This window comes from Cydia splendana, chromosome 27, assembly GCF_910591565.1.
Source record: "Cydia splendana chromosome 27, ilCydSple1.2, whole genome shotgun sequence".
In the NCBI taxonomy this organism is placed as follows: Eukaryota; Metazoa; Arthropoda; class Insecta; order Lepidoptera; family Tortricidae; genus Cydia; species Cydia splendana.
In genome coordinates, this window is record NC_085986.1 from 3,772,621 (window position 1) to 4,060,978 (window position 288,358).

At 40.5% G+C, this 288,358-nt stretch overlaps 8 protein-coding genes and 1 long non-coding RNA gene across 11 annotated transcripts in view; 4 read left to right on the forward strand and 5 right to left on the reverse strand.

The window, feature by feature from the left end:
* Positions 1–8,239, forward strand: part of LOC134803723 (zinc finger protein 260-like) — a 10,229-nt gene extending 1,990 nt beyond the window's left edge. The window contains exons 3-8 of the mRNA XM_063776533.1: positions 2,870–2,920; positions 3,623–3,646; positions 4,128–4,166; positions 4,998–5,051; positions 6,633–6,719; positions 6,912–8,239. Coding sequence (XP_063632603.1) covers positions 2,870–2,920; positions 3,623–3,646; positions 4,128–4,166; positions 4,998–5,051; positions 6,633–6,719; positions 6,912–8,206 — 1,550 coding nt within the window. The 3' untranslated portion in view covers positions 8,207–8,239. The remainder of the gene's footprint in view (positions 1–2,869; positions 2,921–3,622; positions 3,647–4,127; positions 4,167–4,997; positions 5,052–6,632; positions 6,720–6,911) is intronic.
* Positions 8,240–16,502: 8,263 nt separating this feature from the next.
* On the reverse strand, positions 16,503–34,532 carry LOC134803709 (transmembrane protein 145-like). Its single transcript, XM_063776513.1, has 16 exons — positions 34,407–34,532; positions 31,010–31,159; positions 30,214–30,350; positions 29,240–29,549; positions 28,716–28,904; positions 27,812–27,896; positions 27,237–27,376; positions 26,413–26,494; positions 25,176–25,348; positions 23,612–23,743; positions 22,233–22,320; positions 21,069–21,142; positions 19,786–19,860; positions 19,497–19,588; positions 17,901–18,358; positions 16,503–16,666 (listed from the first exon to the last, which is right to left on the reverse strand). The coding sequence occupies exons 1-16, from the start codon at positions 34,491–34,493 to the stop codon at positions 16,503–16,505; spliced, it is 2,436 nt and encodes an 811-aa protein (XP_063632583.1). The 5' UTR covers positions 34,494–34,532.
* A 2,846-nt stretch (positions 34,533–37,378) lies between these two features.
* LOC134803625 (uncharacterized) lies at positions 37,379–40,702 on the reverse strand. Its single transcript, XR_010146009.1, has 2 exons — positions 40,137–40,702; positions 37,379–39,970 (listed from the first exon to the last, which is right to left on the reverse strand). It is a non-coding gene; the product is annotated as an uncharacterized LOC134803625 (long non-coding RNA).
* A 2,767-nt stretch (positions 40,703–43,469) lies between these two features.
* On the reverse strand, positions 43,470–62,696 carry LOC134803743 (sorting nexin-32). 2 transcript variants are annotated; one of them, XM_063776568.1, is made up of 11 exons: positions 62,243–62,400; positions 61,054–61,192; positions 60,418–60,584; positions 57,417–57,538; positions 56,258–56,426; positions 55,074–55,233; positions 47,578–47,693; positions 47,228–47,337; positions 46,634–46,706; positions 44,298–44,407; positions 43,470–43,627 (listed from the first exon to the last, which is right to left on the reverse strand). In XM_063776568.1, the coding sequence occupies exons 2-11, from the start codon at positions 61,145–61,147 to the stop codon at positions 43,534–43,536; spliced, it is 1,215 nt and encodes a 404-aa protein (XP_063632638.1). In that variant the 5' UTR covers positions 61,148–61,192; positions 62,243–62,400; the 3' UTR covers positions 43,470–43,533. The 2 variants fall into 2 exon arrangements, with proteins under 2 accessions (XP_063632638.1, XP_063632637.1); XM_063776567.1 differs by lacking the exon at positions 62,243–62,400 and adding an exon at positions 62,604–62,696 and having other exon boundaries at positions 43,471–43,627.
* A 1,347-nt stretch (positions 62,697–64,043) lies between these two features.
* Positions 64,044–179,213, forward strand: LOC134803788 (neurofibromin). The gene is made up of 65 exons (XM_063776624.1): positions 64,044–64,311; positions 65,831–65,974; positions 67,760–67,946; positions 68,159–68,280; positions 70,343–70,442; positions 71,168–71,268; positions 71,863–72,012; positions 72,866–72,965; positions 73,390–73,532; positions 74,115–74,308; positions 75,253–75,361; positions 77,139–77,297; positions 79,619–79,812; positions 80,902–81,085; positions 83,631–83,817; positions 86,167–86,266; positions 87,727–87,865; positions 88,658–88,763; positions 89,133–89,196; positions 89,450–89,621; positions 90,476–90,618; positions 91,924–92,032; positions 93,378–93,484; positions 94,629–94,745; positions 96,368–96,522; positions 97,825–97,982; positions 99,510–99,653; positions 100,408–100,583; positions 108,994–109,129; positions 110,417–110,507; positions 117,144–117,318; positions 121,206–121,389; positions 122,402–122,454; positions 122,794–122,994; positions 123,915–124,037; positions 125,959–126,097; positions 130,135–130,299; positions 130,616–130,717; positions 131,286–131,423; positions 131,710–131,890; positions 132,426–132,532; positions 133,179–133,255; positions 134,912–135,105; positions 136,303–136,406; positions 138,854–138,904; positions 142,566–142,652; positions 143,403–143,574; positions 144,423–144,564; positions 145,275–145,469; positions 147,605–147,684; positions 148,532–148,665; positions 150,927–151,067; positions 152,011–152,090; positions 153,133–153,305; positions 154,245–154,357; positions 159,596–159,701; positions 160,303–160,373; positions 168,980–169,066; positions 169,989–170,096; positions 171,653–171,782; positions 172,370–172,445; positions 173,468–173,654; positions 174,576–174,708; positions 175,785–175,849; positions 178,942–179,213. Exons 1-64 carry the CDS (start codon positions 64,252–64,254, stop codon positions 175,835–175,837), a joined length of 8,313 nt encoding a protein of 2,770 aa, XP_063632694.1. The 5' UTR covers positions 64,044–64,251; the 3' UTR covers positions 175,838–175,849; positions 178,942–179,213.
* Positions 179,214–187,635: 8,422 nt separating this feature from the next.
* Positions 187,636–197,162, reverse strand: LOC134803878 (mitochondrial potassium channel-like). The gene is made up of 6 exons (XM_063776702.1): positions 196,799–197,162; positions 192,781–192,930; positions 191,213–191,375; positions 189,730–189,908; positions 189,339–189,414; positions 187,636–188,931 (listed from the first exon to the last, which is right to left on the reverse strand). The coding sequence occupies exons 1-6, from the start codon at positions 197,051–197,053 to the stop codon at positions 188,666–188,668; spliced, it is 1,089 nt and encodes a 362-aa protein (XP_063632772.1). The 5' UTR covers positions 197,054–197,162; the 3' UTR covers positions 187,636–188,665.
* Positions 197,163–200,928: 3,766 nt separating this feature from the next.
* LOC134803633 (HMG box-containing protein 4) lies at positions 200,929–215,689 on the forward strand. The gene is made up of 8 exons (XM_063776416.1): positions 200,929–201,076; positions 201,152–201,389; positions 202,288–202,433; positions 203,112–203,233; positions 203,870–203,975; positions 205,025–205,113; positions 214,976–215,107; positions 215,462–215,689. Exons 1-8 carry the CDS (start codon positions 201,067–201,069, stop codon positions 215,624–215,626), a joined length of 1,008 nt encoding a protein of 335 aa, XP_063632486.1. The 5' UTR covers positions 200,929–201,066; the 3' UTR covers positions 215,627–215,689.
* Positions 215,690–219,142: 3,453 nt separating this feature from the next.
* LOC134803797 (uncharacterized) lies at positions 219,143–282,652 on the reverse strand. Its single transcript, XM_063776633.1, has 35 exons — positions 280,220–282,652; positions 279,696–279,958; positions 278,216–278,302; positions 273,978–274,089; positions 272,580–272,699; positions 271,727–271,902; positions 270,463–270,540; positions 269,835–269,925; positions 268,393–268,595; positions 267,132–267,286; positions 265,495–265,610; positions 263,746–263,885; positions 262,743–262,799; positions 261,182–261,286; positions 259,983–260,033; positions 259,216–259,386; positions 258,065–258,179; positions 257,450–257,576; positions 255,891–256,090; positions 253,627–253,817; positions 252,380–252,487; positions 245,002–245,118; positions 243,583–243,728; positions 242,112–242,313; positions 238,197–238,364; positions 236,370–236,506; positions 234,911–234,974; positions 234,432–234,545; positions 231,871–231,987; positions 229,487–229,510; positions 226,452–226,570; positions 225,115–225,227; positions 223,893–223,959; positions 220,306–220,390; positions 219,143–219,349 (listed from the first exon to the last, which is right to left on the reverse strand). Exons 1-35 carry the CDS (start codon positions 282,411–282,413, stop codon positions 219,143–219,145), a joined length of 6,540 nt encoding a protein of 2,179 aa, XP_063632703.1. The 5' UTR covers positions 282,414–282,652.
* Positions 282,653–283,092: 440 nt separating this feature from the next.
* LOC134803883 (uncharacterized) overlaps positions 283,093–288,358 on the forward strand; it is an 8,877-nt gene continuing 3,611 nt past the window's right edge. The window contains exons 1-3 of one of the 2 annotated variants that reach the window (XM_063776704.1): positions 283,093–283,570; positions 285,903–285,984; positions 287,495–287,634. In XM_063776704.1, coding sequence (XP_063632774.1) covers positions 283,453–283,570; positions 285,903–285,984; positions 287,495–287,634 — 340 coding nt within the window. In that variant the 5' untranslated portion in view covers positions 283,093–283,452. The remainder of the gene's footprint in view (positions 283,571–285,902; positions 285,985–287,494; positions 287,635–288,358) is intronic. The other variant, XM_063776705.1, reaches the window with a different exon arrangement.

Sequence of the window (288,358 nt, forward strand, 5' to 3'; positions counted from 1 at the left end):
TATGAATAAGGGGGTTAGAATGTACATATGTAAAATATATAGTGTCCGACCGAAACATGTTTTTTTGCCGAAACCGAAACCGAATCTTCGGCTTTGGCTCTAGTTTCGGCCGAAACCGAAACCGAAACCGAAACTTTTGTAGACTTGTTAAAATCGTTGAATAAATGTCATAAAACCGCTTTTACACGCATATTATGGGGCTATCAACACCCAATGTCCTTGAAATTTATGTTACTTAAGCAGTTTTTTAAGAAAATTACTAGAGTTAAACCAATATAATTCTGCAACGATTTTGATAACACACGCAGTGCAAGTGTTATTTTAAACGTCAAACCTTCTATGAAATTGTGACGTAATAATAACTTTTGCACTACTTGCACTGCGTATGCTATCAAAATCATTGCAGAATTTTCTTGGTCTAACTCTATTCATTCATCAGTCAAGCTAACATGTAGATACAGGGTCAACCAAAAACGCGAGCGTAGCGAGCGCGAAATTTTTTGTTAACAATATCGCAAGGCTGAGTACCGATCTTCACCTGGGCCTAAAAGCCCGAAATGCCCCAGCGAGGCGAACTTTCATGAGAAGTCAAAGCCGTGCTTCAGGCATCAGGATAAGTAGTTGAGCACAGACTCCAACCAATGTCTATTGTATTTAAAAGCGAGACCGCAGGCCGAGCATGCCGCAGCGAGGCCAAAGGCTAAGCTGAAGTAGAGGACATGTGGAACACAAACCAATGGTAAATTGAGGTAAAAAGTAAGGCTAAGTTCGAGCATTCGTATGAAAAATTGTACTGGGGACACTTTTAAGGGTTTCTTCTTCGTTTTAATCAATAGTCAGCTGTTCAGCCTCGCAAAATATTAACTATTGAGAAAATCAACTTTGCGGCACTAGTTGAGCGTAGCCTTTAGCCTCGCTTAAAATTTGCCATTAGAGGTAGATAGGAAAATGACTGAATAAATTAGTGAATAAGAGCGAAAAAGACATCGTTCTACTCGGGCCGAGCTGATACTCGGCCAACGGCTACGTGCGGCAGTGCTATCTCATTCACTCCGATACAATTAGACAGGGTGCGCGTTATAGGTATTGACAGCCTCTTAAGACTGCGTCGAGCGTCCAGTGGCGCCCTCATTAGTGGAATTGTGTTTTATAATAAACCAATTAATTTCTGTACCTATACATGAATCAATATATGTAGGTATTAATATTGTTGTCCTACTTATTCCCCAACTTTTAGTCTTTGTCCGAAGTACCATTTCGTAAGTTTCGGCCCGGCCGAAAGGTTCGGCCGTTTTTTGGCCGAAACCGAAACTATGGCCGAAACATGATTTTTTGGCCGAAACTGGCCGAAACTGGCCGAAACCGAAACCGAACCTTCGGTCGGACACTAAAAATATATGCTTTATAAATTTTAATTTAATATTTTACTTAGGCCCTTGAGGCATTGTACCAAGGATGCTGGCGGCATTTCCTCGCTGTATCGCAATGCTGATACGTTGTGCGAGGTAGCCGCCAGCTCTTCGGTCACCAGTTACGTCAACCAGACGCTTCGCGATTTCTGCGAACAACTTATGCGCGCTGGGACCCCATGGACCTAAAGTTTCAACTCCAAATGGTACAAAATGGTACTCTCTGCCGAGGCTCTTATATTTGTTACGTTTTAGAATTTCGGCGCTTTCCGCCGCTCCGCCCGCTTTTACAGTAGTCCGTTGGAGGTGGGACGGTGCCAGTGTGTCTACGCAGGTAGCATCCCACACTAACATCCGTCCCAAGCTCCAAGGAACTAAGGACACTCCATCGGGCCTCTTGCCATCATCTCTGATAATGCCAGTCGGCTCAAGAAGAGCAGGCACATTGATGGTGGCAAGAGACCGACGGACTATGTCATTAAGCGACGCATGTCTCGAAAAACGGCCTGCACTTTTTTGACAAGATAATCCGTGGTGTCCCAGTCGGTCCACGTCCGTGCCACAAGAGCATATGTGTGGCGTACACACCGAAACCCCGAGTCGCAAACCAGTCGCCAGTCTAAGGGAGGCCGGATCCAAGAAAGTACCAGTATTGGGCGAAGGATGGGCATGTAGCCAGTAACCGGCTTCCCGGGCTCCGACCGCCAAAAGCCTCGCGCGGTCTGGACCTGTACAGTTGTTTAGGAGAGTATTGTAAGTTACATCACAGTAAACATTATCCCAACTCCTTTGTGAATTTGGGTTGTCTGGAAATTGTTTGCCTGGGCAAGCAATTTTAAAAGCATTTTTGGCGTCCTCAAAGCCCGCGATCTCACAGTTTGTGGGCAAAGCCCTTAAGATATTTCCTATGAGACCAGACGTGCTATGAGTGGACGCCAAAAAGGCTGGGGAAGCCACACTGGAAATTTTGCGAATTCCTAAACCTCCAAACCGAATAGGGAGGGACGCTTGAGACCAGGAAGGCTCACTTAGCTGAATGTTTAGAATCGTCTCTAAACTAATTTTGATCAAAACATCTATGGGCGACAATAAATTTTGATGTTTCCAGAAAGGACAACAGCGGAGCACATACGTAAATTTAGGGACAAAAAGGCAGAATTTAAGAATCACAAGAGCATAATGAGGGCTAATTTCGAGTAAGCGATCCGTGTGACTTTTGAATTTAGTTATGGAGTTAGAAATATAATCGGGAAAAGATTCTTCGAATATAGGAGAACCCAGGAGGCAAAGAGAATACTTGTCTACTGATTTGATATTTACAGCGAGGAAATGCCGCCAGCATCCTTGGTACAATGCCTCAAGGGCCTATTTTAGATTTAAGCTAGTTATTAATTTAGTTTAGTAGTACCACTGTATATATATTGTATGTAAATAAATGATTTATCATATTTTACTTTCAGATGAGTTGTCACAAACAAACTATGATATAAAGACTGAACCAGAATATTTAGGTAAGTGGATAAGAGTTGCATTTACTTTTATCATAATTTTACAATGAAATGTATTGTTTACCATGATAAACATAATATACGTTTATATTTAATACTAGTTTAGTACTTAGGATAAAAAAACATATGTAAGCAACATCTGTTACTTACAAGCATGCTGTGTTTGCCTGTAATTGGGTGAATACTCTAGCAATATTATTTTATAACTTGTCATTTATAAGTAGGTATTTTTTGTATTGCACCTGTTGGCGAACCTAAATAAATAAATACAAAAAATAAAAATAAACAAGATATTAAAACAACAGTTAAAAGAATACAATAAATTTTCAAATGCGTAAAGTATTTGAAAATTTGATATTTTCGTTACTATCTACTTCAGTTGCCAGATAGGTTATGAAAATGGAAGCATCTGTATTTTAAGGACATTTATGTTAAGTTTTTGTACATACCATGTATGTTTTCTGTGTTATCTTCTCAATAAATAAATAAATAAAAATAATTTGTTCCCAAAACACGTGTGTGATCCTTTTATGAACTCACTTTGTTCGTTACAAAAACCCACTCTCGTATATTGTAATGCCTATCATTATGTAGCAGTCACATAAAGTGCTATTATACATATTGATGCACTGTGTCAAAGTACTACACATATTAAACTAATATTAAAAAGGTTTTTGACAGTATAATTCCTAATATTTGTTTCAGATGACTTTGACAACAATGATTTTGGTAAGTAATTTTGTATTTTATAATCTTAGAGGATATAACCAACGGAGACGCCATGTCTAAAATTTTCGGTACAAAATAGTCTGCCGTTTTTTGCGGGGGAGGGGCACATCAAATGTATAGGTACGTCATGTCAGATAAACGTCAGTCCATACATATGGTTGACATGTGGTTGACCATTGGCCGCCTATTTTCGACAGAGGGGAACGCCTGTTAATGGCGGCTCCATTGTTTATAATATACAATAGATACAGCATATAAAAAAAGCAGTGTGTCATATATTATTGTGTGCTTTGTTGTGCAAAATATTTAAAGATAAAGATGACTGTACTTTATGATTGTGCTCCAATAACAACGTAAACTATTATAATAAATATTTTTATTTAAAGGCCATCTTCTTATACTATTGAAGCATTTTTCAAGTTATTTTGTTGTCAAATAATATTTCCTAAAACACATATTACTAAACATTTTCTTATTACAGGTGATGATATTGAAGTCAAAGACGTTAGTAAAAATCCAGGTGCGTATAATTAGAACTATTTTTATTACATACGTAGTGCATAATTGTTTTCCATCGTATTTTCCCGGGAACGTTCGTATTTGTCATGCTACTTCAGTCAACCTCAGTACTTTGTGTACCGAGACTGACTGGAATAGCAAGACACGTTCGTACGTTTCCGTGAAAATACCATGGAAAATAACTATGCACTACATCTGTCTGTACTCTATGTTAGTTACATTTTAGTTTTATAATAACATAGCTAACCACAATGAGTTTTTACCAACAGCCTCAGTTAAATGGTAGACCTGCGGGCGCAGCATGGTTCCATATTTATCGCCTGTCACTATGCGCGTCCCTTTCGCACTTACATACTTGTTAGAACATGACAGACATGGTCACAAGCGATGAAAACGCGACCGTGCTACGCCGCCAGAAATCAGTTTTATTATTTTATTTAGTTTCTTACCAAAACGCGAGTTATTTCGTAGTCGATATCTAGCGTCAAGTAGTGGATTTATCAGTCCGCTACTTGACACCAGATGTCACAAGTATCGCTACTGACGAAAAATGAATGTCAACTACGATATAACTCGCGTTTTGGTAAGAAAACTGATGTATGGAGTTACTACTCTTTCCTTGCTTATATTTCTCTATGGTTCTATTGTCTATTCTGTAATACTGTAAAGTTAAGAATGAAATGTGCAATGTTTCTTCTTCTTATTCTTCTTATCAAATTTAATTTCCAGAAGATCACTTTTTTATACGGGTAGTTCAACGATTCTATTTTAGCTTATTACTAATTGCATTTAACTCTTATTTGCTTGATAAATAATGAAGATTTTTTTGCAGAATTCACCGCAACTATCAAGAAGCCAGTGAAAAATATTAAGAAAGAAAAAGAATGTAAGTTTTTTAATAAGCTTTTCAATTTATTTCAACTAGACTTTCTGTTCAACTCCTTTTTGTTCACATAAGCTGTAATTAAACGTTTATTAAAACCATAAACATAATTAATAGGTACCAAACTTACGATAAAAGTAATCTAAAATTTAAATTATAAGCTGTAATCCATACTATACTAATATTATAAATGCGAAAGTCTGTCTATCTGTTACCTCTTCACGCTTAAACCGCTGAACGGATTTAGTTTAAATTTGACATAGAGATAGTTTGAGTCCAGGGGAAGGACATAGGATAGTTTTTATGTCGGAAGTCATCCCTAAAGAGGGTGAAAAGGGGGGTGATATTGAGAGAGTTAATGAATTGCCTGATAATTGATGTAAGCTTAAGCTCAAAATATATGATTGCTATTACACTTTATCCAGGCGCTATACTTACTCTAGCTGTTGTTACTGATTCCACGCAGACGAAGTCGCGGGCAAAAGCTAGTTTCTTATATTAAGAGGATAGTGGTTGACCGCTTCACCATACGAACGTAGTCCTCATTTTCCTCCCTGGATATTGACATTCATGCAAATAGTAACCTCGTAAGACCCACCATTTTTAATTTGAACCTTGTTCTATAAGTAAATTGGAACGAATTTCGTTTGTTTAAAAACGCAATGAAACAAAAGAAATGCTACTTTATTTGTTTCATGAAAGGTTCAAATTAGATTGCAACGAATATGGGGCATTATCTATGAAAAGGGACCTTATTGTCGATGGCGCTTACGCCGCACAGCGTCGCGCGGCATTATATTTATATCGGAGCATCGTTAATAATGGCGTAAGCGCCATCGACAATAAGGTCCCTTTTCATAGATAACGTCACATATGTACATTTAGACTCACGAGGGTAAACCACCTTTGTAACACTGGGGCCGTGGGAACTGTGTAAAAAGCTCATCGATATTACCGGTGACCAGAGAGCTGGCAACTTTCTCTCGCACCGTATAAGTATTGCCATGCAGCGAGAGAATGCTGCCAGCATCTTTGGCACAATGCCGCGGGGGTCTTATTTAGATGTGTTTTAATTTAGATTAGTTTAGTTTTTACTTTTATAAATAGTTTTATATATATATATATATATATATATATATATATATATATATATATATATATATATATATGTATATATATATATATATATGGAAAGTTTATTTATAACACCCAATATTATTGTTAATCAATAAATACCTTTTAAATAAATAAATAAATAAATATTATAGGACATTCTTACACAGATTTACTAAGTCCCACGGTAAGCTCAAGAAGGCTTGTGTTGTGAGTACTCAGACAACGATATATATAATATATAAATATGTACTTAAATACATAGAAAACAACCATGACTCAGGAACAAATATCTGTGTCATCACACAAATGAATGCCCTTATTGGGATTCGAACCCAGAACCATCGGCACTTCACAGGCAGGGTCACTACGCACTAGGCCAGACTGGTCGTACCTTTTGTAACTATATATTTTCACAGTTGACATAGAGTCAAGAATTTATATTTTACATGAACTTATTTTGTGTTTCAGCTGACAACAATCACATAGAATTGACAATAGACGTGAAACCGAAGATCGAGGGCAAGCCGAGAAAAAGAAACAAGTCGTCCGTCAAAGGTATAATACTATAAATAGTATTTTCTGTCCGTCAACTTACTTATCTACAAATGTGACATCTGTCTTAGAAAACATATTCTAAACAGTCATAGTTTCTACTGGTACACATAGAAACTCTATGTATCAATAACGCACATGCCAACATTACGCATGCAAAAAGTTGCATTAAGTTAATATTTAAAATGTTTACAGGTAAATCATCAAAAACCAAGCCCAAAGTCAAAGAAGAAGAATCGTTAGTCGTCACTGTCAAAACGGAAACAGGCGAGCTTTACTCTTGTAAGAACTGCGGCGCCAACTACCAGAACTTGGATCAACTCAACCAACATATTAATACAGAGCATCTCAAAGGCTACAAATGTATGTACTGTCCGGAATACTTTAAAAACGAAAATAGGTACAAAGTTCATAATCGCTTGCAACACAACGACTTAAAACCATTCCCCTGCGAGCACTGCGGCAGAAAAGTGGGATCCAAAACGTCGCTACTAGAACACATTAACTCCGTACACACTAAAGAAATCTGCTACCAATGTGATAAATGTATGAAAAAATTCCATAGTAAACAAGTGCTGAAGATACATTTGATGAAACATGACGGTACGTTTAGAAAATTAATTTGCGAGCAATGTGGGGTAGGTTGCAATGACAAGACTAACTTAAGATATCACGTAATGACAGTTCATGAGAAGTTAAGGTTATTCAACTGTCAAGAATGTGATAAAAAATTCTCTGCCATGAAACATTTGAAGATACATATGAGGTTACACACTGGGGAGAAACCATACGAGTGCAATATATGCAATAACGCTTTCATCTCAAGAGATGCATTGACTGTACATCAAAAACTGCACACGAAAAGTGGGTACAAATGTAAGACATGTGCCAAAGTGTTCCCTACTAGAGGTTTATATGCTTCTCATTATAGAAAACATGTGAGTACTAAGCCATTTAAATGCCATTTATGTAATAAGGAATTCGCTGGTAAATACTCCTTAAACCGTCATGTATTTGAGCATACAGGCGCTCGTCCATACATATGTCCAGTCTGTGGTAAAGATTTCTCACAAAAAACACAGCTAGTTCGACATAGTAAGATTCACGATCCTCAAAGGGCGGAAGTAGTTAAAGAAAAGTGTGAATTGTGTAAAAGAACTGTGCCTAATATAGAGAAACATATGCTAGCGCATAATAATAAGCCGTATCCTTGTCATTTGTGTGAAAAGAGATACCCAGAGCAGAATGCCTTAAACAGACATTTGCAGAGGCATACCGGGATCAAACCACATCAATGTCAATTGTGTGATAAAGGTTATATACAATTGAAAAGTCTTAGAGGACATATGATGAAAGCGCATAAATTACCATTAAAAATTGAACAAGAAGACCATTTTGATAGTGTTGTTAATACTTATACTATTCAAAATTTGAAGAGAAAGACAGGTTTCCCCAATGATGTTATAACTCAAGATAGGTTATCCTCCTGAGACTAGATGTACATTACAATTATTTTAAAATCTTAAATAGTTATACCTATAGTGTAAACAACGTTATTTGCGGTATTTGACACATTATGACTGACGTATATAGAGATGTAACTAACGCAAATCGATTGTCACAGCAAGCGATTACGATTGGATGGCACGTAGACTGAGGTATCGAATTGTGACGTATAATGAATTTTTATTTGAGATTTAAATAAAGCTAGAATTATATGGTTTTCCCGCAAGCTACCGGTTGGTCGGTGTATTTAATACACCGACCGAGTAGGTCGCACCCATTGTCAAAATTGAAACTAACTGGGGATCTATTTTAAAGTTTATTTATGTTATTACTGTGTCAAATTTGTTGTCTGTTAAGTAACGATAAATATATCCATATTTACAGTTAATTATCCACCTTTTCCTTATTTTTATTAAAAGAAAAATGAAAAATTCATATCGATTTACTTAGACGACTACCGATTCATAACGGTGGTGTCCGGCCAACACTAAAATTAAAAAAAAAAAGACGTAGAACGTAAACGTTCGCAGTGCAGTTGTTTTCCTTTGTGATTTCGATGTGCAAAACATTTTACGTAGTATTGCTGTTGTGAGTGACAGACGTCAAATACCGTAAATAACGTTGTTTACACTATAGTTATTGTTACTCTGTGGCTGACATGTTGCTGTCATATTTTTAGTTATATCCCGGTTTATTTTATATATATTTATATGTATGTTTATGTATGTCTATTTGTATTTCGTATATGTGTATGTTTATTCAATGTGATTGTGTGTGTGAACGTAGGCTCCATAATGTTTTTGCAACACCTACTTTTTCGATTATTTCTCTGTTTCCGCTACCCAAAGGTTGTCTGGAAGAGATCGCTCTTTAGCGATAAGACCGCCTGTTGTCTGCCTCTACATTTAATCAATTGTTCTTTTCTTTTGTATCTTTTTACTGAGGTGTGCCAATAAAGAGTATTCTATCTATCTATTAAAAAACAATATTATAAAGATATTAGGCGTAAAGCTAATCTTCACCGTGAATGGAAACGAACAGGTGACACTGCGGTATATGATGACTTTTCCAGGCTAAGGGCAGCTGTAAAATCGAAAACCACAGTAGCCTATGAGAATTATGTCCGTCATATCCAAAGTAAGATAACTTCCGAACCTAGGGCATTTTGGCAACACGTGAGCAGTCTAAAATCCAAAGGAGGGTTTGAACCGCAGGTTAATTATGATATGAGGGAAAGATGCATGAGGGGGTTGAAGCAGCCCAGGCCTTCTCAAACTTTTTTTCAAGCGTTTTTCTTCCGTCTGAACCTCTCCTTGACTATGAAAACATCATCTGTAACGACTCAACACGTAATTCGAATTATATAAACGTATATGAGATATCTCTTGCTGATCTAAAAATTGGTATAGCTCATTTAAAACCTCGCAGCTCCCCTAGCCCTGATGGCATCCCTGCATTTGTTGTTAAGGGGTGCAAGGAATGGCTAACTGGGCCACTACTTCACATTTACAACCTGATCTGCGCGATCGACAGCAGTACGTGCAGCACGGATGCTTCGTATCGAAACCCTACCACACACGTTCCGGAGTCAGTCAGGGTTCAATTTTAGGTCCGTTTCTCTTTGGCTTAATGATAAATGACTTAGCTGCAGTCGCTAAGCATGCCAGATGTTTGTTATATGCCGACGACCTAAAGCTCATTTATGGAGTGCAGCAGTTGTCCGACTGCGCGTCTTTGCAGGAGGATATTGATCGCCTTCATCAATGGAGCATTAACAACAAGCTCCTCTTCAACAAATCAAAGTGCTCCGTGATGACTTTTAGCCGTGCCAATAGTCCCATATTTGCTCAATACCTGCTAGGTCCTGATCCCATAACTCGTGTCGAGTCTATACGCGATTTGGGTGTTATCCTCGACACGCAGCTCAACTTTCATGAGCATATGAAAGCGTTGGCTACAAATTGCTATCGGAGGTTAGGGTTTGTGGTTCGGAATGCGCGAGATTTCGATGACGTCAGGGCTATTAAATTAGTGTACACTGCGTTAGTCCGGAGTAAACTTGAAGCCGCATCGGTCGTGTGGAACCCGCATGAGGACAAGTACGTCTTGCTTCTGGAAAAAATCCAGAAAGCCTTTCTGCGGTTCCTTTATAAAAAGATGCACGGTTATTACCCATACTTGTACCCTTCAAAGTTCCTGCTTGGCGTTTTAGGGTTTAATTCCTTAGAGGTAAGGCGTAACTACGGGCTCTTGACCACAGTATGTAATGTCTTACGGGGGAACTCGGACTGCCCAGAACTGGTTGCACAGCTCGTACGCCTGTTCCATCTATGGCTAAGAAGGCCCAATTTAATTTTCGACCACGAAGTCATCACCTGTTAGATGTGCCTAAAACACGCACTATGTCCCATGGCAAATCACCACTTGTCCGCGCACTACAATATATCAATGCGCTCCTCGCATCAGCACCGGAATGTGATGTATTTGCAAGTAGTTGGATGGATCTGTGTAAAGAATGTATGAAGTTCTGTGAGGCGTTGGATAAGCGTGAATCATCTGTCTTGTATTAGTTTTTCTTTCTGACATTTTGTTCTGTTTGTCCTTTCTAGACTGTATCATGTACCTTGTTTGTATAAATACTGTCTATTATTATAAATTTCACAGTGTATTAGTCCGCTGTAATGCTGTGTAAATTTTATGAATCAATAAATAAAATAAATGTGTAAAAAAAATGTACATTACAATGTACATAAGCGTGCAATCTAATTTGAACCTTTCAAGAACCAAATAGCATTTCTTTTGTTTAACTGCTTTTCAAAACAAACGAAATTCGTTCCAATTTACTTATAGAATAAGGTTCAAGATAAAAATTTGAAAACTATATGTTGGGTCTTACGAGGATATAGGCGTTCCAAAATTCAAGCGCTTGCCTTGTACAAATTGTACAAGTTGCCTTTAGTCGCGCCTAGACCAGCGTGAAATGTGCACGTCCTAACAAGCTTCCGTACACCGAACGAGATGAACTTATGTTTAACAACGAGTATGACAAAGTCAATAAAAAAATACATATTTCTTCATATGTATAGAAATAAATATGGGAGTATTTTTTGTGCTCTTTATGTATGAATATAAACTGGCTATAGTTATAAAATATCATTAGGTTACCCTTGAATTGGTTTGTTAAATGTTAGCCCAATATACGTTGACAAACATACTTTGGTTTTATTTTTTTTGCATAACTATAATTATAAGTCTTTTGCAAAATTTTATTAATAATTTATTTATTTTTATGGCATAATCGGTCAGTTAGTCAGTACAGTACCTAAATATAGAGATAGTCATGTATTTAAAACAAAATTGATGGTATTATTTTAATATTTAGCTTTAGTGATTCGTAGCCCGGCCCACAATCTCTCTGCTTTGCCTTAAGGTTGACTGGTAGAGAATGCTTTTGGCATTAAGTCCGCCTTTTGTACGATAAGTTTTCTTATTTGCAATAAAGTTTAAATAAATAAATATTAATACACAAAGGCAGTAAAAATCTTTGTAAACGTATTTTTGGACCAACCTGTAGAAAGAGTCGATTTATGGTGTTTCCTAAGTTTTATGTATAAGGGGGTTAATCTTACTTCACATTCTTCTAGGCGCCTTGCAGTGCCATCTAGATCAGCATTCAAATTAAATAATTTTAATAAAATAGTATTTGCGGCCATATGGATTTATACACACGATTTTCGACTTTATCTTAGTGGAATACGGTATATTATTTTTTGCAAGTAAAGTAATGTGTTAAGGCACTACTGTAGTAGTATAACTAGTATAAGTTAGTGTCGTTTTTACAAAAAAGGGTCCATAATAGAGCGACTGGCCAGTTCAGATGCGTCCCTTAGGTCCCTTCCATATTCTTGGCAATGTATCTTATAAGATACATAATTTTACACTCTCTTTTTGTATTTTTAAGAGCATTTTTTAGGGTTCCGTACCCAAAGAGTAAAAACGGGACCCTATTACTAAGACTCCGCTGTCCGTCCGTCCGTCCGTCCGTCGGTCTGTCACCAGGCTGTATCTCATGAACCGTGATAGCTAGGCAGTTGAAATTTTCACAGATGTATTTCTATTGCCGCTATAACAACAAATACTAAAAAGTACGGAACCCTCGGTGGGCGAGTCTGACTCGCACTTGTCCGGTTTTAAAATCTATTAGGCGTAATCGAGGCTTGTTCTCACCATTATTTTTATTTTTCCAAGAAAATGGTTAAAGGGAATTACACATTTGTCAAAATAACACACCGCACGGTGAAAAGGTTATTATGTTTTGTTATTTACTTTGTAGTTTATTTTTGTATAATACTGTATAATGTTTTTTTTTGGCACAAGATTTTGATGTGTTAGGGTAATTATTTAAAGACTGGAGTAAAGTGATTGTGTTTAGAAAATGTATTTTATTTTCCATCCCTAACGAGTTCTATTAGTATAAGTAATGCGCTAATATTGATCGTGTAAAATCCAAGTTTATCTGCCGAAGTAGATGGCGCCATTTATTTAGTGGTAACTGAATTGGTAACATATCGGAAGATCAGCGCCGGAAGCCACCAGCAACATGCTGAGATGGGGCCATTTCGTGGCACTTTAATCTTCTTTTGTGTTTTCTTTTATATTATGTATTGTCTCGTCTGTTTGTGCTTACGAATAAATTCGATTCTATTCTAATCATCAAACGGCAATTTTACAATCAGAGTTAACGCATAATGTACGGTTCCGTACAGTAACACACTTTTCATAGATTTTATAGGTACATATAATACTTACTTTATTAATAGTCTTTGGTAAAAATACAAATGGAAGCTTTATGAAAACACAGATAGTAGAAAAAAAATGTTTATTTCAAATGACTAGAATATAACACTAGAAATTGCTACAATTACACGCTAATTCGGTGACACAATACACAACTGTTTTTTTTTTAAACTTAGTAAACATTCTGGCCATGTACTCGTACCTATGTAAGTATGTAGTACTTACGATAATGAGTTCTAGTATTTTTGTATTATACCATTTATACCTACAAGTGGCTGTTTAACCCTTCGAGCAACACCGGCTTCCGACACATCGGAAGGGAGGGGCCCAAGCGATATCTCACCGTACAAATCTTTCTGCCATTTTTCGCGGGGGGAAAGGTGCACACAGTCGCACTTCTCACACTTACATACAAAATCCAATCTGTAATGACGACACAAATACATAGAAAATGACACACGTCAAAGACAAATCTTGCAAACCTCGATCTCTTTTTGTGTACGGACGAGTGACAAGTGTCACAACACGCACACTAACACATTTTCGTTGAAGTATATGTTATTGTATTCTGAGCTTCGAGCAACACCGGCTTCCGACACATCGGAAGGGAGGGGCCCAAGCGATATCTCACCGTACAGATCTTTCTGCCATTTTTCGCGGGGGGAAAGGTGCACACAGTCGCAATTCTCACACACTTACATACAAAATCCAATCTGTAATGACGACACAAATACATAGAAAATGACACACGTCAAAGACAAATCTTGCAAACCTCGATCTCTTTTTGTGTACGGACGAGTGACAAGTGTCACAACACGCACACTAACACATTTTCGCTGAAGTATGTTATTGTATTCTGAGAGATGAGAAGTCGGATTTGTCGCGCGACCGATCCGCAATTTGTATTGAGCGAGCAAAATCGATAAATCCAACAATTACATGAGACTAAAATATAATAATTGTGTTTGAATGTAATTAAACGTATGATATGTAAAAAAAAATATTGCATGTGAAATGTAACACTTTCTTTTTGTAAATTTGATGTCCCCGACCTCTTTTTATAACAAAAAACCGAGCAAACAGGCATTTTTGTGCAGCAGTGTTCACGCGCGCGTCTGGACTCGCTCTAGTGAAAAATCCAAGTGCAACTAGTTTTATTACCCGCGCTAGATTAGATTGACGCGCTAATCTTGTAGGTACCTCGGCAGAGGGGAAATAGTGCGAATGCCGCCTCCCTTCCGTGTTGCTCGAAGATTCTGAGAGATGAGAAGTCGGATTTGTCGCTCGACCGATCCGCAATTTGTACTGAGCGAGCAAAATCGATAAATCCAACAATTACATGAGACTAAAATATAATAATTGTGTTTGAATGTAATTAAACGTATGATATGTAAAAAAAATATTACATGTGAAATGTAACACTTTCTTTTTGTAAATTTGATGTCCCCGACCTCTTTTTATAACAAAAAACCGAGCAAACAGGCATTTTTGTGCAGCAGTGTTCACGCGCGCGTCTGGACTCGGTCTAGTGAAAAATCCAAGTGCAACTAGTTTTATTACCCGCGCTAGATTAGATTGACGCGCTAATCTTGTACCTCGGCAGAGGGGAAATAGTGCGAATGCCGCCTCCCTTCCGTGTTGCTCGAAGGTTTAACCTTTTGGACGCCAATGACCGATATATCCGCACCGCAGGTTCAACGCCAAAGACCGATTAATCGATCACAGACCACAGAGCAACATAGACCTACGTGCATATGGGGCTATTCATAAATTACGTCATTTCAAATTAGGGGGGGGGGGTCTGGACATCGGATGATGGTAGCATGGTAGCGTAGGAGGAAACGGGGTCATTCGAAGCATGATTTTTGGATGATTTTAGGGGGAGGGGGGGTCAAAAATCGATGACGTAATTTATGGACAGCCCCTATGCATAAAGTTCAATTTCAGTTTTGACACTTCGGTGACGTCGAAAAGGTTAAACAAATACGGGTAGTCATAATTACTTAAAACATAGTAAAAGAACGAATGCATTCAACTAATATGAGATCATAATGAGATATTTTTGTTACAATATATTGCTTGAAAACAAACTAAATTAAAGCTTATAAATAACAACCTTAAGTCGTCTCATATATCAGAATCCAGAAACTTTCAGTATGGCCCACGCGTATCTACATGTTATACAAAAGTGATTTGGGGCTATTCATAAATTACGTCATTTCAAATTAGGGGGGGGGGGGGGGTCTGGACATCGGATGACGGTAGCATGAAGTAGGAGGAAAAGGGGTCATTTGAAGCATGATTTTTGGATGATTATAGGGGGGGGGGGGGGGGTCAAAAATCGTCAAAAATCGATGACGTAATTTATGGACAGCCCCTTTGCAAAGAAAGAAATACTGGTGCCATTTATTAACATAATTACTTATCTATTAACTTATTACTTGAGGTCGTTTTTAGGGTTCCGTACCCAAAAGGTAAAACGGGACCCTATTACTAAGACTTCGCTGTCCGTCCGTCCGCCCGTCTGTCTGTCACCAGGCTGTATCTCACGAACCGTGAGTATTTCTGTTGCCGCTATAACAACAAATACTAAAAACAGAATAAAATAAAGATTTAAATGGGGCTCCCATACAACAAACGTGATTTTTGACCAAAGTTAAGCAACGTCGGGCGTGGTCAGTACTTGGATGGGTGACCGTTTTTTTTTTGCATTTTTTTCCGTTTTTTTTTCATTATGGTACGGAACCCTTCGTGCGCGAGTCCGACTCGCACTTGCCCGGTTTTTAACATAGATTCTGGGTAATGAAAGTTGAACCTGCAAAACCGCGGCATATTCAAAAATTTGTAGCAGCAGGTAGGCGGTTCTTGATTACAAGGAATGCATAACTTTTATACTTTTAATCATTTCTAGAATATAAAAAATATACAATCCTTGAAAGAGCCGTATGCTACAGTTTTTTTTTAAATTGCCGCGTTTTTGCAGGTCTGTTCAACATTCATGAGCCAGACTCTAACACTGAACTAATATCAACCAGTAATAATAATAATAGTCCTTATTCTGGAGTATTTTCATTATTAAAAAATATTCCGCTTACTACAAAGGCCGGGAAATTGAGAACAGACGGCCTAGGTATTCATATTTTTTCTCAAAAATTCGTGGAACCACGACGACACGATAAAATTACCTAAATTAGAAATTTCGTGTAATTTCACACTAGGACTATGAAAATTTACTGCTTGTAGGTTTGAGAAATTAAATATTTACATGTAGGTATATCACCCCCACTGTCAGCCCCCCGTTACACCTGGGGGGTTTTCAGAAAAAATGGTACCATTACCTACTTTTTTTCGAAAATCCATCAACTTTTGGGTTATTTAGACTCAGAATCACCATACGAAAATTCCCCTCCCTACACTGTAGTAAAACCACTAGTTTAGAATAGATATTCACCGGTATCTTGCACCCCACTCTCGGCCGCCTCGTTACCCCCCACTCTCCTGCTTGGCGTTGAACAGCTGCAGCGTGCTGGGAGGGGGGTAGCTCTGTTCTCGACCCTCGTGTATGGTGGAAATGGCGCCGGAACTCTGGTGGAGACCGTTGCGGACCGGAGGGACTTTCTTGCCGTTGGCTACCGGTTCTGGAGGATCTGGAAATAAGTAAAATTATAGTTGGTCAAACCAATTTGTCAGTCAGTAAGAACCAGGAAAACTATACTCATCCTTTTCTTTTGGGTGTGAGTACTAGTGTAAGACAAAGATAGTATGATTCTCTCTGTCTATGATTGAAATGAGACAGTCCTTTGTCAAACTATATTTTGAAATCGGTAGGTGTCGGTAGCTAGAATAAGCGTAGGCACTTTGCGAAAACAGTTAAACAAATAAAACTTCTCATAATGCGTAGCCGTCTTTTTTAGGGTTCCGTACCCAAAGGTAAAAACGGGAACCTATTACTAAGACTCCACTGTCCGTTTGTCTGTCACCAGGATAGCCTGTCATCTCATGAACCGTGATAGCTAGACAGTTGAAATTTTAATGATGTATTTCTGTTGCCGCTATATAAATAAATACTAAAAAGCGTGCGGAACCCTCGGTGGGCGAGTCCGACTCGCACTTGTTCGGATTTTGATAAATTATCAACAATTTAATGTGGTGTGATTTTTAATATAACGGTGATATACATATTAGACATGTTGTATTTGTGTTCTCACTGCTGAGGTGAAAAGTTGTATGTGCAACTCGAAACGCCAAAGTTATTTGAACCTCGTGCCTTTGAGTCCCTCTTTGCTACTCAAGATTCTAAATTAATATCAACACACCCATTATTAATTCATAATCATTAATTCATGTTTAAGGGTCCTGCGGATTATTACCTATGGTCAATACAAACTTGGTTGTAGACATTTTTATTTGAAATATTCATGGAGATAGACATTCATCTAGATTAATTCATCAATCGTAGGCAGCTAGACCATCAAGACTATGAATTTATGTGTGTGTGATTTATTAATAGGGAATATTAGGCAAAGCTCTGCGTAGGTGGCACCACTAGCACATACAGTAAACTAACCTCATTGACATCATCAATGACACATCATGCGTCACTAGGTCAATCACATGGCCTACCGTGAAACACGACAATCGAAAGATCGATTTCTACCTCTCTATCACTCTTGCTTATTCGATCGATAGAGAGACAGATAAAGAAATTTCGCGGTAGGCCACCTGTAAACAAACCGCCTTGGTGCATCAATGTCATAGTGAAAACTTGCCAAAAAACTGTTTAAGGCCTAGTATGTATAAGTTACTCCATGGTTTACTAAACAAATTAGTGCTGCACTCTGGCGGCAGAACATTGCAGTAATACTCCCTATTTATACATACCTTCTTTACTATTCTTCTTATGCATCGCAATAACACTAGGTCCCTTAGCAAGTGACCACGAAGGCACCGGCACATCATCTCTCTTCAAAGGCTCCAATATGTTCCTTCTAGACCTCAACACACTTGGCAACTCATTCCTTGGACCCCCATTCCCAATATCACTCTCATGCGGCATTTTTGGCAGTTTTTCCACACTTTCCTGTGGCAACACTGGATTTGGTACATTATTTTTGTCCTCTGGCAACTCTAGTTTTGACATTTGGTTCTCTACTGTGAATATTTCGTTGACTACGGGTTTGATGTCGTCTGATGTGTTGGTGTCGGTGCTGTCTTGTTGGACCAGTTGGTTTTTGGGGGAGAGGGAGTTGATGCGTTTGACGCCGTTGAGGGGGGTGTCCAGAGGGGGGGCGGTGGCCATGTATTGGCTGTACATGTTCCCTATCAGCTCTTCTGTTCGTCTGAAATTATTAAATAAAAAGTGATAAATATATTAGAATATTAAATAGAATAGGCTAGATGACAAATTTTCATTTATGGTATCAATTAATCAGGTTTGTTTTTAAGATCAAATGTATATATATGGGACCCATTGCATTAAAGCAATACAAAAGTCAGGAATGATAGTCAAAGTCCGACAGTGGTACTTCATGCGCGAAACGCCCCGAACAAAACGATAAGTGAACGTGACGTCAAGGTCAATGAGAGTCCATCTTGAAGTATGGACAAAACAAGAAAAATTGCGTTTTTGTCGGTGAAATTTTGCGTTTATGTATATAGTTTATGTAGATAAATTGTGAGGAATCGAATCGAATCGTATCCTTACTTATTTCGTTTTTGGATGTTAGGGGTCATCCATTAATTACATCACACGTTTAGGGGGAGGGAGGGGGTCAAGAAAATGTGACATGTTGTGACAAGGGGGAGGAGGAGTCACAAACTTTGTGACGTCACTTTAACTTCATCAGTAACCGAAAATTTATTTAAACTATTTTATTCGCTATACAGTTAAATAACAAGTTTTTGAAACGATAATCGTTTTTATTCGTTTAATTTTATTTCTTAATCAGGTTTAGGTTATAAAATTACTAATATTTCTTTTGTCAAAAATATTTTGATATAATATTAAATGAATATTTGCCGATTTCGTTGAAGAAATGTGACGTCACACCAGGGGGGAGGGGTTTGCCAAATGTGACCAAGTGTGACAAGGAGGGGGGAGGGGTAAAAATACCTAGAAATTCGTGTGACGTAATTAATGGATGACCCCTTAAAAAAAACTTAAATTTTGAAACTTTCAGGTGCTGTATTTTTGTATTATTTCCCTATATTTTTTTAATATCCACATTATTGTGATAAATTGCTCATTTGCTATCTATTTTACTAGATTTTGTTATAAAATTCAACATGTGTCATCATCCCCATTTTCGGGTAGGTACAGTCAGTAGCACAAGTTGCTAAGCGGGGCAGGTGTTCAAAATGATCGCGACTTTATTGTCAAGAGAATCAGAGCGTGTCAAGGTAGTTTTGAACACCTCGCCCGCTTAGCAACTTCTGCTGCTGGTCTGTATGTAGATATATGTAATATTTATCTATTACCTTGTGAGTGGTATGATGACCGTCTGAGCGGTCCCGTTGCTCGGGTGGTAGGCGTTGTGTCCAAATCCATCAAGACCGGAACTTCCGGTCACCTGTAAAAATAATAACTTTTCATATAGTTTGCTGTTTTTAATTTCCGATATCTGGCGGCGAGATAGACTACCCGTCTCTCTTTTATTAACATATATAGAAAATGACGGGTAGTCTATGTCGCCGCGAGATAATGTCGCGCCAATCATGTGCTTGGCCTACAGTATAGGTTTATTTGTCTAAAGAGAAATATACGAACCTCCATAACACCTATTTGCGTCGTTCGGACGTGGTACGGGAAATTCTTGTTGGCGAATACGGGCAGCGTCAGTAACTATAAAAATAGATAAGATAAGGTAAACGCGGAAATCTCCGCGATGACTCAATTAAAATTAAATGGTATATATGCTAAGCTAGTGATCCAAAGGACTCGAGCCTTTTAGCTCTTTTTTTAGGGGTCGCCTCATTTCTTGACGCCTAAAAGGCTAAAAGCCTATTTAGCTCTTTAGCCCCCGAGCCTAGTTCTATTTAAGATTCTAGACTCTTGGGGCTAATAACCTTATTAAGGCTTGGGGCTAAAGAGCTAAATAGGCTTTTTTTTAGGGGCTCAATAAGGTTATTAGCCCCAAGAGTCTAGGCTCTTAAATAGAACTAGGCTCGGGGGCTAAAGAGCTAAATAGGCTTTTAGCCTTTTAGGCGTCAAGAGATGAGGCGAGCCCTAAAAAATAGAGCTCCAAAGGCTCGAGTCTTTTGGATCACTATGCTAAACTAAAGGGTTATAAACTAAATACATCAAATAATTTATTTTTAACTGAATTTACATTTAACTATCCCCATTAGGGGCTGTCCATAAATTACGTCATCGATTTTTGACGATTTTTGTGCTTCAAATGACCCCATTTCCTCCTACTTCATGCTACCGTCATCCGATGTCCAGACCCCCCCCCCCCTAATTTGAAATGACGTAATTTATGAATAGCCCCTTAACGTGTAATATCTAAGTACGGTCCTTGCTGGCACTAAAATATATGGTACTCGTTCAACGGTGTCACTCACAATCCTACGCCACTAGTTGCGACCAATCGCGCGCGTGATGCGAACTCATCAACCAATCGCGTTGTGACGGTGTCACACCGCTGTACTGGCCCCATTCTTATTGCCCGTAAGGCCAGTCCTGATATATACGTCAATGACTATCCCCGTAAGAATGGAGCAGCATTTACAAAACGTTTCGCTATGTGTCTCCCGTGTTACGCATAGAGTGACAATTTCAAGAAGTAACATAGTTAGAAATGGATGCTATAGATTAAAAAAAATCAGTGTATTGTTATATTTGGATGCGGGTCGCTTCCAACCGGTACGAATGGAGGTCCAAGGGGGAGGCCTATGTTCAGCAGTGGACGTCTTATGGCTGAGATGACGATGATGATGATTGTTATATTGGACAAAATGCGACAACTTATAAAAATGTGAGTAGTTATTTAGAGGCCCTTCCACCGTGACTTTCCCTTACCTTACTTACAAAAAAAATTTAAAACTTACCAAAAACATGACGTGTCCGTTAAAGGAGATAAGAAGAAGGACGGCAGTAACTACGCTCTCCCTCACCCATTTGTCTGAAATCAAAAACAATTTAGGCCCACTTGCACCATCCCAAAAACCCGGGGTTAAGCGGTTACACCGTTAGCCTAGTGTCAAATTGTACTGGTAACCATAGTAACTCCAGGTTTAACCGTTTAACCTCGGGTTAGTAGAATGGTGCAAGTGGGCCTTACTGGAGTAAACATGACTTTAACACATTCATTGCCAGTGCGCGCTACAAGCTACGAGCGTAGTCGTTTGCGTGGTTTATCCGCTTTGTAGCAAAACGCGTCTTCGAACTGAAACCGCCTTGCGGGTCGCTGGCAGTGAATGTGTTAAAGGATCGTTAACGCGCATGTTATACCCCTGGAAGTTGCAACCGTCCATTGGCAACAGTAACAGCTTCTCATTAGGAGAGCCCCATACTTGTATGCCATCTAAATCAGATGAATTGAAATAGTTACCTAAATAAAATTAAAGTATTTTTTTTTAAAGATATTTCAACTGCAGTTACAAATCTATAATACCTTTAAACGAGCAATTCTTGTATATTTATTTATTTTATATTTGGGATCTCGGAAACAGCTCTCAGATTTCGATGAAATTTGCTATATGGGGTTTTAGTAGGCGAAACATCGATCTAGCTAGCTAGGTTTTAGGGCCCGGCCACATGTCCACGGTGCGGCGCCGGCCACCGTGTAACGGCGCGGTGCCGCCACCGTGAGACGGCACGGCGTCGAGCCGTGGCACGGTGGCGGCACACCGGCAGACGGCGGTGCCCCGTAGTTATTGTTAGCTTCCACTAGTGAAATTAAAAAGTCTACATCTAAATTGTCAGCCATTTTTATGCATTAATTAGCACGTGAGAACTATGCATCAGCAAAACAATAACTACCGAGCGGTGCGCCGTCCGCCGGTGTTGCGGCACCGTGCCACGGAACGACGCCGTGCCGTCTCACGGTGGCGGCACCGCGCCGTTACACGGTGGCCGGCGCCGCACCGTGGACATGTGGCCGGGCCCTTATCTCTGGAAAACGCGCATTTTTGAGTTTTTATATGCTTTCAGAGCAAAGCTCGGTCTCACAAATATTTTATATTAAGTAAGTTACATTATGAGTTAGATACCTATATAAGCGTTGGCAGTGAGGATAAACAACGGACCCGCGTAGAACCAGAGAGTGCCGCAGATGAAGAAAGGACAGTAGAACATATTCTGTAAAAAGGAGATAGATATAAATTAATAATAAATAAATATTATAGGACAATTTTACACAGATCGACCTAGTCCCACAGTAAGCTCAATAAGGCTTGTGTTGTGGGTACTAGACGACGATATTCATAATATACACACATATATATATATAAATACTTATATACATAGAAAACATCCATAACTCAGGAATAAAATACGCTTACCAGGATTCGAACCTGGGACCTCCTGCTTCGTAGGCAGGGTCACTTAGTGTCACTACCAACTATAGGCTAGGAGGCCGTGATAATATATCACCCTGAATCCCTTTTCTAGTATGTCTAGGTTTACTTAAAAAAGGTTGGTAACCCCTGGTCTAGAATCTAGTTTTGCAGAAAATGTTGTTAACCCCTGTTTAGAATGTTAAAATTTATAAAAATGTTGGTAGCCTAAAGTCGAAAAGGTTTATAACCCCTTCAGTCTATGACTATACTAAAAAAATCGAAAGCATACGACTTTAAGAAACACAGTTTACCTTTTCATGGTACTTTCTGACGGTAAATAAGACAGAATAGGCGAAGACACACGATGCTGCGACGCGAAGAACTATTAGCTCATAGCCTGCAGTGCAGGGCTCTCGTAGCGATACAGGACTTCGCCCGGGTCAAATACCTAAGTGTCTAGAGTATACGCAAAAAATGTTGCATTCCCCTGGTCTGTAATGCCTATTTATGTTTAGAACTACTGACCTAGTTTACAAAGAAATGTTGTTAACCTCTGGTCTAGCCTCAAGCTTTGAAAAAAATGTACATAAACCCTGGTCTAGTCTCAAGGTTTGCCAAAAACATGTTGGTAACCCCTGTTTAAGAGTGTCTCAATTTACCCAAAAAATGTGAATACATTTTTCTGTGTTTCTGTTAAAGTGACTGACAAGAAGAAATGCCGTTTACCTTTTCAGGGTACTTTCTGACGGTGAAGAACACAGAATAGGCGAAGACACAAGATGCTGCTACACGTAGCACGATGAGTCCGTAGCCCGCAGGGCTCTCGTAGAGGTACAGGACTTCGCCCGGGTCAAATACCTAAGTGTCTAGTGTATGCGCAAAAAATGTTGGATGCCCCTGGTCTGTAATGCCTATTTATGTTTGGAACTCCTGACCTAGTTTGCAAAAAAATGTTGTTAACCCCTGGTCTAGCCTCAAGCTTTGCAAAAAAAATGTTGGTAACCCCTGTTTAAGAGTTACCCAAAAAATGTGAATAACTTCTTCTGTCTATGGCTGTGCTAAAGTGACTGACAAGAAGAAATGCCGATTACCTTTTCAGGGTACTTTCTGACGGTGAAGAAGACAGAATAGGCGAAGACACAAGAGGCTGCTACACGTAGCACGATGAGACCGTAGCCCGCAGGGCTCTCGTAGAGGTACAGGACTTCGCCCGGGTCAAACGCCTGTGAACAAACCAATGACTATAGTCTGTATCTTTAGGTATTTAAATAAAAGTAAACAAACAAGATGTACATTTTCGAGTAGTTATAACATTTATTGGTTAACCGACCGACAAATTACAAAACCGCCTGGATCAGTCACTAAACGACCAGACTTTAACCTACATTATTTGATCGTGTAATGTTTTCATCCACCCTCAACTGGCATAAGAAGCCATTTGAGGGTAGATTTTGTTTACTTATATTTAAATACCTAAAGATACAGAGTATAGTGTTGGTAGGAACTCGAGTCATTTGAGTCTGCATTTGAAGAACTCAGCTCGTTTTTACGAGACTCTTAAAAAACTTCCGAGTCTTTTAAGTCCTGAGTCGAGTACTTAGTTGAGTATTTTTTAAGAGCAACTCAAAAGGACACGAGCCTACGAATAATAAAGACTGAGTCAACAATTTTATACGTTTTTCCTAAATATGAGTAAAGAATTATAGGCGTTATTGTATGATTTGTGTACCTAATCCACAAATTATACATTAAAAACAACTTACTTACTTACTGCCGTGGCGCAGCAACCCGAAGTGGATCTTGGCCTCTGACACTAAGGAACGCCATGCTTCTCTGTCTAGCGCCGTTTCTGTCCAATCGACGGCACCGAGCTCGTTCAGATCTTTCACGACCTCATCGCTCCAGCGATACCTGGTCGTCGACCATCCGGACGGCCCGAGTACGCTCAACGAAACGAAACCTTCAAGACTCCGATGGCTCGGGCACGTGGTCCGTATGGGTGAAGATCGAGCGGTTTGGAGAGCGTACTCGAGCGTACATTAAAGACAATGCATTTCGAAATTGTTTGTAACAAAATCAAGAATTCTCTGAAAAGGACTCAAGTCTCTACAAAAGACTCGGGTCTCTACAAAAGACTCGGGTCTCTAACAAGTTGAAAGGTACTCGAGTATAGACTTAATTACAAGAGTCTGAAAACTGAGTCGAGTCTTGAAGCAGAGGACTCAAAGGACTCGAGGAGCCCAATATCAACCTTCGTGTATTCCGAAAAGGTTCATGTCGGGCGTGCTCAAAGTTCCAATATCCTCTAGCCGCCCATACGTCAAACCTTGCCAAGCAAAATGAAATTTTATTATGTCAACACAAAGTTCAAATTAGAATGGAACAGGAGACCTTTTTATAGGTCTCTGGGCGGCTAGAGGATACAAAAGATATAATCGTCTTTCGGTAGATGTCGCTATACGCCACCCCAAAGGCGATAAGGGAAGGAATGGAAAGATTCGCGAGGTTCTGGTAGGCTTCCGTAGCTCAATTGGTTAGAGCAACACGGATTGCGGGTTTAAGTCCTGCCGGAATCGTAATTTTTTCATTTTTTCCGTTAATATAAAATTTGGAATATCGCTCGCAGACGTATCTGCTTGTTTAAAAATTACTTACCTTTGCCTGATAGATGAAGAGTCCAATATACGCCAGTACATAACAGCACATGAAGACGGTAAGTCTCACTGTGAAGCCAGCTTTAAGCCTTCCACGCGTCACGGTGTAGCCCTTGCCTAATAGCACCAACAGAAGTAGGAACGTCGTTTCTGATATGCCGCAGAGAAATTGACCTGGAACACACCATTTAAATTATGTGACATTCAACAACCGTACAAGATTTTGTGTTAACTAGGCTTGTGCCTGCTCAGTCACTACAGAGAGCGCTCCGCTCTCGGTCAATCGGTCAAACGAACTAGTTCGGTCTTTTAGTTCCTTTAGTTCAGTTCGGTCATGATAGCTGGAATGAATATGAATCGATTTTACAGTATATTTTTATATCTTTGCTGGCAACTGAATATGACATTAAAAAGCTTGACTTTTGATTTTCCTTCATAGTTTTCAGGTTTAGGACTATTTGTCGCTCTTTTATCTCGTTCGTACTCGTGCCAGCGTCATTGTGAACATTTCGTTCAGTCTATTTTCTGTTTCACTCATGTCAAGCGCTCACCAATCCCACAAGGACCTGAAGACCGATTGAGAGCGTGCAAAAAGATTTAGTTCCTTTCGGTCCTTTATGGGATTTCATTCTTAACAGTTCTTCATTCATGACCGACACAAGCCTAGTGTTAACGTAAAGAAGTGCGTATAGGGAACTGCAGGGGGCAGCACAAGAGCCCCCTGTTTATCGGCTCGAAATGTAAATGTCAAAGTTTAAGCTTCCAACGTAGCGCACAAGATGGCAGAATCTACAATGCATAAAACGTACGTGAACTGTAAAGCGCGTCACTTGCTTTGGCGTGAAGTGTCAATGTGCAGTTTATATATGTTTCCGATTCAGGCCATAAGATGGCAATTGCTACCCTCCAACGCGCACGATCCTTATAATCTTAGACATAGTGCCAGATGAGTCCAGGTGAGGTGAGGTTAGTCTTAACTAAATCCATGTAAAATATCTATCTATCTATCTAATCTAATACCTTTAAACGAGCAATTCTTGATGGAGATGATGATGATATCGATGACATATTTCGGGGATCTCGGAAACGGCTCTAACGATTTCGACGAAATTTTGCTATACGGGGGTTTTCGGGGGCGAAAACTCGATCTAACTAGGTCTTATCTCTGGGAAAACGCGCATTTTTGAATTTTTATATGTTTTCCGAGCAAAGCTCTCAGATATTTTTAGTAAACTTACCCACAACTCTGGCTCCGTCGCCGCCAAATCCGTGTGTAGCGTAGCGAATGTAGGCTAGGGTCTGTATGATCACGCCTACTTGCTGAAAACAAATATTAAAAGATTAATATTTCGTAGCGCTTAGAATCGGAAAGCTAACTTCTGCACAGAGTGCAGTGACAGAGTATGCAAGTGCCACCATAAATATCTAATTCCTGTTTATAATGCCGCTTTCACACTTTGTCACTAAAAAGACCAGGGTAGGTTTAGACTGACTTCCCGGGCGGTAAGTAACTTGTAAATTGGTTAAGGGAGATGTTTCGTGAAAATCGTGAAGCTTCATAAACGTCAGCTGCCGCTCCGTTGGTGACTCATTGAAAAAAAAAAACACTGGCAAGGAGAAGCGAAAGAGACAGCATACCTGAGCACTTGAGCAGTCACCGACATTAGGAACAGCTTGTACGTGGAGTGAAGTAGATGGCGCAATGATGCTGCACTGTATAGAGGCCACAAGAAGAAAAGAGAGCGCATACCTGAGCAGAGACCGACATGAGGAATAGTTTGTACGTGGAGTGAAGGAGATGGCGCGATGATGCTGCACTGTATAGAGGCCACAAGAAGGAAAGAGACAGCATACCTGAGCGGTCACCGACATGAGGAACAGCTTGTACGTGGAGTGAAGTAGATGGCGCAACGATGCTGCACTGTATAGAGGCCACAAGAAGGAAAGAGACAGCATACCTGAGCAGTCACCGACATGAGGAACAGCTTGGACGTGGAGTGAAGGAGATGGCGCAATGATGCTGCACTGTATAGAGGCCACAAGAAGGAAAGAGACAGCATACCTGAGCGGTCACTGACAGGAGGAACAGCTTGTACGTGGAGTGAAGGAGATGGCGCGATTTCAACTCGATGCTGCACAGCACGACTGCCACCATCACGATGAAGTAGGCGAAGGTATACGCCAAAAGGACCGGGAGGACATCTGGAAGGACGAATAATTTTTTTTGGTCTCATCACACTTTATTATCCTTTGTACTTTATTTCTGTGTCTAAACCCTGTCTGTTACTCTTTTTTGTCCCAAATAAATTGAAAAAAAAAAAAACACGAATACAGTCAGCTGCAGAGAAAAGGTACCAATAGATAGGTAGGATACATATATTCGTTAGGTTGCTTCAGATGCGCGAAGTATAAACTGACCAGAAATAGGAGCCCCGCGTAGCGGGGCTTCGTCGACTCAGGGAACGAAAAAATAATTGGTGAGAGATTTTCACGTTTTACCATATGCTTAGGGATTTCATCATCTGGCGGATATTACGACCGGCCTCCTACATAGCTAGGTATACATGTATAAATGGAAAAGCCATTTTGAGCCTTACACATGCCTTTATAAAGAGCGATAACTAAGGTTAAACTTACAGAACTCGTCAGCAGAGAAATGCTCATGCCAGAAGTCCCCATCTGGTCCGTTGGTCATCAGGAACTTATATCTGATGTCCAGTCCCTAAAACAAGGTAAAACTTAATTACTATTTCTCTTAATCTCCTAAGGCCCAAGGTCCTACCTATAGTACCTCTTCAGTTCAATGAAATTTAAATCCTATTCAATTGGAACAGAGTCGCTTTTGGATGCTTTTGCTTCGCGGATTAGCAAAGTAATATTTTGGTTCTAATTAGTTAGTATATTATAATATAACCTAATATACCTTTTGGGCTATCGCAGTAACTGGTAGCTGATGAACCACAAACGCTCCCTAGCGGAGCGGAACCGTCGAGAGTTGTGGCAGTAGACGTTGCACGGAACGCTGACTAGGCCAGACTGCCTAACGGCTCGGCCACGACATCGAGCGACTTGCGACGGCGGGAGCGATAACCATAGGTTGGAGCGTGACACAGCGATCGGACCTTTCGCTCCAACGTATGGTTATCCCTCCCGCCGTCGCAAGTCGCTCGATGTCGTGGCCGAGCCGTAAGTAGGGAGTGGCGGCAGTAACCTCCTTAGACTTAACTTAAAACCTAGATTTAGTATCACAAATAGGACTGTTGGGTAATAAATACCTTTGGGCTATCGCAGTTGCTTATTGCGATGAACCACCAGCGCTCCCTAGCGGAGCGGAACCGTCTAGAGTTGTGGCAGGAGACCAGGAGACGCTCCACGGAGCCCTGTCCCGGCTGGTTGGGTAATAAGTACCTTCGGACTACCGCAGTTGCTGATAGCGATGAACCACCAGCGCTCCCTAGTGGAGCGGAACCGTCTAGAGTTGTGGGAGGAGACCAGGAGACGCCCGACGGAGCCCTGTCCAGGCTGGTTGGGTAATAAGTACCTTCGGGCTATCGCAGTTGCTTATTGCGATGAACCACCAGCGCTCCCTAGCGGAGCGGAACCGTCTAGAGTTGTGGCAGGAGACCAGGAGACGTTCCACGGAGCCCTGTCCAGGCTGATTAGGTACGGAGTTGAGGCGACGGCGGCGGTAACGGTCTAGAAGCTCGGATGTAGACCGCTTGATTTTGTGCTGGAAAATTTAACGTTTAGGTCGGTATCATACATTTAAAGCCAACAATGAAGTATAGAAAAAACTTATTCGAAAAAGGGCGTTTTGTTCCCTGCTAGGAGGTATCAAAGTGCCACTTTTCTGTTCAGGGACACTTTTTTTTGTATTATGAAAATGTAAATGAAAATTATTTTTCTCATATGTGATGTGAAAAGCAGTATGGAGTCACATGGTAGCAAAAAATTCTCCACCTTGGGCGTTAACACTTGAATCCCTCACTACGCTCAGGATTCAATGTACGCCCTCGCCGTAAATATGTCATTTTGCTCCCTTGTGACACAATTTACTATTCTTACCTTACTATTATCATTATCAAACATCATCTCAACATCATTTAACTTCTCCATTTTCGTATCATTTTCACCCCCAATACTCTCCCACAATTCATCTTCAGCCACCGTAGTAGTAAAAAACCCGTCCGTAGGTACCACTTCAAACCACGTGGTAGAATTGGTAGAAATGGTAGAATTATCGGAGACGGTAGTGGACGCCATGGTAGTTTTGAGGAACTGGTTGTAGTAGGTCGGGTCTGAAGGCTCGCTGGTTGTGTTTGTTGTGTTTTTGGGTCTTGCTGTTGTTTTAGTGGGTTTGGGGGTAGTTGAGGAGCTGGAAACAGATTAGAGGTATATACCATTATAACCTATTCGATTCTTTGCCTAAGGCTAAGCTTATACTGAGACGCAGGCGACGTGCCGCAGCGTGCGTAGCTAAAGGACGTCTATACTTTACAAAATCTGCTTTGCGCTGCGCTGCGTGAACTTTGTGCGTCGCCTGCGTCTCAATATACGCTTAGCTTTATAACGCTCATGCCGTATTGAAATTTACAAGCGGTAGGCGCCCAGTAGTAAATGTACTTCTTTAAATTGAATAAAGTAGTGCATATATTTTTGTTAATTACAACTAGATGGCGCTTTTACGAGTTAAGGATGACTCATGCTAGACCGGGCCGTGCTCGAGCCGAGGCGACCGAAATGTCATTTTCTATGACGGCTGATCAGTGATCATGTAGTGCTTTCCATAGAAAACGAAGCCTCGGAAGCTCCGGCCCGGTCCAGCGTGAGTTGCATTGGGCCAATTTTTAAAGCGATATTTATTTATTAGGGTCACCCAAATTGCCACGACCCATACAAAATGTATTGTCGTATATGTAGTCGTGGCAATACGCAACCGCAGACATATTCTAAGAGAATGACCCATTAAACATTTTCTAAGTTTCACTTGAGTTTTCTAGACAATAGCGCGTTTTCATTGCTCCTATTTGCACTATTACCTCTTCTCGGCCGGTAGCTCCTTACTCTCCTTAGTGACGATACAGCCCGAGTACTCAGTATCGGGGAACCAATGGGACAGCTTGATTATCTGATTCTGTCCCGCTTTATTTAACACAGCTTCTCGCTCTTTGCACGTCTACGAACACACAAAACAAATATATTAGGTACCTATAAGTAGCGTCATGATGGTAGATTGTGAAAAATTCTCCCCTGTGTGTTAAGTACAGTCCCCATCAGATATAACGGAGCGGCCAAGGTGTTCATAAATATCTGAGCACGCCTCTAGTGTCACGGCGTTAGAGTGCGTGTACCATATTATTTCTATCCTTAGTATTTCTAATAGGTACCTACAGTTAGCATCAAATAGATAGGCCATTCAAATTAGATTTTTTCCAGGAATTAATTCCCTGCAAGCTGGAAATGTTCTTAATACCTTAGTTTGGTTCTAAATTAGCGTAATCTGAGTTTGCTCCATTCCAGGAGTTGTGGAAAGATTTTTGCTGTTTTTCAGTTTTTTGCTTGTACCTAGTTCAAAAAGTACACACGTCCGACGGAAAATTTGCTCTAACCATGATAAAAATTGATATCTGAGGATTCTAAAGGTAGGTTACATGAATTCTAAGTCAAAGATTGAAAAAAATGGCCGCCACTTTGAATTTCTTTTTTTTTTTTTTGTAAAATCGTGTTAATATCCGAATTTTTTTTCACCAGTGTCTGATTCACAACAACCTTGCTGGTAGTGACAGGAGTGACATTGTAATTGATGGCCTATGTGGCCTATGTGTGTGTTCTTACCTTAGAACTATGGTACACCGACGGCCACTGGCTATCATCATCATAATACAGCAGTAGATTCGGCGTGCCCATGTCCTTGTCATACTCTATCAGGTATTCGAACTGGCCCTCTAGCGACAGGAAGCAGAAGCGAGCGAGGAACGCCCAGTTCTGAAAGATTTTATAGGTTATACCATAGACAAATGTCACCTGACGGGTGACAACCAAAACTCACAAATTACAAAAAAATAATTAAATAAAAATCAACTATATATAGTTATCAATACGGTTCACTATGGCTAAGAACTTGTGATGGTAATTAGTGAGTTTTGGTTGTCACCTGAAGAAATATTTCATAAAATGGCCTAAGTATCCCAATATAAATTTTTTTATTTTTTTTCCAATAAAAATCTGAAATCTAATAGGGGAAAAAGCTCTGAGGCCGTTCAGTCGTCCAAGTGCAAAATATTACGACCGCAAATTTACAGCTGGAGTAGATGACGCTTTACGGATGCATACATTATCCTGTAACTATAAGTTGTCGCAGTATAAAAATAAGTGCTAAAGACAGACAGAGTATCTTTAGACGGAGTTTAAGGTCAGGTTAGAGCACATTCCGGCTGCGTGTGCGCAGATGTGCAAGTGTGTTGTCACGCAAGCGATGTGGCGTCTTTCATTAAGACTAATATATTACAACGCGCACGTGCAAGTCTACGTACACGCAGCCGGCGTGCATACGCCTTTATTAATGATTGTTGTCCGTTTTTAACCCCCGGCGCAAAACAAGGTGTGTTATATGTTTGACGTCAATGTCTGTCTGTCTATCTGTCTGCTGTGGCATCGTAGCTCAACGGATGGACCGATTTCGATGCGATTTTTTTATGTGAAAACGAGTTCTTCAGCTATGTTTGATAGAAGTTAGAAATCAATCCATCAGCTTAAAGAGTGTCAGCTCTTTTCCAAAATGATGTAAGGCATTATATTGGCATATAGCGTAGGTTTTTTTTAATTTAATAGTTATTAACCTTTTAACCATGTGACATTCCTTTTTCTAGCTATCGATTTAGAACCGTAATTCTTATAGTAGAGATGCGTTTTTGTTTTCAGTATGATGGCAAGTATGTTGCCGCTACGAACTAGGTAACCCTTATTCATAAACGCGCTACAAACCTAACTATTAGCTAATAATCGTTGGTCTTTATCTGTCATTTTGACTTATGTATTTGTAAGAAAGGGATAAAACATAATCGAACGAGCCAGCGAAGCGAACGAAGTTCTTACATTCTACTTTCGACACGCGGCTGGCTTGGGGCACGTCTCGGCATTTCGATGTTTTTAAGCTGACCTATCAGAGGATAGTTTGATACTCAAGAACTTAAGTAAATTTGTTCTAATTTAAATAAAATTGGGTAAACGTGTAGTTGAGGGCATTATATTTTAGTCATTAAATTATGAGCAGGCTCGATCAAGGGGTTATTGAGCTAGAAGAGCTTAGAAGGCTAAATAGCTATTTGTGAGGGGTCTTGCTATTCTGGACATCTTTTTGCAAGAAAGTATGGTCGAGTTTGGTATCAAATGAAAGTGCTCGGCTTGCACTTTTATAATTTCGTTTTTGAATTTACCATTTTGAAATAATTAGCAAGATAAGAATAAACATAATATAGGTATTTGACAGGAAATATTTCGGCTTACCACAGATACAGTATCAGTTAAGGGCTCTACAGACCTTGTATTTAATATATCCACGCGATTTTTGATTCATTGCCGCCTGTAGAGGGACATAAAATCGTAGAAATTAAATGAAATGGAACTCTAAAATTTCCATACTATAGTCGGTCAAACAAGTTTGTCAGTAGAAAAAGCCGCGATATTCAAATTTTCTATGGGACGATAACCCTTCGCGCCTACATTTTATAGCTGCTTTTTTCTACTGACGGAAATGGCTTGACAGACTATAAATTGTTGCCATGTGTAAGCATTTTACGTCAAAAATGTGAGAGCGACGTAGAAAGTGGCGCCCTCATTTATTGACCGACTTCCAAATCTCAAAAGGAGGAGATTCGATCGTGATTTTTTAAAATGTTTTTTCCTCCATATCTCCGTCATTACTGGACCGATTTTGAAAATTATTTTTTTGATTGTATGTATATACATACGGATTGGTCCCGTTTTTGTCAAAACCCAGTTCTGATGATGGGATCCATGAGGAATCGAGGGAACTCCTCAAATCTTAAAGGCATACATATAGTGATCTATGTGTTTTATCAACAAATCAAGCATATACATTCAAAAAAGTGACATTTGATGAAGTGGAACTGCTGATGATGATCAGAACGGAACTCTTCAATGAAGCATAGTTCACGTTTGGCGATTTGTCCTCTTCGTTATGTATGTTAAGCAAGTTAAGTTTTTAAGCCACATTTTTGTCAAGCTTGAGTTCTGATGATGGGATCCACGAGGAATCGAGGGAACTCCTCAAATCTTAAAGGCATAGAGGTATAGATATATTTGTATTTTTATCAGAAAATCAAGCATTTACATTAAAAATGTCGCATTTGATGAAGTGGAACTGCTGATGATGATCAAAACAGAACTCTTCAATGACTACACGTTTGGCGATTTCGAATTTGACGGAGCTGGCCCTGGAGCCAGACCTGACCCGGATCCGGGCTCTTATCTGGACCTGAACCCGGACCTGGACCCGGACTTGGGCCTGGACTTGGACCTGGACCAAGACCTAGACCTGGACCTCGACCTGGACCCGGAACTGGACCCGGACTCGGACCTTGACCCGGAAAACCACTGATACCTAAGCTAAATAAACCACCTTCATTACCTACCATAAAATGTAGGTATAAAGTATAATGATGCCAAACTTACTAGCCCCTCCCACTCAAACCCCCGTACACCGCACCGCACGCGCCGTTAAGTGGGTTAGGTTAGGTCTGAACTGCGATCCTCACAGAACCGAAAAAAAGTGAGTTAGGTTAGGTTAGAACTGTGAGCCTTACAGAAACGAAATGCTACTAGAAAAGTGGTTTTGGTTAGGTTCGAACTGCAATCCTCACAGAACCGAACTGCTATCAGAAAAGTGGGTTCGTGAGGCTAAAACTGCGACCCTTACAGAAACGAAATGCTACCTACTAGAAAAGTGGGTGGTTTTACCTCCTTTTCCACATAGTGCACCATCTATGTACATCTTTCACCGGCCCCCATAGAATTCGGTTTTTTTTTCTTGAAAATTATTTTCTACTATTTTATGTCGAAATATACGAGTAAGTAGGTGCAACAAAGTCAATCGCTCTATATAATTTTTGGCAAACCGCGAGTTCTCAGTTCGGGGCGAACTACTAGTTTAACTAAATCAGGCCCGTAAAGTTTTATGAATAAGGGGGTAAAGGGTTAAACAAATACGTACGTCTTTGGTATCAATCCGTCCCTCGATCCACTTGGCCTGCACCGCCGCCAGAAGCGGCCATAGCATGCACGCTCGCAGCAACGCCATCTCTGTTTATACACGAGGAAATATGTCGTGCTAGTCCTGCCACTTGATTTCGAGTATGTGGCCGTGCTATATAAGTATATACGGTAACTGAAAAATAAAATTTATTAATATGTCTTCTGAGAAAGGTATGTTGAGATGGTTTGGACACGTGGAAAGAATGAGTGAAAGAAGGCTAACAAAGAGAGAGTATAAGGGAGAAGTGGAAGTGGGAGTTGGAAGGGGTAGAACCTCGGCGGACTTTCTCCGATCAGCCGGGCTAGCACATGATTGGCGCGACAGTATCTCGCAGCGAGATAGACTACCCGTCTTTTTCTAACTATGTTACTAAAGAGGGACGGGTAGTCCATCTCGCCGCGAGATACTGTCGCGCCAATCATGTGCTTGAGCTACAGATCGGGGAAATTCTGAAGAAAGGTCAGGTCACGAGCACCCTAAACCGGCGAGCGTGTATGAGGAATGTTATGAAAGTGAAGGAAGCGAAAGAGGTATGTCAGGATCGTAGCAAGCAGAAATCCGTGGTCTCTGCCTACCCCTCCGGGAAATAGGCGTGATTACAAGTAGGTATGTATGTACGTAAATAAATAGGTTACTAAATAAAATTAACTTTTCCGATCAATTGAAAGTCACCAGCAATAATCAATAGGTACCTAATTATTTACATACTCGTAAAGATGCTGTAGGATACTCACTGATGATGATGAACCCAATTTCATTTAGATTAAATTAATGATTTTATCAACATAAATTGCATCACTTTACTCTCATAAGCAAGTACAAGCTTCTTCATAACATTCACGCAATAATTAGCGTCCCTATACCTAAAAATATTCGTCCCTATTATAAAAGATACCTTATTCTGTTGTAATAAGATATATATTAAATTAATTGGCTACGTTTAAGATAAAATAAGATAAAGATAAAAAATAGTTTATTCAAGTAGGCATATTACAATGCGCTTATGAATGTCAAATAAACCTAAAGGCTAAGTTTAAAGGTTTTTACAGGTAGGGATATTAAAAGGGATAATAAACAAAACCATAGCAACATCTTATTGATTTATGCATTCCTGGTACGGAGCTCCCGAGGGAGTAAATTAAATTTTAAAATTAGATATAATCAAATTTAACCCTTACTGCCATACGAGTAAGCAACAATTTTGTATTAACTAACCTTTCAAGTGCTTTCAACGCGACGAATCATATAGCAAAGCACATGTGGCTATTCCGGAGTTTAAATCTCTTATATCTTGGGATACCTATACCCTCCTCCAATTCAGGGGGGATTTAGGTAAATCTTCTCGAGGCAGAGGTGTAGGGTTGGAGCCGGTGTAGCTTTTTTTGACGTTCATAAGCACATTGTAATATGCCTACTTGAATAATAAACTATCTTAATCTTTATATTTATCGATTGTAAATTTCGTACAGAAACATTAGAAACATATTTCTTGTATCAGCGTTGATGGCCAAAGCGGGTTGTACCTAAGTCATTAATGTTTTTAAAGGAGAGGAGGATTAGGAATTTGCTTATTGAACCACCCGTGCTATTTCGACTTTTCGAGGTAATCACCGGGTCCTAATCGTTCTTCGAGCGTTTTTTTATGTATTATTGTAACCCGGTTTATTCCCAATTGTCCCCGCCCCACGACTGCCGGCATACATGAGGCAGGGACAGATGGAAATGATTCATATGAATGCACTTATCCCCATCTGTGCCCGACGGGACAAATGGGTTTATTCATATGCATTAAAAACGGAATCCATAAATCTTATTAATACTTAATGAGGATTAAGCGGAATACATTCAATGGTTTAAGATTCTTGTAAAAAAAGGCAAAAATAGGAATATCTTTGCGATAGTTTTTTATCGAGACAAATTATCTAAGTTCTCTTTTTTATAGTTTTCGAGAAATTAAGTTTTTACTCTTAAGCCTTAGCTGATATCTTATTACGGAATTCTTCTTAATTTTCTTTTCACTAACTTCCAGGAATAGAGGAGATTTTACTGTATTTTTTTTGGGATAAATTAAGTAGAAATAATTAAAACTCACCTCAGGATATAAAACACTGGCACTCAATTTAATGATTTTTCACTATCGATGTAGTTTTGTTTTCAAATATCACTTGTTGTGGGTGTCGCGTTGCCACGGCAACGCATGTGATGCGTTCAGTTTTAAAAACTATTGAATCACGACTTGATCACGACAGGCTATTATAGCCGGTCAAACAACTTTCACTAGAAAAAAGCACGAAATTCAAATTTTCTATGCTTACATTTTCCTACTGACGGAAATGGCTTGACAGACCATATTAAATAGTGTAACTACGAAATCATTTGTTGAGATATATTCTGAATCATTTATTTACATACAATATATATACAGTGGTACTACTAAACGAAATTATTAACTAGCTTAAATCTAAAATAGGCCCCTGAGGCATTGTACCAAGGATGCTGGCGGCATTTCCTCGCTGTATCGCAATGCTGATACGTTGTGCGAGGTAGCCGCCAGCCCTTCGGTCACCAGTTACGTCAACCAGACGCTTCGCGATTTCTGCAAATAACTTATGCGCGCTAGGACCCCATGGACCTAGAGTTTCAACTCCAAATGGTACAAAATGGTACTCTCTACCGAGGCTCTTATATTTGTTACGTTTTAAAATTTCGGGGCATTCCACCGCCCCGCCCGCTTTTACAGTAGTCCGTTGGAGGCGGGACGGTGCCAGTGTGTCTACGCAGGTAGCATCCCACACTAACATCCGTCCCAAGCTCCAAGGAACTAAGGACACCCCATCGGGCCTCTTGCCATCATCTCTGATAATGCCAGTCGGCTCAGCAGGGAAGAAAAAGCTATGTTTGGTCAAAGCATTCACAAATAAAACAGCACATCCATTTAATTTCATATATTTTCTTACAATAAAATAAATTTAACCAATATACGAGATACATTTTTACACTTTACACTAAGATACAATAGCGGTACAAATTTTGCTTAAAAACAAGTGTTTTATAACGATACGGTCAAAATTACTTCAAGCATTCTCTATCATTTTATCCATATGGAAAACAAAAGGTGTAATTATTGTTAGAATCACTTGCCTTATTGATTGGTCTATATAGTCCAACCAACACTTATTCAAGTGTCTTAGCTTAAAATATCCGACCAAAATAAACACATTGAAGATATTTATGTATATAACATTAAATAAAACAATTAATCAGTACATTTATGACATTTTTAGGAAAGCTTGTAAAAACATTTGGTCCACAAAATAATATAAAAAATTACACCCCTTAACTTTGTAATACATACATACATACAGACTGAAATACTTTTAATGTTAACTCGCAACTTTACATTGCCCTCCCCTCATAACCCTCCCAGGGTTAAGCACGAGAGTTTAATTTAATTGTCAAACATAGGCATTTTAATAGGCAGTTCCGGAATTTCAAAAGCGCTGGTGGCCTAGCTGTAAGAGCGTGCGACTTGCAATCCGGAGGTCGCGGGTTCAAATTCAAACCCCGGCTCGTACCAATGAGGTTATTTGAAACTGATGTACGAAATACATATCATTGGATATTTACCAGTCGCTTTTCGGTGAAGGAAAACATCGTGAAACCGGACTAATCCCAATAAGGCCTAGTTTCCCCTCTGGATTGGAAGGTCAGATGGCAGTCGCTTTCGTAAAATCTAGCGCCTACGCCAATTCTTGGGATTAGTTGCCAAGCGTACCCCAGGCTCCCATGAGCCGTGGTGAAATGTCGGGATAACGCGAGGAAGAAGAGAAGTAGCCTACAATAGCCAACTATGTAACCAAATAACATATCGTCAGATACCAAGCAAAACTCACTAATAACTAAAAAAATATTAAACAAAAATCAACCTTATTAGGGTATTAATATGGTTCACTATGACTATTAACTTGTCGTAGTCATTAGTGAGTTTTGCTTGTCGCCTGACGATATAGAATTTTGATTTGTGAAAAAATATTCAAAACACAACGGAATGGTTTGGCAATTATAAACTTAAACAATGTCGGGAAATATTTTGGAATTATAGTATGAATTATCTCAGGTGATTTTTTCGGGCTCGGGCCCTAATCTGTTAAACAAAAGGTATTGTTTCCTTTATGCAGTGGTTACTGTTAATAGCCCCGACATAAGTAACGGGAACAAGCCCGTTTAAAACGAAAATTTACCGTTCTAATTATATGGTTCAAATTCATGAAACAGCCCATTTGGAGATAACACGTTTTGTTATCTCTAACAACAAGACCACCCTCATTGTTCTCTGAATGAACTGTTACATGAATTTTAACCTTAATACTATCACAATGGTTGCTTTTTAAACGACATGGTTGCTTTGGCACGTGCTGAAGACCGCTCTTAAAAGAAACAAAGGCTTTTGTTTAACGGATTAGGACCCGAGCCCAAAAAAATCATCTGAGATAATTCATAACTATAACTTGTGGACAAATTTGACCTCCCGGGGCAAAGTTGCGAGACCACGTCCTTCCTAAAATAACTCAAAAGCAGGGAAAATAACATCTGAACCCTGCTTACTCCAAAAAATTCAAGAATCTCGTTAAGAAAGGTACCACTTTCGGATGCCTGAGACTTATTTAGGCCTCATTGACAACCTCTAAACTGGTATCCTTTGCCAAAAACCCTTAAGGGGCCCACTGATTAACAGTCCGCCGCACGGTATCGGCCTGTCAGTTGTTCGGAACTGTCAAAATTTTGTTCCAACTGACAGGCCGATACCGTCCAGTGGGCCCATTTAGACACTATCAGACAATTAGCCATTAAAATGGGTCATTTTTATACTTAGGCACCCTTTTAAATTAATTTGGCGCAATAATATAAACACTATACTATATTTAGATACAGTAGGTGCCGGCACCATTTCATTTAACCTCTTGCCAGGCCGCACCAATCTACAAGGTTTTCCCGAAAAATCCAAATATATTCCGATTAATGATGATTCATTTGAAGACAAGTCAAATTTCCCGAAAGTGCAATCTAATTTGAATCTTAAATCGGAATGCTAAAGTTGAAATTCTAGTGGCGCATATGTGGTCGATAAATCGTACTATGCCTGGAAAAGGATTAACAGCAAGCTAGGGCTAGCAAGTAAAAACAATAATAATTGGGTAAAAATGGCCATTTTTACCAATTTTATACTGAAATGACAGATTGGTTCAACAAATTGAGACAATCGAACTTTTATGTCGACTACGAAATAACTCTCGTTTTGGTAATAAAACTGATGTATGGAGTTACCACTCTATCTTTACTTTTACTCTATGATAGCAATTACAATCTCGAAAAATCTCTTAGGGCATACTGAAAATTGCTGGACTGACCACTTAGAAAAAAATAAGTCGTCTCATATATCACAAATATCAGAATCCAGAAACTTTCAGTATGGCCCACGTATCACTCTAGCTAGCCTTATTTTGCCATTGTCCTTTCAGAGCCTCTACCATCAGTTTTGACATTGACATAACGCTCACGTCTACGTAATTTACTTTCTGTACATCTCGCTTGCACTAATATGCGAGTACGAGCGAGATGCATAGAAAGTAAGTTACTTAAACGTGAGTGAATATGTCAATGTTAAAACTGGTGGTAGTGCTTCAGGACAGTCAAGGGCTTGACTCGACAAGCAACAGCTGATGACATTGACGATTTGGTGACATCTCGATAGTAGAGTTAGACCAAGATAAGTCTGCAACGATTTTGGTAGCACACGGAGTGCAAGTGTTATTTTAAATGTCAAACTTCTATGAAATGACAAACTTTTATGACGTTTATAATAACACTTGCACTGCGTGTGCTATCAAAATCTTTGCAGACATGTCTTAGGAGTTTGGTTAAAAGCCTAAAAGGAAAATTTCGACTGATCGCAATGTCATTATCAGTTGTCATTATGGCCAGTCGAAATAAAACCAATATTTATTTGATTTTATCTTAAAATACGAGGCTAGTAACCTATACATACAATAATTATTATGATCAAATGTGAAAAAAGAAAAACAACTCTATTCCCATAAATTTAGAGTAGAATATCTATTGAGCACAGATTCTAAATATTCATAACTTACTAAACCGATATAGGGTAATTCTCTAGTAACTGGCCACTGTTAGTAACTGGCCACCCTAAACTAAAAAAGAATTCTATTCACCTATAAACATAATTCATTTTAGTATAAGGCGGTTAGTTATTGAAGGCTGGCCAGTTATTGAAACCTTATACTAAAATGAATTCTGTTTATAGATGATTTATCATTTTTAGTCTAGGGTGGCCAATTACTAACAGTGGCCAGTTACTGGCGATTTACCCTAATGTCTAAAATATTGACATTAAATTTAATTCGAACTTATTTTTAACTTTATAACACCAACAAAGATATAATATAACGTTATCATATAAAATTATTATAATTGTTGTTCAAGTGTTAAACTAGAAACAAGATATTGAAGTTAATAGAATGACTACATCAGTCGAAATATATTTGATCTATGATACCCTTAGAGGATATAACCAAACGGAGACGCCATGTCTGTAATTGTCTGCGATTTTTGCGGGGGAGGGGCAAATGTATACGTAACGTAAAAATAGCCATGTGTATGACCATTGGCGGCCTATTTTCGACAGAGGGGAACGCCTTTTAATGGCTACTCCGTTTGGTTATATCCTCTAAGATGATACCGTACCACGTTTAGCCACAGAAATGTATGCCTTTTGACCGCCACAGACGGTTGTGGACGTCATCGGAAAGTCGTGCCAAGGACGCCAACGACAGCTACAGCCGTCAGCTTCGGCAATGCAATAGGAACTTACGCAGGACTACGTAAAGTTCAATTTCGCTTAACAAACACTGAAACTGTGGTCTAATATGACACGGTCAAGAAAATTTAAACATCAAACACTTATACTTACTCAAGCAAATTTTGTCAGTAGCAAAAGGCGGCAAATTTGAAAAATCGCGAGTTAGCAACACTGTTTTCGAATAATTCCAAAATCGCGTGTCATCTGTGTTTTATCTGTGAAATGTGGATCGTGAATGACAGCCATCTTGTTTGTTTACATTCTGAATCGTTGCTATTTCAAGAGAAATTTCTACTGTCACCATTAAATACCAATATATTATTAAATAAGATTATGCATGAACTTAAGCAAAGTCAAGGTGCCTACAATGTACAATCATGCTTGTTGATCGTAAATATTTGTAAATTTGAGGTTATGAATGTTATGATAATTACATGTTTTGGTTCAATGTACATTGCTATTTTTCTTAGCGCAATAGAGTGTTGCCCTACTTCACTTTGCTGTACATTGCTACTGACATACTTTGCATGACAGACTATAACTTCCAATGACTTTGCATTATGTGCTTGCACACGATGCATGTGGGGCTAAGGCTAGAAAATGTGTGCTTGCGCACACTTGCATTGGCTCGCTGAACATGTTTCAGGGAGATAGCGGGTGTTAATACTGTGTAAATGGGTTGGCTCGTTTTATAAAGACTTTAACTTTAGGTACCTATAACTCCTCTGCTGTGGAAAAACGCATCGGACTCGGGCAGCTTTGAAACTACAGCAATCACCTATAAAACAAACTCGCCCGCCGCGCCTGTCTTTATGTATGTTCAGGACAAAATCAAAAACTACTGAACAGATTTTCATGCGGTTTTCACCTACCAATAGAGTGGTTCTTAAGGAAGGTTTAGGTGTATAAAATGTTAAGGTTTGCGAAACCCGTGCGAACCGGGGCGGGCCACTGGTACAAAATAAAGTTGATGCTAGGTAAATATTTGCCAATCAAAAATTGAGCAAATGTCAGCTATGGAAAGCGCAATGAAGAAAGGTAAAATTCGGATGTCAACTACTCACTTTCCACAGCTGACGGGATATCTACAGGAGAGACGAATCTAATTGTTTCTGCGCAAGTGTGTCAAAATGCGCAAACATACGCTCCATGTGCAAACACCCTACGCAAGTGTGTCAAGATGTGCAAAGAACATGCTCCATGTGCAAACACATTTATTGTCACCGTTATAGTTAGGCCAAGCTAAGTTAGCAGCGATTTTGATAGCACAGACTGCGCAAGTGCTGTTTAAACGTCATAGAAGATTGACTTGCACCGCCTGAGCTATCAATTTCGCTGCCAACTTAGAGCGTTTTCACACGTGGGGCGCGCCCGGGCGCCGTCACGCACACTACAACACGCATTATGCCTACACATACGCACACAATAGTAAATTGTACAACAAGGGCATAAAGTGAGCCATTTTTACCCGAGGTAATTTTTTGGTCTGAGCGAAGCGAAGACCAAAATAGTAGACGAGGGTAAAAATGGACATTTATACCCTTGTTGTACACTCTGCTTTTCACGTTGCATTCAGATTGCGAGGAAAATATACAAAAAATCAAATATTTTAGGTTATTTTAACGTATTTATTCAAGACTAAAGAAAACTGTTCTTGGGCCGGTCGGGGGCGCGGGGCACGCCGGTCGGGGGCGCGCCGGCAGGGCTGGCAGTTTGTATGGCAGAATTTGGACTTTATTGCTAAGTCAATAAGGGTCGTAATAGATGATTTTACTTTATGCTCTAGAGCATAAAATGCGATTTTATGTCGTCTACGCACGACATAAAGATGCACTTTTTGAGCATGAGAAGTGAAAACAAATATTATCGGTCCGACAGCCGACGGGGGGCTCCGACATGGCTGAATTTATCAGAAGCGCCGCACCGATATCGGATGTCGGTAGGTGGCAATGACAAAAACAGCTGCAGGAGGGTGCCGTTGGCATTAAGTCCGCTTTTTTGCGTTATCTATCGTTTTTTAGTAATAATTATTTATTATATTCATAAATAAATACAGAGAAACACATATATGTTACATTTTACTTCCTTCCGACATCCGATATCGGATCGGACAATGTGAAAACGCTCTTAGCTTGGTCTAACTCTAGAAAGTTCTCAGTGCATGTTTGAATTTTTCCCATACAAGTTTACGCCTTAGTAATAGTATATTTACTGGCATTCTTTAAGCACTTGCAGTGATTTCCTGAACAGCTCCTGCTGCGCGCGTGCGTGCTTTATCTCCAGCTCCGCCAGATCTATGAGGCTGTAAAAAAAGTCAGTTATGTACCAGTTATGTAGCCAGTATGTACAAGAGTTAAAGGATTTTAGACCATGTATACAGAGGCAGGCGTGGCTCACTCCGCGATTTCGTCGCGGCGCAACAAGTAGCTAAAAGTACATCCGTCCCACACCAATTTTGGTGGCTAGCCATAGGCCGCGCGTGGCGCTTGCGCCACCTAGCGGTCATATCTGTCCTGATCGTAACAGACGCGTTTTGTTAGAGTGAATCTTCTTATAGTACTATTATTTATACTGTGACAGGTTAAATTCCATTTTAGAATGACAGCGCTGGTGCTTCGTTTACGGAAATACCCCGCTTGCAACGAACGGACGGTCATGGGCGCGACAACTATATAATTATGCGTATTTAAAATTCTTTGAATGTAGTTAGTATTGTTTTAAAAATAAAAATGAAGTCTTCTTTCAGTAAAATTTCCTATCTGCCGTCTGGCAAAAAAGAGTAGCAAATAAAAAGTGGCAACACTGTAGTGTCGTCCCTTTCAAATCAATTTATATAAGGAAACGGGACGACACTACAGTATTGCCACTTTTTAATTTTCTACTCTTTTATTTAAAGTACTTCCCCCCCCCATGTGGCAAAGTCGTGGGACGCCCTATACATGTGCTAAAGAAAATAATAAAGTTGAAAATACCTCTTCTTGAAGGCAGCGACGCGTCTAGCTCTGAAGTCGATGAGTTCTTCCCGGGCACGCGCAGATAGTTCTTCAAACCGCGCGCACGCCGCCGCCTGGGCTTGCTCGGCCTTATTAAAACAAACAAACATACCAGTTATATCTAGGGATTCTAGGGTAATCCATCAATTACTGGCCACTGTTTAATAACTGGCCACCTTATAATAATTATGCACTACATCTGTAGCAAAACAAATCCGTACACGGCGGGAAAAAGTTGATAACTCGAGATATTCTACCGAAGGAATTTGAACTTAAAATATTTTTTTTTTTTAATCCTTTTTTTTTAAGGGGTTTTGTCACGCAGTGACAATGTCACCCCCGTAATGAGATCTAATAGTAATAATGATGTAGTAGTGAAGTATTACCTTCACCACTACATCACATATAAGTATAGTTTGCACATCAACCTGGCCTCGTCTGATAGTGGCGATGCCAGGACGATGTTGCAACTACCTATGTTGGTAGATTTAATAAATGTCATGTCACTCCTCAGCGCCTCATTACGGACACATTCCATCAACACATGGTGAACATCTTCTATTTTATCGCACTCTTGGCAATTTGGTGAAGCCGCTAGTTTCATCAGGTGCTTGAATTTGTTTGACGGAATGTGCCCGGAACGAAGTCTGAGGAGTGATACTACCTGTTTCCTGCTAAGCTTTTTGTCAAACCAGGGGACCTGAGGGGGCTGACATTGAAAAAATAAAATTACATAAGGTTTAAATATCATAATTTTTTTTCCCGCGAGTTATCAACATCTTCCCGCCGTGTACGGAAATATGATTTTGATTTCTGTGAAAAATATGCCTCCGGGCGGCTACAGGCTACTGATAATAAAAATAAATCAACCAATTAAGTGTATAAGCGTGCGTTTACCTCTTGGACCTCCTGGGGCTTAGTGAGCACAGAACATATCGTGAGACATTAATACACACACACAAACATATCATTATAGGGTAATACGCCAGTAACTGGCCACCGGCCAATAACTGGCCACCCTAAACTAAAAATGAATTCTATTCACCAATAAACAGAATTCATTTTAGTATGTTACAATAACTGGCCAACCTTCAATAACTAGCTAATTTATACTAAAATGAATTATGTTTATAGGTGAATAGAATTCATTTTTAGTTTAGGGTGGCCAATTACTAACAGGAGGCCAGTTACTGGCGAATTACCCTATTCATTAAATCAGGCTAGTACAGATGTAGTGCTAAATTATTTTCCATCGTATTTTCACGGAAACTTACGAACGTGTCTTGCTATTTCAGTCAGTCTCGGTACAAAAAGTACTGACGTTGACTGAAGTAGCATGACAAATACGAACGTTTCCAAGAAAATACGATGGGAAAACAATTATGCACTACATATGTCCTTATTTTCAAAAAACACTTTTCTATTTTAACATTTAAATATTTTAACGTTAGGTTTTACTTGAAATATGGTTTTAATCAACTTCTTTGATTTCATGTTCATTACAATAAGGTAGAACATTAAATATACATATAAAAACCATTTGACCAAAATTTATGTATACAGACAAGATACCGTGAATAATTACAATCCATCAAATCTAAATACATATTGGAGCTTATAACCGCTGCCTACCACGTGGATATTTACAATGTATCTAGATTTTTGAAGTGAACACTTCTTTAGCGGCGCTGTGCACTTTTTGTGATGGGGAAAAAATGTTAAACTCGCGACAGGTCACGTGACTGTAAGATTCGTAAGACGTAAGACGGACACGTGACCTGATCGAAAAACTGTTACAATGTCATTGAGTTTTCACTTCTGCCGGCACTCCCGGAGTGCAACGTTGTTTTTTTTTTATGTGATAGTCAGCAAACGAGCAGATGAGCCGCCTGATGGTCGCCCATGGACATAAGCAACATCACAGGAGCCACTTAAGCGTTGCCGACCCTTGTTACAGCCTAAATTTAACTTACATATAAACACAACGCACACAAACACAGCAAAAGTCGGTACTCAGTATTCCCTGGAGGGATGCACATGTTAAAAATATTTGTATCTTCTTCCTCGCGTTATCCCGGTATTTTGCCACGGCTCATGGGAGCCTGGGGTCCGCTTGACAACTAATCCCATGATTTGACGTAGGCACTAGCTTTTACGAAAGCGACTGCCATCTGACCTTCCAACCCAGAGGGGAAACTAGGCCTTATTGGGATTAGTCCGGTTTCCTCACGATGTTTTCCTTCACCGAAAAGCAACTGGTAAATACAAAATTCCACCAGCGGTTAAAAATATTTGTATGTATGTATATAACTCACAGCGTGTACATCTTTGTTCTTAGCCCTGGCCTTTTCGAGGTTCCTGTTAGCGGCTTCATATGCGGCGAGACACCTGAAAAATATTCATTATGAATGTCTGTATCCTTAGGTATTAAAAAAAAAGTAAGCAAAATCTACCCTCAAATGGCTCCTTAAGCCAGTTGAGGGTAGATGAAAACATTACATGATCAAATAATGTACATTAAAGTCAGGTCGTTCAGTGACTGATCCAGGCGGTTTTGTATTTGGTTAGTTAACCAATAACTGTTATACCCGAAAATTTCCTAAGGGCCTCCCCAGCTCCCCACACTAGCGTCTTTTGAGCGTCAGCGTCTAGCAGCGCTATGGACAATGGCGTCGCTGCGCAGTGGCGCCAACGTTGCGTCGAGCAGCAGCCATAGAGTTGACTAGACGCGGACGCTCGGGAGACGCTATTGTGGAGTGGCCCTAAAACTTTAGCCTTTTGAACGCCGCGCGTATCGTGCGCGGCGCGTCATCGTGAACCTTGCTGGAATGCACGAAGGTTGATATTCGGCTGTAGCCGAGCGCGTCAGTTGACGTCTTTGACGGTCGAAAGATTAGTCTTGTATTTACCTCAGTCTTCTGACAAGGACAGCTTTGGCAGCGTGAGCGTCTCTCATGTAGTACCGAAGAGTATCAGCCAGTTTCAGGTCCTGGTCGGACGCCATGCGACCCTCGATCTTCTGTATAAAGAAATAAATGTCATATTCGCATGTACAGTCATGATTAGAGATGTAACGGATAGTTGTTTGGCCGGATACGGGATACCGGATGTTCGGTATCCGACCGCAGAATCCCTTCTCGTCTCGCTCTTACTCGTCTCGTTTCACCGTCTCCGATTGGGTCTTCGGCGAGACTGCGAGAGGCTCTTGACAAGTGTGTACAGCCGGCATGAAACTTATCGGGTGATGTAGCTAACTTACCCGGCACTTATCAAAGGTGTCAGCAGCCCGAGTGAGGAAGCGCTCTGTATGCGGCTGCTCTCTGGTGGCTAGTTGGGTTATGCATGAAGATAACTTTATGTGAGCGTCGGCCACCTCTGAAAATAACAGTTTATGTAAGTTCTAGGGTAATTCGTCAATAACTGGCCACTGTTTAGTAACTGGCCACCCTAAACTAAAAATGTATTGTATTCACCTACAAATATATATATTATGTGTTCCGTACTCTACGTCAGAGATGTTCATTGAGAGAGTAACGCGATCGGTGACCGATAGATGCCGCTAGCGTCTATGTAGTCGCTCCGCCCCACGCCGTGACGTTGTTCCGCTTCCCCTCACTGCAATCCGTTGCTCGCTTCCCGCGACTCGCCGCCACCATGTCATTGTTTCGTCGACCGTCTGACCGATGGTCCGCAAATATTTTTTTGCGTATATTTTTGCAGCATGGTGTTTTAACATTTCCGATCCAAAGCTCGGTCGATTAAATAGTGAGATATAGCAGAGATCGCTACTACATATTAGTCTTTTGGCGGTCTCGCGATCGAAGTCATCGAACGGTGCTTTTCGATTCTACCCACTTTTTTATTGCTAAATTAATTTTCACATTCCATGCTGCTAAAATCGTTACCGTTAACTCGCATTTTCGAGATCGAAGTAGGAAGTGCGTCAGTGGTTTTCGTTAACAAGTGGTAACGCAGTCGCTCCGCATCGGAGAGGGAACGTGCGGTCATCGTGCCGACGGCGGCGGGGGCGGCGCCCGGGCGGCGCGGAGGCGGGCAGCCTGCGCGCGCCGCTGCCGGGTGCCGCGCTTCGCCGATAAGGAGGTTTGGATTGTCACGAACCATCCGGTGAGCCAGTTTAATGATATTCTAATTTTATTGGCGTTCAGAAGTTACTTCGACACTAAAGGACGGTTCTCGGGCAGGTCGTATTAACCTGGGAGTACCTCGTGTCGTTAGCTGCGACGCGACCGGGGCTCCCCTGTCCCGCCCGGGCCCCGGCCCCCGCGCGCCGTCGACTTTCTTCTGCTGTCGTCCAAGGTGACCCCGAGGTGTCGCGGTGCGGGGTCCGCGGGACGCCCATTCCTGTTGCTGCAGTCGCGATGCGGACGCTTCCAGTCCGCGAGAGCAGTCGCGGTGCGAGCGCTTTCAGTACGCGCCCGCTCCTGTCCCGCGCCCGCTCCTGTTGCTGCAGTCGCGGTGCAGACGCTTCCAGCCCGCGAGAGCAGTCGCGGTGCGGACGCTTCCAGGCCGCGCCCGCTCCTGTTGCTGCAGTCGCGGTGCGGACGCTTCCAGTCCGCGGGACTCCGAGAGACGTCTCACGCCCGCTCCTGTGGCTGCGGGCGCTTCCAGTCCGCGGGACTCCGATAGACGTCACACGCCCGCTCCTGTGGCTGCGGGCGCTTCCAGTCCGCGGGACTCCGAGAGACGTCACGCGCCCGCTTCTGTGGCTGCGGGCGCTTCCAGTCCGCGGGACTCCGAGAGACGTCACACGCCCGCTCCTGTGGCTGCGGGCGCTTCCAGTCCGCGGGACTCCGAGAGACGTCACGCGCCCGCTTCTGTGGCTGCGGGCGCTTCCAGTCCGCGGGACTCCGAGAGACGTCACACGCCCGCTTCTGTGGCTGCGGGCGCTTCCAGTCCGCGGGACTCCGAGAGGCACACGCCCGCTCCTATTGCTGCGGTCGCGGCGCGGGTGGATCGCGGACCTCTCGATCCCGTCCTGGCGCCAAGGTGAAGGCGGACCGCTTCTGCGTCCCGACTGCTCGAATGGAAGGAAGGTAAGTTACGTGGAAGCAGTGGAAACGCTACGAGTACAGCGACGATCGCCGCGTTGGTTGCCGTCCGTCATGACGTCGCTGGTTACCTACGCGCCGGTGGTGGCCACCACGATCGCGCCGCCGAGGGCAGCAGTGTCACCGTGATGATGCGTGCAATTACGAGCCAGCCATCGGCGCCTCCCGTGCGGGTAACGTCCGTCACGCGCACCGGCGCCTGTCGAGCTGGCCGCCACGACGGCGCCTCTCGCCTCACGCACCTGAGCCTGGCGACGGTGGCCGCCACGATGGCGCCGCCCGCTCGATGACTCTGCCCGCCACGATGGCACCGCCCGCCTCACGACGCACCAGTGCCTACCGAGCTGGCCGCCACGATGACGCCTCTCGCATCACGCACCGATGCCTCCCAAGCCGGCGGCGGCGGCCGCCACAACGGCGCCGCCCGCCACGATGGCACCACCGCCTCGCGCACTGGCGCTTCTCGAGCTGGCCGCCACGATGGCGCCTCTCGCCTCACACCAGTGCCTCCCGAGCCAGGCGGCGGCCGCCTCACGCACCGGTGCCTCCCGAGCTGGCCGCCACGATGGCGCGTCTCGCCTCACGCACCGGCGCCTCCCGAGCCGGCGGCGGCGGCCGCCACGATGGAGCCGCCCACCTTACGCGACAGCGCCTCTAGAGCGGGCCGCCACGATGGGTCCTCGCCTCACGCACCAGCGCCTCCCGAACCAGTGGCGGCCGCCATGATAGCGCCTCTAGCTTCACGCACCGGCGCCTCCTGAGCGGCGGCGGTTGCCATGATGGCACCGACAATCACGTCGAACCTGTCCACCGATGCTGCAACCACGACGATGTCGTCCCTTGCAATGGCGCCCATGTTCTGTTCGCAAGAATACCACCGCGAACTTACCTGCCGCCGATGCTGCCTACCAAGCTGCGCTGGGCGCCACAGTATCAGTTTTGTCCTGTCCACATGGTCCCATTGAGGTACGCAGGCGCCTATAGCTATGGTGCCATAGCACGAACAGACCGCTAAGCTTTTGGTTTCGGTTAAGGAGTCCTCCGGCGACGGCAGACAAGGTCGTAAGGAGCCTCGTCCTAGCGTGGCTCGACTGCCCGGAGTTGAAAGCGGTAAGATATGTCGATACTCAGAGGAAAATACGTCGTGTTCCCGGGTTTCATAAAGGTGCTGATCGACGTAGGGCCGTGCCGCTTCGAGGTTCCTATGACTTCTCGAGGCCATGGAGTGATCCAACCGAAGAACAGCTAGCGACAAGGCCCTGTGCGACCGCTCAAAACCGAGGTGAAAGGCATCGAAAAGGTCTGCAGACTTCACATAATTATCTCTGCTTGCCCGCGCTCTCCAGCTTAAGTTCCGTCTTACAAAGACGAACTCGTGCGCCAAGCCCATAATAAACAAAATGGGACAAATAAACCCGCTGCGCCTGAACAAGCTTGAGTTTCCGGTGTTAAGAGAAAGGGGCCAGGAGGACTCCAGCAGTTTCCATCTGTCTGTCTTTGACTTTATCGAAACAGTTTTGTTACGCAAGCGCTAAAATCGATTTTAGACTTGATTTCATTAGTTCGATTTCCTTAAAAGCATGCTACCATACCCCTATACTAGCTCGATATAGGGTGTTTCTTCGGGTAAAGCGAATTAAACTATCACGCTCCTAGACATCACGTGGGACACGCGGCACAACACCCCGATTGAAAGTTTTCTTTTTCACGACATACAGGCCTGCCTTGCTGCCGAGTTTCTCGCAGAAATGAGACTCAATGCCTCCTGTTCAGTCTCAAACTCGCAAACTTTAGTTCATGGAGGAAGGTGACACCTTCGCAGTCCCCAGCAACACGAAGCTGCCGAAAGCCTCGCGCCACTTTCTTCCTCATCTTATGCAAGCAGTCCGTTACAACCTCCAATATTGGTAGACAATGTACGAGGTAAGGCCCTTACAGTGAAGAGTAACCGTTAACGGGCCACATCTGCAGCGCTGACGACAGAAGTGTAAACATACAACCGCACCACTACAGTATACATAAAACGACGGCGACACCACATCCCCTCCGTTACCACGGCTGTCGCAAAAACTGCTGATGCCAGCAGATCGTCTACAGGTCGCGCTGGTTCCTTGCTACTTACCAGGTCGGTACAACCCCCGAGGGCGACGGTTTATCAAGAATTCACTGCGCGCCCGAGTGGCAGCTACGCCCAGAAGCCGCCGAGACTATCTGCGCCTGATAGGCGCCTTGTTGGCCAGCCTCCGATTTCGAGAGCCTTCGCACTGTGTCACGGTATTTCTTAACAGACTCTTTGAACTGCTACCACGTCTCTTCTGGCAGCTGCCGGTAATACGACTTGGTATGGATGTCTCCACCTCCCAGCCTAGTCTGCTCTCTGTGACGGCGTGATAAGGAGAGCCTTCACGCAGCTGTGGTAAGCTTGCAATTTACTGGCGGTCCTAGTGAACACAGCGTCAGACCGCCCTCCCGCCCGCCCGACCGCCCTCCTGTCAGATAGGACGCTCCAACACCGAGCTGGCGTGACTGGCGCATGCATGCAACATGCCAAGGGCTAACGCTACATAGCGAACGAGACGCAACTCTCTAGGCCGCCTGTACGCCCACAATGTAGAAATGGTCTTCATGGTGCATCAAAAATAAGATCGACTGCCAGGTACCTCCAATATCCAGTGAAGTAGCGAGCTATCTCAGACATATATTTCTATTGCCCATGTTAGCTTTCAGAACGAGACTTGTTCATAAGCCTGTAACAACGCCATTAATAGCGAGACCAGCGCCTCCCAAACCACCAGCTTGGGACGCGAGAAATCTACTTGCCCTAATTTGAATAGCCCTACAACGTACCTATATAGAAGAGCTGCCGCATTTTTACTGTTAGCATCAGGCCGCAGGGTCAATGACCTTACTCTACTATACTGTAGCCCGGGCAATTACATAGATAACGTTCACGCTATTATTTTGTGTCCGAAATTCGGCTCTAAACCAGATAACGTGTCTTACCGATTGGACTCTTAGAAGCTCCGGAATAAAGTATAGACCCAGTAAGTAGGTAGTCTGGGTACGTCAACTTGTGAGAATTACACAAAATGTTAGGGGACACTGCGCTTTCAGCCACAGTCTCATCCAAGCCGGCCTCGCTTAAGATTGCTTTCGATCCACGATGTACTTAATCACTAAATTGGCTGGAAATCTATCCAATTAGCGATATTTTGGCTTAAGTTAATTGGGAACATGACTCTTCTTTAGACGATTCTATCGCCGAGATTCTGCGGATTGGATGCGATTTCGAATGAGAAATCTCTCAAACCAGTTTAACGTCAGATTCGAACCTGGGATTACAATTTAAATTCACAATTTCCTGTAATGCATCATTATAACGAGTCACTGTGATTTCATGGGTTGCAATAAGGCGTATATATTTATTCTTTCTCTGAGTTCTATGACAGTAGGTGTAGCCCTAACGCTTGCGCGCCCGCTGACTCGCCGCCAGGAGATAATAAACAGGTCTCAATGAACATCTCTGACGTAGAGTACGGAACACATAATATAAAAATTTTAAATTGATATTATGTTTCCTTCTACGTCAGAGATGTGAGTAATGCCTTCCTGGCAGGCTACTAGGCTACTTTTATGCCGACGGTACTTCTCCTCAACAATGACATGGTGGCGGCGAGTCGCGGGAAGCGAGCAACGGATTGCAGTGAGGGGAAGCGGAACAACGTCACGGCGTGGGGCGGAGCGACTACATAGACGCTAGCGGCATCTATCGGTCACCGATCGCGTTACTCTCTCAATGAACATCTCTGACGTAGAAGAAAACATAATATCAATTTTATTGGAAGGTAAAAATTTTATATATTTTTAATTTATTTACCCAAAAGGTCATAAAGGCTCAAAAACAAAATTTACAATATCGCCAAACTGTAACCAGTTTGTTGGCGAATGAAGCCAACAAACTGCAGACTGCTATTTATTTTAGTATTTAAGGGTGGCCAGTTAATAGCCGGTGGCCAGTAATTGACGATTTACCGTATAACAAATATAAATGCCCTCCCATATTGTGTCAGGTGACAAGCAAAATTACTAATTACTAAAAAAATATTAAACAAAAATCAACCTTATTTAGGTATTAATATGGTTCACTATGGCTATTAACATGTGGTAGTAATTAGTGAGTTTTGCTTGTCACCTGACGATTTGACCTTTAAATTTTATTTATCTGCCAACCAAGAGGCTAGTGTTAAACGAGTGTTAAACGTACGTAAGCGTACTCTTGACTTATTCTCACAAACAGAACCGAAATTCCTAGCCACGGCAGCCCGCTATCTAGAGTCAATATCTACGCCCACAACTATTAATATTAACAATTAATTAGGTAAATTTAGTGATAAGTCTATTATAATTAGTTTTAAGTACATATGTTTGTAACCCATAACTTGCATGTTTGGTTTAACTGTCAATGTAAAGTTGGTTAAATAAATAAATACCATATACAACAATAAGTACCATATACAAAAAAAGCATAGGTATATAAACATTACACATGCAGTTTGAGCGTAGTGATGCATTTGCACCACGCATAAACTTTCACAAGTTTCTGTGGCGCATCTTAGTTTTAAGTTGTTTGTATTATGTTTTTGTGATGTGTAAATAAATTAAAAAAAAAAAAAAAAATATCGTATGTTAAGAACAGTGGAATTTCGAGCGTTGCGAGGGCTAACCAAACTTTGCTACCGAAAATTTTCACCACACCAACGCGAGAAAAATACTAACTGTAAATACCTATTACATATCAAACCCAAATGAACGTAATTAAATATTTAGTATTCAAAATCATCGCTTTAGACAATTTTACCGGCCAACATGAGGAAACGACTCAACATTTATTAGTTTGACACTCCTGTGAACAAAATGTAACTTTCTCATCAGTTTTTGAAAAATAGTGTCTTAAAATTTGTCTACCTTTATATTTAGAAGTCATACGATCCACCTTAGCAACAGCCTCCTTCAAGTGCGTATAATACTCCAGTAGGAACGTGGTCTCCTGTTCAAAGAAATCGTTCACGTCTCGCACTGTCGCGCCGAGGTAGATATCGTCTATAATTGCCATTTAAGTCTAAATACTATCATTATCATTATCAACATACCTTTATGTTTAGAAGTCATGCGATCCACTCTAGCGACTGCCTCCTTTAAATGCGTATAATACTCCTGTAGGAACGTGGTCTCCTGTTCGAATAAAATCGTTCACGTCTCGCACTCGCGCCGAGGTAGATCTCGTCTATAACTGCCATTTTACTCTAAATACTATCATTATCGACATACCTTTATGTTTAGAAGTCATGCGATTCACCCTAGCAACAGCCTCCTTCAAATGCGTATAATTCTCCTGTAGGAACGTGGTCTCTTGTTCGAAGAAGTCATTTACGTCTCGCACTGTCGCGCCGAGGTAGATCTCGTTTATAACTGCCATTTTACTCTAAATACTAACATTATCGACATACCTTTATGTTTAGAAGTCATGCGATCCACCCTAGCGACAGCCTCCTTCAAGTGCGTATAGTACTCGTGTAGGAACGTGGCCTCTTGTTCGAAGAAATCTTCCACTTCTCGCACTGCAGCGCCGAGGTAGATATCGTCTATAATTTCTATTTTACTCTAAATACTAACATTATCGGCATACCTTTATGTTTAGAAGTCATGCGATCCACCCTAGCAACTGCCTCCTTCAAGTGCGTATAATACTCCTGTAGGAACGTGGTCTCCTGTTCGAAGAAATCGTTCACGTCTCGCACTGTAGCGCCGAGGTAGATCTCGTCTGTCGTTGTTGTCATTGACCGGACCTGTTAAAGAAAAAATAAAGGTATAAGGGACGAAATTACATATTTATGGCTAGGGTGAATCGGTTGTGAAAAATATGTGACGTTTTCAACCAAAAGGTACCACATAGTCGGTTGTCGATAAGGTTGATTTCAAATTGAAGCTATGTGGAATAGCGCCTTATTGACAACCGACAATAAGTACCCTTTTGATTGTGAATGACACATAACTGAAAATATGAGCGTCTCCTAGCCTAGCTAGTCCTGTAGAACAATATATTTGTGCCGCAACAGATAGTTTTAGAGGCGAATAGATTATAGAATAAATAGTGAAGGAATAGAATTAACAGCAGACATCTCCATTGACCAAAACGCTTAAAAAAACAAAACAAAAAACACCAGTCCGATACAGATATTGATAATAAAAATCTGTGTTGGAAAAATCATTGCTCTAGGGTCAAAAAGTGAGAGTAGTTTCAAAGTTCAAGTTAAGTTAAGAATACAATATGATATTCAGCACCATGGTTATGACTTGATGAGGTATATCTTGGCGCACGAAGGGGCGAGACGTATATAAAGTCGAGGCAGGCATGGCTATAAATAAACAGTATAATGGCTCACCAATGTCGCGATGAGGTTATCTTGGCGCGCGAATGAGAGAGTCCCTTATAAACTCGAGGCGGATAAGGCTGTAAATAAACAGTATGATGGCTCACCAGCGTCGTGATAAGGTGTATCTTGGCTCTCGGCTTGGCACAGACGTCTCTCTCGTACTCGAGGAACACGCCTAGGTGCGAGTCGTTATAAAAGCCGAGGCAGGCATTACCTATAAGAAAACAGTATGATACTCACCATGGTGATAACTTGATGTGGTATATGTTGGCGCGCGAAGGGGCGAGGCGTTTCTAAACTCGAGGCAGTCATGGCTATAAATAAACAGTATAATGGCTCACCAATGTCGCGATGATGTTATCTTCGCGCGCGAAAGGGAGAGTCCCTTATAAACTCGAGGCGTATATGGCTCTAAATAAACAGTATGATGGCTCACCAATGTCGTGATAAGGTGTATCTTGGCTCTCGGCTTGGCACAGAGGTCTCTCTCGTACTCGAGGAACACGCGTAGGTGCGAGTCGTTACGAAAGACGGGGTGCGAGGCCAGTCGCTGGAGGAATACTTCGTGCATGGCGACTGTTTTCTTGAACGTGGCCAGGTATTCACTGTGAAGCACCAAAAGGTGTGACAAATAAAGTCAAGAAATATTTCGTTTTATCCTATTATTTAAGCAGTGCTCCTATGCAATCTTCACCACAAACACTTTCTTCTTCCTGGCATTATCCTGGCATTTTGCCACAGCTCATGGGAACCTGGGGTCCGCTTGACAACTAATCCCATGATTTGACGTAGGCACTAGTTTTTACGAAAGCGACTGCCATCTGACCTTCGAACCCAAATGGGAAACTAAGCCTTGTTGGGATTAGTCCGGTTTCCTCACGATGTTTTCCTTCACCGAAAAGCAACTGGTAAATACAAAATGACATTTCGTACATAAGTTCCGAAAAACTCATAGGTACGAGCTGGGGTTTGAACCCACGACCTCCGGATTAAAAGTCGCACGCTCTTACCGCTAGGCCACCAGCGCTCTCCCGCACCCCACCACAAACACCTACCTAAAGAGGTACTCTCTTAAAATATGATTCTTGGACAAATTGGTGGTTGTAGTATAAAATGATGTAGGATGCAACTGAGCCATTCTGCTCTTGGAGTAGCATTTAACAAGTAAAATTGCACATATGTGTGGTGACGTCACACTATTTGTAAACGCTTTATAAAGTGGTGTCTATTTTCCTGAAGAAAGGCCAGGTCAAGAGCACCCTAAACCGGCGAGCGTGTATGAGGAATGTTATGAAAGTGAAGGAAGCGAAAGAGGTATGTCAGGATCGTAGCAAGTGGAAATCCGTGGTCTCTGCCTACCGCTCCGGGAAATAGGCGTGATTATATGTGTGTTTTTAACAGTGAATCAGTGAGGAGACGGAAAGAGCAAATAAACAGCATTTGAGTGCCACGATAAAAAGGCTATATAAATAAATAAATAAAAACGTATGTATTTATATTTAATCTGTGGTTCTACAAAATCAGAAGAACGTGTCCTAATATATTTACTACGACAACATTTATTTATTTTTAAGTATTTAAAAATTGCAACTCACTCTTCCAACTCCTCCTTCATTTTGAGGAACTCCTCTCGAGTCAAGGCACCTTCGCCCTCGCCGAGGCGTTGCAGTTTTTCGCGCGACGCGTCGAAGTCCGGCCGAGGGGGTGCTGGCGGTATCTGGTCAGAAATAGGAGGCTTAAGTATTTATTTTCGTTTGTTTTTAGTATTTGTTGTTATAGCGGCAACAGAAATACATCATCTGTGAAAATTTCAACTCTCTAGCTATCACGGTTCATGAGTTACAGCCTGGTGATAGACAGACGGACGGACAGACGGACAGCGGAGTCTTAGTAATAGGGTCACGTTTTTACCCTTTGGCTATGGAACCCTGAAAATAGGTAACTCGTACTTCAGAATAGTTCAGTGTTGTAATTTTTGTTTCTTTTTAATAAATACGTATAGAAGAAATTGTTACATGTCTGTAACTACTTACAATGTGATGCCTGCGAAGCCGATGGTCCTGGGTTCGAATCCCAGTAAGGGCATTTATTTGTGTGATGAACACAAATATTTGTTCCTGAGTCGTGGGTGTTTTCTATGTATATAAGTATGTATTTATCTATCTACGTATATATATCGTCGCCTAGCAGCCATAGTACAAGCTTTGCTTAGTTTGGGGCTAGGTTGATCTGTGTAAGATGTCCCCCTAATATTTATTTATTTTTATTTTATTTATTTAATGTACCCAGCGTACTGCTCATTCTCCTCATATCTGTCGTGCAGCCACACAAACTCCTCATGCTGCCGGACCACAAGGAACTCCTTCTGGAACTAGTCTTGGTGTGAATGGAGAAGTGTTGTCTACTTACAATGTACCCAGCGTAATAATAATAATAATAACCCCGCGGGGGCAGCTTGTGGCGAGCTGACGGTGAGTGGCGACACCGCGGACCCCTATTCCAGAGGGCACTGTCATCTGGCCCTCGCCTCTGTGCTTGCCTTGATTGGCCGGCCAGAGAGGAGTCGCAACAGCGGGACCTATGCTCCAGGTTGGAAGTGTAAAATGTCATAACGCCGGCGGCCTGCTGAACGGATTACCGGGATCTGGCTACCGCAGACTCACCTCTCGACAACCTCACAGCCACTCCAAAGTGTTGCCCTGTTGTCGCACTGTGCGTGCGGCCATTGCGGGGCCCACTCAATGAGTTGGCGAGTCACCACCTGTCATTTACAATTTTGAGACTGATTGTCACGGCAGGTGTCCGCTAGTCTCTCCCATAGCCCATTATCCAGTCCATCCAACTTTCAAATCTATAGCTAGTTACCTTAGTTCCCATTGCAGCACAAAAGTGCTGCACTGCAATAGTCTTTGCACCTGGCGGGGACCATCTCCGGATGTATCACATTGTGCGTTCGGGGTTGGTATCCGCCACGTGTATCCCTTTTTACTTTTTAGATTAAAGTGTCTTAAAGAGCCTCTGCGCTGTTGGCTTCGGCCCCACGTACGCCTCCCAAAGGTTCGGGATCCCATGGTCCCGAGATGTGGAAAAGACATACAAATAATAATAATAATAAAAGACGTTTATTCAAGAAGTTTGAACATAAGTACATAATAAAAGTACACGATAATGCTTACAAATTAATTGAAATGGAAAGTGGCTCAGCTTATGTCTGTGCCAAAAGGCTTTGGGGCACAGCGGCCCTAAAGACTTGCAGCAACGGACGCTGTTATTCTGCCACCGCCGTATTTGTATCTAGCTAAGGACAGTAGAAACATTTACACTATTTATTACATATAGGACAAGATAGCAAAACCAAACAATGCGCAGTGGATAAAAAAGTGCTAACTTTACAAAAGTTAAATATCTATAGCTATAGAGCAGGTCACTCAACCAAAAGTATATGTTACATTCTTTTGGAGGTCCAGTAAATAAGCCTTGCAACGTAGTTTGAAAACCGCCAGGGACTGACTGTTAACTACTGGTGGCGGCAAATTGTTCCAGCATTTAGACGCAGCATAGCGAAAACTGCCTCTAAATAACTGAAGCCGGAGTAGTGGAAGGGAGATACGCTCTTGTTGCTCACGCAAACCTTTCAACTTTCGGTTAGGCTTCCGATTCAAGTTTACGCGCGAGATAGGGTGGAATACGCGTACTGCTCATTCTCCTCATATCTGTCGTGTAGCCACACAAACTCCTCATACTGCCGGACCACAAGGAACTCCTTCTGGAACTAGTCTCGGTGTGAATGGAGAAGTGGTGTCTACTTACAATGTACCCAGCGTACTGCTCATTCTCCTCATATCTGTTGTGCAGCCACACAAACTCCTCATGCTGCCGGACCACAAGGAACTCCTTCTGGAACTAGTCTCGGTGTGAATGGAGAAGTGGTGTCTACTTACAATGTACCCAGCGTACTGCTCATTCTCCTCATATCTGTCGTGCAGCCACACAAACTCCTCATGCTGCCGGACCACAAGGAACTCCTTCTGGAACTAGTCTTGGTGTGAATGGAGAAGTGGTGTCAACTTACGATGTACCCAGTGTACTGCTCATTCTCCTCATATCTGTTGTGCAGCCACACAAACTCCTCATGCTGCCGGACCACAAGGAACTCCTTCTGGAACTAGTCTCGGTGTGAATGGAGAAGTGGTGTCTACTTACAATGTACCCAGCGTACTGCTCATTCTCCTCATATCTGTCGTGCAGCCACACAAACTCCTCATGCTGCCGGACCACAAGGAACTCCTTCTGGAACTAGTCTTGGTGTGAATGGAGAAGTGGTGTCTACTTACGATGTACCCAGTGTACTGCTCATTCTCCTCATATCTGTCGTGCAGCCACACAAACTCCTCATGCTGCCGGACCACAAAGAACTCCTTCTGGAACTAGTCTTGGTGTGAATGGAGAAGTGGTGTCTACTTACAATGTACCCAGCGTACTGCTCATTCTTCTCATATCTGTCGTGCAGCCACACAAACTCCTCATGCTGCCGGACCACAAGGAACCCCTTCTGGAACTAGTCTTCGTGTGAATGGAGAAGTGGTGTCTACTTACAATGTACCCAGCGTACTGCTCATTCTCCTCATATCTGTCGTGCAGCCACACAAACTCCTCATGCTGCCGGACCACCAAGAACTCTGACTTCTGGAACTCGGGCAGAGTAGTCTTGGTGTGAACGGTGAACTTCACCTTTTCCTTTTCACTGAGGGCGTCTGATATGTCTACCTGTTGACAGTTGAAAATGATGCTAATTAATTTTTCCTTGCTTTTAAACTAGAGATGCACCGGATATTCTGGGTACTATCCGGTATCCGGGCTATCGGCCATTATTTTTATATCCTGCCGAATACCAGATAGTGACATACTATCCGGCCGGATACCGGATAGTAACTTTGCTTGATTTCTGAGTAAACAAAATTGTATCTAAGAAACAGTCATGGTCAATCCAGTATCCGGCCTATCTGGCCATTATTTTAATATCTGGCCAAATAACAGATAGTGACGTACTATCCGGCCGGATACCAGATATAGCAACTTTGCTTGATTTCTGAGTAAACAAATTGGATCTAAGAAACAGTCATGGTCAAGGTTTCTTCTTCTCTACAACAGTGTCCCCAGCTGTCAGTGATGGTATGGACATGGTGGGGGCTGAGAGGGGGTTGTGATTGGTTCAACTTAGAGTGTTGAAACTCACCAATAAGCTGTTGTCAGCGAGCGACACATTCTCGCTAGGTTTCTTCTTCTCCACAACAGTGTCCCCAGCTGTCGGTGATGGAATGGACATGTTGGGGGCAGAGAGGGGGTCATCATTAGTTTCTTCCACGCAGTCCTGAAATATACATACATGGTTAGTCAGATTAGAGTAAGAAGATTATTATATTATTTATTGTTGTTGTCCTATGGCACCCCAGAGATGCAAGCCTTCACAAGCTCGCGCCACATCTTCCTATCTTCAGCGACCCTTCTGACCTTGCTCCAGCTCAACCCGACCACTAATTTGTGACAGACCGCTGCCAGGACGGAGTGTGCCCTTGGCCACGGCTTCTGTCTGGCTGTTTCAATATGGGTCAGCTTTGGTCATATAACAATCCTATTAGAGTTCAGTAACTATGCACCCACTTTACAATGACAAAGAGTGAGAGTGCAAAAAATTAAAACACCATTTAACCTCCTTATTCCAACACATTTGGGCATCATACCCATAGTTCTCAAGAAAGGTTTCCAAATTTACATAGTTACAAGTTACTCTGCCCTAACCTCATCCTGTCCAATGTGATTTTTAAGGACATATTCCATTTTTAGCAAGTTATGAATAAAAAGCCGGGATATGTTGAGGTTACAATGAAAATTCTATTTTTTTTACTTTAAATCAATTGCTCAATTTCAATGGCTTAGGGCTGATTTAGACGGCGCGCCAACTCGCATGCGATTTTAGTTACATTGGACAGTTGGTTATGTTAAATTCAACCGACCGATCCAAACACTCAATGTAATGAAACTCGCATCGTCTAAATGAGCCCTTAAATTGAGTATGGTGGGCAGGACGGGGCTAACCTCAGCCACAACAAAAAAAAACAATTGGCTGCCCCAATATTTTTCAGAGTAGGTTGAATTTAGAACAGGTTAACCCTGCTTTAATTTGATACCAAAACAGTGTCTGATAGTATGCATTACATTACCAATGTTATCAGCAATGTCAAATAATACTCCTTATTGTTCTACATACATACCAAAGACATATTAAAAGCTACACACTTTAGCATTTTATAAAGCTAAATAAAACTTCCTTAAAATTCACAACTAGTAACTACACACGCCGACTCTGACTGAGTACTAGAACTGATCTCTTTTTTGCGCTCTCAATAGCAAAGATACTTACTTTTTCAGCGCAGCAGTTTCACTAATTAACGAATTATGGTGTTAACGACCTAAACATGAAGTAGTTAGCAGCATTAAGCCGGCAGAGCGCATGAAACAACCTTGAGAACGGTAAAAAGTTGTAACATGCACCTATCCACGTCAAATTGCTTTTAAGGAGAAAAAACTGCAAAAACAACGATCTAGTATCATTGATACGTGAAAGCATTGTGAGTCATACGTGTTTGAAGCCGTATTGATAATGTTAAGGAGTATTTTTATAGCATTATCCCGGAAAACCGAGCGTTGACGCCCCCTAAACTCTAATTAGAAAATCGAGTGAAGAATCAACTGAGAATCCATGAAAAACACATGTAACTCACCATCATCTTGTTTTTAATAAGCAGAACACTGAATAGTTGGATTAAAATGTTAATTAGAACAATATTCCACGAAAACAAGAGCAAACGATTGGAATGACAGGTATTTTTATTTTTTTGTGGTTGGACTAACTTTTTAATTTTAGCTCGAAGTTAAAGGTTTGATAAAGATCAAACAGCCACAGTAAATTTTATTTAATGTCAATTAATTTGTAAATTTAATAAAAGAAGACAATTTAATGTTAAATAATTTAATTTAATGTAATATAGATATATTTAAAACTCTTGTTGTATTTCTAATCTATAAACAGAAGTAAACTTTGTAAACGTAACTTCTATTGATCGAAAATTTGACAGCAGCATTTTAGTGCTGCCAGCATGAATCAATATTTATCCGTATATCTAAGTTTTTTTAGACTAAATAATAAAATTGTAAAATACATGTATAGTAGTGATTTTTAGGGTTCCGTACCCAAAGGGTAAAACGGGACCCTATTACTAAGACTCCGCTATCCGTCCGTCCGTCCGGCCGTCCGACCGTCACCAGGCTGTATCTCACGAACCGTGATAGCTAGACAGTTGAAATTTTCACAGATGATGCATTTCTGTTGCCGCCATAACAACAAATACTAAAAACAGAATAAAATAAAGATTTAAGTGGGGCTCCCATACAGCAAACGTGATTTTTGACTGAAGTTAAGCAACGTCGGGCGGGGTCAGTACTTGAATGGGTGACCGTTTATGTTTGCCGATTTTTGCATTATGGTACGGAACCCTTGGTTCGCGAGTCCGACTCGCACTTGCCCGGTTTTTTTTTATATAAGAGGCCAACGAAGCAACGAACAGACGAAATACAACACGATGACATTTTTTTTATGAAATTCCATAGCTATAGATGGTCAAGCAAATCTTGTCAGTAAAAAAAGGCGCGAAATTCAAATTTTCTATGAGACTATATCCCTTCGCGCCTACATTTTTCAAATTTGCCGCCTTTTTCTACTGACAAGATCTGCTTGACCAACTTTAGATTAGCACCCAACACCTATTCATATTTCAGTTGAATCAAATCAAAATAAAGAATGTAGGTACATCGTATCCCATAGTCTTGCATTGTGACACAGAATAAATAATAGTACTACCGTACAGAAAGGAAACTTCCTACAAAACCGAAGTTTGACAGCGGTTCAGGGTCGAATCATGCTATCCCTTTCTAATATATGGCACTATCCCTTTCGGCTATTTAGGGTTGTCAAAATTCAAGTGATTATCTGATCTGTGGTCGTGCACGCAAAAGGAAGTCAAGTGGTGCCAACCCTAATAATTGCTCGGAGCAATGCTGAGCCGAGCGGAGCCGAGTTTGGCCGATCTCAGGAGTTTCGCACCCCTGATTGTGAGAAAAACTTACGAAACAAATCTGTTTTTCTGGGTATTTCTGCGATATTTTTGGAACTCTACATGGGTACCCCAATTTCCGCGATTTTTTATATATTGCTATCTTGTTCTATCTCAAGGAAATTTTATCTTCTATCCTGTTGTCACAACCCCAGGCCAAATTCAATACAAATCGTAATTCCTAGTCAAGTATGGAATCCCTTGAAATCCGCGTTGTTTATGAATTATTTACATAAAAATATACATTTATTTACACAAAATGGGAACACAAAAACCTGGAGAATGGGCGAATTCGCTAATAGCCAGATTCGAAGAGCAAGTAAGTAGTTCTTTATTTTTCTTAAGACATTAATGAGACCCACCCTTTCGGTATATTTTGCGTACATTTGTGATGAATTGTATAATTTCTCGTTGAGGATTCCTGGCGTCGGCTTCGAGTCAATGTCCTTTTGCCTTCGGGAGTCTTAACGGTTTATAAATATACGTAGTTTAAACATATTTGTTTTTTCATAATACGCATTAGTTGAAATCTCGTCTTTACTGAAAGAAAGCTGTGTCTTTCAGTAAAGACGAATTCCTTAGCTATTTATGCCATAAATAAATAAAAAACTTAGCTATTTATGCTTAGGATCAGTATTTTACTACATCATTACAAAGATATGACCAATGATGTGTGTTCTGAAATATGTTCTTGTTTCTAGTAAGTACAGTCACCTGCAATAATATGTTACACAACGAAGGCCGCAAAAATATCTGACACGATCTTATTTGTAGAGCCATAAGAGTATGTCACATATTTTTGCGGCCTGTGAAGAGTAACATATTATTGTACAGTAGGGCCTCGATAATATGTACTTCAAAAAAACAACCCCTGTTCGGACTCACGGAACGTACGGATTATCGTATGCTATACAGGGTGGCCAAAAAATAAGTGCATTCCCATTGCCAAGGAGGTTTTGGGATTCTACTGAGCAACTTTTACTACGGGACCAACACCGAAATCGCGTAAAAAAAATTTGGCTGTTTCATACATTTTGGCTGGTCCATTTTCTATGGGAGGCTAAATTTATTATTCGCGATTTCGGGGTTGGTAACCATAATAAAAGTTGCTTAGGATAATCCCAAAACCTCCCTGGCAATGGGAATGCACTTATTTTTTTTTTTTCACTGTGTATTATGTATAAAACAAGTTACCTGAAAAAATGTATTTAACGAGACTCCAAAATTACAAAAACAAACTAAAGTAACTTAACACTACATAGTTGTTATCTATGTGAAATAATTGTAAATTTTATTTTTTATATGGTTACCCAATTTTTTTTTTCTATCTTGAGCCTTATGAGGATATACATCAGCGGTCAAATCTACGTCTAGGACAGCATTTCCCAAACTATGTAACCATTAGTGGGTCGCCAGCGAATATGGAGTGGGCCCTGAAACTACTAGGGTGTTAATCATCATCATCATCATATCAGCCAGAGGACGTCCACTGCTGGACGTAGGCCTCCCCCAAAGAGTGCCACAATGACCAGTCTTGCGCCACCCGCATCCAGGTCGTCAGTCCACCTTGTGGATACTAGGGTGTTACCAATAATATTTTAGGCCCCTTTTTAAGACGGCCAAGAGGTGGGTCCCGAATTTTGCAGTTTTTGTTAGGTTTGTCGGAGCCTAGTCAACTTTGGGAACCACTGGCCTAGAATATTTTGCACCTATTTCTATTTCTACAAAAAAAAAGAAGAAAAAAACCATTTGATTATGGCTAGAACAGCCGATTGCAGATTTAAGTTGAGAAAAAAAAATCTATTTCTACATCTTAATCTTTTGCCTATTATTCCCAGCTGCCATACAAAACCGGCGCACAGAACCTCCACTCGCGAATAAACGAGGAACAATGCAAAGCCTGCCTCGTCCAAATCAGCAGGCATCGCTTCTCGCTCGTTATCGCCGGCCTCACCAAGATCCTGCAGCGAGTCAACGAGCTGGTACGTTCTCGCTACGCACGCTTTTCATAATTTGATATAATCCCTAGCAACAATAATAACGAGGAACAATGCAAAGCCTGCCTCGTCCAAATCAGCAGGCATCGCTTCTCTCTCGTTATCGCCGGCCTCACCAAGATCCTGCAGCGAGTCAACGAGCTGGTATGAAGTTTCGCTATGCTCGTATTTCATATAATCCCTAGCAACTCTATAATAACGATGAGCAGCAAAGCCTGCCTGGTCCAGATCAGCAGGCATCGCTTCTCGCTCGTCATCGCCGGCCTCACCAAGATCCTGCAGTGAGTCAACGAGCAGGTACGTTCTCGCTACGCTCGCATTTCATATAATCCCTAGCAACTCTATAATAACGAGGAACAATGCAAAGCCTGCCTCGTCCAAATCAGCAGGCATCGTTTCTCGCTCGTCATCGCCGGCCTCACCAAGATCCTGCAGCGAGTCAACGAGCAGATACGTTCTCGCTACGCTCGCATTTCATATAATCCCTAGCAACTCTATAATAACGATGAGCAGCAAAGCCTGCCTGGTCCAGATCAGCAGGCATCGCTTCTCGCTCGTCATCGCCGGCCTCACCAAGATCCTGCAGTGAGTCAACGAGCAGGTACGTTCTCGCTACGCTCGCATTTCATATAATCCCTAGCAACTCTATAATAACGAGGAACAATGCAAAGCCTGCCTCGTCCAAATCAGCAGGCATCGTTTCTCGCTCGTCATCGCCGGCCTCACCAAGATTCTGCAGCGAGTCAACGAGCAGGTACGTTCTCGCTACGCTCGCATTTCATATAATCCCTAGCAACTCTATAATAACGATGAGCAGCAAAGCCTGCCTCGTACAAATCAGCCCGCATCGCTTCTCGCTCGTCATCGCCGGCCTCACCAAGATCCTGCAGCGAGTCAACGAGCTGGTACGTTCTCGCTACGCTCTCATTTCATATAATCCCTAGCAACTCTATAATAACGATGAGCAGCAAAGCCTGCCTCGTCCAAATCAGCAGGCATCGCTTCTCACTCTTGTCATCGCCGGCCTCACCAAGATCCTGCAGCGAGTCAACGAGCTGGTACGTTCTCGCTACGCTCGTATTTCATAGGTCTATAGTCTGATCTTTAGGTATTTAAATAAAAGTAAACAAAATCTACCGTCAAATGGCTCCTTAAGTCAGTTGAGGGTAGATGAAAACATTACATGATCAAATAATGTAGGTTAAAGTCAGGTCATTCAGTGAATGATCCAGGCGGTTTTGTAATTGGTCGGTTAACCAATAAATGTTATAGTAGTAGATTTTGTTTACTCTTTTTTAAATAGCTAAAGATACAGACTACCTATAGTGAAACTAACCGTGAATCATTTAAAACCATTAACATAGATATCTAGGGACTGGCTTTACGGGAATAATAACGAGGCATGCCAGAGCCAGTACAGCGGTGTGACATCGCTACAACGCGATTGGTTGATGAGTTCGCATCACGCACGCGATTGGTTGATGAGTTCGCATTACGCGCGCTATTGGTCGGAACTAGTTGCGTTAAGCCGACCACTGACTAACAGGCCGCCGGACGATATCGGCCTGTCAGTTAGAACAAAAAGTTGACAGCTCCGAACAACTGACAGGCCGATATCGTCCGGCGGACTGGTAATCAGTGGGCCCCTTTAGACTGCACCATTGGCTGGAATTCGTGAGTAACACCGCTGAACTAGTACCATTTTTACTGCCCGTAACGCCCGTCCTTAGATATTATACGTCAATGTTCAAAACTGTTATCTGTCAACAGTACCAACCAACCATATCGTCAGGTGTGAACCGACCGCATACGGAGCTGGAGAAGAGCTACAGTGACAGTCTGGTCATAGTTCTGGACACGCTGGAGATATGCCTCAGTTCTCAGCCTAAAGACACCACCAAGTTTGATGAGGCGATGAACGTGAAGATACTACTGAGGGAAGTCTGCCAGTTTATCGGTAAGTACCTGAAAAAGGTACTTAAAAAAAGTATAATTATGTGTAAGTTTATGAATATAGCCTTAAAAAGTATAAAAGTGACACAAATAGACCTATAGATGTCCTCGCTACGCTCGAAAGTAATTTAACAGCCCTCACGCTTAAGGGTATTTAGATATGTGGTATTAAAACGATTTAATCATAAATTATATCAATTATTTTTGTTTCTCCAGACATGCGGAACGAGAACACAACAAGCAACACATTGCTCCGGCAGCTGGCCAGCAAAGTGCTGTTCGCACTCAGTCTCAACTTCTTCAACGCGGTGTTCAACAGGATCAGTGCCCGGTTACAGGTAAACTTCCTAATGAATGGAACGGATGACCCCTTACTGTTGGTCCAGACATGCAGAACAAGAACACAACTAGCAACACATTGCTCCGGCAGCTGGCCAGTAAAGTGCTCTTCGCACTCAGTCTCAACTTCTTCAACGCGGTGTTCAACCGGATCAGTGCCCGGTTACAGGTAAACTTCCTAATTAATGGAACGGATGAGTTACTGTTTGTCCAGACATGCAGAACGAGAACACAACAAGCAACACATTGCTCCGGCAGCTGGCCAGTAAAGTGCTCTTCGCACTCAGTCTCAAATTCTTCAACGCGGTCTTCAACAGGATCAGTGCCCGGTTACAGGTAAACTTCCTAATTAATGGAACGGATGACCCCTTACTGTTTGTCCAGACATGCAGAACGAGAACACAACTAGCAACACATTGCTCCGGCAACTGGCCAGTAAAGTGCTCTTCGCACTCAGTCTCAACTTCTTCAACGCGGTGTTCAACCGTATCAGTGCCCGGTTACAGGTAAACTTCCTAATTAATGGAACGGATGAGTTACTGTTTGTCCAGACATGCAGAACGAGAACACAACAAGCAACACATTGCTCCGGCAGCTGGCCAGTAAAGTGCTCTTCGCACTCAGTCTCAACTTCTTCAACGCGGTGTTCAACGGGATCAATGCTCGGTTACAGGTATAGTATGAATTATCTCAGGTGATTTTTTCGGGCTCGGACCCTAATCTGTTAAACAAAAGATATTGTTTCCTTTATGCAGTGGTTACACAACTTACTGCTAATAGCCCCGACGTAAGTAACGGGAACAAGCCCGTTTAAAAAGCAAACCATTCTATTTCTATGGTTCAAATTCATGAAACAGCCCATAACGGAGATAACACATTTTGTTATCTCCAAAAACAAGACCACCGTGATTGTTCTCTGAACGAGCTGTCCCATGAATTTGAACCTTAATACTATCACGATAATTGCTTTTTAAACGAAATGGTTGCTTTGGCACGTGCTGTAGAGCGCTCTTAAAAGAAACAAAGGCTTTTGTTTAACGGATTAGCACCCGAACCCGAAAAAATCATCTGAGATAATTTATACTATAAACTTCCTAATATTAGCCTAGTGAATAGTGCGCAAAACGCTTCACTGAGTTGAAAAGATTGATTCATATCTTTCGCTCTCGGTGATATATATCACTCATCTCGCTCATTTCACTCACTTTGCTCAGTGGATCCGTAAAGTATAGTGTTCAAGAGTGAGTAGAGGGAAATGTCAATCAATCTGATACACATAGACAGCCATAAGTGCGACCAAGATGGCGAATCACGCGATACGATCCCGCCATGCTTTCCCGACACCCTCCAAATTTGAAAAATATCGAATATGCATTGTCTCACTCGCTCGTCGCTCGAGTGGGAGAGCGCACAAGGAACACTGAGATAGACTTTATTTTACTGTATTTGACTTTTATTTTTAATTTTTATTATGATTATTTGATTGTTTTTTATTTTATACTTAATTATTTTAATGTATTTTCATGTATGTTTACAATCTGACGATCTTTTTGTGAATTAATGTTATTTGGAAACATTGTGACATTGTTAAATACCATGTAATTTCCAATAAGAAATAAATTAATCTAATCTAATCTAATCTAGATGAGCGACTGAGCAAGTTAAATCTTCAGTGAGTTGAAGAGTGAGCGAGTTCAATCAAAAGATATAGTTCATTTAAATCATGCACTCACTCGTGAACGACATATGTCTATTAGTGAACAATTAAAACTTTGAAACCAAACTAAATTAAATGATAATTATGTTACTCTTCGATGGCTCTTATGGCTCTACTAATAAGATCGTGTCAGATATTTTTGCGGCCTTCGTTGTGTAACATATTATTGCTGGTGACTGTACCAACCGAATGCGAACAGCCGAAAGCATTTTTGCGGAACGAAGACGCTTCAGTCGCGGTTCGCACTCGCTCAGATACCTAATATAGGAAATTGAATGTATTAAATCCTACTTATAATTATCTAAATTATTCATTTTTTTTTACAATTCTTGATTTTATTACAGGAATTGGCATCAAGCTCAGAAGAAAACCCCGATTATACAGATATAGAATTAATACAACACATCAATGTGGACATCCTCCGGCTTATACGGCTGCTCACAGGTAGGCCAATGTCGACTCTATTACAATGACTGTAAAGTTCATTCTACGTTTTAAATATCTATAGAGGTTATTATTTATTATATCAGCCTTTCTATGTGTGAAGTTAACATTATAGACAAAATAATACGGTGACGCGTAGAGTAGATAGTGGAAAATAATATAAAATAGGGCAGCTGAAGTAGATGCCGCTGTACGGCGATAAATGGATTGTTAAACGTTAACGTTTATAATCGTACCGTGGCTACCGCCTAATGTATAGGGATAGGGTCATACAGCGCCACCTACATCAGCACATTCTGTACGAAATTTGGCTTGTACAATTTTGATCAACTTTACGAGCCTTAGTACTCATTTGGCTAAGGTTAAGGGAAGGGTTAAGATAAGAAGGGTTAAGGGTCTGATGGCACGTGGGCGGAGGTCGAAGGATCTTGAGGGAATCGGAGAGAAAACAGCGTGTGCTTCTTATCGTGTCTATTTGGAAAGTGTAAGAGTACATCACAAATTAACTAGCCTAAAATAATTAAAACGAATAACAGCGCCACCTATGCACTTTGTAGGGAACTAAGTAGGTACTTACGTTTATGTAGATCATTAAGCCATCTAGGGATTCTAGACTCGATAAAGTAGGTAAGAGGTGAGATAGATGGCGCTGTTAAATATACAATTTAACAGGGTCAAAAGATTAAAACTACATTGTTTACTCATTCTTTCGTTTTTATTTTCAGAATCAATACAAAAGTTTAAGTTATTAAGAAAATCAGCGCATATAGTTTTGGTATCGTCTTTAGAAAAAGCAATATGGAACTGGATGGATACATACCCCCAAGTAAGTACCTACATATAAATAAATATAAAATTACGCTAATAAATGCCAAATCTGCCAAAGTTGTCAAAATTCTTACAATGAGTAAACTTTATCTGTGGAATGGAAACTAAATTTTCTTTGTAACTTTTAAATATAAAATATCGGTAACTATAACATGAAAACACGTGAACAAGACATATTGACGTTTCCCTTTAACCTTTTGAACGCCAAGAACACCCAAAGTCGTCGTCACTAGTCGTGCCCACAGCGCCATGGACAACTATAGCTGTTATGGCGGACGCTGTCAAAGTAACCTTCACACTTTCAAGTAAGGTTTACATTAGCTCGCTTGCATCCGGGACCTTGGCGTGTGAGTGACGTTTTTAAAACGTTTTTAAAAAGTTTAAAGGACAAGTGCGAGTCGGACTCGCTCACCGAGGGTTCCGTACTTTTTAGTATTTGTTTCTTTAGCGGCAACAGAAATACATCACCTGTGAAAATGTCAACTGTTACTGTGTGTTTCAAATAGCTATCACGGTTCATGAGATACAGCCTGGTGACAGACAGACGGACAGTGGAGTAGCACGGAACCCTAAAAATGTGTTTCTTCTTCAGGAATTCGCTGAAGTCCAATGCCGGCCTAACGAGGATCTCAGCAAATGCTGCGACACTCTTTTCGACTATTTACAAGATTGCTTCTCCGACAACAAGAAATCTAGAGTGGCGATGTGGCCACTACAAATTATGCTACTAGTTTTGAACCCTGTACGTATTACAATAAGGTTTAAAGTCGCTTGTATAATTATTAGGTAGTCGTTTTTGGGATTATCGTGCAGTTTGTTCGTAATTCGACTTTCAACTCTATGTGTATAAAATAGGTTTTAAAATCGAATGTTGCCACATTTTTTCCAAATTTTACAACATTGATTCTCCGACATCAAGAAATCTAGGGTCGCTATGTCTCCACTACAAATTATGCTACTAGTTTTGAACCCTGTGAGTATAAAAATATGATTCAAAATCGAGTGTAAAAATATTTGGTGTATTCCTATTTGTCCTTGCCCCACATAGACACCGCCACAATGAGGCGGGGACAAATGGTAATGATTCATATGAATGTCCCTATTCCTACCTGTGCCCGGCGCGGCGGCGACATATAAGAATAGGTACACAAAATGTGTAGGTAGTCGTTTTCTAGATTTTCCTGCAGTTTGTTCTTAGTTCCACTTTCAAGTCTATGTGTATAAGAATAGGGCTGAAAATCGAATGTTGCGACACGGTTTTCATTTTACTAGATTCTTTCTCCGACAACAAGAAATCTAGAGTGGCGATGTGGCCACTGCAGAGCATGTTATTAGTTTTGAACCCTGTGAATATTAGAATAAAATTTAAAATCGCTTGTAAGATTTGGGTTGTTGTTTTCTAGAGATTTTTAAGTTGGTTTGTACAATAACTTTCAACTCTATGTGTATAAAAATTTTGTTTAAAATCAAATGTTTAGATACGCTTTTCGACATATTACAAGATTATTTTTTGAAAGAAACCTAGTCAAAAGAAATATCGTATAAACTAGTTAATATTTGGTTATGTTTACTAAAGTAAAAATATTATTTTGCAGAAAGTTTTAGAAGAAATAGTGAATGCAGACAGCGGCGCTCCGTGCAGTCCGCGACATACAAAGAAGAAACATTTCATCGACTCGGTGAAGAGAGGGCTAAGTAAGTATTTTATACGTAGTATATTTACGATTGCCACATTTTAAGAAGAGGCTAATTAAACGAATGATAAATAAATGAAAAAACACACTCAAGTGACAAGCTAAACTTTAGAAATTCTGATCATACTTTTTTTTTCAATAAACCTATGGTGGTGGTAACCGAATGGAAATAAAAATAGGGACACGTTATTCTGAGTTAAAAATAACATCAAATATTACTTTTCAAATAAAAGTGTAGTGTACAACTTTTAATTTTTATTTATTTATAATAACGATACAGCTAAAATAGCCCGACAATTGAAATCATAATATTCATAATTCTTCCCGTAGTTAGGTAAAAAAATTGGTAGAGAAGTAATCTGAATTTTTAAATTGTGTCATTTAATTTAAAAATTACAATTCCTATCAATATTTCCTTTCCCCAGGCCCACAGAACAACTCTAAACAGATGACAGAAGCGGCGGTCGTGACATGTGTCAAACTCTGTAAAGCGTCGACGTATCTGAACATCGCTGACAGTGGAAACGTCACTTTCGTGCTTGTCAAATCCGTTATTAATGATCTCAAGGTGAACCTTTATCATTTTAAGTATGTATTGATTAAATCATTACACTGTTGACCACAACCCTTTCACCATTTTTTTGTACTACGTCAGTGGCAAACAAGTACCTAATGGTAAGCACTCACCGTAGCTTATGGACGACTGCAACTACAGGGGTGTTACATGCGCGTTGCCGAGCCTCTGAAAACCTACACTCCTTTTTTGAAGAACTCCATACTGCAGCCCCTCGAGAAAATCAACTAAATGCATTAGTAAAAAAACCGCATCAATACAAGTAAAATATCCTGGTCACAGCACCAAGTTGTAAAGGTATCCTTTCCTATACGTACATTCACCATCAGATATATTGGAGCGGCCAAGGTGTACTTTACTTTACTTGTATAAATGCGTTTTTTTTACTGCATTTAGTTCATTTTCTCGAACGGCTGCAGTATGGAGTTCTTCAAAAAAGTAGTGTAGGTTTTCAAAGGGTCGGCAACGCGCATGTTGTGCATGGGTAGCTGCACAACATGCGCCCATAAGCTACGGTGAATCATCTTGCCTGGGTCCCTTGTTCGGACAAAATAATGTTCTAGAATATTGTTTCAGTCTCTCCTCTTCAACCCCTCAAAATCCTACGTGCGAGGCAACCTGATCTCTGGCTACTCAGAGCTGGATCTGATGACGGATTGCTTCGTGTCCCTATTTCGGATTATGCCGCACACGAATGATGCTATTAAAGTGTGCCTCAACCTTAACACGCATATTTCGTATCATTATGTCATAGTCAACTCACTACTCAGGTACGGGTCCGGTCTTTGCTCATTGCATACAATTTTAAGAAGCTATAGTGCAACATAAAATATTGGAAATAAAATAAAATGGAACAAAAAAAATTGCATACTAAATTGTTGCCATGTTTAAGCATTTTACGTCAAAAATGTGACAGTTACGTAGGAAGTGGCGCCCTCAATAATTGTCTACAATTTCCTGTCGGACTATACAACTTTTTTATGTCAAATGTCACGGCATTCTGGTACTTAAATCGTTAATTGTGTTTCAAAACGACTCTGTCCCACCATGCGTACAACTTTATGTTACATTTAGAGAAAAATAATTAATTGGGACATTATCTATGAAAAGGGACCTTATTGTCGATGGCACACGCCGCACAACGTCGCGTGGCATTGTATTTATATCGGAGCATCGTTTATAATGGCGTAAGCGCCATCGACAATAAGGTCCCTTTTCATAGATAACGTCACAACTAACCGTTGATTTTTTATTAATACGTTTAAGGAATAAATGATAAATACAGTCAATAAGGGCCTAATACAGTCAGCAGCAGAAGTTGCTAAGCGGGCGAGGTGTTCAAAATTACCTTGACGCTCTCTTATTCTCTTAACAATAAAGTCGCGTCAAGATCATTTTGAATATCCCGCCCGATTAGCAACCATTGCTGCTGTCTCTGCCATGGTATTAGGGTTCCGTACCCAAAGGGCATGGACCCTATTACTAAGACTCCGCTGTCCGTCTGTCCGTCCGTCTGTCTGTCACCAGGCTGTATCTCATGAACCGTGATAGCTAGACAGTTGAAATTTTCGCAGATGATGTATTTCTGTTGCCGTTATAACAACAATAAACGTGATTTTTTTGCCGTTTTTTTGCGTAATAGTACGGAACCCTTCGTGTGTGAGTCCGACTTGCACTTGGCCGGTATTTTTAATTTACACCATTTTTGTTACAGGATTATTAAACAACCACGGTTACCGTGGTGGCCTCAAATAGAGCTTCTTTACCCCCGTGCCGCCGAACTTAGAGCCATGTTCACAGATACACTGAACAAAGCGACACAGGTATGTAAATAATAGTCAACCCTTTTCCATGTTGCACCAATCTACGTTTACCCATAAAACCCTAATACATATATACCAATAGGGAATATTACGCAAAACTCTGCGTAGAGGGCGTCACTAGGCCAATCACATGGCCTACCGTGAAACACGACAATCGAAAGTTCGGTTTCTGCCTCTCTATCACTCTTGCCTATTCGATCGATTGAGAGGCAGATAAAGAAATATCGATTTTCGCGTTTCGCGGTAGGCCACATGTAAACAAACCGCCTTGATGCAATATTCATAGTGAAAACTTGTCAAAAAACTGTTTAAGGCCTAGTATGTTTAAGTTACTCTATGGTTTACTAAACAAATTAGTGCTGCACTCTGGCGGCAGAGCATTGCAGTAATACTCCCTATTAATCCAGCTTTGATGATTCATTTGAAGACAAGTCACATTTCCCGAAAGTCCAATCGTATTTGAACCTTAAATCGAAATGCTAAAGTTGAGATCCTATTGGCGCATAGGTGGTCGATAAATCGTACTTTACCTGGAAAAGGGTTAAGAGGGAAAAAAATGTTAACATTTTTTTTAGTTGACATTCGTATTGTATTGTGTGTGTAAATAGTTAAAAACCGGGCAAGTGCGAGTCGGACTCGCGCACGAAGGGTTCCGTACCATAATGCAAAAAAAAAAAAAGCAAAAAAAAAACGGTCACCCATCCAAATACTGACCTGTGAAAATTTCAACTGTCTAGCTATCACGGTTCGTGAGATACAGCCTGGTGACAGACGGACGGACGGACGGACGGACGGACAGCGAAGTCTTAGTAATAGGGTCCCGTTTTACCCTTTGGGTACGGAACCCTAAAAAACAGGGTTCGTACTTGTATCAAAAAAAGCTGTAACTCTCTTTCTAATAAAAATAGTCAGAAAGATACTTCCTCTGGCATAACAAGCTTTCTTGAAGCGGTCTCCTATTAGTACGATCCGTTAATAGAATAAATAAATTAGGTGCCTTTTTATTTTTATACTTTTGGATCGATTTCTTTAACACTCTCAGTGCCATGTGGGCCGCCGGCGGCCCACTTACATCCTACCACAAACAGCAGGCCACATAGACTGCCGTTGGACCGCAAAAGTGATATATCTGATAGTCATATGACAGGGTCCAAAATGTTTAAATACGAATGTAAATTTGTAAAAGCGGCCGCCATCTTAAATTTCTAAGTTTTTGGTCCGACTGGTTTGATATTTGTCCCTCGTCATAGTAATATCCTCCTAAGCCCCAAGGTTCTACCTACAGTACTTATTCAGTTCGATGAAATTTAAATCATATTCAATTGGAACAGAGTCGCATTTGTTTTGTTTAGTTTTTTCAAACAAAAGCTAAATCAACTCTATTTTTCTTCTTCCTCGCGTTATCGCGGCATTTTGCCACGGCTCATGGGAGCCTGGTGTCCGCTAGACAACTAATCCCATGATTTGACGTAAGCACTAGTTTTTACGAAAGCGACTGCCATCTGACCTTCCAACCCAGAGGGGAAACTAGGCCTTATTGGGATTAGTCCGGTTTCCTCACGATGTTTTCCTTCACCGAAAAGCGACTGGCAAATATCAAATGATATTTCGTACATAAGTTCCGAAAAACTCATTGGTACGAGCCGGGGTTTGAACCCGCGACCTCCGGATTGAAAATCAACTCTATTCCCTGCATTAAAGGTTCAAATTTCAGTGGCATTTTTCATTTGTATGGCCAGCCTTAGGAGGATATTTTAACACAAATAATTCTTCACAGGGCTACATAGTCCACACGCCGCTCCGTATGATCTCGCGCTCCCTCAAATCCAAGGAAGTGCAAGCCAAGTTCAACAAGTCAGAGGAAATGCCGGCTTACAGGAACTTACTGCTGTGCATGGTGAAGCTTATACATGCTGATCCGATGTTGATGTTGAGCGTAAGTATATATATGTGACGTTATCTATGAAACGTTACTCGTAGAGACCCGGATAGCTTAGAAAAGCTGATGGTAGTTGGTAAGGTCGAAGGGGAACGAGGACGCGGTCGATCGCCTACCCGGTGGTCAGACTTGATAAAAACCATCACCGGCTTGCCAATACCTGAAGCTATTAAGACCGCCGAAGACAGGAACACTTGGAAAAGCATGGTACATCGCGCAGGAAACTCTTTAAACTAGACACGACCTTCAGCAATGAAGACGCCGACTAAGAACAAGATCTATGAAAAGGGACCTTATTGTCGATGGCGCTTACGTCATTATAAACGATGCTCCGATATAAATACAATGCCGCGCGACGCTGTGCGGCGTAAGCGCCATCGACAATAAGGTCCCTTTTCATAGATAATGCCCCATTTAAACATCTGAATTGCTTCTGATATGATATCGATTGTAGTAAACAATTAAGCGCATATTTTGTAATATTTCTACTAAATTTCCCCTTAAAAGAACCTAGGTTAGTTACCTATTTTCAGTTTTTTCTTTTTCAAAATTTTAGGCCCAATATTTTCGAAAATAAGAAGGGAATAAGAGTGAAGGTAGGGTGGATTGTACATTTTCGCCCTTTTTCATAAATAACTTCAAAATTATCTAATTTAATTCTTTTTTTCTAATTTACCCCCCCCCCCCAAAGGCACGATTTAAATTCATTTATTTATGTTACTTTTCTTTGGGATACCTACCAACTTACATATATGTCAGCCCTAAACCGGCGAGCGTGTATGAGGAATATTATGAAAGTGAAGGATGCGAAAGAGGTATGTCTGGATCGTAGCAAGTGGAAATCCGTGGTATCTGCCTACCCCTCCGGGAAATAGGCGTGATTGACCGAAGCGAAGCGAAGGTCTACGTTTTGACTCGGGCATTTTGCTTTCGTATGTCCGGATGTTCTCCTCTACAGGTCGCAATTCTTAACCGATTCTCGTGAAATTTTGTGACCGAATTTTATGACTAAATAATTTTTTTTTGTCAATCCGGTTTTTGGAAATTTTTAAAAATGGCGGAGTCGTGATACCTGGCGCCTAAACAAATAGTCGTATCGATATCATAAGACTTTTTTCTTTTTGAAACATGTTTACAGAGTTAATAGCAAAAAATGCAGAAAAAAATTATCGCTGGTTTAGGCGGTATTTAGATATTTAATTTTAACTAATTTTAATTTGAGAAGGAGTAGCTAAATTTCGTCAACCCATCTAAGAACTATTTGGCTCAGTTTGTAAACGTTCGCTTTTTCTGTTTGCACAGAGGATCTGGGTTCGATCCCCAGTAATTGTATGCTGGGATATTATAACTTTTTGTATTTTTTTACACATAAATTTCGTATTGTTTTTCTTTAATTTACTATACACCGTGTTTTTATTGAATTCCGTTAACTTCGGGGTATAGTTAAGTACGTTTATAAGAACTAAATGGCATAGTTAATTTTCAAAAAATAATTTTTTTTTGTTTTTTTTTTGTTTTTTTTTTGTTTAAAAAGTAATTAAATGTAGCATATAGCGTTGTTGTAACACGGGCATTACATTTAACTCAACCAAACAATTGAAATCTGTGACATATCAATGTCATTTCGTACATCAATCGACCGAGATTGTACTTAAGTTTAGTAGCAAATGTATGAACTCATTCTAAACACTAATCAATATGTAAGCCGGCCCTAAGGCAAGTGTACACGCTTGTAGAGGCCTTATAGTAAAAAAATAAATTATGGATTATCTCCGAAATGGACTTAATTAGAACATCGGTGTCTTTGAGAAAGTTACTTGATTTAAGCTCAGGAATGCACCCTTGAAATTAACGGAAATCAAAAAAAACACGGTGTATTTAAAGCTCTTAGCACCATGTTATTTCAAGCTCTGCTCGCGAGGTCTACAGCTCACAGAGCCACTAGTTATATGTATGTATGTATATATGCCAGCTCAATCGGCTAAGTAATTTGGCTATGACACAAACAGGTTCCGTTTTTTTCTTCTTTTTGAGGTTTGGAACCCTAAAAAGCTAATATTCTAACTTTTAAATTGTATAAATTATTTCTCTCAATACCTCTTCTTTTTAGAACCCAAGAAAGCGTTCTAAATATCTACACAAAGCTATTACTCTGAATACGGGCTCATTTAGACGATGCGAGAACTCGCATGCGAGTTTTATTACATTGCGGTTTTTGATCGGTCGGTTGAATTGGACGTAACCAACAGTCCGCAATGTAACTAAAATCGCATGCGTGTTCGCGCGCCGTCTAAATCAACCCTAGCTCTTCTTTTCAGAACCCAGGCCGCTCAGGCATTGAGATCCAGTCATCAACCACCGAGCTGATCAACGGTCTAGTATCACTAGTGCACCAGACAGGCATGGGCGAGATATCACAAGAAGCAATGGATGCGTTACTAGCGTTGCACCGGCCTGATCGCGTCCATATGTGGAACCCTGAGGCGCCGCTTAATACTTTCTGGGATATCAGGTGAATACTGCTAGTAGTGCCAACTATGTAGGGTGCCAACTACCGGTAGGGTGCCAACCACTGGTACTTTTAATAGGGTATCATTCTTAGGATGGGTGCCGACCACTATTAGGGTTTCAACCATTGGTGCCATCAATTGGTATGGCTCCAACTATATGTATGGTGTCTTCTATTGGAAGGGTGTTAACTACAGGTATGCTGTCAACTATTGGTAGGACGTCAACCATCAACAACTGAACTCTAGTAGAATGTCAACCACCTCATCGACGGTCTGGTATATCACTAGTGCACCAGACAGGCATGGGCGAAATATCACAAGAAGCAATGGATGCCAATAACTACATTCCCGTTGCCAGGCGGCGTAGCACGGTCGCGTTTTTATCCCTTGTCACCATGCCTGTCACGTTCTAACAAGTATGTAAGTACGAAAGGGACGCGCATAGTGATAGACGATAAAAATGGAACCGTACTGCGCCCACAGGGAGGTTTTGGGATTATACTGAGCAACTTTTACTATGGGACCAACCCTGAAATCGCGAAATAAAAATTAACCCTCCCATAGAAAATGGACCAGCCAAAATGTATGAGACAGCCAAATTTTTTTTTCGCGATTTCGGGATTGGTAAAAGTTGCTCACTATAATCCCAAAACCTCCCTGGCAACGGGAATGCAGTTATTTTTAGCTACTCTGTATATGTTCTAACAATTAGCCTTTTCACATCACCTATTCGAAAAAGGGCTTTTTCTTTCCCGCTAGGAGGGATCAAAGTGGCACTTTTCTTCCCTGCTAGGAGGGATCAAAGTTGTACTTTTCTGTTGTAGGACACGATTTTTTCTTTCTTGCATACTATTTTTTTATGGTCCAAGAATACATATTTTGGAACATAACAATTTCTTTATAGTTGATGTGAAAAGCAGTATGTGTCACACGGTATCAAAATTATTTCGTCTTGGGCGTTAACACTTGAATCCCCCATACGCTCAGCATTCTACTTTAGAATCCATCGCTTCATTCAGGATTCAATGTACGTCCTTGACGGAAATATATCATTTTGATCCCTTGTAACACAAACTATTATTCTTCCCCAGCTCCCAAATCCTCTACAACATCAGTCAGAAGCTCATCCAGCGTCAGATCGGCAACTACCGCGAGGTGCTGCGGTGGCTCCGCGACATCCTGACATGTCGGAACGAGTTCTTAGCCAAGCACAAGGAGTACGCCAACGTCGGCTCACAGATACCTATATGCAAGCAGGCGCACATCAAGCTAGAGGTTAGTGATAACTACTATTCTTCCGCAGCTCCCAAATCCTCTACAACATCAGTCAGAAGCTCATCCAGCGTCAGATCGGCAACTACCGCGAGGTGCTGCGGTGGCTCCGCGACATCCTGACATGTCGGAACGAGTTCTTAGCCAAGCACAAGGAGTACGCCAACGTCGGCTCACAGATACCTATATGCAAGCAGGCGCACATCAAGCTAGAGGTTAGTGATAACTACTATTCTTCCGCAGCTCCCAAATCCTCTACAACATCAGTCAGAAGCTCATCCAGCGTCAGATCGGCAACTACCGCGAGGTGCTGCGGTGGCTCCGCGACATCTCGGAACGAGTTCTTAGCCAAGCACAAGGAGTACGCCAACGTCGGCTCACAGATACCTATATGCAAGCAGGCGCACATCAAGCTGGAGGTTAGTGATAACTACTATTCTTCCGCAGCTCCCAAATCCTCTACAGCATCAGTCAGAAGCTCATCCAGCGTCAGATCGGCAACTATCGCGAGGTGCTGCGGTGGCTGCGCGACATCCTGACATGTCGGAACGAGTTCCTGGCCAAACACAAGGAGTACGCCAACGTCGGCTCACAGATACCTATATGCAAGCAGGCACATATCAAGCTGGAGGTTAGTATGATTTTGGTTACACTTCCACTATTGATTTTGTAGAGTGTCGACTACTGGTAGGGTGCCAACAACTGGCAGGGTGTTAACCACTGGTAGGGTGCCATCCACTGGTAGTATGTCTGCCATTCGGAACAAGTTCTTAGCCAAGCACAAGGAGTACGCTAACGTCGGCTCACAGATACCTATTTGCAAGCAGGCGCACATCAAGCTAGAGGTTAGTGTTAACTACTATACTTCCACAGTTCCCAAATCCTCTACAACATCAGTCAGAAGCTCATCCAGCGTCAGATCGGCAACTACCGCGAGGTGCTGCGGTGGCTCCGCGACATCCTGACATGTCGGAACGAGTTCCTGGCCAAGCACAAGGAGTACGCCAACGTCGGCTCACAGATACCTATATGCAAGCAGGCGCACATCAAGCTAGAGGTTAGTGTTAACTACTATACTTCCCCAGCTCCCAAATCCTCTACAACATCAGTCAGAAGCTCATCCAGCGTCAGATCGGCAACTACCGCGAGGTGCTGCGGTGGCTCCGCGACATCCTGACATGTCGGAACGAGTTCTTAGCCAAGCACAAGGAATACGCCAACGTCGGCTCACAGATACCTATATGCAAGCAGCAAACTAACCTCCAGTTTGATGTGCATCAAACTGGAGGTTAGTTTGATTTTGGTTACACTTCCACTATTGATTTTGTAGAGTGTCGACTACTGGGGCCTTACCATGATATCCTTATTGCGATTCTAAAGGACGGAGCAACATATATAAGTCGCATAACTCCGTCCCTGGTAGGGTGCCAACCACTGTCAGGGTGTTAAGCACCGGTAGGGAGCCAACCACTGGCAGGGTGTTAAGCACTGGTAGGATGCCAACCACTGGCAGGGTGCTTACCACTGGTAGGGTGCCAACCACTGGCAGGGTGCTAACCACTCATATAAAATTAGAGGTCAGTTTCATTTTCATTCCACGGTTTTTTACTTCAAAGTTCATTGTCAAAATCGAGTTACGAATAAGTGTTTTTTTAGATAATGTTTAAAAAAATCATAGTAAAATAAGTATTGATTTCAGTGAATCAGACAAGGATGGAGATAAAAAAAAAGAAGTACCGATAGCCGTTTGTCTTATAATTCTATCTGTAATGCAATTCTAGGAGTAACGGCCCAAAACTTGTCAAAAATCGATTCGGTCGAATCGATCCCTTAACATTTATTGACAAAAAATAAGTTAAAAATGTCAACTGTTTGTTCGGTGCCAATTATTGGCTAGATGTAGATAATTATATTGGTAGATTACCAACTTGGTGGTCGCGGCGTTCTAGCATAAGTACGGTGCCGACCATTGGTTGAGCGTCAACCACTAGTAGCATGCCGACCATAGGTAGTCTGCCAACTATTGTAGAGTGTCAACTATTGGTATGATGCCGATCATTGGTTGGGTACCGAGAATGCTGACAATTTTTTGGGGTTGACAATTGGGCAGGTATCAGAAACTTATCCAGCGCAAATCGGCAACAATTTGAGTGTCAATCATTGGTAGGGTGCGGACCTGCTGACCATTAGTCGTGGGTATCGATTATAGGGATTTCAGTTCGAAACTCATCCAATGTTAGTTTGGCAACTATACGATGGCTGTGCGACAATCTCATGCCCAAAATAAATAAATAAATAAATATTGAGGACATCTTACACAGATCGATCTAGCCCCAAACTAAGCAAAGCTTGTACTATGGGTACTAGGCGACAATATAAACATACTTATATAGAGAAATACATACTTATATATATAGAAAACGTCCATGACTCAGGAACAAATATCTGTATTCATCACACAAATAAATGCCCTTACCAGGATTCGAACCCAGGACCATCGGCTTCGATCATATCAATCATAGCCTAATTTATGTAATTTTCTCCTCAGGTGGTCTTCTTCATGTGTCTTTGGTCCATCGACACGGACGTGGTGCTAGTCGCCATGTCCTGCTTCGCGCTGCTCTGCCAGGAGGCGGATATACGGTGCGGCGCCGACGAGATCACCACGCAGTGTCTGCTGCCCAACTACGCCGTGTTTCAGGAGGTGGCGCACACTTCCACCGTGCTTACTACTGGTAATACCACTAGACTATAGTTTGTATCCATCTTCATGTGTCTCTGGTCGTGGTGCTAGTCGCCATGTCCTGCTTCGCGTTGCTCTGTCAGGAGGCGGATATCCGGTGCGGCGCCGACGAGATCACCACGCAGTGTCAGCTCCCCAACTACGCCGTGTTTCAGGAGGTGGCGCACACTTCCACCGTGCTTGTTACTGGTAATACAACCAATTTCTTATTATTAGGGTTCCGTACCTCAAAAGGAAAAAACGGAACCCTTCGCGGTCAGGCGTGATACGGTTCAGTTTCTTTTCATAAACATTCCCGGCCGGTCCAGAGGGGAAGGGTCAAAAACACGTGCGGAGTGCAGATCGCGGACCTGTATGAACTTGTTTTCAGCGTTTTAGGCAGTTTTAGTACCGAATAATCGGTTCGGTACGATCTGAACCGAATATTCGTATTCAACAAAGTCCATATTCGGCCCATCTCTAGTATAAAGTAAAATCATCTATTTACTGTTCATCAGTACTTTTGCTACAACATGTATGCATTTGTTACTATTTGTGTTTCAAGCAGCTAGTCAGGATATGGGACGCGGCTGCACGTACAAAAATATTCACAGTAAGTATTATAATGAGTTAATCGGAACCCTCTTAAATCTCCTGCGTTCAACGGTAGCTGAAGCCAGTCTGTGCCTAAGATCTATCAATAGGGAGTAGGGGGTTATTATTACTGCCATGTTCTGCCGCCAGAGTGCAGCATTAATTTGTTTAGTAAACCATAGAGTAACTTATACATACTAGGCCTTAAACAGTTTTTTGACAAGTTTTCACTATGACATTGATGCATCAAGGCGGTTTGTTTACAGGTGGCCTACCGCGAAACGCGAAAATCGTAATTTTGTTATCTGCCTCTTTATCGATCGAATATCGATTATCGATTGTCGTGTTTCACGGTAGGCCATGTGATTGAGTTAGCGACGCCCTTGTTAGATAAATGAATATTTTTTTTTAAATATTAAATATATTAAAAACTCTAAATTTAATAGTAAATAATTATTTACAAAGGTAAAACTTGTCAGGAAGTTATTTATTTACCTTGGTTCATAATTATGTAAAACTGCTAAATCAATAACTGGATACTATTTTAAGTTTTAAGTAAGATAAATAAAATAATAAACAGATGTAATTGAAAATAAAACTGTTTTATTAAATTAAATAATCCAATTTATTAACCTTATCCAATCAACAACTTACAAACACAATCACTATTAGTTTATAATTCAGTAAGAGATGATTTAATTAATTATTAATTAATTAATAATTAATTAATCCATCTAATTAATCAAGTAAGTACATAATTATTACAATAATTACCAACATAGTATTTACTTAACTTTCAATATTCCTTTGGCGACGATTAACTCAGTGCGCAAGGCAGAATGCTCAAAGCAGAATGCAGAATGATGAATGATCAATAATGGATCGGTCGGTCCCTTTTATACCCATTTCTACCTGGCAACTGGTTGATCATGCCACTTGTCATTCGATAAGTGACGTCACAGAAGTAGTTTCTCATGTACCTCGTCCATTTATCGAATTATGCAGAATAAAACTACTACGAACATCTTTTCAATAAACTCCGTCATACATAATTATTAATCAGTAATATTAATACGAAATATAATCACTTCAAAGTAGTTTACAAATCTTAATAGTAGGTTAACTTACCGTTTCTTTTGTCAACCGTGGTTTAGTATCGTACCCACATAAATAACAAATTCTGTAAAATTCACGTGATGTTGTGTTAAGTGTTTAAATAGTGTAATATATTATCAACATATTGGACGTCAAAGAGAAACAGGTCAGTTTCAAACGTAATGCAATTTGTACATAGAACAACAATATTCTAACACCCTCTACGCAGAGTTTTGCGTAATATTCCCTATTGTGTAAGAAATGTCAAAGTTAATGACATTTAGGCAAATAGAATGAGGTCGCATCCTCATTGAGTGACAAAAACGGCCTACTATCTACAATAGTGACGTCAACGTTACATACATTTTAATATGGCTATGGTGTGTTGTACTATAAAATTAAACGCTTCTGATTGGAAAGTACTTTTAAAAAGCTGTAAGCGAGGTGGATAGGGGCGGCAAAATCTGCATAGCCCACTGGCAGCAAATGTCTAAATCCGCCACTGATAAATGAAATTATTTATTTATACAAAAATGGGTACACATAAATGATCTTATTCTATAGACAGAATTGAATAATTTTACGGTCTAGACTCGTTTTTAGTCGCTCGCGCGACATGTTACGCCACTGATTTTGTATGTTTAGATAAATGACAGTAATGTTTACTTGACAGGCTCAGCAGCTCTACAGAAGAGGATAATGGCGTTATTAAGGAAGATAGAGCATTGCGTCAACGGCGTGCAACCGGTGTGGGAGGAAACATTTCGATGTTGGTAAGTTAAATATACATACAGTCAGCAGCAGAAGTTGCTAAGCGGGCGAGGTGTTCAAAATGAGCTTGACGCGACCTTATTGTTAAGAGAATAAGAGCGTGTCAAGGTAATTTTGAACACCTCGCCCGCTTAGCAACTTCTGCTGCTGACTGTATATATATATAATCACCCCTATTTCCCGGAGGAGTAGGCAGACGGATTTCCACTTGCTACGATCATGACACCTATTTCGCTTCATTCACTTTCATAACATTCCTCATACACGCTCGCCGGTTCAGGGTGCTCTTGACCTGGCCTATCTTCAGGATTTCCCCGATCTGATCAGAGAAAGTCCGCCGAGGTCTACCCCTTCGAACTCCCGTTTCTACCTCTCCCTTATACACTCTTTGTTAGCATTCTTTCACTCATTCTTTCGTTAAATATATAGGGAGGGATAGAATAACCTAACTTGAAGAACATGAGACAATGGATAAAACTAGATGCTTATTAATTAAAGTAAAAACAGTTAAAAATACTTCACCAAGGTATTCCTTAGTTACTTACTTACTTACTGCTGTAGCGCAACGACCCGAAGTCGATCTTAGCCTCCGACACCAAAGACCGCCATGCTACTCTGTCCAAAGCCGTTTCTGTCCAGTCGACGCCGAGTTCGCTAAGGTCTTTCTGCACTTCGTCTCTCCAGCGGTCCAGACGGCCTTCGGCTACTTGGTACTCCAGAGTACCAAGTATTCCTTAGTTTCCTAAAACTAAACTAAAACTTGGTACCTAACCTGCGATCAGTGTATCAGACGTGATTAAAATCTTTAGAGTTATTGACACTCTGACCCACCATGTATAAAAAAGACAAAAAAAAGAATTATTTCTCTACTAATAATTTTTTATAGATTTAATCTTTCACGATTTTTACTCATTATTATTCACAACGACGGGACCTAATCGCGTAAAATTAAGTTTTAATTTTCCCTCCGACGTTTCGAGGACGGCGTTGTCCCCGTGGTCTCGGAGAAGACTGACTAAAGTTCACATCAACATCTTCTAGCCGCGCGAGCTATTCGAATTAGCCGCACTTGGTCTTGTTTATCAACTTGAACGTTTTGCGTACTAGGGATATTACCCGGTCGACACACAGAATAAATAATAGTACTAGGTACAGAAGACTCACTCTCTAACAAAACGCGTCTGTTACGATCATGACAGATATGGCCGCTAGGTGGCGACAGCGCCACGCGCGGCTTATGGCTAGCCACCAAAATTGGTGTGGGACAGATGTACTTGTAGCTACCTGTAGCAAAGCGACGAAATCGCGGAGTGAGCCACTCCTGACACAACACTCACGATGTTCGATTTTTATACCTGTGATATTTGTTTTCGCTTACATTTACTAATGAGTTCCGTGTGACTGAATTTTACGTGATTAACTCCCGACTTTGTGAATAATAATTATTTATTGTTTTTTTTAGGGACTCCCTATGCAAGCTGTTACAGAAATACCCCAAAGGGCAAGGTGACAAAATGGATGATTGCCAAATGGAGGCGATACACAGAGCTGTCGCTAAACGAAGAGTTTCACATCACAGTAGCAGCGAACATGATTTTGAGGTAGGTCATACTAGTATAACCCTTTTCCAGGCATGTTACGATTCTGACCACATACGCGGCAATAGAATTTCAACTTTAGCAATCCCATTTAAGGTTCAAATTAGATTGCGAATGTGCAATGCAAATGTGACTTGTCTTCAAATAAATCATCAAAGCTGGATTAATATTGGAATATATTTCGATATTTTGGGAAAACCTTGTAAAGGGCCTTGTGGCCTGGAAAACAGTTAAACAGGGGTAGATATAGCAATGTTCACAATAATTTTAAACGATATGCCCATTCGTTTGGCGTTGTTCACTTTCCAATCCCTCCAATGGGGTTGGCCGGTCGAAGTATTAAGCAGATGGCGCCACCATAGCTCGCCCTGTCAATCCCTAGAATTGTGTCAAATTTTTGTTTTTTTTTTTTAATGGAATTTTACGCCCTGGATGCCAGCTCTTTAAGCCAAATCTCAGAAAAAGGGGCAAGATATGATGACGCCATCTATGCAAGCCTTTGACAGTTGCCAACCCCGTTCTTCTTCTGCCTAGACCTTATCCCATTTACTTGGGGTCGGCCTTCCCTGCCCTTTCTTTCCACTCCGCACGATTCAATGCCATCTTTGAGTCTAACTTTAACCTTTTAAACGCCGCGCGTATCGTGCGCGCCGCGTCATCGTAAACCTTGCTGCGTCAGTTCAATTGACGTCTTTGGTGGTCAAAAGGTTAAAGATATCAAAGGTCTCTTTGGACCGTCGTCCACCTGGTGGTGGGGGCCAACCTCGTTCTCATATCGAATTATATATATAACAGATGCAGATTCAAGAGTGGGCGAACATCACATCGTTTCTATGCGCGCTCGGTGGCGTGTGTCTACAACGGCGACCATCTACCGTCTGGTCGCACCTTCACGCACACGGTAATAATAATTTTAATTATGTATACAATTTTACAAGTTACGAAGTTAATCGCGTATTTAAGTTTTAAGATTTACCTCCGACGTTTCAAACTGATAAACAAGACCAAGTGCGGGTAGTTCGAAAAACTTGCGCGGCTAGAAGATGTTGATGTCAACTTTAGCCAGTCTTCTCCGAGACCACGGCGACAACGCTCACCTCTCTATGCAGCTGACATTGTAATGCACATTGTGTAGTGTGGCAGGGTCGCCATGTGAATGTGTGTGTAACGTACGTAGCGCATACTACAATTGGTCCTATAGGTATAGGTTGTAGCATCTTCACTCATAAAGTGGTTAAAGACGAAATATATAATGTATATTTATCATCAGATTCTAGGAAATACAACGTATTGGCGAACAGCTCACAAGAAGTCCAGTACTGCCCTGTTACACAGTAAGTTTTTTTATTAATGATTTATCTAACCATTTTCTTTTTAACGGAGTAAATAAATTAAGTAATGTTTAATTTTTCTGCATGACTTAGTCCTTTAAAATATGTGGGAAACATTAAAAAATAATTTGAAACCGCTACTTTGATTGAAGTTAAATGCGTAAAGTTTAACACAGATGGCGCTGTAGTGAAACAGTATTAGTGACTTACAAGATCTTAGAAACCTTGAACTAACTCCAATCTTACTTGTCCCCAGATTCATCGGCCAACTCCTTCGGCTCCTGCTCTGTAGCAACGAACGCTTCGGCCAACAGATCCAAAGTCACGTGAAGGAGCTAGTCGGCCACGAGATGTCGCCGGCGCTGTACCCGATACTGTTTGACCAGATTAAGGCCATTATTGACAAATTCTTTGACCAGCAGCAGCAGGTATGTTAACTATGGACTTAAACGTGTTGACACGTCACAAAACCCTTTAGCGATGCTATGACGCACCTGTTGCGTCACATAAATGCATGGCCTATGACGCTTTTAGAGAGTCACAAAGGCGTTTAGAGATGCCATAACCGTTATTAAGGTATGACATACTTTGAGCGCTGTGACATTATGTAGGCCTCCCTGAAATATTCTAAAAATAAAAGGTGCTTAAGGTGCATAATTAAAGCGCTTAACGATGCTATGACGCACTAGAGCGCATCACATACAAACCTTGAGCAAGCTATGTGATGGAATCATCGTGGCGTCCATAAAGGGTTGTAATAATAGACGGTTCAGGTAGTCGGTTAAAAGATACAAAGCCACGTGAAGGAGCTAGTCGGTACGTTATTTTTGACCTATGTATGACACACTTGTCGTGTCAATGATGAGCCCTTTCGACGTGCCATGACGCACCAGCAGGAGCAGGTATTGTAACAGTGTAACATATTATCATAACTATGACGCACTTTTGATAGCAATAATACCTTTCGATAACCCATAACGCACCTGGTGCGTCACAAATATCCTTGGCCCATGACGCTTTAATATAATTATAAATATCTATCAATGCCTTAACGCACCTAATGCATCACATAAAACTTTAGCTTAGTATATGACGCACCACATGTGTCATGGCATTATATATCGCCTCTACATTATTTGCATTATCAACGGGCCTTTAAAAATCATTATTTCAAATCCTGGAATCCGTGCTAAATATTGAACTTTGAACAGCAAATTTTCCTTAGTTATGTGTCTTCCTAAAACCAATCTTACCGCTCTACATTTAATGTCCTCTTTCGCAGGTAATGCTGACCGACATCAACACACAGTTCGTGGAACACACGATATTCATAATGAAGAGTATTTTGGATAACAAGAAGACGGGACAACCTTCTGAGCATCTCAGTACTACGTCAATAGAGGGACTCATGCTTGCTATAGTCAGGTAATACAAAAAGCATTTTAATCTTTTCCCTCCCTAACACTAAAAGAAGAAGGTCAGCTCCTGGTAGCACAGAGAAAAGTTTTTCGCAAGATCCTGGGACCTATTCAGAGAGATGACGGCACCTGGAGGATCCGGAAAAATGCCGAGATCGAGGAGTTAGTGGCCGAACCCAATATCGTCGGCGAAACGAAAGCGCACAGACTTCGCTGGTTCGGTCACCTACTCAGAATGGGAGAGGATCGGGCTGTCAAGAAGGCGTTCTTGGGACGACCGACTGGTAGCCGTCCGGTGGGTCGGCCCAGGTATCGCTGGGAAGACAGTGTGGCGGCGGATCTGCTTCAGCTTCGCGTCGGTGACTGGCAGGAAGTTGCGCAGGATCGGGACAGGTGGCACGCTCTCGTTTCGGAGGCCAAGATTCTCTTTGGATCGCTGAGCCAAAATAGTTAGTTAGTTAGTAATTTTAACCTTTTAAACAGTGGTTACAATTCATATTTGAATGGCCGCACCGCAGTTGGCCTGTGAATACTAATTTATCTATTAGAAATACAAGAACTTCCCCCAGAATACAGAAGATTCAAATTCTTTTGGTTGGAACATACGATATTTAAGAGTCTGTCTATTGAGTTGGCAACTGGTCATCAATAGTATAGTTCGTTTTTTTTAGCATTAGAAATAAGGTAAACAATCTTGATGTGTCTTTTAATTGAAAAACACATTTTAAAAATAAGTTACGGCAAATATGTAACAATTATGAATCTAATACGATCATTTATATTCTTCTGCTTTTATAAGTAATACTGATTTTTAAAAAGCGTTTTTCAATTAAAAGACATGTCAATATCGCTTACCTTCTTTCAAGTTCTTTCTAATGCTAAAAAAAACGAACTATAGTAAGGACAAGAGTTTTACAGTTTGCTCACAAGATTCGAGTAATTGTAGGGGAGTTCCGCTACAATTATATTGTTGAGTTGGCCCTATAGGCCCCGTGCATGAACTACAGGGGGCAGCATATGAGCCGTCAGATTTTTGGCGCGAGGCGTAAATGTGTCGTTTATGCTTCCGATGTAGCCCACAAGATGGCAGAACCTACTATGCATAAGAAAACGTACCGACGAGAACGGTTTCATAGCGCTAGATATATTAGATAGCACTTGCTTTGGCAATGTACATGTGCCCCATATGTTTCCGTTTCAGGCCACAAGATGGCAGACCCTCCAACGCGCACGGTCATAATAAAAGTAGTTCAGTAAGAGTTACTACGTCTCCTGTGGGAGCCGATATTATTTTAATATTGTCTTGTTACAGATACGTTCGTCATTTAGACATGACGGTGCTATCCGTGCACATCAAAACGAAGCTCTGTCAAGTTGTCGAAGCCATGATGAGGAGGAGAGACGACCTAGCCTTCAGACAGGTGAAAGCTCCTTTAACTCTTAAAACCTTAATTATGAGATTAATGTATTTAAACAAATCATCATCTTAGCATTGCCCTAGCTTATTTAATAAGGGAGTCTGGGCAACCTTATCTCATTTCGCGGGGGTAGTTTTTTTCGTCTAACCCAGAAGGGAAACTAGGTATAGTCCCCGAAAAGCAACTGGTGAATATCAAATAATGGTAAATATTTCAAACTAAGCTTCAAAAAAGTAATTGGTATCATCGCCCACACTGTTACCTGTATAGTTCGTAGCTTTGTAACAGAGCCCGGCGGCTAATCCTATTGTTTATTGTTAAGTAAAACCGCACGTGCTACTTACCAGCAAAAAAAGGGTCATACTTATTCTATTTGGCACCTGAGCGCGGGCTAGTCCAACGCTCAAAAACCCAGTGTAGGTGCGCTCTCCGATAACGCGCCTTTGTTACGCATCTCGATGACACATTTTAGACTGGTTCTGTAGCGTTCGACTCGCCAGCACTCAGTAACCGAAGTACGCAGGTTTTTATGCAGGTGGTTGTGGCACGTGGCACGAGCGGTTTTACTTAACAATAGACAATAGGATTAGCTCGGGCTCTATTAGAAACCTACGAACTATACATCGGTGGACCTTATGCCTATTGTAATACGGTTCACCGATGTACAGTTACGAGTGTTGCTTTTTGTATAGTATAAATTATCTCAGATGAATTTTTCGGGTCCGGGTGCTAATCCGTTAAACAAAAGCCTTTGTTTCTTTTAAGAGCGCTCTACAGCACGTGCCAAAGCAACTATCGTGATAGTATTAAGGTTCAAATTCATGGGACAGCTCGTTCAAAGAACAATCAGGGTGGTCTTGTTTTTGGAGATAACAAAACGTGTTATCTCCGTATGGGCTGTTTTAGGAATTTGAACCATATAAATAGAATGGTAAGTTTGCTTTTTAAACGGGCTTGTTCCCGTTACTTATGTCGGGGCTATTAGCAGTAAGTAGTGTAACCACTGCATAAAGGAATGCTTTTGTTTAACAGATTAGGGTCCGAGCCCGAAAATATCACCTGAGATAATTCATACTATACGAGCCGGGTTTTGAAACCTGCGCTTTTAAATTGCTTAGCTACCAACGCTCCATAAAATTTAAACCGCGGGTACATTTAGTTATCTTAGGGCCACGGGCACCATAACCCGGGGTTGACCGCTTAAACCTGGAGTTACCATGGTTACCGGTACAATTTGACACAGGGTTTACGGTTTAACCGGTTAACTCCGGGTTAGTGGGATGGCGCAAGTGGCGCTTACTGTCGAGTTATGAATCCCTTTACTGTAACGAGTATTTATGTTCCTCAGGAGATGAAGTTCCGCAACAAGATGGTGGAATACGTGACGGACTGGGTGCTCGGCACCAGTCACCAGATCGCGCCACCGCTGCGGGCAGACGCCTCGTCCATTTCTAGGTATTCATTGTAATGTGTATATATACATGGTGGAATACGTGACGGACTGGGTGCTCGGCACCAGTCACCAGATCGCGCCACCGCTGCGGGCAGACGCCTCGTCCATTTCGAGGTATTCATTGTAATGTGTGTATATATACATGGTGGAATACGTGACGGACTGGGTGCTCGGCACCAGTCACCAGATCGCGCCACCGCTGCGGGCAGACGCCTCGTCCATCTCCAGGTATTCATTGTAATGTGTGTATATATATATGGTGGAATACGTGACGGACTGGGTGCTTGGCACCAGTCACCAGATCGCGCCACCGCTGCGGGCAGACGCCTCGTCCATTTCGAGGTATTCATTGTAATGTGTATATATACATGGTGGAATACGTGACGGACTGGGTGCTTGGCACCAGTCACCAGATCGCGCCACCGCTGCGGGCAGACGCCTCGTCCATCTCCAGGTATTCATTGTAATGTGTATATATATATGGTGGAATACGTGGCGGACTGGGTGCTCGGCACCAGTCACCAGATCGCGCCACCGCTGCGGGCAGACGCCTCGTCCATCTCCAGGGATTCATTGTAATGTGTGTATATATATATGGTGGAATACGTGACGGACTGGGTGCTTGGCACCAGTCACCAGATCGCGCCACCGCTGCGGGCAGACGCCTCGTCCATCTCCAGGTATTCATTGTAATGTGTATATATATATGGTGGAATACGTGGCGGACTGGGTGCTTGGCACCAGTCACCAGATCGCGCCACCGCTGCGGGCAGACGCCTCGTCCATCTCCAGGTATTCATTGTAATGTGTATATATATATGGTGGAATACGTGACGGACTGGGTGCTCGGCATCAGTCACCAGGGGCCGATTGCATAACAAACTACAACTAATATTACAAGCGGAACTCCTTTTCTAATTTCACTTATTAAATAAGCTTCAGGTGAAATTAAATTATTAACGTCAAGGTTGAACGTAAAGGTCAAGGTCAAAGTTAATTTTCGATGTTGGTTTCTTATTATTTTTTTTTAACTTTATTGCACATTAAAAAAGGTACAAATGGCGGTCTTGTAGTGGTGTCCGTAGCTATGTGTGGACGGTGTACGAGCTACAACCTCTCTTCACGCAGATACTTGGTCTGCTGCAGAGAGCTGGACCAGGCGTGCATGGAGGCGGTGGCGGCGCTGCTGAAGGGGCTCCCGCTGCAGCCCGAGGAGTCCGACAGGGGGGACCTGATGGAGGCCAAGAGTCAGCTGTTTCTTAAGTGAGTGTTGTCAATTAAATTAAATATCCTCCTAAGGCCCAGCCATACAAATGAGAAATACAATATTTGCCATAGAAATTTGACCCTTCAGTGTAGGGAATGGAGTTGATTTTGCGTTGTTCAAAAACTGAACGAAACAAAGCAAAAGTAACTCTGTTCCAATCGAATATGATTTAAATTTCATTGAACTGAATAAGTACTATAGGTAGGACCTTGGGCCTTAGGAGGATATCATTTATTATCAGGCAACTAAGGCCCGTAGATACATACCTTACAAACTAACATACAAACAATAGTAAAATTTAATGTCACACAAGGCTTGGAAACCGGTTAAATTTCCAAACCGTTATCATGTACCATCACGCTCCGCGATTGTTATGCCATTTAGGGTCCTAGCAAAATTGGTTGTTCAATACTTGTGCTATGGAATGTCCAATTTAGCTAGAACCCTAAATGGCTTGACATTCCCGTGTGGTAACTGTACTTGGCGCAAAACCTTTTAATTTCGGTTCCGTTCGTAAAACCGTTACTTTTAAACCGGTTTTTAGGAGAACATTTCCATAAAGTTCTTGTCAGATTAACCGGTGTAGAACAATAAAAAACAGTTTCTTCCTATGTGGGTGTCTATGTTTACGCGGCACACAACCGGGTCGGCCGGCAGTTTCGTCGTACGTCGAATAAACCGGTTTATTTAGGTTACAATATAATTCTTAAAACGTTCGCGTCATGATTGTTCGGAGTAAAACGATATTTACCGTTATTTTTTAAACCGGTTCCGACCCTTGATATCACACCGTGACATGTGAAGGTAATAAAGTGCCTCACTAAATGTTAAATATTGTTTGAAATAGCCATGACGAAGACGAAAGCATCTATTGCATTCTCTTATACATATATATGAAGTGTTTTTTCTCCTTTTAACTGATTGAAAATGTTAATGAATGACAGAGACATGACGAAATTAAATGCGTTTTCGAATTTAATCTGTCGTTAGTCATACTAACTAAAGACAAAAAATACGGTTGAACTCAAGTAATTGTTAGTCACTCGCGCGACATGTTTCGGAGAGCCTAGGTCTCCATTTTCAAGCACTAACAGTGCATGTAAGTTCACGATGGCCTCGCGTCGCGTACTGCTGCACGTCGCTTCGCATGAGATAACCGGTTGGGGGAGGTCTTGCGATGTTGCTCTTGTGAGTTAAACCGTAGTTTTTGTTTTAAATGTGTTTTGTTTATCCGGTTTTTAGGGTTCCGTACCTCAAAAGGAAAAAAACGGAACCCTTATAGGATCAATCGTCTGTATGTCTGTCTGTCCGACCATTCCCCCCCCCCCCTTTATTTCCGAAACTACTGAGTCTAAAATTTAAAAAAAATACACAAAATAGTTCTTTATCTATAGATGACAGGAAAGCCTATTAGAAATGTGCTGTCAAGCGTGAGTCGGACTTAATTACTTAGTTTTTGATCCGACCCCTACGGGTTTTTTAAAAGACATCTCATTCACGTTACACTACAATAAAAATACATTGTTAAAAATTGAGTAATGTACGGAACCCTTGTAACGCGAGTCCGACTCGCACTTGACCGGTTTTTAATGAATGTTTAATGTTAAATTATTTTCAGATACTTCACCCTCTTCATGAATCTATTGAACGATTGCAATGAAGTGGAGATGGCAGAAGGCCCGGGCAGACTTGAGACGCTACGAAACGCTACTATACAAGCCATGTCTAACTTGCTTAGTGCCAATATAGACTCGGGGCTCATGCATAGCATAGGTAAGCTTATACATGTCTATATTTTACTTATACCTCGCTCTAACCCAAAATAACGAATTGGAGATGGCGGAAAGCCCGGGCGGACTTGAGACGCTGCGAAACGCTACCATACAGGCCATTTCAAACTTGCTTAGTGCCAATATAGACTCGGGGCTCATGCATAGCATAGGCAAAGACATATGTAACTTCGTATAAGACGAATAAAGTCTAAGGAAAAAACGTGCCTCGGAATTGAAGCAAAAGTCATTCTCGAATAGATGGCGCACACACCTTTAGCCTATCCTCGGCTAGATGGCGTGACGACACCGTTTCATATTTAACAATTTTAACACATAGATATCAGTGAATGAACATGGATCAAAATGATATAAAAATAATAAAATCATTTATCCATATATATACATTTTTTGATAACTTTATACGTTTTCATTTTGAGTTTTAGTCGTGTGTCGATAGATGGCAGTAAATTTACTGTGACTACAAAATTTACAATGACAGGACCCCTCTATACTATCTATTCTTTTTGGCATAGGTAAGCTTATACATGTCTATATTTTACTTATACCTCGCTCTTACCCAAAATAACGAATTGGAGATGGCGGAAAGCCCGGGCAGACTTGAGACGCTGCGAAACGCTACCATACAGGCCATGTCAAACTTGCTTAGTGCCAATATAGACTCGGGGCTCATGCATAGCATAGGTAAGCTTATACATGTCTATATTTTACTTATACCTCGCTCTTACCCAAAATAACGAAATGGAGATGGCGGAAGGCCCGGGCAGACTTGAGACGCTGCGAAACGCTACCATATAGGCCATGTTTAACTTGCTTAGTGCCAATATAGACTCGGGGCTCATGCATAGCATAGGCAGGCGTGGCTCACTCCGCGATTTCGTCGCTTTGCTACAGGTAGCTAAGAGTACATCCGTTCCACACCAATTTTGGGGAAAGCCATAAGCCGCGCGTAGCGCTGTCGCCACCTAGCGGCCATATCTGTACTGATCGTAACAGACGCGTTTTGTTAGAGAGTGAGTCTTCTGTACCTAGTACATTCTGTGGCATAGGTAAGTGCCATCGTCATCACCAGGGTGTATTTCCATTTGTTCCATGTGTCTATTTATTGAAAAACACTTTTGCAAAATAAGTCACGGCAAATATGTAACAATTTATTAATCATATACGATTATTTACATTATTTTTCAATCAAAAGACTCGAAATACAATTAAAAGACTCGTCAATCGTAATCATCGTCGTAATGCTAAAAAAACGAACTATAACAATAACATTTTTCTTATTCAGATCTGGGTTACCACCGGGACCTACAGACCCGAGCTGCTTTCATGGAAGTGCTGACTAAAATCCTACAGCAGGGCACAGAGTTCGACACCCTAGCGGAGACTGTCCTCGCTGACCGTTTCGAGCAGCTAGTGCAGTTGGTCACCATGATCTCTGATAAGGTAGGACTACACATTGTATCAGAGACGATACATTTCGTATTTAGACCTAGGTTACCACAACAGGACGCAGAATGCGACACCCTAGCGGAGACTGTCCTCGCTGACCGTTTCGAGCAGCTAGTGCAGTTGGTCACCATGATCTCTGATAAGGTAGGATTACACATTGTATCAGAGACGATACATTTCGTATTTAGACCTAGGTTACCACAACAGGACGCAGAATGCGACACCCTAGTGGAGACTGTCCTCGCTGACCGTTTCGAGCAGCTAGTGCAGTTGGTCACCATGATTTCTGATAAGGTAGGATTACACATTGTACCAGAGACGATAAATTCGTATTTAGACCTAGGTTACCACAACAGGACACAGAGTTCGACACCCTAGCGGAGACTGTCCTCGCTGACCGTTTCGAGCAACTAGTGCAGTTGGTTACCATGATCTCTGATAAGGTAGGACTACACATTGTACTAAAGACGATTCATTTCGTATTTAGACCTAGGTTACCACAATAGGACGCAAAATGTGACACACTAGCGGAGACTGTCCTCGCTGACCGTTTCGAGCAGCTAGTGCAGTTGGTCACCATGATCTCAGATAAGGTAGGACTACGTTATACCATTTGTACCAGAGAAGATACTGTCTTAAGATCTAGGTTACCATCGAGACCTACAAACCCGCGCTGTCTTAATTTTTTTAAATACTACGTCGGTGGCAAACAAGCATACGTGCATTTTTTTATAAGGCGTAATGTTTTGAAAAGATGTTTCCGTTCTTGCCGGTATTTGGATACTCTCCTCTAACTTAGATGGGATTTATAGTCTGACAAACACAACTTGTCAGTCAGGAAGAACCAGGAAAATTATACTCATCCCTTTCTTTTGGGTGCTAGTACTAGCGTAAGACAAAGACAGTATGATTCTCTCTGTTTGCAATGAGACAATCCCTGGCCAAACTATACCTCTAGTTGGCACTAACACACATATATTATGATCACACATGTGTGATCTTATTAATGTATGAAAACAGTACTTGTTTGCTTTAATATCTATTATAATCTTAGAGCATTTAGTAACTGGAGACGTCATGGCTGTCATTTTCTGTACGAAACAGTTTGCCGATTTTTGCGGGGGAGGGGACGTCAAATGTATTGCTATTTATACATGATTTGTACGTAACGTACAAACAGCCATGTCAGTCCATAGAGGGGTTTTTCGGTAGAGGGGTAAGCTCTTAAAGGCAACTCCAGTTATTAAATGCTCTAAGATTATATTAATTATTTACTATGTTAATAATAAATTTTGATTTGTATAATTTTATCTACCTATTAAGACATTGCATGATTAGTTTTAGCAATGCCCTGTATTTGACTTGCTAGATGTAACGTTCTTTTGTTACTTGGCCAAATAAAGAAACTTGAAACTTGAAACTATTTTGACTCCCTAAGTTTAAATCAATTTTTAACACTAAAAGTGTAACATTGTGTGTGTTTTAACATTGTAAATCACATTTTCCTCTTTTCGTTCACAGGGCGAGCTCCCCATAGCAATGGCCTTGGCAAACGTCGTCAGCACATCACAAATGGACGAGCTGGCTCGTGTGTTCGTCACCCTGTTCGACGCTAAGCATCTTCTAGCACCTCTGCTGTGGAACATCTTCTATAGAGAAGTTGAGGTGAGCAAGCAGAAATTGACTTTAAGGTTATGGCAATAGGATAGATATTGCAGTTTCACTTTGATCAACACTTCGGTCAAATTAAATTTGAACGAAAATGGACCTTATTGAGTAACTTACAAGGTAGAAGTCAATAATGTCATTAGTAACACAAATGGACGAGCTGGGTCGTGTATTCGTCACTCTGTTCGACGCCAAGCATCTTCTAGCACCTCTGCTGTGGAACATCTTCTATAGAGAAGTTGAGGTGAGCCGTATTTAAAATGTTTAATATAGAATTCAATATTCGTTACTTTACTACGTATTTACTAAGGTTCAAGTGTTAACGCCCAAGACGAAATAATTTTGATACCGTGTGACACATACTGCTTTTCACATCAACTATGAGGAAAATAAAAAAATCTTTGTGTTGACACAAATTACTATGTTTCAAAATATTATTCAAGCTAAAACAGTGTCCTAGAACAGAAAAGTGCCACTTTGATCCCCCCTAGCAGAGAGAAAAAGTGCCACTTTGATCCCTCCTAGCGGGGAAGAAAAAGCCCTTTTCCAAATAGGTGATGTGAAAAATATATTAAGGACGGGTCACTCACACGGGGGAACGGGTACACGGGAACACTCCTCGGTACGGAGTGAAACATCTCAAACGTTTTTCGACTTAAAATACGTGAGTGACCCGTTCTTAATATATTTAATAAAATGTACTTTGTTTATGTTTGGATAAAATTTGACGTAAGGTTTTTTTATTACTCAGGTGTCAGACTGTATGCAGACCCTCTTCCGCGGCAACTCGCTAGGGAGCAAAATCATGGCGTTCTGCTTCAAGATCTACGGTTACGGTTACCTGGTTTCCCTGCTGGAACCGCTGGTTACGGCGCTGCTGGAACAGGCGGACCAGCCTGATCTGAGCTTCGAGGTGGATCCTGCCAGGTGCGTGCATATTTAGCTCTTTATACATGTTATTCTTCATTTGACAAGATCTACGGTTACGGTTACCTGGTCTCCCAGCTGGAACCGCTGGTTACGGCGCTGCTGGAGCAGGCAGACCAGCCGGATCTGAGCTTCGAGGTGGATCCTGCCAGGTGCGTGCCTATTTAGCTCTTTATAAGGGTTATTCTTCATTTGACAAAATCTACGGTTACGGTTACCTGGTCTCCCTGCTGGAACCGCTGGTTACGGCGCTGCTGGAGCAGGCAGACCAGCCGGATCTGAGCTTCGAGGTGGATCCTGCCAGGTGCGTGCATCTTTAGCTCTTTATAAGGGATATTCTTCATTTGAAAAGATCTACGGTTACCTGGTTTCCCTGTTGGATTTAAGCTTCGAGGTTGATCCGGCCAGGATAATATTTTGACAATAGAACAAGCAACATTTTGAAAATCCAGGCAATTTCTTTTTTTCATAATCATATTTCTCGTTAAAAGTCGTTTAAAATGTAGCCTGCGTGACCCACGTTATAAAAACGATCGACATCTCATCAAAATCGGCTGAGTCGTTTTGACGCTACCGTGTAACACAACACGACACAAATACAGTAGAGTCCGGTTATAACGACGCTCAAGGGACCGCTGATATTACGTCGTACTAACCGGACGTCGCACTAAACGAACTGCCAATTTAAATATATTTTTTAAACAAAATAATGACATCATTTTGTATTTATTAATACATATGCGATAATCAAAGAAAAAAAAACATTTCTATTAAAATATTTATTTACGTTAGTATTACAACCCTTTGTCTTCAATGGTGAGACTTTTGTGTGTTTAGTAGAAGGTACTTTTGTAGGCAACGCGTAAGACTCATCATCCGCAAAATACTCGAATACCGTAAAATAAAAAGTCGTAATTCTTGGGAATCTAATCAAGACGACAATCAAAAAAGTCAAATACATTTCAATTTTCACTCAAGCTTTTATCGCTGACTGTGTACTTTTGTTTCAACAAGCAACTTATACTCAATTGAGTCAATTCTTACATACACAAACTCAATTAGGATGCGTTTTGTCACACAGTTACTATGGCCATATGACCTGAGTCCATCATCAGATCAGCTCGAAGGTACAGAAATATTGCATTGTCACCCAACTAAGATAATTGTGTATATGAAGTTTAAGCTCAATTGAATAATGGGATTTAGGTTTTATTTTGTTTGCAAGATTACGAAAAGTCGCATGACTATTTCATCTTGCTGCGTGCGTATAGGCAAAGGGGGGAGAGGAGTTGAGTGCGCGGGACGGAGTAAGTTTCTTACCGGTCAACAATTTATTTGTAAAAACTACGTCGCTCGTCGTTGTAACCGGACATGACGGACGAATTTTGTGTCAATTTCCGTCGTTAAAAGCGGTCGGTCGTTATAAACGGAGTCGTTCTAAACGGTTGTACTTTCATAGTAGCTTGTACTAAAACCAAACAAGTGCCTATACTTACGTCGCTATAAGCGATTGGTTGTTATAAGCGAAGTCGTACTAACCGGACTCTACTGTATACATTCATAACAGTAATTTCATGAAAGCAAAGGGCATAGTTTCATGACAGAAAGGACAATAATGGAAATTGTTTAATTACCGACGAAAATTCTGTGTTCAAATCGACACTTTTTAGGGTTCCGTACCCAAATGGTAAAACGGGACCCTATTACTAAGGCTCCGCTGTCCGTCCGTCTGTCTGTCACCAGGCTGTATCTCATGAACCGTGATAGCTGATGTTAAACACTATAGCTCTCTCAATCGAGGTTTAGGCAAATAAGTAGTAAACGTACTTACACTTTACTTGAAATACTGTTCTGGTCGATTGATAGTGCCACTGTTACCGTCTTAATCATGGGAGAGGAGCCTTAATTATGAAATACTGTAAATTTTATTGTAACTATGCTTTTAGACATTAGGCTCCCTCACATTAATTAAGTTGGAGAAGGAAGGTAATGGTATAGTAATTTGAATAAAAGAAATGGAATTAACACTTACTCTTATATTTGGCAAACCTTTTTACAACACCTTTAATTCAAGACAATTTCACTTTAACTCGATTACCACATAGATTATCACTCTTCGACCACTAGTGATGAACTGCTCTGGTTGGCGCAATGGCGGGTTTTTATATTGACAATCAACTGTCAGAAAGGGCGCCAACCGGAAGTTCATCACTAGTCGCAACATTTTAATCATGAACAATTTTCAACAGATATTGCAAGAAGTATATTATTTGACAATTTGATTTATAAATGGTCGCTTAATAATATTACAGACTGTTAAAAGTGAACTTCCATTATTGGCGCCAATAAGAACTGTCAACAATCAGAAATGGCGCCAGCCGGAAGTTCGGCTTTAAGTGAGATATCAACCAGTGGTTTTCAAATAAACATTTTAATCTAAACTGGTACACAGCAAAGTCACATTAAATAATCACGTAATTATACAGTTGTTAACAGTCGGCCATCCGATTCAGAAGTGCGACCTCGGACTTATCATTGTGCCCTCTAATTAACGATTACCTCTAAATGTACATGGAATAAATAACAATCTAATATATAATATGTATCTAATTATGAAATTAAACATTACACCAAGTAACATGTTTTGTTACATCTAGTACACCATAAATCAGTCAACCAATATTAGGCCCCATCATGACCTAAATATCATAAATCATTTTGTTGACATCAGGCCCCATTTTGTCCTGAATGTCATTAGCCATATCGTTGACAACAGGCCCCCTTTTGTCCTGAATGTCATCCATCATAGTTTTGACAACAGGCCCCCTCTGTGTCCTGAATGCCATTAATCATTTCATATTGTTGACAACAGGCCCCATTTTGTCCAGAATGTCATCCATCATAGTTTTGACAACAGGCCCCCTCTGTGTCCTGAATGCCATATATCGTATTTTAGCAACAGACCCCCTCTATGTCCTGAATGCCATATATCGTATTTCAGCAACAGATCCCGCTACGTTCTGAATACTGTAAAATAATAATTATTTAAAATAACAATAACATTCTCGAAAATAAATTGCTATATATGCAAAATAACTTCACTTCTTATTCGTCCTTACTTGGATTTCTATTGCTAAGATCAAGGTGCTACATCCTATACATAAGGTCTCTTAAGGGAGTGCGCCATAGTTTATAATAGCCCGAAAATGACTCCGCTTCATTCATGTTCATGTCAATAAACAAATATCTGTAATACTCATATTAATGTTATAGTACTGACTGGTACTCTCTCAATAAAACAATGTCATGTTCATGTCAATAAACAAATATTTGTAATACTCATGTTAATGTTATAGTACTGACTGGTACTCTCTCAATAAAACAATTTCATGTTCATGTCAATAAACAAATATCTGTAATACTCATTTAATGTTATAGTACTGACTCTCTCACTAAAACAATTTCATGTAATAAAAGATTGTAGGTACTTATTTATTTGTGTCATTATCGTTCTTATTTACCTGAACTGTTAAAAATTACCGTACCACAACGACCTTTACAAAAATGGACTGCTACTAGAAAAGTGAGCAAAGACCTTTGAATTTCAAAATCTGCACCAACGTCCTCAAAACATTATTGTCATCTCACTGCAATAAGATCGCGCCGCGCCCTAACTTGCACGCATTTACACTCTTACTAAGTGATGATATTTATACGCATAAAAACACCTAGGTACGACAAGAACAAATATGTAATGCCTTCAAAATAAGAAATAAATAAGGTCTGGTTAACTTTGTAAGTCTACAATAGTTCACCTCATCAACCCATATAGTGACCCTGCACCGGCTAAGCGTTTGAACAAGAAAATCACCCAAACTATTCAACATCGGTATTTAATCCACGTAACCTTGCTTCTTATGTTGTCAAAATAAGAAACCATAACCACACAGCCTCTGTTGCCGAAATCAGTAGATAAAAACTCAGAATGCTAGGTTATTTTTATATTTAATTGTAATGAACAATTCTATACCCCAATGATAATGTGCGATCAAAACCGGTTTCTAGGGCGAATGATTGATTCTAACCTTAGCTGGAAATGAAAACTGAAAACCCCCTTATAGATATAAGGCCGCGTTAAGATCCGTGTACTATAAACATTTCCACTCATTAATATCGTATGGAACAATAATATGGGGAAACTCGACGGATGCAGTTTTAATTATTCAATATTTAATTAGAATATCGCAGCATTACGACGTACTTTCATTATATCTTTTGAAATCATAATGTAAGTGAGAAACAATATATCTGAATTTAAATGAGTTCACGCTGAGGGTATAAACGTCCGTTCCACGCGACGACTAAGAACGGTTTCTCGCCGTATGTAATACTAATTAATTAATTAAATATTTTTAATCTCTATTATTGTGTTGTGTCATTATTCTGTGTGTGTTGATTTAAGACAGAAGTGACAACCTTCCACCTGCACAATAAAGAGGCTAAATTTGAACCCCCGACATTTCCTTCGGTGGGTCAGTACTAAAATACAATCCAACGCCAAAGTACCTTGGAGTGACCCTGGACTGCAGTCTCACTTATGCTCCGCACACTCGCAACAACCTCCTGCACAAACTGGCTGGCATCACATGAGGCAAAAGCCGACGTACTTCGTAACACTGCTCTTAGCCTAGTCTACTCAACAGCAGAATACTGCGCACCTATCTGGCTAAACAGTGCACACACAAATCAAGTAGACGTACACCTAAACCAAACCATGAGGTGCATTTCCGGAACCATCAAAAGCACTCCGGTCCAGTGGCTTCCAACCCTTAGTCATATACCGCCTTCACACTTAAGGAGACAGCAAGCGCTAGTACGTGAGGCACAGAAGATCTTGATCCATCCCAATCTAGCTGCCAGTGCTGAATTTGGAAACCCTACAACACACCGATTAAAATCTCGACATCCTCCTCACCGAACTGCAAGAAACCTAATGAAAGCAAACTTTAATATCTCGGACAAATGCGAAGAGGAATGGAACGATAAGCTCCCCCGAAAGGATTGGGAATACTGGGATTACTATCATTCCCACAGTAAAACCACCTGGCTTCTCATTGCCTAGAAAAGAATGGTGCCATCTGAACTGAACTGGCTGCGAACCGGCTGCGATCGCTCACGAGCATTCCTGCACTAATGTGGATGGATAGAGACTCCAAAGTGCGATTGCGGGGCTCCTGTGCAGGACATCGAGCACATCATTCAGTACTGCCCACTTAGCAAATACGACGGAAACCCTGCACACTTGTTTACCCTCGGCAGTGACGTAATTTAATGGATACAGAACCTTAGAATAGCTTTATAAACGACTGAACAATTAAGCCATACGAATACATAAATTGTGTTGTTTGTTATACGTAACTTATGATCGTAGATGGTCGAACTAAAAATAATTTAACTCATTTACTTTGTGTGAACATAAAAGCAGCACGAGACAAATTACTCAGTAACGATTGCGGTTGGGGTTAGTGATTTTGAAAAACACTGCTCAGCTTCATGACCCACTTTCAAACAGTTCGTACATTTCTTAATAGGTAAGGTACACTGAGTAGACAAGTGCCCCACTTGTTTTAAGTTGTAACAACACCACTTAAAAATTGATCGAGAGGTATCTTCCTGAGATTTTTCCATAGTTGTGTTTTTTCTCTACTTTACGATCAGAAACCGGCTTAATGTTACGTGCATTACGCAGATATGTATGCTAAAAGTTTATCGGGGTCATGAAACGGCGCAGCTTCGGCTCCTAATCTGATTTCGACTGGTAATCTGCCAGCTATGGCTTCGCTAACTCTATTTATTAAAGCCACCTTTGTAGAAGTCTAAAACGAGCTCGTATAGACAACATGTCACTGAGCCTCTGTCCATAATTACCTTTGGAAGGAAAAGCCGCAAGTAGTTTTGCTTGCCACTCCGTCCAAGAAAATAGGACAGATGTATCAACTGTTTTTCAGACTAGCCGTATATAGTCGCACACTCATTAACCTTATGAATCCACATGCTCATTGTTTGTTCCCTTTTTTTTTTGCTGGATCGAATTCAGGGACCGCGTTTTGCAAGTTTCCTACCTCATCTAACGAATCATTACGTCCAAACGTTTTTAGTGCATCAAGTAAGAGTTTTAAATTATTATTATCTGAATAAGAAGAGGTTGACTCACATGTTTAATCAGGTGACTTGCTCGCGAAGAGTGACTCGGCTGGTTTACCGGCTGCAGGTTGAGCCCACTCCGCTGGCTCACTCTGCTGCGCGAATGGCGGCCTACTTGGCTGCACGAGCAGCAGCTAGCTCGGCTGCACGAGCGACGGCTCGCTCGGCTGCGCGAGCGACGGCTCCTCGGCTGCGCGAGCGACGGCTCGCTCGGCTGCGCGAGCGACGGCTCGCTCGGCTGCGCGAGCGACGGCTCGCTCGGCTGCGCGAGCGACGGCTCGCTCGGCTGCGCGAGCGACGGCTCGCTAGGCTGCGCGAGCGACGGCTCGCTCGGCTGCGGGACCGGCGGCTCGCTCGGCTGCGCGAGCGACGACTCGCTCGGCTACGCAAGCGACGGCTCGCTAGGCTGTGTGAGCGACGGCTCGCTCGGCTGTGCGAGCGACGGCTCGCTGGGCTGCGCGAGCGACGGCTGGCTCGGCTGCGGTACCGGCGGCTCGGTCGGCTGGGCGGGCGACGGCTCGCTCGGCTGCGCGAGCGACGACTCGTTGGGCTGGGCGGGCGACGGCTCGCTCGGCTGCGCGAGCGACGGCTCGCTCGGCTTCGCGAGCGACGGCTCGCTCGGCTGCGCGAGCGACGGTTTGCTCGGCTGCGCGAGCGACGGCTCGCTCGGCTGCGCAAGCGACGGCTCACTTCGCTGCGCGAGCCACGGCGTGCTTGGTCAGCCGGCTACGTGACGGAGTCAGTTGTCGGGATGGTCTGCGAGACGTCGGCCGCCTCCTTTGACTTCACGACCGCCGCTCGTTGGTGGGACGTGAAGAGGAGTAGACATTTACGTATTGGTCAGGTTCCTCTGGAATTGAGCATGCATTTGCGCACAATTTATTCTTTGTAAATAAAAGGGGATTATACTTCAGCCCCGAAAAGTAGCTAGTGGTAATAACTAAAAACTTTATGTGTTTAACGTAGCTTTGATGTAGCTTAAGTAGAATATTAAAACACGTTTTTAATTTTAAACAATTTAAAGGCATGCTAACGTATTATTAGTACTTAAGTATGAACTATTACTGTATCGATGTGTTGTCAACCGACCGGCCTTTTTTTTTTATTAAAAAGAAAATAAACCTTGTAACATGAGCCTCTCATTGGATAAGCACATAGCAGGTTCGAAGAAATAATAATTAAAACTATACATTACTGTTATTTTGTAAGTAAAAAAAAAATGCCACTTTGTTCTTTGAATAATAAATCTATGCCACGCGTGTTTTGCATTATTTTATCTTCATATTACTGCATTTAATATCTCAACGTGGAATATCATCATGGACTGTGACTTCGTAAGGTAATTTAAACAACAAAAAAAAAAACTGTTCATACCCACTTCTGAGATGTTAAACACTATAGCTCTCTCAATCGAGGTTTAGGCAAATAAGTAGTAAACGTACTTACACTTTACTTGAAATACTGTTCTGGTCGATTGATAGTGCCACTGTTACCGTCTTAATCATGGGAGAGGAGCCTTAATTATGAAATACTGTAAATTTTATTGTAACTATGCTTTTAGACATTAGGCTCCCTCACATTAATTAAGTTGGAGAAGGAAGGTAATGGTATAGTAATTTGAATAAAAGAAATGGAATTAACACTTACTCTTATATTTGGCAAACCTTTTTACAACACCTTTAATTCAAGACAATTTCACTTTAACTCGATTACCACATAGATTATCACTCTTCGACCACTAGTGATGAACTGCTCTGGTTGGCGCAATGGCGGGTTTTTATATTGACAATCAACTGTCAGAAAGGGCGCCAACCGGAAGTTCATCACTAGTCGCAACATTTTAATCATGAACAATTTTCAACAGATATTGCAAGAAGTATATTATTTGACAATTTGATTTATAAATGGTCGCTTAATAATATTACAGACTGTTAAAAGTGAACTTCCATTATTGGCGCCAATAAGAACTGTCAACAATCAGAAATGGCGCCAGCCGGAAGTTCGGCTTTAAGTGAGATATCAACCAGTGGTTTTCAAATAAACATTTTAATCTAAACTGGTACACAGCAAAGTCACATTAAATAATCACGTAATTATACAGTTGTTAACACTAGAAATACTAAAAAGTACGGAACCCTCGGTGGGCGAGTCCGACTCGCACATGTCCGGTTTTTTCTACTACAGTATAATGATGTTATTGTTCCAGGCTGGACCCATCGCAGGATATAGAGGTCAACCGCTCCAACCTCATAGACCTCACCAAAGAGGTCTTCAACAGGATTATCAACTCTGCGGATAAGTTCCCTCCGCAGTTGAGGAGCATGTGCCACTGCCTCTATCAGGTCAGTCCTTAGAGCATTTAATAACTGGAATCGCCTTTAACAGCTTACCCCTCTGCCTAACACAAATGTGCAAACTTTTGTATGGACGTTTATCTGACATGGCTATTTGTATAGTACGTACAAATCATGTAGAATTAGCCATACATTTGACGTCCCGGCCCCGCAAAAATCGGCAACCTTTTGTACAGAAAATGACAGCAGAGGCCGAAAATCGAATTTCACTGGAAGCGATTTTTCAATTCGCAAAATTTACCACTTTATTTTTTCTCAATAGCTTCTTTTCCCGGAAAGATTTATAACCAATTCGCATGTTTTCCTATTATATTTGTTTTTTAATTGCTTATTCTTGATAGGCAGAAAACGCAACTTGGAAAAAAAGTGTTTCTAGAAAATAGTAGTAACACTCTGTTTTACTAGTCGTAAGGGAACGTCCACATTAGACTAGTTCACATAGTTAAAGGCGTACTGCATATACTAATGCGAATGATCTTAGAGATACAAACAAGAAAAAAAAACATGTAATAGTAGTTTGTGTTACAAGGGATCAAACTGATATATTTCCGTCAAGGGCGTACATTGAATCCTGAATGAAGCGATGGATTCTACAATAGAATTCCGAACGTAGTGAGGGATTCTAAAGTAATGAGGGATTCAAGTGTTAACGCCCAAGACGAAATAATTTTGATGCCGTGTGACACATACTGCTTTTCACATCAACTATGAGGAAAATAAAAAAATCTTAGTGTTGACACAATTATTATGTTTCAAAATATTATTCAAGCTAAAAAAAGAATGCAAAAAATAACAAAAACAGTGTCCTAGAACAGAAAAGTGCCACTTTGATCCCCCCTAGCAGGGAGGAAAAGTGCCACTTTGATCCCTCCTAGCGGGGAAGAAAAAGCCCTTTTCCGAATAGGTGATGTGAAAAGTAATTTAAATTATTTACGTAATAGCATATTAGTGCGAGCGAGATGTATAGAAAGTAAGTTACGCAGACGTTAGCGAATATGTCAATTTGACACTGCTAAAGCATTTGTGGTAGAACTACAGTATGATTTTGAATAATTTTACGGTTTAGACTCTAGGTCTCCTTTTTCAAACACTAACAGTACGAGCAGCGTTCACGACTGTTAGTGCTTGAGAAAGGAGACCTAGGCTCTCCGAAACATGTCGCGCGAGTGGCTTAAAACAAGTGAGTCTAAACCGTAAAATTATTCAATGTTAGTATGTCTCACAACAGTTTAAATTCGAGTATGATTTTCATATCAATGTATATGAATTTTGCAGGTTTTGAGCAAACGATACGCACACATACCTCAAACAAGCGTAGGTGCTGTTGGCACAGTACTATTCCTGAGATTTATCAATCCAGCCATAGGTAAGTTCATATCATTATCATATCTTGCTATATTTCTAATTAAATTTAGCTCTACACAAGTACCAGGGCCTCATGAGTTACGAGAAGGTGTCGTTGACAGCCCGCCGGGCCGCGGCGGCCGGAACGCGTACGAGTATGAAGGTATCGCGGCTGCTCGTGTATCTTAGCTGTATACTTTTGGTTTGTTTACCTATATGATTCTACTAGTTTAAAGTATTGTTTTTGTTGACTCGAAGTAACATACATTAGTGATATTTAATCAAGCTTTTCAATCTCGTACCCAATAAGGCCACTCAGCAAGCTTCGTGGCCTTAACACGGTACTCGACTGAAAAGCTTTCCATTATATCACGATTGTATAAAATACTAATATAGCAAATCCAAAACGTCTTTTATCACTCTACAAATATATTATGATACCAGTAAAGACGGATGACCCGCTTAAGAACTAACAACTGACGTGTTTTAATATTTCTTAAGAATGATTCGGTCAAGTTGTGTTCTAATGTATGGGGAAGACAAACAAATTATAGCCAGCATTCAATAAATGTAGTATGATACCTTTGGGTATGGTGCTTTACGCACACTACTGTCCCATGCCCTCCCCCTGACGCAACCCCCCCTTTTAGCATGACATATGTGTCCCGGTTGACAGTTTTTTTCAATTTTTGAGAAAAGTATTACAGTTAGGAATAAATCTTTTTTGTAAAAAAATTAATTGTACAACTTTTTACTCAGCAAAAATAATACAGTGTAATGAGTAACATCAAAAAGATTAAAAACTAAAATTAAAAACTAGGTACCTAAAATTAAAAACTACCTCAAATTAAAAACTAAACTAATCTAAATTAAAATAAATCTAAAAAAGGCCCCCACGGCATTGTGCCAAAGATGTGCCAAAATTTAATAGGGATTATTTCTTTCATTGACACTTTTTTCCTATATTGTATACTTTCCTCAAAAAATTAAAAAAACTGTCAACCGGGACATATTTCATGCTAAAAGGGGGGGTTGCGTCAGGGGGAGGGGATGGGACACTAAAAATACAAAAAAAAAAATACAAAAATTTATTGTAGGTAATACACAAAAACATTTTCAGGGGTGCTAAGATTATCCTAATTATGTACAATTGACAAAGTGTAGGTACCTCAGCTAAGAAGTATATTATATCAGGTTGCTCTGGTTCCTACACTAGGCTCAGCCTGTCTCGTAGGTAACCCAGACTCAAGTGAGTTTATACAATTGAAACTTAAAGCCAAGGAAGGGGAAATACTTACTAACAGAAATTATTTTTACATTTTTACAATAAATGAATTAAGACACAAACAATTGTAAAACTATCTTAAATTATAATAAAAAAATAAATTAACCTAGATAAAATTTAAACTTATCCATCAGCATGCGACTCAATCAAGTTAATTCTTGCTAGTGAATGTGTGTGTGTGTGTGTGTGTGTGTATATATATAAATGTATGTGTTTGTGTATGTGAAAAGAAAAAGTGGTTATTTATCAACTTTTAGAAGTTCTTCTATGTCCTCGTAGGAAAGGGAGCTGAGCCATGAAGATATTTTTTTCTGAACTTCCCTAACAGTCAATTTTTTGATGAGGATTTTAGTGTTGACTTTATTGTAGACAAACGGATGGATGAAGTTAGGCAGACGTTGAGCGAAAGCTGATACAGTTGGGGGAACTGGGACTTTGAATGTGCGTTTTTGTAGCATGCAGTCGTAGTTGGAGGACTTCAAGACTTCTCCGTGAATCCTTGACACCACACGGAGGATAAAAATACCACGAACACTGAGGACATCCAGATCGCTGTACACTAGTTTGGTAGCGTATCTAATTGGTTTTCGAAGGGAGACCTTGATGACAGCTCGTTGCGCCCTCTCCAGAGAAATCAAGTGGGTTTTGCATGCTCCGCCCCAAGCAGTCATGCAGTATGCTAGTACAGATTGGCAGATGCTAATGTAGACTGTTCTGAGCAATGATTTGTTTGCGGAGTTACGTAAAATTTTAAAAACGTAAATAAGTTTGCGTACCCGATTTGCTGTGGTTTTTATGTGCTCCTTGAAATCCAGCTTCTCGTCAATTACTACCCCAAGATATTTTACGGAAGTAGCTCTGTCGATCGGCTGGCAAGAACAGGAAGATGTTGGTGATTGCGTTCGGTTACAAGTGTGAATTTTGATACTGGGTGAAATAGTAGGAGCTGAGGATTTTGTTTTATGAAAACATATGAGTTTTGTTTTTGTAGTGTTGAGTGTAAGCAAGCTGCGTTTTAGCCAGTCAGCTACAACACCCAGCCCTCTCTCTGCGGCTTCAGCAACATTTGTCCAGCTGCGATCGTGGAAGATAATTGCCGTGTCGTCGGCATAGCAAATTATATCAGCGTTGGGTAAATTGCCTGAAGCTATGTCATTAATGTAAACATTAAATAATATAGGAGCCAATACACTACCCTGCGGGACTCCGAAAACGATTTCCATATGGTTACTTATGTCTTGGACTATCTTGACTCGCTGTGTTCGGCCTGACAGATAGCTGCTAAACCATTTCAAGGCGATCCCTCTCACTCCTAGAAGTTCTAGTTTTTTTAGTAGGATTGGGATTGAGACAGTGTCGAACGCCTTGGTTAGGTCCAGGAAGACACCGATGCAGCTTTCGTTATTGTCGAGGTATCCTGATATTAACTTTGTCATGAGTACCACTGCGTCTTCAGTCGACCTTTTTTCGCGAAAGCCAAACTGCCGATTTGAGATTATGTTATATTTTTCCAGGAAACTGACCAAGCGTTTACTGACCAATTTTTCTAGGATTTTTGAGAGAGCCCCGAGCAAAGAAATTGGTCTGTAATTGCTAGGGTTACATTTGTCCCCTGCTTTATATAGCGGTATGACCGCCGCTTCTTTCCAAATCTCAGGAAAGATACCCTCGGACAAACTAAGGTTGAAAATGTGTGTAAGGGGAGTGATAATGTAGCTTTTGATAGCCTTTAGCAGACGGTTTGTGATCCCGTCTAGACCAGGAGAGCTATCTGGTTTCAGGCTATTTATTATCGACTCAACCTCTGATTCGTTGGTTGCAATTAGGAACAGAGATTGAGGCGGAGAAACATTTGATGACATTTCACGCGCAAGGTCCTCTTGAGTTTTGTTAGTGGTTTTAAGCACATCGTTGGCCAGCCTTTCACCAACTCTTGCGAAGAACTGATTACAGTAATCGAGAGATTCGCCAACTGTACTCTTAATTTGCGTTAGTTCGGTTGGCTTTTGTACATTTTTCGTCGTGTAAGTGATATTCTTGATTGAATTCCAGAGTTTTTTTGGGTTATTCTTATTTTCTTCTAGCTCGGCTGATTCGTAGTTATATTTTAGTTTCCGTAGAAGCCCGTTGTGAAAATTTTTGTACCGGGTGTAGATTTGTTTCAGGATTTGATCATTTGGATTTTTGCGGCATTTTTGATGGAGATGATCTCTATGCCTTGAGCACCGTATAAGTCCGGGGGTCATCCAGGGCTTAATCGAAAACTTGGACCGGCTAATGGGTACATATGATGAGTGTTTGGAAATAACGTCAAGCAGCAGTCGATTAAAGGCATTAACAGCTTCTTGCAATGTGAGTGCAGAAGTAACTCCGGACCAGTCGAAGTTTCGGAGTTCATTCTCAACGCCTTCAGTATCAATTTTCTTCACAAATCGTTTGTTTTGGATTTGTTTTGACGTTTTTGTGCTTATACCTGTCACAATCAGATCGTGGTCTGTGATGTCTGATTTACAAACGACCGTTGCCGCCGGCAATCTTGCAGTGACATGAACGTGGTCCAGACAAGAATCGCCACGGGTGGGCTTGGTCACTGTTTGCTTTAAGTCTAGTTCCGCTAACATACATAGGTAGTTCGCGCATGTGCCGAGTTGTGTGATATTATCTGACAGTGTGTTTATATTTATGTCGCCTGCAACTATCACGCAGGGGGAGCGCTTTATTGACTGTACTGTAGACATAAGCGAGTTGGAAAAATTTGTGGTGTCATTGAACGATGGTGACCGATATATGCCCAGAACATCAAATCGATTTTTGACTGCCACATGTAGGCAATCGGCATCACGAAAAGTAGGCTCAGAGACTTGTGGCATCCATGATTTATTTACGTACATGACAACACCGCCGGCTTTGTTTGTAGATTTGTGTGTTCGGAACGCCTGAAATCCAACTAGCTGTGGTATAATCGATCCATCATTGAGCCAACATTCCGTCAGGACAATTACATCCAAAACCAGTTTAAGTCTTGTTAAAGATATTAAAAATTGGTCAAAGTTCTTTTGAAGGCTCCTTATATTGTAAGTTAGTACTTTCAGGTTAAATTTTTTATCAATATACAGCTCGCATGACTCTGGGCAGTCAATGACATGGCAGGGCGTATCATCCTGATCAATATCTGAAATCAAAATGTTGAAGTCACCCATTATCGTATAGTTGAAAGTCAGGATACAATCGCTTAAGAATTTGTTCCTGCCATTTACTGTCTGAGCAGCGAGCTATCGCGGTTGGATTTGGTAGAGAACATAGGAAAGTATTGTTGATCGTAGTCATAACCTTATATGAGTGTGTGGTGAGACTGATAGCATTATTCATTGTGTGCGTGTTAGTGTATCTGTAAGGTGTTTGTGTTAAAGACTGTGAAATATTAGCTATCATGCAATGAGGATAGAGAAGTGTTAGAATAATCAGAAAAATGGAACAATTACGAAGTGCGAAAATTTTCTTCGGGAACGTAGGTCGAGGCGCCGACGTCCAGGATTTGTTCGGTGGGGGCGGGTATCGCAGCAGATGTCGCTCCGAGCCATCTTTCGAGGTCTTCGGCGCTCCGAATCGGAACTTCAGGGCAGCCCTCCTTCTTACGAATGAATATACTACCATTTCTGGTCCAGCAGAACTTGTATCCGGCCTTATTAGACTGCAGCCTAGAGTCACGAAATAACTCCCGATTTTCTTTGGTGAGCCGTTCATTGAAATACAGCTTTCTTCTGGGGCCATTAATTTCGATAGCATTCGTGTCCAGGTTGCGTCTGCTTTTGGCGGTCTTTAAAAATTCGTTCCTCTTGGCGCGGCGAACAAATTTTACCACTAACGGGCGTGGAAGCCTGCCCTCCGACTCTGGTAGCTTAGTTCCCCGAGGACCAACGCGAGTTACGAAGTCCAGGTCTTCTTCAGTCAGATTAAGGCCCATTTTTATCGCAGTAGTAAGGACAATGTGTGTTTTATTTTCGTTTGGGAACTCGTTCACGCCAATTATCTCTATCTCATTGCATAATCTGTCTTGTGCTTGTGCGTTTAGCTGGTTTTCGAGCTGAGAGATTCTTTGCTTAAGAAGGTCGTTTTCAGCTTCACGTTCTTCGAGAGCTCGAATGCGGATATCCGACTGAACTAAACGATTTTCTAGGTCCGCCAAACTATCGTTACACTTATCCAACTTTGAGTTGATGTTTTGCAGATTAAGGTTCATCTTGCTCATGTCCAAACGCATCAGCTGGATCTCAGCGGTTAGGGATGAAAGCGGATCGGGTCGCGTGTCTTCTTCTACTCCTTGGTTGCTGCTGGGTTCCGGAACGAGCGCAGGTGCTGATGCGGGTTGTTTTTTCTTCAGAGTTTCAGAACTCCCGCCCGCTGGAGCTGCGGCTGCGGCTGCGGCGCTGGCCGCTGCGAGGCGGACTGGTGTGTTAGTGTTGTCTGTTTTTGGTTGCCTGCAGCAGCATTCTTGGCACTTCCATAAACCCTTGTGTTGGGTGCTCATGGCAGCAAAAGTCTTAGGGTCTATGTTTGCGCACGCTAAATCATATTTCAGCTTACATAGGGAGCATGCCAGATATTCATTTCTCTTTGGAAAGGCGCTACCGCACCCCGCACAGACACTCGTTGTAGGTGGCATTTTTATTTTGTCAATAATCGATTTGGAAACTTACAATCGATTTGAATTCGATTACTCTTTTCTGCTAGCAACACTAAAATGCACCACGAGTGAAACGGAACGCATCAGTTAAAACTGTCACTGTCAGTTGGTATTCGACATCCAATCAGCTGGAACCGGTCCCGTTACTTTTTGCCGAAAACAAACGAGTAATGTTATATTTGCGTGGTTTGAAATCTTATTCTTGTTGTAACGGCTATTGGAATAGTCTTACCGGTGTTTTCGTTTGTGATTTAGTGCCACTGTATGCTTCTTTCTTGTGGAAATTTAATAATAGGTGCCTACTTCTTCTGTAGGAAACTCGAACCACTGGAAATTTGACTTGTAAGTATTTATTTGTAATTAAAATTGATAAGAGCCCCGCTTCCACTGTTTACATGGCCAGGGTTGCCATGGTATCCTAAGCACTAGTGTGCGTAAAGGACCATACCCAAAGGTATCATACTACATTCATTGAATGTTGGCTATAATTTGTTTTTCAAAAAACATAATTTGACCGAATCAGAAGGGTAAATAGTTAAATATATTATTGAAGAGCAATTAATAAAAATAACCTAAAACGTTAGACCGTTAAGTGATCAACCCTCGCTACACGTTCGCACTCGAACTATATCAAATTTTAACCTATATTCAGGCGACTTGCACAATGCTTAAGTTTTTTTATATTTCAGTGTCACCGCAAGAGATGGGTATAGTCAGCCGTCCCGTTCCCCCGACGATCAAACGTGGTCTCATGCTAATGTCCAAGATACTGCAGAACATAGCGAACCATGTAGAGTTCTCTAAGGAACAACATATGTTGCCTTTCAATGATTTCTTGAGAGCCCACTTTGAGTTAGGACGCAAGTAAGTATATGTTTTCTATGTCACTTATGCCGGGGCCACACTAACGGGACACGCAGTTGATTATAAATATAAATAAATAAATGTTATAACGACATTCTTACACAAATTGACTAAGTCCCACGGTAAGCTCAAGAAACCTTGTGTTGTGGGTATTCAGACAACGATATATATAATATACAAATACTCAAATACATAGAAAACATCCATGACTCCGGAACAAATATCTGTGCTCGTCACACAAATAAATGCCCTTACCGGGATTTGAACCCAGGATCATTGGCTTCACAGGCAGAGTCACTACCCACTAGGCCAGACCGGTCGTCCCATTCGCGGTGTCAATTTTCATACGGCCACACTGGGATTATCGATTATTGGCGTTTCCCGACGTTTCTCGTTAGTGTGGCCCCAGCATAAGCGCCGCTTGCACCATCCCACTAACCGGGATTAACCGGTTAAACCTGGTGTTACCACGGTTGCCAGTATAATTTGACACTAGGTTAACGGTTTAACCGGTTACCCCGGATTAGTGGGATGGTGCAAGTGGCGCTAAAGCACTGTAAATTGTTACTAAAAAGCCATCAACGCATTTTGCAATGCATGCAAATATTTGGCTTTTTCCCTATTACTATTTATCTTACAGTCGCCATTAGATATATCGGAGCGGCTTAGGTGCTCACAAATATCTGAACACGCCTCTATTGTCAGGGCGTTAGAGTGCGTGTTCAGATATTTTTGAGCACCTCGGCCGCTCCGATATATCTGATGGCGACTGTATCTTGTTATAAAATTGGATATTACAAACAATATTAATTACGTATTTCAACTTTTTGATAATTCAGGTGTAAGCAAACTGCCAGCTACCCCTTAGGCGAGGTCTTTGCTCGTTGGCTCTTTTCGCTGCAAAGCGGAAAAACGCGTTATACGAGCGTAGCGCGTAGCTCGCGCTGGTAGTTAATGGGTTTAGATTCGGACCAAGCTAACCCTGGATGGCGTTTGAAATGATAAAGTTTAGCAATGTCAAATTTCTGACAAAATATGACGTATACAGGGTGGAAAGGCACGACGATCCTTCCCGGAAGTATTAGGTCGTTTAAGTGATACAGAGACTATTGGTAATGGTAAGAATCGTTAATTGAGTAAAAAATAAAAATTGCAAAAATACTACTTTTTAACTGTGGTGATAACCCTATAGCATGTGCACATGACGGCTAGATTAAGGATCTCCGTCGGGAAAGCTCGGGACTTTACACTTTTTTCCGATCGTTGACAGTATCGCAATGATGTATGAATGACGCATAAATGTCAAATAAATCAAATGCATGCAAAAATATTACAAACAATTTTATTACTTTCTTAGATAATTACTTTTTTCCAATATTTAATACTATCTTCTTTTCACATACGGTGTTCAAATGTACCTCCGTGTATTACAACGCCGCCGCAGCCCGTACCCGAGTATGTCGATGCACATGCGATATAGTGTATGCTCTTCGTCATTTATCCTCCGCAGAAAGCACCAATTAGCCTTTGTCTCATTTCGTCCGCAGTTTCACATTCCGTTTGGTTTGGTACACCATATCTTTTACACAGCCCCACAAATTTAAATAGCCACGAGCATCTAACATTTTTATTTGAAGAATATGACATTCAATAAGTATAGTTCAATGAAAATTTAATTTCAAACATCAGACGTCTTGTTTATTTCCTACCACGCAAGAAGGTTTGTTAGTTTGGTATTGAAGAAGTATTTATTCTTGATTTATTCTTAGTATTTCATTTTTGCAAGTTCATTTGGTGCAACTAACACAACCTACATGTAATTTTTTATTATTTTAAATAGTTTCCAATTATTCGAAAATAATTTTGTGAAACGTGTTAAGAAACTAAAACCTTTTTATCAGTCAAGGAAACCAGAGATATTTATTATGAAAGAGGTTGTTGTTGTTGTTATTATCATAACTACTTTATTTACAACTGAATAAATTCACATTCTATGTTCAAAGTGGCCTCCGTGCATAATAATGCAGGCTGCAGCCCGTGCGCGAGTATGTCGGTGTACCTTTGCTAATATTCGCTCTCGAACGTTTCTACGGCGCAGGCTGGCGAAAGCAATGGTTAACCTTTGCCTCATTTCTTCGGCGTTGTCACACTCCGTTTTGTACACTATATCCTTGATAGTCCCCCAAAGAAAAAAGTCTAGAGGCGTCAGATCCGGAGATCGTGGTGGCCAACGATGCGGTCCGAACCGGCCGATCCATCTATCTCCGAATTCGTCGTTCAGGGCTAGCCGCACTTCGTTAACAGAATGGGCCGGTGCACCATCTTGCTGGAACCATACTTCTCTACGCTCGGCCACTGGTAAATCGTCAAGGTAATTCTGCAACTCCGTATTCAACAGTTCCAAGTATCCAGCTCTGTTCAAAGTTGGAGGCAAAAAAACAGGTCCAATCAGTGTATCCCCGTGTATTGCAGCCCAGACGTTAACGGACCACCGATATTGGTGACCCGAATGTCGGTATTCGAACGGATTTTCTACTGCATACATATGTTCATTTCGCCTATTCCACATGCCGTTACGGGAAAACAAACTTTCATCGCTCCAAATAATGCGGCGGATGAACAGGCGATCTTCCTCCAGTTTATTTAAAAGCCAACGGCAGTATGCTGCTCGTACAGGGCAGTCCCTGGGCAGCAGAGCTTGAACTCGCTGAATGCTGTAAGGGTGAAGACGTGCACGTTTCAAGATTTTGAGTACTGCGGTATGAGTTAGGCGGAAATGTCGGGCTGCCTGCCTCGAACTAGCCCTTGGATTTTGCTCGAAATACCGCAGCACTCGCTCTTCAAGTCTTGGTGCAATGTGAACTACACCTCCTCCCCGTTGGTCGTTTTGGCCCGTTCGTGGTACTATGGGCTCATTATTTGCCACGCGATCAATGGCCCGTAAAATTGACATACGGCTAGTTGGGTGTGGTGGAGGATATCTTTGTCTGTAGCGTCGTAACGTCTCGGCGGCATTATAATTACACTCCCCGTATAACATAAGCAAATTTAGGTAATCGCGGGCTCCCAAGGGCATTTTGGAACTAGGTTTTATCGCGTAATTTGCAATTTGTGGCACATTTAATTTCAAACATCAGACGGTCTGTCTATTTCCTACCACGCAAGAAGGTTTGTTAGTTAGGTATTTAAGAAGTATTTATTCTTGATTTATTCTTAGTATTTAATTTTTGCAAGTTCATTTGGTGCAACTAACACAACCTACTTGTTATTTTTAATTATTTTAGATAGTTTCCAATTATTCGAAAATAATTTTGTGAAACGTGTTAAGAAACTAAAACCTTTTTATCAGTCAAGGAAACCAGAGATATTTATAAGACGATTGCGTACTTTTGAGTGGTTGTCAATGTCACCATTTGAACTGTCGTTGTAAACAATGTTGTGGTTAGTATTATTAATATTAAGGAATAACATAACTATTTCATTCAAGTATTGAACAAGTGGAACCACTAAGAAAGCGAAAATCCTGCAATGATTCTTACCGTGCTGTAAGCAGACCTAAAAATGGTTAGATGGCAACAAATTAGCATAATTTCCTGTCGAATACTGATTGTTTACAAGTAAGTTCATTGACCCTGTCACCTGTTAGGGTTAGAACAAAGTAGTTTTTTGCGTGGATGTTTAAAAGGTCATAATTTAGAAACGGTTGCCCATATTAACATAGTTTCTATGGAGAAAATATAGAGCTTAGGCTAAACTATCTCCCATTTCCGGAAAGGATCGTCGTGCCTTTCCACCCTGTATAATGACACTCCCTCACTTTGATCTAAGTATTCAAATCGGTGCAAAGTTAGGTTAGACGGACTCTACAGCTGTTTTTTTTCTCTCAGGTTCTTCATACAAATAGCTTCAGACTGCGAAAGCGTCGACCAAACGTCTCACAACCTCTCCTTCATCAGCGACGCAAACGTAGTAGCTTTACATCGACTGCTGTGGAACCATCAGGAACGGATAGGGGACTACCTGTCTTGCAGTCGGGACCATAAGGCTGTTGGACGACGGCCGTTTGACAAGGTAGAATAGACTTTAAGTACATCTACTTAAGGTGGAAAATCGATTAGTCGCATATGTTTAAGAGTGACGCAATCGTAGTAGCTTTACATCGACTGCTGTGGAATCATCAGGAAAGGATAGGGGACTACCTGTCTTGCAGTCGGGACCATAAGGCTGTTGGACGACGGCCGTTTGACAAGGTAGAATAGACTTTAAGAACATCTACTTAAGGTGGAAAATCGATTAGTCGCATATGTTTAAGAGTGACGCAATCGTAGTAGCTTTACATCGACTGCTGTGGAATCATCAGGAAAGGATAGGGGACTACCTGTCTTGCAGTCGGGACCATAAGGCTGTAGGGCGACGGCCGTTTGACAAGGTAAAATAGAACTTACGGCGATTGACTTAGGGTAGGATCTCAAACGTAGTAGCATTACATCGACTACTATGGAGTTATCAGGAAAGGATAGGTGATTATCTATCTTGCAGTCGGGACCATAAGACTGTCGGAAGACAAGTTAGAACACCTAATGGACATTTGCTTAGGGTGGAAATACTTATTTGTACAACAAGAGATCAAAGTTTGATATTTCTTCGAGTGCTTATTTTGAGTCCCGTGCAAGCGAAAGATTCTATAATAATTTAGAATCTTGAGCGTAGTAAGGGATTCAAAAGCGCACGAGATGTAAATAACTTTGATCTCGTGTAGTACACAAAAATTTTCACCCTAAGCAGTGAGAACATACCTAGAGGGACAGAGATAATAGAACCCAAGTATATCGAACTTGTATTAGACCCCGCATGTTGAAATGACATTTGACTATAAAGGTCACTTGAATGACATTTTGTCTCACTCAGTGAGCAAAATGCGATTTTGCTCACTGAGTGAGACAAAATGACTTAGTGAGCAAAATCGCATTTTGCTCACTGTTTTTAAGAAGCAAAGTACCCTTGTTCGAGCTGCTGAGGTGAAAATGTATTTTCTATTTATTCTGGGTCAAAATAATGATAGGTACCTATTTTTTTGTTTTAGATGGCCACATTGCTCGCTTACTTGGGACCTCCGGAACATAAACCTGTAGAATCGTAAGTTGTTATAATATCACAATATACGTATAGGTATAAAAAAAACTTATACTGTCAGCAGCAGAAGTTGCTAAGCGGGCGAGGTGTTCAAAATGATCATGACACGACTTTATTGTTAAGAGAGTAAGAGCGTGTCAAGGTAATTTTGAACATCATGCCCGCTTAGCAAGTTCTCCTGCTGACTGTACATATTATTTTAAAATGCAAAAGTTTACTTACTTATTTTATAGTACTGAAGTTTATTTTGAATATCGAATAGTTAAAAAGTAGAAAGCACACACTTTTCTGAAAACTCCTACTTACCATTTGCTGCTGTGTACAATAACACCATATTTCCAGTACCTCCGGCCTCCTCTTCTCCTCGTACGCCCGCTGGTCTTCCATAGACATGTCCTCCACCAACTTTGAGGAGTTCATAGTGAAACACAACATGCATGAAAAGGAGGAGTTTAAGAGCATCAAGAGTTTGAACATATTCTACCAGGCGGGGACCAGCAAGATCGGGAACCCGGTGTTCTACTTCATCTCTAGGAGATACAAGTGAGTAGAATTCTCTTATCCTCCTAAGGCCCATACAAAAGAGGAGTTTAAGAGCATCAAGAGCTTGAACTTATTCTACCAGGCGGGCACCAGCAAGATCGGGAATCCCGTGTTTTACTTCATCTCTAGGAGATACAAGTGAGTAGAATTATCTTATCCTCCTAAGGCCCACCATAGAAAAGAGGAGTTTAAGAGCAACAAGAGCTTGAACATATTCTACCAGGCGGGCACCAGCAAGATCGGGAACCCGGTGTTCTACTTCATCTCTAGGAGATACAAGTGAGTAGAATTCTCTTATCCTCCTAAGGCCTACCATACAAAGGAGGAGTTCAAGAGCATCAAGAGCTTGAACATATTCTACCAGGCGGGCACCAGCAAGATCGGGAATCCCGTGTTTTACTTCATCTCTAGGAGATACAAGTGAGTAGAATTCTCTTATCCTCCTAAGGCCCACCATAGAAAAGAGGAGTTTAAGAGCAACAAGAGCTTGAACATATTCTACCAGGCGGGCACCAGCAAGATTGGGAACCCGGTGTTCTACTTCATCTCTAGGAGATACAAGTGAGTAGAATCCTCTTATCCTCCTAAGGCCCATACAAAGGAGGAGTTTAAGAGCATCAAGAGCTTGAACATATTCTACCAGGCGGGCACCAGCAAGATCGGGAATCCGGTGTTCTACTTCATCTCTAGGAGATACAAGTAATAAAACAAAGCAATCTTATTGATTTTATGAGTAGAATATAAATGTTCAAAGTCGATAAAATCTTAAATAGAAAATGTGTTTTTTTTTGTCTTATTAAAGGTAAATCATCATCCTGTCCTGGCCGGTTTCGGCCACGGCGACTGGGGTTGTACTAGTTATTGAGAGCGACGATCGTGAGCTCTTAGGTAAATAATTAAATAATGTCGCTTGTTTACAGGATAGGAGAAGTGAACGCGGACCTTCTAATATACCACGTGATATTGACCCTCAAGCCCTTCTGCCAGCAGCCCTTCGAGCTCATAGTCGATTTCACACACACCAACTCGGACAATAGGTTCAGGTAACCTAAGAATTATGAACTACATATACTACTTACTACTAACGAACCAGCTAAAGTAATCTATCTTAATAAGGATTTAGTGTCACCCTTACGCAAAATAGGCGCGTCGAGTTGTGAAACCCTACCCTTATTATCAGGGCCGGATTAACCCTAAGTCAAAGTAGGCAACTGCCTAGGGGCCCCGCCTCGGCTAGGGGGCCCCGGCGGCTCAGCACGCACCAAATAAAATTTTGTTTCATAGGGTCAAAATTAATGAGTATTTTTTTTTTCTTATAATAATGAGTATGCTTTGTTATTGTTCTTTTTCGATCCATTCTTTAAATTAATGAAATAAATAAATTAATAAAATTGAAGCATTACGTTACAGTTTACGGGGCGTATTCTGCGTACCTGTTGTAAAGTTGTAATAATAGGGGTTTTTAGGAAAAATGGTTCACTTTTTTTCGAACAACCAACAACTTTTGGGTTATTTCGACTCACGAGGACTATTGATTAGAATCACGAGGACTATTGATTAAAACAAAGAAAAAGAAAGAAGACGAACGTGTCCCCAGTTTTTCATAGGAATGCTCGACCTTCAAGGCTCACTTTTTACCTTAATTTACCATTGGTTTGTGTTTTTTTATGTTTTATTTTTTTTATTTATTATTGGGTGTTCCACATCTCCTCTACTTCAGCTTAGCCTTTGGCCTCGCTGCGCCAAGCTCGGCCTGCGATCTCGTTTTTTAATACAATGGACATTGGTTCGTGTCTGTGCTCAGCTATTCATCCTGAAGCCTGATGAAGCATGGCTTTGACTTCGCATGAAAGCTCGCCTCACTGGGGCACTTCGGACTTTTAGGCCCAGATGAAGATCGATACCCGGCCTTTTAACACGCTTTCACAATTTGCGATATTGTTATCAAAAAATTTCGCGCTCGCTGCGCTCGCGTTTATTTTTGCTTTTTTAGTTGACCCCGTATCATCTACATGTTAGCTTGACTGGTAAATGAATAGAGTTAGACCAAGTCTGCAATGATTTTGGTAGCATACGCAGTGCAAGTGTTATTTATACGTCATAATTTCATAGAAGTTTAAAATAACACTTGCACTGCGAGTGCTATCAAAATTGTTGCAGGCTTATCATGGTCTAACTCGAGTAATTTAAGTAATTTTAACATATGGATATTCTTTATTATTAGGTTGATTCTAATCATGTGGCTCGGCGTATGGTCTTATGGTCGGACAATCGCTGTTCAGCCTCGCAAAATATTAACTATTGAGAAAATCAACTTTGGGGAACTAAGTAGTTGAGCTTAGCCTTTAGCCCTTAAAATTTGCCATTAGAGGTATGATAGAAAGTGACGCTGAAGCTCACATCTTTGGTATTCCACTGGGAATGGCCTTAAGCCTAAAGGGCTCTCCCCACACTTGACGCGATGCGGGATCGGCAAAAACCGATACAATAAAGCTTTATGTCCACGCAATAAGAGCGTAAAAGACATCGTTCGATTTGGATCGGCTCGGCCGACGCCTGAAGATTGAAATTAAAAACGCAAACTTATTTCCCTGTACTGAATATGCTGTGTGCAGAATTGATTGTATTAGGGGGCCCCGAGCCTCGCACTGCCTAGGGGCCCCGACATGCTTAATCCGGCCCTGCTTATTATTAATGTGTATGGACATAAATAAATCAAATTAAATAATTTCTGAATATAATTTTTCTAACAAATCAACATAAGCCTTATTGAGCTTACTGTGGGACTGAATAGGTCGATTTGTCTAAGGGTGGTATAGCACCTGTCCTGTCCAATTTATTTGTCCTATGTGTCTTGCGTCTCACATTTTGCTTAGTGAGAGAGTGAGAGAGTGAGATGCACAGACATTGAACAGATAACCAGCCTAAGATTGACCTATTAATATTTATTTACATTGTTCACAGAACGGACTTCCTACAAAAATGGTTCACAGTGCTACCCGACGTGGCGTACATTAACATACACGCCTGCTACATATACAACTGCAACAGCTGGGTGCGAGAGTATACTAAGTTCCACGAAGCGATACTAGCACCACTGAGAGTAAGCTACTGAATGACATAATGTTTATACATATTTCGCATGTGTAGGGTTTTTCCATATCAACGAAACATGTTTCACGGTGCTACCCCACGTGGCATACATTAACATACACGCCTGCTACATTTACAACTCAACAGCTGGGTGCGAGAGTATACTAAGTTCCACGAAGCGATACTAGGGAGTTAGCTACTAAATGACATAATGTTTGTACATATTTCGCACGTGTAGGGTTTTTCCATATCAATGAAAAATGGTTCACGTTGCTACCCGACGTAGCATACATTAACATACACGCCTGCTACATTTACTACTGCAACAGCTGGGTGCGAGAGTATACTAAGTTCCACGAAGCGATACTAGGGAGTTAGCTACTAAATGACATAATGTTTGTACATATTTCGCACGTGTAGGGTTTTTCCATATCAATGAAAAATGGTTCACGTTGCTACCCGACGTAGCATACATTAACATACACGCCTGCTACATATACAACTGCAACAGCTGGGTGCGAGAGTATACTAAGTTCCACGAAGCGATACTAGCACCACTGAGAGTAAGCTACTGAATGACATAATGTTTATACATATTTCGCATGTGTAGGGTTTTTCCATATCAACGAAACATGTTTCACGGTGCTACCCCACGTGGCATACATTAACATACACGCCTGCTACATTTACAACTCAACAGCTGGGTGCGAGAGTATACTAAGTTCCACGAAGCGATACTAGGGAGTTAGCTACTAAATGACATAATGTTTGTACATATTTCGCACGTGTAGGGTTTTTCCATATCAATGAAAAATGGTTCACGTTGCTACCCGACGTAGCATACATTAACATACACGCCTGCTACATTTACTACTGCAACAGCTGGGTGCGAGAGTATACTAAGTTCCACGAAGCGATACTAGGGAGTTAGCTACTAAATGACATAATGTTTGTACATATTTCGCACGTGTAGGGTTTTTCCATATCAATGAAAAATGGTTCACGTTGCTACCCGACGTAGCATACATTAACATACACGCCTGCTACATTTACAACTGCAACAGCTGGGTGCGAGAGTATACTAAGTTCCACGAAGCGATACTAGGGAGTTAGCTACTAAATGACATAATAGACCGGGAGATAGTGACACATTTTACTGGGTCATTTGTACCAGTATGGCGGTTCGTCAGGGGTCTAAGCGTGTAATGAAGGAAAGAAAATGCTATGACCATAGCGCTGGTACCGGCGGCCCAATCGCGTGGGCGTTAGTCGAACGTGTCGGATAAAATACGAGTGTCGAACGATTTGTATCACAAAAATCCTCGTATTATTCGATAGTCCATAAAAAAGAAGTAGGCGGTAGCGTAATGCCATACTTCTCCGGTGTGACTTACAGCCCGCCATACTGAGGCGAACACGTTAATTAAAAAAAAACAATTCAACCATTTGTACCAAGCTAATTTTTGCACAGGTGATCATCGTCGAGCAGCCATTCATGGACATCACCATGCCATACTTTTCGGATGGTTCCAAATGCCCGCCATACCGCCGCAAGGGAGTTAATTTTTTTTTTATTGCTAAACGATTTGTACCATCTTGAATTTTTTTTTCAACACTTTCTGTGTGATCATAAATAGAAATCTCATAATGCCATACCGGTAGGAGGTGGCAAATGTGCACATTATTTTTTTTTTATTGTAAGATTTTATTCGTATTTTTGACGATTTGTACCAGTATGGCACTAATTTTTCCTGAAAGTTTAAGTTTTACCGAATATAAATCCAAAATTTCAAAGACGTAGGTGGCGGCAATCTTGTCTTATAACTATATATTATGTTGAATAATATTGTACGGCTACCACCGCTCGAACGATTTCTCGAATCATAGAGATGTCGGCTCATCGTGCTGTAAACCTCCATTCACCATTAAATTACATCAAATCTACCACTGTGTTGCCAGTAAAATGAAACGTTTTATTAATAGTAAATATATTTATCGGCGGAAGAATGCACATAAGTAAATAAATTACTACTAGTTAAAAATACAATATTTAAATGCTTATTTTAAATAATCAGTCTTCTAAAAAGCTGTCCCATGAATTAATATTGAATTATAACTATTTTGAGGTAGAAAAGTTCGTATTGAATTGGTAATACTTCAGGTCCTTAGAGAATATAACCAACGGAGTGGTCATTAACAGGCGTTCCCCTCTGTCGAAAAAAGGCGGCCAATGGTCAACGACTTGTCAACCATATCTATGGAATGACGTTTATCTGACATGGCTATGTTGGCGTTACGTATTCGTTCCATTTTTTTTAAATTCATAGATATGAGAAAAGATTGATATGATGATTGATTGATTGATATGAAGCAAGATTGCTTGAGTGTGACAATCTTCCGCCCCATGGTAACAGTAGATATGGGATATTTTTTTTTAGGTAGAATTTTACCCAAACGATCCGGATACAAAGATGCCATACTGTAACAAATGATTTTATGTCTTGTACTTTGAAAACCCGTCGAAATATCAACTTTTTCAAGTATGGTGCCCCTTTTTCCCCCTATTAGAAGTATGGCAAATACAATAATGGTCACATTGCATCATCTAATTTCCAAAAATCCAAATGCCATACTGGTACAAATCGTCAAATTTTTTTTTATTTTTTAAGTCTTGGCTTAAGTCTCACAGTCGTCCGCCCCGTAGTTATAATCCGGAATAATTTATTTTTAGGTATAATTGTATCCAATCAAACAGAATATGATGATGCCATGCTGTAAAAAAATATTTTACGTATTGTATAGTCGTATTTTTGAAACGTGTCGATTAAATAAGTTTTTCAAGTATGGCAGCACTTTTTCCCCCTACTATAAGTATGGCAATTATAATAACGGTCACATTTTATCAAATACTCTCCAAAAATTTAAATGCAATACTGGTACAAATCGTTTAGCAAAAAAAAAAAAATTAACTTCCTTGCGGCGGTATGGCGGGCATTTGGAACCATCCGAAAAGTATGGCATGGTGATGTCCATGAATGGCTGCTCGACGATGATCACCTGTGCAAAAATTAGCTTGGTACAAATGGTTGAATTGTTTTTTTTTAATTAACGTGTTCGCCTCAGTATGGCGGGCTGTAAGTCACACCGGAGAAGTATGGCATTACGCTACCGCCTACTTCTTTTTTATGGACTATCGAATAATACGAGGATTTTTGTGGTACAAATCGTTCGACACTCGTATTTTATCCGACACGTTCGACTAACGCCCACGCGATTGGGCCGCCGGTACCAGCGCTATGGTCATAGCATTTTCTTTCCTTCATTACATGCTTAGACCCCTGACGAACCGCCATACTGGTACAAATGACCCAGTAAAATGTGTCACTATCTCCCGGTCTATAATGTTTGTACATATTTCGCACGTGTAGGGTTTTTCCATATCAATGAAAAATGGTTCACGTTGCTACCCGACGTAGCATACATTAACATACACGCCTGCTACATTTACAACTGCAACAGCTGGGTGCGAGAGTATACTAAGTTCCACGAAGCGATACTAGCACCACTAAGAGTAAGCTACTAAATGACATAATGTTTGTACCTATTTTGCATGTGTAGGGTTTTTCCATATCAACGAAAAATTGTTCAGGGTGCTACCCCACGTGGCGTAGGTACATTAACATACACGCCTGTATACAAATGCAACAGATGGGTGCGAGAGTATACAAAGTTCCACGAAGCGATACTGGCTCCACTGAGAGTAAGCTAAAAATATCATTATAGTTGATAATATTTTAAGGCCATGCTACATGGTGACCAACCAAACTTTCGACGATCCGGTTTGGAATTTCAATGTCCGCAGTATCCAAATATACACTCAATTCTTTTTTCGTAATACTACTACGTTCCCTAGCCTATGGACACTTACAACTACAGGTGTGTCACGTTAATCTCAATGCATACAGCGCCCGTTGAATATGCGTTACCTTTAAACCTATGCTGTATGTATATGTCTAATTAGATTATAAATGGTTTTCTTTGTTGCAGGGCAATAGAAAGCTAATATTTATCGACAACCACACTCGCCTCAGCGACTACGTGGAGGCAGAGCAACAAAAGTTGCCCGGTGCGACACTGGCTTTAGAGGAGGATCTCAAAGTGTTCAGTAATGCACTGAAACTGTCGCATAAGGACACTAAAGTTGCCATAAAGGTAAGGATGAGCAACAAGAGTTGGCTGGTTTTAGAGGAGGACCTCAAAGTGTTCAGTAATGCACTGAAACTGTCGCATAAGGACATTAAAGTTGCTTTAAAGGTAAGGGTGCTGATCAACAAAAGTTGCCCGGTGCAACACTGGCTTTAGAGGAGGATCTCAAAGTGTTCAGTAATGCGCTCAAACTGTCGCATAAGGACACTAAAGTTGCTATAAAGGTTAGTATGAGCAACTAAAGTTGCCCGGAGCAACCATTTGGAGGAGAATTTTAAAGTGTTTAGTAATATTAAATATTATGATATTATTTATTTGTTAGGTTGGACCCACGGCTCTACAAATAACATCAGTAGAGAAGACTAAAGTACTCGGCCTGCCGGTGCTACTGAACGACGTTTACTACGCTTCTGAAATCGACGAGGTATGTAAACCTTTTTACAGTACACATAGTGTTACTTTACCGCACCAGTGCGATAATTGGCACATTACGTAACTATGTCGAAAATTTAAAGGGCCATATATACTGTAAAACGTTGTACGATACACAAAATTTACCTGAAAGTTAATAAAACTTAGCTTAGTAGCTTTTAGTATGGAAAACGAAATTTTACATTTCCGAAATGGTCATTAATGCCTTTATTATTTGTATTTTTTTTTGTACATATCCGATAACTTTTCCAACTTACGTAACTACCCAAACCCTAACCATAATGTTGTCTGGAAGAGATAGCTTATAGCATTAGAACCGACTGTTGCTGTCCAAGGCTCGGAACCGATGTTTTCTTCATAAAAAAAATACCGGTATTATTACGTTCTTCTTCGTTTTTTGGTTTATTATTCTATTTATAATGAGAAAATCTAATAGTACGAAGTTGTTACCTAAATACATGATTCAGTCCTACGTAAAGACTATAAAATAATTAAAAATATTGGGCAATTTAGGGATTTCAAAAAAACAACAGTCATGTAAAACTAGTGTTTCTTCTCAGGTGTGCCTCGTAGATGACAACCAGTTCTCACTGTCAATAGTGAACGAGCCTACTCCACTAAGTTTCATACACAACGATTGTGATAATATTGTGCAATCCATCATACATATACGGAACCGCTGGGAGCTGAGTCAACCGGTATGTATTTATAAATACGTTTACTTAAAAATAACAACTGAAGATAAAGGTATCATAAATGTAGAAAAATCTTTATCAAATAATTTACCTAAGTTTATTCGACGACTTAAGATCTTCTTGCGAACGTAGCCCATCCCATTCGTCCGCTCCGTGGCGAACGATACGGTAGTCTCTATCACTCTTCCTTATTAGTGCGACAGAGACAATGACGTACCGTTCGCTACGTAGCGTAAGCGATTGGCATCTTGGCTACGCACTCTGGTTACAATTCCTTCTTATTCTCCAGGACTCAGTCACAGTGCATCAAAAGATACGTCCAAAAGATGTCCCAGGGACTCTCCTTAACATGGCACTCCTGAACCTTGGCTCCTGCGACCCTAACCTTCGGACGGCAGCGTATAACCAGCTATGCGCGCTCACTGCTACCTTCCATTTGAAAATCGAAGGACAACTGCTGGAGACATCAGGTTAGATCGTAATCACTCTAGGACTTAGCGTCTAAATGCTACTAAATTTGAAGATCGAACGGCAACTGTTAGAAACCTCAGGTTAGATCATAATATCTAAGAAATTAATCTGCTGCCATAGATGCTACATAATACAGTAATATAATATGGCTCTTAATGTTATTTTAAGTATGTATCGTATCGGAACTTTACATATCTCGCTACTGCAGTTCGGTGGAAAACTTAGCGTGGTTGGGGACTATCAGCCTCGAGTTACTACGCGGCCTCGCTTAACTCGCTCGGTCGTATCGCATTCGGCCGGCAATTCCCTATTACACGTTCTTTATTGTAATATATCATTATAAAACGTGTTTCTTTCAATTTAAAAAGTATCACATTATAGATGGTCAAGCAAATCTTGTCTGTAGAAAAAGGCGAGAAATTCAAATTTTCTATGAGACGATAACCCTTCGCGGCTACTTCTTTCAAATTTTCCGCCTTTTTCTACTGACAAGATCTGGTTGACCAAGTTTAAAAATGCTATTTTCTTTGACAGGCCTATGCATACCTTCCAACAATACCATCTTCATCAAGTCTGTTAGCGAAAAACTAGCGCACAACGAGCCTCATCTCACTCTAGAGTTCCTCGAGGAATGTATTCAGGTGAGTACAGCATTAATAATGGATAAAAGAAATAAATAAAAAAACATGGGTCATGAGTTCAAGACTCATATTCCTAAAGTTAAGAGCCGGTACAGACTGACTGCACGCCAACTGCAACGTCGGCGTGCAGTTACTATACAAATTGCAGTCGGGTTGCAGTCCGTATCTATCGGCTCTTAGGGGCTATGAAGCCTGAATTTTGTGTACAGTTTGGTTTTCAATATAACACTTTAAACTCTCGCGTTTTGTACACATATTTAATTACACAAACGGGTCTACCGCGATATAATTTCATTGTTTTTACCTTTAATTCCGACGTTTCAGCTGAGTTGCACCAGCTGTGGTCACGGAAAGACTGACGTCCCAACAAATGTCAACGGAGATATTAATAAAACACCACTAAACCCCGAACATTTTTATAAACTAATTTCGGGTAGTTTAGTGGTGTTTTATTAATATCTCCGTTGACATTTGTTGGGACGTCAGTCTTTCCGTGACCACAGCTGGTGCAACTCAGCTGAAACGTCGGAATTAAAGGTAAAAACAATGAAATTATATCGCGGTAGACCAGTTTGGTTTTCTTTAGTTTTTCAAAAGTAATAGCTCGATTTTAACTTTAAATATTAAATAATCATTGAATTTGCAGGGTTTCCGTGGCTCTTCCATCGAGCTAAAACATTTGTGTCTGGAATACATGACGCCGTGGCTTGCTAACTTAGTCAGGTATGTATCATCATTGATACAATTACTGATTATTTTGTGAACTTTATTTCAATTATGTAATATAATTAACTAAAACGGGACTACATCGCGTATGTAAGTATTAGTGCGGTATGCCAAAAACACGCTGCCAATTGTGTTAAAAGCATGAAAATCGGTACGATTGATCTAGAGCAGCGGTCGGCAACCTTTTAGCAGCCAAGGGCCACATAGTAGTTAACGAAGTTGCCGCGGGCCGCACTTTGTTAATATTTGTGACTTTATCAGACATTGTCGTTTGTCAATATTAAGTACATACAAAATAGCCAGGGAGGCACGCGGGCCGCAAGTGAGAGGTTCGCGGGCCGCATGCGGCCCGCGGGCCGACCGCTGATCTAGAGCCTAGGCCATTTGAATCAATTTGACCCGTAGTACACACAGCAACCCGATATAGCCCTCCGAATCGCTAAACTTAAGTAGCAGTGGGCGGGGCACATTGCCCGTAGAACCGATGGCCGTTGGGGCGGAAAGGTTCTCGAGTGGCGACCACTTACCGTAAGGCGCAACGTGGGTAGACCCCCCACAAGGTGGACTGACGACCTGGTAAAGGTCGCGGGAGTCCGCTGGATGCGGGTGGCGCAAGACCGGTCATTGTGGCACTCTTTGGGGGAGGCCTATGTCCAGCAGTGGACGTCCTCTGGCTGATATGATGATGATGATGATGACACACAGCAACACTCCTGACTATACATCAGTGGACCTTATTACAAAAGCATAAGGTCCACCGATGTACAGTTAACAGTGTGGGCGACTGTACCAAAAAAAATAATCAAAAAAAGTTTTATATGATTGCTTTTTTAGGGTTAGATATGAGGATATCAGGTATAATTTGAACTGTTTTACAAAAAAAATAGAATGGTATTTCTTTTTTTAATTATTTTTTGGTGCTTCGGGTCAATTTGATTCAAATGGTCTAAAGATCAATCGTACCGATTTTCATACCTTTAACACAATTTGCAGCATGAATTTTCGGGGTGTACCGCTAACACTATGTAATGTGACATTACCTACGTGCTTCTGAAGAAAGGCAGGCAGGTTAAATGAATGAATGAATGAAATGAATAAATGAATGAAATTGATTTATTCCAGAAATATTCCGTATTAAAACATTCGTGATTAAAACATTAAAAAATAATTACATAATGAAATATAATAAAATCCCGATGTAGTATTTAAATAGTGATGTATTACACCTTATAAAACAAAGTCCACGCTTCTGTCTGTTTGTGTATATGTATGTTCGCGATAAACTCAAAAACTACTGAACGGAATTTGATGAGGTTTTCACCTATCAATAGAGTAATTCTTGAGGAAGGTTTAGGTACATAATTTATTAAGGTCCGTGCGAAGCCGGGGCGGGTCGCTAGTAAATAATATTGTATTAATGTGTTATGTATATGAAAACTAAATATCTTTTTTTATTTTCTAGATTTTTTTTTGCTTTTCTGTGACGGAAAACATCGTGCGGAAACCTGCATACATCTGCGAAGAAATTCAAAAGTGTATGTGAAGTCCCCAATCCGCATTGGGCTAGCGTGGGGACTATAGCCCAAGCCCTCCCGCGCATGAGAGGAGGCCTGTGCCCAGCAGTAGGCTGAATTATTATTAATATTTTTCCAGATTCTGCAAGCCATCAGACGAGTCCCGCCGCCAGAAGCAAGTCGCCCAAATCCTGGAGAAGCTGATCACGCTCACCATCGAGGAGACGGAGATGTACCCCTCGGTGCAGGCTAAGATCTGGGGCTCCATCGGGCACGTGCCGGAGCTGATCGACATGGTGCTCGACAGCTTCATACAGCGGAGCGTCAACTCGGGTAACGCTTGTTATGCCACTCACAAACTCCCGGTCACTCGCAAACTGGCAGATACCCGCTAAATTTCGGTCACTCACTGTTGGTCACTCACATATTGCCGGTAACTCATTGACTGTGGGTCACTCATTGGCTACAGCCCACTCACTGATTATCAATCACTCCCTGACTAACAGTCACAGTCACTAAACTTACCGTTCGCTTCATTCTTGTCAAGTATGTTTTATGTAAGTAAATAAAAGTGATATGACACAAATCCTGGGGAAGCTGATCACGCTCACGATCGAGGAGACGGAGATGTACCCCTCGGTGCAGGCCAAGATCTGGGGCTCCATCGGGCACGTGCCCGAGCTGATCGACATGGTGCTCGACAGCTTCATACAGCGGTGCGTCAACTCGGGTATAGTCTGTCGATTTGTAGCAGGTCCCGACGGCTAATCCTTTGTCTATTGTTAAGTCAAACCACACGTGCTAGTTACCTGCAAAAAGGGTCTTAATTATTCTAATTGGCACCTGCGCAGGTGCGCTCTCCGATAACGCGCTTTTGTTACGCATCTCGATGACACATTTTAGACTGGTTCTGTAGCGTTCGACTCGCCGGTACTCAGTAACCGTAGTACTGAGTGCCAGCGAGTCGAAGGGACCACACACAGCCTAGCAAAATATTTTTTCATTAGTTAATTTTGAATCTTATTGCTATTTCCATAGGAGTTGTAATCCAATGACCGGTTAAAGTGAACGTACGATTTTTTATGCAGGTGGTAGCACGAGCGGGTTTACCTTACAATAGACAAAGGATTAGCCGTTGGGGCCTGCTACAAATCGACAGACTATAACACTTGTTATAATTTCGTTACCGGTCACTCACTAAATGCTTGGCACTCGCTGATGGGTCTCACTTATATCTAGTCCCTCCCACTCCGGTGGTCACTCACTGCTGGGTCACTCATTGGCTGGTAGTTACCTAAATACTGGTAACTCATTTGCGTAATGTGTTTCACGACTTTGGCCAGTGTTTATAAGGAAAAATTACGCAAACTTTTACGCCTTTCTTCTTTTAGCAGCTGTAAATAAACTTATTCAAAGTGAAAATTAACGACGAATATATACAATTTTGACTTTTTGTATGAAATTATGTCCAAATTTCTTCCTCGTGATACGATATCTAATGTTCACCCGCAATTTTAATGTCTTCCGTAGGTCTCGGCTCACCAATGATAGAAATAATGGCCGACACTGCCGTCGCCTTAGCGTCCGCCAACGTGCAGCTGGTATCCAAAAAAGTCATCGGTCGGATGTGTAGGGTAAGTGAATAAACATCACACATGTATGTGAAAATATACAAATACTTAAATACATAGAAAACATCAATGACTCAGGAACAAATATCTATGCTCATCACACAAATAAATGCCTTTATGCCTTTCGGGATTCGAACGCAGGACCATCGGCTTCACAGGCAGGGTCACTACCCGCTAGGCCACGCCAGTCAGCATTTAATATGATTATATTGGCGCTTACGGCTATCGAGTTATTATAATCGTTAAGCTGGATTAAAAAGTAAAACAAAATCATTAAAATGAGATATTTTATATCAGTGACAACCCTACAAAATTAACATTTAAATTGTGTCATTCAATAGGATCTACTTGCTAGGGTTGAACCATACAGATTTTTGCACTAATGTTTAACAAACTGTATCTCAAAAGCGGCTAGAAATAACTCAAGCACGCGCAAGCGGTGCGCGGCGATGCTCAGCAGAGTGCGCGCCAGCCGCAACAGCGTCCTAGCCATGATCGCGGACCGGCTGGACTCAATATGAATCACTGTATGTGTTCACGGGTACCGTGTCAGTAGGGCATGCTCCCAATTTCATTGTGTCGAAAGAACCGGTACTGAAGACCCGGTACCGGTACTTCCCGGTTCTCATCAATATGCGTATTTATTCCCATTTTAATACTAGTACTTTAGCTCGGGACATTAAATCACATTTAATAATGTTGCTATGAAACGGGGGACCCAAATAACCCGACAAATTAACCTGGTAAAGTAGGTATTCCAATCGATATTACGTTTTGGCTCGAGTAAGTAGGATATTAGGTATATTCGAATATTCATCTTTCTTTCTAGGAAGTTGGTTTTATATGAAAAAAATCCGTGGTCGGGTCATAGTGCTGAGTGCATCGACTACGGGGCCTCCCGTGTAACTCGTAATGCCATGCCCATCAGCCGGAGGTAAACCAGCGATTCGCAGGGCTGGTGGCTCTAGCCTATAGCCAAGGTTTTGCGATGAAAGCGCGTGCAGTAATATTGACTTGTAGTGATTAGGTATTGGGAATTTCCAAAGGGGCGTAGCGGAAGATTTACAAAAATGTGAGCGAGCATAGGCAAAGTCTCAAACTGTAGAGGGCCGTGTGCAGGTTGGTTTCGTAAAATAGGTTTGATAAAATAAGTCATTTATCAATACGCATGTAATAATTTATATGAAAATAAGTCATTCATAAAGATTGTACACTAACACAAACAATTTCTTAAGTATAATCTTAATATGCCTTGAGAACCGGGAAGAACCGGGAATCCCGGTTCCAGCCATGCCCAGAACCGGGAAATGAAATTCTTGGTACCGGAACCGGTACTGCATGCCCTACGTGTCAGTAATTGACTATAGTTCGTTTTTTTAGCATTAGAAAAAGACTACGCGGTCTTGACGTGTCTTTTAAGGGGCTACCCGAGATTTTCATCGATTCTTGACAAATTTTGAAACGTATCTCCTTTTTATGTACTACAGATAGAATTATAAGACACATGGTTATCGATTTTTCAATATTTTACCTCCGGTTTTGTCCACCGGATTTTGAAAGAAATGAATACTTATTTTTTTACGAATTCATTAAACATTGTCTAAAAAAAACACTTTTTTTTAATCTAGTTTGCAGTTAAGGATCTTATATGTACGAAATCTACATATTTGGGTTCGTCTTTGACGTCTCGAAAAACGTGTCCAGGGTTTTAATTTTTTAAAACTAATTAACACAAAATTTATGGCCAGAAAACCAGTTTTTTAGACTAAACTTGTTCAACTTTGATGCCAAATATCTCGAAGACAATGAACTTTGAGTTAAATATGGGATACTATATTGCTTAAAGCCGTTGCTGTTAATATAATAAGCTACAAAAAACATTAGAAAACTAAGATTCAGATCGAAGGTCATTGGCGTGGGGTAGTCCCTTAATTGAAAAACGCTTATTAAAAACCAGTAACTATTACTTATGAAAGCAAAAGAATGTGAATAATCGTATATGATTCATAATTGTTACATATTTGCCGTGACTTATTTTTCAAAATTGTTTTTTAATAAAAAGACACGTCAAGATTGTTTTACCTTTTTTCTAATGCTAAAAAAAACGAACTATAGCTATATTTTTAACCGACTTCCAAATCTCAAAGAAGGAGGTTATATATAATTTAATGCCATTAATTTTAATTTAATTTTGATTGTAATGTCTATTTTAAATCTTTTTATTTAATTTATAACATTTGTATTGTGTGTAATATTACGTGTATTGTGTGGACCATTGTAGTCTGTAAATAAATAAATGATTATGATTATTTTATAAGTAAAAAATAAAGTACGTAGCCTAAACAATTCCCCGTTTGCGTAAAAGTCCTTCGTTCTGTTCCACCCGATATACAAGTATTTTTAAGTGTAGATTATAGGTATTTCGAGTGTTAAACTAGTTTTTCCTGCAGGCCCTATCGAAACTGCCCAATAATGCCCTGGGCCCCGTTACCCCGGCCACTGTGAGTTGGTTTTATTTTTATTTTATTTGCTTTTTTGTTTTTTTGTTTAATAAAATAACATGAACTAATGCTAAACTAAGTTCAAGATGAATTAAACCTATTTATTTAACATAAGACGGTCACATCACAAATTTAAGACTTCTACTATACAGATGTAGTGCATAATTATTTTCCATCGTATTTTCACGGAAACGTACGAACGTGTCTTGCTATTTCTGTTTGCGACTGGCAGGCGCGCGACCTCTTTCGTGCATACATATTATTTGTAAAACGATATACTTTTTGATTCCTGTTCCATGTCAGTCAGTCTGCCAGTCACCGCGATATTAATAACTATATCTATGTGCTGTATTTTATTTATTAAAATAATTAATATACAATACCTACGTGTTTGCATCATCTCATCATACAGTCCACCCATTAGCTATCAATTTCATTCAGTCTCGGTACAAAAAGTACTGAGGTTGACTGAAGTAGCTTGACAAATACGAACGCTTCCGAGAAAATACGATGGAAAACAATTATGCACTAAATATGTACAAGCCAAAAGACCAAAGCTCGGTATGCTACAATGATGGTCAAAATCGGCTCAGTAGTTTTTAGACAAATAAATATAAAAACATTTAAACTGCGATATCAAAGCTTCTTACAATAAAAAATAATAAACTTGAAACGCATAACATTATCAATATAATAATTAATTACAATTACTTTTAATTTGCTTTTTACTCTAGGCTTTTTATTTTTTTTATGATTTATATTTTGTTTTATGGGGAACATTGGCAGTCGGTCAAAATTTTAGGTTATTTCCACACTTAGCCGCTTTAAACACTTAGAAACTAACAATATTAAATAACAAGTAAATTAAACTGTACTTTTAAAATTATATTGACAGGAATAGGTCTCACATTTTATGAAGAGGCAAATTTAATAAATAATTAATGATTAGAACACAACGGTTAAAAAGTATGAGATAAGAATTCAAAATGGGGTTGGCTACTGTCAAAGGTTTGCATAGATGGCGCCATCAAAGCTTGCCCCTTTCTCTAGTTGATTCTATGAGATTTGGCTTAAAGGGCATCCAAGGCATAAAATTATATTAAAAAAACAACGGGTTGCACTCCGGGAGTGCCGACAGAAGTGAAAACTCAATGACTAGTCCAAAATGTCTGCAGCACTATGTATAATTGACCCATCCTCCTTTCTCTTGAAAAACTTTAGTTCCGAAATTGCTGGTCAGTGAGCTTGTTTAAAATTCGAAATTCAAATTTGTAGCGTTAATTGTTTAAAATTCGAATAGAACTTGTAAAGTTACCTTGCGGATCTCGCATCTAAATAAGTGTATCTAGTGTAAGTATAGTATAAGTCTGTTTAGTCCCGATCACACTGCTATCCTAAAACTATTGTCGTACATCCTAGTGGGAATTGTCTTAGGATGTAGGCTAGATCTAAATTTAGTAATTTTGCCTGTAAATATTAATGGCCTGAATCTGTTTTTTTCCCCAATAAAGACAATAAAACAATAAATATATTTGGTCATGATATTTTGAGTTTTATTCACCAGTACTAGAGTTCACTTTTATTAGCGATTTCATCAAGATGTAGCTTTATTGAATTATATTTGAGTGATATAAAGTTAGAATGTAACTGTGAGATCCTCGTATTTCAACCCGTACAAGATTAGATCCTTTTTCATGTAATGTCATTGAGTTTTTCTTTATAGATTTAAATGCCATCTAAATTATATCTTTATAAAAGCCATCTAAATCTTACGGTCACGTGATCGCCTTACGCTGTCTCGAGTTTATCATTTTTTCCCCCACCTCAAAAAGTGCCCAGCGCCGCTAAAGAAGTTTTCACTTCAAAAAAACAAAAATTTGACACTATTCAAAGGTTTACAGGGCAAGCTATGCTGCCATCTGCTAAATACTTCGACGGGCCAACTCCATTTAAAATGGCGCTGCCAGTTTTATCTATACACGACGTAAAGTTGTTGTGTGCGGCCTCTTTTTATAATGTGATATTTGTACATTGGAAATAAGTTTCTGTGATTAACTGAAGTCTAAATAGCTTTTGAAGTCAGTTATAATGGTGCTCCTATACTAGCAGTTATTCAGGCTGGCTAAGAATTAACTGCATTCTGTGAGGTTTTGGGACCCAGAATCGGCCCCCTAGGGTGTTTGTTTGGAAATCAGTTCAAGTTTCAGATGGGTCGATACAATTTTGAAATTACGTAAAATAGTAATTGTCCTCGTAGACGAAGTGTCAAAATTTCATGAATGAATTAAATTTTGACTTCACTCTGAACAATTCTCTTAGACGAAGTGTAAAAATTTCATGAATGAATGTAATTTTGACACTTCGTCTAAGAGAATTGTTCAGAGTGAAGTTGGCTACAAAAGGTGTTGACATCAACGTAACCTAAAATTAATGTATTTTCGACTCGTAAAACATTAACCATCGAAGGAAAACATACGGACGTTAATGCATTGACATATATCTAAATACTGCGCGATTGGCTCGAATTCGTGAGTGACACCGCTGAACTAGCACCATTCTTATTGCCCGCAAGGCCCGTCTTTAGATTATATAGTTGGTCAAGCAAATCTTGTCAGTAAAAAAAGGCGGCAAATTTAAAAAATGTAGGCACGAAGAGTTATCGCCCCATAGAAAATTTGAATTTCGCGCCTTTTTCTACTGACAAGATTTGCTTGACCAAGTATACATATGTCAATCGTTATACATATGTGTAACTGCTAATGTAGGAGTACCATACAAAAGCAAAACGCAGGATCTTGTCTTGTTACAAAATAGTGTAAACTGCGAAATGTATGGCTGACGTTTTCAAACCAAAGATACCACGTTGTTGGTTGTTGATGCGGTTCAGTATATTTAATTTTAATAGCAGTAGCGCCGTATTGGCTATCAACAAGGTGTAATAGGATCCCGAGAGATGGGTAGTGTTTCTAACGCGAAACGTCATTGTCATTTTTCATAGTTACCAAAGACGAGTTTGATTTTCGAGAGCACAACAGCTCTACCACAAATATCAACAAAATTATCTTACGAACCTCCTAAGGCCCAAGGTCCTACCTATAGGTACTTCTTCATTTCGATGAAATTTTGAATCCTATTCAAATGGAACTGAGTCGCTTTTGTTTTGTTTTGTTCAATTTTCAAACAACGCAAAATCAACTCTATTTTATACAGTATTAGGTTCAAATTTCAGTAACAAATTTTAGACATTTCATTTGTATGGCTGGGCCGTACGAGGATAAAGTATGACGTCATACGGATATTGACATTTATACGAATAGATTTATCTGCTAGAGTCTGTGCGGATCAAACCTTAGAGCATTTAGTAACTGGAGACGTCTGGCTGTCATTTTCTGTACAAAACAGTCTGCCGATTCTTGTGGGGGCGGGGACGTCAAATGTATTTCTATTTCTACATGATTTCTACGTAACGTACAAATATTTAGCCATGTCAGTCCATACAAAAGTTTGCACAATTGTGCCAGGTTTTCGGCAGAGGGATAAGCTTTTAAAGGCGACTACAGTTATTAAATGCTCTAAGGATCAAACTGTCGATGATAGCACCAACCCCTACATAATTAGCTCTTTATCAAGCATCCTAAACATTTTATTCTATATTTGACAGGTGGTGGACAAGACCTGTCATTCGCCGACGCCCGTGCTAGAAATGCATATGATGTGGGGAGACATTGCTATATTGGCGAGATATTTGGTAAGTTAAAATATCATCATCATCCTCCTAGCGTTTGTCCCGTACTGTGACGGGGTGCGCTTTCCTACTTTTCTCCTTCCACTTCGCTCTATTCTGGACATCGGTTTCCAGTCCATCGGACAATGGAAATTCAATATGATTGAAAACTTAAAAACAGAGCAACTCTCGACCTTATTAATATAGGGTTAAGCATGATTCTGAAGGAGGCGTTGCTGTATTAGATCTTACTTGTAGGTTCCAGATCTCAGATTTTCCAAAAATTTGCAATTTATGAAGTCGCTAGCACGGACAGTGCGTCTATGCGCGCCCCGAATGTCGACCTTCGCCCGAATTTGTAGCAAGGGGGCGCTGCCCTATAGGAATATAACGGCGACGCCCTTTGAAACCACGCACAGTGAACTCCGAATGCTAGAATTAGTAGGCCGACTTAGATAGTGTGGGGGACTTGCTCCACAAGAATACGCGCAGCGCGCCCTTTTTGGGCTTTGCCCAATTTTACAGTTAGGGGGCGTTGCCCTAAAGCCTCTATAGTTGGGGGCGCTGCCCCATAACATTAAGGGCTCATTTAGATGATGCGAGAACTCGCATGCGAGTTTCATTACATTGCGGGTTATGATCGGTCGGTTGAATTGGACATAACCAACAGTCCGCAATGTAACTAAAATCGCATGCGAGTTCGCGCGCCGTCTAAATCAGCCTTAAGGGACGACAGGATTGAAAGGTATTTCTACGTTTGTTTTTCTGTTTCAGCTCATGTTATCATTCAACAATTGCCTGGACGTGACGCGTCACTTACCGTACCTGTTCCACACGGTCACGTTCCTGGTGTGCTCGGGCACGGTGTCCATGCGCGCCGCCACGCACGGGCTGGTCATCAACATCATACACTCGCTGTGCACGTGCAACAGCCCAAGTTTCTCCGGTCAGTTTACAGAGTTTATTAGGAAAAATAACGTATACTATGTCAGTTTTCAGAAATCTATCAAATTGAAGGTAAAAAAAGATTAGAATAAACAAAATTGTTGTGTGGAACTAGACGAACTAATTTGCATCGGGGCTCGTAGTGCATAATTGTTTTCCACCGTATTTTATCGGAAACGTTCGTATTTGTCATGCTATTTCAGTCAACCTCAGTACCTACTTATTGTACCGATACTGACTGAAATAACAACATGTTCGTACGTTTCCGTGAAAATACGATAGAAAATAATTATGCACTAATACATCTGTACTCAAATACATACATATAGCCTCCTAAGGCCCAATGTCCTACCTATAGTACCTACTTATTCAGTTCCATGAAATTTAAATCATATTCAATTGAAACAGAGTCGCATTTGTTTTGTTTCGTTAAATTTTCAAACAAAACCAAAATCAACTCTATTCCCTGCACTAAAGGTTCAAATTTCAGTGGCAAAACTCTGAATTTTTCATTTGTATGACTGGGCTTTAGGAGGATAGGTAAACTACTAAAATCACATCCCTTAGTGCAGGGGTCTCCAAACTTTTAAACCTATGAGGGCCATATTGTGCCTCAGAAACTTTCGCGCGGGCCACCGTCGGTTTTTGCGCCGCGGGAGGGTGTCTGGTTATTGCTGTTAGGAACAGTTCCACTCTCAATGAATGCTGAACCCCTGGAGCCTGGCTCCCGCGGGCCGGACAGTGGGCACTCGCTTTGGGTGTCGGCGGGCCGGATTGGAACGCGTCGCGGGCCGGGGTTTGGAGACCCCTGCCTTAGTGGGTTAATAATAAAAGTATTCTTGTCCGCAGAGGAAACCCAGAGAGTCCTGATGCTGTCGCTGGATGAATTCGCTCTGCCCAAGTTCTACCAGATGTTCGGCATTTCCAAGGTCAAGTCGGCGGCGGTCACCGCTTTCCGAAGTCCGCATAACCGCAATCCTGACAAGGAATGGTGAGTAATAAAACTAAACTACCGTCTAATTTAAGTTTATTCTTTGTTGTAGTTTCCCTCTTTTATTGTATGTATTTTGTAATCTGTGTTTGACGTGTGTGTTGTCACTCGTTTAAGTAGTTTTAGTTTAGGTGTAGCTTAGTTTTAAGTCAGGTAGCCACTGCCTTGCCGTGGCATTATGCTGAGTGGGGATCCTGTTTAGCATCTGTGTAATTTGTGTTGTGTGTTATTCTATACTCAGATGTTAAATAAATGTATTTCTTCTTCTTCTAATAAACTGCAAAAAATGTCCTACCGGAAAGAAAAAATGACCAGGGCTTCCAGTGCTCCATCGTGTCCTGAAATTTCGCTAATGATAAGTACAATCGCCGACACTGTTAACTAACAGTTCGTAAACCTTATTACAAACGGCATAAGGTCCACCGATGGACAGATAAGAGTGTTGCTGTTTGTACAGTCGAGTGCATAAATATGTATAGTGTATACATTTCTTCACCTTAACCCATTGCTAAAGGTGAACAAATGTATAAATATTTATGCACTCGACTGTACCATCCTAGGTCACCCGTTTCACGGACATTTGTTTTGGCTTGAATTATATTGAAAAATTAGTGTGATAATGGTCTGTAACAGTGCAAATATTAAAATTGAAAACTAGAACTCTCGAACTTTTTCCTGCAAAATTTTTATTTTACAAGCCTTTTTCCCAGGTACTCCGAACACTCGTACACAGCCTGCACCGAGTCCGGCACCTCGTCGAGCAGCGGAGCCCTGCCCGCCCCGCCGCCCCACTCCGACCGCGAGCGCCTCCCCCTGCAGTCCCTGGAGACCATCACCGACGCCCTGCTCGAGATCATGGAGGCCTGCATGAGGGATATACCGCACTGCGACTGGCTGACCACATGGTACGTGTGTTCATTCACTCGTACACAGCCTGCACCGAGTCCGGCACCTCGTCCAGCAGCGGAGCCCTGCCCGCCCCGCCGCCCCACTCCGACCGCGAGCGCCTCCCCCTGCAGTCCCTGGAGACCATCACCGACGCCCTGCTCGAGATCATGGAGGCCTGCATGAGGGATATACCGCACTGCGACTGGCTGACCACATGGTACGTGTGTTCATTCACTCGTACACAGCCTGCACCGAATCCGGCACCTCGTCCAGCAGCGGAGCCCTGCCCGCCCCGCCGCCCCACTCCGACCGCGAGCGCCTCCCCCTGCAGTCCCTGGAGACCATCACCGACGCCCTGCTCGAGATCATGGAGGCCTGCATGAGGGATATACCGCACTGCGACTGGCTGACCACATGGTACGTGGGTTCATTCACTCGTACACAGCCTGCACCGAGTCCGGCAACTCGTCCAGCAGCGGAGCCCTGCCCGCCCCGCCGCCCCACTCCGACCGCGAGCGCCTCCCCCTGCAGTCCCTGGAGACCATCACCGACGCCCTGCTCGAGATCATGGAGGCCTGCATGAGGGATATACCGCACTGCGACTGGCTGACCACATGGTACGTGTGTTCATTCACTCGTACACAGCCTGCACCGAGTCCGGCACCTCGTCCAGCAGCGGAGCCCTGCCCGCCCCGCCGCCCCACTCCGACCGCGAGCGCCTCCCCCTGCAGTCCCTGGAGACCATCACCGACGCCCTGCTCGAGATCATGGAGGCCTGCATGAGGGATATACCGCACTGCGACTGGCTGACCACATGGTACGTGTGTTCATTCACTCGTACACAGCCTGCACCGAGTCCGGCACCTCGTCCAGCAGCGGAGCCCTGCCCGCCCCGCCGCCCCACTCCGACCGCGAGCGCCTCCCCCTGCAGTCCCTGGAGACCATCACCGACGCCCTGCTCGAGATCATGGAGGCCTGCATGAGGGATATACCGCACTGCGACTGGCTGACCACATGGTACGTGTGTTCATTCACTCGTACACAGCCTGCACCGAGTCCGGCACCTCGTCCAGCAGCGGAGCCCTGCCCGCCCCGCCGCCCCACTCCGACCGCGAGCGCCTCCCCCTGCAGTCCCTGGAGACCATCACCGACGCCCTGCTCGAGATCATGGAGGCCTGCATGAGGGATATACCGCACTGCGATTGGCTGACTACATGGTACGTGTTTACTGAATATCTGGCTAGATAGCGCTGTACCGATTTCTACATCGCGCTAACGAATTTTTTATAGAGACTGTGCTTGTTGTTTATAGACTGTGCGTGTTGGAGGGTCTGCCATCTTGTGATTTGAATCGAAAGCGAAAACAATTCACGCTCCTAAGTAGGTGCTGCCCCCTACACTTCAGGCTGACTATATTTCGCGTAGTAGAGTCTGCCATCTAGTGGCTTAAATCTATAAATGGAAACTTGACATAATCGCGCCAATGTCAATCTAGGGAGCTTCAGTGCTGCCGTCTACAGTTCATGCACGCTCCCCATATAAGGGATGAAAATTACTCTTGATATATTCTTAGGGTAAAAAAATATATTTGATATATTGGTTTTATTTCTGACAAAGGAGCATTCCATGAAATTATCTACCGTTAGTCCCGTACAAACGCGAATTTTCTGAAGATTTGCAGATATAAGAGTTTCCTTTTCTATATCAAATGGTCAAAAATATGCACAGAAAAATAATCGCCTGCTTTAAATGCCAAAAAAAGTCGCAACACAGGAAATAAAATGCGTTTGTACGGGACAGCCCGTGGAATGCTCCCAAACATCTATGCAAACTAACGTTCCAAAAATATATTTAAACAACCTTATTGTCAGTGTCTTAAAAGCGTGTATTTATTTTTTTCCGTATAATATCTATCTATCTAATCTAATCTATCTAATACCTATAAACGAGCAATTCTTATATTACGGGTATCTCGGAAACGGCTCTAACGACGTGAAATTTGCTATATTGGGGTTTTCGGGGCCGAAAATTTGATCTAGCTAGGTCTTATCTCTGGGAAAACGCGCATATTTGAGTTTTTATATGTTTTCCGAGCAAAGCTTTGTCTCCCAGATATTTTTTTACAAATTTTTCATGTAATTATCGTTAACAGGACTTCCCTGGCCAAGAGCTTTGCCTTCTGCTTCAATCCAGCATTGCAGCCGCGCGCTCTCATCGTGTTCGGATGTATTAGTGAGTACAGTTGTAGTTCATAATTATTGTCATAATTCATACATTTACCCCGTGTCCAGTAAGTCCGAATATAGTACAAATATTGAATAAAATAAATGTACGAATAGTTCCTACAATTAAAATTATATTTTATTAATGGCACACTTATATAGTATATTTACAACAAATGTTTCGGAATAACTCCACGAGGGGTCATCCATTAATTACGTCACACGAATTTCTAGGTTTTTTTACCCCTCCCCCCCTCCTTGTCACACTTGGTCACATTTGGCAAACCCCTCCCCCCTGGTGTGACGTCACATTTCTTCAACGAAATCGGCAAATATTTATTTAGTATTTTATCAAAATATTTTTGACAAAAGAAATATTAGTAATTTTATAACCCAAAACTGATTAAGATATAAATTAAACGAATAAAAACGATTATGTTTCAAAAACTTGTTATTTAAATGTATATTGGCGTATAAAATAATTTAAATAAATTTTCGGTTACTGATGAAGTTAAAGTGACGTCACAAAGTTTGTGACTCCTCCTCCCCCTTGTCACAACATGTCACATTTTCTTGACCCCCTCCCTGCCCCTAAATGTGTGATGTAATTAATGGATGGCCCCCGATCAACTTTTTTTTACCAGCCTCAAACGCTTCTCGAATGAATTACACGCGGCACGCACCATTTCCATTGGCATTTCGTCCATTGGGACGAAACCAAACCAAAGGTGTATGTGAAGTCCCCAATCCGCATCGGGCTAGCGTGGGGACTATACCCCAAGCCCTCTCGCGCATGGGAGGAGGCCTGTGCCCAGCAGTGGGACGTATATAGGCTGATTTTTTTAAATATTTTTCAGGTAAAAACGTAACGGACGACGATATGAAACAGCTCCTACGGATATTAGTGAAGGCGCTTGAATCATTCAATGACTTAGCTTTATTGGAAGCTCTTATCATGTGCCTGACGAGGTTGCAACCACTTCTGTACCCGGTAAGAACTTTAATTTAAGTATGTAGTTCACTCAGCCTTAGAGTAAGTATGTACATAACAAAAATATATAAATATAGTATGTATGTATTTATAAATAATAAATAAATAAATAAAAATGATATTTATTAAGGTATAAACCCATTACATTTCATTAAGTACAATATTACAATAATAAACTAAAATTAAAGCTATAAACTACAACTAAAAAAGTAGGTACTAATTATATAGACCTGCAGCGGAAATCTTGCTCATACAGTAGCAGGTACGTATACACTACATTAAGAGCCAACGGGAGTGGTCATTTCTCCATACAAACGTACTCCTCGTTTTGCTCCGTGGTTTTTGAAGCTAGAGCAATGATTTTTTCAACACAGATTAATATTGTCAATATCTGTGTCGGACCGTTTTGCTTTTTTTGATATTTTTGTTTTTTAAGAGCCAACAGGAGTGGTCATTCCTCCATACAAACGTACTCCTCGTTTTCCTCCGTGGTTTTTGAAGCTAGAGCAATGATTTTTTCAACACAGATTAATATTGTCAATATCTGTGTCGGACCGTTTTGCTTTTTTTGATATTTTTGTTTTTTAAGGCGCTAGAGCCCTTCAAAAATGAGCAAAATGGCCAAAACTGATATCAATTAGCCAAAAAAGCAAAACTCAAAAGTCAAAAGATTTCCAAATTTGGTTACGATTGGTTAAGTTTTGGAGGAAGAAACAGAGGAGTACGAAACCTCGATTTTTGAGATTTTTACGCAGGATTTTTCGCCTTGTCCTTATCGCACTACTTTTAGGTGCCGCTTCCGTTAGCGAGACGGGTATATTTACCTAAAATATTGAAAACTCAGCTCCTGTTTCGTCTTAACAATGCTGTTCGTCGATTCACTCACTCTCCCGACAAACGACCAGTGCCTTTTACGCATTATAGCATAAAAATCATCTACTCTGTTCTCTGCGAACATACCAGACGCACTACACCCTCCACACTACCCTCTCTACTAGTTATAAATTCTTTATTGTACAAAACACAAATTTATGGCACAGGATAGGCAGTACAAAGGCGAACTTATCCCTTTAATAGTGTCCTAGAACAGAAAAGTATTACTTTGATCCCTCCTAGCAGGGAAGAAATAGTTATTTGTACAACAAGAGATCAAAGTTTGATATTTCTTCGAGTGCTTATTTTGAGTCCTGTGCAAGCGAAAGATTCTATAATAGATTCACGAGCGTAGCGAGTGAATCTAATTTAGAATCTTGAGCGTAGTAAGGGATTCAAAAGCGCACGAGATGTAAATAACTTTGATCTGGTGTAGTAGACAAAATTTTTCACCCTAAGCAGTGAGAACATACCTAGAGGGACAGAGATAATAGAACACAGGTATATCGAACTTGTATTAGACCCCGCATGTTGAAATGACATTTGACTATAAAGGTCACTTGAATGTCATTTTGTCTCACTCAGTGAGCAAAATCGCATTTTGCTCACTGAGTGAGACACACTCCGTGAGCAAAATGCGATGCGAAATGACTCAGTGAGCAAAATCGCATTTTGCTCACTGTTTTTAAGAAGCAAAGTACCCTTGTTCGAGCTGCTGAGGTGAAAAAGCTCTTTTCCGAATAGGTGTTAATTTTTTTGAAGGAAATTGACTAGAAATTAAAACTGAAAAAAAAAAGCAATTTGTCGATCGAAGAATTCACTTTATTAAAAAAGTCACTTAAGTTAAAATGTTAAACAAATGTGATTCTCCATCACAGAAGGGTCCTTATGCTTCAAGCGGAATAAGGTCCTTTTTATCTAAAATTCCAATAGAAATTCTGATAGAAAGGCCCTTATTGCACATGCATGAAGCATAACCCTTCTCAGGTGGAAAGCCAATAATTAAAAAATAATCAACGCGGTGGGAATGCTTTATTACTGTGACTTCTTCTTCTTCCTCGGTCCCTCATTGCTGAGGATCGCGATCATGTATGCTACGTCTCCACAGTGTGCGATCATAGGCCATATGGGTCACGCACTGCATGTTGCCGGCAACCACCCTCTTCACAACATCAGACCATCTCGTGGGTGCTTTTCCTCGCGCTCGCTTGCCCTCTATTACTGTGACTAAGCGATTGGAAAAACGCAAGGAAGATGACGATGATTTATTTCTTCTTCCTCGCGTTATCCCGGCAATTTTGTCACGGCTCATGAGAGCCTGGGGTCCGCTTGACAATGACAACAAATCCCAAGAATAGGCACTATGATGATGATTGACTTGTTCTTAGGAATCCCCGATCCACACGGCCCTATTCTGGGTGGGACTATCGGTGCTACAACTGGATGACCCCACTTTGTACGCGGCTGGGCTGTCTCTTCTGGAACAGAACCTACATACTCTTGACTCGCAGGGACAATTTGAACATAAGGTAAGGGAGCATTCCCTGAAATTGTCTACCGTTTGTCCCGTACAAACGCAAATTTTCTGAAGATTTGCAGGTTTAGAGTTTCCTTTTCTATGACAAATGGTCAAAAATATGCACAGAAAAATAATCACCAGCTTTAAATGCCGAAAAAAAGACGCAACACAGGAAATAAAATGCATTTGTACGGGACACCCCGTGGTATGCTCCTAAGGAGCATTAGTTCATTTCTAAACAACGCAAACTATTTCGCAATAAATAAGTCGAATTCCACTACTTGATTGTCACATCAATAACTGTTATTTGAAAAAAAAAAACAGCTTAAACTTACGGCTCGGTCACGACATTGCGCGACTGGCGACGGCGGCGGCGGCAACCATAGGTGGGAACGAAAGGTCCGATCGCCGGGTCTTGCTACCTATGTTTGCCACCGATGCCGTTGCCAGTCGCGCAATGTCGTGGCAGAGCAGTTATTCTTCAAGATGGTTTCTTATCTGTAATGTAGGTAATAAAATCTCAGTCAAGATCTTTTTTAGGGTGTTTACCGTTTCTAAATCCAGCGACGGAGAGGCAGGTGACGTTCACAAGGTTTCATTACACATCTCGTTTAACCACTTTACTATCACTCGAGAGGAACTATGAACATCTATGACTGGCTTACGATCCGTAGCCTTAGAGCATTTAGTAACTGGAGACGTCATGGCTGTCATTTTCTGTACCAAACAGTCTGCCGATTTTGCGGGGGAGGGGACGTCAAATGTATTGCTATTTCTACATGATTTGTACGTAACGTACAAATAGCCATGTCAGTCCATAAAAAAGTTTGCGCAATTGTGCAAGTTTTTCGGCAGAGGGGTAAGCTCTTATAGGCGACTCCAGTTATTAAATGCTCTAAGTCCGTAGGTTTTGTAACGGGGTTTCAAAATGTTACAATATTGTGATTTTTCAGACCTTGGAGCAAGTGATGATGGAGACGAGAGAACCGCTGGAGTGGCATTTCAAGCAAATGGACCACGCCGTGGGTTTGAGGTAATATTGTTTTCGTGATCGTTAACACACTGGGAGGAACATGCTGCATTGAGACTCCGAGTGGCGTAGAGACCTATGCGTGGGAGTGAAGAAGCACGACGAAGGGTGGCTGGAAAACTTGAGACATAATAGACACAGGCGTCATCGGGCTGGTAGCCTGGTCTCAAATCCAGAGGCTCAACAAATTCACACATGCGACTTATGCAGCAAGAAGTGCCGTGCAGCGATAGGCTTGTATAGCCATAGGCGGAAATGCATTGGCCGTCTCAACCGCTCTTGACACAGCGTTGCAACAATCATCCGTCAGGGATGCAGTGACCATTGATGACGGGATCGTTAAATTATTTTTAATGTATTTGGCATTTGGAATCGTGGCTCATTCTATTTTTTTTTCAACCCTTTTTTGGGAAAAGAAATATACGTCGTGGACTCGTATTAGTCGTATTTTAAAAAGGCACGTATTTAACCGGTTAACTTATGAATCGAATTAAAAAAATATAAATAGGTACTAAAATTAATAGATTGGCATCAAAAACTGAGCCTTAAAATATATCTATATGTATTTTAATGCCGTTACAGTGCAAAAGCGTTACGTAAGCGAAATTCGTGTGGAATCCCCCAACAGAGATATGCTAATAGGGAGTATTAGTGCAATGTTCTGCCGCCAGAGTGCAGCACTAATTTGTTTAGTAAACCATAGAGTAACTTATACATACTAGGCCTTAAACAGTTTTTTGACAAGTTTTCACTATGACATTGATGCATCAAGGCGGTTTGTTTACAGGTGGCCTACCGCGAAACGCGAAAATCGGGATTTCTTTATCTGCCTCTCGAATAAGCAAGAGTGTTAGAGAGGCAGAAACCGAACTTTCGATTGTCGTGTTTCGCGGTAGGCCATGTGATTGACGTAGTGACGCATGATGTGTCATTGATGTTTGTTTACTGTATTTGCTAGTTGTGCCACCTACGCAGAGCTTTGCCTAATATTCCCTATTAGAAATAGGGGAATTCATTTCAAGGACTTACAATTTTTTTCTTCCAGTTTCCGTTCGAACTTCCACTTCGCCCTGGTCGGTCACCTGCTGAAGGGCTACCGGCACCCGCTGGCCGCGTCCGTGTCCCGCACGTGCCGCGTGCTGGCCGCGCTGCTGGCCATCACCGCGCGCCACGCCGACAAGTTCCACGTCACGCCCGTCACCGTCGCTTATCTCACCGGTCGGTATTGCCTGCCTCGTCTTCATGAAATGGCCTCGCTTTACTCGGCCGTTTATTTCACAATCGGCCAGCATCCCTATTTCGCGCTAGGGTTCATCCACATATAGTTTGTCAAATGACTGTCTCATTTCAATCATAGACAGAGAAAATCATACTATCATTGTCGTACACAAGTACTAGCACCCAAAACAAAAGGATGAGTATAGTTTTCCTGGTTCTTACTGACTGACAAATTGGTTTGATCAACTATATTACATCACAGCAACAGGGGGAGGAAGGGGACAAGCCAAGTGTGACAGTACGTATTGAATACCTATCTCTTTCCCATGAAAAAGCGTGACAAGGGGGGAGGGAGGGTCTAAAAATCGAAATTTTGTGTGCTTTATTTAATGGATTACCCGCTAGTATTATACAGTGCATTAATTTCCCTTACAAGTGACTGTCGTATCCTGGACACTGGGTGCGCGGGTCCAAGCCAACCCGTGTACAGTCACCTGCAATAATATTATTACACAACGAAGGCCGCAAAAATATCTGACACGATCTTATAGAGTCATTAGAGAGTGTCACATATTCTTGCGGCTTTCGAAGAGTAAAATATTATTGCAGGTGACTGTACAGATGTAGTGAATGATTGTTTTCCATCGTATTTTCACGGAAACGTACGAACGTGCCTTGCTATTTCAATCAGTCTCGGTACTCAACGTTTCCGTGAAAATACGAATGAAAACAATTATTCACTACGTCTGTACGCCCTTTTGACAATTTCTAGTATTTTACAAATAGCATGGGTAATCGGGTACGGTGACAGCTGTCATCTCAATAAATATTTTTAGGTTATAAATCCTATGGAGATGACATGTGCCACCGTACCCAAGCGCTTTGAAGAATACTTTAGGAAATAGGCATACCTTCATAATAAACACATGTTTTTTGCAGCGTTGGTGTGTGTGAGCGAAGAAGTCCGTTCCCGGTGCCACGTGAAGCACTCGCTTCCAAAATGGCTGCCGGACAACTGTGACCACTACTGCCCCACCGTTGACCACCATCAGGTATAGTTGTTTTAAAATAATGATTGCATATTCGCAGGTGAATGGTTTTTAATACAGATGCAACCTAGTTGTTTGGCCGGATACCGGATACCGGATATTCGGCTTGACCATCGGCCGAATATTCGGTATCCGGCCGCCGAATATTCGGCCGGCGGAACTATACCTACATTTCAGTTTATCAGGTGCGCATTGTGCAGGTTTTGACCTGTTTCGTAGTGAACGTTAGCGCGGACATAGTCTAATAAAACATGGTCTTCCATTCCCAGAGTGACACGGGCTACGTCACAACAACATGGCCGCTATATATAGCGCTATCGCATATTATCATATAGCGCTGTCGCATGATGACGTAGGCCCGTGTCAGTTAGGTGACCTAGAAAAGACGGGAATGGAGTACCAGGCGGAGTATATTATTATACCATGAGCGCGGACTCATCTGTAGGTTCGAAATGAGTGCGCGTGCAAGTGAGTGGAATGTTTAAATTGTTTTTAAATAATAAACGAGTACGATTATGACCGTGTCTGTTTCTTATTCCAATTTTGTTTACTTACTCCGAAATCAAGCAATGTTACTACCCGGTATCCGGCCGGATAGTAGGCCACTATCCGGTATCCGGCCCGATGTGAAAAGAATGGCTGGTTAGGCCGGATACCGGATAGTAACTGAATATCCGGTGCATCTCTACTTGTGTAAACTGATATTCGGAATTAGGAAGAGTAAAATGACAATAGTTTGAAGAAGTACAGATGTAGTGCATAATTGTTTTCCTTCGTATTTTCTCGGAAACGTTCGTATTTGTCACGCTAGTGCAGTCAGTATTTTTTGTACCGACTGACTGAAATAGCAAGACATGTTCGTACGTTTCCGTGAAAATACGATGGAAATAGTTATTTGTTTTACAAGGGGGCAAAGTTGTTGTTTAACCGCTCGTGCTAATATTGATACCCGAGCAAGCGAAAGATTCCAAAATTCGAAAAATGGAATCTTGAGCGTTGCGAGGGTTTCAAAGCACGAGTGAAACACAAAATTTTTCACCACACCAACCCGAAGCAAATATTAAATGTTATCAAACCAAATCAAATCCAAATTAATGTTATTAAATATTTATCATCCAAAATCATCATTTAAAAGTCAATTCTACCAGCAAACATAAGAAAACAACTCAAAATTTGCATTTGATTACTTTGCCTCACATGTGAATAAAATGCAACGTTGCTATCAGTTATTGAAGTGCAAAGTAAGCCTTTCCGAGCTGGTGTGGTGAAAAGTATTTTGCTATTCAGGCATATTTTTGTGATAATACAAATGAAGAGTAGAACCATTAAATAATAATTGACCGAAGCGAAGCGAAGGTCTACGTTTTGACTCGGGCATTTTGCTTTCGTATCTCCGGATGTTCTCCTCTACAGGTCGCAATTCTTAACCGATTCTCGTGAAATTTTGTGACCGAATTTTATGACTAAATAATTTTTTTTTGTCAATCCGGTTTTTGGAAATTTTTAAAAATGGCGGGGTCGTGATACCTGGCCCCTAAACAAATAGTCGTATCGATATCATAAGAGTTTTTTCTTTTTGAGACATGTTTACAGAGTTAATAGCAAAAAAATGCAGAAAAAAATTATCGCTGGTTTAGGCGGTATTTAGATATTTAGTTTTGTATTTCCGGATGTTCTCCTCTACAGGTCGCAATTCTTAACCGATTCTCATGAAATTTTGTGACCAGATTCTATGACTAAATAAAATTTTTTTGTCAATCCGGTTTTTGGATTTTTTTAAAAATGGCGGAGTCGTGATACCTGGCGCCTAAACAAATAGTCGTATCGATATCATAAGAGTTTTTTCTTTTTGAGACATGTTTACAGAGTTAATAGCAAAAAATGCAGAAAAAAAATATCGCTGGTTTAGGCGGTATATAGATATTTAGTTTTGTATTTCCGGATGTTCTCCTCTACAGGTCGCAATTCTTAACCGATTCTCATGAAATTTTGTGACCAGATTCTATGACTAAATAAATTATTTTTGTCAATCCGGTTTTTGGAAATTTTAAAAAATGGCGGAGTCGTGATACCTGTCGCCTAAACAAATAGTCGTATCGATATCATAAGAGTTTTTTCTTTTTGATATATGTTTATAGATTAAATGTCCAAAAATTCAGAAAATTTGTATCGCTGGTTTTGGCGGTATTTAGATATTTCGTTTTTACTTGAGAATGAGTAGCTAAATTTCGTCAGCTTTAGTAAGAACTATCATGGCGCATTTTGCAAACGTTCGCTTTTTTTGTTTGCATAGGGAGGTCCCTGGTTCCATCCCCAGTAATTGTATGCTGCTACACAACTTTTTGTATTTTTTTATACTTAAATTTCGTATCAATTGTTGTTTTTTATTTTATTATTTTATTTTGAAAAAATGAAAAAAATCGTATTTTTTATTTATCAAGCGCGGGCTAAGCGCATTCGTTTATTTTTTGCAAGAGATGATGGCTTTTTGCGCTTTAAAGAAAATTTGATTCTTGAATATACGACGCCATACCTTTGGCCTATGCTCGTCTAGATGGCGACACCATTTTATATTTAACAATTTTTACTCATATCAGTAAAAGAACATGGGTCAAAATCATATGGCGTTCTAAAAATAAAAAAAATCATTTATCCATACATATATACATTTATTGATTTTTTTTTCATTTTCATTTTAATCCTGTATCGAAAGATGGCAGTAAGTTTACTGTGACTACAAAATTTAGTATGACAATAACCCTCTACTACATATAGGGACCGTGCGCGTTGGAGGGTCTGCCATCTTGTGGCCTGAATCGGAAACATGTACATTGCCAAAACAAGTTCTACCATCTACCGTTCTTGTAGGTACGTTTCCTTATGCATAGTAGGTTCTGTCATCTTGTGGACTACATCGGAAGCATAAACGTCACATTTACGCCTCGCGCCAAAAATCTGACGGCTCCTATGCTACCCCCTATAGTTCACGCGCGCCCACTATAGGGACCGTGCGCGTTGGAGGGCCTGCCATCTTGTGGCCTGAATCGGAAACATATGTGCACATGTACATTGCCAAAGCAAGTGCTACCATCTACCGTTCTCGTAAGTACGTTTCCTTGTGCATAGTAGGTTCTGCCATCTCGTGGGCTACATCGGAATCATAAACTACATATCTACGCTTCGCGCCAAAGATCTGACGGCTCATGTGCTGCCCCTTATACACTTTATTCTCTTTAGATTAGATATTTAAATTCTTACTCGAGAATAAGTAACCAAATTTCGTCAGCTCATCTAAATGCTATCATAGCGCAGTTGGAAAGACGCTTACAAGCAAGGATATGGGATAGGTACCCGGTTCGATCCCCAGTAAATGCAAATTTTTTTATTTATTTTTTGCACTTAAACATCGTATTGCTGATTGATCAAGCGAGCGCGAAGCGCGAGGTAAGCGTATTCGTTTGAGTTTTTGTTTGAAAATTTTTTTAGCGATTTTAGTTCAAGGGCATGGCTGTTCCAGGAGTCAATTTCCACTTACGTTTATAGCATGGGCGGTCACCATCCATAAATCGCAGGGGTTAACATTGCCTAGGGTAGTGGTCGACCTTGGGCTCAGGGAACTAGCTGTAGGTTGCTCGTACGTTGCGCTTTCCCGGGCTCAAAGTCTAACTAACAATAATGTTAGTTAGACTTTGAGGCTTTTAATTTGGATCGCCTCGCTAAAATGGCCCATAATTTCCGCAAATCATTTTTTCTTCGAGGCAATTACTCCGTTTTCATTTTTTCCCAGTGGAATTTCTTCGCTTTATTTAATTTTTCGTGTACATTTTTTCATAAACTAAATTTTCCTTTTCTCAATTTATTCCCTTTTCTTTTTAATCCCAGTAGTTAAAATAACCAGTAGGTTTTTTTTTCACTAACTAAATATTCTCTATCTCCATATTTTCTCTTTTTTTTAATGCTAGTGGTAAAAATAACCAGGTTTTTTTCAAATAGGTAGGTTAGGGTTATTTTTTTTGATGACCCTAAAAACGAAACTGCTCCCAGAGATAGGTAGGTTAGGGTTATTTTTTTTTTGATGACCCTAAAAACGAAACTGCTCCCAGAGATAGGTAGGTTAGGGTTATTTTTTTTTGATGACCCTAAAAACGAATCTGCTCCCAGAGATAGGTAGGTTAGAGTTATTGGCTGACAGCGTTTGGTTTTTTACTTGTAGTTTTGTAGATTATGTTTTAATTTTAGTGTTTTTGATATTTGTTGTATGTGAAATACCTACAAGTAACAAATATAATTACTACACTATTAACATACAGTAACAAGAAAATATTATCCTAGATATTTAAAAGAACGAAAACTATAAGGAAAAGATTAATTTAAAAATATTAAAAATAGGCGATTGCGGAAGAAAACCATTGGGAAAATATGGGAACGGAGTAATTGCTACCGAGAATGAATGATTTCGGGAAATTATGGGCAACGCAAAATATGAGAACGGAGTAATTGCCTCGAAGAAAAAATGATTTTCGGAAATTATGAGCCACACTCGCGCACAAAGCTTCTTAGTTGCAGTTTACAGGTTAATTCAAAGGTAATGTTGGTTTCCTAACATAAGTAGAGTTAGACCAAGAAAAGTCTGCAGAGATTTTGACACTGGCACAAATAACATTGGAACTGCGTGTGCTGTCAAAATCTCTGCAGACTTTTCTTGGTCTAACTCTATCCACTTTTCTATACAATTAGTATGGCGCCGTGTATACTTAAGGGGCATCGACCGTACACTGACATCGGGATGATATTTTTATCATGTTATTTAGTAGTCATCGTGCGTCTCGCTTGCGCCAATACATGTACGGACAAAAAAGAGTGAAATGCACGATAACTAAATGACATCAGTTAGATAGATGTCTTTCTGATATCAGTGTAAGTTTGAATTGGCCTGTTAGCCAAAAATTGTTTCGTATGTCCATATGTTCTACTCTACAGGTCGCATATCTAAACCAATTCCCGAATTTTGTAAGCAATTGATAGTTAAGTTTTTATGGTCAAATTAGATTCTCTAAAGTCTTCAAAACAACGGAACCATACATTTATTCAGTTTTAAACTCTGCTCGCGAGGTCTACAGCTCACAGAGCCACTAGTTAGTTTATGTGACTGCTACATAATGAAAGGCATTATAATACGAATGTGTTTATGAAATGAGCAGAAAGCGAGTTCGTCGATAAAATGTGAACATAATGTTTCAGTCCTCAATGCTGATCCAGCCTTCCACGTCCAGCGGCTCGTGCCAGAGTCGGCGGCAGAAGTCCTGGGATGTCCTGGACCAGGCCGCTATATCATCAGCTCATGGTGGTAAGCAAACCACGTTATGAAGATGATGCAGTTCATCAGTTCTTCTTCCTCGCGTTGTCCCGGCATTTTTGCCATGGCCCATGGGAGCCTGGGGTCCGCTTGGCAACTAATCCTAAGAATTGGCGTAAGCACTAGTTTTTACGAAAGCGACTGCCATCTGACCTTCCAACCCAGAGGGTAAACTAGGCATTATTGCGATTAGTCCGGTTTCCTCACGATGTTTTGCTTCACCGAAAAGCGACTGGTAACTATCCAATGATATTTCGTACATAAGTTCCGAAAAACTCATTGGTACGAGCCGGGGTTCGAACCCGCGAGCTCCGGATTGAAAGTCGCATGCTCTTACCGCTAGGCCTAGCGCTTTTAGTGCAAAATGGCGAGTAACATAGATTTATTTTAATTTTTAACAAGCAGAAACGTCTGCGAACGATGCTATTAACCCATAATGTGGTGGAAAGATTTGCTGGCTATGGATGTGGTCTTGGTGGCTCAGATCGCAGAGCGCTGGAGTATCGATCCAGAGTCCGTGAGTTCAAGTCTCACCCAGGACAGTATTTTTTCCACTTTTAAATTTATTCTAAGCTTAAGACTTATTTCGCAGGTAAATCACCCACGATGCAGCAATCCAGTAGCGGTGGACACAGCCCACATTTCATCAACATGCCACATCAGGTAACGGCTTTCAGATTTCATACATACATACACACAAACTATATATAAGTATCAAACTTCTAAGGGTGAAACTATTACTCAGTCTACGTTTCCTTTGATAACTGCACCATCAGATATATCGCAGCGGCGGACGTGCTCAAAAATATCTGAACACCCTAGCGTCTTGATAATAGAGGCGTGTTTAGATATTTGTAAGCACCTCGGCCAGGCGTGGCTCACTCCGCGATTTCGTCGCGTCAGTACAAATACATGCGGCCCACAGCAGTTTTGGTGTCTAGCAGTAGTAGTTGCCGCGCACCGCTACGGAACGGACGCCTGCTCGCGCTTGCGCCACCTAGCGGTCATATCTGTCGTGATAGACGCGTTTTGTTAGAGAGTGAACCTTCTGTACCTAGTTCTATTATTATTTATTCTGTGCCTATGCCGCTCCGATATATCTGAGGGCGGCTGTACAAATGGTTATTAAATTGATCAAATCTCAAAAAACGGTAATAGAGTCCTTCTAAGTTAACTACGCACCGAATAGAGCAAAGTGAGGAGGTGTCATTTATATAAACGTTTTCTTAGAATATTGTCATTAATGATGGCATTGCCACACTTTGCCAATGCAAAGCTAGCTTGGTGACACTCTATCACAAATATCTAAATACAAAACAACAATATACAAATGTAGTGCATAATTGTTTTCCATCGTATTTTCACGGAAACGTACGAACGTGTCTTGCTATTTCAGTCAGTCTCGGTACAAAAAGTACTGAGGTTGACTGAAGTAGCATGACAAATACGAACGTTTCCGAGAAAATACGATGGAAAACAATTATGCACCACATCTGTACCTATTTATTTCACCCTTGGAATTAATTCATCAAGTAAAAGTATGTCAATGTTTAGTTACAAGGAATGGCTCGGATTTCTTTTTCATTATGATTTATAATTATAAATTATAATACAAAATTTAGTCTACGTTGGGAAAGATTACCTACTATATGTAAAGATATGAATAACGTGCCTAATTTTGCGTGCGTGCGTGAATAATTTTGTTCTAACTGACAGGCCGATACCGTCCGGCGGACTGTTAATCAGTGGGGCCCTTAAAATACATAAATGAAATGTATGAAATAAAATACTAAACATTTTCAATTAAATGCAATTTTATTGCAAAAACTTTATTAGAAAAAACCGGACAAGTGCGAGCCGGACTCGCCCACCGAGGGTTCCGTACTTTTTAGTATTTGTTGTTATAGCGGCAACAGAAATACATCATTTGTGAAAATTTCGCGATTTTTTTGTATCATGATTTCGGGATTGGTCCCATAGTAAAAGTTGCTCAGTATAATCCCAAAACCTCCCTGGCGACGGGAATACTCGTACAGTTATTTTTTAGCCTCCCTGTATAAAAACCAAGCACAAATTAAAGATGTAAGGCATTATAAACGATTTTAATAAGTGAATTTTCAATAATATAATTACTAACTTTCCCACGTAGACGTACAGATGTAGTGCATTATTGTTTTCCATCGTATTTTATCGGAAACGTTCGTATTTGTCATGCTACTTCAGTCAACCTCAGTACTTTTTGTACCAAGATTGACTGAAATAACAAGACACGTTCGTACGTTTCCGTGAAAATACGATGGAAAATAATTATGCACCATCCCCCTTATTCATAGAACTTTACGGGCCTGATTTAGTTAAATTATGTTTTATCCTTTTCTTACAAATGCATAAGTCAAAATGATAAATAAGGACCAACGATTATTAGCTAATTGAGGTTTGTAGCGCGTTTATGAATAAGGGGGTATATCTGTACAATAATCGGCTTTTTAGCAAAACTTACTGTCTACGACAACAAGTGACCGCGCGGGTCCTGTCACGGTCGCCATAAACTTGCAGGCGATTAAGGTGCAAGTAAAAGATCTTGATGTACGTTTAAAATAGGGATTTAATATCCGAAACTGATACAAGGGTTTGAATGGTTGATTTAAATAGTATGTAAGACGCGTGCGGCATTGTGGCTGCCGCTGGAGCTAATGGAGTGTGGCATGGTATAATAATATACTCCGCCTGGTACTCTCTTCCCGTCTTTTCGTGGTCACGTGACTGACACAAGCCTACGTCATCATGCGACAGCGCTATATGATAATATGCGATAGCGCTATATAAAGTGGCAATGTTATTGTGACGTAGGCTTGTGTCACTCTGGGAAGAGAAGACCATGTTTTATTAGACTATGGAGTGTGGTGGGGTCCGTACCCCGCGCGGTCACTTGTTGTCGTAGACACTTTGACAGGACAGCTTGTGTGTTGGTTTGACATGCCACCCGTGATGTTTTGACATGTATTGACGTATCTTCCGACCATGACAGTAGAGTATATAGAACATGTATTTATATTTATTATTTACTTTGTTTTTCTATGGCAGGTGGAAATATTCTTAAAAAATTGGATAAAGTATTTTGACAATTGAAAACGAATTCCTAAATATTGAAAAAAGAAATTCTACAAATAATCCTCAAAAATGCCTAACGTAATTAATGGACGCCCCATTACGCGGTATTATTACGACTAGAGTCTGAAAAACTGAGTCGAGTCTGAAAGCAGAGGACTCATAGGACTTGAGTCTTAACTAACATTAATCCGTTCTCATCACCAGACATAGGATTCTATGGGGCGGAATTTATTGACAGCGAAGGAGTTCCTATATCGATAAAATCAATTATCGATACTTTTCCCTAATACTAGTGACCGCCGCCAGTTTCGTTAGTAAATGTATATTATTTGTAGTATTATTTCGGGGTCGATGATAAAGTTTACACAAAGACTATTTTATATGACCGCTAGATTAAAAAAAATTACGATAAGTGAAGTTTCATAAATCCCTTCAAAATAAAGAAGACGGAAATTTAGTTATTATTTTGTTTCATGTTAATACTTTGAATAAAAAAATATGTTTACAAACAAAACTTGGAGGGATCACTAGTAGTTGAGAGAAACATCGATAATCGATATAGGAACTCCTTAGCTGTAAATAAATTCTGCCCCATAGAATCCTATGTCTGCTGCATCACCCATGAAAATCGTCGCGGCTTTGGCTCAAGCTTGACCGGTTTATATTCAGTTCCATTGATCCCCCACCGTCCTTGTCACACGGTCACATTTGGCAAATCACTCATCCCCTATAGTTTGTTTTTTAGCATTAGAAAAAGACAACGCGATTTTGACGTGTCTTTTAATTGAAAAACGCTTTTTAAAAATTAGTGATTATTATGACAGCAAAGGAATGTAAATACTCATAATTGTTACATACAGCTTGGCAAAAAAGAGTAGAAATTAAAAAGTGGCAACACTGTAGTGTTGCCTCGTTTTCTTATACATATTGGTTTGAAAGAGACGACACTACAGTGTTGCCACTTTTTAATTTCTACTCTTTTTTGCCAAGCTGTATTTGCCGTGACTTATTTTTCAAAGGCGGTTTTCAATAAAAAGACACCTCATGATTGTTTACCTTTTTTCTAATGCTAAAAACCGGGCAAGTGCGAGTCGGACTCGCGCACGAAGGGTTCCGTACCATAATGCAAAAAAAAAAACGAAAAAAAAAGCAAAAAAAAAACGGTCACCCATCCAAGTACTGACCACTCCCGACGTTGCTTAACTTTGGCTAAAATCACGTTTGTTGTATGGGAGCCCCATTTAAATCTTTATTTTATTCTGTTTTTAGTATTTGTTGTTATAGCGGCAACAGAAATACATCATCTGTGAAAATTTCAACTGTTTAGCTATCACGGTTCGTGAGATACAGCCTGGTGACAGACAGACGGACGGACGGACGGACGGACGCACAGCGAAGTCTTAGTAATAGGGTCCCGTTTTACCCTTTGGGTACGGAACCCTAAAAAAACGAACTATAGTGTGCCGTAATGAATTTGGAAATTTTGATTTTAACGAAATCAGCAATTCGAATTAGGTAAGTATTAATAAAAAATATTAGAAATCCAGATGTCCTTAAATTTCCACCTGCCATCACCGTGTCTTAACTTTCTTATCTTTTCAGTACAATAGGACACTACTATTGATTCATACTACATCATGATGTGTTCTTTCATGCCACTATTTCTTGGATTGGTTCAATTGTATCGTTTGTATGCATTGGAATTTCACTGTACCCGCTTGCGTTTATATTCGTTATCTTATCTTACCTTATCTTTTTGTGTGACTTTTATATTTTTTGTGTAACGAATATAACGTTTAATAATGACGTGTAAAATGTAAATGATTTCAACACCAAACCCATTTTTTTTGTTACCATTGTCATTCGCTAACATTTTTTATCGTGTTTATTTCATTTCATTTTTGTTAAATATTACACCATGTATTATATTTTTACTACAAACCCGCTGTCATTTTGTACGATGTCATTTTGTTTTGTCTATTACATACGTATTTCGTTTTTACTATCAAATACACTTTGTATATTATGTTACATATTGCTTACTATCATCAACTTAATATAATTGTAAACGTGAATATTCGTTACACATTATAATTGGAAACGTGCATATTCGTTACACATTATAATTGTAAACGTGTATATTCGTTACACATTATAATTGGAAACGTGTATATTCGTTACACATTATAATTGGAAACATGTATATTCGTTACACACACCCTATCTTATCCTATCTTATGTTCTCCTCCGACGAATATGACGCATCTTGTACCAACGTTCGCTTTGCTTGTATAGACATCAGCTAGAATGCTTTTTAAGACCCAGAGGTCTTTTTCAGTACCAACGTCCAAAGACACAATAGGGCCGCCGAGGGTAAGATATGTTGGATCTTATGTCCGTGGACTAAGATTCAAAGTTGTGTACACATTTGCGGCTGAGTATTATGTAAAAATCGACTTCAAAAAAGTATGAACAGTCAAGTGTAAAAATATGGGTGTAGACAACTTTCTCAAAAATATGTCCCATAGTTCTTAATTCGCTGACATAAGAGCTATGGGACATATTTTTGAGTATGAATTGTACACCCATATTTTTACAATTGACTGTACGGTCCAGTTCACAAACACCTTTACAAGCCAATTTTCCAAAATAATACTTACATTGGGTATTATGGGCGGTAAACAAGAATTTTCGAACTAGTGTGAATTGAAGCCCGAAGCCAAAGCGAGGGCTTGATTAACACAAGTTCGTAATTCCTGTACCGCCCGTGACAATCACAATGTTTTCATTGATTTGTATAAGGCATTAGTTCTACTGTAACGCTGTACAAATTTTGTATGTAACAATAAAAAGAAATAACACTTGTGGGTGAGTACATTTAATGTACTACATTGTAATAATTTTTTGAAGTTGGTTTTCTTTACTTTGACGTATTGAGTTTAGGTTTTTATATCTAAGTTACAAATACACATATATGTATAAATAGATGGGACACTTAATATGCCAAAAGTAATAAGCATTTACACGCAAACCACTGAAAACGTGTTATACACTTTTACTTATTAGTGAATAGGGTAATTCACCAGTAACTGGCCACCCTAAACTAAAAATGAATTCTATTCACCTATAAACAGAATTCATTTTAGTATAAGGTGGCTAGTTATTGAAGGCTGGCCAGTTATTAAAACCTTATACTAAAATGAGTTCTGTTTATAATAATATCGGATAGAATTCGTTTTTAGTTTAGGGTGGCCAATTATTGGCCGGTGGCCGATTACTTGCGAATTACCCGACACTTTTATAGATGGAGCACATATTAATATGCCAAAAGTAAAGCATTTACACGCAAGCCACTGAAAACGTGTTTTATTATACACTTTTACTTATTGTGAATAAGTGTTACAATTCACAAACCACGATAGTTGACACAACACGCTTTGGATAAATAAAAATTTAATGTAAATTAAATTTTACATGCAAGTCTAAAACACTTAATTGCACAAAACAAGTACAATCTACAGCAGAAGTTGCTAAGCGGGCGAGGTGTTCAAAATTACCTTGACACGCTCTTATTCTCTTAACAATAAAGTCGCGTCAAGATCATTTTGAACGCCTGGCCCGCTTAGCAACTTCTGCTGCTGACTGTATGTACCTACTACTACCTAATTGTTTTTACGTACGTTTTGTGATTTAGTTAACAGAGTAGGTCCATTTTAACCACCCTAAAAGGATCTTAAACCGAGATTTAGAAAATGGTAAGGGCTAACAGTACATGAACTCCATTTTGGGCTGGAAAATATCAAAAAAGTTATTCTTGAGATAAAAAAACTTTTTGCACAAAAACATGAGAAATCGCTCCTTGACACTTACACTTACGGCTCGGCGACGACATTGCGCGACAGGGGACGGCGGCGGCGGCAACTATAGATGGGAACGAAAGGTCCGATCGCTGTGTCGCTCCAACCTATGGTTGCCGCCGCCGCCGTCATATTGATGCGCAATGTCGTGGCCGAGTCGTTACAAAAAGCTTGAGCGTAGCTTCAATTTCTAACCTTAGAAATGTAGTTTTTTTTATATTCTAGCTTCACCCCGAGCCTGCATGCTCGATCCCGATAATAGCAAATGCGGTATTTCTCTCGCATTTTACTAAGCTGATAAAGATAGAAAATCTTTATTTAGTGACAAAAAAAAAACGACTGGCGCAGTCGGTATGTACAGAACATTATATTATGTTTTGTCCATACTTGAGTATTAGGAATAAAAAAACTTTATTAAATATATTAAAACGGGTCACTAACGTATTAAAGTCAAAATTTGCTCGACAATCGACATGTTTAGATCCATAACGAGTAGGTGCAACAGGACCATGCGTTGGCGAACCGACACAGACTGCTAACACGTGCTCTTGAACATTCTCATTATGGAGCGAAACATGTCCAGTAATCTTCGACTTAAAAATACGTGTACAATGTAGTGCATATTTATTTTCCATCGTATTATCACGGAAACGTACGAACGTCTCTTGCTATTTCAGTCAGTCTCGGTACAAAAAGTACTGAAGTTGACTGAAGTACCATGACAAATACGAACGTTTCCGAGAAAATACGATGGAAAACAATTATGCACTACATATGTACCTGTAACCGTTTTAATGTCTGTACAGATGTAGTGCATAATTGTTTTCCATCGTATTTTCTCGGAAACGTTCGTATTTGTCATGCTACTTCAGACAACCTCAGTACTTTTTGTACCGAGACTGACTGAAATAGCAAGACACGTTCGTACGTTTCCTTGAAAATACGATGGAAAACAATGATGCACTACATCTGTAGGTATCGAAAGTTTTGTTATTAAAACGACTTTAGTTTGTTGTGTCAAAAGTGTGTAACTAGCCTAGAGAAATAGATTAAAACTGAACTTAAACCAATCGTCCCTAGCTTTAAAATAGATGGTTAAACATAGATTTTTGGAGTGTTCCGTGCCCCCTCCTACCCTATGTGGTATATGTCGTCATTTGTATTGTGTGATCCCGAATGATCCGAATGTGTACGTTAGTCCATTTATTTATAGAGTTTTCTCTATTTTTTTTTTCTTTATTGGGGAAAAAACAGATACAGGCCAATAATAATTACAGTCAAAATTACAAAATGACAATTCCCACTAGGAGGTATGAGCACAGGGCGGACACGCCATACATCAAAAATCATTTGCGTTTATATGTGTGCGCGGCACGTCTGTACACGCGTCATTGTGTATGTGTGGATAAGTCGCTTTACTGAGAAGACGCCAGAAGTCCGCCAGATTCATGTCGCGGCCAGTCGCGGGGCGAGGTAATGCGAGTCGGGGCGGGGCGGTGCGTGGCCGTTCTGTATGATAATACTATTACATACTTTTTCTGTGGTATGATAATAGTTTTAGGATAGCATTGTGATGGGAACTAAATATAAACAGAGTATACTATACTTACACTAAAACTTAACAATACTCTCTACTTAAAATAAATTATTTAACACCGTGCACGAAATAAAGCACCAGATAATTATTGGAAAAACATAGATAGCAGTTATTTTTAAACACAATTTGTATTTAATAAATCGGATAGAAATATAAAAAGTAGTTAAGTTCACTGTGTTGTCACTATACTCGTTTTCATATAAATTCCATATTAGCAAAGAGAATTTGAAATAGAGGCGGTTTGTCAAAGTAAATTATGTAACCACAGTAAATTTACTGCCATCTTTCGACAGAAGATTAAAACTGTTAGAACGCCATTTGACTTTGATCATTAGTCTTTCACTGATATGTGTTAACTTGTTAAATATTAATATTAACGCCATCATTTAAATAACATTTACAATAAAAAATTGGTACAAGTAAAATGATAAAGATTCGTGACTTGACATCAAATTTAGTTAAATGAGTATTTGATTAATTAATAAAAAACAAAATTGAAATTTCTAATCCTGGGAAATGCTGCCAGCATCCTCGGCACCAAAGAGGCCACATTTTCTAGATGTATTTTAGTTTTATTTTTAATTTAGTTTTATTTAATAATTTCTAATTCTAATGTGTAATCTTCGGGATCACACATAACCCCGTCCTCATATATGTCAATGTGCCCAACTTCATACTACATACTAACATATTACAAATCACAGGACAGCGAAGGGCGAGCACACAGCATGCAACATGGTACTTCGGGTGACGCCGCGCGCGCGGAACAGGACGCCGATAGTGGTCTAGATGTGAGTCTGGTGAATCAACTGGTAACAGTGGGGAAACACTCCTCCTTTCGGGCAAACTCGGCTCCATTCGGCTTAGCATTGCTCCGAGCAATTATTAGGTTTGCCACCATTTGACGTCCTTTGCGCCGGTCCTTTGCGGCGGTTGGTGTCCTTTGTGGCGGTGTGCCGTCTCTCATAAGGATATGTATATTACAACGCACACATGCACAAGCCCTATTGATTAGACCCTTCGAGGAACACCGGGTTCCAACACGCCGATATCTTAAAACGTACACACAGTCGCACTTCTCACTCACAACATACAAAATTCAATCTGTAATGACGACGCAAATACATAGAAATGACACACGTCAAAGACAAATCTTGCACACCTCGATCTCTTCATTGTGTAGGGATGAGCCACAACACGCACCGCGCTAGTTGTGTGCAAGCCCAATTGGGCATTTGCTTCGACAGAATGCCAAAATAGTGCGAATGCCGACTTCCTACCTGGTGTTGTTCGAAGGGTTAGGCCTTGTGAATTCGCGTCGGCTGTGGGTAAAATATATCAGTTCATACGATACTGTTTACTATCTATAGTATTATATTATATATCTCTCTCTGTCTTCTTTCCTCGCGTTATCCCGGCATTTTGCCGCGGCTCATGGGAGCCTGGGGTCCGCTTGACAACTAATCCCAAGAATTGACGTAGGCACTAGTTTTTACGAAAGCGACTGCCATCTGACCTTCCAACCGAGCGGGGAAACTAGGCCTTAATTAGTATTAGTCCGGTTTCCTCACGATGTTTTCCTTCACCGAAAAGCGACTGGCAAATATCAAATGATATTTCGTACATAAGTTCCGAAAAACTCATTGGTACGAGCCGGGGTTTGAACCCGCGACCTATATTATATTATATCTGATCGTATACTTTGTTTTATAGGTGGTAGAGGATGACGGGCGCGGATCGCCGGGCAGCACGGACGAGGCGACCGAGCGGCCCTCCTCAACCAAGTCCGGAGACAGCGATTTCCCCGAGAAGGTTAGCAATGTTAGTACGGTACACGTTCATTATTACACACTCTCATTAATGTTTCCCATTCGTTTATTCTTATCAATTTAATGTTTTTAAGAAAGCACATCAAACATTTGATAGGTATTTCAAATAATCAGTCAGATTTATATGTAATTAATGCAATTATTAATATAAATTACTAAAAGACATAAACAGGAATATAAAACTAAAACTAACTAAAACTAAAAATTAAAAATACCTATTACCTTATATGTAATATATATTCTCATTTCTTTATTATTCCTTTATTTATTTCTCATCTTAAGTTAGGTTATTTTATAATATGAATATAAAAGTAAAATATAAAAACACTTACAAAACATTAAAAATTAATATAAACACATTATAAAAAACCTAACCTAGGGTGCCGCCAGCAGCGGGGCAGGGTCATTTCTTTTATTATTATTTTTTTTTTTGCTTTTGTAAGAATTTGATATGTTTTATGAAATAAAATAAAATAAATAAAAAATAAAGAGAAACGTATTTGTGAAAGAGCTACGTATTTGTATTATTGGATACACATTTATTTTTAAATCAAATTTCTATGAAGAAAAATTGTATGAATTATATAGTAATTTAAATTGTATTTTTTTCTTATTTACTTGTAATGCATGTTAATTATAAGATGTAATGTTTTGAAAAGATGTGTCCCGCCGAGTTTGTTGTCGGTCCCATATTGGGATACGCTCCTCCAATTGACATACCCTAACCTAACCTAACCTTACCCCTAGGTATTGTTGTAAAAGGACCATAAGCAACTTTGTATGGAGCCTGGTCCAAAAACCAACAGAAATTATAGGTTATTAGATAGGTATTTCTATGTACATACTTCATTTCGTTCTACGGGCACCAAGCGGAATTCCATTACAGAACTGAGATATTGATATTTTAGTCAAAATGTCGTCATCCTTATTACCTAGGCAATAGAGTCAGCCGCCGCGCTCGCCCGGCGGTGCGCGAACATCTACTCTGCAGCATTAATTTACTTACTTGGACTCTATTCCAGCCCAGGTAATAAGGTTGACGACATTTTGACTAAAATACCGCTTACCGAATTCGGCTTGGTGCCCATAAAACGAAATGAAGCTCATAGAAATACCTATTTAAGGACATAATTCGCAACTCTGTTGGGTTTTGGACTATTTTGACGCATAGTCATTTTGTATTTATTTTCTCTTTTTACATATTACGTTGCTTAAGGCATGGCACAATATGGTAAACTGGTCTCCCGCGATACAGGCCTGGCCTAGGGGACCTCTGCAATTTCTGTATACGCACTGCTATGCGCATTACTATTAATACCTACCTACTATTAATGTACCAGTCTAACTTTTCTTTTTCTATGAGGAATAAAGAAACTTCTATCTTTATCTTTTATAGCCCTTTAACCTCTAGCCGCCCAGAGACCTATAAAAAGGTCTCCTGTTCCATTCTAATTTGAACTTTGTGTTGACTATGTCAAAGTTTCATTTTGCTTGGCAAGGTTTGACGTATGGGCGGCTAGACGTTAAAGTAAATCTTATTTTCAACAGCAAGCATCGACGGATAAGGACACCAGCAGCCCGGAGAGTAACAGCTTATTGGATCCGAGTGTACTCTCCGACTTTACTACCCAAGCGCTGGTGCTGACTGTACTCGCCACTCTAGTCAAATACACTACAGGTAAACAGGGTGTCTAGCCAACATACCAATCGATTACGCTACGTAGCGAATGAAACGCTAATATCTCTGTCGCAATATGGAGTTTGATGGAGAGAGATTACCGTATCGTTCGTTACAGCGAACGATTGGCACCTTAGGCACTAGGCACCCAGATCTTGATCACATTATTCGTGAAATATACTAGAATGTCTGTAAATTAAAATATTAAAAAAGCAGCGTTTAAAATAAAATTGAAACTAGAGATGTTGCTCTTGGGTGTATTTTAGTCTATTTATATTAGCGACACGCCCCGGCTTCGCGCGGTTTCACAAAACCTTAAAAAATTACAACCTAAACCTTCCTCAAGAATCACTCTATTGATAGGTGAAAACCGCATGATAATCCGTCCAGTAGTTTTTGAGTTTATCGCGAACATACAAACAGTGTAGTGATTATTTTTGTATAAAGGAACTAAAACCCGTTCTGAACCATGCCGGGTCCAAAGGTCCCCATCACACTAGCAGTGTTACCCCGGTGTATGGCGATCTTAAGTTTTGTATAATTTGTATGAAGTAGGCAAACACTAATGACAGACATGATTGTTTCAGATGAAGACGAAATAAGAATATTATACCAGTATTTGGCTGAAGGTTCTGTCGTTTTCCCAAAAGTATTTCCCGTAATGTAAGTATAGCAAACTTTACATACAAATAGGGTAATTTGCCAGTAACTGGCCAGTTTAAGTAATTGGCCACCCTAAACTAAAAATGAATTCTATTCACCTATAAACAGAATTCATTTTAGTATAAGGTTTCAATAACTGGCCAGCCTTCAATAACTAGCCACTTTATGCTAAAATGAATTCTATTTATAGGTGAATAGAATTCATTTTTAGTTTAGTGCGGCCAGTTACTAAAAGTGGCCAGTTACAGGCGAATTACCCTACTCTGTGTTAGTAAGTTTATTAAAAATATCATTTAAATAAGTGTGCCATTTTCAACCAAAAGGGTACTGTCGGTTGTCAATAAGGCGCTATTTCGATATAGGCTTATTTGAAATCAACCTTATCGACAACCGACAATGTTACCTTTTGGTTGAAAACGTCACAAATATTGGCATTTGTTATGTTGGCATAATAGTACATTACGATACAAGTGCGAAATCTAGGAAATTCACAACGAGTGGCGGTAAATTGAAACACGCCCGAAGGGAGTGCTTTAAATTGACACGAGTTGCGAATTACCTTTTCGGACGTGTATTGTACAACGTTTTATAGTACATAATGTCCCTTAAAATTTTTGACATAGGCACGATGTCCTTAATTCCGCCCTAGGGCGGTAAAGTAGCACCATATGTACTGTAATAGTACATTGTGCAACATGGGGCGTAAGTTGAATATTGCAAACGAGAGTAAGTTAAATCGCGACGGCTTGCCGGAGCGATTTATAGACTCGAGTTTGCAATATTATTACGCCCCGAGTTACACACAATGTTTTTCATCACACTTGCGATACAAAAATCAAGTATCAAGACAAAAAACTGTTAATTATTGCACTAGAAACTTCATAACTCCCTAGGGAGAACGCTTTTTCTATAACTCCCGCAAACGTGCGTGCAATTCCACATTTACTGAGCGATTGTGATGAAAAGTCAGTAACCTATCAGTTCAGTCTTTTCCATAGTTTATTTTTTTCTTTTATTTTCAGCCACTCCCTCCTGGACATGAAAATAAACCACGTGCTAATGCACTGCCACGACCAAGTGATCCTGAGCGCGGTACAGAGTATAATACAGAACATGATCGCGTCAGAGGACGCCAGCCAACAACAGCTGCACTACATGCAGAGCTGCGGGTTTGGCGGGCTGTGGCGGTTCGCGGGGCCTTTTACTAAGGTACGTCACTGAGGGGAGAGATGGCGAGATGAGAGAGAGACAGAGTATAATACAGAACATGATCGCGTCAGAGGACGCCAGTCAACAACAGCTGCACACTACATGCAGAGCTGCGGGTTCGGCGGGCTGTGGCGGTTCGCGGGGCCTTTTACTAAGGTACGTCACTGAGGGGAGAGATGGCGAGATGAGAGAGAGACAGAGTATAATACAGAACATGATCGCGTCAGAGGACGCCAGTCAACAACAGCTGCACACTACATGCAGAGCTGCGGGTTCGGCGGGCTGTGGCGGTTCGCGGGGCCTTTTACTAAGGTACGTCACTGAGGGGAGAGATGGCGAGATGAGAGAGAGACAGAGTATAATACAGAACATGATCGCGTCAGAGGACGCCAGTCAACAACAGCTGCACTACATGCAGAGCTGCGGGTTCGGCGGGCTGTGGCGGTTCGCGGGGCCTTTTACTAAGGTACGTCACTGAGGAGGGGAGATGGCGAGATATGAGAGAGATAGACAGGTATACAGACAAACTGACAGACAGATTGACAGACAGAGAATCATCATTTTAACAATCATGACCTATAGTCTGTATATTTAGATATTTAAAAAAGAGTAAACAAAATCTACCCTCAAAGTGGCTTCTTAAGCCAGTTGAGGGTAGATGAAAACATTACATGATCAAATAATGTAAGTTAAATTCAGGTCGTTCAGTGACAGATACAGGTGGTTTTGTATTTGGTTGGTTAATCAATAAATGTTATAACTACCCGAAAATGTACAAATTATTTGTTTACTTTTACTAAAGATACAGAGTATAGTTATTCTTCCCACGCAGTGCGTTGGCTTCGCTTATATTTCCCTCACCACACACTTCGCACAAGCCCCATTTTCTGGAACACATTTCAAGAGTAAATTGTTTTTCAGATCCAATGCACAGCGGAAAGCAGCGAGCTCTTCGTCAACTGCTTAGAAGCCATGGTTGAAACATGTCTACCAGGGTCTGAGCATGCTCAGGCGCGCGCTCCACCACCGGACCCTGACCGGCAGGACACGACAGGTACCTTACCACGCCTATGAAGACCTTCGGCCTCGCTACCATATAGAGATCTAGACCTTCGGCCTCGCTGTTTAAAACACTTGGCCATTGTTTCATCTTAAAGCTTAGTTATACTGTTTACAAGCCATGGTGGTTGTACGGGGCTTAAGACCCGACAGGACACGGGTTCATTCCCGAACCTTGCCCAATTGCCTAGAAGCCATGGTGGAAACATGTCTACCGGGCTCCGAACACGCCCAAGCCCGCGCTCCACCACCAGACCCTGCCCGGCAGGACACGTCAGGTACAATCACGGACCCCGTCCAACTGTTCTATTCTTTAGAAGCCGTGGTGGTTGGCTACCTCTACCGGGCTTAGACCCCGACAGGACACAGGTTCATTCCCGGACCCTGCCCAATTGTTTAGAAGCCATGGTGGAGACGTGCGTACCAAGGTCTGAGCACGATCAGGCGCGCGCTCCACCGCCAGACCCTGACCGACAGGACACATCAGATACCTTACTAGGCCTATGAAGACATTCGGCCTCGCTACCATATGGAGAGCTAGACCTTCGGCCTCACTCTTTAAAACATTTGGCCATTGTTTCACCTTTAAGCTTAGCTTTACAGAAACTTGGCTTTTATTCTCGCATGAACGCGCTCCACAGGAAACCTCCAGGCATTTAGATCCATGAGGTGGTCGGCCTTCGACCTCACTTGTTCTTTGCCATTGGTTCCATTCCAAGCTCTGCTTCTGCAGCTCAGCCTTAGGCGTCGCACAGAAGCGTTCAGTCCTTACTCGGCTCGGCTTGGCCATTGGTTCATTTTAAAGCTCTGTTAAGTTTAAGTTGTGGTCCTAGGTTCGAATCTTGGTAACGATTTTTATTACTTTAATAAGTACGAATTATTGTCACAAAATTTTTAATATTTTCTTAGTGGTATTTTAAACGCCAAACTTCTATGAAATTATGACGTATAATTAATAACACTTGCACTGCGTGGGCTATCATAATCGCTGCAGACTTTTCTTGGTCTAACTCTATATATTTTAATATTAATCTATCCGATGTGTGTACTAAGTTCCTGTTATATTTTCAGGGTCATCACACCGGCCGCCACCATCGCTATTCTGCTCAGGGCAGGACCCTTAGCAGAACGAGATTGTAAGTATAAACACATACATAATGTATTATTTATTACTATTATTACCTAACCCTATCAACATCACCAAAGGGTCAAAGTTTAGATAGAGACGGTTGTTTTTGCAAATGACTTAGGGTGATATTACATCCGTCCAATATCTTGGTACAATGTCTGTGCATCTCACTCTCTCATGAAGCAAAATGTGAGATTCAAGACACATTGCACAAAGACCTTAGACCGATTATACCGGGTGTGGCCTGTAAAGTGAGCAAAAAAAAAAACCGGCAAGTGCGAGTCAGAATCGCGCACGAAAGGTTCCGTACCATTACGTAAACGGGAAAAAAATCACGTTTGTTGTATGAGAGCCCCACTTAAATATTTATTATATTCTGTTTTTAGTATTTGTTGTTATAGAGGCAACAGAAATACATCATGTATGAAAATTTCAACTGCCTAGCTATCACGGTTCATGAGGTACAGCCTGGTGACAGACGGACAGCGGAGTCTTAGTAATATCGTCCCCTTTTTACCCTTTGGGTACGCAACCCTAAAAATTAAACTGTAGACTGTACTCCTCATACTGACCAACATGTGTTCAGCTACAGTACTAGCAAAAAGAATAGATAGTATAGAGGGGTCCTGTCATTGTAAATTTTGTAGTCACTGTAAATTTACTGCCATCTATCGACACACGACTAAAACTCAAAATGAAAACGTATAAAGTTATCAAAAAATGTATATATATGGATAAACGATTTTATTATTTTTATATCATTTTGATCCATGTTCATGCAACTAATATCTATGTGTTAAAATGGTTAAATATGAAACGGTGTCGTCACGCCATCTAGCCGAGGATAGGCTAAAGGTGTGTGCGCCATCTATTCGAGAATGACTTTTGCTTGAATTCCGAGGCACGTTTTTTCCGTAGACTTTATTCGTCTTATACGAAGTTACATATGTCTTTGGTACTAGCTAGCTAGCTTGTAGCTTAAAAATAACTTGTGTTTTGATTTTTAATACACTTTGAAGTTTTTTCTAAGACGCAATGTATTGCGAATTTTGTTATTTTTAAGGCGTGACAAGCAATGTCAATCACAATCATAATGGCGTACATTGAAAATAATATTTATTTTCTATGAAAAATAGGAAGTTCGAATTTTTTCAAGTTATTGTAGAAAAGTGTCACCGTTTGAGGAGTACACAATCTATGTTTTAATTATTTCGGTTAAAAATCTTTATTTTCTCATAAGAAAAAAAAAATAAAAAAATAAAAAATAAAAATAGCCTTTATTCCACCATAATTACATTTTTTACATTTCCTTTGCATGCATGATTACATTTTTTAGTTGCATATACATATTATTTTATTTTGTTGTATTTAAAATATAGAATTGTATAAGATACTAGTATAGGTATTATTCATAAAATATAAAAGATTCAATTTGACATTCAATTTCGATTCCATTTCCATTATCTATTTTTATCACAGTCATTTACATTTAAAGCCATTTTTACTATTATATCTATCAAATATATCATATTAATATTAGTATAAATTTATTAATTAACAGTACCTACTTAACATTAATTTCAAATACTTAATTTAACTATCCTTCATTAATTATGGAAGTCGCCTCTTTGGCGTAGGCCTCCCCCAGTGTTCTCCATGTGTCTCTATCTTGAGCTAGTCTTCTCCATACTGTTCCACAACGTTTTTTTGAATATGTCTGCCCATCGTGTCTTTGGGTGACCTTGCTTTCGTGTTCCTTTTTCTTTTGGTGGGGTCCATTCTATGATTTTCCTTGTCCATCTATTATCGTTTATTCTACTAATATGTCCAGCCCACTTCCATTTCAATCTTCGTATTCTCTCTATGATGTCAGTTACTTTAGTTTTCTTTCTTATATAATCGTTTCTTACTCGGTCTGATATTCTAATTCCTAGCATACTACGTTCCATCTTTCTCTGTTCCATAGCTAGTTTTGATTCATGTTCTTGTCGTAGAGCCCATGTCTGGCAGCCATATGTTAGACAAGGCAGAATTGCAACTTCGTATAATTTTCTTTTTGTATTAATAGATATGTCCTTATTTTTCATAATTTCTCGTAAGCTCCAGTACTTTCCCCAAGACAGGGCAATTCTACGTTTTATGTCTTTATCAGTCTGTTCTTCAAAAGATATCAGCTGGCCTAAATATATATATTCTTTGACATATTCTATTTCCTTGTCATCTACGTAGATTCTTCTCTTTGGACCATTAGACATAATTTTTGTTTTCGAAGTATTTATTAATAAGCCCACTTTTTTACTTTCGTTCACTACGTCTTGTAACATTTCTTCTAGTTGGTTAGGATCTTCCGCAAAAATTACAATATCATCCGCGAAACGTAAGTTGTTTAGGTATTCTCCATCAATTTTTAGTCCTTTGTTGTCCCAGTTAAGATTTCTAAAGATCATCTCCAGCACTGAACAAAATATTTTTGGGGATATTCTCATAAGAATAACAATTATTCACTTACATGAGAAAAACACGACAATCAATTACAAAATTAAATTAAGTTAGTGAGCAAAAATAATAAATGTAATCGTGCCGCGCCAGGCGTGGCTCACTCCGCGATTTCGTCGCTTTGCAACAGGTAGCTACAAGCACATCCGTTCCACACCAATTTTGGTGGCTAGTCATAAGCCGCGCGTGGCGCTTGCGCCACCTAGCGGCCATATCTGTCCTGGCCGCGTAGCCAAGATGCCAATCGCTTACGCTCCGTAGCAATCGAAACGCAACTGTCACTGTCGCGCTAATATAGAAGAGTGATAGAGAGACATAATGCTTTTCGTTGTCGAAGCGATAGCGATTGTAACCTAGGCTACTAGCCTAGGTTACAACTAGGCTAGGCTAGGCCAGCAGATTGTAACAGACGCGTTTTGTTAGAGAGTGAGTCTTCTGTACCTAGTACTATTATTTATTCCTTGGCCGCGCTAGTAAGTAAGTGCATACTAGTAATACAATCTATAACAAAAACGGTGTGTTATTTGCTCGTGTTACAAGCCACACCCTGTATTTAAATGATTTTTTTCTATCATATAATAATATTGTTTATGTTTGTTCCAGTTCTGTAATGAAACGACGGTGTTATAATTATAATTATAACACTATTAACGAAGCCAACAGTTAACACATTCAACACCAAGAACCCGACTGTCGGGTACACTGTTCGTAGCGACTACGCGCTACATACGACGAAACCGTGGCTACGCGCTACGAGCGTAACCCGTAGCACTTAGTGGTATTGAATGTGTTAACCTAGTTTAAAACCCCCGATCAAACTTGCTTTAAATAGTACCTTATTTAGCATTTAGATTTTAAAATGTGCCCTGAAGATTACAGGCCAGAGCACACCGAATGCGTGCGCGTGTAGATGAGCACGTGCGCTAAAATGTTGCAGCCGTGCACGCACACGTATATATATATATTATTATTATTTTTTTGTTCAAGGATCCCGGCTCTTTTCGATGAAATTTGCTATATAGGGGTTTTCGGGGTCGAAAAATCGATCTAGCTAGGTCTTATCTCTGGGAGAAGGCGCATTTTTGAGTTTTTACATGTTTTCCGCGCAAAACTCGGTCTCCCAGATATTTAAACATTAAACCCCAATACGGCGTATTGCATGTAATTGTAAACTTTGGTATTTTAATTACATAACATCCGCGAGACACAGACATATTATATAATATTAAAAATAAAAACGGGTAACTCACGTATTATTATAGTCGAAGATTGCTGGAGCGATCGGTCGCGGAGAGCCTTCAGTCTACGTCGGTCTGCCAACGGGTGCTCCCGATGAAGCTACTCGTTATGATTATCAAGCAAAACATATAGAGCAATCTTCCAATTAAAAATACGTGACTTCCTTCTTCCTCGCGTTATCCCGGCATTTTGCCACGGCTCATGGGAGCCTGGGGTCCGCTTAACAACTAATCCCAAGAATTGACGAAGGCACTAGTTTTTACGAAAGCGACTGCCATCTGACCTTTCAACCCAGAGGGGAAACTAAGCCTTATTGGGTGACTGACCCGTTGTAATATATAGCTGTACCGTTATTATCAATAAATAAATATTAACTCACATTTATAGACGGGTCTATCGCGAATTTATTTTATTACCTTTATTTACCGACGTTTCGACGCAGGTTTCACTGGTCGTGGTGGCTAATAGACCTAATATATAGTATAAATTCGCGATAGACCCGTCTATAAATGTGAGTTAATATGTGTTCAAAACGCGAAAGTATTAAATAAAATAAATATTTAATAAAATAAACCGTGGTATTGCTATTGCCGAATTATTACTAGAACATTGATATAATTAACGTTATAAGTTATAATTAAAACGAAGGTCTGTCATAAGGTTATCTGGACAAGTAGATATACATAGTTTATTAGGAATATTAGGATACATGCACAAAATATAAAATAGTGATCTCACTTACTATAAAAATGGAACTTATTAAAAGGCATTTAATATTCAAATCGAATGAACAAACTGAAATACCCGAACAAATATAGTTAGGAATATTAATAATATCCTTCCAAAAAAGGCACGAATAACGCTAGTGACACACTTATACCACGTACGCTGAAATTTGAAACATACTTCATACTTGACGACCGGTCTGGCCTAGTGGGTGCCTGGGTACTGACCCTACCTGCGAAGCAGATGGTCCTGGGTTCGAATCCCGGTAAGGGCATTTATTTGTGTGATGAACACAGATATTTGTTCCTGAGTCATGGTTGTTTTCTATGTATATGTATGTATTTATCTATATAAGTATGTTTATATCGTTGCCTAGTACCCATAGTACAAGCTGGGGGGTCTGGACATCAGATGATGGTAGCGTGACGTAGGAGGAAACGGGGTCATTCGAAGCATGATTTTTGGATTTAGGAGGGGGGGGTCAAAAATCGTCAAAAATCGATGACGTGATTTATGGACAGCCCCTAAGGGTATACGGTATAATTACGGTAATCAAGAATTGACGAACGCGGGATCCCGCTTATTTTATGAGCGGGATTAATCCCGGTATTGCATTCCCTACGTACGTGGGACAAGTGTGTCTCTGCCATAATTCTATGATACCATCTATTAGTTAAGTGACCAAGGGCCCTATTCAACATACTATAACGGTAACTTGTTATATTAGGCCCCTTATAAGTATAAATATGCCACATAGGGTCACGAACGTAGTGCATACTCCATTTATTTATAACTGTTCCAAATATGCTCTCTATTAATGTCGTCAAATATTTAGATGTCGTTAGGTCGGCTGTACACACTCGTCGAGATCCTCTCGCTGAGAGTCTCATCGGCACCGCTCCGATTCAATCGGAGAAGCGCGAGACGAGACAAGGAAGAGCGAGACGAGAAGGGAGCAGCATGTACACATGTCGTTCTCGGCCTGTCGACGAGTGTGTACAGCCCGCGTTATAGTTGTTTAACATAACTTGCACAGCCAAACGTAGAGCACAAACTCACTGAATGCTTTACAAAACTATCATTTTAGATTGGAACGTCCAAAAACGGGCGAATTCGGTAATGACATCTAAACTTAATGTATAGGTAAGGTAAACTTACTAGTGCTCGACATGCTAATGCCCAATAGATGGCACCCTTCTGTCACCTCTATTGACAATGACTCAAGTTTCAAGATGACATGTACTGGAGCGCGTCGAGCACCAGTACGTTTACCATACCAACTGTAAAACGTTATACGATACACGTGCGTATTCTCGGTAATTTAATATTTTTCGCACTTGTGTCGTAATATACGATTATAAGTGTACCATTACATCTTTAACACATTCAGGGCCAAGAACACACATTCGGGTACACTGTTCGTAGCGAACTACGCGCTACATACGGCGAAACCGTGGCAATGAATGTGTTAATGAATAAATATACCCGGTAAAAATCCTGATGATTATGATGCTATATTGATAATGTAATTAGTATATAATTAACTATAGTTATTTTACAATGGGTGTACCCTTTTAGACTGGACTATAAACGATTTTACATTAATTAAAGTTTATTTAGCATAAGTCCCTGTTATTTTGACTTTAATGCATATAAAAACAAGCATTTTGTTATGGGCATTATTTTTTTTATATTACGAAACTATTACTATAGGTTTTTTTTTCTGTATACGCCGTCTGAAAGGGTTAGATTTTAAGTAAAGCCTATATTTACGAAACGTTTTAGTACAAATTAATTTATATTGTATGTTTTTTATATTATAAATGTTCGTTCGTCGATTTTTAACGCTTTTATAGTTAAGTAAGCCGTTACAAGTAACTGCCTTTAAAATGCTGGTCAAATCTTTTGCTTATTTTTTTTAATAATATTTAGTCTTATGGTTTTCAAATGTCGTTTTGCACAGGTAATCAGTGGTTTGGTCTAACAAAATATAACAATGCCGTTCATCGGCAGGTAGTCTCTCAAGTGGATCCCGACATTTTAAAACCATACAACTATACAGTGTGTACAGTCGCCATCAGATATATCGGAGCGGTCAAGGCGCTCACAAATATCTGAACAGACCTCTATTGTCAGGGTGTTAGAGTGCGTGTTCAGATATTTTTGAACACCTCGGACGCTCCGATATATCTGATGGCGACTGTACAGTGGAAAACAAATCAAATTAAGACGAAAGTGACGGACCCGCGCGAAATCGCACTTTCAAACGTAGTCCTCGTTTTCCTCTATGGATATTAATATTATTGAAAATATTTAGACACAATTGGTTTTATATCAACCACAGCTATGCCCCTATGCGTTTGATTTTTTAGAATTTTTAATTATTATAAGAGTTAATAGGATTTAAAAATATGTATGAAATCAGTTTTTCGCTCCTAATTTTTACAAGTTTCTAAAAATCCGAAAAAAGTCAAACGTAGATGCAGCTATGGTTAATATCAAAGACATATGTAACTTCGTATAAGACGAATAAAGTCTAAGGAAAAAACGTGCCTCGGAATTCAAGTAAAAGTCATTCTCGAATAGATGCCGCACACACCTTTAGCCTATCCTCGGCTAGATGGCGTGACGACACCGTTTCATATTTAACAATTTTAACACATATATATCAGTGAATGAACATGGATCAAAATGATATAAAAATAATAAAATCATTTATCCATATATATACATTTTTTGATAACTTTATACGTTTTCATTTTGAGTTTTAGTCGTGTGTCGATAGATGGCAGTAAATTTACAGTGACTACGAAATTTACAATGACAGGACCCCTCTATACTATCTATTCTTTTTGGTTAATATACATCAAATTATGTAAAAATATTTTCCATTATGTCAATATCCGGAGAGGATGAGGCCTACGTTTGTATCATACAGTAGGTAAGTTAAGTAAAGAAAGAGTGGTAACTCCATACATCCGTTTTCTTACCAAAAGGCGAGTTATTTCGTAGTCGACATCTAACGTCAAGTAGTGGAACTATCAGTACCCCTACTTGACACCAGATGTCACAAGTGTCGTTACTGACGAAAAATGTATTACTAAAACAATTTACAACTAATATTATAAGCAAAAGGACTTGATAATAGACTTCCAGTTAATCCGGTTATAATATTAGCTGAAAATTGTAGAGCATTAGTTTTTGTTCGCCGAGACATCTATTGTTAAGTAGCAGTACCATGCAGTACTGATAAATTCCGCTACTTGATGCTAGATGTCGACTGCGAAATGACTCGTGTTTTGGTAAGAAAACTGATGTATGGAGTTACCACTCTTTCTTTACTTATATTACTTGTTTGTATCGAGAAGCGGCCGTCCCCTTTCCTCTTAGGGAATAAATTGTGACGTTAACGATAGAAAAGGGACCGTATAGTCGATGGCGCTTACGCCATTATTAACGATGCTCCGATGTAAATACAATGCCGCGCGACACTGTGCGGCGTAAGCGCCATCGACAATAAGGTCCCTTTTCATAGATAATGCCCCAATTTTGTATCAGAGACATGGTGTTGTTTATGCATTAAGTTATATTGTTCATGTTATTTTATAAACAATAGTGACTAAACTACAACGACTATTCTGTTAATCACATTCAGGCAATAAGCGACATTTGTTATTTGTATGTAAATTAATTAATGTGTAAAGTAGATTAAGTGTAAATGTTCGAATATGGAATAACTTGGAGTACAGTCGGCAGCATATTATTTATAGATGGTCAAGCAAATCTTGTCAGTAGAAAAAGGCGCGAAACTCAAATTTTCTATGAACGATTTCCCTTCGCGCCTACATTTTTCAAATTTGCCGCCTTTTTCTACTGACAAGATCTGCTTGACCAACTATAGCTTACTTTTCAAGTAAGTAACCTATTTGTATTTGTTGATTGAATAAGAGCTTCGATTATGGATTTTAATATTATTTTTCTTCTTATTTCGCTATGGTAAAATATACAAGGTGCTCGAGAAAGCTTTCCATGAAGAGATGCAAGCTAATGTAAATAAATGTACGCCCCACGAGTAAAGGTACCTTTTGGCGGTTGGCGCTTACGCTATTATTGACGCCGCTTCAATATTGCGGTGCTACGCGACGTAAGCGCCAGCCGCGAAAAGGTACCTTTACTCGTGGGGCGTAATTGGTGCCAGTTTGTCGCCGACTGTACGTTAAAAATGTGATTAAAAAATTAAGTTTCAAAGATCTATGTGTGAGCTTACTAAGGCCTATTAATCTAGGCGCTAAAATACTGTTAGAATCGTCTATTGCTCGGAATTACAGAGGCATAATAGTTATATGTAGCTATTTATAATGTATGAACAATTGCTGATGATTTAAGCTCATCATACAAAATTGCCCGCCTTGAAAATTTTAAAGTCATGGGAGTTGGCCCTAACTAAACTAGAGTTAGACCAATAAGATAAGTCTACGTATAAGAAATAACACTTGACCGCGTGTGCTATCAAAATCGTTGCAGACTTGTCTTGGTATAGCTCTACCTTGATGACATTTTACGAATTGTTAAGATTTTTTATTATGCCTTTGTGGTTTCGCACAATATACGTATTGTTTAGTAACAATTATGTCTATTTATATCTAACGTCACTACTATGTTAGTATAGCACCACGATTGAGAAGTCTTTTCAATAGGGCTTATTTCTCTATTAACACCATATATTATCCTCCTTTGGCCCAGCATTACAAATGAAAAATCTAGAATATGCCACTGAAATTTTAACCTTTAGTGCAGGGAATAGAGTTGATTTTTGTTTTGTTTGAAAATTGAACGAAACAACAAATGCGACTCTGTTCCAATTGAATATGATTTAAATTTCATCGAACTGTTTAAGTATTATAGGTAGGACCTTGGGCCTTAGGAGGAAAAATAAGTCCTTTTGAAAAGACACTCCTCAATTAATTATTCGTGTAGGTACAAAATTATGTTTCACACTTAAATGTTGTTGAATCGCGATAACTTATTATTTAATATACGAATTTAAAAATATATGTATACTTTTTACATTTGTTTGTATTGTCTTCGAAGGAAGGCAAGTTTCCTACTGTGTGTCATCAAATCACTCGTATTATGGTTTCTCTACCTCACCTATTGGCCATGATGGGCAATTGCAGGTGACCCCGATCGTGTGGAGGGCTTAATGGCCTACAATGGCCCATGGCCGGTGACGATGGAGCGTAATCGCCATTATATCGGTTTTCAGGCAAACATCAAAGGAAATGGCGGCCATGATTGTGCTTCTGTATTGGGCCATCATTGCGGATGGTGTAGAGGAGCCATTAGAATTTGAATATATTGATATATGTCTAAATATTTAAATATTTCAGCTGACATTGTGGCGAAATGATTTCAGAATTACGGTATTTGGTGAACCAGTTCTTAACTAGGTATACTTTAAATCAAAGCATAATTGTGACGTTATCTATTAAAAGGGACCTTATTGTCGATGGCGCTTACGCCGCACAGCATCGCGCGGGATTGGCGTAAGCGCCATCGACAATAAGGTCCCTTTTATAATAGATATAATGCCCCAATTTTACAGCTACAAGGTCCGGTTTCAGTAGTAGGTTGTATTTAATTATTTTTACGACTCAAAACCATTTTTCACGTACATATCTAGAGTTAGACCAAGAGAAGTCTACAACGATTTTGATAGATATTGTATACACGCAGTGCAAGTGTTATTTATACGTCATAATTTCATAGAAGTTTGACGTTTAAAATAACACTTGCACTGCGTGTGCTATCAAAATCATAATTTCATAGAATTTTGACGTTTAAAATAACACTTGCACTGCGTGTGCTAACAAAAACGTTGCAGACTTTACATGGTCTAACTCTAGTTTCGAAGACCTTACAACTTGGCCCACCTTCTGGGCAAAGTTGTAATTTTTATCGCTTTACAATTTTCCAGTTATATGTTGTACCGACTGATTCATCAAATATTTTTAAAAATAATTATATTTCCACGAAATGAAGGTATTACTATTTTATAAGATTTATATCTATCAATGTGGCAAATTATACCTATTGATGTATTTAGTAAAAACTACGAGACTAAAATTTGTTTTAATTCCCGGTTTTTTACAGATTTACTAATTTTATTGAATAAATTTTATAAGGTTAATCTCACAAACATTGCTTGTTTACAAAATAGTTTGCATTCTCCGACCCCCTCTGGAATTAACCTTTTAACCGCCGTGTCTATAAATATAAGACACAATATCCAGCTCATTTCGTCGCAGACTAATAAATAAGACGTAATTTCGTACAACCCCCCTTTTCACTCTCTTTAGGGTTTATTTCCGACAAAAAACTATCCTATGTCCTTCCCTGGGACTCACTATCTCTATGCTAAATTTCAACTAAATCGGTTCAGCAGTTTAAGCGTGAAGAGGTAACAGACAGTCACACTTTTGCATTTATAATATTAGTATAGCAAGTATAATCAGGGGTGCGAAACTCCTCCCTTCGGGCAAACTCGGCTCCGTTCGGCTCGGCATTGCTCCGAGCAATTATTAGGGATGACGACTTGACGTCCCTTTGCGTGCACGACCACAGATAAGATAATGGCTTGAATTTTGACAACCCTAAATACCCGAAAGGGATAGTGCCATATAGTAGAATGATTCGACTTGGATTCGACCCTGAACCGCTGTCAAACTTCGGTTTTGTAGGAAGTTTCCTTTCTGGTATTACTATTATTTATTCTGTGGTATAGTATGTATGACTATATTCTGGTTATTTCTCTCTAAATGTAGATGTTGCAGTCAAAAGTGTGAACTGGTCAAAAGAACTTTTAACCGACAAAAACAGGCAAAACTGCTTTTGACTGAGCATGTTGGTCAAAAGTAGTTTTACCTGAAAATCATACCTATTTCTGGCAGCAGTTTCGTTTTAAGGGCGTAGCAAAAAAAAATAACCCTAACCTACCTATCTCTGGGAACAGTTTCGTTTTTAGGGCGTAGCAAAAAAAAATAACCCTAACCTACCTATTTCTGGGAGCACTTTTGACTGATAGTAACAGTCACAATTACTATTAACCAATGATTTTCAGGTAAAACTACTTTTGACCAACATGCTCAGTCAAAAGCAGTTTTGCCTGTTTTTGTCGATTAAAAGTTCTTTTGACCAGTTCACACTTTTGACTGTGACATATATATTATAAATTGTCCTAGTATATAAGCGACTTGGTTTTCGTTGACTGTAATGCTTATATATTTTGTAAATAAACAATATACCTATCTATAGGTAAAATAAAAGCACACATTAACAATCATATTTTTATTGTATTCGTATTAACACAAACATTGGAATAAATTTTCATTGGTATCTATACCTATAACTATGTTATAACTAAAACCGTTAAGGCTGAGAAGCAGTGTTACCCGCGTAAAAAAAACCAAAGATTTTTCACAGGGCAAGAATGGGAAAAACTGAAGGACTTGGTCATGCAATAAATTAAAAAAAAACTAAACGAAATAAATTAGTACACAAACGGGTCACAACGGTCGGTAAAAATCTGAATTTACTCAAAACAAATATTTTGTATTATGTATCACAGAAAACTTTTAACTCCTGTATAAATATCTTATTTTTAAATCTTAACACCAATGTATACAATTTCACTGAAATAGCAACTCGGGACAAACGGGGCATAGAGTACAAAAGTTTTATTTTTTCATGATATACAGTTTATAGCATTTTTTATAGATACTGTTGCAGATAAAACCAATTTTTATTACCACATTTAAGTTTAAACATGCATTTGAGTCAATTACACGGCCATATTAGATAAGTGTCTTCATAATAAAACATTTTGATCGAAAATAACTACGAACATACTAAATAACCCTGTACTAAATTTAGACAGGTAATATAGATTGCCAATGACAGAAAATTGCACTCCTCATCATGTTGTAGACGAAATTGCAAATTCAGACTCATATTGTTTTATACGGTACGTCAACGACTTATGTTAAAGCGCCATCTAACAAGCCCAAAAGACCAACACATACATTCATCTACAACACAACTTCGGAAGTCTTTAATACACACTACGGATGTAGTGCATAATTATTTTCCATCGTATTTTCTCGGAAACGTTCGTATTTGTCATGCTACTTCAGTCAACCTCAGTACTTTTTGTACCGACTGGTTGAAATAGCAAGATACGTTCGTAAGTTTCCGTGAAAATACGATGGAAAATAATTATGCTCTACATCTGTAGTCTGAAAAGAAAACCATACGGCTGCGAATTTGCAAATTTCGAAATTCGAAACAACATTCCAATTTCAAATCACGACCTGCCAACGATGCTGCCCAATATGATCGCGAGACACATGACAATTCCAACGCCCGTTAGGACCTGCTGGGGCTCCAATATGACTCTGTTATGTGTGTCCTCCTTTTCCCTGTTGTCGTCGTCTAAATCTTGGTGGACCACAGACAATGCTTTGGCGAGTTCCGCGTCCGATTTTGCGCTAGTCTGTGATGCGACGATGACCAGTTTTTTTAAATCACGAATTTGTGTTTGCATGTATTGCTCTTGCTGGTTGATGTGTTCTGTGAAAGGAAATTCGTCTTTAACATGTGTTGTTCGACCTCCCCGGAATAGATAGTATAGAGGGGTCCTGTCATTGTAAATTTTGTAGTCACTGTAAATTTACTGCCATCTATCGACACACGACTAAAACTCAAAATGAAAACGTATAAAGTTATCAAAAAATGTATATATATGGATAAATGATTTTATTATTTTTATATCATTTTTATCCATGTTCATTCACTGATATCTATGTGTTAAAAATGTTAAATATGAAACGGTGTCGTCACGCCATCTAGCCGAGGATAGGCTAAAGGTGTGTGCGGCATCTATTCGAGAATGACTTTTACTTGAATTCCGAGGCACGTTTTTTCCTTAGACTTTATTCGTCTTATACGAAGTTACATATGTCTTTGATAATCCTTACCAATAAGAGACGACTGTTTGCTGACTAGATGGTTGATGTTATCCTGCATCTGTGCTAAGTTGGTTGCCAGTTGTTCCTGCGAACAACCAAAATTATAACTTATAACTTTTTGCCATATGAAAAATGCAAGTATCAAAAAAGCATAAAAATTGCATAAATAGATATCTCAATACATATAAGCCTTCACACCTAAAACCCAAATGAACCCAAAGAAATTCTGCTTTACACAGGTTGTTTATTTAGTCACCTGCAATAATACGGACAACTTTTACTATCGGATCAACCGCGAAATCGCGAAAAAAAAAATCTAGTCTACGTGTCTTATATTTATCTATGGTAATAAAAATAATGATGTAACCAAGAGGATAACTCGTGATGGTAGGTATCATACCTGGTAAGCGAACTCCGTTTTCATAGCCTCAGTGATATCTTGTCTGGAGGCCGAGCCGCCGCCAGCCACTGTGTAGAGGACGGAAGCCGACCGCGCCATTTGCTGCTCCATCATGTCTCGGAACTCCGCCATTTTGAGACGGTTGTTGATCGTTGAGCCGGCGATACCCAAGACGGTGCCTGGGGCACGTTATTTTATAAGTACATATTACAAAATACTGCTCGCCCTTGGAGCTTAGCTTGTGCACAAATCACGCGAGGTGTTTTCGGCTACTTTTTGACCCCCCCTCCCCCTTGGTGATATTTCGTGAGGTTTCTGGTTACCCCCACATAACCTCACGTGTATTTTTTTGAAATTTTTCTATCCGACCGGTCAAGGTCACCGAGGCCACTCGCTTCAAAATTTCGTAAAATAGACGCGCTATTTTGAAGTGCGGAGTGAAGATTTATGTTTAACGAAACCGAGAAAAACTATCTACTCATGTGGTAAGTATTTTTTCTTAGTTTCGTTCACTGAAGAAAAATACACGTGAGGTCTCCTTATAGCCCCCCTCCCCCAACCTGATCTGTCGTGATTTTTTCGTGACCCCCACCCCCGGGGTATCGAACCTCGCGTGATTTGTGCACAAGCCCTTATACTTAAGAAGCTACGCCTCTTAAGACTAAAATTGTGATGGCAGCGGTTATATTTCTGATAATAAAGTAAATAAAATCAAAACAAGCTATTATAGCGACCTGTTTTTTTTACCCAACTAGAAAGGGTTATGATTTTAGGCTAAGGCAACAGATATATTTATATAGATACATATATAGAAAACCATCCATTATTTGAAAATCATCCATACTAAGGACACATAATTTACGTTCATAACAAAAATATATACTTATCCGGACCTGGCGGTCTAGCATAAGTAGAGTTCTCGCGCGCGACTCCATACATCTGGCGCGACTTTAAGTATAGACTCGTGCGCGAGAACGCAACGCTCATGCTCTCTAGCTCCAACATGGTTACTTTTTCTCTCGTGTCCTGTCCGAGTTAGACAATGTTGACACTCACCGAATATAGAAGCGACGATGTACCAATACTTGTTTCTCTCGGCGTGCGCCCTCTGTCTCTCGTGACCTAACTTGACAGCAGCTGACATGCGAGCGAAGAGCTCTCTCTCTTCTCTCTCTGCGTCCAAATGAGTTGACACTCACCGAATATGGAAGCGACGATGTACCAATACTTGTTTCTCTCGGCGTGCGCCCTCTCTCTCTCGTGACCTAACTTGACAGCAGCTGACATGCGAGCGAAGAGCTCTCTCTCTTCTCTCTCTGCGTCCAAATGAGTTGACACTCACCGAATATAGAAGCGACGATGTACCAATACTTGTTTCTCTCGGCGTGGGCCCTCTGTATCGTGACCTAACTTGACAGCAGCTGACATGCGAGCGAAGAGCTCTCTCTCTTCTCTCTCTGCGTCCAAATGAGTTGACACTCACCGAATATAGAAGCGACGATGTACCAATACTTGTTTCTCTCGGCGTGCGCCCTCTCTCTCTCGTGACCTAACTTGACAGCAGCTGACATGCGAGCAAAGAGCTCTCTCTCCTCTCTCTCTGCGTCCGCAAAATGGCTCCGGAGGTTCCGCTCTTGGATTATGAGCTGGAAAAGGCAATGTATAGTCAAGCAGCGATAGTAACTGATCACCGATTGAGGGGGGATTCAAATCTTCTCGAGGCAGAGGTGGTTATTACCACTAGTTACCACCAAGTTGTTACCAGTGGTAACTACTGGGAATTTTTTTCCCACCTTTTACCTTTTACCCGGCAGAGGTGTCGGGTTGGAGCCAGTGTAGCTTTATTTGACGTTCATAAGCGCATTGTGATATGCCTACTTGAATGGATAAACTATCTTTATCTCATGTTATTCTGGTACTTCAACGTGAATAAATAAGCTGGAAAACTCGTCCAGGATGTGAGCTGCGTACCTCCCGCGTTCTCAAACTGACCATACCTTCTCACCGTACTGGTTTTATGACTAATTCTTTCGCCGTCCAGGCTAGTCGTCTTTGGAATTCACTCCCTCTAAATATTAGACAAGCTCCAAGTAAGTTTTCTTTTAAGCGGTTGTTGCGTAAGCATTTGCTAAAACAAGAGTTCGAATAATATCCATCATTATTATATTTATAGTATGTATTGTATAAATATGTAGTAGTTTATATATATTTTATTTATTTATGTAGTTTATATGTATAGTTTGCTTTTTTATATTCACTGAATAGGTATATTTCTCTCTCTGCACCAATTGTAGATGTCTGTTTGGCCCTATGGTTGACTGGTAGAGAATGCCATTTGGCATTAAGTCCGCCATTTGTACATTTTTGTATATACTTTGTGCAATAAAGTTTAAATAAATAAATAAATAAAACTTTGAACCTTTGAGTCTCCCTAGAAGTCCCTTTCAAAATGTTGGAAGTAATTTTCAAGCTTATTTATATGCTTCTAAGTTCCATTTTAGTTGAAATAATGTATAAAATTCGTCAAAGTTTTAATCAGTGTATTGATCATGTTGATTCATGTTTTCACTGGGCACTGAAACACTACCAAAAACAGTGTTATAGTTTTTGAATTTATATATTCTATCTATCTATCTATTATGCCCTTTTATTCTAAGATAGAGTATGTCTCTTAGCTCAGTGAGCCGCTTGGCAAAGGCCTCCTCCAGCTCTTTCCATTGGGGTCTGTCGTGGGCCACTCTTCTCCAGTTCGGGTCCGCTGTGAGTTTGAGTTCATCCTCCCATCTTGTTCGAGGTCTCCTCTGGCCGTGTGCACCCAATATCACCTTTACGACGCTGTGTCAAACACAAAAGCTGTCACTCAGGCGCCACGTCACCGAAGTGTCAAAACTGAAATTGAACTTTATGCATATGCACGTAGGTCTATGTTGCTCTGTGGTCTGTGACCGATTAATCGGTCTTTGGCGTTGAACCTGCGGTGCGGATATATCGGTCATTGGCGTCCGGCCAATTGGGGTTGGGGTTAATGATAAGACGAGAGAGAAGTGGTACCTTATGTTCCTCAGTACAGAGCTGCAGATATTTATCGTCGCCCTTCATGGTGCTCTGCATCTCGGCGTGGAGTTCCTTCAGCCGCTCCTCGATGTTGGCCAGCTGCCGGCCCAGCTCACGTCTCCGGTCCTGGGCTGTGACGAAGCGCTCCTGTAATAAACTAATCATTAGTATTCAATAGATAGGTGCACACAAAACAAGCTAAGTGAAATGAAATCAAATTTATTATTCATAACATACAGTTATAGGTATAGGTCAATGCATAATGGGATTATTTTACATTTGGTATATTTCATAAATACTTAACCGTTTCAGTGCAGATGGCACGGCAGGCGTGTCATCAATGTTTTTAACGCGTGGCGCATACGACATGCGTGCCATCATATTCTATGGCGTAAGGCACGCCTGTTGTGACATGAAATAATTGTTCGCCGCCACAGCCAAAAGTTTTCGGAAATGGAAGACGCAACGAACCGGTTTATTACATTAGATTATATTATTATATTGCAAGAGGTAGATTGATTGAGGTAGGCCGCATTTTATTGATATTTGGATTTATGTTATTTCAAAGTATGTTAAATAAAATGACAAACAGACGTGTGTTGATTTTAGGATACCTACAATGAACAAGCATATAATCTTTCTTAAACTTTGGTTAAATTTTGCACACTATAATATTGCAACAAACTTCTGACAGTTTCAATCAGGGATGTTACGGAGCTCCGGTTCCGTTTCCGTTAAGGCGGAACTTCCGTTTGGTATTACACATCCGTTTCTGTTCCGGTTCCGTTATGTTTGAAACGGAAGTTATAACGGATGTCAATGCTTCGCGCGGCGGCGGCGTACATCAAAAACAAACAGGTTCATACCAGTCATTCGCTCATCGCCCCGCTTGCCACGTGCTACGCTAATTTGTTGTTTGTTTGTATACTTTGTTTTATTCGTGTTATTAAAATTAAAATCGTATGTGTTCTGTTATGTACTGACTACTGACTGTGTGTAGTGTGTGTGGTGAATGTTAGTGTGTAAAAAAAACGCACAATGAAGCCGAAATCAAGTTCGATTTGGAATTATTTTGATGAAGTTAGTGACACGGCTAAGTGTAAACTTTGTCTGAATTATTCTAGAAAGGGGAAAACGATTACATCGTTAAAAAGTCAGGCTCCGATTCTGGTTCCGGTTCCGTTTTCGGTTCCGTTTCCGTTTTCGGTTCCGTTAAACTAAATTGAAAACATCTGTTTCCGTTTTCGGTTCCGATAAAACCACATCCGTTACATCCCTGGTTTCAATGCAGGGAATAGAAACATGACTTAAAACCATGCAAGGTATGAGCATTTTTGTGTCTAATTCAATATATGGTCTGTGGTTGTAAAATAAAAGATGTATAAGTAGGTAAGTAATTATACACCAAGAAATGTAATGCTGCGAATCTTGTGATTTCGAGGTTGGTTCCGTTATTAAATGTGATCGCCATCAATGACTGAATTAGAAAAATTGGTTCCTGATCACCGATCACCGATTAAAAATCATCGTGTAAAATAACTGAACAGTAAAAGTTAATAAAAAGTATACTAAGGGCCTACATGACATTAAAGCTCTCCAAAGGGCCTCTACGTGTTGGATCTAAAGTCCATTTCAATAGAACTTGCAAACTATGTAAACAAAGGACGTAACTTTGTTATGTCACTGTTTCTCCTTGAATTTTCACATCATCTCATCAAACACCATTGAAACACATACACTATACACTATTAAAGCGGTCGTTACCGTAAAATACAACAATATATAACTGTATCTTGGATATTTCAATAAAAGTTTAAAATGGTTTCATAAGTTAGGTTATGAGGCCTTTATGTAATGACGTTTTTGTTTCTTTTACATTCTACAATTGTCTATGATGGGTAGTGTTGTGACTAAAGTTGGTGATATACTCGTAAAGCCGCTACACACTACCCGACTCACAGTATAGTCATACTTTGAATGCAGTTTTGTTTCTTTTAAAAAATAAAGGATGGTCTCCTTTAAGTAAAATGAGCCAGCTTAAGGATTTAAGATAGTTTCCCTCCAGGGCCCGACTTATCTTTCCACCCTGTATAGTTTAAAAATAAGGTAAACAATCTTTATGTCTTTGTTTTTGATTGAAAAACACATTTTAAAAATAAGTTACAGCAAATATGTAACAATAATGAATCCAATACGATCATTTATATTCTTCTGCTTTCATAAGTAATAGTTACTGATTTTTAATAAGCGTAATTAAAAGACATGTCAAGATGGCTTACCTTCTTTCAAGTTCTTTCTAATGCAAAAAAAACGACTTATGGGTGCGACGCACCAAGGTCGTGATGCAGTGCGATAGTGTGTTACGGCCTTAAGTAAAGGACTAAGTGAGACTCTTGCCCATCACTAGTAAATTCATCATTCAGAGACAATTTCAATATGGCGGTTTGTTTACATAGTTCCCAAGTTCTATTGAAATGGACTTTATATCCCCACGCAAGCCTATCAAAAGACCGGGATTTATAGGCCCGTGATATCTAAGGAGTATACTAATAATACAGACTTTCTTTATAAATCTTAATGCATGTTTATCTGTGATAACAGATTTTTATTCCGAGTACATCTTTTATCAGAACATATAACTAAATAATCTACAACATCAAACCATTAAAGATTGTGCATAGATAAGAAACAAAAAGTATCGCCCACACTGTTAACTGTACATCGGTGGACCTTATGCCTATTGTAATAAGGTCCACCGATGTACATTTAGGAGTGTTGCTGTTTGTACTTATATTTAAGGAGTGTTTTCTTTTTTTTTTAAGGGGTTTTGTCACGGAGTGTTTTCACTGAACAAAAAAGATTGATGTGCATCTTTCGTACGCTGTGAAGTACTTCACTCATTTAGTTCACCAGTTCAGTTTAGTTCAGTAGCTCAACAGATCCATCTTTATCAACAGTACTGGTTTATAAATTGAGTTGAATGAAGAAATTGATAAATAAATTCATTCAATATGAATCACTCAAATAAATGAATTTAAGAACCAAGGTTTAAACATGGTGTTCTTGTCACTCTCTATGCGAATGAGCAAGTAAATGACAAAATAGATATACTGAACTGCTGAAGTTAAGAACTAAATGAATCCGAACTGAACTAGTGAATGAAAGAGTGACATCAAGTGAACTTTGAATCTTTCATTCACAAACTACTCATGTCTATTTCAAAAGAGCTTATTTCTATGAAAACCAAACAGAACTAAGCCCCATTGAAATGACACGCCTCATTTATATTAGTGTAACTAGTCAATTAAAAAGGATAATAATAAGTTATTGTTTCTAAAGTGAAATCATCATTTTAATTACCCTACATAAATTTTGAAGTATTAACAGTCTCAATGTGATTATGTGACTTTACAATTTTATTATAAATGATATTACTTTACAGAAATTGAGGCTGTGTTCATAATAGAAACATGAATATTAAAAATTTCAACAGAGACCTTTCGGCAGTACCATCTTTACCATAAGGGCACATGGGGCCCGTGCCCAGGGCCCCCATCCTCAGGGGGCCCCGAAGGACAGACAGTAACAGTATATTTGTTTACCCATAATAAATAGAAGATCATAGTAGTAAAATGTTAGTTTAATTTGCTTTCTTTACTTTCCAAAAGGGCCCCAAATTCTTATGTGCCCAAGGGCCCCAGCATAGTTTAAGACGGCCCTGCCTTTCAGCACTAAATAATAGCTTGTAACTCGTAACCATTGTTTGCTTCTCTATTTCACAACCTCATTAGTTAGAATGAGAAACGATCAGAGATTACAGAGGTCATAAGCCAAAAACAACGTTTCTAAAACGTAACCCTCAACAGTTTTTATAGATATATTGATAGAATAACTTAAGACTACATGAATTGCAATTGCATCGGATTGTCTATGAATTGCGCCAGTCATTGTAGCGCTGCATAAATACAACGAAATTCTCAAAATAGACGAAATGACGTGAAAAAATGCAAATTACCTGAGCCTCGATAACGGTGTTCTGAATAGCCATTATCTCTTGGACTCCAGTGAACTTCTCATACCGGGCCACCAGCTCTTTGACCTTCGCCCCTATGGGCTCATTCTTCATCTTGTCGGCGAAATCGGCGACTTTATCAGCAGGCATGTACTTAGTGATCAAATCGTCGATCTTCTGACGGCTTGATGTGGCTGTCATGGGCATGTTCAGTTTCAAACGGAGAGCCTGGACTATATTGCGTAAACGGTTCGCCATGGTAGCATGATATGATTTTTATTGTTACTAAATGGTTTTTATTTCCATTTTTACACGGAATGATATCATCCCGTGCGAAATGGGATCTGACCTGACATTGAATTTTATGACAGTTATGTAAAAAAATGTGGTTGACACTGACAGTTTGTTTTAGGACGGCGCGCAAAGAGAATATAATCACTACGTTTTAAGAGACGGGACTTCCATACTAGCGACTTGATCAGTCTGTGTGTATGTTTGGTTATCCAATCATTACCAACATGTACGACAAAGAACTGTCAAACAACAATACTACCAACATAACAGACTTCAATAGTGTAGTATGCTACACGCGTGCGTATTTTATCGATATCGATAAATTGGGGAGGGTTGAAACATGGGCCCCTGTTAACAAATTTCGTACTCGAAATCAGGTTAGAATCGAGTCCACATTTAAATCGTATGTTATATATAGTGTTCTTTGAGTGGACTAATACATGGTTGGACTTAAATATGAACGCGATATTTATTTGTTAAAATAAAAATATGTAAAGTGATTTTTTTTAAATAATTTAATATAATTAATTTAAAATACATCCCGAAGGTTCGACGGTCCACAGGTAAAAGAGGAAAATGTGTGTTCACCTGATTAAATGTTTTTTTTTCTATGTATTATATTCTTGAATAATAAAATTAAGTCTTCCTTTACAACTTATTTGTCCCACTGCCTGCATCTGAAAACATTTAATAATGAAAACAGACACACATACATTTTCTTATCTTTTAGGTTAAAATCTTAAATAATATCGAATATTACGCAAAACTCTGCGTAGCGCCACTACCACTATCAGTCACAATCTGAGGGTCTACCGTGAAAGAAGAAAATCGAAATTTCGTTATCTAACCTCTCCATCACTCTTGCATATTCAAGCGATACAGAGATAGATAACTAAATTTCGATTTTCACGTTTACCGGTAGGCCCTGGTTAACAAACCGCCTTGATGCATCAATGTCATAATTTATTGTCTGTGAAAACTTGTCAAAAAACAGTTTAAGGCAGAGTATGTATAAGTTAGTCTATGAATTTACTAAAGTCAGTAGTGCTGCACTCTGGCGGCAGAACAATGCAGTAATATCCCCTATTACTAGATTCCAAAACTATGTATAATATAATGTCCATTCCATTAATGCACAGATGATAGATAATTTCCACTAAAAATATTCGGAGAAATAATTATAGTCCTGTTGTATGCAAGTTACCAGGAAATTCACTCATTTTATTTTATTTGCTATTTACATTGATAAAAAATTAGGCTGCAATCGATATCGATACTTCGTATCGATACTTGTAGTACATCCCTAGTTCACAATGAAAGTGGATATGAAATATCTAATTTTCGATGTGGTTATAGACTGCTACACCAAAATAAGGCTAAAAGTATCTAAAGCAATACTTACCGGTCTTCATCTAATGGAAATTTCGCCACAAACTTCCTTTTTTGCGATTTTCACGAGCGTATCAATTGCCACATATTTCGCACTGAAACAACTTAGTTTTCGGTGGCATTTAAACAAAATCTATTGACTCACTGTATGTTCTTATCACGTTTGACTGTTTTGGAAAATGGCTTTTAATAAAGAAATTGCAAGAAATACGTAAGTAAAACCTACGAACCGCCATGACAAGCAACAAAGCAATGTGGCTGACAGTTGACATGACAGTTGATGACAGATAAATAGCACTGACGTTTTATTTTGTTTTTTTGGCTATGGCTAGGTCACTAAAGTCCATACAAAACCTATTTTTGTTCCTAGTTGCGTCAGCCTGGGCGCGTTCAGGAGTTAAGTTTTTGTAGAAAATGTTCCACGACCTATTTGCTTTAGCTCGCTACTTTGCCACATGGATACTAAGTAGTGATGTACCGACTATTGATTTGGCCGACTAGCCGACTAGCCGACTAATCGGCGCTCGAATGGCCGATTAGTCGGCTAGTCGGCCAGATCATTCGTTTCGTATAATTTCAGGTGAAAAACAATAGTTTTGCTCCTTTGGTTGCGCTATTCATCATATTAGCTTCGCTAAAAGGTGTTCTCTACAGGTTCAAAGACCTATCACAAGAATCCTCTATCAATTTCTGTCTTTCTTTTATTTTGCGATCCTGAGCAGACCGTCAGTATAACTTGTAGGAGGTATTTCCAAGGCTCTATTTCCCGTACGTAGTCGCCAGTTAAGAACCTATCCCCTGTGGTCAGCGTCTTTACGAGCAACGTGCCCTGTTTATAAGTCTCTAAATTTTGCAATAACATTAACAGTTCCCCATGGCTCCACCATTAAAAAAAAAACAATAACTAAATAATAATAAAGTCATTTAACTATAGAACTTGGCCATGAAATTACACGAGAATCAGTTGAGATCGACCTGTAGAGGAAATCACCAGCCCACCAACATACGATAACGATCAAACGGTCAATATTATATGAACAAAAGTTTTAGTCTGCACCCTGAATAGGTATTTTGGTAAAATAGACATAAGGGATCATCCATTAATTACGTCACACGAATTTCTAGGTTTTTTGACCCCTCCCCCCCTCCTTGTCACATTTGGTCACATTTTGCAAATCCCTCCCCACCTGGTGTGACGTCACGTTTTAGGCAATTTTGTTTTCAACGAAATCGGTAATAGTAACTCGGTATTATTTTTTTTAATGAAAACATATTTTTGGTAATGAAATATTAGTAATTTTATAACACAAAACCAATTAGGAACGAAAATGACTTCCAAAAACTCATTATTTAACTGTACAACGAATAAAAAAATATAAATTAATTTTCGGTTACTGATGAAGTTAAAGTGACGTCACAATGTTTGTGACTCCCTCCTCCCCCATGTCACAACATGTCACATTTTCTTGGCCCCTCCCTCCCCCTAAACGTGTGACGTAATTAATGGATGACCCCTAAAACATATGGCAAATATCGACTGTTGATTTTCTTTTCCTAATTTTCTTTCACTAATAAAGTGCCGACTAATCGGCCATTTTTGCCGACTAGTCGCCGACTAATCGCCGACTAGAAATGTGGCCGGATAGTCGGCTTTCCCGACTAGTCGGCGACTAGTCGGTACATCCCTAATATTAAGCTAACTTCTAAATAAATATTTACAAACAAATAACATTAAACTCTAAAAAATGTCTTACTTTTCTAATTTAATTCGTATAATTCATGTCAATCTATACTCGTTTTATTTTATTCTATACTCTATATTTCTATATTATATATATCGTTTGCTTCTCTTCCACTTCCTTCATGTTGGCACTACTAACGTGCTGTCATCCGCTTCCCGCTTTTTTGCTAATCGTTGTATTCGTCATGTGTTTATCTGTGATGTTCATAACAATTATTTGTTTTTAGGTTTCCCCAACTACATCCTCCCAAAAATGCAAAATTATTATACCGAACATTCTCCTCACGTGTGAAAGTCAACACCGACATTGGCAAATTCACCCTATGCAAAATTGCAGGGAAAAAGCCAGAAAAAAAAAGTTTTTGTAGTTTCTCAATATAACTTGGTCAACCAAATCTTGTCAGTAGAAAAAGGCGCGAAATTCAAATTTTCTATGGGACGAGAACCCTTCGCGCCTACATTTTTCAAATTTGCCGCCTTTTTCCACTGACAAGGTTTGCTTGACCATCTATATTTATTCACCACGAAAATTTTGTAGCTACGTGAAAATGAACGAAAATATAAATAAAACACTTTAATATGTTTTATAAATAGTAATTTATGCTATATATGTAAATAGTTTCGATAATCAATCACTACTTTTTTGTTAAAGTTTGAACGCAACTTTACATATGATATGACGCTTGGAACAAAGTGTCAAAACTGTCAAACGCGTCGGTCGCGTACAGTACATAATTACAATGAAATCGGCGCAGTTTCTCTAAATCAACTAAATATCACTTCTCCAATAATTTCTCTCAAAAACCCTCAATTCACATTTAACAACCATCCGCAGCCAACTTAAAAAATGCAAGACGGTAAGCCACCCTTCATGTTTACCTCACTGAGTGTCCTAAGTAGGTATATTGAATAGTGTTTAATTCCATATGTAGAGGTCACAGGTATCTCGCGGAGTGGGCGAGTGCGGAAGAAGAGCTCCAAGCTCATGGACTTCGAGTCTCCGGATGACATCGAGACGCGGTTCCGGCGGCAGACTCCGGTGAAGTCCTATACGGCGTTCAAACAGGAGGAGCAACCGGAGTTCCGAGAGGCACCGCAGCCGATGGACGAGGGCGCGGCGTCGGGCAGCGAGTCAGATTATTATGAGAATAATGGGGAGAATGCTGAAAGGTAAAATACCTATTGCAAATGCAAACCTAAAAGCGGGATTCCACCAGTGTGCGGCACAAGCATTTTTTTACTGAATATGCTTGTGTCGCACAGTGACGCGCGACAGTGGTGGAATCCCGCCTTTATGCTTGTCTTTATATTTTCAGTTTTTCTCCTTTTTAAGGTTCCATACCCAAAGGGTAAAAATGAAACCCTATTACTAAGACTCCACTGTCCGTCTGTCTGTCTGTCACCAAGCTGTATCTCATGAGCCGTGACATTTAAAATTTCCACAGACAATGTATTTCTGTTGCTGCTATAACAACAAATACTAAAAACTAAATTTGTACGAAACCCTTGGTAGGCGAGTCCGACTTGCCTGGGTTTTTTAATCATCAGTTGTTTATTAGAAAATTCCCACAGACAAATTTGGCCACATCCTTATGAAATATCATAATATTTAATTACACAAACGGGTCTACCGTGATATAATTTCATTGTTTTTACCTTTAATTCTGACGTTTCAGCTGAGTTGCACCAGCTGTGGTCACGGAAAGACTGACGTCCCAACAAATGTCAACAGAGATATTAAGAAAAGACCACTAAACTACCCGAAATTAGTTTAATAAAATGTTTGGGGTAGACAAAGAAATTGCAGCTACCCGTTAAAGTTTAATGTTTATTGTCCACGGCACGACACGCAACACTCACAGTATCCGTACACTGGTCTGAAGATATATCCGCTGGTTTCAACATTTGTGTAATTAAATATGTGTACAAAATGCGCGAGTTTAAAGTGTTAAATATCATAATGTTGCTTTATTGTACCATCGCCCACCCTGTAACTGTACATCAATGGTCCTTATGCCTTTTGTAATAAGGGCCACCGCTGTACAGTTAGAAGTGTTTCTGTTTGTAGTATGGAGTCAGACAGCTCCGCCTCGGACGAGGGCTCGGCTCGCACTCCGGCCAACTCTCTCTACATGATGGAGAAGAGCAAGAAGAAGCTTATTATCAAGGACGGCAAGGTCATTGGTCGCGCCAAGGCTCAGCGGAAGGATAAAGGTATTTTTTTTATTGTGTATATAATAGTACACATTGTATATTCAAAATAATCACACATAGTGGTTATTTATGTCAAAAAAAATAATTTTTGGTCAAGGTCTAATGTCATGTGAATTGTGTTTTAAAAGAAGGTTTAACCCAGCGGTCGGCAACAGGCGGCCCGTATGCGGCCCGCGAACCTCTCACTTGCGGCCCGCAAGCCTACCTCGCTATTTTGTACGTAATATCAGACGTGGCTCACTCCGCGATTTCACCGCTTTGCAACAGGTAGCTAAAAGTACATCCATTCCACACCAATTTTGGTGGCTAGCCATAAGCCGCGCATGGCGCAGTCGCCACCTTGCGGCCTTATCTGTCCTGATCGTAACAGACGCGTTTTGTTAGAGAGTGAGTCTTCTGTACCTAGTACTATTATTTATTCTGTGGTAATATTGACAAACGACAATGTCTGATAAAGTCATAAATATTAACAAAGTGCGGCCCGCGTCAACTTTGTTAACTACTATGTGGCCCTTGACTGCTAAAAGGTTGCCGACCGCTAGTTTAACCTATTGATAGTCAAAGACGTTAACTGACCCACACTATACAGTGTAATATAGACCTTTATACATTTCAATAAGGTTTATGATGGCGTGTTATATTACCCTGTATGCTATAAGTTTATTTGTTTGTTATCAGGCAAGACGCGTATCACTGCCTACATGTTGTGGGCGAAAGAGGCGCGCAACGAACTCTTGCGTAGCCATCCTGATATGGACTTTAGCGCCATCTCCAAGCGGCTGGGAGAAATGTGGGCCAATGTAAGTATAACTACTAATATCTGGGAGAGGAAACGTATAAATCTCAAAAATGCGTTTTCCCAGGGATAATACCTAGCTAGATAGATTTATTGCCCCTGTAAACCCCCATATACCAAATTTCATCGAAATCGTTAGAGCCGTTTCCGAGATCCTCGAAATATAAATATGTAAAAATAAATAAACAAGAATTGCTCGTTTAAAGATATTAGATACAGGCATTGACAGAGACACAGCTATCTGTTAGAACAGGACAGTAATAAACAGATGTGCTTTATCTCAGTAACTTGTGGAGATGACGGCATAAATGATTTTCTGCCACTAAAGATGCGATGTAGCTTTTGAATAGAATAAAAGTAAACACCTTGAATCGTAACTGAAGCTCTTATTCAAGATCAGTTACTTGCGGTTGCCCCAAAACATAATGCCATAACACCGTTACTTATTAAAGTAAGCAAGATACACAGTTAAATTGTCTTTACAAATCTTATCAGTATTGGGCATGATTTGACATGATAAATGTCATTTATTGTGGGATAATTATCTTTAAACAAAGAAATAGTTTGTGTATTTCTTTGCTTAAATGATCACATAAATTGTTGCATGAAGAAGAAAATAATTTTTTGTTTGTTATTATAGGTGAACTATAATGAGCGCTACCTGTGGAAGCGCAAGGCAAAGCGATTCGCCATGCAGAAGGAACAGAGCCTTCACTCGGGAATGAGCAAGATCATTTCTAACCCCAGTAAGTTAATAACTATAGTAAACCCATATTTTGTTACTTTTTTAGGGTTCCGTACCTCAAACGGAGCCCTTATAGGATCACTCGTGCATCTGTCTGTCTGTCCGTCTGTCACAGTCTATTTTCTCGGAAACTACTGGACCAATTGAATTAGGTACACATATGTAAATTAGTGACCATGTAACGACGACGAACATGTAAAGACGAACATGTAACGTGAACAAATCAATTTCAAACATAGGCACACTCACACACTCAAATGAAAGAGCTAATTTTAAGAATTACAAATATAATTTTAAAACAAATAGGTTAGAAGTTATTTAAGAAAATAGCCGAAAAATGACCTTTTAGGTATCTCCGAAACTACTGGGTTTAAAATTTTGAAAAAATACACAAAATAGTTCTTTACCTATAGATGACAGGAAAACCTATTAGAAATGTGCAATCAAGCGTGAGTCGGATTTAATGTACTCAACCCTTCGAACGCGAGTCCGACTCGCACTTGGCCGGTTTTTTATTTAGTTCCGCCTTAACGTTTTGATCGCCAAAGACGTCTGACGCGCGGTCTCAGCCCAATATGACCGCGCACGATAGGCAGGCGCAGGTCAGCATTCAAAGGGTTATGGTGCGTCCAGATTTGGCGAATGCGCCGCTAGCGGGCCATTCGCTAATCTGTTACACTTTGCACGCTCGCTCACATCGTACACACTTTACTCCTGGTTCTGGACGTAACTAATATCACAAAATAAGTAATAGTACTACTCGTACAGAAAAGAAACTTCCTACAAAGCCGAAGTTTGACAGCGATTCAGGGACGAATCATGTTACCCCTCTCTAATGTATGGCACTATCTCTTTCGGCTATTTAGGGTTGTTAAAATTCAAGTCATTATGGTATGATTATCTGTGGTCGTGCACGCAAAGGGACGTCAAGGTGTGCCAACCCTAATAATTGCTCGGAGCAATGCTGAGCCGAACGGAGCCGAGAATGCCCGAATAGATCAGTGTTGCCCCCTGCTAAGATGCAATGCCTGTACGATGTATGTGTCGCAGGCCGGGGGCCGGCGCACGCGGGCCCGGGCCGGCCGCCGGCGCGCCGCACGGTGCCGGAGCCGCTGCCGCCCAACAACCAGCTCGTGGCGGTGAGTTTATCTAACTATTAGTGATGTACCGACTATTGATTTGGCCGACTAGCCGACTAATCGGCGCTCGAATGGCCGATTAGTCGGCTAGTCGGCCAGATCATTAGTTTCGTATAATTTCAGGTGAAAAACAATAGTTTTGCTCCTTTGGTTGCGCTATTCATCATATTAGCTTGGCTAAAAGGTGTTCTCTACAGGTTCAAAGACCTATCACAAGAATCCTCGTTCAATTTCAGTCTTTCTTTTATTTTGCGATCCTGAGCAGACCGTCAGTACACCTTGTAGGAGGTATTTCCAAGGCTCTTAAGAATCTATCCCCTGTGGTCAGCGTCTTTACGAGCAACGTGCCCTGTTTATAAGTCTCTAAATTTTGCAATAACATTAACAGTTCCCCATGGCTCCACCATTTAAAAAAAAAAGAAAACTGTATAATAATAAAATCATTTAACTAAAGAACTTGGCCATGAAATTACACGAGAATCAGTTGAGATCGACCTGTAGAGGAAAACACCATCCCACCAACATACGATAACGATCAAACGGTCAATTATAATGAACAAAAGTTTTCGTCTGCACCCTGAATAGGTATTTTGGTAAATTAGACATAAGACATATGACAAATATTGACTGTTGATTTCTTTTTTCTGTTTTCTTTCACTTATAAAGTGCCGACTAATCGGCCATATTTGCCGACTAGTCGGCGACTAGTCGGTACATCCCTACTAACTATATACTGTCCTACATGCCGATACCAGACGAGGGGGGGGGGGGGGTGTTTCTTACCATAGTAATATGGGTATCAAATGAAAGCTAGTGAAAAGACCATTTCATAAATATGTGTAAGCTGTCGGGTTTTTGTATTCATAATAATAATTTCGCTTGTGAATATATAGTTAACTTGTAAATCTTATATTTTGTTTTGTGTCATATATATAATTTGCTTTTTCATTAATTTTGTTTAATTATTGTCAGATGGCAACCAAATGTCACTAATTAGGTACTAAAAAATTATTAAACAAATGTCAACCTTATTCAGGAATTAATAACGTTCATTAGGGCTATGAACTTGGACTAGTAATTAGTGATATTTGCTTGTCACCTTGTGCATAGTAGGTTCTGCCACCTTGTGGGCTACATCGGAAGCATAAACGTCACATTTACGCCTCGCGCCAAAATTCTGACGGCTCCTATGCTGCCCCCTATAGTTCATGCACAGGGCCTATAGTAGTAAAAGTAAGTGAAGTAAAGTAAAAAAAAAATATTTTCAAGAATATAGGTTATAGATTATGTCAGGGGTCTAGGCTTTGCCTGTACCGCGGGGAACCAGGAACAATTTTTTAACAGAACTAGGTTACTTAATAGTAGAGATGAAAATGGCGAAAGATTCATGTTGTTTCTTTCGAAACTTTGTATCTTTCCTATAATATACATGTAACTTTCGAAAAAAACAAAAGTGACGTTTGTCTGACAAATACAATCATACACGTAAAATACCTGTTTTATACTGTGTATTTTACATGTTTATTTAATAATGACTTGTCAATCTGTCATGCCTTTGACGCAAAATTGACTTCACGTTCATGTCGCATGTCACATAGAGCATAGATTAACGATTCCAATTTATAAGTATTTCGTCATAATTGATAATTTCAACCTCTTCAGTTAACTGATTACGAAATATAGTCTGAACGGAATGAAAAGTCACCTGTTTGTATGAGAGTCACTATTACTATCATTATTCATAATATAATATAATAATGCGAAAAATACAATGTATTTTACACGTAAAAAACTTAAACTTGCGAAAGATTCAATCGAAGATCCGCAAGGAAAGATACTGTATTTTATTGAAAAATACAGGGGCCTTTGAAAGATACATGTATCTTTCATATAATTTTCATCGCTATTAATAGCTAATACAAAAAACTAACTTAAAAGTTTAAAACTAGTTGCACAAATATATTGCAGAATATTATAACTAAACATTATCTAACATATCTTCAGTCTCGGCATAATTTATAGTTCTTTTTTTTTAGCATTAGAAAGAACTTGAAAGAAGGTAAGCGATCTTGACGTGTTTTTTAATAGAAAAAAGCTTTTTAAAAAACAGTAACTATTATTTATGAAAGCAGAAGAATATAAATGATCGTATTAGATTCATAATTGTTACATATTTGCCGTAACTTATATTTAAAATGTGTTTTTCAATTAAAAAACACATCAAGATTGTTTACCTTATTTCTAATGCTAAAAAAAACGAACTATAGAGAGGTCAAGAATTTTAATAGGAGTTTCTTAGCTTCTACAGGGGAACTAGATTTAAGGTTACAGTGTTTAAGTATGGTGTTATAGGTTGTAGGTGGTAGAAATAATCAAATGGCTGTTTTCCTGTTGCTGAAGGACTATTCGTGAAACATTGCCACTAACCACTAATTAATTAAATTGGCATAATATTCGTCTGTTACCACCATACATCGTTATCGCGGGAGCAAAAACAAGCCTGTCACAGAACACATGTAACTGAACGTCCGTTTTGTAAAAGTGGTATATTCTGCCTACACATTTTAAACCTCTAAGATGTTCTTCATATCTAGCATGAAGTTTTCGCAGGAAAAGGTCAATTAAACTCGTATTTCACTATGTAAATGCCTACCTATAAGTCAACATGTCAACTTGAAAACCAAGTTACCAATGTATTTAATTTTTTATATCAGTATTTACTTCTTAAAGTATTTTATGTGATTTTAGTAATAGATGACCACACTTTTATTTAAATTCGATTCTGCTACATAAGAACGTAACTCAATAGGAATGTCACTTCTGTTATTATTTATTTGTCATAATCTTTCACTACTGCCAAATCGCTGTTGCTCCCGCGATAACGATGTATGGTTACCACAGTGTTTTTGCATTAATTAAATTTGTAGTCACTTGAGGAAAATAACAACTTATGCGCATACAGTTACTGCCCAGCATATACTAGCTGTGCCCGCGGGCTCGCCTGCAGCCGCGAGTGTACGCCACCAGCACAGGGCCAAATGCAAATATCGTCAGGTGACAAGCAAAACTATATTTTATATTTGCTTGTCACCTGACGATGTAGTACCAAACTTCATTTAACAATGATCGCACAGTGATGTTTACAAAGCACATTATACACGATACGATATTTTTTATTATTACCACCAGATTTATTTATTTAATCTTTATTTCACAAGGAAAATACAAACGTACATAAGGCGGACTTAATTGCAGATTTGGCAGATTGTAGTTGGTATAATTCCATATTTAACAAGTCGTTGGTACACTCAACAACAGATCTATGAATACAGGCAAAGTGCCAAAAATATGTATACACGACCTTAATGTACAGGCAATAAAGTACTGTATACATATTTTTGACACTTTGCCTGTATTCATAGCTCTGTTGTTGACTGTACGGTCGACGCCAAAGATATGTTTACACTTTTGCACCTTACTCCTTTGTAATTAGGCGAAAAATGTAAACATATCTTTGACGTCGACTGTACACGTTCTGGTAGTATTGTAGAAAAATATTTTTTACAGTACATATGGTCCTAGCTAGTGCGTAAAACAGCACTTTTCGTGCGTATGTCAAAAGTTTAAAGGGCCATATGTACTGTAAAACGTTGTACGATACACGTGCGAATAGGTAATTCGTTCCTCTTTTCCGCACTTTTATCGTAAATAACTATTTCAACGCATTGCTGGCTTTGGAGAGGACAGCTAGGCTCAAATGGGACTGGGCCGGCCACGTCTCTCGTCTAGCTACTGAGTGAATGCCAGATGGGCGCGGACGCGGCAGGCACAGAGGGAGATGGCGGGCCGATTTGGATACCTTCCTCAACAACTGGCTGGCAGGACTTATAATAATATATAATAATAATTCAGCCTATATATACGTCCCACTGCTGGGCACAGGCCTCCTCTCATACGCGAGAGGGCTTAATCACAATGGCAGGACTGACTGAAGCAGGACTGAGTTGAAGTGCACATAGTGACGCGAGTAGCTGGTGCACCCTCAGCGTGTAGCCTGTCTTCCGGTAGATGAGCTCCACCACCTCGTCGGTCACGGCGGAGTAATGCAGGCGCGACACGAAGAGCGCCTTACTCGGAGTCGCCATTCGTAGACCAGAATTAACCGGCTCTGCAGTGCCATACAGTCTTACGGGACGACTTGCGCGCCTTGCCTGTCCAGTGTGAATCTCTCCTTATCCTCTCTGTGGTCGCTCCCTCATGACTGAGGATGGTGGTAATCGGTGGATGGCCTCCTTATCCACATCCATTATATTAAATGTGCCATTCTCAACCAAAAGGGTACTTATTGTTGGTTATCAATAAAGGGCTACCCCACGCCAATGACCTTCGATCTGAATCCCTTAGTTTTCTAATGTTTTTTGTAGCTTATTATATTAACAGCAACGGCTTTAAGCAATATAGTATCCCATATCTACTTCAAAGTTCATTGTCTTCGAGATATTTGGCATCAAAGTTGAACAATTTTAGGCTACAAAACTGGTTTTCTGGGCATAACTTTTGTGTTAATTAGTTTAAAATTAAAAGCCTAGACTCGTTTTTCGATACGTCAAAGACGAATCCAAATATGTAGATTTCGTACATGTAAGATCCTTCACAGCAAACTAGATAGGTACGACAAAAGTGTTTTTTTTAGATAATGTTTAAAAAATTCATAAAAAAATAAGTATTCATTTCTTTCAAAATCCGGTGGACAAAACCGGAGATAAAAGATTGAAGAACCGATAACCGTTTGTCTTATAATTCTATCTGTAAGTGCCAAAAAAGGAGATACGATTCAAAACTTGTCAAAAATCGCTGAAAACCTCGGGTAGCATAAGGCGCTATTTCTATATAGCTTCAATTTAAACAACGAACAATGTGGTGGTACCTTTTGGCTGATAACGTCACAAATGATCATTTTATGTCCTAATATAAAATAACTCCTTTAAATATTATATTAAAACATACTTAATTTTATTAACTACCAAAGTTGACTCTGACCGACATTTGCACAGGATAAATGTATTGTAAGATAAGCTAAACTTCTGCACTATTTGCATATATTTGCTTATATGTGAGCGAGACAGAGATGGAGCGCTATACTATACAGCCGGTAATGATGTGGTCAAAAAGGAAACTTGAAAAAATATTCAGTAGATAACAATGTAACTGAATTATACACTGCCTCATTCAGGGTGTGCAACTCTGAGCTGTTCAGTCGTATAACCTTGTGTCCGCGATGAAGACTGCTGCTGCCATGAGGGTGTGGGCGCTGTCAGTGCTGGTGCTGAGCGCGGCTGCCGGCGGAGCCCGCGCTCGTCTCTGCACGGGGGACCAACCACCACCGAAGATCACTATTAACATCCATGAGCGAGACTATTTTGGAGCTTACTGTACAACATACGGAGAAAACTTTGTAATACAGTGTTCCAGCGACGATATAAGCAACATCGGTATAAAAGTAAACGGCCAACCTCAACAAGCTGTCATCATAAATAAAACCACCGTCCAACTGAGGACGTACAAACGTGACCTTGGTTTCTATAAATATATCTGCGCAGACAGCCGAAGCAGCTGCGAGGTATCTCTGACTGTAGAGATCAGGCCCGCAATGTCAGTTGAGGCGGCGGGGGCTGAGCACGTATCACGTAATGGATGGGTCACTAATGAGTACCAGGTGTTCTGTAGTGGCCATGATAGTGCGTCTCTCCGGATAGAAAAGGATGATGACCAGCTGAAAGCAGACGTCGTTAACAGTACGACGTTGGTGTACAGGGCAAGGGCACAGGCGGCTCCCGCAGGGACCTTAGAATACTCGTGCTGGGGTAGAGGAACAACCGAAGACGGTGAAGAATGCGAAGTTCTCTATGGGATGCGCGTTTCAGAGGATTTTTACCCGAGTTCTACACATTTTCGGTGCATTATATATGGCTGGGCTACGCTGGAGTATACGTGGCAGTATCCAAGTATCCGGTTTACATTCAGTGTGTTTTATACAGATCAAGACAAGGAGCGAGATAACAATAAAGGAGCGACACTGCTCTGTTACGATGTGAAGGGTGAAATCAATAATACGTGCAAGAAGAATATCAACGAAATATCCCATGAAAGAGTGCTTTTGAATCAGAATATTTCACTATTACTCATGACTTGCAGTGAAGCATTTTGTTCTAATAAAACATTTAATTTTAATACTAACTCGCTTATAAAACTAAATGCGGTTCGTATATTAGAAGTATCACAAATAAGTCCACACGAGGTTGCGGTGGGTCAGAGTCATGGTATATATACCACACGCTGGCTATGTGAATCGGCGCAACATACCTCGTTGCGATACTTGTGTGTATAGAATTGAGTTCCGGCTGCCGGCATTCAGAGAAGAATGGCGACAGGCGGACTCGACGTCTGTGCGCTGTGGTGGTAATGAGTGCGAGTTCGCGTTACCCCTCCCGTACCCGGACACCGACTACGAGGTGCGGAAAAGCGTAAGACATAAGGACGCGACAGACGACAGGGTGTGGTCGGACCCTAGTAAGTCTATACACGTACGCACGACGCCCAGAGCGGCATGCGCGTGCGACGCGGCGCTCCACACGCTAGCAAGGCACACTTCTACTGAGAAGGCTAAGTGTGATGCTTGTACACTTACAGAAGATGCTGTCAACCGAAATATAGCTCTCCGTGACAGAATTAAAAATTATTTGCAGAAAAAACGTACTAGGATCAACAATATTTCAAAATTACTGTCGTATATACAGGGTGAAACATAAGTCGTAAACATAAATTTTTGTTTATATCGCAGTATTTTATGAAAATGAAAAATGAGAATTCTTTATTCGCATAAAATATGGTATAACAAGGTGTTATTGAGATATTCCCGTACAGAAACATATTTTGCTGGTTAAGCATGCAAGTATTATCTTGAAGGTATTCGTAGTCTTATTAGTCTTCATCTAATAGGTAGATACATTGTTAACTTAAAACTAATATTTCTACTTAATACTATGTATTACATATCGAACAACTCACTTACAGAGTAAAACACCTGTTTTTAGAGCCAACGATATAGTTGTGCTTTAAACGGGTTTAGAGGCAGGGGTTTGATGTTTTCCGGAAGGGCATTAAATATTTTCATACATAAATAATAACTATTTTTCATAAAAAGGGAAGTATTCGGAATAAAATATAATACAAGTTTATTGGGATATCTCGTGTGTCTATTGTATCTTTGGCCTTTTTGAATAGATCTGGATATTTTTTTACAAAAACTGCTGCCTCGAAAATGTACTTACATACAAGGTAGTATCAAAATTTCATGTTTTTCGAATAACGGTTTACATGAATCCCGTTGACCTATCCCACACATTGCCCTTATACATTTTTTTTGTGCTATAAATGCCCTGTTTATGTCACTGCAGTTACCCCATAAAAGGCCATACCTTAAATTTGACGCAATACATCCGTGATACGCCATCAGGACTGTACTCTAAGCTGAAATGCTACGCAATCTTCTCAAAACATATGCGAATTGATAAGTTTTTCACATACAGTATTCACTTGGTTTTTCCAATTACAGTTTTTATCAACAGTAATACCTAAAAATTTAGCTGTATGTGTCTACTTCATTAATTTGTGATTCATTATAAGTGACGTTTAACTTTTTACCTTTATTTTGTGCATTATGAAATTGGATGTATTGAGTTTTATTAAGGTTAACCGATAAATTATTGAATTTAAGCCATTCTATTACTGGTTTAATTGTATTATTAATATCAGTATTGTACTGTTCTTCATCTTTACATGTAATTAAAATTCATACATCATCAGCAAAAAGTGTACATTGGTGTGTAGTGATATCTGGCAGGTCATTAATATAAATTAAGAAAAGTAGTGGTCCTAGTACACTACCTTGTGGGACTCCTAGGCTGTTTTCCATGTATGAGGATCTATGACGGATATAGTTGAGTCTTTAGAGCTTCCTATTTCAACACATTGTCGTCTGTTTGCTAAGTACGATAGCCATTCTCATGTAAGTCCTGTTATCCCAAGATTGTGAAGTTTTTGAATTAATAGCTCATGAGACACAAAATCGAATACATGTCTATCATGTCAAAGAACACTAAAACTGTTGCCTTCTTTTTTTTATCAATACTTCTAACAACATCGTTTATTAGATTGAATGTAGCAAGTGTGGTGCTTTTATTTTTGGAAATCCATTCTGTTCATTTTTAAGTACATATTTGATATTTAAGGCAAATTCATTGCATTAACTCTAGAAGCAAACAATTAAACTTTATTGAGAATAATTTTAAATAGCAAACACACCAACCTTATGGTGACCCTATTCGACAAAACTTGGTATGTAGCTTAAAGTACCACTTTTAATTAAACAACAATTAGCTATCCCAACGTGCAATTTGGTAATGTATCAAAACAGCCCCCATCTAAGAGCCATTAAAATATATAATATATTACCCCACAGTATAACGACCGAGATTAGAGATAGCGTATTCAAGGAAAAGCTTGTAGACCTACTGATAAAAAAATGTTACTATAGTATAGACGAATTCCTTAATGACAAAGATTTAAATTGACTAGACACTCAATTAGATGTGACAAATACTATTATAATGAATGAGAATAAATTTAAATGTATGTAATTAAATTCTTTAATACCATTATTCATTAATCTTTAGTACTACATATTAAGATGTTACAAAATATAACATAAGTATAGAAATAAGTCATTGTAATGCCCTCACAGGGTAGCATGTACTATTCCTAAGATATATAATTAACACGATGTATTCTTATGCATCACTCACATCACTGTACTGTACATGTATACAATAAATAAACAAACAAACAACCACCGGACCGGACCAATAATCGGCCTTCCTCTCGCCTGTGCATGAGCTGGAACAGTAAACTGTCGTGGAGATTTTGCACCATGGTACAAAGCAGGTTGTGTGTCGGCACTGATGAAATTAAATTTAAACGTACGTACGTTTGTAATTTAATTTCATAAGCGTGATGATTCATTTTGCGTGCCATAAACTAAGCTTAAATTGAAATTGTTTGTAGAGTTTGACTGCAAAACTTATTATTAATAAAATGTACCTATTCGAAATGTATTCAGTATTTTCATTTTCATCTATTTTATGCAATGTTCTTTCAATTAGTACCCGATAATAAGGACTATCCTTTGCATAGTATTACTGCATTGCGGTAGAATTATTTGGCGCGCTTTAGTTTTTTTTTTGCACAACGTTCATAGATTTTATCGGCAAGAGCGTAGCCGTGTTTATATGGAAAAGCGACCCTTTCACCAAATGTTTATAGTGATTTTTTTTAATAAGAGCCCTTATGATTAATATTATTTTCTGTAAGTTTCAGCTTCCTATATTTGTTATTTTTTGAGATATGTTTTTTTATGTTTTCATAAAAATGCTTTTTTTTCACATTGGCTAATGCAATTGACGCAAACTTTTGGTACTGGCTCTTTAAAATTTAAACTCTGACGTAAAGCTGAATAACTGTTTTTTTTATAATACCATACGCAACATTTTAAATAATATGTATAACGTTTTTAACTGAGCTACAAAATCGAAATTATAACCTGACTAAGTAAAAAGTTCCTTTAAATTTTATTTTAATTTAAATAACACACACCAGCGATTGAGAATAGGAGTACAGTCAGCTACATACCATCAGTGTATGCAGGGGGGGGGGGGGGGGGTGTCACCTCTCTCTGCAGCGGACTGTACCTATATTATAATTCTAAATTTAACATTTTTAGTGCATATAAAAATCTCGCCGGCAGGTGTCAGGGGCAGCGTCAGGTGGCGCTGGCGTGTACCGCGTGACGGGCGTGGGTGCTGTGGAGGTGGCCGCCCACCTGCGACTCCTGGGCGAGAGCCTGGCCATCATTGGCGAGCGACTTAAGGAGCACGAGGTATGTGACAACAGGGTCGCCATGTGACGTGGCTATAGGATCATGTGCAGGTGTCAGGGGCAGCGTCAGGCGGCGCTGGCGTGTACCGCGTGACCGGCGTGGGTGCTGTCGAGGTGGCCGCCCACCTTCGACTCATTCTCATTCATCATCGACTCCCGGGAGACAGCCTGGTCATCATAGGAGAACGGCTCAAAGAACACGAGGTATTAATGTTGCAACACAGGCAGGGTCGCCATGTGAGGTGCCCATTGAGTGTTTTTAATGTAAAAAAAAAAACTATCAGTTTCTTTATCTTGTGATAATTATCAAGAGGTAATATGTATCGTATAACTACATTTGTATTGTTGAACACAGGGCCAGATAGCCGTCTCTGGATCCGTGTCGGTGCTGCTGGACACGCTGCTGTGCGCGCTGGCGCCGCTGCTGGGCGTGTGCCGCGCCATCCCGCAGCTGGCGCCGCCGCCCGCGCTGCTGCAGCGCACGCTCCACAACATCGCCTACATCATGCCCGGCCTCTAGGACCCACCCACACCCACCCCTACAACAGGGATCGGCAAACTTTTGAGAAGAGCGAACCGCAGTAGAATTCACTAGTTTTAGGAACCTCAAAGAGCCATAGGAGCGTTATCCAAAAAAAATTACATTTAATTCATGTCTTCAATATATTGACTTCTTTGGCTCATTTTACTCAGAATCGTTTGTATATTCACGCCTCATACATGAAAAAATGTGTCCCAAAATTTTGTATGAAAAAATATTTTTCCAGGGCGTCACGTTCATACACATTTTTTCATGTATGAGGCGTGAATGTACAAATGATTCTGAGTAAAATGAGCCCAAGAAGTCAATATTTTGTAGACATTAATGAAATGTATTTTTTTTTTGGAAAACGCTCATAAACGTAATTTTTCTTGGAACAGTAGGAACTCCAAGTGTTAATATTTTGACTTTTGAGTGGCTTAGAGCTGCATGCGGCTCGCGAGCCGTGGTTTGCCGACCTCTGCCCTACAAGATAGGGCCTAGCTCGAGCCTACTTCATGGGTAGCCTACAACTTGGGCATTGAGCAGACAAGTAGCTGCGTGATTTTGATTCACTACTTAATAAAACTTCTTAAACATACCCTGTGTTTTTCTTGTAATAACTTTGTCACAAAAATCAACTAAGGTAAATGGTCAATTACTGGCCACCCTAAACTAAAAATGAATTCTACTCACCTGTAAACAGTATTCATTTTAGTATGTGTCAATAACTGGCCACCCTTCAATAACTAGCTACCTTATACTAAAATGAATTCTGATTACGGGCGAGTAGATTTTTTTTTAGTATAAGGTATCCAGTTATTAAACAATAGCCACTAATTGACGCCACTATTTAGCCACTATTTGGTTGTTTCATCTACATGATTCTTCGAGCAACACCGGCTTCCGACACATCGGAAGGGAGGGGCCCAAGCGATATCTCACCGTACAAATCTTTCTGCCATTTTTCGCGGGGGGAAAGATGCACACAGTCGCACTTCTCACACACTTACATACAAAATCTAATCTGTAACGACGACACAAATACATAGAAAATGACACACGTCAAAGACAAATCTTGCAAACCTCGATCTCTTTTTGTGTACGGACGAGTGACAAGTGTCACAACACGCACACTAACACATTTTCGTTGAAGTATGTTATTGTATTCTGAGAGATGACAAGTCGGATTTGTCGCTCGACCGATCCGCAATTTGTACTGAGCGAGCAAAATCGATAAATCCAACAATTACATGAGACTAAAATATAATAATTGTGTTTGAATGTAATTAAACGTATGATATGTAAAAAAAAATATTACATGTGAAATGTAACACTTTCTTTTTGTAAATTTGATGTCCCCGATCTCTTTTTATAACAAAAAACCGAGCAAACAGGCATTTTTGTGCAGCAGTGTTCACGCGCGCGTCTGGACTCGGTCTAGTGAAAAATCCAAGTGCAACTAGTTTTATTACCCGCGCTAGATTAGATTGACGCGCTAATCTTGTACCTCGGCAGAGGGGAAATAGTGCGAATGCCGCCTCCCTTCCGTGTTGCTCGAAGACATGATTCAATGGTAGTAATTAAGATTTAGTAACTGACATACATATTATACCTACTTATAAATGTTAATTTCTAATAAAACAGCGATAATATTTTCGATTTCTATTTATTGAAATTATATTGAACACAATATTTACACATACACTGACATACAATACAATGATCTTAACCTATAAAACTTAACACATTCATTGCCACTAAGTTACGGGTTACGCTGGGTAGCGCGTAGCCACGGTTTCGCCGTATGGAGCGCGTAGTCGCTACGAACAGTGTACCCGACAGTCGGGTTCTTGGTGCTGAATGTGTTAAGTAATGTAAGCATCTCAAACTTATTTAAACCGAGCACACAGGTGACAAAATTTTGACTATAGACTAGAAATGTCACCCTATTGTCGGCACCTTACCAATAGTTGACACAATTTACCTTAAGGCAGCAGTGGTGACTTTGCTACAAAAATAAGCGCCAAAAACTGGTACTTTTAAGTGTTAATCATTGGATAGTGGAAATTCATAAAATTTTATTTGGTTTGATGAAACAAACCTTGATTGGTTGTTGGTGGTTTTGGTTGGTTTGAGCCTTGGTAGTAGTAGTAAGTATTGGTAGTATGTTTTATTAGTAGTAGTCTATTTGTTGTATCTGGCTCAGTTAAATAAGTACGAGAGCTTAAGTAATACATTTTCTCCTAATATTCGACTAAGACGATTCGGCTATTCGTGTTAAAAAAGATTACATAGCAACATACATCTCATAGGTTTCTTTTTGCACTTTGCGCTTCAAACATTTTCTATGTGTACTTGTTCTGAACATCTCGATTTGAATTATAGATGAAATTTTAAGCTTCATACATTTTCTATAATAGTACGATTGAATTGGAACTATAGTTCGTTTTTTTAGCATTAGAAAGAACTTGCAAGAAGGTAAGCGATATTGACATGTCTTTTAATTGAAAAACGCTTTTTAAAAATCAGTAACTATTGCTTATGAAAGCAGAAGAATATAAATGATAGTATTAGATTTTAAATTGTTACATATTTGCCGTGACTTATTTTTAAAATGTGTTTTTCAATTAAAAGACACATCAAGATTGTTTACCTTATTTCTAATGCTAAAAAAAACGAACTATAGTGGAAATACTACATTTGTGGCTTTCCATCACATAAAGTCACTTAAATCCAATAAAGGTTAAAGGTATCAGAATTTCTGTTGGAATTTCAGATAAAATGGTCCGTATTGCACTTGAAGCATATGGATCCTTCTGTGCTGGAAAGCCACATTTTATTAAAATAAACAGACGTTATTTGAGGACTGACAATGATTGACTGATTACATAATCTCAGTTACATAATTTAATTACAAACTTATTTAATAAAATAACAATACGTTGACAATTTTATTTTGGGAGTTTACGTTGACACAATCTGTATATAATATATAGCAGGTAGTTTTTGTGCTCTTCATTTGTCCGTCTGTCTGTCTATATGTCTGTTGGTCTGTCAATACAGGGTGTTTATTTAGTCACCTGCAATAATTTACGGGCTGAATATATAAGTCATACTGAACAATTTTTACTATGGAGCCAACCCCGAAATTGCAAAAAAATTGGCTGATTCATACATTTGGGCTGACCTTGACATTTTCTGAGGTAAAAATTTTTTTCGCGATTTCGGTGTTGGTCCCATAGTAAAAGTTGCTCAGTATGAACTATATTCGCTGTACAGTTAAATAACAAGTCTATGGAACGATAAAAAAAAATTTGCAGTATTTTTATTAATCTGTCTAATTTTCGCAACTTGAAAATCTGCATTTATTAGTGTGGCTCTGTCTGGTCTCTGTCTTTCTATCAGTCTGATCTGTATATGTACTTTTTCCCAACGTATTTATTTGCCAGTTTACATTTTGCAATATCTTATTATAAAGTATGTTTTCTAACTCTGTCTTATTTGTTTGTTTCCTTACAACAGCCGCCCCCTACAGTTAGGCGCGTTACAATAACAATACAAGACCTTCCCTGGCACGGAACCCACGTCGTAGTTATAGTTCCACGTGAGCTCAGTGCCCGCCCTTATCTGAGATAGAGCGAAGAACGCGACCCAGGGGAAGCGCGGGTCGTGGGTGTCCACGAACACGTTCTGAACGAACACGTTTGGAGTGCACGAGTGCTGAAAACAAAAAGGTAATTTTTTATTACACTTTTTCGGCAAATGAGATGAACTCACTGGAAACGGCATAGGCTAATTCACCTATAAATAGAATTCATTTTTAGTTTAGGGCGGCCAGTTACTGGCGAATTAGCCTATAGGGACCGTGCGCGTTGGAGGGTCTGCCATCTTTTGGCCTGAATCGAAAACATAAACTATACATTGACACTTCACGCCAAAGCAAGTGTTGCCCTCTACAGTTCACGTACGTTTTCTTGTGCATTGTAGTGTAGGTTCTGCCATCTTGTGGGCTACATTGAAAGCATAAACTTGACATTTACACTTCGCGCCAATACATAGGGGGCTCTGTGCTGCCCCCTACAGTTTATGCACGTTCCCTATTTAGTTAAACTTGCTTTGACCTTGTTAAGACCATCGATGACTTCATCCTTGCCAGAAAGATCTTTTTTAAGACTAGAAATTTTATAGCCCGAGATATTTTTTGTCGAATAAATTTTTGTCAATTTTACAGAACGGCGGAGCCATACATTTCTTTAGCTTTAGGGTCAGTTGCATCAAACCATCAGTCACCGTTAAAGCGTTCGCTTAATTTTATTGTATGGGAAGTTCCATAGTTCAATGCTGAATGACAGATCAGTCCGCTACATGTGGTTGGTGCTTCCGGCCCTAAAGCTATTCTCGCGAGGTCTACAGTTTACAAAGCCACTATAATCTGTATCTTTAGGTATTTAAATAAAAGTAAACAATTTGTACATTTTCAGGTAGTTATAACATTTATTGGTTAACCAACCAAATACAAAACCGCCTGGACCAGTCACTGAACCTGACTTTAGCCTACATTATTTGATCATGTAATGTTTTCATCTACCCTCAACTGGCTTAAGGAGTCATTTGGGGGTAGATTTTGTTTACTTTTATTTAAATACCTAAAGATACAGAGTATAGCACCTACTCACATTGAGATATCTGCCGATGTTGCCCTGAACCTTGGCGTCCATGATGTAGCACGCCTCGTCTTTGCCGAATAGAGTGCGCACAGATCTACACACAAAAACATTATTGTTTATAACAAATGGGGGGAGTCTTTTCAAAAGGGCTTATTTCTCAAAAAGCCCTTACTATAAGTCCTTATGAAAAGACACTCCTCGCATGCACTTGTAAATATACGAAAAATAAACACTAAAATAGGTAAGTTATTTCTTCGCGGGAAAGTGGCATTTTTCTTATAAAACGGACGTGATCAAGTTATTAGTATACGATTTTTTAGGGTTCCGTACCCAAAGGGTAAAACGGGACCCTATTACTAAGACTCCGCTGTCCGTCCGTCCGTCCGTCCGTCCGTCTGTCACCAGGCTGTATCTCACGAACCGTGATAGCTAGACAGTTGAAATTTTCACAGATGATGTATTTCTGTTGCCGCTATAACAACAAATACTAAAAACAGAATAAAATAAAGATTTAAGTGGGGCTCCCATACAACAAACGTGATTTTTTAGGGTTCCGTACCCAAAGGGTAAAACGGGACCCTATTACTAAGACTTCGCTGTCCGTCCGTCCGTCCGTCTGTCACCAGGCTGTATCTCACGAACCGTGATAGCTAGACAGTTGAAATTTTCACAGATGATGTATTTCTGTTGCCACTATAACAACAAATACTAAAAACAGAATAAAATAAAGATTTAAATGGGGCTCCCATACAACAAACGTGATTTTTGACCAAAGTTAAGCAACGTCGGGAATGGTCAGTATTTGGATGGGTGACCGTTTTTTTTTTTTGCTTTTTTTTGTTTTTTTTTTTTCATTATGGTACGGAACCCTTCGTGCGCGAGTCCGACTCGCACTTGTTGACCGAAGTTAAGTAACGTCGAGCGGGGTCAGTACTTGGACGGGTGACCGTTTTTTTGCCGTTTTTTGCATTATGGTACGGAACCCTTCGTGCGCGAGTCCGACTCGCACTTGCCCGGTTTTTTTTGTTAACACGGGGTCTACTGTGAATGTGCGTTGCAATGCGCGGCCGGAAGCGGTCGTGCCGTAGTGCACTGCACGAATTTTAAAATTCGCGAACCGCGCGGCAATAGCCGCTGCCTGCTTACCCGCTATGACTTCATCACAAGTCGTAGTCAACGAGTTGTTGGCATTTATTCAAAATGCCACCGTGACTTTGGATGAGACCAGCATCGTGCAGATCTGCAAGTCCAGCTTCCAGGAGGAGGACATATGTAGTGGCAAGGCGCTGCTCTACCAGACGCTCGGCAAAGCCGACGAAATGCCATCACGACGTAGAGATGGAGGCGTGAAGAGTCTACGGGACATCATCTCGGTGTTCAAGGGGACCGATTCATCAAACATGCCCTCTTTCGTGGCGAAGGACCTACATCGGCTACCTGTCGTCTCGTTGGACCATGTTGACGTTTCCAGGCTGCTAAAGGATATCATTTTCCTGAAGGACAGTCTGGCTGAAATGCAGGCTAAGTTGGAGGTATCGAATAATACCATCAGTGAACTACGTTCTGAATTAGCGTTAATACGAAGTGCTAGTTCGGAATGTAGGTCAGATAACTCTAGCATATCCGTGTGTCACGTTGCGCGGAATGCGTCCATCGGCGGTTTCGAGTCCGCGAATTTGGATGCGTCGGCGATTGCTGAGCAGGCGACCGCCGACCCGCGCCCCGCCGCCCGCCCGTCTACGTCACCGGAGACGCGCACGTCACGCGAGAGTACGTTGACCCCACAACGTTCCTACGCTGCCACTGCCGCTAAGCCGCCTGCTGTGTCCAAGTCTAAGCAGCGGCCGAAGAAAGGGGTGCAGAGCCTTCGTGAACCTGTTCACAAGGATCGGTCACAGCTGACTCTAAAAGAGTCGGGATGCGACAGAGATGGCTTCAAAAAGGTGGAGAGGAGAAAGAAGTCAGCTCGTCCGAATCAGTGCGGTACCGCACCGACTGGACCTAACCATTTGCTGCGTCCTGCAACACCGACGACGCTGCTGTATGTGTCCCGATTACACTACCTTACGAAGGTCGAGGAGATCGTGAAGTATGTACGAGCCAAGTCCGGATTCATCCTGAGGGTCGTGAAGTTGGAATCTCGACACAGTGTGAATTTTAATTCTTTTGTGCTGAGCGTTCCGACTGAACATCTAGCGACCTTCACCAAGGAGGAGTTTTGGCCGAAGGGTGTCAAGTTCCGGCGGTTCCGCGGCCGGCTCCCTGACACTGCGGGGTTGCGAACTGCATCGCAGCCATAATTGTGTTTTTAGTTTTAAGATATATTTTGTAATAATATGTATGCTAGTTTTAAGGTATTTATCTATGGGCCAATAGTTGCCTGAAAATAAATGTTTTCATTCATTCATTCATTCATTCTACTCAATAGAAATAGTCGAGTCAATTACTCGGATCGTATCGCGAGCCTGCTTGACTTTGACAATTCACCGTACATTGCTGACCCTATTAGTAAAAGGCGTATCCAGACGAGTAAATTTTTCGCCAATCTGATTAAATTGCCCGATCGAATCAGGAAGTGCGGACGCAAACGCCAATTTGGCTCGCCGAATTCAACCGCCGATAATGACCGATATTACCGAGAAAATGAGGTGCGGACGCAAATATACCAATTTGTGACGCCAGTATTTTCGTTCTGGGGCATTTTTTAAATTTAGAGGGCTCTAATATCACCATAAATCTAAAATTGGTGATTAAATTGGGGGGTCCCTTCGTTTCACATAAAGTTTTAAGTCATAATGTATTAGTGAATAGAATCAGGCGTTACTTTGCGGAAATCCATACTAATTAAAACCAAAATATTATTTTGCTAATCCGAAAGCAAGTATAAATGATGCAAGTAAGTATAACGGGTTAGCACTGATTGACTACTACGTTATCTTTTCGCGGATTAGCAAAATAATATTTTGGTTTTAATTCATAATGTATTGTTTGTCATATTATCGTTAGTCATAAAACTGAAACGGTTAACTTTTCAGGATTTTCGTAAGGTTATTCTATAGGTAGGTTAGGTTAGGTTAGATTTGTTTTATGGCAATCCTGAAAAATTACACGTTTCTGAGAAAAACCAATTATGACTAACGAAAATTCGGACAAACAATACATTATGACTTAAAACTATTTGGGAAACAATAGAGACCCTTAAATTGGTGATTGACGCCAATTTCATTACTGATCAAATCGGTCGATTTGATCATCCCGTCTGGATACCGCTAAATATTAACTCCATATACCGTCGTTACTAACGTTACTTACCGATTCAGCGACAGTAGCATGGTCGCGTTCTTATCAAGTATGTAAGTGCGAAAGTGACGCATGACACGACAGGCGATAAAAAAAACGCGACTGTGCTACCACCGCAGAAACATACAAGAAATTTTCAGTTGCTAAGTTGGTGAAATAGGCACTAGTTACCTATTTTTGTCAATACCAAGTCAGCAAACAAGCATACGGCCCGCCTGATGGTAAGCAGTCACCGTAGCCTATGGACGCCCGCAACTTCAGAGTTACCAATTTCTAAACATACCGAATGAACTTACTTATATTTAGAGATGAATTCCTTGCCCCCCATGCCCGCCTGCGCGGAGAAGTGGGCCGGCTCTCTCACTGCGAAATAAAATATTACGATTATTATTTTACAAGACTCATCATCATCTTCCTCGCGTTGTCCCGGCATTTTGCCACGGCTCAGGGGAGCCTGGGGTCCGCTTGGCAATGAATCCCAAGAATTGGCGTAGGCACTAGTTTTTACGAAAGCGACTGCCTTCTGACCTTCCAACCCAGAGGGTAAACTAGACCTTATTGGGATTAGTCCGGTTTCCTCACAATGCTTTCCGTCATCGATTATTTTACAAGACTATCAACATTTTCAAGAAAAACTTTGATTTTCTTCATAAATATTGTGCAGTCACCACACGGGATGGTTATACGTTATACCATTTAGGATTCTTGCTAAATTGGAAATTCTATAGCGTAAGTATTGAACACCCAATAGGTAATATTACGCGAAACTCTGCGTCGGGGGCGGCTACCCCAATCCAACACAATCTGAGGATCTACCGCGAAACAAGATAATCGAAATTTTGTTATCTAACCTCTCTATTACTCTTGCATATTCGAGCGATAAAGAGGTAGCTACTAGATAACTACATTTCGATTTTCGCGTTTCCCGGTAAGCTCTTTGTAAACAAACCGCCTTAATGCATCAATGTCATAGTGAAAACTTGTCAAAAAACTATTTAAGGCCTAGTATGTATAAGCTACTCTATGGTTTAGGATGTGCACAAGTGGTGCACTCTGGTGGCAGAACATTGCAGTAATCCTCCATATTTAGCTAGGACCCTAAATGGCGCAACAATCGCGGAGCGTGGTACATTGCGATAAAAGTGTGCTACGTTGGTCATTACACACGAGGCGATATTGTGTGTGTAATGACCAATGCACGCGTGTTTAATACGTTTTTCAACACACTTGTGAGAAAAATAATATTATAGGAGATTCTTACACAGATTGACCAAGTTCCACGGTAAGCTCAAGAAGACTTGTGTTGTGGGTACTCAGACAACGATATATATAATATATACATACTTAAATACATAGAAAACAACAATGACTCGGGAACAAATATCTGTGTCATCACACAAATAAATGCCCTTACTGGGATTCGAACCCAGGACCATCGGCTTCACAGGCAGGGTCACTACCCACTGGGCCAGACCGGACCGGGGTAGGGGGGAATAATAAAATTATGAAATAACTCACGTTCTTCGTCGTCGCTAATGGTGATGCAGTCTTCGTTGCCGTCCTTGTCTTTCTGTTTCTTTTCTCTTTCTTCCTTCTCTTTCTTGGATTTCTCACGCTTACGGAGGCGTTTGCTAAAAACATACAATAATTTTAGTGTTTTCGTAAAAACCGGCACTTGCCTACAGTGATGTATGAAAATTTCATTTGATAGCGTGACTAGGCGCACGCGTTTGCGTTAAGTAACATTTTGTATGGGTATTCGGCTTATTTTATGTTTCTTTTTTTTGTCTATTACCTTCCGTGATTATTTCTCACTTGATGGTCTCATCGGAAGATCAGCGCTGGAAGTCGCCAGCAACATGCTGAGATCGGGCCATTTCGTGACGCTTTATTTTTCACTATGTTTTTTTCTACGTATGTCTATTCTCTGTGTGTTTACGAATAAAAAAACTATTCTATTCTATTTGAGTTTCGAAAACGTCCCGCTTGGCGCCCTGTTCAAAATCTCATACAAAAATAGACAATGTAAACGCGAACGCTCGTGACGCTATCGAATGAAATGTACACTAGGGGTTCTGATACCTATGCAGAAAATAAACTGACACCAGAATAATAGTACACTACGATGCAAGTGCGAAAAGTAGGAAACTCGTAACGAGTGGCGATAAATTAAAACACGATTGAAGGGTGTTTTAAATCGACACGAGTTGCAAATTACCTTTTCGCACGTGTATTGTACAACGTTTTACAGTACATATGGCTGTTAATTTTCGACATACGCACGTATAGTGCTAGTTACTGCACTAGGGCGGTAAATTAGCATCATTATGTACTGTAAGCATTATTATGTGAAACGGGCATTTATTTACAAAAATATAAATTGTACAGCCATGAACACAATAGACACTTTATAACAGTAATGTAATTTGATGGCATAAATCAATAATTCCATCATTAAACGAGCACACACGAATGTCAGTTCTATCTAATTTTAAATATCACTCAAGGTACATCTCAAAAAGTCACGGAAATGTTTTGTACACAACGAGCCACTCACATGACCTGTGGAGGTATGAGCATAAAGAAATATAAGACAAGAGTGCTCACTCCATACATTAGTTTTGGTACCAAAAAGACCATTATTTTCATAGTCGACACATCTAGCATCGAGTAGCGGAATTATCAGTACTTTAAGTAGCAGTAGTAGTACTGTCAAGTGACAATAGATGTAGTACCGACCGGAAAGTCTAATGCTCAACAACATAAGACTTTCCGGTCGGTGCTACATCTATTGTCACTTGACAGTACTACTACTGCTAGTACTGCTACTATCTATCTATTATGGTATGAGTTACCTGTACTCAGATGGAGTGTACCGTCCCGCCGGCATGGCTGGCCGGAAGTCGTCGTCGCCATTTTGCTTCTCCTGTTCCTCCTCAGACGATGATGACATTGATGAAGACTCATTTTCCTCCTGTATGGAGCGCAAATTATATAATTCTTATAGACCTTTCATTGTCCACCCAAACTTCAATGTATAGACCGTTATACTGTTCACTTTTTCTACAATAGTCCCAATGCCTGCTGCAACCGCTTCATGGCTATTGTTGCGCCTGTGAACGGGTTCCAGCAGGCGTTCTATATTACATTGAGGTCTGATTTAGACGGCGCGCGAACTCGCATGCGATTTTAGTTACATTGCGGACTGTCGGTTACGTCCAATTCAACCGACCGATCAAAATTCAAAACCCGCAATGTAATGAATCTCGCATGCAAGTTCTCGCGTCATCTAAATGAGCCCTGAAGCTCTCCAAGGGGCCTCTACGTTTTGGATCTATATCCCCACGCAAGCCTATCAAAAGACCGGGTTGTATAGGCCCGCGAAATCCAAGGAGATACAAATAGAGACATTTAAACACACTCACACCACACGGGACAACTCAAAATGGTGAATGAAGATGATGGGTGGATCAACAATTTTTTTGTTGTTATATACCAGTAACAATACTGGTATATTGTACACTGGTATTTTCTACGGTGTAGAATAATAACATAGTTTGTTGGAAGATATGCTGTGCCCCGTTTGACTAATATGCATGACGGGGTCCCTTTGTTTGACATAAAGTTTTAAGTCATGTATCGTTAGTCATGTTATCATTAGTCCTAAAACCGAAACCGTTAACTTTTCAGGATTTTCGTAAGGTTATCCTATAGCACAGTATAATAAATAGTACTAACGTACAGTATGGACACTCCCTGCCTCCCGTTGAAAGTGCCGCCCACCCGCTCTCGGTTACCTCTCAGTTACCGGCTGGCAAGGACGCGACGACGCGGTGCGCAGAGCGCAGAGCGGAGGCCACGTAAAATATTAAACAAATATTTACAAATCCTTTTGTAATGGGCGTGTGTTGTGCTGTGTACGGTTGTTTAAGCTCTATAAACGACAAAACTAAAAGAAAGTTCCACAGATTCCCATTATATGAATCAAGGCAAGTACATACCCAGTTATTTTTAAAGTGTTTTATGTTTTAGTAGAATACCAACTTACAATAGGTACTTATGTTTAGTATTTATTTTACCCTATCTGTTTTAGACCTAAACCTATCAGATCACACTGAAAACAACACAATATCTATATGAACAAAAAATCATGTTTTCAACTTACGTAATATTTTGGTGGCCTGAATTTCCTTACAAAAATTTTGTTACTTCGTTTATACTGATTCAAAATAGGAAACTATTGTATAAATCGAGCTTAGATACCCACCTTACAACATAATATGATTGTTATTTCTTCCTAATTCGCGCAATGAGTTTTGGGTCATTGAGGTCATCGAACTTGTGAACAAAATGGCGGGACCCTAGCACGTCTTATCTCACACAAGCATATTACGCGTTCACCTACACGAGCTTAGACTGTGTGCGTAGGAACGCGTTTGTTTCATACATTTGATCGCCAGTGTCCGGGGTGTGCCTATAGATAGGTTAGGTTTGTTTTATAGCAATCCTGAAAAGTTACGAGTTTCTGAACCAAACAAATTATGACTAACGAAAATGCGGACAAACAATACAATTTGACTTGAAACTTTTTGGGAAACAATAGAGACCCATGTTTGGCTCATTGTGGAAGGGGCTTATAACTTACACACATAAGTAGGTACATATGCATTTTCGTTAGTTTTTAACCCTATAAAACCATTTACCCAGGTTTAAAGATTCTCCCAGGGGCCCATTTCTCGAACGATATTAGTCTAAGATTATTAGTGTGTTGCCATGGTAACCCATACGACTTGACAGTTCGTGGACTAATAATATTAGTCTAATACCGTTCGAGAAATGAGCCCCAGGGGAAGGCCCATGAGATTTGGTAGCGTATTAGGGGATTATTAGCACCAATTATGGAAAGTCGGTAACGCGCTTGTGTCACCCCTGGAGTTTGGTTTGTGACCAATTAGTAAAAAAATGGTTTATTCCTATACCTCTAATCGAAATAATGAAAAACCCCTTAGTTGGTATTTGGAAGTATATGTACAGATGTAGTTAGTGCATAATTAATTTCTATCGTATTTTCACGGAAACGTGCGAACGCGTCTTGCTATTTCAATCAGTCTCGGTACAAAAAGTACTGAGGTTGACTGAACTGGCATAACAAATACGAACGATTCCGAGAAAATACGATGGAAAACAATTGTGTCATTCTCAATCAAAAGGCTACTTATTGTCGGTCGTCAATAAGGCGATATTTCCATATAGCCTCAATTTGAAATCAACCTTATCGACAACCGACAGTGGTTTTTTTGGTTGAAAACGTCACAATTATGCACTACTGTAGGTGAAAATTGACACACACAAATGTACAAGTAGGGTAATTCACAAGTAACTGGCCACCCCAAACCAAAAATGAATTCTATTCACCTATAAATATAATTCATTTTAGTATAAGGTAGCTAGTTATTGAAGGCTGGCCAGTTATTGAAACCTTATACCGACGACCGGTCTGGCCTAGTGGGTAGTGACCCTGCCTGTGAAGCCGATGGTCCTGGGTTCGAATCCCAGTAAGGGCATTTATTTGGGTGATGACACAGATATTTGATCCTGAGTCATGGTTGTTTTGTATGTATTTAATTATTTATATATTATATATATCGTTGTCTGAGTACCCACAACACAAGCCTTCTTGAGCTTACTGGGGGACTTGGTCAATCTGTGTAAGAATGTCCTATAATATTATATTATTAATATTATACTAAATTGAATTCTATTTATAGGTGAATATAATTAATTTTTAGTTTAGGGCGGCCAGTTACTAAAAGTGGCCAGTTACTGGTGAAATACCCTATATTATAGGTTGCCACACTCAGGGTATGTATAAAAAGTAAACCCCTCTCACCTGTAAGAGGTAGCCTCGGGCCAGCTGTAAGACCAATACATAGAGTGAAGAAGAGGATCTATTGGGTGCATGGTCGATCAGCTTTTCTTGTCCCTATTTCGTCCCGTTACCCGTTAGGAGACAACGGTAAGACCGTACGAGCAAAGAGAATTTGAAATAGAGGCGCATTGTCAAAGTAAATTATGTAGCCACAGTAAATTTACTGTCATCTTTCGATAGAAGATTAAAGCTGTTGGAACGACATTTGACTTTGATCCTTATTCTGTCACTGATATGTGTTGATTTGTTAATATTTAAATTAACGTCATCTACTCGACACTAGGCCAAAGGTATGGTGATATTTTTGGATATTTAGATGTCGTTAATTTAAATATTAACAAATTAACACATATCAGTGAAAGAAAAAGGATCAAAATGGACTTCTAACAGTTTTAATCTTCTGTCGAAAGATGACAGTAAATGTACTGTGGCTACATTATTTACCATGACAGTAACTCTCTATACACTATTCTCTTTGGTACGAGTGATAGTAAGAGTTTGTTAGAAAAATATTAACATGCTTAGTAGATGGCGTATAGTGTGCGATTCCCAGCGACCGGCTGAAGTCGGGCCGCGCCGAAGCGCATTTTCAATGTGCCTATAGATTATGTATTACGTATGGCAGAAGCGATGGAATCCGTCCGGAGCCGGTCGCGTCCGCGAGCAGCCGATCGGCTTGCGGCCGTACAAATGTGAAATGCGCTCCGGCTTCGCCGTTCGGTGGGAATCGTACTTAATATGGACTTATAGAGTTGGACCACGCTAAGTTTTCATTTTATCACGTCAAGTATGGAGCTTATGTGCTAAGTTAACGTGGCAGACTCTAACTACCATAAACATGCATGTTTGTTAAATTTAAAACCTTGTTTTCAGTGACAAGAAAAAAAAGTTGATCAACCCAATCATAGACAAAAATAATGCTGAAAAGTTGGAGTTTCTAATATAAACTAGGCAAAAGGATAAATTAAACAATCTATCGTGATAAAGTGGGAGCTATATAGTTATTTGTTTCACTCGGGGGAAAAGTTGTTGTTTAACCGCTCGTGCTAATATTGATATCCGAACAAGCAAAAGATTCCAAAATTGATTCGAGAAGTGGAATCTTGAGCGTTGCGAGGGTTTCAAGGCACGAGGGTTTCAAGGCACGAGGGTTAAACAAATTTTGCCACCGAGTGAAACACAAAATTTCTCACCACACCAACTCAAGGAAAATACCAACTGTAAAACATCAATCAAAATGAAATGAAATCAAATCCAAATGAATGTTATTAAATATTTATCATCCAAAATCATCATTTAAAAGTCCATTATACCAGCCAACATGAGCAAACAACTCAAAATTTGCATAATATTACTTTGCCTCACATGTGGATATAATGCAACTTTGTTATCAGTTTTTGAAGTGCAAAGTAAGCCTTTCCGAGCCGGTGTGGTGAAAAAAATATGTGTTTTTTTATGTTTCTAAAATGAAACTGACGGGCACGTTTGAAAAATAAATCTTCTAAAGGCTATAAAATGCTTAAAAATATAAAACAAATCAGATTGTGTATTAAATATTGGGATTTGAAAGTAGTGACATCTCTATATTACTACATGTTTGACAAATATATTATCTTTATCTTTAATACTTGTACAGTTTACAAATTTCAAAGAATAAGGGTTGATTTAGACGGCGCGCGAACTCGCATGCGATTTTACCTACATTGCGGACTGTTGGTTACGTCCAATTCAACCGACCGATCAAAACCCGCAATTGTATGAAACTCGCATGCGAGTTCACGCATCGTCTAAATCAGCCCTAAGGGTTGGCTACACCAAACCGTCTGTCACCGTTAAAGAGTTCGCTAAATTGTATTGTATGGGAAGATACATAGATCTGTGCCGCGTGACGTTGATCAGCCTGTTAAAGGCCTGTGCACACCGGGTGCGTGTGCATAGACGTTCACGTGCACGTTGTAATATACAGATCCTTATGAGAGACGGCACACCGCTTGCGTGACGTGTGCGTGCGCGGCACAAACATTTTAACGCACGCGCATGTGCTCTAGCACATTCAGCGCCAAGAACCCGACTGTCGGGTACACTGTTCGTAGCGACTACGCGCTCCATACGGCGAAAACGTGGCTACGCGCTACGAGCGTAACCTGTAGCACTTAGTGGCAATGAATGTGCTAGCCTTAACTGTGATGGGTGCTACTGGCCCTAAGTATTAAATTACCTATTTTGACGATATATCCCTTTTAACCCGTGGAGCGTCCTAGTATCACAGTAGTGTGGTGTTAGTATCACACGTGTGATACTAGGGCGATCCACGGGTTAACTGTTATGAGACTAGTAACACTCACCTCGTCCGCTTTCTTGGCGTCCTCAGGTATATCTTCTTCGAAGCCCTCCTTCATTTGCTCGACCACCTCTATGTAGTCCAACTCTGCTAGATACTCGTCACCCTCGTTCAAACCGTCCTATAACGTAAGTCTGGATGTTATACGTGTTTGAAATGACTATATTTGTTTCTTTAGGTATTTAAATAAAAGTAAACAAAATTCAATATTTCTCTAAAAAGAAAGCTCATGGACATGTGCATTCTTCCCATCCTGACCTACGGAGCACAGACTTGGTCCTTGACAAAAGTTCAGTAAGAAAGAAAGAAAGGTTTGTCAACGCGCCATGGAGCGTAGTATTCTCGGCGTGAAGTTGACCGATCGCATCAGAAACACTATACTACGCTCCAAAACCCAAATAGCTGATGTGGCTGAAACAGCCGCCAAGCTGAAGTGGGACTGGGCGGGACGGGATAAATAAAAATAAATAAACAAAATCTACCCTCGAATGGCTACTAAAGCCAGTTGAGGGTAGATGAAAACATTACATGATCAAAGAATGTAGGTTAAAGTCAGGTCGTTCAGTGACAGATCCAGGCGGTTTTGTATTTGGTTGGTTAACCAATAAATGTTATAACTACCCGAAAATGTACAAAGTGTTTGTTTACTTTTATTTAAATACCTAAAGATACAGACTAAAAATTATCATCATTAGCAAAGAATTTACTTTACGAAACAAACAACATTTATGACCATAGGACATCTTATAATTATGACTATAAATGTGACGTTCCACGGGAAAAGGTACCTTATGGCGGTCGGCGCTTACGTCACGTAGCACCGCATTAGTATTGGAGCGTCGTTAATAATAGCTTAAGTGCCCCATAAGGTTCATTTACCCGTGGAACGTCACAAATAAGTTATTGGCAAAAATTTAATTTTTGGTACAAGCTTTTCTCGCTGACTGTACTTTTCTTACCACAGGCAACTAATACTCATCAAAACAATTCTAAAAACCCGAAACACACTTATTTAATTACAAAAACGGGCCTACCGCGATATAATTTCATTGTTTTTACTTTAACCCGTAGACACGTTTGTGTAATTAAATATGTGTACAAAACGCGAGAGTTTAAAGTGTTATAACCCGAAACACAATTAGGTTTCGTTGTTTTATCACAGAGTTCCCATGGCCACCTCCTGTCTCCATCATCAGATCAGCTCCATGTCATCATAATATTGCATTTTCACCCGACTTGCATAATGTATGCAAATTTTCAGCTCAATCGGAAACCGGGAAGTGGGTCAAATTTAACTTGCAATATTTGACAGACAGACAACGGGACAGGTCTAAATAAAATCTCTAGGTCCACGGGGTCCCAGCGCGCACAAGTTGTTCGCAGAAATCGCGAAGCGTCTGGTTGACGTAACTGGTGACCGAAGAGCTGGCGGCTACCTCGCACAACGTATCAGCATTGCGAGACAGCGAGGAAATGCCGCCAGCATCCTTGGTACAATGCCTCAAGGGCCTATTTTAGATTTAAGCTAGTTATTAACTTCGTTTAGTAGTACCACTGTATATATCTTGTACGTTAGGATGTCCCTAATTTAGCGATTTTTAAAATTAACAACGCATACAACCTAAATACACGGTGTAACATGAGGAAACCGAATAATTTTAACAGCGTATTCCTGATCATATTTAGAGACAAAAATGTCCTATAAACTTTTTTTGAAATTCGCCTAGTTTCAGAGATAATATTAATTTAAAAAAAAAACAAGTTTTTATTGTTACATAGTGTAAAAGGCCTTTTTGATGGTGATGTTGCTGCTATGGGACGTGGTCTAAATATCCTTATTGATAGATGTCAACAAGTGACAAGTAACACTTTGCAAAAAGTAGGTTTTACGAAAAAAAAATGTAAAAATCTATTTTAAGTGACAAGTTTACCAATAACATTTATTTTTTATGTACAAACATTCAAAAAATTGAAAAAACAAAACAATTTTTTTTTTCTTTTTGGCGAAACTGACCTAAACTCATATTAAATATTTTACTTCTTTTGACCTCAGAAATGCGTGGTTAAAATTATTTGGTTTCCTCATGTTACACCGTGTATAACGATACTACTCCAAAACATCCTGAATTTTTTTTTTCAGGATATTCCGATAACAAGAACCCGTGCCGACTTACAACTGAAGTTCCCATACAAATTACTACGGAGAAATTTGACCAGACACTAATTTGATAATTTTTCATTGGTTTTGTGTTCGCATCGAAATTTTTTTGTTAAATAAAGTTTATAAATATGGCAATATTATACAAAATCGACATGAATAAAAAAGAAAAAAATTGTCATTTTCATACATTGTATGGGAAAATCTCATGATCCGCACGGGTTACAGTTACAGGAATGACCTGAATTTTTTTTACAGAGTGTTTTGGGATAAAACAAACTGATTTAGGGGGTATGCGTTATTTATTTCTGAAAATCGTAAAATAAGGGACACCCTATTGTACGTAAATAAATGTTCTTTTCCAATAAAATTTTGTAAAAAGGTTAAAAACGAGTGACGTAACTGACCAAGTTGGCTGTAGCGTCGGTGAGCAGGTTGCCGGCGTACACGCATAAAAATGCGCCTTTTGGAACGTCGTTGAGCGCACGGATGCCCCACCCGCGGTTCGCAGTTTTGAACACCTGTATAAAGAAAAATTGTTGGACATGGCAGCATGTTAGGGACGAAAGAATATCGAACTATGAGCTGCTGATACGATAGGGCCATTGCGCTAGTTTCCGTCCATGATCTAGTTTTCGCCCACTTGACAGATTAGCAAATAATATATTTCATTTTAGTTTCCTACTTGCAAAATATCATTTTTATGTAGATGGAATTTATGTCTAAACAATATATGTTTAGACATAAATTGCAATAAGTCTAAATTTGTGCAGAAATGTAGGTTTATATTCAAATTTCGTCAAGTGGACGAAAACTAGCGCAATGACCCTATTGAGAAAAAACACCAGAATGAATAGACTGCGTAAATACATAAATAAGTGGGTACCTGTAATTTTAGCTGCAAAGGATGCTGTGCCACCCTGTTCAAGCAAGTCTGTTTGCATTTACACCTGAGAAAAAAAGGAAAAATATTTCAACGGTAAAAATTAAGGACCCCGCAGCAAACATAGGGAAAAAGTGGTTTCAGTTAAATCGCACGAAATTTTAGTATAATGTAGATTAAAGTCTCCTGATTATTTTATTATAAGGGCGCAACTCTCTCATAAGGGGCTATTCATAAATTACGTCATTTCAAATTAGGGGGGGGGGGGGGGGGGGGGTCTGGACATCGGATGACGGTAGCATGAAGTAGGAGGAAATGGGGTCATTTGAAGCATGATTTTTGGATGATTATAGGGGGGGGGGGGTCAAAAATCGTCAAAAATCGATGACGTAATTTATGGACACGGACATGGACGAGGCGGGAATTCTGTACACTATACTCGTACTACTTGTAGTACTAACCTACTATTACACTCGTAGATTCCGGACGGCAGAGGCTCGGGTAGCCGCTTGTATACGTAGCCGACTTCGTTCATGTCCAAGCCAATGGTGCGAGCGCCCTCTAGCGACATTATCGCGTTGCTAATCGAACTGAGATTCAGTGAATCTGCCATTCGGGCGGGTGGGAATTCTGTACACTATACTACTTGTAAGTAGTACTAACCTACTATTACACTCATAGATTCCGGAGGGCAGAGGCTCGGGTAGCCGCTTGTATACGTAGCCGACTTCGTTCGTGTCCAAGCCAATGGTGCGACCGCCCTCTAGCGACATTATCGCGTTGCTAATCGAACTGAGATTCAGTGAATCTGCCATTCGGGCGGGTGGGAATTCTGTACACTATACTACTTGTAGTACTAACCTACTATTACACTCATAGATTCCGGACGGCAGAGGCTCGGGTAGCCGCTTGTATACGTAGCCGACTTCGTTCGTGTCCAAGCCAATGGTGCGAGCGCCCTCTAGCGACATTATCGCGTTGCTAATCGAACTGAGATTCAGTGAATCTGCCATTCGGGCGGGTGGGAATTCTGTACACTATACTACTTGTAGTACTAACCTACTATTACACTCATAGATTCCGGACGGCAGAGGCTCGGGTAGCCGCTTGTATACGTAGCCGACTTCGTTCGTGTCCAAGCCAATGGTGCGAGCGCCCTCTAGCGACATTATCGCGTTGCTAATCGAACTGAGATTCAGTGAATCTGCCATTCGGGCGGGTGGGAATTCTGTACACTATACTACTTGTAAGTAGTACTAACCTACTATTACACTCATAGATTCCGGAGGGCAGAGGCTCGGGTAGCCGCTTGTATACGTAGCCAACTTCGTTCGTATGTATACCGATAGTACGAGCGCCCTCTAGCGTCATTATCGCGTTGTTAATCGAAATAAGATTCAGTCACTGCCATTCGGGCGTGACGGGAATTCTGTACACTATACTACTTGTAAGTAGTACTAACCTACTATTACACTCGTAGATTCCGGACGGCAGAGGCTCGGGTAGCCGCTTGTATACGTAGCCGACTTCGTTCGTGTCCAAGCCAATGGTGCGAGCGCCCTCTAGCGTCATTTTCCAGCAAGCGCATTTGCTCTTGTCCTGTATAAGTAAACAAATATATTATAAAATGTTCTCATTGAGCTACTTCATAAGTATAACTAAAGAGTTGTTATTATTAGTAGAAGTGTAAAGATTAAGAAAAAAATCATGCCAGTAGAATTCAACAGCATAAGTAGAAGACACTGTACTCCTACCATCAGCCACAAAAGTGCATGGCGACTTTATGAATGAATTCATTCATAATTTCTCCATGGACTTTCGCAGCTCACTGTACTACGTGTATCCATCCACCCATCCATCCATTCATCCATCATCCATCCATCCATCCATCCATCCATCTATCTACCTATCCATTCATCCATCTAGCCATCCAATGATCCATTCATCTATCCATCCATCCATGCATCCATCCATCCATTCAACTATCCATCCATCCATTCATCCATCCATCCATCCATCGTCTTAATCGGAGTGTACACTGTACAGTCGTTCATTTCTTTGAACAATTTTGTCTCTAAACATAACAGTACAGTCACCTTCAATAATATGTTACAAAGGAAGGCCGCAAAAATATCTGACACGATCTTATTTGTAGAGACATAAGAGCGTGTCACATATTTTTGCGGCCTTCGAAGAGTAACATATTATTGCAGGTGACTGTACTTACAGCACAATCGTCGGTACAGTCACATCCGCACAGGAATTCGGGGCCCAGGTTGAGAGGCACCCCGGCTGTGGGGGTGCGTTCTGTGTTGTAGGAACAGAACTCTGGTAGTGACGAGTCATAGTAGTTCACGCAGGGGACCTGGACGTTCTCTTGTAATGACTCTAACATGACACTTACAGCACAATCATCGGTACAGTCACATCCGCACAGGAACTCTGGGTCCAGGTTGAGAGGCACCCCGGCTGTGGGTGTGCGTTCTGTGTTGTAGGAGCAGAACTCTGGTAGTGACGAGTCATAGTAGTTCACGCAGGGGACCTGGACGTTTTCTTGTAATGACTCTAACATGACACTTACAGCACAATCATCGGTACAGTCACATCCGCACAGGAACTCTGGGTCCAGGTTGAGAGGCACCCCGGCTGTGGGTGTGCGTTCTGTGTTGTAGGAGCAGAACTCTGGTAGTGACGAGTCATAGTAGTTCACGCAGGGGACCTGGACGTTCTCTTGTAATGACTCTAACATGACACTTACAGCACAATCATCGGTACAGTCACATCCGCACAGGAACTCTGGGTCCAGGTTGAGAGGCACCCCGGCTGTGGGTGTGCGTTCTGTGTTGTAGGAGCAGAACTCTGGTAGTGACGAGTCATAGTAGTTCACGCAGGGGACCTGGACGTTCTCTTGTAATGACTCTAACATGACACTTACAGCACAATCATCGGTACAGTCACATCCGCACAGGAACTCTGGGTCCAGGTTGAGAGGCACCCCGGCTGTGGGTGTGCGTTCTGTGTTGTAGGAGCAGAACTCTGGTAGTGACGAGTCATAGTAGTTCACGCAGGGGACCTGGACGTTCTCTTGTAATGACTCTAACATGATACTTACAGCACAATCATCGGTACAGTCACATCCGCACAGGAACTCTGGGTCAAGCTTGAGAGGCACCCCCGCTGTGGGGGTGCGTTCTGTGTTGTAGGAACAGAACTCTGGTAGTGACGAGTCATAGTAGTTCACGCAGGGGACTGGGACGTTCTCTTGTAATGACTCTAACATGACACTTACAGCACAATCATCGGTACAGTCACATCCACACAGGAACTCTGGGTCCAGGTTGAGCGGCACCCCGGCTGTGGGAGTGCGTTCTGTGTTGTAGGAGCAGAACTCTGGTAGTGACGAGTCATAGTAGTTCACGCAGGGGACTGGGACGTTCTCTTTACCATGGGAGAGATCCTGTGAACAAAGTGTTATTATTTATATTAATTTTATTTGTATTAATCATACATTGTCAGTGTTATAATTAGGTACATAGGTAAACAAGATGGATGTCAAACATAAATACAAAGAAAAATACAACACTAAAATTCTAATTATATTGGAATGGTTTCGGTCGAAGTATTTTACAGATGCCGATCGCATAGGTTTTACGTGTTAGTCCGACGAATAGTGTCAAATTCTTGTATTTTTTTGACATATGGTCACAAATCATATCTCTGCCTAAAGCATACTATCGTCCGCCGCTAGTTGCCACGGTCAAGTGGAAAAATAAACTTTTGCTGAAAACACTCACCTTCTTGTTTATAAGACACTTATTCAGCAAGAACTCAGCCAAACAGTGCGTAGTCGGGTTGAAGTCGAATAAGTCCACTCCCATATCGCTGTCTATGGCTTGTAGGTATCTGTGTAGTTCGTCGTAGTTTCTTATAACACTAACCTTTTTGCTAATAAGACACTTATTCAGCAGGAACTCAGCCAAACAGTGCGTAGTCGGGTTGAAGTCGAATAAGTCCACTCCCATATCGCTGTCTATGGCTTGCAGGTATCTGTGTAGTTCGTCGTAGTTTCTTATAACACTAACCTTTTTGCTAATAAGACACTTATTCAGCAGGAACTCAGCCAAACAGTGTGTAGTCGGGTTGAAGTCGAATAAGTCCACTCCCATATCGCTGTCTATGGCTTGCAGGTATCTGTGTAGTTCGTCGTAGTTTCTTATAACACTAACCTTTTTGCTAATAAGACACTTATTCAGCAGGAACTCAGCCAAACAGTGCGTAGTCGGGTTGAAGTCGAATAAGTCCACTCCCATGTCGCTGTCTATGGCTTGCAGGTATCTGTGTAGTTCGTCGTAGTTTCTTATAACACTAACCTTTTTGCTAATAAGACACTTATTCAGCAGGAACTCAGCCAAACAGTGCGTAGTCGGGTTGAAGTCGAATAAGTCCACTCCCATATCGCTGTCTATGGCTTGCAGGTATCTGTGTAGTTCGTCGTAGTTTCTTATAACACTAACCTTTTTGCTAATAAGACACTTATTCAGCAGGAACTCAGCCAAACAGTGCGTAGTCGGGTTGAAGTCGAATAAGTCCACTCCCATATCGCTGTCTATGGCTTGCAGGTATCTGTGTAGTTCGTCGTAGTTTCTTATAACACTAACCTTTTTGCTAATAAGACACTTATTCAGCAGGAACTCAGCCAAACAGTGTGTAGTCGGGTTGAAGTCGAATAAGTCCACTCCCATATCGCTGTCTATGGCTTGCAGGTATCTGTGTAGTTCGTCGTAGTTTCTTATAACACTAACCTTTTTGCTAATAAGACACTTATTCAGCAGGAACTCAGCCAAACAGTGCGTAGTCGGGTTGAAGTCGAATAAGTCCACTCCCATATCGCTGTCTATGGCTTGCAGGTATCTGTGTAGTTCGTCGTAGTTTCTTATAACACTAACCTTTTTGCTAATAAGACACTTATTCAGCAGGAACTCAGCCAAACAGTGCGTAGTCGGGTTGAAGTCGAATAAGTCCACTCCCATATCGCTGTCTATGGCTTGCAGGTATCTGTGTAGTTCGTCGTAGTTTCTTATAACACTAACCTTTTTGCTAATAAGACACTTATTCAGCAGGAACTCAGCCAAACAGTGCGTAGTCGGGTTGAAGTCGAATAAGTCCACTCCCATATCGCTGTCTATGGCTTGCAGGTATCTGTGTAGTTCGTCGTAGTTTCTTATAACACTAACCTTTTTGCTAATAAGACACTTCTCTCTTTGGTCGGTCCCTCATGTCTGAGGATCGTGGTCAGTATCAGGGTTGCATCTGGAGCGGATGATCTGTCTCCACCGGTTTCTGTCCAACGCGTCTCCGACGACCGTGTAGAAAGCAGAGGATGACGAGTCTTTAACTTGATCGGTCGTAGTTTCTTATAACACTAACCTTTTTGCTAATAAGACACTTATTCAGCAGGAACTCAGCCAAACAGTGCGTAGTCGGGTTGAAGTCGAATAAGTCCACTCCCATATTGCTGTCTATGGCTTGCAGGTATCTGTGTAGTTCGTCGTAGTTTCTTATAACACTAACCTTTTTGCTAATAAGACACTTATTCAGCAGGAACTCAGCCAAACAGTGCGTAGTCGGGTTGAAGTCGAATAAGTCCACTCCCATATCGCTGTCTATGGCTTGCAGGTATCTGTGTAGTTCGTCGTAGTTTCTTATAACACTAACCTTTTTGCTAATAAGACACTTATTCAGCAGGAACTCAGCCAAACAGTGCGTAGTCGGGTTGAAGTCGAATAAGTCCACTCCCATATTGCTGTCTATGGCTTGCAGGTATCTGTGTAGTTCGTCGTAGTTTCTTATAACACTAACCTTTTTGCTAATAAGACACTTATTCAGCAGGAACTCAGCCAAACAGTGTGTAGTCGGGTTGAAGTCGAATAAGTCCACTCCCATATCGCTGTCTATGGCTTGCAGGTATCTGTGTAGTTCGTCGTAGTTTCTTATAACACTAACCTTTTTGCTAATAAGACACTTATTCAGCAGGAACTCAGCCAAACAGTGCGTAGTCGGGTTGAAGTCGAATAAGTCCACTCCCATATCGCTGTCTATGGCTTGCAGGTATCTGTGTAGTTCGTCGTAGTTTCTTATAACACTAACCTTTTTGCTAATAAGACACTTATTCAGCAGGAACTCAGCCAAACAGTGCGTAGTCGGGTTGAAGTCGAATAAGTCCACTCCCATATCGCTGTCTATGGCTTGCAGGTATCTGTGTAGTTCGTCGTAGTTTCTTATAACACTAACCTTTTTGCTAATAAGACACTTCTCTCTTTGGTCGGTCCCTCATGTCTGAGGATCGTGGTCAGTATCAGGGTTGCATCTGGAGCGGATGATCTGTCTCCACCGGTTTCTGTCCAACGCGTCTCCGACGACCGTGTAGAAAGCAGAGGATGACGAGTCTTTAACTTGATCGGTCGTAGTTTCTTATAACACTAACCTTTTTGCTAATAAGACACTTATTCAGCAGGAACTCAGCCAAACAGTGCGTAGTCGGGTTGAAGTCGAATAAGTCCACTCCCATATTGCTGTCTATGGCTTGCAGGTATCTGTGTAGTTCGTCGTAGTTTCTTATAACACTAACCTTTTTGCTAATAAGACACTTATTCAGCAGGAACTCAGCCAAACAGTGCGTAGTCGGGTTGAAGTCGAATAAGTCCACTCCCATGTCGCTGTCTATGGCTTGCAGGTATCTGTGTAGTTCGTCGTAGTTTCTTATAACACTAACCTTTTTGCTAATAAGACACTTATTCAGCAGGAACTCAGCCAAACAGTGCGTAGTCGGGTTGAAGTCGAATAAGTCCACTCCCATGTCGCTGTCTATGGCTTGCAGGTATCTGTGTAGTTCGTCGTAGTTTCTTATAACACTAACCTTTTTGCTAATAAGACACTTATTCAGCAGGAACTCAGCCAAACAGTGCGTAGTCGGGTTGAAGTCGAATAAGTCCACTCCCATGTCGCTGTCTATGGCTTGCAGGTATCTGTGTAGTTCGTCGTAGTTTCTTATAACACTAACCTTTTTGCTAATAAGACACTTATTCAGCAGGAACTCAGCCAAACAGTGCGTAGTCGGGTTGAAGTCGAATAAGTCCACTCCCATATCGCTGTCTATGGCTTGCAGGTATCTGTGTAGTTCGTCGTAGTTTCTTATAACACTAACCTTTTTGCTAATAAGACACTTATTCAGCAGGAACTCAGCCAAACAGTGTGTAGTCGGGTTGAAGTCGAATAAGTCCACTCCCATGTCGCTGTCTATGGCTTGTAGGTATCTGTGTAGTTCGTCATAGTTTCTTATACGACGGCCGCACGGAGCTCGGTACATGACCGCTTTGGTCGCTGGTATGCGGTATCTCACAGTTTGTCTGTAAATAAAAAAACATATCAAAGGTTATAACTATAATATATAGAACTATAATATAGAAATAAATGTCATGTCCTAAGAAAAAGTTACCACGGCCTCTAGTGCCCCAGGCTGGAATCGAACCAATGTCCTCTGCTATCGCGGGAGGTGCCCGAGCCATTCGACCACCGGGGTCACAGCGGCATGGGTCGAATTTTTCTAAGTATATTTATTTCTGTTATATATGTATATATATCGCTGTTGGTACAGTACGGATGTCTACCGTCTCCAATTCTCCCTCAATTGCTCAAAGGTTAACTGGAAGAGATCCCTTGAAGGGATAAGTTCGCCTTTGTACTAATGACGAATGTTATTTTTCCTGCTTTGTTTTGATTTTTGTACAATAAAGCGTTTTACTACTACTACTACTACTATTTCTTACTGAAGGCTACTATGCTAGGTATGTATGTATGTATGTATGTATGTTCATTTGTTCCCACATAACTTCTAAAGTACTCATTATAATTTTTAATACAATCAATATATATTATAAAAGAAAGTGTACAATGTGCGTGCCGCTAAAACTCAGAAATGATGAAGTCCCGATACGATCAAGGAAGTTTGTTTTGTTTTTGAATTATGAACCCATATCTTAATAAACGAAAGTTCAGAATAGATCGTGAAATATGTACAAAAAAACTGCGCGTGTCAGGAGACAAGATATTTCTGGAACAGTCCAGAACATTCGAGAGAAACAGAACATGTTCGGGGATATCCCAGACCATAGTGAAACGTTCCAGAACATACTCGACTGCTATGGAATGTTCTAGAACATTGTGGACTATTAGAAGCCCTTTTTATATATCCATGGATTCCCATTTTACCTGAAGGGCGTAGTTTTGAAGATATAAGGGCTAAATGTTTCGCCCTCTAGACATTTCTAGAAAAGTCCAATACATTCTAGACTATTCGAGAGCCTTCCACACATTCCAGAACATTCTGGAATGTTCGGGAACATCCCAGATCATTGTGGAACATTCCAGAACAGTCGAATTTTATGGAATATTTTGGAACATTGTGAACCTTTCGAAGACTTTATTGTATAAAAAATTTACCCTCCCATAGAAAATGGACCAGCCACAATGTATGAAACAGCCAAATTTTCTCGATTTCGAGGTTTGTCCCATAGTAAAAGTTGCTCAGTATAATCCCAAAACCTCCCTGGCAACGGGAATGCACTTATTTTTTGGCCATCCTGTATATGTGATTATATTAATTAATTAATAATTACCTCTCCCAGCCGCTGAGTAATGGTTTGGTAAGCGGGTTGTATGTCCTCAAATCTTTCAGGGCCAGCACGTCGGTCCGTCTGCATCTCGGCCCGCAAGTGTGCGGCACCATCTTGTGAGGTTTAATTGCGTTCTTGGGCGTGTAGAACTGAAAAATACACATCAAGGATGAACAAAACTTCCGTGAGACACAGACATATTAAATATATCCTCGGTACGGAGTGAAACATGTCGAGCGTTTTTCGACTTAAAATACGTGAGTGACCCGTTCTTAATATATTTAATATATCAAAAATGAAGTCATATCCATGTACAGATGTAGTGTACAATTATTTTCCTTCGTATTTTCACGGAAACGTACGAACGTGTTTGCTATTTCAGTCAGTTTCGGTACAAAAAGTACTGAGGTTGACTGAAGTAGCATGACAAATACGAACGTTTCCGAGAAAATACGACGGAGAACAGTTATGCACTACATCTGTAATTAAAGTTCTTGAAAATGAAGTATACATATATATTCATGAATACAGATTATCATAATAATTTTTGCTTAGGGTGTTATTCCACCCATCCAATGTGTATTTTGTCTCACGTTTTTTTTAATGAGAGAGTGTGACGCAATGACATTGGACAAAGATATTGGATAGATGGAATACCACCCCTAGGAAGTTTGAATCTAGTTGTATTGCCAATGGGGTTGGCCGGTCGAAGTATTTTACAGATGGCGTCAGCTTAGGGTGGTATTTCACTTGGCCAAAATCATTGTCTAATGTGTATTGCGTCTCACATTTTTTAAAGCAAAATGTGAGATTTAAATACACATTGGACAAGTGGAATACCACCCTTGGGTTTTCCTCTAAATCCCTAGAATACGGTATTTGACTGTATTTAAAATAAATTATTTTACACCATGCATGAAATAAAGCACCAGAAGATTAATAGGGAAATGTAGACAGCAGTTATTTTAAGACACAATTTCTATTTTAAAATCCGTATAAAACTATAAAGAGTAGGTAATTTGATTGTGACGTCACATGCTAGTGTTTCATATAAATTCCATAGTAGCGAAATCGTTTTGACAGTTCGAAAAAAGAAACTGATTTGACTAGTAGTCAAATACCCTATTGTGTCAAATTATTGCTTTTTTGGAATTTTACCGTCTTTAAGCCAAATCTCATAGAACAAGATATGAGACGGGGGAAACCTGTGCTCACGCCAAACCTTTGATAGTTACTATTCTGATTACGATGAATTACATTAGATGTTTTTTTTTGACAAATGATTTTTCTGTGAAAGGTTTAAATTCCATTAGAACCATAGTAATGCATGCATGGGCGACGCGGGAAACCATTCAGAGCGATAGTATGTTTTAATTATGAACCTTAAATACAGCTAGGTAAGTTTGAAATTGGTATACTCACGACGACGCGACTGGTGACGTTATCTCTGGCGACGGGGGTGGGGAGTGCGGGCGCGGCGGGGGCGGGGGGAAGGGCGGTGGACTTTTTAGCCACGGCGCGTTGACGACGAATTTCCTGCTGCAAGTACAAAATTATATGGTGAAGTATATAGGGGGCGTGCATGAACTATAGGGGGCAGCATAGGAGCCGTCAGATTTTTGCGTATTGCGTGAGCGAGGCGTATTAAGGTTCCGATGTAGCCCACAAGATGGCAGAACCTACTGTGCACAAGGAAACGTACCGACGAGAACGGTAGATGGTAGCACTTGCTTTGGCCAAAGAGAATAAAGTCTATAGAGACGGATTGTCAAAGTAAATTATGTAGCCACTGTAAATTTACTGCCATCTTTCGACAGAACATAAAACTGTTAGAACGCCATTTGACTTTAATCCTTATTCTTTCACTGATATGTGTTAACTTATTAAATATTGATATTCACGCCATCTACTCGACTATAGGCCAAAGGTATGGTTCCATGTTTTCGAGCGATGGCGCCACCACCTTCAGCCTATGCTCGAGTAGATGGCGTTCATATTAATATTTAATAAGTTAACACATATCAGTGTAAGAATAAGGATCAAAGTCAAATGGCGTTCAAACAGTGTTAATCTTCTGTCGAAAGATGGCAGTAAATTAACTGTATAGCTACATAATTTACCATGACAGTAACTCTCTACTTAAAATCCTCTTTGCTTTGGCAATGTACAACATGTGCACATATGTTTCCGATTCAGGCCACAAGATGGCAGACCCTCCAACGCGCACGAACCCTATAGACCATGAAAAAAAACGAATTATCGGTTTTGACCACTCGAACTAAAGGCAATTTTATTTTGTCAAAGGCCGGTCGACATCTGATGCTACGGCACGTCTTGTGAGCCCAAGGGTCTATATTAGGCCCTTTTCTATTTTTGACCTATATTAATGACTTACCTGTGCTCGAAGGTTTACCGGATACAGTTCTTTTCGTTGATAACACGTCTCTTTTGTTTAAAGAGCTCAGAAACAGTGATATAGTTGAGACTATCATAAACCCGGTCTTGCAACCCACAAACAACTTGCTTCTGAACCCGAAGACTAACCCCCTTATCCATAAACGCACTACAAACCTCAATTAGCTAATAATCGTTTGTCCTTATCTGCCATTTTGACTTATGCATTTGTAAGAAAGGGATAAAACATAATTTAACTGAATCAGGCCCGTAAAGTTTTATGAATAAGGAGGTAAATGTATCCGGTTCTCCGCTTGCCGTCAGCAAATAGGTCACAAGCCCAATTTGATTCTCGGACGTTTTAGAGTTTTAGGAAAACACAGTTTTTTTAGGTAACTATCGATTCAAAACTTCAATGGGGATCGCACCTAACTAGCTTAAGTCTTAACTCTTTTCCAGGCAAAGTACGATTTATCGACCACATACGCGCCACTAGAATTCCAACTTTAGCATTCCAATTTAAGATTCAAATTAGATTGCACTTTCGGGAAATCTGACTTGTCTTCAAATGAATCATCAAAGCTGGATTAATTGGGATATATTTGGATTTTTCGCGAAAACCTTATAGATTGGTGTGGCATGGAAAAGGGTTAAGTAGTAAATTATGTTCTAAATAAGAACAAAATAAGAAAAATAACAGATGTAGATACAGCAAGATTGGTTTATTATAGCTACTTTCATAGTCTGATGTCGTACGGAGTCCTAGTGTGGGGATGAGCTGAGATGGTGAGAGCATATTTATTCTTCAAAAAAGAGCAGTGCGAGGTGCGAGCAATTTATAATTTAAAGTTTGTCAAAAGACTGCCTCATTTCAATCCAGAGAGAATCATACTATCTTTGTCTTACACTAGTACTAGCACCCAAAAGAAAAGGATAAGTATAGTTTTCCTGGTTCTTTTCTTACTGACTGACAAATAGGTTTGACCAACTATAAAACCACGCACGTGGATAAGATAACTTTTTCTACTCGTCGACCGTAATTCTTGAATTAAGATTTCGTGTACCAAACTGCAATTGGGTACTTTTAATGTATTGGCTCCTAACTCAACTATAATATTCATTTCGAAACGGTTTAGTCAACTATAATGAAATTGACCAATCACAGCTCGCCGCGGTCAAGAGGACGAAACAAAACCATACCTCAAATTAATTATTTATATTAGTTTGTATAGTAGAATCAATTTCTTCATACGTTACAAACGCGCATGTGACACCCTTAACATAGCGACATCTATAGACTACGAAAACCGCTTAGCGTTGCTGGTTAGTCTCCATAGGCTACGGTGGCCAAAATCGAGACAAAAACTGTCTAAAAATTGAATTTAGCGCGGAGCAAGTACCAGGGCCTCATGAGTTACGAGAAGGTGTCGCTGTCCAACCCGCCGGGCAGCGGCGGCCGGGACGCGGAACGAGTATGAAGATTGAAGGTATCGCGGCTGCTCGAGTATCTTAGCTATATACTTTTGGTATGTTTACCTAAGATATGATTCTACTAGTTTAAAGTATTATTTTTCTTGACGCGTAGAAACGTAAACATTATTACATTAGTTACGTAGTTCTTTATTTATGAAGTTATTGTACGCCATGAAACATTATGAGAATCTTCCAGAAATTAAGTGACATACATAACTATAATACGAGAAATAAAGGAAAACTTGCGGTGCGGCGGTTGCGATTGTCAAAAGTTTGAAAGTCGTTTGTAGGGCAATCGATTTTTCCAACAAAACACCTGGTCTCAACAGATTTACCATACCGTCAATATGAAAGTGTTGTAAATACCAATTTAACTAACTAAACTAACTATAAAATATCAGATTATTTAACTGATAAAAATGTTTGGGATGATTGTGATATTGTAACGTAAAGAGTAGATACTAATTCTGTATATGTGTTTAATTATTACTAATAATAATACGAGTACAATCTGATATGTAACAACAATGTAATGTACACGACGGACACAAGTGTATCTTGTATACCTATGTAACAAATATGTCGGAGAACGGCTGAATTGTGCCATCTATCGCCTTCAAGAGGCGTTTTATCACGCAACCTTTGACAAATAGAGCAAACTAGGGTATTAAGTACACCTGAGTGGCGTTCGGCGCAGTTCCGCCCAGGCGTCATAGAGAGCGCTGTCAAAACAAATGCAATCCAGAACAATAGGGTATTATACTGTATTTAAAATAAATTATTTTACACCATGCATGAAATAAAGCACCAGATAATTATTAGAAAAACACAGATGGAAGTTATTTTTAAACACAAGTTCTATTTAATAAATCGTATAGAAATATAAAAAGTAGGTGAGTTGACCGTGATGTCACGATGTAATGTTTCATATGAATTTCATATTAGCAAATCGTTTTGACAGTTCTAAAAAAGTGACTGATTTGACTAGTAGGAAAATACCCTATTGTGCCATCTATCGCGCTCAAGAGGCGTTTTATCACGCAACCTTTGACAAATAGAGCAAACTAGGGTGTTACAGTACACCTGAGTGGCGTTCGGCGCAGTTCCGCCAAGGCGTCATAGAGTGCGCTGTCAAAACAAATGACATCCAGAACAATTGAAGTTATGCTGTCAATCAATCTTCAGAAGGGAACGATGAGAACTAACGGGAGAAGAATTCTAGTAATTGAAAAATTGCTTCTAGTAAATATTTTGCATTTATTTCTTACTTTATTTGCGTGTTGTATTCATAACTATACCTATGGGTAATTTATAATTAAGTAACCTACTTTTCATTGTAATAGTCAACTCAGTAACGTATGAAACTTTAGGCCTATTTTTAGTCATTTTTGTAAGACTTATTTGTAAAAGGCTGTTTGTTTTCTAAAAAAAAAATTATGACGTCTGTAGCGGTTTCTGGTCAATTCCACTGGTTTGCTTAAGATGAGAATTGTAACGTGTGCTATGATTTGTAATCAGTCTTGTCCAGTAAAGGCAGTAAGTTGAATATCGCATTTCATTGAAAGCCCTCGTCATCCACGATTGAAGGTTCTGATGTGCAATTGTGCATCCGATAGTATGATACGCCCACGATTCCCGACAAATAAATCGTCGGGTGACAAGCTAAAATCACAAAGTACTATCAAAAAATTAAAGTAACAATGCACTTTATTACACTTGTAACACGGTTTATTGTCCAATAATTTCAATGGTGTTAGTTAGTGACTTTTGCTTGTCACCCGACGAAATAAAAATAAATAAAATAATGAGGTTAACAATCGTGTACAGTCAGAAGTTCCTAAGCGGGCGTGATAATGATCTTGACGCGACTTTATTGTTAAGAGAATAAGAGCGTGTCAAGGTAATTTTGAACACCTCGCCCGCTTAGCAACTACCGCTGCTGACTGTACTATTGTTTTAAAAAAAGCGACCGTGTACGGTATTTGCCGCAGCCGGATTTAGCCGTTAGTCCTACCAATAGCAAAAAGAATAGATAGTATAGAGGGGTCCTGTCATTGTCAATTTTGTAGTCACGGTACATTTACTGCCATCTATCGACACACGATTAAAACTTCAAATAAAATTGAAAATGTATAAAATAATCAAAATATGTTTACGGATAAATGATTCTTAATTTTTATTGTTCCATATTGACCCATGTTCTTTCACTGATATGTGTTAAAATTGTTAAATACCAAACGGTGTCGCTAACGCCATCTAGCCGAGAATAGGCCAAAGGTAATGGCGCCATCTATTCGAGAATGACTTTTCCTTGGCCGTCCGAGGCACGTTTTTTTCTTAGACTTTATTTATCTTATACGGAGTTATATATATCTCTGCCAATAGTTACCAATATTTAGTATGTGTATGTTATGTTAGTGTATTTAGTGTGTTGTGTAGTGTTTAGTGTGTTATCTAATACCTTAAAACGAGCAATTCTTGTATCTTATCTTATACCTTTATACGAGCAATTCTTGTGTATTTATTTAATTATAAGTATATATATTTCGGGGATGTCGGAAACGGCTCGCACGATTCGATGAAATTTGCTATATGGGGGTTTTCGGGGGCGATAAATCGATCTAGGTAGGTCTTATCTCAGTGATAACGCGCATTTTTGAGTTTTTATGTTTTCCGAGCAAAGCTCGGTTTCCCCGATATTTGTTATTATGTGAGATCGCTTTTTAGGGTTCCGTATCCAAAGGGTAAAAATGGGACCCTATTACTAAGACTCCGCTGTCCGTCCGTCCGTCCGTCCGTCTGTCACCAGGCTGTATCTCATGAACCGTGATAGCTAGGCAGTTGAAATTTTCACAGATGATGTATTTCTGTTGCCGCTATAACAACAAATACTAAAAAGTACGGAACCCTCGGTGGGCGAGTCCGACTCGCACTTGTCCGGTTTTTTAGAATAAGAGAGCGTTTATTCGAGGATTTCGAGGCAAACAAAAAAAGAAAACAACACGTAACATAACATATAAGCAACGAAATAGGCGATAAGACCGCCTCTTCTTTACCTCTGCTTGTGTTTTTGTTTTCTTTTATTGAGTTGTGCAATAATAGTATTTTATACAATCGTGATATAATAGAGAGCTTTTCAGTCGAGTACCGTGTTTAGGCAACGAAGCTTGCTGAGTTGCCTAAGTGAGGCACGAGATTGAAAAGCTTGATTATATCACTATTGTATACAATACTTTTTCTACGAGGTAACAAAAATAATACTTTAAACTAGTAGAATCATATAGGTAAACAAACCAAAAGTATACAGCTAAGAAACACGAGCAGCCGCGATACCTTCATACTCGTACCGCGGTCCGGCGGGATGGTCAACGACTCCTTCTCGTAACTAATGAGGCCCTGGTACTTGCTCCGCGCTAAATTCAATTTTTAGGCAGTTTTTTTCTCGATTTTGGCCACCGTAGCCTATGACTGACTATGAGACTAGCAGCATGTTGTACGGCCGGACGTCTCTTTCACACTAGTACTTTCATAGCAAGAGAGAAAGAGCAAGTAATGCGTTGTTACCTCCATCTGCGCCGGTGACTGTTGCGGGGTGGCGGCCGGAGTCGCCGCGGTCTTGTCCTCGTCCGAGCGTGTATACTACCCGTACAGCATGTTGTACGGCCGGACGTCTCTTTCACACTAGTACCGTCATAGCAAGAGAGAAAGAGCAAGTAATGCGTTGTTACCTCCATCTGCGCCGGTGACTGTTGCGGGGTGGCGGCCGGAGTCGCCGCGGTCTTGTCCTCGTCCGAGCGTGTATACTACCCGAACAGCATGTTGTACGGCCGGACGTCTCTTTCACACTAGTACCGTCATAGCAAGAGAGAAAGAGCCAGTAAAACGTTGTTACCTCCATCTGCGCCTGTATCTGCGCCGGTGTCTGTTGCGGGGTGGCGGCCGGCGTCGCCGCGGTCTTGTCCTCGTCCGAGCGTGTATACTACCCGTACAGCATGTTGTACGGCCGGACGTCTCTTTCACACTGGTACCTTCATAGCAAGAGAGAAAGAGCCAGTAATACGTCGTTACCTCCATCTGCGCCGGTGTCTGTTGCGGGGTGGCGGCCGGCGTCGCCGCGGTCTTGTCCTCGTCCGAGCGTGTATACTACCCGTAGAGCATGTTATACGGCCGGCCTTCTCTTTCACACTAGTACCTTCATAGCAAGAGAGAAAGAGCCAGTAATATGTTGTTACCTCCATCTGCGCTTGTATCTGCGCCGGTGTCAGTTGCGGGGTGGCGGCCGGCGTCGCCGCGGTCTTGTCCTCGTCCGAGCGTGTATACTACCCGTACAGCATGTACGGCCGGACGTCTTTTTCACACTAGTACCTTCATAGCAAGAGAGAAAGAGCCAGTAATACGTCGTTACCTCCATCTGCGCCTGTATCTGCGCCGGTGTCTGTTGCGGGGTGGCGGCCGGCGTCGCCGCGGTCTTGTCCTCGTCCGAGCGTGTATACTACCCGTAGAGCATGTTATACGGCCGGCCTTCTCTTTCACACTAGTACCTTCATAGCAAGAGAGAAAGAGCCAGTAATACGTCGTTACCTCCATCTGCGCATCTATCTGCGCCGGTGTCTGTTGCGGGGTGGCGGCCGGCGTCGCCGCGGTCTTGTCCTCGTCCGAGCGTGTATACTACCCGTACGGCATGTTGTACGGCCGGACGTCTCTTTCACACTAATACCTTCATAGCAAGAGAGAAAGAGCCAGTAATACGTCGTTACCTCCATCTGCGCGTGTATCTGCGACGGTGTCTGTTGCGGGGTGGCGGCCGGCGTCGCCGCGGTCTTGTCTTCGTCCGAGCGTGTATACTACCCGTAGAGCATGTTATACGGCCGGCCTTCTCTTTCACACTAGTACCTTCATAGCAAGAGAGAAAGAGACAGTACTATGTTGTTACCTCCATCTGCGCCTGTATCTGCGACGGTGTCTGTTGCGGGGTGGCGGCCGGCGTCGCCGCGGTCTTGTCCTCGTCCGAGCGCGTATATTCCACGTACGGCATGTTGTACTGGGGACAAACGGGGAAATGTTACAACTTTAGAACAAATCCTAAATCCTAATCTTAAATCTTTATTTAACTCTTCACCTATATTAATTACTAGCGACCCGCCCCAGCTTCGCACGGGTTAAACAAAACAACAAATTATACACCCAAACCTTCCTCAAGAATCACTTTAATGATCGGTGAAAAATCCGTTCAGGGGCCCATTTCTCGAACGATATTAGTCTAATATTATTAGTGTGTTGTCATGGCAACCCATACGATTTGACAGTTCGCGGACTAATATTATTAGTCTAATACCGTTCGAGAAATGGGCCCCTGTAGACTCATATCGACCGGGATATGAACCGTGATTACCTTTTGTTTTGTAACTAACCGTGAATCATTCAAAACTGTTATCCGTTCAGTAGTTTTCGAGTTTATCGCGAACATACATACACACAAACAGACAAACGCGGCGGGGGACTTTGCTTTCCAAGGTGTAGTGATAAACTATAGTCTGTATCTTAAGGTATTTAAAAAAGAGTAAACAAAATCTATCCTCAAATGGCTTCTTAAGCCAGTTGAAGGTAGATGAAAACATTACATGATCAAATAATGTAGGTTAAAGTCAGGTCTGTAGGGCGTGCCAAATAAATCGACATACATATATACGCTCGAAAAACATTACATTTCTTGTGACGCAGTCGGATAAATAGTAGACTTCACTCACCCTTCTAGCAGCCTGTGCTCTTGGTAAAGGCCGAGCCCTCGTCCTCTCAGCGGCTTGTAACTCTAGATACAATGGGGCCAGATGAGTGGAGCCGCGGTATATCCACTCTGTCTTTCTTCCTTCGAAGTATTAGGACCAGGGAACTATGACTCACCCTTCTAGCAGCCTGTGCTCTTGGTAAAGGCGAGCACTCGTCCTCTCAGCTGCTTGTAACTCCAGGTACAATGGTGCTAGACGAGTGGAGCCGCGGTATATCCACTCTGTCTTTCTTCCTTCGAAGTATTAGGACCAGGGAACTATGACTCACCCTTCTAGCAGCCTGTGCTCAGCTGCTTGTAACTCCAGATACAATGGTGCTAGACGAGTGGAGCCGCGGTATATCCACTCTGTCTTTCTTCCTTCGACGTATTAGGACCAGGGAACTATGACTCACCCTTCTAGCAGCCTGTGCTCTTGGTAAAGGCCGAGCCCTCGTCCTCTCAGCTGCTTGTAACTCCAGATACAATGGTGCTAGACGAGTGGAGCCGCGGTATATCCACTCTGTCTTGTTGTCCTTCTTGCCTTCGAAGTACACTAGGACGAGGGAAGCGTCCACTTGGAGGACTTTTGAGACCCACCATTTGCCTGAGGAAAAGAAAGTCGGTTGATTTGATTGTATAATATTGGATATCTAAATCTCCGATTGAATAACTTAATGTCTAACGGGGCATAAGGCCAAGCAAGAATTAATGATTAAAACACATCCAGCATTTTTTTTTATCCGACTGAAAAAAAATGGATTTAAACACCTCGTCCCATACGGTGCTAGAGTGAGAGATACACTCACCGTCCCACCGGTCTTGATGCTCTGCCCGGCATGTAATCTCACCATTGGCCGCTCCGGGTACGCCCGCAGGTAATCCCGGACGAAGTTACGGCTGAAGGGGTGAACTTCGTCCCACACGATGCTAGAGTGAGAGATACACTCACCGTCCCACTCGGTCTTGATGCTCTGCCCGGCGTGTAACCGCACCAAGGGCCGCTCCGGGTACGCCCGCAGATAGTCCCGGGCGAAGTTACGGCTGAAGGGGTGAACTTCGTCCCACACGGTGCTAGAGTGAGAGATACACTCACCGTCCCACTCGGTCTTGATGCTCTGCCCGGCATGTAACCGCACCATGGGCCGCTCCGGGTACGCCCGCAGATAGTCCCGGACGAAGTTACGGCTGAAGGGGTGAACTTCGTCCCACACGGTGCTAGAGTGAGAGATACACTCACCGTCCCACTCGGTCTTGATGCTCTGCCCGGCGTGTAACCGCACCATGGGCCGCTCCGGGTACGCCCACAGATAGTCCCGGGCGAAGTTACGGCTGAAGGGGTGAACTTCGTCCCACACGGTGCTAGAGTGAGAGATACACTCACCGTCCCACTCGGTCTTGATGCTCTGCCCGGCGTGTAACCGCACCATTGGCCGCTCCGGGTACGCTCGCGGATAATCTCGCACGAAGTTACGGCTGAAGGGGTGAACTTCGTCCCACTCGGTGCTAGAGTGAGAGATACACTCACCGTCCCACTCGGTCTTGATGCTCTGCCCGGCGTGTAACCGCACCAAGGGCCGCTCCGGGTACGCCCGCAGATAGTCCCGGGCGAAGTTACGGCTGAAGGGGTGAACTTCGTCCCACACGGTGCTAGAGTGAGAGATACACTCACCGTCCCACTCGGTCTTGATGCTCTGCCCGGCATGTAACCGCACCATGGGCCGCTCCGGGTACGCCCGCAGATAGTCCCGGACGAAGTTACGGCTGAAGGGGTGAACTTCGTCCCACACGGTGCTAGAGTGAGAGATGCACTCACCGTCCCACTCGGTCTTGATGCTCTGCCCGGCGTGTAACCGCACCATGGGCCGCTCCGGGTACGCCCACAGATAGTCCCGGGCGAAGTTACGGCTGAAGGGGTGAACTTCGTCCCACACGGTGCTAGAGTGAGAGATACACTCACCGTCCCACTCGGTCTTGATGCTCTGCCCGGCGTGTAACCGCACCATTGGCCGCTCCGGGTACGCTCGCGGATAATCTCGCACGAAGTTACGGCTGAAGGGGTGAACTTCGTCCCACTCGGTGCTAGAGTGAGAGATACACTCACCGTCCCACTCGGTCTTGATGCTCTGCCCGGCATGTAACCGCACCATGGGCCGCTCCGGGTACGCCCGCAGGTAATCCCGGACGAAGTTACGGCTGAAGGGGTGAACTTCGTCCCACACGGTGCTAGAGTGAGAGATACACTCACCGTCCCACTCGGTCTTGATGCTCTGCCCGGCATGTAACCGCACCATGGGCCGCTCCGGGTACGCCCGCAGATAGTCCCGGACGAAGTTTCGGCTGAAGGGGTGAACTTCGTCCCACACGGTGCTAGAGTGAGAGATACACTCACCGTCCCACTCGGTCTTGATGCTCTGCCCGGCGTGTAACCGCACCATGGGCCGCTCCGGGTACGCCCGCAGGTAATCCCGGACGAAGTTACGGCTGAAGGGGTGAACTTCGTCCCACACGGTGCTAGAGTGAGAGATACACTCACCGTCCCACTCGGTCTTGATGCTCTGCCCGGCATGTAACCGCACCATGGGCCGCTCCGGGTACGCCCGCAGATAGTCCCGGACGAAGTTTCGGCTGAAGGGGTGAACTTCGTCCCACACGGTGCTAGAGTGAGAGATACACTCACCGTCCCACTCGGTCTTGATGCTCTGCCCGGCGTGTAACCGCACCATGGGCCGCTCCGGGTACGCCCGCAGGTAATCCCGGACGAAGTTCCGGCTGAAGGGGTGAACTTCGTCCCACACGCGCGGGGCGCACTCACACACGAGGCGCGTGTTGGCGTGCTGCACGTACTGCGCGTAGCCGTCGTCGAAGAATATCAGGTATCTGTGGGGATCGAGTAGTCGCTAACTTATCACAGACGTATACTCTGTGTCTTTAGGTATTTAAATAGAAGTAAACAAAATCTACCCTCAAATGGCTCCTTAAGCCAGTTGAGGGTAGATGAAATCATTACAAGATCAAATAATGTAGGGTAAAGTCAGGTCGTTCAGTTACATCTCCAGGCGGTTTTGTAATTGATCGGTTAACCAATATATGTTATAACTACCCGAAAATGTACCAATTATTTGTTTACTTTTATTTAAATACCTAAAGATACAGACTATAGTCTTATCCATGTGATATTACATTTATAGTACCGAAGGTATATACATAGACACGTACCACAGCTGATCTGAGATCTGCGGGCGCAGCACGGTTCCATTTTTATCGCCTATCACTATGCGCGTCCCTTTCGCACTTACATACTTGTTAGAACGTGACAGGCATGGTGACAAGCGATAAAAACGCGACCGTGCTAAGCCGCCTGATCAGTCGGTCAGTAAACTCGAGGGTAGGTTAAGATTTTTATAAATAATTTAATGTCATAATTTAGTGGTAGTAACTTGTCTTTTCAATATATCTTTGAACACGAACGGACGTGTATTTGCGTTATTATTTAGTTACCCTAGTGTTCCTGGCTCCTATACAGGATGGCCAAAAAATAAGTGCATTCCCGTTGCCAGGGAGGTTTTGGGATTATACTGAGCAACTTTTACTATGGGACCAACCCCGAAATCGCGAAAAAGTATCGCCAAAAAAAAATCGCTAGTATATGATAAAAAAACGATCAGCAGAGACAGCAACGTCATGTCATGATATTGATAACATTCACAACCTTCATAAGGTTCAATAATTTCACTTTTTGAACTTTTGAAATTCTCGCTCGCTCAAGTCTTAAGCATAACATTTTTTTACTTCACGTTTTATTTAAATACTAGCGAGCCGCCCCGGCTTCGCACGGGTTAACAAATTATACACCTAAACATTCCTCAAGAATCACTCTATCGACAGGTGAAAACCGCATTAAAATCCGTTCAGTAGTTTTTGAGTTTATCGCGAACATACAAACAGACAGACGCGGCGAGGGACTTTGTTTTATAAGGTGTAGTTTGTTTAGGCAGGGTCACAGAATAAATAATAGTACTAGGTACAGAAGACTCACTCTCTAACAAAACGCGTCTGTTACGATCAGGACAGATATGGCCGCTAGGTGGCGACAGCGCCACGCGCGGCTTATGGCTAGCCACCAAAATTGGTGTGGAACGGATTTACTTTTAGCTACCTGTAGCAAAGCGACGAAATCGCGGAGTGAGTCACGCCTGACAGGGTTTTAAGTTTAAATAGTTTAATAAAGTTCTATACCTGAAATTGTTGACCGGGTTGGGTATCTCGGCCACGATGCCGGAGTAGTACGCCTCCTTCTTTTCTCCTTCTTCTTTCTTCTCCACGCTGACGCGATGGTCTTTGAACAGCGCGACTACTCGGGTACCTGCAAACAGATTGTTTTAAAACTAACTACAAAAAAGAGGGAGCTATTTTCATTGCAGTACCATCGCCCACCCTGTTGTGGCGCATCACTAAGACTGCACGCGCACATCACTAGCCGCAAACCCGTCCAGGCGACAGCGGGGTGAAGAAGACGCGCGGAGGGAACCGCCGCGCACCGGCACCCGACCGCCATCGCCGCCAAACCTGTGCCGCTCTGCCCCGCCGCTCGCGCTTACGCCTACGCAAGCTATCGCTTGTTTGCTATCGCATAAATTCATAGCGCTTTGTAGAAAATTACATTATAGATTTATACGTGGAGTTCGTGTTTGATTTAATAATCATACAGAGTAGAACACCACACTGTTAACTGTACATCGGTGGGCCTTATGCTTTTTGTTATAAGGTCCATCGATGTACAGTTAATTGTTGCTGTTTGACATTGTACACATGTAATACAATCGATGAATGTTTTGCTAAAGAGATACTTACCAATAGTGAGACGCACTTCCGGCGGTTGTTCATAAGCGAGGCAGCGTGCCGGTAGTAATTTCGTCATTGTCTTTGGTTGCTCGAATCGCACGCGGCACATGGTGAATTGACCGGGCTGTGTACGAAAATACGAATACTCTTTGATAAAAGAAAAGAATTAAAAGTATTGCTTAAAACGATTTGCAATGGAGTGGTTAATTAGTACAGGTTGATTCACGAAAGCTAGCACGAATGGGATGAACGAAACTTTATTGTGTGAGTGACATCAGTATCGGTATACAGTCAGTGCCACAATTTTATTGGTTAACGTGATACACACATAGATATTTTCATTCACTCATTCATTTATTATTTAATCTTTATTGCACAAAACAAAATACAACTGTATAAAAGGCGGACTTTCATTCCATTCGTGCCAGCTCTTGTAAATCGACCTGTAATAAGGGACCACTTTTTCTTCAAGGACGGTGGTCTCAAGCTGTTTTTAATCTCTTGCTAAACATCTATTAAGGTTATAAATTTATGTCAATGATATGTACAGATGTAGTGCATAATTATTTTCCATCGTATTTTCAGGGAAACGTACGAAAATGTCTTGATATTTCAATCAGTCTCGGTACAAAAAGTACTGCCGTCGACTGATCTAGCATGACAAATACGAACGTTTCCAAGAAAATACGATGGAAAACAATTTTGAACTACATCTGTACGTGTCTTTCTGTATATCATTAAATTGTTATTTAAAGGTAAAATTAACATAAAAATTTACCGTCACGGACGAGGCATGACTTGAACTCGCGACTCGATACCAATTTCACATTACCCAACTGCGTCGCGGTTACTTATTTAAAACAAGTAACCGTCAAAAAATCTTTTGATACATACTTTTATTGCCGACTGTACTTTTTCTTCTTTGCATGTCTATCAATTACTTCTCGAGACCTTTCAAATAAGCCTAAGCTCAATGTCTTTATGTTTTTCCATCGAAGAGTTCCTTTGCCAACCTTCCGACTGGATCATTGTCATCGGAAATATCGGAAGTGGTTTAAATTTAAGTTACAAGATTTGAAGCACCATATATACAAAGAGATATATGTAGGTATATTAGGTATATACGCAGTGAAGCTAAATAAAAGTGTGTAAAAACTCACCGTTTTGGGCTGCACCTCCTGTATGCGGACCTTGTGCCAGGCGCCGAAGGAGTTCCTCATGGCGTGCACGAGCATGCCGGGCCGCAGCGGCGCGCGCGCCGCCACGCCCGGCGGCGGCAGCCCCGCCGGAGCGGCTTCAACGGACAGCTTCACTACCGATATGTCCGCGTTCTGTACGAAAAAAGGTTTCACATGGGTGAATCAACTTTTTCTTGTCTCTAGTTGCCGCAGTTACATTACCCTGGAAGACCTTAAGGTGGTTAGCTTGCATCTATCTACTTTCGAATGTTTATTTGCGCTAAATTAACAGTAAAACTTTGTTTTAACGTCTTACTATCAATTGAGCGCGAATAAACATTTGAAAGTACTACACAGATGCGCACTTATTTATGTAGTAATAGTGTGTAATTACTTAATATAACGCAATTGTTTTTTGTATCGAAAGCGAACCACCTTAAGGGTTTTCATTTACATTACATTGCCAACTACTAAGGTAAACTGCAATTAAAAATTGCATGCAATTTCTTGCTTGTCTATTACCTCGCTTTAAAACCCTTAAAGACGTTTCAGATAGTCAGCTAAATTTTTAATACGTATTACGATAGGCACGTTTAAAGATAGCATAAAGAGAATTTTTAAAGGCATAAGGGTGACAGAAATTATGCAAAATTGAACCCCATCACCTCGAAATAAAGTTCAATCTTAGATGGGAAATATATTGTATATATTGTGTGCCTTATAAAAGCTTAAATAAGTGATTAACTTACGTCATCGTCATTTTGAGCTGTCAAATCTGCAGACGGAGCCGGTTTTGTTTCCTGCAAAAAAATATTGTGAGTAACAAATTGTGATTTAGTTTTTTTATTGCGTATTTCTTGTTTAATTTGTAGGAAACAGTAGAATATATTCTAGCTGTTTAGCGGTTCACTGTTTGTTGAAAAATAAATTGCTTAACCCTTTTCCAGGCCTCAATCTACAAGGTTTTCCCGAAAAATCCAAATGTATTCCAATTAATCCAGCTTTGCTGAAGACAAAGAGGATTTGAAGTAGAGAGTTACAGTCATGGTAAATTATGTAGCTACAGTTAATTTACTGCCATCTTTCGACAGAATATTAACACTGTTTGAACGCCATTTGACTTTGATCCTTATTCTCTAAGGCCCACTTGCTCCATTCCACTAACTCGGGGTTAACCGGTGAAGCCTGGAGTGACCATGGTTACCAGTACAATTTGACAATAGGTTAACGGTTTAACCGCTTAATCCCGGGTTAGTGGGATGGTGCAAGTGGGCCTAACTGATATGTGTTAATTTTTTAATTATTAATATTCACGCCATCTACTCGAGCATAGGCTGAAGGTTGTGGCGCCATCGCTCGAAAACATGGAACCTTTGGCCTATAGTCGAGTAGATGGCGTGAATATCAATATTTAATAAGTTAACACAGATCAGTGAAAGAATAAGGATCAAAGTCAAATGGCGTTCTAACAGTTTTATGTTCTGTCGAAAGATGGCAGTAAATTTACAGTGGCTACATAATTTACTTTGACAATCCGTCTCTATAGACTTTATTCTCTTTGATGAAGACAAGTCAAATTTCCCGAAAGTGCAATCTAATTTGAATCTTAAATCGGAATGCTAAAGTTGAAATTCTAGTGGCGCGTATGTGGTCGATAAATCCTACTATGCTTGGAAAAGGGTTAATATTTTGCTTCAATGTCATAATTTCATAGAAGTTTGACGTTTAAACTAACACTTGCACTGCGTGTGCTATCAAAATCGTTGCAGACTTGTCTTGGTCTGACTCTAGGTAATATCGTCAGGTGACAACCAAAACTCACTAATTACTACCACAAGTTAATAGCCATAGTGAATCATATTAATACTTAATTAAGGTTGATTTTTCTTTAACATTTTTTTAGTAATTAGTGAGTTTTGCTTGTCACCTGACGATATATTAATTTTACCACAGGTTTGCTGGTGCTACCGCCATCTAGCGGCGCGTAGCCGAGAGGGATGGCGGCGCGCTTCGCTGGCGGCTCGGTCGCTGCCGCCGAACGTCGTTTGGATCTCTGTACGTGAAAAATACAAATACATGTATAAGCCCGAAGTACGGCAAAACCTAGGTTTTACCGGTAAATCCTAGTTTTTACCGATGCCGATCGGTAAAAGCCCGAAATGTTAAATCTTACTAGTTTACTTCGGGCTTTTCTGGTTTTTTTCGGCACCAATATGGTAAATCCTAAGTCTTACCACGGCGACCGGTAAAGTTTGAATCATGCACTGATTCTTGAGATTATTAGATGATAATTTTTAAGAAAAAAAAAACAACTTCTATGGGGCCCGATGAAAGATTATGGTAGATGGTGCACTATGTAGAAAAGGAGGTAAAACCACCCACTTTTCTAGTAGCATTTCGTTTCTGTAAGGCTCGCAGTTCTAACCTAACCTAACCCACTTTTGTTCGGTTCTGTGAGGATCGTAGTTCAAACCTAACCTAACCCACTTAACGGCGCATGCGGTGCGGTGTACGGGGGTTTGAGCGGGAGGGGTTGAGAATCAGTGCATGATTCAAACTTTACCGGTCGCCGTGGTAAGACCTAGGATTTACCATATCGGTGTTGGTAAAAGCCCGAAGTAAAGTAGTAAGATTTAACATTTCGGCCTTTTACCGATCGGCATCGGTAAAACCTAGGTTTTACCGGTAAATCCTAGGTTTTGCCGAACATCGGGCTTTTACAGTGACATATATATATAATAGAAATAGACAATATTTTTATTCGTAAGCGAGTCGGACTCGCGTTCGGGGATAAGGGGGGGGGGGGGGGATGGTCGGACAGACAGACAGACAGACAGACAGACGCACGAGTGATCCTATAAGGGTTTCGTGTTTCCTGGACGGACGGACGGACAGCGGAGTCTTAGTAATAGGATCCCGTTTTTCACTTTGGGTACGGGACCCTAAAAATCAACAAAAATGGAAAAATCATACAATAGACAAAAACAAATTTACATATTTATAGTGATTAAAGGATAAATTTATCAAATGAACTTTTCACGTTGGGTGTAAACAATGTAAACAAAAAAAACTTCGTTACTTGTTAGTCCTAACTTATTAACTTGTTAGTCCGGCAATGTACGGCGAAACAGGGGCCTGGTATTTTGACACAATAATTTAAGGTAGTCGTTTTAACATAAGAATATCTGGGAAACCGAGCTTTGCTCTGAAAACATATAAAAACTCAAATACGTGCATTTTCCCAGAGATAACACCTAGCTAGATCGATTTTTCCGAAAACCGCCATATAGCAAATTTCATCAAAATCGCAACACTTTAAACTCTCGCGTTTTGTACACATATTTAATTACACAAACGGGTCTACCGCGATATAATTTCATTGTTTTTACCTCTTTTATATACTATATACAAGAACTGGTCGTTTAAAGGTATAAGATGTATGAGAAACAGAGACGATTGATTGATGGCAGAAATGACCAAAAATTTTAACATATTAAAAATTTTGTTACCTCTCTTGTTTCTGGAACTGGCGGTGGAGACGTAATGCCATCTTCTAGCCCGGACCACTGAAAAAGTAAATCAGCCTTAAGACGTTACTTAGGGCAAACTGAAAATTCCTGGATTGGCCACTTATAAAAAATAAGTTGTCTCGTATATGAGAATCCAGAAACTTTAAATATGGCCCTATTTACACGGTCAACTATCTCGTACGATTTTTTCCAATAAACCTTAGGTGATGCTGATGATGATGATGATGATGATCCTTCCGACCGATTTCGACCAAGGCGACCACTTCGACTCCTAGTTAGCTCGGCGCTCGTGCGCCCGAATATGGCTGACGTAGCCGATCTTTAAGGGGCCCACTGATTAACAGTCCGCCGGACGGTATCGGCCTGTTAGTTAGAACGAAATTTTGACAGTTCCGAACAACTGACAGGCCGACCAGTGGACCCCTTTAAGGTGAACCCCCGCGCACATTGAGGGCATCGAGAACACCAGCCACATAGTGGTAGCGAATGGAAGCAGGCTGGCGTGCTTTCAATAAGCCGTAGGTATTGTATACTAATAGGTGGTGGTACTAGTGCTCGACATGCTAATGCCCAATAGATGACACCCTCCTATCACCTCTATTGACAATGACTTGACTTAAGTTTCATGACTCTCGGGTCAGAGGTGTAGGGTTAGAGCCGGCATAGCTGTATCGCGTATCTTCATCTTTACTTGAAATTAGTTGTAATGTAGAACTAGCCTTATGATTATAAGCCAATTTTGGATGTATAACTGGCCTTAAAATTTATAGTTTATGATGGTTCATTATTTTGTAAGTGGGTAGTTTTTACACAGTGTAGTTTTTCCTCAGTCTCCCGTTGACCACGAACGCTGTAAAGGGTTCGAATGTAGTATGAATTCAATGTACGCGATATAATCCGTTTCAATAGTTTTATATCATGAGTAACTATCGCGGTAACCGAAGACAATATTAATTACACATTATTGTGGTAAAAAACTCACCTGATTAGTTGGAGTATCAATGATCGCAATGGGCGGCAATTCTGTACGATCGTCGGCGAACTTGGCGTATAAATCGTTTCTTAGCTTGTCAGTTTCCCTTTGGCACTCGTTGAGCATGGCGTCTATCTCCTTGCATTCCTCTGAAAATAAATAAAACTTTAATTCGGGATTGTCCGAAAAGCGGTGGTGGCCGAGTGGATATGACGTCCAACTTTCAATCCGGAGGTCGCGGTTTCAAATCCTGGCTCGTACCATTGAGTTTTTCGGAACTTATGTACGGAATATCATTTGATATTTATCACTAGCTTTTCGGTGAAGGAAAACATCGTGAGGAAACCTGCATACATCTGCGAAGAAATTCAAAGGTGTATGTGAAGTCCCCAATCCGCATTGGGCTAGCGTGGGGACTATAGCCCAAGCCCTCTCGCACATGAGAGGCCTGTGCCCAGCAGTGGGACGTGTATAGGCTGAATTATTATTCGGGATTGTCGACTTTATTGCTTAGAAGGTGTCTTTATTTCTGCTATCGGGAGGAATTTAGCCCATTTTAAGACAAATTCGTGCTTCGAATTTGACCGCTGATTTAGATGGCGATGTACCGCTCATATACGTTAAACGGGACCCTATTACTAAGACTTCGCTGTCCGTCCGTCCGTCCGTCTGTCACCAGGCTGTATCTCACGAACCGTGATAGCTAGACAGTTGAAATTTTCACAGATGATGTATTTCTGTTGCCGATATAACAACAAATACTAAAAACAGAATAAAATAAAGATTTAAGTGGGGCTCCCATACAACAAACGTGATTTTTGACCGAAGTTAAGCAACGTCGGGCGGGGTCAGTACTTGGATAGGTGACCGTTTTTTTTTATGCCGTTTTTTGCATTATGGTACGGAACCCTTCGTGCGCGAGTCCGACTCGCACTTGCCCGGTTTTTTTAGAACTGTCAAAACGATTTGCTAATATGAATTTATATGAAACATTACATCGTGACTTCACTACGGTCAACTCACCTACTTTTTTTTCTATCCGATTTATTAAATAGAACTTGTGTTTATAATAACTCCGAACTAACAGATAGTGTTTTACTAATAATTTTCTGGTGCTTTATTTCATGCATGGTGTAAAATAATTTATTTTAAATACAATAATACACTATTGTACGTTTGATAATTAAGTTACGAGGTCATCCATTAATTACATCCCACGTTTAGGGGTGGAGGTGGTCAAGAAAATGTGACATGTTGTGACAAGGGGGAGGGGGGACTCACAACTTTGTGGCGTCAAATTAACTTCAGCAGTCATTTTAACTAAACTAGTCCTTATTGGTATTAGTCCGGTTTCCTCACGATGTTTTCCTTCACCGAAAAGCGACTGGTAAATATCAAATGATATTTCGTACATAAGTTCCTACTCATTGGTACGAACCGGGATTTGAACCCGCGACCTCCGGATTGCTAGTCGCACGCTCTTACCGCTAGGCCACCAGGCTCTTTAGAAGAAAAAACCGGTCTAGTGCGAGTCGGACTCTCTGTCCAAGGGTTCCATACATTAGGTAAGTATCTACCTAATTTTTAACAATGTTCTTTTATGTGGAACGTGAATGAAATGTCTTTAATAAACTCGTACGGGTCGGATCACAAAACGAAGTAATTAAGTCTGACTCACGCTTGACTGTGCATAGCAGGGTTCCGTTTTTTCCTTTTGAGGTACGGAACCCTAAAAAGAAGGTTCTAGAAGAAACTAACCTTCCAACTGGCTAACTTCAATATTGATCTCCGTCTGCGCGCTCAACAAACGCTCCTCCATGTTGAATTTCTTCCACGTCTCGTTGAACATATCCGCTAATTGTTCTTCCAAAAACCTGCAATAATATTTATTATTAACAAGTCTAAATTATAGGATCTCCTGACGGCCATGCCATGAGCTTGCAAATCCATAGGCTACGGTAACCGCTTACCAGGCGGATTTTTGCTTGTTTGCCAGCAACATCGCTTAGAACCAATCGATGCGGTTTGATTTCAATGTTTAGCTCTTGTCATCAGTATTTTATTTAGATAGAATTACAATTAAGTATGTAAAATTTAAATAAGTATCATATTAAATGTATTACTTTTAGAGATGCACCGGATATTCGGTTACTATCCGGCTGATACCGGATAGTTACCTACTACCCGGCCGGATATCGGATAGTAACATTGCTTGATTTCGGAGTAAACAATTTGGATTTATAAAACAGTCACGGTCATAATCGTACTCGTTTATTATTTTAAAACAATTTAAACATTCAACTGACTTGCACGCGCACCCATTTCGAACCTAGAAATGTGTCCGCGCGAACGTTCACTACGAAACAGGTCAAACCTGCACAATGCGTACCTGAAAAACCGAAATGAAGGTATAGTTCCGCCGGCCGAATATTCGGCGGCCGGATACCGAATATTCGGCCGATGGTCAGGCCTGATGGTTACTTTACTACTACTAAAGTATCCATTATCTACCAAATAAGGGATATGTAATATGAAACTTTTGTTGTTCATATTGTAACCAAACACCTTTCACGTGTGAAATACCCAAGTAGTGATATATAGGGACCGTGCGCGTTGGAGGGTCTGCCATCTTGTGGCCTGAATTGGAAACATGTGCACATGTACATTGCCAAAGCAAGTGCTACCATCTACCGTTCTCGTCGGTACGTTTCCTTGTGCATAGTAGATTCTGCCATCTTGTGGGTTACATCGGAAGCATAAACGACACATTTACGCCTCTCGCCAAAAAACTGACGTCTCCTATGCTGCCCCCTATAGCCAGGTTACATAATTAGATATATATAACACCCCGTTGTAAAGGGGAAAATACATTTATTTACATAAAAGATATACATATACAGTGGTAAACTAAACTAAATTAGCTCAAATCTAAAAATAAATAAAGAGTGTTCAACCAGCCATCTAATATTTAGTTATGTTTAGTGTCCAGCTCCCATCACTTCATGGCGACCCTGCCAGATATTTTATTTACCCTTGATTTTCGGCAATGTCCAATATACTGGACGAAATCTTTGACTCTCTTTTTGTATGTTTGATCATTGGTATTTGTTGGCGACTGGCTGGCGCGCGACCTCTTTCGTGCATGTTATTTATTTATAAAACTATATATTTTTCCATGTCAGTCTGCCTGTCACCGCGGTATTAATATCATCTTTCTGCTTGATTTTATTAATTAAAATAATTAATTATACAATATCTACCCCAGTAGCTATCAATACTATTGAACGCCGAGGAAGTTTGAACTCACGGTCTTCCGTGTTTTCTGCCAAATTAAGGATTAAGAAAGAAGCAAAGGCTTCAACACATCAGTTATCAATATATTTATGAATACTTACTTGGCGCCTTTTTCTCCAATAATCTCACTATCATTTTTCACGATATCTGGCTCATCGTCAGAATCCGAGTCGGATATCTCGACGAACTCCTCGCGGATCAGGCACATGTCCATTGAGAGGAAGGGGGTTAGCTCCTTCACGCCTTCCACTAATTTCTGAAACAAAAAAAAAACAATAAAGTCAGTCGGGGCCAGTGCATCCATAAGGGCAACTGCTTTCCCACCATGAAAGAGGAATCTTGCAAATTTTTTATGTCGTCGCTAAAACATAATTGAATTACAGAATAACTGGTACTTTCTATATTTCTGACGTTTATATGGGCCATACTGAAAGTTTCTGGATTCTGATAAATGAGACGACTTATTTTTTCCAAGTGGCCAGTCCAGGAATTTACAGTATGCCCTAAGTAAAGAAATATACATACCTCGCTTCTCTCGTCAAAGCGTTTTGCACAATACAAGCCTCCCCTCCACCACGTTGCTGCTTCGCAGCGTATATATAGCGGCCGACACGGTAGCCGGAACGAGAGACACGGATTCGTCGCTCGTGCAATGTTGTTTTGACTGAGACAGCACTGAATCAGGACGGAAACACTGACACAGAAACTAAACTATTTTAACATACATACCTCACTCCTCTTTTCAAAACGCTTCGCACAGTATAGACATAGCCCTGCACCTCACTGCTGGTTCGCATATAGCAGCTGATACTGACGCCGGAACGAGCACGGACGGATCCGTCACTCGTCCATGGTTAGTACTGATCAGATACGGACGCATTGACGTTTATAAGTCTTAATTATTAATATACATACCTCGCTTCTCTCTTCAAAGCGTTTTGCACAATACAAGCACAATGCGCCACCTCTTTGCTGGTTCGCCGCGTAATATATAGCAGCTGATACTGACACCGGAACGAGCACGGACGGATCCGTCACTCGTCCATGGTTAGTACTGATCAGATACGGACGCATTGACGTTTATAAGTCTTAATTATTAATATACATACCTCGCTTCTCTCTTCAAAGCGTTTTGCACAATACAAACACAATGCGCCACCTCTTTGCTGGTTCGCCGCGTAATATATAGCAGCTGATACTGTCGATACTGACGCCGGAACGAGTACGGACGGGTCCGTCACTCGTCAATGGTTAGTACTAGATCCGATACGGATGCATTGACGTTTATAAGACTTAATCATTAATATAGCGAGATAGCACAGAAACACTGACACACAAACTAATTTATTTCAATATACATACCTCACTCCTCTCTTCAAAACGCTTCGCACAGTATAGACATAGGCCTCCACCACGTTGCTGGTTCGCCGCGTAATATATAGAAGCTGATATAGAAGCCGGTACTAGGGGTACGGAACCGTCGCTCGTACAATTGATGTTGATGCATTTATTGGTTTGACGGGCTTTGTCTAGCTCCACGGCGGTTAGCTTGCTTTTGCGCTTACCTGTTAAACCAAATATATAATGAGATGATGTGTTTTATATAAAGGCACAGATTAAGTAATAGTACTACCGTACAGAAAGGACACTTCCTACAAACCCGAAGTTTGACAGCGGTTCAGGGTCGAATCATGCTATTCCTTTCTAATATATGGCACTATCCCTTTCGGCTATTTAGGGTTGTCAAAATTCAAGTGATTATATCTTATCTGTGGTCGTGCACGCAAAAGGAAGTCAAGTGGTGCCAACCCTAATAATTGCTCGGAGCAATGCTGAGCCGAACGGAGCCGAGTTCGACCGAAGTGAGGAGTGTCTCCCCACTGATTAAGGTACAGTCAAGTGCAAAAATATGGGTGCACAATGCACATATCATACTCAAAAATATGTCCCATAGCTCTTATGTCAGCGAATTAAGAACTATGGGACATATTTTAAGTAAATTCTATGCACCCATATTTTTACACTTTATTGTATTACCCCCTCAAATCATAGATTATTTGAGTCGCTTAACTTCAAATCCATCAGTCAGATTATGCGATTTTGGTATTAAGGAAAGGTAATAGGGTAGATATTTGCTGAGGGTCGAATGGACCCGAGTTTGAAGCTAAGCGACACATTTTCTATAATTTTATCAACCCTTTGAATGCCACGGCTATAGTGCGCGGCGCGTCATCTTTAACCTTCTCGTAATGCAAGAAGGTTGATATTGGGCTGTAGCCGCGCGTCTCAGTTAACCTTTTGGACGCCAATGACCGATATATCCGCACCGCAGGTTCAACGCCAAAGACCGATTAATCGGTCATAGACCACAGAGCAACATAGACCTAAGTGCATATGGATAAAGTTCAATTTCAGTTTTGACACTTCGGTGTCGTGGCGTCCGAATGACAGCTTTTGTGTTTGACCACAGAATAATTAATAGTACTGCCGTACAGAAAGGAAACTTCCTACAAAAACGAAGTTTGACAGCGGTTCAGGGTCGAATCATGCTGTCCCTTTCTAATATATGGCACTATCCCTTTCGGCTATTTAGGGTTGCCAAAAATCAAGTGATTATCTTATCTGTGGTCGTGCACGCAAAAGGAAGTCAAGTGGTGTCAACCCTAATAATTGCTCGGAGCAAAGCTGAGCCGAGCGGAGCCGAGTTTGACCGAAGTCAGGAGTTTTGCACCCCTGGTTTGACACGGCGTCGAAAAGGTTAATATCTTTGACTGCCAAAAGGTTAAATTAAAGGATCAACTTACTCCTGACTTCCGTCTCTTCATCGTCCGAGTCCAGGCTGAATATCTCCAGGCCAAAATCAATGGAAGCCTTCGAATCTGCAGCTTTGGGAGCCTGAAAAATAAACTAAATTCAGAAAATAATACTGTTTTATTTATTTATTTAACATTTTAAATCAGGCAACAAGCCATATTACAAATATCTTACAGACTAACATATATATGCATTTTATATAAACTTAAAAAACTAAACACTATTTAGGCGACAAAACGGCGTGGCTCCGTTGAATCGTCTGGTCTTGTGTCGGATTCGGCAGTTTGCCCCGGAACCTCCGAAACACGACACCCTTCGGTGTTTCGGTGGTTCGGCGTTTTATAGGGGTCCCTTTGTTTCCCATAAAGTTTTAAGTCATAATGTATTGTTAGTCATATTATCATTAGTCATAAAACTGAAACCGTTAACTTTTGCGTTTTTTTTATTATTATTTTATTTAACAGAACACAAAGTACAGTGTTACCTATAATTAAAGTTTCGCCAAAGTGTGTGTGTGTGTGTGTGTGTGTGTGTGTGTGTGTGTGTGTGTGTGTGTGTGTGTGTGTGTGTGGTGCGGTGTGTGTGTGTGTGTGTGTGTGTGTGCGGGTAGTATCTTACCGCCGTAGTTTCTGGTATGACTAAAGGTTCAGTCGCTGAAGCCGTTTTTATAGAGATTTCGTCGGTATTCAACCTCGTCTGGAACAAAGTAAATTAAAATTTAAAATACATTTCTTACCTAAAAGATGCACTATGTTAACAAGCAACATAGTATGTATCTTAGGTATTTAAAAAAGAGTAAACAAAAACTTGCTGAAGAAGCCATTTGCGGGTACTTAGATGAAAACATTACATGATTAAATAATGTAGGTTAAAGTCAGGTCTTTCAGTGACAGATCCAGGTGGTTTTGTATTTGGTTGGTTAACCAATAAATGTTATAACTACCCGAAAATGTACAAATTATTTGTTTACTTTTATTCAAGTACCTAAAGATACAGACTATAGACCAACGTTATATTATAACTATTTATTCCCTTAAGATCGATTCACGCTTGATCTTTCTTACAGGTTTCCCTGTAATCTATTAGGCCCACTTGCACCATTCCACTAACCCGGGGTTAACCGGTTAAACCTGGAGTTACCATGGTTACCAGTACAATTTGACACTGAGTTAACGGTTTAACCGGATAACCCCAGGTTAGTGGGATGGTGCAAGTGGGCCTTAATAAACTACAGTGATCCTATAATGCTTGGCCAATTTTCTACACAGACATTCTGCTTTTGTGCCAATTTTGTACTGAAATGAAAGATCGTACGGATAAACTGACCTATAGTTCGTTTTTTTTTAGCATTAGAAATAAGGTAAACAATCTTGATGTGTCTTTTAATTGAAAAACACATTTTAAAAATAAGTTACGGCAAATATGTAACAATTATGAATCTAATACGATCATTTATATTCTTCTGCTTTCATAAGTAATAGTTACGGATTTTTAAAAAGGGGCTATTCATAAATTACGTCATTTCAAATTAGGGGGGGGGGGGGGTCTGGACATCGGATGATGGTAGCATGACGTAGGAGGAAACGGGGTCATTCGAAGCATGATTTTTGGATGATTTTAGGGGGGGGGGGGGTCAAAAATCGATGACGTAATTTATGGACAGCCCCAAAGCGTTTTTCAATTAAAAGACAACAAAAAGACATGTCAAGATCGCTTACCTTCTTTCAAGTTCATTCTAATGCTAAAAAAACTAACTACAAATTGAGCCATTTGTGGGCTTTCCATTAGAGAAGGGACTTATGCTTCATGTGCATAAGGACCTTTCTCTGATGGACAGCCACATTATAGTATCGGAGACATAAAAACAAGAATTTTGACTTACCGGTTTCTGCGGCTGCGGTTTAGGCAACCCGCTCACTCGCACCTCCCCATCTTTCTCCTGGATGTCTGAGGTCTCACCGGCAGATGTGGCCATAACTTCCACTTCAGATGGAATGGTCACCGATGTCACATCCTTCGGTGAAGCTGGCTTCTCCGCTTGTTTCACAACTTGAATGTCTAAAACAAAAGTGTATGTAAAAAATATATCAACAGGGTATTTGACTGTATTTAAAATAAATTATTTTACACCATGCATGAAATAAGGCAGCAGAAGATTAATAGAGAAATGTAGACAGCAGTTATTTTTAAACACAATTTCTATTTTAAAACCCGTATAAAACTATAAAGAGTAGGTAATTGGATTGTGACGTCACATGCTAGTGTTTCATATAAATTCCATAGTAGCGAGATCGTTTTGACAGTTCGAAAAAAGAAACTGATTTGGATAGTATTTAAATACCCTATATAGGTTATGGAGCAAATGGAAGTTTATCATTCAATTCCTTAGAGCATTTAATAACTGGAGTCACCTTTAAGAGCTTACTTCTGCCGAAAAACTTGCACAATTGTGCAAACTTTTGTATACTGACATGGCTATTTGTACGTTACGTACAAATCATGTAGAAATAGCAATACATTTGACGTCCCCTCCCCCTCAAAAATCGGCAGACTGTTTCGTACTGAAAATGACAGCCATGACGTCTCCAGTTACTAAATGCACTAAGTTCAATTCAATTCAATAGATTTTTTTTCAGACCATAGTCATTAAGTCTCATAGCTCTTATTCATAGCAAAGCAAAGTAATGCATGCACGGTATTTGCATGCATACAAAAATGTCTCCACCCACCCTTACCGTCTTCAGAGGAGCTTTCTTCCAGCTCAACTATGTTGATCTCGTTCTTGGGCTTCGCTATTTCTAACTTCTTAGTCTTGCTTGGCGACTTCTTCTCTTCTGACGGTGCTGCAGAAGATTCTGTAACAATGTTTTGTTATTTTTAATTGGGAGTATGTAAATGTTCTTACAACCTTCCATGAGCAGTAGCTTTCTCAACTTACTGCCTTCTGCGCCATCACTGTCAGATTCTGTCGCATTCAGAGGCACAGGGCCATGTTTCACCCACTTACGAGCCCAACCACCTAGCGAGAGTCTCTCAAGATGTTGTTCGAGACTCTTCGCTATGACATCGGTTACACGCTAATTCTGGCGTCAGTTCAGTCCATCATTCTGGTCAGAATGACGAGAGAATTATCGTGTAACACTCGGACTGATGGCCTGGACTGATGAAAATTTAATATTTTAGACATCGGTTACACGCTAATTCTGGCGTCAGTTCAGTCCATCAGTCCATTCGAGTTTTGACTGATGCCAGAATGAGGGAAAATGGACACGGTTACACGATCAGTCCAGACTGACAACAGACTGATAAAATTACGACACAGTCGCCGTTTGGACACAGAACGCAACACAGTCAGTTAGTCTTATCTAATATGGTGACTGACGCGAGAATGACACAAACAGGTTACACGATCAGTCTCCTATTAGTTTTCTGTCATTCAAAATGGACTGACGAATATTATCTAAAAATGTAAATTTTCATCAGTCCAGACCAGTCCACTGATGGACTGAACTGACGCCAGAATTAGCGTGTAACCGATGTCTAACCGATGTCTATGAGACCGTTTTTATTACTATCATAATAAAATCATTCTTACCACCATCCCTGAGTAGGAGCTGCCTCAGTTTGCTGCCCGTGCGAATTCACTGTCAGATTCTGCCAGAGGGCCATGTTACACTTACCCGGTCACAGCTCAGGTATGTGGAGTTAATACTCCCCAACAGCTCACTTATTATGATCATAATGAAATCATTCTTACCACCATCCCTGAGTAGGAGCTGCCTCAGTTTGCTGCCCGCTGCGGTTTCACTGTCAGATTCTGCCAGAGGGCCATGTTACACTTACCCGGTCACAGCTCAGGTATGTGGAGTTAATACTCCCCAACAGCTCACTTATTATGATCATAATGAAATCATTCTTACCACCATCCCTGAGTAGGAGCTGTCTCAACTTGCTGCCCGCTGCACTTTCACTGTCAGATTCTGTCGCATTCAGAGGCAGAGGGCCATGTTTCACCCACTTACCCTTATCCAACCACCTAGCGAGAGTCTCTCAGGATGTTGGTCGAGACTCTTCGCTATGAGACCGTTATTATTAACATCATATTGAAATTATAATTAATAAATTATTCTTACCACCATCCCTGAGTAGGAGCTGCCTCAACTTACTGCCCGCTGCGCTTTCACTGTCAGATTCTGCTGGCTCAACAGTTTCCTTTTCAGCAGTAATAGTAAGTACTTGTGGTACCTGTCGACATTTTATTATTAAAATATATGTCAATGTTTTATTCATAAAATGAGAGTATGGAATTTGTTGTAGTTATCCGAACTGTATTTAATTTTGATGCACCAGTTATATTGAATTGATTTTTCGCATGGTAGTAGCTAATACTATTTGCAGTTTATGTTATTTTTGCCATAGGTGTACCTTTACAAATACTAGTTGAAAAGAGCTGTCAAAAAATTCTCTGACATTTTAATCATTATTCTTTCAGGGAATTAAATAATAATAAAAATCTGAGTTATACTCCTACTCATTCTTTGTAGCCATGATTTGGTTTGATTGCTCTACCTTATATAGTTCAGGAGAAAAACGCCTTTGAAAAATGTGTCCATAAAATGACGTTTTTGACATTATCTCGGCTAGGGGGCTGAAAGTTATGGTGTTTCTATGTTTTTTTTTTCTTTTCTTTTTTTTTTGTGTTTTGTTTTTGCACGCACAAATAGCTCTGTTTTACTATGTAGAAACTACTTAATAAGTATGATGTTAAAATATTTTCATTAAGGAAACTGTAAGTCTAGTTTTAAGAAAAGTTCCAGTGTTATATATAACTATAAAAGACTGTTTGTTTCTTAAATAAATAAATAAATAAATAATAAATAAGATAGCCAACAAATGACATTATAAAAATCCGATATTCGTCACAGGGACAACTTCTCCTTCCTTAGCCTGCTAGACCCATTGGTGTAATTCGACTTGTCATTTTGGATACCTGCATATTGAGCCACGGGCCATCAAAATATACGATGTAGATCTACATCATAATGCATTTAAGGGTTAAATTTGTACGGAACCCTCGGTAGGCGAGTCAGACTCGCAGTTAGCCGGTTTTATTAAGAGCGCTATTACATTTCGGCGTTGAGCGAGTTTAGGTATTTTACGCGCTGCGGCAGGCCGTGCGAGCTCAGTACGCCGATCCCTTCTACCACACTCGCACTACAATGATGGATTAAACATTCTTGATCCTTCGCGAAGCATATTGAAATCAACCATAACAACACTAACTGTACTTAACTTTTAAAGTTCTAAAACTGTTATTTGGTAAGTACGAAAATACTAAATGCAGTGCAAATGTAATAGGGGCTGTTCATAAATTACGTCATCTATTTTTGACGATTTTTGACCCCCCCCACCCCTCAAATAATCCAAAAATCAAGCTTCGGATGAATCTGTTTCCTCCTACGTCATGTTACCATCATCCGATGTCCAGACCCCCCCCACTCCTCCCATTTGAAACGACGTAATTTATGAATAGCCCCATACTCGTACTTATGATGATATTACTCGAAAGAAATTATAGGTACCTACTCGCTTATTTACATGTTTCGTCATTGCATTTGGTACCTATAGGTTGTAAAGTTTGTATCAACGAGGGTTTAAAAACGAACTGGTACTGAGGATCTGATGATGATTAAGGTGGTCACGGATACCAATCAACCATGTAGTAACATGATTAGGCTCGTTTGATTCGTCTCAACAAGATCTTTGACACTGAAGATACACAGGGTCTGATGATGGAGCTGGAAGGTGGCCACGGGTACCAGTCTATCATGTAACTAAACAACTTCGTGTTTGGGCTCGTTTGATTCGTCTCAACAAGATCTTTGAGACAAGACAGTACTCAGGGTCTGATGATGGAGCTGGAAGGTACCATTACCAATCAACCATGCAACTAAACCACTTCGTGTTTAGGCTCGTTTTATTCGTTTCAACAAGATCTTTGACACAAGATAGTACTCAGGGTCTGATGTTGGAGCCGGAAGGTGGTCACCGGTACCAATCAACCATGCAACTAAACCATTTCGTGTTTAGGCACGTTTTATTCATCTCAACAAGATCTTTGACACAAGGTAGTACTCAGGTTCTGATGATGGAGCGCGAAGGTGGCGACGGGTACCTGTCTATCATCATCAGCTCCATCATCAGACCCTGAGTAGTATCTTGTGTCAAACATCTTATTGCGACGAATCAAACGAGCCCAAACACGAAGTGGTTCAGTTACATGGTAGACTGGTACCCGTGGCCACAGTCCAGCTCCATCATCAGACCCTGAGTACTAACTTGTGTCAAAGATCTTGTTGCGACGAATCGAACGAAGCCAAACACGAAGTGGTTTAGTTGCATGGTTGATTGGTACCGGTCACCACCTTCCGGATCCATCATCAGACCCTCAGTACTACCTTGTGTCAAAGATCTTGTTGCGACAAATCAAACGAGCCCAAACACGAAGTGGTTCAGTTACATGGTAGACTGGTACCCGTGGCCACCTTCCAGCTCCATCATCAGATCCTGAGTACTATCTTGTGTCCAAGGTCTTGTTGAGACGAATCAAACTAGCCTAAACACGAAGTGGTTTAGTGGCATGGTTGATTGGTACCGGTGACCACCTGCCGGCTCCATCATCAGACCCTGAGTACTATCTTGTGTCAAAGATCTTGTTGAGACGAATCAAACGAGCCTAAACACGAAGTGGTTTAGTTGCATGGTTGATTGATACCGGTGACCACCTTCCGGCTTCATCATCAGACCCTGAGTATTATCTTGTGCCAAAGATCTTGTTGAGACGAATCAAACGAGCCCAAACACGAAGTGGTTTAGTTGCATGGTTGATTGGTACCGGTGACCACCTTCCGGCTCCATCATCAGACCCTGAGTACTATCTTAAGTCAAAGATCTTGTTGTGACGTATAAAACGAGCCTAAACACGAAGTGGTTTAGTTGCATTGTTGATTGGTACTGGTGACCACCTTCCGGCTCCATCATCAGACCCTGAGTACTATCTTAAGTCAAAGATCTTGTTGAGCCGAATCAAACGAGCCCAAACACGAAGTGGTTTAGTTGCATGGTTGATTGGTACCGGTGACCACCTTCCGGCTCCATCATCAGACCCTGAGTACTATCTTGAGTCAAATAAATACATATAGAATGTCAGGTCGTTTCAAATATTTTTAATCCTGTCCGGTAGTTTATTAAACTGTACCATTATAAATTATAATACTATAAAAACAGTGCTAGGATCAAAGTCTCTCGTTGCGGTTTACACGCACACAGTATAGCGTTTTACACGGCGCCCGCCGCACACAATGATAAAAAACCTCGTCGTCGCCGTTGAAAATGTGCGGAGCCGACCGACACACGTCCTACCTCTACAAGCTCTGCCGCGGCACTGAGCTGGCGCAGCGCGCGTCATCGGTAATATAGAGTAGTTTTCAAAAAATTGCCAAAAAATTATAGTAGAATTTCATAAACACTAATGTATACCAACAGTATAAGCAAACGTTGCAGATTGCTTGAGTATGAAAATGACTTGGATATTAAGTAGATTTTCGTAGGAATTGACACTTGTTTCGGAGAGAAAATCGAGTTCGTTTTACTTTGATTTTCTCTTTCTCAAAGGTATGTAGGAAAAATATAGTTTGATATGCCTAAAGTACAGGGTATTAGTAATACAAAATAGCCAGGTTTAGCAGAGTAAAATTCTCAACATTTCCAAATAAGAGCTCGCCATTCAGTGCTTCACGGGGTTTTTCGGAAACGACCATCAGAAAAAAAATCATTACTAATTTAATAAGTCCTTTTTCTAATATTTACAACGATATTTATAAAGATAAGAAGACGCTTTTACTGGAACAAGTACTCATTGTTTCTAATAATGAGCGCAAAGTCCTAAATTTTGTCGACTAGTATCATCAATTTTGCATTATTTCGACTTTTCTTGTAAGAGCGCTCTTAAAGTTACAAGGTTTATCCTCATCATCATCAATATTTAATAGCTATGCTCTTGTCGGTGGAGTAATCGCCACTCTTCTTTTTGCTGGGCCAGCCTTTTAACTCCCTCGTACGACACGACAGAAACTATCTTTTTTTGGCTGAGATATGTGAGCCTGGGCCTTCCTCTGCGTCTTTTCCCTTCAATCTTGCCATCCAGGATGTTTAAAAAGAATCCGTCGTGCCGTATCAGGTGGCCAACCATCTTGCCCCTTCTGTTAGCTATTGTGTCTAACAGACTCCTCTTCTCTCCTGCCATGCTCAGTACCTCTACGTTCGTCTTCCTTTATCCTACATATAACTAAATACATATAATAAATCTTACTTCTGCACTTTCTTTATCCTTTTCATCATCAAGAAGGGCATCTACTGCTTTCTGTGCCTCATCAGTCGCTTCCAAGGATTCTGGGGCCTGTTAAAAATAAATTATGTATATTCATTGAAGTAGACCTTAAATATTAACCATGATTAAAAAGTAAAATATTTGAATTTGAAACACTACTGTTATTATGTGTGCTTAAAATAAACTTAGGGCTGATTTAGACGGCGCGCGAACTCGCATGCGATTTTAGTTACAATGCGGACTGTTGGTTACGTCCAATTCAACCGACCGATCAAAAACCGCAATGTAATGAAACTCGCATGCGAGTACTCGCATCGGCTAAATTAGCCCTTATTTTATTGTTTACCTAGAGTAATACAATGTGAATACCAGGGGCCGATTGCATAACAAACTACAACTAATATTACAAGCGGAACTCCTTATTTAATAAGTGAAATTAGAAAAGGAGTTCCGCTTGTAATATTAGTTGTAGTTTGTTATGCAATCGGCCCCAGGCTACCTATTCTTGTTGCATTTAACCAAAATTCAAAAATATATTCTTAAAATTGCTAAGAGCCATATACACGGTAGCCAAAAAATGTGCATTCCCGTTGCCAGGGAGGTTTTGGGATTATACTGAGCATCTTTTACTATTTACTACCCCGAAAACACGAAAAAACAAATTACCCTCCCATAGAACATGGACCAGCCAAAATGTATGAAACAGCCAAATTTTATTTTCGCGATTTCGGGTTGGTCCCATAGTAAAAGTTGCTCAGTATAATCCCAAAACCTCCCTGGCAACTGCACTTATTTTTTGGCCACCCTGTATAAAAACTGTGTAGTTAACATTTTTGAAAATACTGTTATAATTTTGGGCTATTCAAGTATAATAATATAAGTCAGTTTATGTTGAAACAACTTTTAGTTATTTTAGAATATCAAGGGATACATTCTATGACGCAAGTACAGTCACCTCACGGGATTGTTATGCCATTTAGGGCTCTTGCTAAATTGGAAATTCTATAGCGTAAGTATTGAACAACCAATGTAGCCTAAATGGCACAACAATCGCGGAGCGTGATGTTACATGTTAGGATTTGAACCTTGAGAGTTCTAAATTCACATACCAAGAAAAACTAGTATATATGTATTATATCATATATAATGTATTATATATTTTAAATATATATAGCTGTTTACATATTTGTTATATTTCATATCCCATACTTTGTATATACATAGTTTTAGTAGGATATAGGTTTACCTATCTCGTAGGATATTAAATATTTTATCTTCATGCCGTTTAGTACAGCTTTTATGTCTACCGTTCTCCAATTCTCCCTCAATTGCTCAAGGGTTAACTGGAAGAGATCCCTGAAAGGGATAAGTTCGCCTTTGTACTAATGATTTGTGTTCTTTCATGTTTTATGTTTCTTTTTGTACAATAAAGTATTTTACTACTACTACTACTAAAACTTACCACAATAGCCTCTTCCACCTCATTCTGACTCAGAACCTGTGCTATCTGGATATCCAGCTCATCACTCGACTCATCATCATGTTCATCAGGAGTCTCCGCGGCATCTGGCAAGTCATCAGGGGTATCCACTTCAGCCATGTCATTTGACTCTTCTGCTTGGGCGTCATTTGATTCGTCAACTTCCATAGTTTCTTTCGGGACGTCTGCTTCAGAGTGTTGAGCGTTCGAGTCTTCTGAATGCTCGGCGGTCATTTGATTGCTTTCTGTAATGTTACAATTTGGTTTTTAATTTGTTATATCACTTATTATTAACCGGGTCCACATAGAACGAGCATACGCGCGAGGCAATTTTCCATGCGCACAAAACGGCCAGTGTAGACGTACCTCGGCCGAGGCACGTTTACACGAGCTGTGCGCGAGGAAATTGCTTCGCGTGTATATGAAATGGAAAATGAAATGAAAATGAAAACTGTAACTTTAATAATACTTCTGCAACAACAATAGATATTTTGTAATGTGCTTACCATCATCCTGATCAAAGTCTTCATCATCATCATCATCCTCAGGTTCTGGCTCTTGCTCCTGTTCATCTTCATCATCCATAACCCTTGATGACTCCGCCAGCAGCCCAAGACTGTCAGTCGCTTCCTGGTCCTCATCTGATGAATCTTGATGATACTTAGAAGTTGATGGTTGTGCTTCATCAACATCTTTAGTTACTGTTTCTACAATATTTTTTTCTAAATTATCAGAAGATTCTTTGTCGTCTTCATTTGATTTTCGTTTGTCATTCATAGCTGCATCTTGCTGTACTTTTAGTTGTTCTGAATTTGCTTCTAATAAAATATCAGCATGAGTAACATTTTCTTCATCAGGTTTGTTTGTTTCTAGACCAGTAGTTTGTAGTTCTAGTTTTTCTGTTTCTTCTTCAGTATTATTGGTATCAATATCCATACTTTCTGTGTCAGCAGTATCTTCTGCTAATTTATTATTTGAGGTTTGTTTTTCATCTGTCAATAACTTATCAACATTAGTTTTATCAGGGATTTTCTCTTCTGGGATGATTAAATCTTCAATCGGTTTAGGTTCTGTCAAATTCTCAGTATTTTCCACTGTAGTTTCAATATCAAGTTTATCAATAATATTACTGACAGTTTGGTCATCTTTGCCCTCAGTATTATCAAATGTTTCATCAGCATCATCAAATGTATCAATCAATTCTTGCGTAGGAATATCAATCATAACATCAGGTCTGTCTAAACCATGGTCTTTATTAATATCATATGATGATGTATTCATGTCAGTGCCTGATGAAATTGTGTCATTTAGATCAGATTTTTGTGTCATTTGTGTAATTGTCAAGTCAGCATCAACTTCCATTTCATTTTCATCTTTTTTAGCAGATTCTTTATCATTTTTCTGACTGGTCAAATGATCAGATGACATGGGTGTTTCAGTATGTTCTAATTTATCATTACTATTGTCAGTTGCATCAATTTCATCTTTCTGACTGGTCAAAAGATTAGATGTCATGGGTGTTTCAGTATTTTCTAATTTGTCATTACTATTTTCAGTTGCATCAATTTCATCTTTCTGACCGGTCAAAAGATCAGATGGGATGGGTGTTTCAGTATTTTCTAATTTGTTGTTACTATTTTCAGTTGCATCAATTTCATCTTCCTGACTGGTCAAAACATCAGATGGGATGGGTGTTTCAATATGTTCTAATTTATCATTACTAATGTCAGTTGCATCAATTTCATCCAATAAATCTTTATCATCAACATCACCTTCTGCATCAGAATAGACAAGTTCTTCATCCAAGGAATTAGCCTCAGATTCAACAGGGGATGTTTTGGTTTCAATGTCTATTTTAACATTAGTGTCTGTATTAAAAGTTTTATCTTCAGCAACAGTTACAACTTCATTTAAAAGGTCTTCTTTTGAGCTTGTGGGTATAATCATGGTTTCATTGTCTATTCCTTTTTGAGATTCTTCACCAACATCCATAGCTTTAACATTCACATCTGAATCAGTATTAGGAACAGTGTTTGTGTCAGGTCTTTCATCGGATACACTGTCAATATTATCATCACTCTTTTCTCCCGATATTACCATATGTTCTACTTCTTTGGCGGCAGTATCAAGATGTTCATCAATAGAGCTTAGAATGCCTTCGGTTTCTTTATCAACATCTTTTTCTATAGATATAGATGCACTATCTGTATCTCTGTCCAGACTATCAAGATCTTTCTCTATAGATGTAGAAGTACTTCCCGTCTCTTTCCCCAAAGTGTCAAGATTCTGCTCTGTAATCGTAAAAGCACTGTCAGCTTCTTTATCTTTATCCTTTTCTATTGATGTTCCATGGGCTTCTAGTTCTTTGCCTGCATTATCAAGGTCTATATCAGCAATATCCTGATTTTCATTAAGGTCTGTGTCATCATCCCATTTCAGTTCAAAATCTAATTCACTGTCAACATCTAAGCCTTTCTCTTTGTCCGTAGGAAGTTTTTTCTCAATAAGAGCTTCTATTTCAGCGGGGTCTTCCAAACTATCGGCTTTGGAAGCAGGTGCTACAAGTGGGTTTGGAACGACATCTTTTAAACTGCTGCCGTTAATATCGTCTTTTGTAGTACTTTTACCTTCGGAAACAGTAGCGGTTGGAGTTTCTCCCTCTTTATTGAGGTTTTCTGTACCCTCGCCGCTTGCACTCATGTTGAAAGATGAGACAATGTTATTTACTTGAATTCACCGTGGTGCACTGTCGTTTCTCACACTGTTTCTGTACACATTTAGGCGAAAGTTATGTTAAATTCATTAACAACTTTATTAAGCAGGAATTAGTTGTTAAATTTAACACATTTCCGATCTATTTTGGTATAATAAAGGCAGTGAAAAAGGGCCATCGGCCATTAGAAACGGCATAAACAGCAATGCATGCATTTGTTTTGTTTGACATTCCATATCATGTGTTGCTATAAAAAAAAATATTAAGATACCGTATTGAATAAAAAATGTTTTTAATACATTTTATGATTGTCTAGTACACAAATAATAATTAAAAGTAAACTCTTTAATTTTATTCAGTGAAATGTATACTGATTGTTGAAGATTATTCTGCTGATTTAGTTAAAAATCTATTGCCAGCACTAAAAATATTAAGGCGTATTTCAGAAGTGTTAAACCTGCTGGGAATTTGATCAATATAAATAATGTATACAAGCATTATACAAGTAAGAAAACTGGTTTTCGCTCTTTTAATGGTAAATACGGTAAATACCCAATATCGTCCTGCTTAGACATTTAAAACAGGACATTAAAAAACATCTACAAAAAATTATATAAATTGCATAAACTTTTTTTAAATAAAAAGTTCATCAAAACGTCCCTTTGGTGACACAAATATTTTGACAGATTGTTTGGCAATTTCATTTTAATTGCAAATTCTGCTAATAATGCGGAATTCGTTGCAATTTAATTAATTTTCAATTTAAACCTTTATCGCTTTACTATAATCCTACCTACGATTAATTACTACACATTTCCATCGAATTCACCTTCGAATCTATAAGCACTAGAAAGTCTGTTTTCCGGTTTGAAAACCCACATTTACGGCTAATTTTGACGTGTTAGTGTTTGTGTACAGAATACCAAGCTTGTTTCGCGTGACCGAGCGTATTTTCACGATAATTGGGCCGCAAACGCCGTAAATTTCACTAAATTCTCAAGGCAACTGTGTTGGCAGTTGGGCAGGATGAATAGCTTCCTATCCCCGCGTATGATGGTCGGAGCGGCTATAGTCGGCCTCGTCGGGGCCGCCGGAGTGTTCATTTACGAACAAGTGTACAATGAGAAGAGGAGGGCAATGCTGGGTCAGTATAACCTACAATATTAAGAGTTATACCAAGCTAAGTAAGAGTTAAGCAGCGAATTTGACAGCCCAGACTGTGCAAGTGTTATATGCATAATTTCATCAATAAAGTTGTGTCAAGATCATTTTGAACACTTCGTCCGCTTAGCAACAACTGCTGCTGACTGTACAATGTAAAATTTCAAGTATGTACTTGTTATGCAAACAAGCAGTCATAAATAAATTACATAATAGTTTTAATATGTCAACCAGAGCAGGATTGTATGTACAGGTTGATGAATATTGTGTTTAGGTAAATTATAATATAATTCCTAAATTTTTCATCTCGCTGCCACCTTTAATAATCATAAAAGGCTTACATGAAATCTGCAGATTTTGCTTAACAGGAGATTCCTACAGAATGTTGTTTAATGCCTGGTTAAATTTAACCAGTTTCTTTAGAGAGTTACTCTTATTTCCATATCAAATACTTGTTAGATTACGTAGCTCAACCTAACAGACACTTGAGCTTGATTTTATTGTCTGACATAACAGGCAGTGGCAAAGCTGTTAAGGGGCTCCCCCACGCCAATAACCTTCGATCTGAATCCCTTTCTAATGTTTTTTGTAGCTTATCATACTAACAGCAACGGCTTTAAGCAATATAGTATCCCATATTTACTTCAAAGTTCATTGTCGAGATATTTGGCAACAAAGTTGGCTAAAAAACTAGTTTTCTGGCCATAACTTTTGGTTTTAATTAGTTTAAAATTAGACACGTTTTTCGAGACGTCAAAGACGAACCCAAATATGTAGATTTCGTACATGTAAGATCCTTCACAGGAAACTATAGTTGGTCAAGCAGATCTTGTCAGTAGAAAAAGGCGGCAAATTTGAAAAATGTAGGCGCGAAGAGATATCGTCTCATAGAAAATTTGAATTTCGCGCCTTTTTCTACTGACAAGATTTGCTTGACCATCTATAGATACGAAAAACGTGTTTCTTAGACAATATTTAAAAAAATTATAAAAAAGTAAGTTTTTTTTTTTTTCAAAATCCGGTAGACCAAATCGGAGATAAAAAATTGAACAACCGATAACCGTGTGTCTTATAATTCTATCTGTAGTGCAAAAAAGGAGATATGATTCAAAACTTGTCAAAAATCGATGAAAACCTCGGGTAGCCCCTTAAAAACTTACTGTCTTTCTATCCTTTGGTTATAATTTTCACTAATAATAATATGGTGAGCAGCTAGACCAAGCTAAGTTGGCAGTGATTTTGATAGCCCAGACTGTGCAAGAGTTATTTTAAACGTCAAACTTCTGAGAATAAGAGTGTGTCAAGGTAATTTTGAATACCTCGCCCGCTTAGCAACTTCTGCTGCTGACTGTACATACATGTGTCAGCAACCAATTGAGGTCTCATGTTAATTTTAGGCAATTAACTGTTTTAAATTCTTCAGTGGTAATATTTAGAGATGCAACGGATATCTGGTCACTATCTGGTACCCGGCCTATCCAGCCGGATACCGGATAGTTGCGTATTATCTGGCCGGATACTGGATAGTAGTTAAGCGCGATATTTATGAATAACATATGCACTAAATACTAAAACACCTTATAAATAACAAAGCAAAGTTAATTAATTAAGCACTCGCAACAAAATATTTAAATAGTAAATACAACAAAAGATCTAGTTTAATTTGCAATTGAGTTGAAATTCGTTTGTTCGAAAATTTTACGAAACAAATGAAGATACTTTATTTGTTTTAATGAAGGTTGACATTCCATCAAAACTGAGTGTATCAGTGTACATCTTGATGAACGGAACGAGGTTAAAGTTGTACTTATTAGTTGTAACTGTAACCTGTATCGAACATTGAACAGGCGCGCGATTTTATTTCCTCCAATTCAGGCAAAACTTTCGAATATTCGGCGGCCGGATACCGGATATTCGGCCAAACCACTATCCGTTGCATCTCTAGTAATATATTTAACACACAACGCAAGTAGAAAATGTGTTAACAGGCCCAGGTTAATTGATTCATTTGTGTTACGAAAATTAAATATGTAAATTGTATTGTATTGTATTTATTGTACTTAATTCCTACACATATTAGTCTATTGCATACGCTAACACACTTTCATGCATCTAACTTAAATAGAAATGGCTTAACTGTCGTAACACAGTGGAATCAATTAACTTTAGACTAATTACACAGGTGCTTACCTATGTTCAATTTTTTTGCAATTCACTCATATGTCTATCGTCTATCTATATATCGTCATCTAGTACCCATAACCCAAGCCTTGTAAGATTGTCCCTTAATAATAAAACATGTTATGTTATTTCAGTGAGCGAGATGGCTCGCTTAGACAAGCAAGTCTCCTCCATGAGAACAGAACTGGAGGCTTTGAGGGAACTGCAAAAGGAAAAGTAAGTTAAAAACCAATTACATTTCAGACTACCTAGGAATCTCTTTCTCTCTCTCCTTAGCTTCATTTTACGCCACTCGTCACGGTTCTGTGCGACCTGGAGCCACTTCTTCCCCGCAGTCCTTTTGATGTCGTAGTCCCAACGCATCTTGGGTCTACTTTGAGGACGCTCCTCCCCCCATGGTCGCCACTCGAGTAGTCATTTATGCCACGACTCGGTCTTTCGTGCTATATGACCAGCCCATTCCCACTTCAAAGTGGGAACCTAGGAATATGATAAATTAAAGTTTGAAGATGAAGAGGCTACTCTTCATCAGTAAACCTGATATAAATGAGGCATAGTTTCCCCTCTGGGAGGTGAGATGGTAGTCTCTTTTGTAAAATGCCATTCTGCACTAATTCTTAGATTGCAAAAGCCAGACTATAGGCTCATTAGGAGAAATCTTGTGTATCTACTATAGGATTATTACTTATCCTGTAAACTTAACTACAACACAAGCCAACAAAACTCTCTTATCAAGCTTGCGATAGAGTAGGTCGGTTTCGCATCAGTCTATTCAGCCACTATAACTATTAATTAAAAATTTAAAAAAACCCTTACGCAATTATGTCAAAAAAAAACAACGGGTTGCACTCCGAGAGTGCCGGCAGAAGTGAAAACTCAACGACATTGTAACTCAAAATATTAATAACAGCGCCATATAGTGCAAAATGTCTGCAGCACTATGTATAATTGAGGTTAACGCCATCTAGCATTGTATCGTCGCATTACTTGAAACCCCTAAGCACATCACTGTGAGTACTACTGTCTACAGTTATATTAATACCAGTTTGACGGAAACTCACTAGATGGCATTTAAATCAAAAAACAATGACATTGTCCGTCACACATAACATAATGGTAACATTCCATTTCTAACCGCAGCTGCACTACCGGTACTGAACGCGTCGCTGTTATTGTCAATTTCCATAGTAAAATTGACAGTAATGTAGCTGCGGTTAGAAATGGAATGTTACCATAAGTCACGCAAGCTCCCTGCGCCGCCTGCATGAAACAGCAGGCTCAGGCATACATTTTCGCCGTGCGGTAGAAAGAGAGAAGAGACGCCTTACGCGGTACGCCTTACGCTGTCTCGAGTTTATAATTTTTTCCCCACCTCAACTCAAACGGTGCACAGCGCCGCTAAAGAAGTTTTCACTTAAAAATACATACATCTTTTTGAAAAAGAGATGTTACTCTCGAAACTGCTGGATCGATTTTTATCAACCATAGCTAACTGCTAAGAACCACCGCAAGGAAACTCGCTTTCATAAAAAAAAAACCGTATTGAAATAAATCTAACCGTATGAAAGCTGCGACGCCACAGACAGAATTGGCGTCAAACGTGAACCCCTTTTTTAGCGTCGGGGGTTCAGAAATGGTGTATCTCCGATGTTACACCATAAATCGTCTGCAATAGATATAAAGGTTAGTAAGATGAAACATAACTAACCATTTCATATCATTACAGTCAACTGCGTCAGAAACAGAGGCGGCGTCCGCGGCCCAAACCGGCCGCTAAGCCAGCAGCAGAAGGTGACGTGGTTGACGCCAGGGAACAGAGCTACGCCTCAGATTCAGAATACTTCACCGACTACCAGTCCGTGTTAGGTAAGAAGAACTTTGCTTTAATCTATTCCCCAAGATATTTAACGTAGGGGGTGAAAAAAAATATTGCTTCACATTTTGTATACCGCCTTTAGCACTAGAAAGCTGTTATGAATTAAGATTTCACGAAAACGCAAGCTAGGAAGACGCATCTGTTTGCTCTGATATTCTGAAAGGAGGGCTATAGGGTAAAAACTGTTCAGTAGGCATTATTAGGTACCAGAATTAATTAGTTTTATTTGCACTTTGGGAAGGCTACCTCAACTCTCCAACGGAGCAGCAGGTGACGTTCACGAGGCTGCATTATACATACCAATATCTCAACTAGTTGCTCCCGGGGTTAAGTGGTTAAACCGTTAACCCAGTGTCAAATTGTACTGGTAAACATGGTAACTCCAGGTTTAACCGGTTAACGCGGGTTAGTAGAATGGTGCAAGTGGGCGAAGAGTCAAGAACTTGATCATAAAAATTTGTTGCTGGTTTGCAATCCATATATGTTGTAGGCTAAAACAACTATAACCATAGTATTCGCTCCGTGCATGGCTATGGCGTCGCCCTATAGTTCGTTTTTTAGCATTAGAAAAAGACTACGCGATCTTGACGTGTCTTTTAATTGAAAACACTTTATAAAAATCAGTAACTATTAATAAGTACTTATGAAAGCAAAAGAATGTAAATAATCGTATATGATTCAAAAGTGTTTTTCAATAAAAAGACACATCAAGAT

Excerpts from the sequence above, each read along its gene's own strand:
- LOC134803709 (XM_063776513.1), bottom strand. The coding sequence starts at position 34,493 with ATGGCGTTGCTGCGAGCGTGCATGCTATGGCCGCTTCTGGCGGCGGTG. Across the intron at positions 23,744-25,175 it reads TCTTCATCTATCAGGCAAAG|GCGTTTGACCCGGGCGAAGT; the intron begins GTAAGTAATTTT and ends GTTTGTTCACAG. Across the intron at positions 16,667-17,900 it reads TAAGAAGAATAGTAAAGAAG|ATCCTCCAGAACCGGTAGCC; the intron begins GTATGTATAAAT and ends ACTTATTTCCAG.
- LOC134803743 (XM_063776567.1), bottom strand. Across the intron at positions 46,707-47,227 it reads GTCCTTGTCAGAAGACTGAG|GTGTCTCGCCGCATATGAAG; the intron begins GTAAATACAAGA and ends AATATTTTTCAG. Across the intron at positions 43,628-44,297 it reads GTCGCTGCCTTCAAGAAGAG|CCTCATAGATCTGGCGGAGC; the intron begins GTATTTTCAACT and ends CTTTTTTTACAG.
- LOC134803788 (XM_063776624.1), top strand. The coding sequence starts at position 64,252 with ATGGGAACACAAAAACCTGGAGAATGGGCGAATTCGCTAATAGCCAGA. Across the intron at positions 122,995-123,914 it reads TTCATCTCTAGGAGATACAA|GATAGGAGAAGTGAACGCGG; the intron begins GTGAGTAGAATT and ends GCTTGTTTACAG. Across the intron at positions 152,091-153,132 it reads GACCACGCCGTGGGTTTGAG|TTTCCGTTCGAACTTCCACT; the intron begins GTAATATTGTTT and ends TTTTTCTTCCAG.
- LOC134803878 (XM_063776702.1), bottom strand. The coding sequence starts at position 197,053 with ATGGCGAACCGTTTACGCAATATAGTCCAGGCTCTCCGTTTGAAACTG. Across the intron at positions 189,909-191,212 it reads CATCGTCGCTTCTATATTCG|GCACCGTCTTGGGTATCGCC; the intron begins GTGAGTGTCAAC and ends AACGTGCCCCAG. Across the intron at positions 189,415-189,729 it reads AAACGGAGTTCGCTTACCAG|GAACAACTGGCAACCAACTT; the intron begins GTATGATACCTA and ends GGTTGTTCGCAG.
- LOC134803633 (XM_063776416.1), top strand. Across the intron at positions 205,114-214,975 it reads CCAACAACCAGCTCGTGGCG|GTGTCAGGGGCAGCGTCAGG; the intron begins GTGAGTTTATCT and ends TCTCGCCGGCAG. Across the intron at positions 215,108-215,461 it reads AGCGACTTAAGGAGCACGAG|GGCCAGATAGCCGTCTCTGG; the intron begins GTATGTGACAAC and ends TGTTGAACACAG.
- LOC134803797 (XM_063776633.1), bottom strand. The coding sequence starts at position 282,413 with ATGAGTGCAAGCGGCGAGGGTACAGAAAACCTCAATAAAGAGGGAGAA. Across the intron at positions 257,577-258,064 it reads GGAAGTGCGTCTCACTATTG|GTACCCGAGTAGTCGCGCTG; the intron begins GTAAGTATCTCT and ends ATCTGTTTGCAG. Across the intron at positions 245,119-252,379 it reads AGATACAGGCGCAGATGGAG|CAGGAAATTCGTCGTCAACG; the intron begins GTAACAACATAG and ends TTGTACTTGCAG.